The following is a 288,358-nucleotide window of genomic DNA, read 5'->3' as shown; positions in this document are numbered from 1 at the left end:
ATATTGTATAAAAGCAAAATTTAAATTAAAACAGCATCATCTATTATATCAATATTTCTAATGTCAAGATATTTAGCTATCACCGAGAGCTCAATTTCTCAAGCTGCTACCCATCAACCAGGGAAATCACTCACTGGTTAAGGTACCTTCTAGCAAGGCTGATGACTTGAGTTCAAGCCTCTGACCCCCACTTGAGTGCTGTCTTAGGGGTTCTTGCTATAAAGAGACATCGTGACCATGACAACTTGTTATGAAAAGCTTTCCCGTCAGCTTTGTCCCAGAGCCCCAATATAACACACAGAGATGCTGTATTTGATATAAAACTGTTGGCCTGTTACTAGCATTTCTTATTGGCTAGCTCTGTCTTAAATATTAACCCACCCATTTCTATCCATTTAAGTGTTTCCATGTGGCCTCATCTTACCGGAGAGAGGGTCCGGACCTCTTCTCTCAAGTCTCCTCCTACATCTCCCAGAATCCTCCTTGTCTTCTAGTCCTGCCTATCTTGCCTTCCTATTTGCCAGCAGTGCTTTATTCATTAACCAATAAGAGAAACACATTTGCAGAATGACATCTGCCACCAACAACTCTTATAAAGAAAAACATTTAATTGGGGCTGTCTCACAGTTTTAGGGGTTTAGTTCTTTATTGTCCTGGTGGGAAGCACAGCAGCAGGCAGGCAGACATGGTGCTGGTGAAGTCGCTGAGTCCTGATTTGAAGGCAGCTGAAGGAAGCCGTGTACCACACTGGGCCTGGCCTGAGCATATGAGATCTCAAAGCCCACCCCCACAGTGACACACTTCCTCCCATAAGATCACACCCCCTACACACACACCACATATGCATGGGCACACACCAAATATACAAAAATAAAAAAATGTTTTTTAATTGCTACCCATCCATGTGTTAAAAAGTACATTTTGAAAATTCTGGCGGTGGGGGGGGGCAGTGACAATACAAATTATTATTTTTTTTAATGTGTAAGATGTGGAAATTAACATTAAAACGTACATGCCTGCATAAATACGAAAAATGCTATATTTTCTCTTTAAGTTTAAATGCATATTTATGTCAGTCTTAGATTTGATGAAAACTCTCAGCAGAACATCTGTATAATTAGAACATAAAGTCTCTGCAAACAGATGTGTTGGCATGAGGGCTTACTACAGTCCCTGGTGACTGCAAATAATTGATGGAAAACATCACTCACTAGAAATGAGGTGGTCACAAGCTAGACGATGCTTTTTTTCCCTTTGGACCATGCATGTTATAATGTTTCACTCATACATTCCAGTACATACAAAGAGCAAAGCATTAGCATGTCACTTAAGACCGTGTGGGGTCTTCAAAGAATACAATAAATACCTTTTGAACGAAGATAAACCTATCTGCTTCGAGGAGCTGTAGCCATGCTAAATGGTGTTTTATTTTTGACAGTTAACTGTAAGACAATCCTTGGGAAACTCAGATTACAACACACCCAGTTCAGCTGAGTTATCGCCAGTGTCTTCATCGTGGTCTCCAGTAATTTCACACTGGATTTCTTCGTTTTTTTTTTCTTTTTTGCCACCCCCCCCACCTTCCATGCTCCCAGTTTACTCAGTATATGTTGTCTTTTTTCCCCTTCAGATCCATGTACGGATTTCTCCATTTTCTAAGGAACCAGGTGTTTCTGTTTCGTTGCTTTTAGGATTTCAGCAGGGTCTGGACGTTTTTTCATTTGACTTCCGACTTCTGGATTCACCTTTTTTTTATAGCATAAAATAACATCAGCGTTGTTATCCTGATAGCCTTGTATCCTGATAGATTCATCAGTGTAGCACCTGAGGCATGGATCCCAGTCTTCTAGTTTTCCCTGAATATGGCACATGCCTGCTTGCACCGAGATTGCTGTTGCATAGCTCTTCCCAACAGTCTGAATGAAGCCTTTCTTTGTGGAGGAATGGGAAGAAATCCCGCAGGGCGAAGGAAACACAATAAACTCTCCAGACTCCAGAGCCCCTCCCTGAGCTTATGTAAACCGCTGTTGTGGGGGTTGGGAAGAGAATTTTAGTGGTGTGGCTATCTGTCCTTTTTTGCAGCGGACTCCATCAATGTGGATTTTTGTAATTATTTGACCATACTATACTGGGCTTTTCAATGAAGGGGGTACCCTAGTCACCCATGTTCAGGAAAAAACCCCTCACCCCTCCAGTAAACGTATTGATTCCCAAAGGTGGACTTTGATGGGAGTTTTCTTTGGTCTGTTTTGCCCTCTCTAACTGAGGTGAACAAAAACAGTCTCCGAGGAAAAGTAACATAGCACCCACCAAGACACGGCTGCTAAGCACCCACTTCCTGGCATTTAGATGGCTGGAATACGCTCTTAGCCTTCCTCTCTTAACACCAACTCTCTTTATTGGGATTCTTTTTTCTTTATACCTCCTCACCTGCTTTCATTTACTTTCCATTCCTTCATGGTTGTAATGGCGACCATGAATTGGGGGAAGGCGGTCCCTTCCTGCAGATACTACTGGATGGATGCATCTAAATGGTCAGTGACAAGCTCAGAACATAATGTCTAATTGACTATTGGGGCTTTCTCATAAACCTCAAGTGGGCCAGATCTGGAGGCTGCAAATAATAGAATATTTTAAACAAAATATTGCTTCAAGTTGATGCAGGGAAATAAAGCAAATGTTTTTGTTTAATTTAAAGCTACAATAATTATCCTAAGCAGGTAAACAACAACAACAAAAAGCAAATGCTGTTTAACAAATTATGATGGTGGGCAAAGAAAAAAATACATCTATTGATTTTTTTTTAAACTAAAGTTGCTATGACATCAATTAACTGCAATTTGTTGCAGTTCTTGACTAGCCAGCAATGTCTGCTTAAATCGTTTCTATATACCACACTTAGACATTTACATGAAGGTGTGTGCTAAATATTCAGGCTAACCAGAGTCAGGCTGGGTAAGATCTTAGAGCTGAGCAGATGTTTCCTCTCTGAATGGAAACAGAATTCTGAGACTCCTGTAAGATTATACAAGCTGTTGCCAGTGTAGAAGAGATTCAGCATCTCTCTCCACTGTTGTCATGGTGGGCCAAAGAGTGTCCCACGTTAGCTGTTCTGAGGCTGTAGTTTTTACCTTCCAGGGGAAATGCCTGTGGGGTTTCACGTATCTAGATAAATAGAAATGGAAATGACTAAGTTAGTGTATATAGTATTTTGCCTGAGTGCATGTCTGTCTGCCATGTGCATATCTGGTGCTTGAAGAGGCCAGGAGAGAGTACAGGATCATCTGCAACCGGACAAGCTTACCCTGTGGGCGCTGGGAATCGAACCCAGGTCCTCTGGAAGAGTAGTCGGTGCCCATAGCTACTGAACCATCTCTCCAGCATCTACTTTATTATTTTTAACTGTGTATATGGGGGACCATGTGCATGTAGGCGCAGGTGCCCAAGGAACCAGTGTTGGGTCATCCAAAGCTGGAGTTACAGGCAGTGACATTGGTTCTGGGAACCAAACTCAGGTCCTCTGGAAGAGCAGTCTGTTCTCTGAGCCACAGAGACCCCCCCCCCCCATGGGGAATTAAGTAATATTGTTAAATAGAAATAGAAAAATGTCTATTCCTCAAATTTTCTAAAATACTTTGAACAGGCTAAGACACAGAGCGCCCCACAATACTTCTAAGACATCCCACAGTTTCTGGAATGTTAAGTTTATACTTTCTGTTGAAATTTTTTTTTAAACCAACATTAAACATGCTACCTGAAGAGGGCACTCTTTCCTGTAAAACCAAAACCCATCCACTGAGCCCTTAAACCTAAACTAATTTGAGAGGGGCAGTACATCAACTTTAAATTTTTAATAGCAATTCTTTTTTTAAATAAAACTCACATTAATTAGTATATTGTTTCTGTTAAGTTATGCAGTTTGAAACAAGGAAAGTCACTTCCAACACATCAAGAATTAAATTTAGGAAGCACATGAATGGTGATGTAGCCCAAAGATAGTCTAGCATGTACAAGAACTGGGATTTGGTCACTCACACAAAACAGGATATGTTAAAATATGAAGTAAATCCCAGTATCACAGAAACCCTTATGGGCTTCTCTCAAAGTATCACATTCACTCCTATTTCTTAAGTAAAACACTTCCTTGAGTTTTACAATTTTCTTTCTTTCTACTAGTTTTAATGTCCTTTACATTGCTTAGTTTCATCTCCGTCAAGCCTAAACACAGCTGTATTGTGCTGTAAGATTTCTTCTTTGGTTGGCTTTTGGATCACTATAAAAAGCTCGAGGTCCAACCATACTGATGCATGGAGCTGTCTGAAGTTCGTGCATTTTGAGTGGCATATGGCATTCCGTGATATAGATACATCATACATTACCATTTATTCCCTGTGCTTATGGTAAACTTTCTGTGCTGTTATTGTTACAAGTAACAGCAACCTTCCTTCAGGACCCTCTCAGTGCTTGCTACAGTCAGTAGGCTAAGACATCTCCCTGATTGCTTCTATCTAGCCACAGCCGAGAGTGACTTTTATACTTCTCAGGTCATCAGGTTTGGGCAACAAGCATGTATAGCCACAGAGCCATCTTGCCAGCCCAATGTTTACATTTTAAATGTTGGAAAAGAGAAAGAGAAAATGCTTTTTTTTCTCGTGCCAAAAATTGCACGAAATGCAGATTTAAGTAAAGAAAAACTTTCATTGGACCACAAACACTCGTTCACATGAATGTTGTCTACTCAGCAACCACAGCTGTAGTCACAATCTCCCAGATGGTGCAACCCAAGACACTGATCGGCTTTCTGACAGGAAGCCTTGCTGATCCCTGTCTTAAGTGAAACACTCCCACCAGAACCACTGCAGCAGGAAACACACTGTTAATTTCGTTGTTTTGCATTCCCATCTGGGAAATACAACGCTCCATGTTCTCTCATGGTGGAGACAAGAGAAATAAGTCATCCATAGAAACAACCATGTTATTTTCTGTGCCTCTGTGACTGGGTAGCAATTTGCAAAGCTTGTGCCCCAGTTTCAACTATTTGTACCAATGATGGCCCTTAGTTTGACTGACTTTGACTAGCCTTTAGCTTCTCAGACAGTAGGAGGCCCTTGAATGTTGACGTAGTCCACACCTCATCCTCCCTGGGATCTTGACCAAGCCCACACCTGGGCAGAAAAGAGACTTCATCTGGCTGAGACCGTTCATGGGTCTTAGAAAACCAGGAGAACTGAATGTCATTGGTGTAACTGTCATGTGTGTGATTGTGAACTGGTTCTGATATCCTCTGAGTCGAGCTCTAACATGCCCAGGCCTGGCAACAATGCTCTACGTGTCCTCATACACCAAGACACCTGTAGACAGTTTAAGATCTCGGTTTCTAGCCTCTAAAAAGAGGAACCTCTAAGGGAAAACGTTCAAAGTCAGACAGTGGTGGCACACAGCTATAATCCCAGGACTTAGGAGACAGAGGCAGGAGGGTCTCTGTGAGTTTGAGGCCAGGCTGGTTTACACAGCAAGTTCCAGAACAGACAAGGCTACACAGAGAAACCCTATCTCAAAAAATAAAATAAAAAGAAGAAGAAGAAAAAAAGAAAAAGAAAAATGCTGAAAGTCTCAAACACTACCAAAAGAAACCAGTGTTTCATTGAAGACAAAATAATCATTGTTATAGTGTGGCTATAAAAATGTTCCTATGGGTTCTGCTCGTACTGGCAGTATAGCCTGAACAACCTCTGCTTCCTGATGCGAGGGCATCTGAGGAAGCAGCCTCACACTCTGGTCTACACAGACAAGACCAGGTCCTGCCAGCATACCTTCCCTGAACCGAGAACCAACAGAAACCCTCCTCTCTTAAGTTGCTTCTATCAGATCCTTGATCACAGAGGCCAGAGAAGTAACTAAGGCAACTATATGGCATGAAGAAAGAAATTGCTAGGGCTGTGGATATACCTCAGCTGGTTGTGAAAGACCCCCACCATGCACATTGCCTGTTTTAAAAGTTTGAGCTGCTCTTGCCAACTTGACAAGGTCAAGTTAAGGGAAAGTACAAGAGGGAACCAGATGTTCCTCTCATCTGACGCCAACCAGATATCTATGGTCTGCAGCTTGGACCAAAGCAAGATCAGCAGGACTATATCCAGGAACAGAAAGTCCTGGGAACATTTTATCGAGACCACCAGAGTGCTGAGATAGGCATAACTGAATTCTTTGTGCCCAACCCGAATAAACAACTCTGTCCTTGGTTGACCCCAATTGCCTTCATTGAATGGACCAATGAAATCCCTGTAACCATGCTTCTGCTTCTGTAAGCCTGCTTCTTGCCACCCTAACCCTATATAAACTGCACATGTTTTAACCACAGCATGCTCAGTCCCCCAAAAGACTGAAGTGTCCACAGGTACCTGTGTGAGCAATAAACAGCCTCTTGCACTTGCATCCAGTGGTCTGGTCTGGTCTTGTCTCTTGGGGTAAGGGCCTCTCCCTGACAGACTCTGAACTCTTGGGGTCTTTCAGTTGCTGTGAGATAAGCCTTTTGTATGATGTAAAGATTTGTCACTTGAATTGGTTTAATAGAAAGTTGACTGGCCAGTAGCCAGGCAGGAAATATAGACAAGACCACCAAATTAAGGATTCTAGGATGGAGAAAGGTAGAGTCAGAGGAGATACCAGCAGATCCAGAGGAAGCAGGACATACAGAAAATGAGGTAACAAGCCATGAGCCACATGGCAGAGAGTAGACAAAAAGTATGTGCCAATTTAACTATAACAGTTAGCTAGTAACAAGCCTGAGCTATTGGCCGACATTTACAGTTAATATTAAGTCTCTGTGTCAGTTATTGGGGAACTGGCAAGCTGGAAAGAAAAGTCCGCTTACACCTGGTAGATGCCTGACTAGTAAGCACAAAGCCCTGGATTCAGGGTTAGGTAATGGTGGTGCATTCCTGTAATCCCAGCATAAGGGAGGCAGAGGCAGGAGGATCAGGAACTCAAGGTCAACCTCAGTCACCTAGTGAGTTTGAGGCCAGCCTGAGCTATATGAGAGCTTGTCAAAAGAGGAAGGAAGGGAGGCAGGGAGGAAGGGAGGAAGGAAGAAAGGAAAGGAGGAAGGAAAGAGAAGAGTGAACGAGGGAAAAAGAAATGCATTTAATTGTGTCAGGGCTTTAACCTGCTCCAACTCTACTTTCTCGTGTGAACAGAGCCCGCTATTTGAAAGAGGTTGAACATACAGTGATGGGAAACGCGGTGGATCTCAGCCTTCGAAGGGATTATTTTACAGCTGTTCCACATGATGTCTTCACTGGAGTCACTAGGCTTACCTTGTCTTCAGCCTCTGGGATTTTGTGCTATGACCCAGCTCTCCCCGTTTTCTTTGTTCTCTTAGCATGGTTTTAGAAGTAGAAGCCAATGTACAGAGCTTCTTTTTGAAACAGGGCCTCCCTATGCATCCTAAGGCTTGGAACATGCTAAGCAGCCCAAGTTTCTATCCTTCTGTGTGGAAAAACCAGAGAAATGCTTGGCTCCTTCTGCTCTTTGAGGACACGGTAACAATGTACCATCTATTAGAACTGGGCCCTCAGCAGACACAGAGTCAGCTGCCACCTTGATCTTGGGTTTCTAACTCTCAAGGACCATGAGACATCCATCTCTGTGGTCGAGGACCTTGAGGACTATGAGACATCCATCTCTGTGGTTGAAAACTTTAAGGACTGTGTGTAGTGGGAATTCATTTCTGCCAAGCTTTAGAGTTTTAGGGTGTGGCTTCAGTGTGCAGATGTGATCCCTTATAAGGAAGAGGAAGGGTTGCTTGAGAGTGCTCTCTCTCTCTCTCTCTCTCTCTCTCTCTCTCTCTCTCTCTCTCTCTCTGTGACAGGCTGAAATCTGACCATCATCCTGCATCACAACATTCTGTGCCTCCATTGGCCGGTTGTGGTAACATGTACCAGTAGAATTTACCGAAGGTAGGCAGAGGCAGAAATTCTGGCAGCTCAAGAGGGGCTTGTTTCTCATGATCCCTGGGAACAGGAAGGCTCAGGCATGCTTTCAGGACAAGGCACTGTCACAAGAATATCTCAGGATTCTGTGTACTTGCTGGTTTGGGCAGTAAAGATGACATGCAATATTCTGAGTGACTACCTCCATCAGAAATGGTGACTTATAGCAAAGCCCACATTAAAGAGAGAAACTGTGAAGTCCATGTGAACTTGAGCCTTAATGTTGTTTTCATTCAAACACTAATGAAAAGAGATGATGTCATCTTCCAAGAGACTGCTGAGTCCTCTTCCATTACCATGTAATGGTAAACCCAATATAGCTTCCTCTCTCCTTGGTTTCACTTCCTGGTTACTGACCCAGTACCTGTGATGACAGTTCTGTCTCAAGTGCTACCAGAGACCAGCCACCAAAGTGAGCTGGCAAGCTATGTTAATTATCTCAGTGCTTTGCTCCCACATTCCTCCAGAAGAATCCAAAAGGCAGTTCTTAATGGGCTGTGTAAGTTGGAGGTCAGTGGTCAGACCCAGGCATCTTTCAGTGCAAACAACAAGCTCAGATAAGAACATCGGTAGTCTTCAAGCCATCCACATACCTGGACAACTGTGAGAAATCCATCTCTGTGGTTATAAACTAGCCATTAGAGATATCTGACTGGACTAAAGCATATACTTCTATCCAAACATAAGTGAACATTGAGATGTAATGGTGTCTCTGTCATGCAGAGATAAGACTAACTTCACCGAAAACCTTTAACTATTTAGGTATCCAACCATAAAGTTACCTAAGCCTTTAATTTGAAAAAGAGCCTGTGTCAGAGAGATTATATTCATCAAATTATGTTTTGATAAGATTCCATCAAGTAAAACTACAATGTAGCATTTTTCAGACCTGATAATTACCAGGAGCTGATGATAATCAGAGGCATTTCCCATGGGTGCTTTTTTGCAGAAATCTTTATCTCTGTCCAAAGGTATTTCGCAACGGCGACCATTACCATTCTGCCAGTAACAACTTTTACCATGTGTGGAGAAACAACATGACTTCTTGTGGACAAGGAGGATCTAAGGACTGTTGCTCATAGAGGCTGGAGGGCAGCTTCATGAATCTTTAAGGAAAGGAATGTTGCTGCTCTCTAAGGGGCTCTAACAGGTAGAAATGGCAGAGGGTTTAAAAACTTAAACCATTGGAGAAAACTGGGATTAGAACAAAATGGACAGCAGCTGGAATGGGAAAGATAGCAGGTTTTAAATTTTTCTTTGGTGAACAATAATCCCAGGAAAGAAGCTGCGCCTGCAGAGGAAGATGAGAATTTCAGTGCTGTGCAGAGACCAGAATACCGCAGTGTAGCACCCATGCTACAATCTGTTCCATGAATCGGGTGAAGGCCTAGAGATTGAAATAAATACAAGACAGCAGGTCATTCGTTCAATGGCAATGTCGGAACGCCAAATGCCGAATGCCCTTTATTGAGGGGAAAGAATGGGCTTAAATACAGACTCACAGCACAGTGGAAAAATTACAGGAATTTTAGGCTTAGCTCCTCCCTACGAGGTGTGTGTTATCAAAATGGGAAGAGTACCAACAACAGCCTTGTGGCAAGGAGTTCCATCCAACAGCTTCACGCTTGCTCAAGGCACCTCAGGGGTCCATGCAGGAGTCTACATTGCAACTCCAGAGGCTAGTTATCTTATCTAGGGCTAATCCTAGTCCCCCTGAACATCCAGCCCTTCCTTGCGACTCTATTAGATGTCTTACGACTAATAGATAAAAACCTTTGGGACTCTATTAACTTGGCTGACCACTAGCTTCCACCAACCCAAAAGCCAAGGATTCCATCAGAGAGGCTCTCAGCCCAATAGACAAACTTCTCCATCTTGCTGTAACTGCCTCTCTGATGGACCTGCCAGTATATTTGAACCTTTCCTTAATCTATAAATTTCTTGGTTCATAGAATTTGGGGTCACCTAAATCTGTGTTCCTGGACCAGGGTCACTCAATGGAGCTCCAGAGTAAACTCTCTCTTGTTTCCTTCAAGGCAACAGCTATGAATTTACTTTTATACTTTACTAAGTTGAACACAAATCATCTCAAAGGCTGTTAGGCATGCCTTTGATCTTAGCACTTAGGAGAAGCAAGTGGCTCTCATGAATTCAAGGTAAGTCTGGATGGCATAATGAATCAGCTGGGGCTACAATGTGCTCCTGTCCCCCCCCCCCAAAAAAAAACCTTAAGGCTAAAACTGGATATCATTTATCTTGCAACCCCAGCATTTGGGAAGTAGAGGTAGGAGGATCAGGAGTTCAAGGTCATCCTCTGCTGCAAAGTAAGTTTAGCAAATTTGAGATCAGCCTGGCACATGTCACATGAGGAGGATGTCAGAACTGGAGTTACAGGTGGGTGTGAGCTGCTTGACCTGCGTGCTGGGAAAAAGAAGCTTGAGTATTCTGGAAGGAATACTTCCTTAACCACTAAGCCATTTCTCCAGCCTTGGCACATAACTGTACTGGAGGCCAGAGTTTCTTTTAATAGTCCAGCCATGTCCCCATTTTAACAATGTTGGTTAAATTCTACATGAACACAGATAGACCTAGATAGAAATAACAGTGAGAAAGATCAAAGTCATTTTGGTGGTGGACAGAAGGCACACTGGACCAGGCTGCACCATTTGGAGCAGTACGTCTTATTTCAGTGCCTACTATCCTGCTAAGATTCTACAGCATTTGTAGGGGTGCATTTATAATAATAATAATAATAATAATAATAATAAAGCATGTTGGAGCAGCCGTGTCCAATCTTTTGACTTTGCAGTGTGACAGCAGTGAGTTCAAACAAATATGTTGAGCTTCATTCATTACCATTGATATGTTCAGCCTGTGGGCTGCGGGCCAGATCGCTTGCTTTAGAGAGCCTTCCAGCATCCACACAGAGCTGGGGTACCAGTCTGACTGACCAAGCAGACACACCTCTTTTCAGTTTCACAGCAGTGCCTTTCCAAATCACACATCCTTAGTGCTCATCGAGTATCCAGGTCCCTCAGGCAAAGGGACCCAGGGATGCTGACCCAGGCACTGCTCTCGGGCTGAGAGAGTAGTTCCTGTCTTGTGATGGTTGTGACAGGCTGGCACCAATGGGGAAGGGGTTGCTGTCATTCGGGATCCTTAGTAGGAAAAAGACGAAAGAGGAAAGACCTATGTAGCCAGCGACATGAAACAGACAAGGGGTTATGTTTCCTTTTTCTTTTAAGCTCTGGCGATCAAACACAGTAGCCCTACCACTGAGCTACATCCGCGGTCCTCCTCAAGTCATTACATTTTAATAACCGGGAAGTCTAGAAGGAGTCAAAAAGCAAATTGTTGGCATGAGCAACGAGAGAAATTAGTCAATTTTAAGAATGTCATGAAAATAGATATAGATAATAGTTGTAATTCGCACTGGCAAGGCCAGTTCATATGAAAAGCCGCAGAAGGCCCCACTATTGCTAGAGATGGGGTCTACGGCTAGTGATGAGTACTGACAAGGATCTGTCATCGAATTATTTACTCCCATCAGCCTTGGAATCATGCCGTGAGACCATGATGACAGCAGTTTCACTCCCTTTGTTAAGTTCAGAGTTTTACTTACCAGTTTGTGTGGGAAAAATAATGTAAGGTTTAAATTTTAATATTTAAATATTAAATCTATTTTAATATCTTCTTCATAAACACTTATAATGAACTATAATATAATAACGAACTCAGTGTATTCTATATACTTGAGACACAAAAGGGGAGGAAGGATATTTTTATTTTGTTTATTAAATGTGTTAAGGTTTTTTTTTTAAAAAAAAAAAAACATTTCATTATGTGTATGTGCGTGTCAAGTATGTACCCATGAGTGTATGAGCCACAGAGGTCAAGAGAGGGGTCAGATCTTCTCAAGATGGACTTGCAGGTAGTTATGGGCTCCCCAGGGTACATGCTGGAGAACAGCACCGGATCATATTTATAACCCAGCAGATATAATTCGACTGATGAAAGCATTAACACCGTGGCACCCAATGATAGGTGCTTTGACAAAATGAAATAAAATAGAAAAGAATTTGGTGAGGGCCTCTTTTGGATTAAGTGACCAGGAGGGCCAGGGCTACACTACTGGTGGCTCCTCTCTGCTCCCAAGCACACACTAGCACAAATTTGGCATTTTGCAAGCCAGGCATTACAAAACAGCAAATGAAGCCAGGTGTGGCTGCTTGCGACAGTAATCACAGCACTCAGCAGGTGGGGGTGAGGTAATTGCAGTGAGTTCAAGGCCATCCTGAGCTACACAGTGAGCTACTACCTCCAAAACAGTGATGGGTGATAGAACTCATTTGGTAGAAGTGCTACCTAGCATGCAAGAGGGCTTGTGTTTGAACCTCAGAACTCAATACACTGAGCATTTAGGAGGTAGCGGCAGGAGGATCCATTGCTCAAGGCGGTAGGTGCTCAGTCTATAAGTGAATTTGAAATCGGTCTGGGCTATGTGAGACTTTATCTCAACAAAAACAAATCAACAAAAAACTAAAAGCAGTTTTCATTGCTTTTAAAAGTTAAATTATGTTAACCTACAAGCAAGTGGATTCTATTTAAGACATATCAAAATTTAAGACACCAGGTCATGAGTTCCCACCTGTCAAGATTTCATTATACTCTCTAAGCAATGTCACCTCATTTAATGATGGGCTGTGTGCTGAATATGCGTTCTGCAGCAATTTCATCACTGGGTAAACATTTTTCTTTCGTAACCTGCATAGTATAGCTCACTACACACCTCAGCTGTATGACCACGTGAATGTGTCTCTCAAGGGTAAGTGTGCACAAACGTGCTTTGCGTGCATAGGTCTTTTGCCCTTAGGCTATGAAGAGTAAAGCCATAGGAGGGGAGTGGGGAAGGCCAGCTCTACACATCTGTAACCTCAAAATGGTGGAGTTTGGAGTGTTTTCTACTTCACATAGGAAATGGGTGGGCATGGCGAACCCTGTTTATTCTGTGTTGACTTTTTAGCACAGTTCTTAAAAACTCTTCTCAGCAAGGGAGAATTGGGTATGATTTGGTGATACCATTATTCATAGTTCCTCTCTATTCATCGTTCCTCTCTCTGCCTGCATACACTATGCAATTTCTTTTCTTGGTTCTATGGAGGAATATGGAGAATCGTGATGTAGGTGATGAAGTTAAAACAGTTCTTATTAATGTCATCCTGGGCCCCATGATTCCTGATACACCAAAAGGTACGAAATCATTTTGCCACCCATCTCCCCACTTTGCCACCCCCCCCACTTTGTTTGCTTTCGACTCAGCATGGATTTAGCTGTAGTAAGTCATCTGCCATCTGTTTTAACCAGGGTCACTGTTGCTGTGATGAAACACCATAACCAAAAGCAAGTTGTGGGGGGAAGGGCTTATTTGGCTTATACCTCTGTGTCCATAATCCATCACTGAAGGAAGTCAACACTGGAACTCAAAACAGGGCAAGAACCTGGAGGCAGGAGCTGATGCAGAGGCCATGGAGGGGTGCTGCTTACTGGTGTGCTCATTCTGCTTTCTAAGAGAACCCAGGACTATCAGAGCAGGCGTGGTCCTATCCACAATGGACTGAGCCCTTCCCCGTTAATCACTAATTAAGAAAGTGCTCTACAAGCAGGCTTGCCTATAGTCCAATCTTAGAGATGCTTCTCAGTTGGGGTTCCCTCCCCTCACATGACTCTAACCTGTGTCTAGATGACATCTGATCAGCCAGCACACTGTCCATCATGGAGGGACCAATACGAGCTCTGATGCACCGAACTTTCATGGACGAGAAACAGCCCACCTCCACCCTGACAGAAGGCAGCAAAGAGCACAAACACAGAGTGAACCACGCCTTCGAATTTGAGCGGTGTCAAGATGGTGCCTAGAAAAGAGATGGCTGGGAAAGCAAGGCTGACTTCTTGCTATGGTTTCAACATGTGTCCCAAAAGTTCATAACAGACTTCCTGGCTTCCTGATCCATGAGCAAAGGACAACCCCGTTACTTATAAAAGATCCAGTTTGTGGTACTCAGCTATCACCGCAGAAACCTGGCTGTAACAGCGTCCTCTCTTCCACTCTTCTCCCTGCTTCTATTTCCAAGCCTTTTGGCTCAGACATAGGATCACATTCTGTCTAAAAAGCATTTGCCAGGCTGCCATCCCTGTGGCCGGCCATCTCTGTGGCGTGCCTGTCTCTACTAAGCTCTGAGAAGCTTCCTCAAGCCAGCAACATTTTAATCTACCCTCAGGACTTCCTTACTTCCCTGCCAGCTTGGTTACCAGATAGTAACTGTGTGTTAGTTCCTTTGTACAGACAGCATACATCCTAATGTGGGTGCTTTTATCTAGCGCTTGCAGAAGAACACAAAGAAAACGCACAACTCTTTAAAAAACTGTAGTTGGGTGTGGTGATGTGTTTGCCTACAATGCCAGCACTTGGGAGTTAGAGATAGGGGTAGCAGGTGTTCAAGGCCATACTTGGCTACATATTCAGTTGAATACTATTCTGGGTTGCAAGAAACCCAAAATCAAACCAAACAACCAACAGAAACACTGTAGCTATATGAATTATTAATAACATGTGGATGCAGGTGATGGCAAATACCTATAATTGCAGCTGCCTGGGAGGCTGAGGCAGGAGACTCACAAGTTCCAAGCCAGGCTTAGCTACAACTAGAGCCAGTTTAAGACCAACTTAGACAACTGTACCAGGCTTTCTTCTTTCGGACCACTAACCGGCTCCCAAATCATAAATGGAGACTTACTAGTTTTGAACACTCAGCCTAACTTAGGCACCTTTCTGGCTAGCTCATTTAACTTAAATTAACCTGTTTCCATTTATCTACCTTTTGCCTCAGGGCCTTTTACATATTTTTTTTCCTCTTCTGTATATCTAACTTCCACTGCTTCTTGTGTCTGTCTGTCTGTCTCCGTGTCTAGCAGCTGTCTGGCTTCTTGCCCTGGGTGTGTCTTTTGCTCCTAGCCTAAATTTCTTCTTCTATTTATTCTCTCTGCCGGTCTCCACCTATCCCTCTCCTGCCTAGCGATTGGCCATTCCACTTTTTATTAGACCAATCAGGTGCCTTAAGCAGGCACATCTTTACATAATTAAACAAAGGTAGCATAAACAAATGTAACACATCTTTACATTGTTAACAAAGGCAGCAGAAACAAATGTAACACATCTTTGCCTAGTGAAAATAATATTCCATATCAGACAACCTTTGGCAATCCTGTCTCAAAAGAAAACAAAACAAACAAAACAAACAAACAAAGTGGGGATTAAGGAGATAGGATTGGGGATTGGCTCATGACACAAGCAAGGCCCTGCTCAATGTTTAGTAGTTGAGGTGGGGGTGTGGTGGGGAAGCAGGCATAGAATTCCTCCTTTCCAAACATAACGTCCTAATGCCCATGGATTGAACTCCTTGGTAGTTTTTATGTTAATAATTTTAAAAAATTATTTACAAATTATTATATGAGCCAGTGAGATAGCTCAGCAAGTAAAGGCACTGCCTCCAAGCCTGACAACCTTAACCCAGTCCCTAGGACTCATACAGTGGAAGGGGAGAGCTAACTCTCCAAAGTTACCCTTGCACACCCATATGTAAGCACACTCCACAGATAAACGCTGTTTTAGGGAACTTTAAAATTAGAAATAACTTACAGTGAGTGACACAGTTTTGAATTCTGATGAATACCTGCATTCAGGCAGCCACAAACTCAGTGAATAAACAAAATTGTCCCTTACCCATAAACCCCAGTGACCTTTGTAGTGAACCCCCATTTTCAGTTCTGGAAACCACCGGTGTGTTGGTTTGTTGTCTTTCGTAATACTCTTCTTACTCAGTGTGTATCAGAACTGGTCAGTCTGAATTCTTTCACTCTATGTGATGTTTATGAGCAACATCCAATTGTCCATTCTCACTGGCGTGTGTAACTCACAGCTGAGTTGCCATAATCTATTTATATGATTTGGTGTGAGTATACCACTATGTAATTATCTGTTCTATTATTACCATCCCTGTGTGTCTGGTTGGAGCTTTTTGTGCCTAGAAACTTTTAAAAAATTAAAGATTTGTTTATTTCTATGTTATGTTTGGGTATTTTTTTCCTGTATATATGTCTCTGTACCACAGGTATGTGTGCCCATGGAGGTCTGAAGAGGACTCCGGATATCCTGGCACTGGAGTTTCAGTTGGTTGTAAGCAGCGGTGTTAGTGCTGAAAATCAAACCCGGGTCCTCTGGTAGAGAAGTCCATGTTCTTAACTGCTTCTCTCTCTCTCTCTCCTCTCTTTCTCTCTCTCTCGCCTCTCTCTCTCTCTCTCTCTCTCTCTCTCTCTCTCTCTCTCTCTCTCTCTCTCTCTCTCTCTCTCTCTCTCTCTCTCTCTGTGTGTGTGTGTGTCTGTCTGTCTCGCTCTATCTTTCTCTTCTAACCTGCAGTGACCTGGAACTCACTGCCTAGGTCAGGCTTTGACCTCACAGCAATCCTGCAGCAGCCTCCCACTGGTCAAGATTGCAGGAGTGAGTCGTCACATGCAGCTCAGAAACATTCTTGCTTGTGCGCGCATCACCCAGCTGACCCTGGATTCACATTTAGGCAGGCGAGTCGACTGTCTTCTTACAGTTGACCCAGCACCCTGAAATTACCGCTAGTCCTTCCGGGTATTCTTCAGCAAGTGTGAGCTCATTTCTGAATTCCCTTTTTGGTTCGCTGGCCTATTTGATTTACTCCCCATTTGGCTCTTCTTTTTCAAGATTTCCCCCTCCTCCCTCTGCTATATTCTTTTTAAATTTAATTAAAATTTTGAGACAGTGTTTCACTATGTACCATGAGCTGGTCTGGTATTCGCCATGTTGACCAGATTGGCCTCAAAGTCACGGAGATCTGGCTTGCTTCTGCAGTACCGCTCCTGGCTTGCACCGAGGAGCTCCGCTTCCGCATGCAATCAACCCAGCATCCCAGACACTATGGGCACCGATGCACACGTGATGCTTGCTGGAGGAACTCTCGGTACGCCTAGGAGACGAGGGTAAAGCAGCCTCTTGCTCTGCTTGCCACGAGACATGCCCCGCAGCCTAGCCTTCCCGGAGGCGCACCCTTAAGGACAGGCCGGGCGGAGCTGCACGTCCTCTTCCAGCAGGCCGCTGTCCCCGCCCTCTCCCCGCCCTGCCGGAAGGGTGACCCGGCCTCCTTCACCCGGTTGTGGCTGCGGCGGGATGGCGGCTGTGGCGGCGACACCTTCACCAGCTCCCGGAGTCGGTGGCTCCGGCATGGACGAGCGACTGGAGCAGGAGACCACCCAGTGGCTGCGCTGGGACAGGGTGAGGGCCGATCGCGGACTCCTGGGTACCCGGGCACGGTGGCTTGTCCCGCGGGTAGCCGGGCCCAGCTTTCTTCCTCCCTTGCCCCGCGGCACCGAGTCTGTTCGGGAAAAGGCTGTTGCGGGACGGAGACAGCTGTGTAGCCGGCGGGGCTGGACCACAGGGTGGAGGAGCGAGCCCGAGCGCGGTGAAAATAGCCGGACGGGGTTGCGGGGTAGTCCCGGCATGAAAGGGCTTCTGAGGTTCTGTGATGGGCTGAGTGAGCATCCTCATTCATGCAGAATCCTCTCTGTCCCGCCTTTCTCGGACCCGGGAGCCTCCACAGTCTGGAGCACCCTTCCTGATCGCATGCTTCCTAACGGGTCCCTGCTGGGCCAGGCAGACCAGGAGGTTCCCAGTGGACATTCGCTTAGCTGGGAAGGTGACACGGTACTTTTTGGTCCCGTATAGACTGTCTTATGGCTGAAACAGTCAGGTGGCCAGCTCCGGACACTTCCTCTGCCCTCTACAAATTCTTTCCGACTTCTGCATTCGCGTTTCCCCATATTATTCCTCTTGCCTGTGTGTCAGTCGACCTTGTTTCTCCTGTCCTTAACCCTGTGTGAACTTAATGAGGTCTTACCCGTCTCCAAAGTGCAACTTACTTCTCTCTAACACTTTCTCTAAACAGCCCAGTCTTTTCCTTCCTGGCTCTTACTGGGACTGGAAGAAACAAAACCAGCAACCCCCTTACAGGTTTGTTTGTGTAATGTCTGTCGGTGTCCTGGACTGACTTCAGGAGGTGAGATCTGTGCAGAAAAACTAACCAGTCCCAGGGGAAGGGCCTAAACCGCAGTTTAAAACTCTGCCTTCAGATTCTCTATTGTTAAACATGGAGCCCTTCGTTTTAATTTTTCATTGGACCCTGAAAATTAGGTAGCTGGTGCTATGTGTTCCAGCTGCCTCCTGTGTTGACAGTGCCCTGTATATAGAAGGTTCCTGAAGCGTTTGTTGAATGGACAGAGGTTGCAAGGCTCAGAGAGGCCGTTCTCCACTCATACCTAAGCCAGCCCATCCTGTTTCTAGGATGCCAGTGCCAACTCCTTGAGGCAGTTGTTTTTTTTTTTTTTTTTTTTTTTTTTTTTTTTTTTTCCTGGAAAGTTACCCTCAGGATGCTTAAGGGAAGGAAACTGTTTCCATTTCTGATAACTTAGTAGCTTACATTGTTAGCGAAGTATTGTCCTGTGTACTGGGTTATTGTAGCACTTGGCTAAGTAGGAAGTAGACAGAAGCAGAGCAAAGGACTGCTTTGCTCAGACTTTGAGATGGTTTAATCCTGTGTGGTGGAGAGGTGTGACAGAGCTGCTCATGTTATGGTGCCTGGGAAATAGAATACCAGAAGAGCTCACTGTGAAATATTGCCTAGTGACAAGTCTCAGTAACCTCTATCCTCCAACTAGCTCCCAGGTACTACCTTTTGTCACCTTCCCATAATGCCACTGTATTATGAATCCATCAAAGGAATGGTCCTTTGATTCTGTCAGAGCCCATGTCTAATTATCTTCGGAAGCTACTTCACAATACCCTAGAAGTGAGCAATATTGCCCTCCTGGGCACCTCTTGATCTCATGAAGTTGGGACTCGGGCATAGTCATCACCTTCCATAAGAGAAAATCAGAAAATATAATTACTACAGAATATGGAATCTGTCTAGAAATGGTACCTCTGTGGGTAGAGGTGGAGGGAGGGAGATTGTCCTTTGCTCCTTTGGAGATATTTCAGTGTTCTTTTCCCAGCCAGAGGTAGGGGTGTGTGTGTGTGTGTGTGTGTGTGTGTGTGTGTGTGTGTGTGTGCTTGCTATATGAATGTGTCTGTGTCGTTATAAGCAGGTATACGTGTGCACATCCCTGCAAAGGCCAGAGGTTGGCATCAAGTATCTTCCTCAGTCACTCTCCACTTTGGCTTAACTGACAGAACAGCCCACTCTGTTTCCATTGTCTATGTACCTCCAGCATGACTCTCACAGGTAAACTCTGCTTGGCTAGGCTTGTCGGTGCATGCCGGGGATATAAGCTTGGGTCTGAAAGCTTGCTGGCAAGCTTTACTGCCAGAGCTGACTTCAGTCCCTCTCTGTTTAGCTGAGATAGGTGCCTCTCTGGGAACAACCACACATTTTCACTGAAACTCCCAGCTGAAAGCGCCAAAGCTGTTAGTCCACCCATGATGGATGGCAAGGCACCTGCCTTATGCTTCCCTCTCTCAGTTCCCATCACTCCCAGGTCTGACCTCATCTCTGCTGCTCTCTTGACTTTTCATTATCTCTCTGCTTTGTTCTCTCAGGCTGCTGAGTCTTCTCTAGATATCCAAGGTCAATTAGGACTTTCAAAATCTACAGTAGCGCTCAGAGGAGCCCTGGATATTGGGTGTGGCCAGGAAATCTGTGTTTTCTCATCCACCCAGCAGGTGTTTGTTGAGCTCCTTTTGTATACCAGCTCTGTGCCTTTCCTTGGGGGCACCTGACAGTTTAATGGGTGAGATTGTTCTCTGCAATTGGGACCTATTGTTTTTAATCAGAAGGTTGGTCCAGCTTCCTCTTGAATATGGAACAATCTGGAATCACAGTCTTGATTCCAGGAAGCCAGAGTTTTACGGCAATCACACTTCAAAGTGTAATTATGGGGCCTTATCTTGCCCAGTGTTCGCTTTAGTAAGTGAGGCACAGGAATAAAGTGCTTACTCTACAGTATTCCTTCAGCTCTTATTGCAGAAGTCCACGTGGAGTTAGGAAATCAGTCCATTTCTCTAATCTTAACATCTGGAACTGTTGCGCAAAGAAAGCAAGACTATGTATGGTGAACTTAAATTATTCATGCTTGTGCCTATTTGCACTAATGCAGTAGAAAAGACACTAGGCTAATAATGTTCATCGTGCAGTTTAAGCAAACCACTCAGTTTTTCTCTTTCTCTGTCTCTCTCTTTTTTCTTTTCTTTCTTTCTTTTTCTTTTTCTTTTTTCTTTTTTTTTTTTTTTTTTTTTTTTTGTTTTTCTTTTCTTTTCTTTTTTTTTTTTTTTTTTTTTTTTTTTTTTTTTTTTTTTTTTTGAGGCAAGGTTTCTCTGTGTAGCCCTGGCAGTCCTGGAACTCACTCTGTAGACCAGGCTGGCCTCAAACTCACAGAGATTCACCTACCTCTCCATCCCAAGTCCCTGGGATTATTTTGTAGTATAAAATGCTACTAAAGCTATCAGCTATTATTGGCTTGACCTAGAGTCATTGAAACTTGACCAGATACAAAGAAACACTTTCTAAGAACTATAAATCACCACAAAGGTAAGGTTTAGTTTAGTTAAATTGACTGACCTGACACCCTGGGAAGAATTTGAGGACATTAAGGAAGGAGATGAACCTCACAACTCAGTATCAGGCAGAGAAAAACAAACTACTTTAAAATGTTGAAAACTGTGCAAAAGAGAGGTTCTAGCTTTTATACATGGGGAAACTAAGGACTCAGGAAACTCTATAGCTTTCTCAAGCGTGGGTTTGTAAGTGATGGATCTGGAATCTCCCTGCACATGATGTCTATTCCTAAACAGCACCTTGTTTGTTTCCTCTAAAACTGCTTACCTCAGTTGGAAAGAAAGTAATGCATCATACTCTCAAAATCATCAGAAAATGCAAAAGCCTGAAGATATAAAGGTTTTGCCTAGAGATTAGAAGTGTGTGTGTGTGTGTGTGTGTGTGTGTGTGTGTGTGTGTGTGTGTTAAGGAGGTGGCCTTCACTGCAGATTTTCCATCCTTCTCTTAACCAAGCTGTGCCTTGAACATACATGTCTGTCTTTCAGAATCCCTTAACTTCGGAGTCAGTGAAACAGCTCATTGCTGAGGGTAATAAGGAAGAGCTACAGAAATGCTTCGGGGCCCGGATGGAGTTTGGGACAGCTGGCCTTCGAGCTCCTATGGGAGCAGGGATTTCTAGAATGAATGACTTGACCATCATCCAAACCACACAGGTACCATGCTTTGGTCATTGCTGATTACTTCTGATGCAGCTGATGGGTTTAATTTGTTTTAATTGTGGATGTATTTTTGGATCTGAGGAAGCAGAGAAAGGTCCCACTGCTTAATCTGTAAAACGAGGCTTGTGTGGTCCTTATTTTAAAATGCATTAGCTTTCTATCCACCCAGTCAACGATGCAACAAATTTATTGAATGCCTACTGATTGTCAGGCATGGTGAACTGATATGAATAAGACAGATTCCCTTGTGGAGATTTTGTTCATCTACAGACCTGTTGGGTAAAGTGATGGCAGGGAATATGAACGTATGAATGTGCCAGCAGGAAGCTGTGTTGGATTGTATGAAGGACTCAAACAGCAAAACTTATTCCTGCCATGTTCTGCCTGTTCAGAGAAGGTCAGCGACACCTGGTGGGGTATATATTACCATAGCCATCTTTGGATAATCTAATTTGTCACACTGGCTGTGAGACCTGATTGTCAGGGCTTCTCTAGATTGCAAATTAATCTGGAGCCCTTTCTCTGATATTCAACTCTGATTTCCAGAAGTGAGAAAATGTGGCTCAGGGCAGTTCTTAGATGCCTTAGGACCACTTTTCCTCTAGAATAATGGATCTCTTCTGAAGTGGGCCTCAGGAGTGTGTATAGTTCAGGGTCCTTTGAAAACACGGTGGATAGACATTTTATATGTGATCTAGTTTCTCCAGCCATCAATTGGAGTGGTCCTTAGATACTCTCTACTCTGCAGTGATGCTGGAATCGTTTCCTTGAGACACAAGGATGCTCAGGGCTGCACATTTTTCAGAAAAGCAGCAGGTTTGTTATCTTAGGAGTTACCTTGGCACTGAAGGAGAGAGGACTCCCAGAATGGCCCACTCTGGCTGTTAGCCCAGCTGTGGGTGGCAGTCCCTGACAGAATTCTGGCACACAGTGTGATTGATTGATTACATTCTCACCTTCACTGTGGCATAGACTCTCCTCCTGCTGCTCCTTTGGGTATGAGGCCAAGCCCAGTGGTACCTTAAAATTGCCCTGGTTTGGCTAAGGAGCACATGCATGTGAGCAAAGAACATCCCAAAGAAATAGGGCAGAGACTGGAGGCAACCGCCCCTGCTGTTTGCCTCACTGGCAAAGGTCATGAGTTCCTTATGAAGATTAATTTGTGTGATTTTTGATGCTCTCTTTGTGATGAGTTGAGAATAAATACTCAGTTTAACCTGGACGCATCAGTGACTAAGAACTCACTGCCCTCTGAAATAGCCCATTCTAACTCAGGGCTAATCTCATTAAAAGATGGTTTCAGGGGGGCTGGAGAGATGGCTCAGCGGTTAAGAGTGCGTACTGTTCTTGTAGAGGACCTGAGTTTGGTTCCCAGCACGCATATCCGGCGACTCACAACTGCTTGTAACTCGAGCTGGCACCCTCTTCCAGCCCCCAAGAGCACCTATACTCATGTGCACAAACCCGTACACAGACACCACACATATACATAATTTAAAATAAATAGATAAAGGGCTGTAGAGATGGCTCAGTGGTTAAGAGTGCTTGTTGCTCTTGTAGAAGATTCAGGTTTAGGTCTCAGCAACCACTAGTGGCTCACAACCACCTGTAACTCCAGCTCTGGGGGATCCAGCACACTCTTCTGACCCCCAGGGGCAGCTCCACTTACATGGCATACGGTGGAAATTCTGAGTAAGTTGGTCTGAACCTGGAGATATTCGATTCTAGCTGTGCCGCACAGCATCTGACTTAGACAGGAAAGAAAAAACAAAAACACCAAAAGCTGTTTTCATCTCACTGTTCACACTCTGCATACCCCTCCCCACGTGAGTGACAAGGTCCTGAGAAAGTGGGGGAAATATAGTTTGGGGCTGATTTTATATCATGTGTATGATAAATAACCAAGCGCTGGGCTGTTTTCAGGGATTTTGCAGGTACCTGGAAAAGCAGTTCAGCGACCTGAAGCAGAGGGGCGTGGTGATCAGCTTCGATGCCAGAGCTCACCCTGCCAGTGGAGGCAGCAGCAAGAGGTACTTGGGTGTTTTAGGGGCTTTGCGGATGGAACCCAGAGACGTTTCTTTCATAAAAGGGTTTTTCTCATAGTTTCTTTTATACTTTCATCTTTAATCACCATTTCGGTAATTTGACTTTCAAAAAACACTTTCAAATTGCATGTGTATGGATAATGGGCACGTGGGTGCACGTGCTCACAGACGCCAGAGGCATTAGATCCCCTGGAGCTGGAGTTTTGGGCCACTTACAAGCCTCTGCAGGGACAGAAGGGAGAGCAGGGCATGGTGGCACATGCTTTTAATCCCAGCACTGGGGAGGCAGATGGAGGATCTCTGGGTTCAAGGCTTCCCTGGTCTACAGTGACAGTTCAAGGACAGCTAGGGCTGTATAGAGAAACTCTGTCTCTGAAACAACAACAAAAAGTATGGATTCTTAACCACTGAAAACCATCTCTCCAGCCCTTTGATCTTGTTTTGTTTTGTTTTAATAACTTGACTTTAAACCCATAATTGATGGTTTAGGCTGGGCTTTTAATCCCAGCACTCAGAAGGCAGAGGCAGGGGGATTTCTGTGAAGTCAAGGCGAGCCTGGTCTACATAGCAAGTTCTAAGACAGCCAGGGATACATAGAGAGACCCTGTCTCAAAAAACAAATAAAAATGACCCGGGTGGTGATGGTGCATGCCTTTAGTCCCAGTACAGGGGAGGCAGAATCTGCAGGCAGATCTCAGAGTTCAAGGCCAGCCTGGCCTACAGAGAGAAACCCTGTCTGGGGGTTGGGGATGGGAGATAAGGGGTGAAGGGTAGAGGGGTAGAGGGGTTGGGTCTGCGTGTGCACAAATCACCTTTAGAACAAGGCATGTGGGTAAAACCTGTGTACAATTTCTCATGCACTTTTTCATCTTTTCAATCTGGAGATTAAACCTCACTACAAAGCTCATACTGATACTGAATTTCGTGGTTATCTTGTCTCAGTCTGCTACAGTGCCAGGATTATAGGCACACACCACCATGCCTGGTTCTCGTATCCTGTAAACCACCTCCGCGTAGTAGTGATGTACGATCTCACAGTGGCTGGACCATTCTTTGCTGTGGGGCCTTCCCTATGCATTGTAAGGTGTTTGGGAGCACCTCTGGCCTCTAATTGCCATTAACACATCCCCTCTCCCAAGCATGACAACTGACCTCACCTCCGCATCAGACACCTTGTGAGGGACAGATGACCCCATGCAAGAGCCACTGAACTGTGTTGAGATAGTGTTGAAAGACTTTAACGCAGGCCTGGCTTACATGCTCAGTGGCCTTGGACATGTGGCAAGGTGCCCCGTGAGGCCTTTATCCAGCTGTCCTCAGCTTTGGTGTTCTTTTTGTGCCAGTGTAAACATTAGGGGGGAAAAATCCTTCCTCTGTCACCACCGTGTGCAATCTTAAGGCATGGTGGAAGGGGACTGGGCCTTGGGCGCCGCTCTGTTAGGAAAGTGCTTGCCTAGCACGCATGCGCACTGCTCTGTTAGGCGAGCACGTACACATGAAGCCCCTGAGCATGCTTGTTCATTGTTTCTCAACGCTGCCTGCATCCCTGACCACGCCTCTATCCCGGTTTCTTCACTTCTAGGTTTGCCCGGCTGGCTGCGACTGCCTTTATCAGCCAGGGGGTTCCTGTGCATCTCTTCTCGGATATAACCCCCACCCCATTTGTGGTAAGTAACCATTTCCCTTCCAACCTCTTGTCACAAGTCCTGGGGTGGGACTCTGCTGAGTTTTAGGGGGCCGTGGTGCTGCTGGGCTCCGGCTGTTTTGGTAACAGACGATCCCTTGATATATACTGGGCCAACTCCTCTCTCTGTAAGTCAGTTTCACCGACATGCTAGTAATGTGCTTCTGATGGTGCAGCTCTCCATTACAGATAGGTTTTCTGTAAGTCAAATAAGCGTTGGGGCTACACCTCAGTGGTAGCACAGGCGGGGGCAGCGGCTCGAGCTCCAGCGCCAAAGGAAAGACAAGATATCATTTTATTTTGTTTGACCTCTGCCTTAGTTTAGGGTTTCCATTGCTGTGAAGAGACACTGCGACCATGGCAACCCTTATAAAGGAAAACATTTAACTGTGGTGGTTCGCTTATAGTCCAGGGGTTTAGTTTATTATCATCCTGGCAGGAAGCAAGGCAACATTCAGGCATACGTGGTACTGGAAAAAGAGCCGAGAGTTCTTGCATCTTGACTCACAGGCAACAGGAAGTGAACTGAGACACTGGGCGTGACTTGAGCATATGAGACCTCAAAGCCAGTCTCCACACTTCCTCCAATAAGATCATACCTACTTCAACAAGACCGTATCTCATAATTGTGCCACCCATTTTGAGGGCCGTTTTCTTTCAAACCACCACAAATTCTATGGGTCATTTGGAAAATTAGCAAAATGCTCATATCTTGTTTAATTGGTAGGTAGTTCTTCACTGCAGTTATCACAATTAGGAAATCTCTTGAGTCTACATCTCTCAAACATTATATTACTGTACCGGTACGAGTGTACCAGCTCCAAATATGAATGGTCCATTCCAAATGTTATTCCTGGCTAGAGTGTTTCTGAGTCCTTCATGAACAGAAGCCACTAGGGGCTGTAACAGATGTTGCTTTTCAGCTGTTAAGATCTGGGCCTGATGTGCAACTCTGTTTTTGTAACATTTGAACTTATGGTGATCCTCCTGCCTCTGCCTTCTAGGTACTAGAATTTCAGACATAAGCCACCACACCTGCCTAGTTCTGCCCATTTCTCTGTACCAGGACACAACCCCAAAGAATGTTACATAACTTCCAAGGAGAAAATTACAGTAGGGTAGAGAGAATCAGATGGTTCAAATCTCAGATTGCCTATGTAGAAATCTCATATGACTCAGTATGAGTCTAGTCTCTTCCTCTATTTTGGCACGACATCTTGTAAGGGTGGGAACTGATCTAAAATGTCAACCCTGGAGTGAGAGATGAAGAATCTGTCTGAGTGCATACTCCATTGTCTCAACTTTTTCCTTGGTGAGTAAGAAAAAGGCAGGAAAGGGAATGAGTGCAGAGAGTAGACAATGCTCCTTCTTGAGCAAAAAGCATTGAATAAATGCAGGATGGAGGCTTGGCCCATCTCTGTCTTCAGAGAGTTTCCTGGCTCTGTAAAGGAGAAAGCAGAAGGAGGGAACACTTAGGAAATATTTCACCTGTGTTCTTAGGATTAACATTCTGGAACTTTGGGCAGCTAGTGTTTTTTAGAATGATAAGACTATAATAGTCTCCTCTTAGCCACAAGCAAACTATTCCATGATAGAGGAAGCCACAGACAATATAAATGTTTATGCAGCTTGTAGCCCACAGTTCATGCCAATGAATGTTCTGTTTATGGGTTAAGGATATAAAGGACCATAGGCATTAATAATTGTGAAATAGAACAGTTGTAGCTGTATCCTGGCATGAAGTTATGTGCGTGTGAGCCCTGCTTGAAAGAGTTAAGACAGATACTCATCTTCCTGGGCCACGAGAAACAGAGCAGAGCAAAACCCCAGATGAGGGGGTGCTGGATGCTGCTTGAACGGGACACAGGATGCTGAATGTATGTTATGTGTGATATTAGGGTAATAAATAGGAATGAGGGGGTCCATGCCATGTACACTAGGTATTTCCACTCAGTCTTATCTTTGTTAAGAATTGTCTCCTGTCCTGTCCAGCCCTATACAGTGTCACATCTGAAACTCTGCGCCGGCATCATGATCACTGCCTCTCACAATCCGAAGCAGGACAATGGCTATAAGGTACATTCTCCCCTCACACAGTGTTCTTACAAGGAACCAGGCTCCTGTGCTGTTTGGGAGCGGATGCTCTGCACCCTGAACCTGCTAAATGTATTCCTGGCTCTTCTAGGTCTACTGGGACAATGGAGCGCAGATCATCTCTCCACACGATCAAGGCATTTCTCAAGCTATTGAAGAAAATCTAGAGCCCTGGCCGCAGGCTTGGGATGAGTCTTTGATTGACAGCAGTCCCCTTCTTCACAACCCCAGCACTTCCATCAGCCATGACTACTTTGAAGACCTGAAAAAACACTGTTTTCACAGGTAACTGGATTGTGGCTTCACTTCAGCTAATGTGATTCATCCAGACTCTGTTTGGCCTTTGGTTCTTTTTGTCCCTTTTACTTGGTGCATACACGGTAGCTACATGTGTAAGGGTCAACAGCAGAGCTGCCCACTTTTTCTTAAAGGAATTAATAACAGATCTTAAGGACTTTGCCAGCTATATGGAGCCCATCCTCACCCCTCAAAATTGCTATTCTAGTATGCAAATAGCACAGGAGGCTTTATTGACAAATACAGGTGGCCAGCCCATGGGCCACAGTTTGAAGTGGTGTGTGTGTGTGTGTAGCTGTGTCTATATATACCTGTATGGATACACACGAGGGTCTAGGTTCCACTACTCCTCATTGTCCCTTGGCAAGAAGCTGAGTGCCTAAGTTGTCTGATGTTGTATTTGTCAGACAGTCTGGGCCTGGCATTCCCCATCTGAAGGGGATCCCAATCCCATCTGAAGGGAGAGACCACTGATGATGGAGGTTTCTGTCTTACCAGCTCCCGCCACCCTTTGGCCCCAAATAAACACACAAGTGCTATATTAATTATAAAGATATTGGCTAATGGGCTTCTTCCTGACTAGCTCCCTCTTAATTATTAACCCATAACTACTAATCTATGTATTTCTACATGGCTTTATTTAACCAGAGAATGCCTGGTGTGTCCTATCTTCCTGGTCTCTACATGGTGTCTCTTCCAGGCATCTCTCTCCTCTCTCCCGAGCATTCTCCTCATCTCCCAGCCCTGCCTACCTTCCTGCCTCTACTGGCCAATCAGTATTTTATTCATCAACCAATAAGAGAAACATATATGCAGAAGAACCCATCAGAACACACTGGCTAACAGATCTCCCTGGACCATGGGATAGAGATCTGAGCGCCAGCTCACTGAATTTTATTTTTCTCTAAAAAAGGAATATCTAAAAATGTGGATATCCCTGGGTGGTAGTGGTGCACGCCTTTAATCCAGCACTTGGGAGGCAGAGGCAGGCAGATCTCTGTGAGTTTGAGGCCAGCCTGGTCTACAAAGCTACACAGAGAAACCCTGACTCAGAAAAAAAAAAAAAATGTGGCTATTATTTTCCTCTCATTGGTAGGCGATGCAAACAAGATACATCTGAGAGCTTTCCCTCTGCCCCTTCTTTAAAGAGTTGACAGACTTGTTTTTTAAATCATGTAAAATAGCATGAGAACCAACAATTGTGCGTGCATGCTCACATGTGTGTGTGTGTGCGAAAAATTCTTGCATGATATATAATACATATAATGTATATCCATTTACAAGGTTGAAGGTGATCAGCAAACTGCCGTCCAAGAATATCAGGGTAGTTGGCACCCACACCTGCAGCCTGTGGTAGTAACCCAGGACCCATGTCTGACCCTGTGCTTAGCATTATCAAATTTATCATCCCCCCCCCTTTTGTTAGATGAGAGTAATATCTCACTTTCACTTACATCCTTTAATTATGAAAACTTTTTTCAAGTTTATTTGATATACATTTGTCTTTTCTGCCAATTTTCTCAGTCCGTTGGCTTTAGAAAACAGTCTTGTTTATTTCGGGTATCTACTTTCCTATTGTTGCTTTTGAAAGTTTTTATTGGAACTTTTAACAATTGTGTTACTATTTGGTTGTCTTCTAATTTTTGGTTTCTGGGTTTTATTCATTCTTGAAAACACTCCATACCAAGAGTGTTAAGGGGAAACGTCTACTTTTGTGTTGGCATTTTGTGGTGTTGACTCTGACGTCATCGTCGTTTTTGGTTCTATGTGGAGGACGTAGCTTAGTTCTCTCTGAGAGGCCCATAGCTACCCTGTCAGCATACATCAGGGATGTTGTCTTACAATCTGAAGTGCCCAGCCCTCGGTATTTTCTGAACCCTCCCGCCTAGAGAGCCTTGTTCACATCCGTGTGTTTCCCATTTTGTGCCACTCCAGGAGTGTGAACAGGGAGAGCGATGTGAAGTTTGTGCACACCTCTGTCCATGGCGTGGGCCATGAGTTTGTACAGCTGGCCTTCAAGGCCTTTGACCTTGCTCCTCCTGAGGCTGTTCCCGAACAGAAAGATCCGGATCCTGAGTTTCCAACTGTCAAATACCCGAATCCTGAGGAGGGTAAAGGTGTCTTGGTAACCTACTTTTATTAAATAATAAACTCTACCTTTCATACCCTGAGCCAGCGGTTCTCAACCTTTGGGGTCAAACGACCCTTTCAGAAGGGTCACCTAAGCCCATTGGAACACAGATATTTACATTATGATTCATAACAGTAACAAAACCACAGTTATGAAGTAGCAATGAAAATAATTTTATAGCTGGGGGTCACCACAACACAAGGTGCTGTATTCAAGGATCACAGCATTAGGAAGGTTGAGAACCACTGTCCTAAACCATTGTTATCAAGTACATGATGTTTTTGTTGTGCTTAAAAAAAAAAAAATGAGTTCTATCTCTGGAAATATGTATGTTGAGTGGTTATTAATTTCTTAAAGGAACTTTCAAATGAGATCTTACAAGAGGATATAAGAGCTAAAATATAAAATATTCTTTAAATTTAAAAAATATTTATTTACTTTTATTTTATGTGAATTGGTGTTTTTCCTGCACGTATGTTTGTGTTAGGACTTTGGATGCCCCTGGGATTGGAGTTACAGACAGTTGTGAGCTGTCATGTGGGTGCTAGGAATTGAACCTGGGTCCTCTGGAAGAGCGGCCAGTGCTCTTAACCACAGCACCATCTCTCTTGCCAAAATTAAATTAAATTTTAATTGACAGTTCCTATGTTGCCAAGAAGTAATGATGATAGAATGGAGGGTTTTTTTTTTTAAATTCCATTACTTATTGTTAAGGGATATAATTGGCAGTATGGCTCACATATACATATCATTCTGAAAGGTTAGATAATAGTGACATTGAGAGAGTTGCCTTGGTCAGGTTTGTGTGGCCAGACACACAGTGCCTAGAAATACCAGTTCAGCCACAGGCTGCCACAGTTCTGTGCGGTCACAGGGTAGGGATGGGATATATATTAGAACTCTGGTCATCTGACCTCCAACTTAAGATAAAATAAAATCTGACTAAGCAAAACCAGCTTTAGGGGGGAAAAAAAAAGAAAGAAAAGAAAAAAGCAGAAAACAAAGTAACAACAATAACAAAAACCCTGCAGCCCCAATTTTGGGGAAAGCCTTAACAACTCATGAGACCACACACGTTCTAAAGATATGTGTGTGCTCCGTGTTTTCCTTAAGTAATCTTTGCTTTTCTGCACTTGCTTTCAGACTTTATCCTTCGCCTTGGCTGACAAAATCAAGGCCAAGGTTATCTTAGCCAACGACCCAGATGCGGACAGACTTGCTGTGGCAGAAAAGCAAGACAGGTAAAATTAACTTTGTTTGCGTGTGTCGTGAAAAATACACAGAAAGCCATCTTTAGCAATGATGTGCTTCCGGGAAGGTTGGGTCCACATGGGATGTTTTCCAAGTCTTTCTATTTGTTTTTACAACCTCTGGGGGATTCCTTTAACAGGACAGTGGTGTAGCACAGAGCAAAGCAATCCAGTGCATGCTGGCAACTGATGGGACTCTTTGTGACCCCTCATGTTATAATTGAATTTAATATGTGAAGGTCTCCATGCCTGACAAGGCAAGGTCTTTTTCATGATGCTAGCTCTACAGTTTCATTTTCTGCCAGTGGATTTGATAAAGCACTGGACCTTCAAGACAGTGTTGGTTTCAGGGAGACAGACAGGTGTTGACATGTTTAAGACTGGTATGACCATATGGTCTTTGCAAAGGATAATATGAGCTTGTCTGGTACATTTTCACACTATATATAGCCTTTGTCAAAGATGGAAGTGCTTGTGTCCTCTTTAGCATGCTAGCTGTAGACCATCTTCAAAGACATTAATGCTTGTCTGGAAGAATTGGGAAGCTGCTCAGACATTTGTGATGTGGCAGATCCATTTTAGCCCAGTTATTTAAAGGCCGGAAACAGGTTTACAGAAAGTATGCTGGGATTTGAAGCATGTATCTATTTATTCTTTATCAATAAAAAAGTCGGGAGTCAGATATCGGGGTGAAAACCTGAATGATCAGAGAATACATCAGTGACCTCATCTCTCTTCTGGTCTTCCATCCCAAAGGGCTGACAGCCTCTCTCAGCCCTGCCTTACTACTTCCTGTCTCCTATCTGTCCTCAGTCCTCCAAAACCTCTATGGTTAATTTTGGTGAGCTAGTGGCTAGCTCCACCCTCTGACTTAAAGCAAACTTTATTATCAGAGTGGGATCAAACTATCACAGGACAGAGCTTCATCTGCCCAGCTCCAGGGACTTCTGTGCCTTCCTGAAGGCTGCTAAAACAAAAGGCTGTTTCCTTGTAGTGGTGAGTGGAGAGTGTTCTCAGGCAACGAGCTGGGGGCCCTGCTGGGATGGTGGCTCTTCACGTCCTGGAAAGAAAAGAGCCATGATCGAAGCACCCTCAAAGACACATACATGTTGTCCAGCACCGTCTCCTCTAAGATCTTGCGGGCCATTGCCTTGAAGGAGGGCTTTCATTTCGAGGTAAGATGTTCATGTTTCCTGAGACATTTTTTCCCCCTTTCATTTTTTCTTTTATATTTTGAGACAGGGCTTCATACAGCCCAGGCTGGCTTTGAACTTCACACATAGCCAAGAATCACCTTGCCTCCCCTTCCCTTTGCTAAGATTCAGGCATGGACCACCACACCCCATGTATGTGGTGCTGGGGATTGAACTCAGGGCTAGATAAGCACTCTACCCACTGAAATTATCCCCAGCACCAAGGCATTTTTTTTTCTTTTGGGTTGTCCCTTTAGGAAACATTAACAGGCTTCAAATGGATGGGAAACAGAGCCAAACAGCTAGCAGACCAGGGGAAGACAGTCCTGTTTGCATTTGAAGAAGCTATTGGTAAGAAGAAATAATGACGTTCACACATGTTCACACACTCACACAATACAGAAATGAGAGAAGGATTTGAGTTTGAGCTCAGGTGATACCAATGAAATGAAAGCACAAAGTTTACCTCGATTCTCTTATTTGGATCAAGTGTTGAACTACTCCAAAATTGGAATCTCATACCTTTTTAACAAAAAAAAAAAAGCATAGCATGCAAATAATTGGGCCATCCACACATAAATGACAGCGGTGACATTCTGTACAAGGTTGTGGAGCTGATTGTTAGGATCTGAAACCTGGGACAAATGCCTAACTGGGGTGCCTATTCAATACATCAAAGCAGACCTGGCCACTGGATTCTCCCAGCATCCCTCAGTCCCTACCTGTTATAGGGTACATACCCAGTTCCCTACCCTACAACTATGCAGTCCAGGGGCTGGGCTACCCTTCTCCAAGTACCCTTCCCTATACAATCCAGCCATGTTGGTTGCCCACCTCATTTTATCTACCCTTTACTCTCCGGGTTCCGCCCTTCACCCCAGCCCCATCTTTTTACATGCCCTGGCTCAGTGCTATGTTCTCTGTCTCTGGCTATGTTCTCCCTCATGTCTAAATAAACCTTCACCTCCACCATACCTAAGAGCAGTCATGTCTTTTCTTTCCCTGTTTCTTTCTTTCATTCACTGGTAAAGTCCACCCTCTTCCAGAAGTCTAATGGGGAATGTATGCTGAGTCTGCCCAGGGAGAAGAAGGCAGCTGTATGTATGGTCTCCTGTCCTCACAGTCATTGTCATAGGAAAGGACATGAAAAGTTCAGCCAGAATTACTGAAAAGCCTTTATCCTCAACTAGGCGAGCTGGGGATGGACGTAGACCATTCTGTCGTTTGTGCACACATGAGCTGAGCTGTTAACTTAGCAAACTCAGACTCTGTGTTCTGTATGTGTGTTAAAGCAGAGGGACACTTGCTTAACCAGCTCATGGCAGAGGGCTAGCACAGCTGCTGCCTTTTGGAAGTCACATTTTCATGGTTGTCTTTCTATGACTTTCGTTGAGGAGATAGTGTTCGCCCAAGTACTGATTGTAGATGTTACTCAGGGACTCCGAAATATACGATATTGACCTCAGCCTCCAGCAGCTCCAATTAGTAACCACACCTAAGCGTGTCAGGGCCAGCTGTCAAGATGAATAGTGCAATTACTGAGAACCACCAGGTTTCCAAGAAAAAGCGGAGGTTGATAGTGACTGAAACAGGTAGAACTAACTTCATCTGATCTAGAGCTATGGTGCTGAGTCTAGTCAGTGAACACCCTTGCCAGCAGGGCAAATCTCCACACAGGCCATCAACACAGATTGCTCAAGGCTTCTGTGTTCAAGACACTGGGTTAAATTGTTTTGTTTTTGAGACAGGATCTTGTGTAACCCAAACTGGCCTCAAACTCTATAGCCAAAGATAACATGGTCTGATTTCCTGCCTCCATCTCCCAAGTGCTAGCGAGCATTTCCACGCCCAGCTCAGTGTAAGCTGATCACACTCTGGCCTACTGGGGACCCACATCCAGGACTTTATGATAAGCACCCTGGTGTGGAACCGCATTCATACCTAAATTCTCAAACATGACATAAATGAAAAACACGTGTGTCTGTTCCAGACCAGACTCTTCACATGTCATAGCCAGCAGGCCCACACTCATGTAACCTGTTCTAGTGGGGGGGGGGTCACAGAATTCACTCCTAAGGCTATGTATGCAACTACGGCTTCATCTGCAGGATATATGTGCTGTCCCTTTGTGTTGGACAAGGATGGAGTTAGTGCAGCTGTCATAACTGCAGAACTGGCGAGCTTTCTAGCAACCAAGAATCTGTCTTTGTCTCAGCAGCTGAAGGCCATCTATGTGGAGTAAGTATCTATGACTGTGTTCTCAATCTTCCTTGAATACACCTCCACATGTTGTGGTGACCCCCCCAACATAAAATTATGTCATTGCTACTTCGTAACTCATTTCAATAGTGTTATGAATCATGCATGATGTAAATATCTGGTATACAGGATATCTGATAGGTGACCACCAAAGGAGTCGTGACCCACAGCAGCAAACCACTGGCCTATGGACTATTGAAGGTTTGATGGTCATACTTGAAGTGTTCTTGTGACTTTGGTGACGTGTCCTGTTTCTGATAGAAACCTGGATCGCCTTTTCCTTTTGATGTGTCACCACTAATTAGCAACGGCCATTTGCAGTTGGCCTGGATTCTAACTCATGAGAGCGTTGCACAAATGACTTGATTGAGGGGTGTGACTTCAAGTCTTCAATGTCATAAAAAGATTAAAGGAATTGATACTGGGATCAGTTTTTTTACCAAGTACTGCACTGTGCCTGTGCAGTGCAGAAGCTATAACCTGTGTAGCATGGCTGTGTTCCTGGAAGCCGTAACTTAGCTCCACCGCCAACCTAGAGTAGATCCCTGATTCATGTTCTCCCTCTGTATGCATGTGGTTAAGGGAACAACCTCGGCTTTCCTTCCTTCAGGAGGTGACCATCTTATTGATACTGTCCTGCCTTAGCCTGGAGTTTGACAGGCAGGCATGGTTGGTGGCCATCAATCCCCAGGGGTCTGCCTCTCTCTTTCTCCCAAGGGCCCCGACCAAAGCATACACCTCCGTGCCCATCTTTTTTGTATTTGAGTTCTGGGGATTAATCAGGTCCTCTTGTTTGGAAGGCATGACTGTGCTATCTCTTCTACCCCGGACCTGCTTTTCATTTTCTTTTTAAGCGTATTCACTTTGATTTTATGTGTCTGGGTGTTTTGACGGCATGTGTCTGTGCACCATGTGTGTGCCTGGTGCCCAGAGAGGCCGGAAGAGGTCATTGGGTCCCTTGAAATTGGTGTTGCAGATGGGTGTGAACCACGGATGAGGATGCTGGAAGAAATCACTGAGCCCATCTCTACAGCCCCTTTTCTTTTTCTTTCTTTGCTATATTTATTTATTATGTACGTATGTGTGTGAGTGGGTACACGCATGCTACCATCTTATTGGTACTGTTCTGCCTCATGTGTTCTTTGACAAATGGAGATGGGAGGACAACTGAGAGGAATTGTTTCCCTCCTTCTACCGTGTGTGTTCTGGGGATCTACTCAGGTCATCAGGCTTGGCAGCAAGTGCCTTAACCCACTGAACCATCTTGCCAGACCCAACTTCTTCTTTAATGTTAGAATATTCTTCTGAAGTTGGTAAGGGCTACCTGTTTCACTTATTTTAGAATGTGCTAGCTGGTACATATCTTGCATACAGTGTACAGAATTTTTGTGGCCCGTTTTGCTTAAATTTGTGGGATTTCCTTTTTCCATTATAGGTATGGCTATCATATTACCAAAGCTTCCTACTTTATCTGCCATGATCAAGGCACCATTAAAAAATTATTCGGGAACCTGAGAAACTATGATGGGAAGAATAACTATCCCAAAACGTGCGGCAAGTTTGAAATCTCTGCTATCAGGGACCTCACAACCGGCTATGATGACAGTCAGCCTGACAAAAAAGCTGTAAGTGATATTCACTTTGATCAACTAATTGATTTTGTGTTTGCCATTTCTGCAATTTGAACAGATCCATTTACTCACACGGTTGGTTGAAGCTGACTTGGGGCAACCTAAGTGTTAGTGTAATAAAAATACCAGGGAAATAAGGGCTAGCGGTATGTAGCTTGGGAATAGGCTCCTTGCCTGGCATGTACAAGGTCCCAGGTTAGACCCCTAGCATTGAAAAAAGAATAAAAAACTAAGATAAGCTGTGTGGGAAAACTAGGAATCATGGGTTAGAAATTCAAGTGACCTCACAAGTCACTTGCTGATAACTGTCATCCAAAGGCATCTTTTCACATGCAAGGACACCATGACTCAGAAGGGCAGTGACGGGCGAGGGTCCAGGTGGAGCTGGACTCTGCTTTTGACTCTGGACTCTGCTTTTCCTCTTCATGAACACGTGTCACTCCACAGAGGGTGTGTGATTAGCTTGGGGATCAAGACAGGGACACCAGAAGTCTGAGTCTTAGGTCAGCCTGGACTATATCATGACATCCAGTCACAAGCAAGCAAACGGTGCCGAAGGTCACCCTGGGGATTTTCGTTGAGTAGGCCAGGGATTGGGACAAGGAATTGGCACATCTAGTAAGGTTCAAGGGGACTAGATGCTGGTCCACTCTGGGAGGGCCACTTGTTCTCTGACTGCGTGTGGCCTGCTCACTGTAAGGGCTGTGTTTGCAGTAGGATCTCCTGCAGCCAGAGGTTTAGGAGGTGGGCAGGAATAACCTGATGAGCTACTAGATGTCTTCCTTGACACTTTCCTTTGTGTTCTGTCTTAAAATTTTTCATATGAACACATACTTACAGGAGATAAATTTCATTAAAAGGATTATGATGAAGTATGGCATCTTAATTGCCATACTGAAACAACCAGCTTCCCTCACGATTGTTTCTCCTGGTGTTTGCCACGGAACTTTTTCCTCTGCATGGAAACCAAGAATCCAGGCATACACTTCCTACATTTAGTAGCCCCCTGCCGGTTCTCGTGAAGCATATCTGAGCCTTAAGTATGATGGCTAGTTAATACTATGACCTCCGCAGACATGCCAGCGTGTGCTGTGTAGCTTTCCTCGTCACGTCTCAATCCGATCAAGTCAGCCATCACAGTGTCTTCCGGTCTGTGGCATCGTTGCCTGTAGGTCTCAGTGTCCTTGGTGATACGTCAAGGAAGGGTCGTGGTTGAATGTTTTCTTGAAGAGCTCTGAGGTTGATGCTGGGTCTCCAGGACTGATACCCTTCCTCCCGTCTGTTTTCTCCTTTTTGAGAGATTTTCTCAACTTTTAACTTTTAGTGTTCCTGTTGACTGTTAATTTCAATTCTCATTCTAATTTTTTTTTTCAGAATGACATCCTATTGCTGTTTTTGCATACTGTAGCTCTCTAAAGATTCTTTTTAAAAACTATGACTATTTTTCATCCATATAGCTTTTATGCCCCCCCTCCATTTTTTTTTCCTGTTAATTTTGGACTTATTTACCCACTGTTATTCCTAGGGGTCCCTTGGTATCCTTTGCATGCCTACCTGGTTGTAAGGTCTGTATGTACATGACAAATGACCTAGTGTGCTTTGAGGGTCTTAAGTAGCAAGACAACTATTCTGAGATTGACCTTCATTTTGGAGCTCCTGGGCTGGTCCAGAGCCTAATTCCTAACTGGTTTCCTGAGGGATGTAAATTGGCTTGTCAGGGCCCTAGAGTGTGGCTAGGGGATGTCTCACTGTGTCCATCATACCCTACACGCCATGCATGGTGCCTGCTGATGCTGGTTCCTGAGCCTTTTTGATTCAGATGTCAGAGACTATAAGCATTCTTTGAAGGCGGACAAGAGCTGGAGCGCCTGACTCCAGAGGCTAGGAGGGAATGTCTTGGCGCATCTGGTGGCTTCTTTTTAATCCCATTTGTGTGCTTCACACCACCTCACACAGACCTTTGGCATACCTGGTACCTCCAATTCTTGAGTCCAGCCGGACTTCTGCAAACTAGTGTCTCTGTTTCCTGTTTCTGTCTCCCCCTGGGGTACTGGGACCCCACAGTCACATGTTTCATCATACTATTTCTAAATCTTTATCTGTTTCCTGTCTTTCATGATTGAGTGACCTCCTCGTCAAGTTTTACCCTCTCTTTTCCTCTACTGTTAACGTTAGTGCTGTTCTGAAGTTAACAACTATAAGTAATACATATGTCAATTTGTGCCAGAAACACATACACAAAAACCTTTTTTTTTTTTTTGGTCAAAGTTTCAGTTTGCAACATTGAGGTATGATCGAATTTTCTGTAGTACGTTATTAAGCTGAAACAATGTGTTTTTCTTTGAGCAAAACCTTGATAACTTGCAATAAATTTATAGAAGTAGAAAGCTGTTCACTCATTGCTAGGATTGCATTCTCTGACTCTTTCTGAGGGATGTCCTTGTAGCATATTTGCTCGTATGGTATGAACTTTCTTGCTTTTTTAAGACGGTACTCAGTGGGTCAGAATAAGTTGTTACTGTCTAAGTGTGTAACATGTACCAATTACTCTCTAGGTTCTTCCTACCAGCAAGAGCAGCCAAATGATCACCTTCACCTTTGCTAATGGAGGCGTGGCCACCATGCGGACCAGCGGGACAGAGCCCAAAATCAAGTACTATGCAGAGCTGTGCGCTCCCCCTGGTAACAGGTATGGCCCGGTGGTAGCTGCGGTGACTCATTCCTGAGATGTCCTGGTTCTGTTCAAGCGTTAAGTAAAAAATTCTCATGTGTAGCTTAGTTAGAAACTGTGCTGATACCATATTATTAAAGACTACTTAAAATTTTTTAAATTAGCTGGCATGGTGGCTCATACCTTTAATCCCAGCACTCAGGAGGTAGAGGGACACAGATCTTTGAGTTTGAGGCCAGCCTGGTCCACAGAGTGAGTGCCAGGACAGTTAGGGCTACACAGAGAAATTCTATCTAGAAAAGCCAAATTTTAAAAACAATAAAATAAATTTTAAAAAAATTTAAAAGAGGAGAGGCTGAACAGTGACTCTTAGACTTGGCTGTACACCACATGAGGAATTTTCCAGACCTGATGCCTGGGTCTCACCAGGAAGTGCTGATTTTTAATTATGATGGAATAACGACCTAGGCATCAAGGGGCCTTTGTTTGTTTGTTTGCTTGCTTTTATCGTTTTGTTTTGTTTCTTTGTAAGAGTTTCTTTTCCTTTTTAAATTATGTGTATGGAGGAAGGAGCAGGCTGTGCCTTTGAGTTCAGGTGCCCTGGAGGCCAGAGGCATGGAATCCCGGAGCTGGAGTTACAGACAGTTGTGAGCTGCCCTGTGTGGGTACTGGAAACTAAATTCTGACCCTCTGCTTGAGTCAAACACACTTAATTTTTTTTTTTTAAATTAAAACACATACACCAAGCAAATAAACAACCTCTTGAGAGGCTGAAGAGCTGGCTCAGTGGTTAAGAGCACTTGCGGTTCTTCCAGAAATCTGAGTTTGGATTCCCAACACCCATGTCTGTATCATGCTTGCGCACCTGATGGTGGTGGGAGGGATACTCCAGGGTCATATTCCTCTGACCTCAGCACACAGCTTGAGTTGGGGACCATTGTGTTGCTTTGAACTTGAACACCCTTGGTGAATGGTAAATGCCATAAGCCATAGCTAGTTAGTGGCTGGCATCTGTTTGACCAGGAAAGACATGGCAGAGGATCAGGATAGAGCCTTTAAAGGTGACATATGGTGGAAACCATACATAAAACCGTGTATGCAGTTTTAAATGTCACCAGCCACATTTCGAAAGCTTAAAAGAGAGACAGATGAGATGAATTATTCTTCTGAACCACTTTAAAACAAGTTATAGACCTACTGATGCTTCCCTCCTAAATACTTAATTGTACACTGTTACGAGCGCTTTTCCCACCAACCTGGGCCCACTGCCTCGTCAGCCCCAAATAACACACAGAGACGCTGTGTAGATGTAAAAGCTGTTGGCCAGTTACTAGTGTTTCTTATTGGCTAGCTCTGTCTTAAATATTAACCCATTTCTATTAATCTAAGTGTTCCCATGTGGTCTTTCCTTACCGGAGAGAGAGAATCCAGACCTCTTCTCTCAAGTCCCTACATCTTGACTCTCCTCTACTACATCTCCCAGAATCCTCCTTGTCTCCTTGTCCTGCCTATCTTGCTTTCCCATTGGCCAACAGTGCTTTGTTCATTAACCAATAAGAGAAACATATTTACAGAATGACATCTCCCATCAGTACACCACCTAAGAACAAGAGAACCCAGTGTTATTAGTTCTTGGTGTTTTCCAACAGTTACATCAGAGAAGCAGAGTCCGTGGATTGTGTATAAGGGAAATTTCTTGGCAGGAGTGAGCTCACAAGACAGAGAGTAGGCAGGCTGGAGTTCTTGGGCATGGGGTGTAGATTAAATTTTTAATCTTATCCATTGAGGTCACCAAGGGTAATTGCCTCCATTTAAAGCAAACCATTTGTAAGTGGCTATCACATGTTCAAATCCTTTTACAGCAATGCCAAATTAGTATTTGAATAGCCAGGGATGATTTGTAAGCCTAGTCTGGTCAATGTGAATTCAGACTTGCCCTGAAGTCCTCAAAATAGCTGCTTTTGTCCCCAACTCAGAATTGCATTGAGAAATTGGGTAACTTTCGTTGTCATTTCTTTTACATCAATTTCTGGCATGGTTAGAAACCTGATTATGAGAGACACTTCAATATCCATTTCCATAAAGTGATCCACTGAGTTAGGAACCAAGGGTTCCTAACCCAAGTTTACATAGCCAGGAGGTGTGTCCTTGTTTTTAAAATAGTATTCAACAATGTCACACTTTAAGTGTCAAATGGGCCATTTAGGATTGAGATGGGGAATAGCGAGATCAGACTTTTATTTTTGGTAATTATTACATCACTAAATCCTGTAGAGTGGTAGGACTGTCCCACATACACATTAAACATGCACCTTAGGAACATTAACTCAAAGAACAAAGGAATCGACACATAGATGTGTCATGTTTAGGACTAAAAGATTTATAAGGAAGTTAGTAATTGGCAAATTCATGGAGCTTGAGTTTTATGTTTCAATTTTAGCCAATTCTGACCATATTTGCCTTCCTGGGAGTTATTTTCTTCAAACTACATTTGTGGAGGACAAAGAGACCAGTGTAATTCTCATGCATGTATGAGTCATAATTACTGTATATGTTGTTAATAGGAATTATAATGATAGTACTTTTTGTTGAGGCCTTTATACAGTATATTTCACTATGTACAATAACTCTCTCGAAAAGGTAAAGTCTATACTAGTTTTATAGAAGAAGCATATGTATCTTAGAGAGACCAAGCCACCTGTCCAAGGAGACATAGCTAATAGAGCCAAAATTAACGTCTGCAATGAAATCAGTTGCCTTTATTATATATATTATTGCTGGTGGCAATAACAAAATAATCTTAACTGATTGCAGGGATTTTGGATAAACTGCATGTAAGTGTTGCAGGTGGTCAAGAAGTAATAGAAAGTGTGCAAAGGGTTAATTTCCAAACTCAGCTGTATACTAACTCACCTTAGACTCTATAAACTGCTACAAATACATTTCACTGGGAGCTAGGCTTAGGTATTGTTTACATTCATGGACCTGGTGTATGCAAATAAATGCTTCCTACAGGCTTGAAAACTTGGCTTTCTTAAAGGGATCAGTTTCCCTAGACTTTTGTTTATCCTTTAGTTGTGTTTTTTGGGTTGTTTTGCTTTGTTTCATTTTGGTGGTAGCGGTAGATCAATAAAGATTCAACATTATGGCTCTCATTTCATACGTATTAGAAATAAGTTTGGGCAAAGACAAAGACCCCCTCCCCAATTGAAGCGATTGCCAGGGCAAATCTGACCCTTGGTTTGGAGGGTGCTTTCAGAAGAGCAAGCACAGGGGCCTGGAAGTGTGACTGTCTTCTCCCCATTGGCTGGAGTCCCCTAGTTTTAAAAGAATGGGCATAAGGAAAGAAAGGGGAAAGCTTCTCTCTGCTTCATTTGCTTCAGCAGAGAATGCAGTTGGCCTTTGTGTAAACAAGGGTTTTACTGCATGACGTGGGGCATTAAAATATTTGCAGAAAGGTCTTACAAGGTGAATGGGGGAATGAGAAGATTTGAATTCCTTGTTAAACATATGTTTTATAGTACTTGATAGACTTGTTAATGTTCCTTGTACCTTGAAGAGACTTCTGCCTGGGCCCTTCCTGAGAGGGCAACTTGGCTTCTGTGACCTGAGGACAAACAGTATCAGGGCCAGCCTGCCTGGGAGATTGAGGGCTTCACAGAGGTGTGGTCCAAGTTGAGCAGGATTGAAGCAGGAGAGAAACAGGAACCCTTGCTCTGTCATATTAGATGCAGACAGTGTAGATCCCTCGGGATGCTAGTAGCAAAACTGTGGTTCTTTAAAATTCTTAGAAGAGCAAAGAAGAATTTTGTTTATTGTAAAGACCTTGGATTGGAAAACTTTTAGGGAAAATGATGCATATTGTCTCCTGGGATTTTTCCCCCCACTAAGTCAACAAATGTGTTCCCACGCAGAAGTTCATGGAGCTCTGTGCTTTTCTGAATTCCACCCCTTTGAAGTTTAGTTTCAGTCTCATAGGCCCATGAAAGGAACATTTTAAAATACAGTGTGAAGGGCATAGAGAGATGGTCTAGTTATTAAAAGTTTGAACTGTTCTTGTGGAAGACCCTGGTTCTTTTCCTAACACCAGTGTCGGACGAATCACAACCACCTGTAACTCCAGCTGCACAGGCACATAATTAATAATTAAATCTTTAACGTGTTTTAATTTTGCTCTGAAGCTGGGAGTAGTGGCTCAGATTTGCAATCCCTAATCCCAAGCACTCAGGAGGCTGAGGTAGGAGGACTGTTGGGATTGCTAAAACAGCCTGGAATACATGAGATCCAGTTTCAAAATCAAATCAAGGTAGGCCATGCTGAGCTAATATGTGCCTCTGGGAGGCAGAAGCAGATAGGACTCTGTGAGTTTGAGGCCAGCCTGGTATGTATAGTTACATAGTGAGACTGTCTCAAAAAAAAAAAAAAAAAAAAGTCAAATACATGTGCTTGCATTGGAATAACCCATTAATCTGAGTTTCCTCTCCCCCTCTTATATTTTTCCAGTGATCTGGAGCAGCTGAAAAAGGAACTAGATGACCTGGTCAGTGCCATTGAAGAAAACTTTTTCCAACCACAGAAGTATAACTTGCAGCCAAAATCAGAATAAAATATTGAAGCACTGGACATGATTACATTAACATCCAATTAAGCAACTTTTTTTTCCGTTTGGTTTGGTTTTGGGTTTGGTTTCTTGAGACAAGGTTTCTCTGTGTAACAACTCTGGCTGTCCTGGAACTCACTTTATAGTGATTCATGCTGGCCTCAAATGTGCAGAAATCTCCCTGCCTCTGCCTCCAGAGTTCTGGGTTTAAAGGTGTGCACCACCACACCAAGCAATATTGTTGAAGGCCAAGTGATTTGGATAATCACCACAAGTGTTTACAGATTTTTAACAACTCTACCTTCCTTGGGGTTTTATATTTTTTGGCCCAAAAAGTGAGTGAAGAAAAAAATATGATTAAACCTAACAAACTAACATCTCTGTGAAAATATTAAATCTGGGCATTATTTGAATTTTTTAAATAAGACTTTTTTTTAATTCAAAAAACAGATTGTAGGTAATATGCCTTAATTTTCAAGCATATATGTCTTCTGTGTAAATTTTTGTATGTGTAGTTGAAATAGACTGAAAAACCAATATAGTTCCTAAATTCCAGGCGTTTATGTCTATCTAGGACAGCTACTTTATAAAAATATTTATACCTATGTTTCTGTTGGTTACTTATAAAAGTAAAATAAACAAACCAAATGAGCTAATAAGGCCTTTTTTTTTTAAAAACCTAGGACTTTTAAGTTTTAATAATATTGTACATGTGCTAAAAAGAAAAAGAAAATCAGCTTAACTACTGTAAATTTAAATTCCCTTAAGGAAAAAAATGAACCCACTCATGTTGAAAATTCTACTAGACTGAATAACTAATTCGATTCCTTCCTTCCTTCCTTCCTTCCTTCCTTCCTTCCTTCCTTCCTTCCTTCCTTCCTTCCTTCGAGACAGGGTTTCTCTAGCTTTGGAGCCTATCCTGTACTCTGTAGACCAGGCTGGCCTTGAACTCACAGCGATCTTTCTGCCTCTGCCTCTCCAGTGCTGGGATTAAAGATGTGCACCACCACCTCCTGGCCAGCTTTAGTCCTCTCAGTAGTCCTTCACATCCTTTGGTCTTGTTTGGAGTGATGGAGTTCTCATTTCATAGCCCTGGCTATTCTGGAACTATCTATGTAAATGAAGCTGTCCTCAAATTCTCAAATAGAGCCACCTGTGTCTGCCTCTCAAGCCATGTCCAGCTCTAACATCCTTTGACGGTCAGGGTAAACATCCAAAGGTCTTCTTAGCTGGTACTCAGCTTCTACTAATCCAAAAGTAGTGAATCATCAGCTAGGACCCAGACCTACGTCAAAGAATGTCCTGTGGCCCCCACTAAGGCATTCGATGAATGCCTCGACTCACAACTTTCATCTGTCTATGTAACCAACCCCATGTTGGTACATGGTATTGGTGTAACATGAACCCGTGTTCCTGGACCATGGTCCCTCATCGGATCCTGAGTTAACGCCCTCACTCCTCTTGAGGTGCAAGCTATTTTTCATTGTCACTAAAGGAGGTGTGGCTTTGTTGGAGTAGGTGTGGCTTTGTTGGAGGAAGTGTGTCACTGTGGGGGTGGGCTTTGAGATGTCTTGCTCAAGATTCGGACCATTTCCTGTTGCCTGCAAGATGTAGGACTCTGTGATCCTTTTCCAGCACCGTGTCTGCCTGCTTACAGTGATTAGCACCCAAACTATAGGAACAGTAAAATGATCGGTGGTTGCTAGGCTCTGGCATGGAGGGAGGGAGGCATGAATAGGCAGAGGTCAGGGGGCTTTAGGACAGTGAAAGTCCTTTGATGGATTCTATTATGATGGACACATGTCACATATTTGTTCAAACCAGACTGTACCATACCAAGAGTGAGCCTAATGGTCTAATGAATCCAGGAGCTAAGGTTGTTTTTAAAAATTTTTACACTGATTGTGTATGTGTGCAAGAGAGAGAGGGGGAGACAGATAGACAGATAAGAAGAATTTTCACTATATGATCTCAGAGGTCATTGTAGGCGAGACATTTTGAACACAGCTGTCAAGTTCGAATACCTAACATTTATGCTTAAAACAAAGAGACTTTTTATGTGTGAATGCTTGCCTGCATGTATGTATGTGCATCATGTGCGCACCGTGCACAGGGTGTCCTGTCCTCTGAAAATGGAGTTTCAGATGGTTATGAGCCATGATGCAGATGCTGGCAACCAAACCTGGATCCTTTGCAGAAGCATCAAGCAAGTGTCCATAGCTGGTGAGCCATCTCTACACCTCTCTGTTCTCATCTTATTACCAGAATAGGCAGCAATTCAACCACTGAAGGGAAGGCATTGGGTCTAGGGATGTAGCTCTGTGTGTGGAGTGCTTAGCTAACATGCACAAAGCCCGAGGTTCAATCCCAACACCAAACACTCCATGACCTGTGAATTAGTCTCCCAATAGAAAGTCCAAGAGTCCAGTCGCTGTTCAGCTCACAAGGCTGGATGTCTCAGGTGGTAATTAGTATATTTTGGGATCCCAAGGAAACGGGTTCTTATTCCAGTGGAAGAATGCCTCAGCAGCGGGATACGCGAATTTGCCAGTGAGAGTGAAGGCAAGCAGGCAACGGGCAAGCGCTTCGATCTTCCTCATCCGTTGTACAGGCTGCCAGCAGAAGGTGTGGCCCAGACTTAGGATGGGCCTTCCCATGTCAGATGATCCAGTCCCTCACGAGTGTGCCCAGATGCTTGGGTTTTAGTTAATTCCCAGATGTCGTCAAGTTGACAACATATCCACCACAGCAGGTGAGAATCAAAATTGGCAATGGTGTCATGTCTACAGACCTCTCCATGGAAGCAATGCATGCTGACTGCCCACATCTATCCGTAGATGAAAGCAATCCAGTTACCACAGGCATAAGAAACCCCAATGTGACCCAGGCATGGTCAAGAGGGTGCAGCATAGAATCAGGGGACGTGGGCTTTTCCACCTGCTCCCTTCCTTGTCCCTTGGTAAAATTTGAGGAGACAATTTTGAGGGGCTGGTGAAGTTTCTTTAGCATCTGGCCAAGTCAGCTGCAGAATGGGGTTGAGCACCCAAGCCAAGAGCCAGCTGAGTAGGTCTTAACTGGCTGTCGAAACCATTTCAACACAGGATTGTGCAATTTCCAAAGGGAAGTTATGGTTGAAAGTTACAGAGATGGACAAGCCTGATTGTCCTTTAAATCGCTGTCCTGTACACTGTTCACCTTCATGGGAAAAAGAACAGTTAAAAAACAAAACAAAACACCTAGTTGGTATGAAGAAACCATAGAGCCGTTTCTGATAGGAATCCCTTTCCCTTTCTGACCCTTCTGTCCCCTGGAGGCCCCTGGATGCTCCTGGCTATCGTTGCTCTAAGGTTTCAAGCCCTTACCAAGTCCTGATATTGGTGCCAGCACTTTCTTATTTGCACTTTCCTCTAGGTGTCGAGCTGAAACAAGCAGACCCTGGCCACAGATTGGTGTCATTCTGCTGTCCCTACTGCTTCCTCGCCAACTTATTCTATGCACAGACCCCTGGCCAGAACCACAAGCATCTCGGCCCCATCTGTCTTGTCTTTCTGTAAAAACTATTTATACCGTGGAGAATTTAAAACCAAAATAATAGCACCTGTCCCCTGACAATAGGCATACTCCAGTTCATGGCCAGCCTTGTGACCTCGGTTGTTTCCCATTTTACCACAGGCCTGTCATCATAACTCTAAATGCTTTAATGTGGGTCTGTAAGAGGCAAGGAATTGTGTGTGTGTGTGTGTGTGTGTGTGTGTGTGTGTGTGTGTGTGTGCCATCTCTCCTGGCAAGAAAATAATGGAATAAACCTCTGAAGTATAAGTCAGACCCAATTAAATGTTTTTGTTAATAAGAGATGCCAGGGTCATTCTGTGTCTTCACAGAAACAGAAACGCAGTCTAAGACACTTCTTAATTATGACCCAGTCAGTGTTTGTCTTATTGCTGAATCAGGGCTCAAGGGCTTTGCGCTCATCGCATTTGATTGATCAGCCTCCTAAAGTTCATTCAGTATGGAAACTCTTCATCCTTTTTACAATTTTCCTTGTACTTTGTTGTTTCAAACCCACTGTTTGGATTCCGTTTGCTGCTTGCTTATGGCATGTTTAGCTCATTCCTCTGTGCGCTATATTTCCTTGTTGACCGGCACTGTGAGATTAAGAAGCACGAGGATCCAGATTGGATGTTATGGCAAGAATGCTTACAAATGGATGTTTCCTGTCCCGAGCACCCAGTCCCAAATAACCAACTCAGGGGATGAATATGAGCTACAAATGCTTGGCCAATATCTCAGGCTTGTTACTAGCTAACTCTTACATTTAAATTAACACGTATTTTTATATATTCTTTGCCTCGTGTCTTGTTACCTCATTTTCTACACGTCCTGTTTGCTCGGTAGCTGGCTGGCGTCTCTCACTCTGCCTTCTTCTTCCCAGAGTCCTCTGTTTCTGGCTGTCTCGCCTATACTTCCTGTCTGCCTACAGGCCTGTCAGCTTCTTTATTATCAATGACAGTAATTCATATTCACAGAGTATAGAGGACTACAGTAATGCTCCACAGCAAACGCTCAATAGGGATGAGGGGCTAGACGGTAAAAGTGGCTCATACCATTTCTAGTTGTCTTTATAGTTACAAAGCTTGGGCCAGTGTGATAAACTAGTCTGGAAAAGCACTTGCCACACAAGCCTGGTACCCTGAATTTGATCTCCCAAACACATATAAATGTAGAAGGAGAGAACTGACTGTACAAAGTTGTCCTCTGACCTCTTACATGCATGCCATGGCTCATGTATCCATATATCTCATGCAAACACACAACACTAATGATAAATAAACTGTTTAAAAGGTGACTAGGTAAATGGCAATGGAACTCAGTTAAAGAAAGGGTGATGGGCAGGGAAGATAACTCAATGGCAGATAGTTCAGGTCCCCAGCACCCACATAAAAGTCAGGCATGGTCCTGTTTGTATGTAATCCCAGTGTTGCTGGGTAGAAACAGGAGGATCTGGGAGCTCAGTGGCCAGCCTGGCCATCCAACCTGGTGAGCTCTGGGTCCAGTAAGATACATTATCCCCCCATAAAAGGTAGAGAGTGATTGAAGAAAACTGATATCAACCTCTAATGTCTATGGGCACATATATACACATGTACCTACACACACATACATGCATACAAGTACCACACACACACACACACACACACACACACACACACACACACACACGAATTAACATGTCCAGTCCCATATGCCACACAATGCAAATAACTAGACATCTGTTGCATGTAAATTCATGGAGAGAAGCTTCCTATAGAAGGAACAGAAAGATCCAATGGGCTATCTCATTCAAGCTTAGTAATTAAGCATCTACCATGATGAAGTTCATTTAAAAATCTTTGCTGGGTTTTATGTCTTCAAAGAAGATGATGTGCTGTTCCCTTATAGCTTTTTCTTTCTTCCTTCCTTCCTTTCTTTCTTCTTCCTTCCTTCCTTTCATTTTTTGTTTTTATTATTTAACCACTTTTATGTGTTTGGGTGTTTTTACCTGTGAACCACATGTGTTCATTGCCTGTGGAGGCCAGAAGGGGGCACTGGGTTCTCCCTGAAATTGGAGATACAGTGGTTGTCAGCGGGAAATCCAACCCAGTTGCTCAAAGCTGCCTCTCCAGCCCCCACACTCTCCTAGGTTCTCAGGGGTTCCTTTTAACTGGTTGATTACATAAGCGTCCTAGTGTGAGGGTCAGCAAAAGAAACAATAAGAATGAGATATGAGAACCCAACAGAAAGCTTTGGCAAAGGCACCAAGAGATTCAAGTAAAGATGGGTTTGTCTCACTTTTGTACATAAGTGTGTGCACGCGTGCGTGCGTGTGGTATAGGCATGCTTGGGCACACATGTGTCAAGTGTCCTTGTAGATGAAGCTGACTCACTGAACTCATGGACAATGTTTACATTTTATTTGGGAAAAATCTTGGTTGTCCAAAACTGTAATGGAATATGACACCAAGGATGAGGGCATTGAAATGTTATGCTTTTGCTCACAACGACCGTACACTGTGCAACCTGTTTTGTAGCAGCTTTCACCTGAAGTGGAGACCCACTCCAATTGCTTTCCATCTTTTACTAATACAATACCACAATGAATAATGTATGTAAGCCAACTTTTCCTTTTTATTTTTATTTATCTATAACATCTCATGGGTAAGAGGATAACATGATGATTAATCTCAGTTGTTAACTTGATGAGCTCTAGAATCATCTGGAAAGGCTGGAACTTGGACGAAGCCATGAAGACCACTGGCTGCTCTTTCCAGAGGACCTGAGTTTGAATCCCAGTATCCACACAGCATCTCTTGGTTGTCTGTAACTCCAGTCCAGAGATCTTATGCTCTCTACTGGCCTCTTCGGACACTGCAGGCACATGGTGCACAGACATATGAGCTGGCAAAACACACATACATGTAAAAGTAATAAATAAATGCTTGGTGACAGGAACCTGTGGTTGTAGCCTTTTCACACACTGTCAGATCAGCAGAGAAAGCTGGGCCAGATTCAGAGCTGGGCTGTCACCTTCAAGGCCAGCTTCTAGCAAAGCCCCTCAGGCCATATGTCCCAAAGGCTCCACAGACTCCCAAAACAGTGCCACCAGCTTGGAACCAGGCATTCAGACACGTGCACCTGCAGGGGACGTACAACATCCAAAGAGTGATCATCTATGTACATGCACATACATACACAGACGGACAGACATGATGCTCAAGGGGACTTTTGTACCCACATTAGTTTTCTGCACCATTTTATTTGCACATGGAAATTCAATTCTTTTAGTGGTTACTTGTTAAGTCTTTTGTCTCTCTGAGTGTCTGTGAGGGGTGATGTGTGTGCATGCCCACTCAAGTGAAAACAAACAATGCCTGCTCACCTATGGAAACACTAATATAGGAAAATCAGAAAAGAATTGATTTAAAAAATAGTAGTACACATGGTTTTTCATTTTAGGTTCTTTAATTTTTTTCTGTGTTTTAGTTTTCATCGTGTGAGCATGTGTGTAGAGGACCATCCCAGCTGTCAATCTTCAGGCATCATCCACTTTGTTTTTTGAGACAAGAGTTTATAATTGACCTGGAGCTTGTCTGGTAGGTTAGGCTGACGACCAGTCATTGACACTCAGGGATCTACCTGGTTCTGCCTACACATCCTCTGCTGGGGTTGCAAACATTGGTCATTTTTTACACAGGTTTTGGAGACTTAAACTCAGGTCTTTGTGTTTGAAAGGCAAACACCCTACTAATTGGATCATCAGCCCAAAACCTCTCTAAATGTTAACATCTATTCTTGCATAATCACTGAGAAGTTAGGAGTATCTCCAGCCTCCTGCTATATAACACTTGTCTTGTTTTAATGTTTATCTTATACAATATATTCAAATGGCATACAACTCAAAGGATATGGGAGGCATACAGCAAAATATCTTTACCCTTATCCACAGACCATGCATTAATGGAGCCATCTTCATCAGCTCCAAGGATATACAGCAGCAGTTAGGTAATGAATTCTTTTCTCTTGATTTGTTTTTGTACAAATGGTAGAAGTCATTCTACCCTTACATGTTATCATCTTTGGTTCAGGAAGTTACTCTGCCTGCTACAAAAAGAGAAACATAAACATCAACCTAATCATAAGCCCTAATCACAAATGGTGAACTCTTTTGCAATATATACTAGTGCAATGGTGGCACAAAGCTTTTGGGCGTAACCAACAGATACCTGATTTGACTTGAGGCAAACTCTACAATGTAGAAACCATGCCCAGTACTTCTTGGCTGACCAAGAACCTGAGACTTCATAGTTCAGAAACCTAACATAGAACCAAGTATTTATTGTTTTAAAACACAAATTAACAAACAACAAATACATTGCAATAAAGTGACAATTAATGGCATTCTGCCCATAGATCAGTGCTTTGCTCAGTCTTCCTCAGAATTGTTTCCTCCTGCAGCAGATGGGAACAAATACAGAGACTCACAGTCAGATATTGTGCAAAGAGTGAGTCTTTGGAACACACAACTCTAAATGGGATGTCTCCATTGTCCACCCTTCCCTCAGAGCTCAGGGAACCCAGAAGAAGAGGAGACAGAAAAGGTGTAAGATCCAGAGGGGATGGAGGTCACCACGGGCCTTGCAAATCAAGAGGATCATCTGAACTCATGGAAACCGAGGGAGCATGTACAGGACCTGCACAGGTCTATACCAGATAAGGCCTTAGAGCTAAACGGTGAAGTTGGATACTTCCCTCCATCCCTAACCCAGACACTATATCCAATTGATAACCACTCAAATAAAAATTTAGTTTTCTCCAAGAGAGTCTTGCTGGGGAAACAAACTACTGTTGAAGGTAGTCTGCATGCCCAGTAGTAGATGAACAACAGAAAACAAACTCAAGGGCATCATTGGAGATTCTTTGTCATTCCTGTCAGGGATTTTCTTTTACTCTTATTTTTTTTTCTTATATGTTTTTCTCTCCTTTTATCTACAGGTCCTTTATGTATATATATATATATATATGTATATATGTATGTATATATTATTATGGATCCTAGTCTGATGTTTTTAAAGGGATTCCTGAGTGTGGGAATAAGTGGATCTCTGCACCTGTATCTGTTTCATGCACCTTTTCTTGGACTTTTTTCCTTCTCTTTGTTCTGCCCTGTCTCTGAGTGCAGGAAATGGCATTTTTAATGGCCACAGGGGCCTCTGACAACTTGAGATAGTCTTTGTTACAGTTAAAGCTGGATTCTCGGTTTTGCTGCAGAAAGTAACCTGGCACAGCCCAGTATGACACAGTATTATAGTTTAGTAAAGGGCATTTTAAAGGTGGATCTTAAGCACAAAGATTAATTAAAACAAGAGGGGCTGAGGAAAGACTAGGATGTACCCAAGTGTGACGTCAGATTCCCAAGGGCACTCGGGCTTCATTGTCTTTTCAACAGCCACACATGGGATTTTGGGTGAAAGCTTCGGATCCCAGTGGTGGTACTCTTCAAGCTTCATGCTCCTGCAATCTCCTCCCCTCTCCCCCATAGCCCTGGTTTCCTACACTTCCACCTCCCGCCCAGAGTCTCAGGAGACCTTTGATCCCCAATAGGGAGGGGAGGGACCGGATGTGGCTTTGCATTTTGTCTGTGTTTTTTTTTTTTTTTTTTTTCCTTCTATCTTTTTCAGAGAGTGGGCAGTGCTCTGGGTTTCTGCTCAGTAAGGGGTAAAAGACAGCACAGATAAGGGCTGGGAGGGAATGCTGGGAGGCTTTCGATAGAACCTTAGGAGACTGTGACAAAGCAACGGTCCCCTCAACATCCTATGTCTGCAGCCCAGGATTGATGTTGACTTGTTCCTTAGTCCGCTATCCGCAGACATCCATACATCCCCTTGTGCCCCTGCCTCTAGGGAACCTCACATCTCTGTCCCCTAGACTCCCACAGGCCGTGAGGCTTCGGCTGCCCCATTTGAAGCAGCCAGAGTCCTTTTCCTTTCTTCCTGTGGGGTTCAGGTGATATGGGTTGGAAATGTTCTGTTCTGCCCTGCGCTGATCTTTAGCTTAAAGCCTGAACCCCAATATCTGCCTCTAGGTCTTTTATTTATCACATTACAGATGTGGAAATTAGATTGTTCATGGCTGAGATCTTGGCAGAACCAGTCTGTGACTTTGGGGATCTCAGTGAGTGCTAGCTCCTTCTTCACTTTTTCTCAAAGCTGACCCACATTCCCTCAACACAGAACTTCATCCCACAGGCATATTCAGTAACAGACAAATGAGAAGAGGGCTGAGCATCTCTAGCTCAGCTTAAAGCTGGAGGAAATTACTGAGTCATGAAACAAGCTCCCACCATAAGGCTGTTGCACAATAAGAATTATTATGCAATAGAAAAAGTAATCAAAAGGAAGCTATCTGTGATGCATCTCTTCACCATGTGCTGGTCAAGGAAACCCTGTTTCTATGGATGCTAACAGCAAGGGCCAGCCAGAGCCCAATGGTACCAGGACTATTGCTAACATGGAAGACTTATGAAAGTCAATGCAATAACTAGATCCTCTGTATTTCTAATTAGCAAAACAGACAAAGCAACTCTGTGAAATAGAGTGCTCAAAACCCCATGATTTACAAGTCAGTGGTGTGGCTAGAGGAAAAGAATCAGGCTCAAAGGCAAAATTAGTCTTGTAGCTATGCTAAAATTGCAATACCTCTCCTGGAAGTTTTCTGCCTTGGACAACTCGCTTAAATTATCTAAGCTTGGAACAAGGGTGAGGGGCGCCTTATGCAGACCTCTGAAGTCTACTGAAGGGATTAATGAAGATGAGAGGGATGTACTACAAACTGTTCGCAGAGCAGACAGCATGCAGGGGACCCGGTGGGGAGCAAGAGGTCACATGATACGGGAGATGGCCTATGTCTTCTGTCCGTGTGTCTGGTTATTCACTCATTCAGCCACCTCTCAAAAATGACCAAGGATGTGCATTTAATGCATTCAAGGTAACAACAGAAACATATGTGTACACATGTGAGTGCACACGTGCGCACTTGCGCGCGCGTGCGCACACACACACACACACACACACACACACACACACACACACACACCAGACTGAAGAGAAACCTGTTAGTTGATGTAGAATCAGATTTCTTTGGATTTCTGAGCCAATAAAATTTTTTTACAACAGCTAGGATTAACAAAATTATCAAGTTGCTTTTCTTTTTTTAAGCCAAGTCAAGACAATGAAAAAAATAAAATAGAAGAAAACCGAAGGAGGCACTATTGACCACCACCACAACTTTATAAAATAAACTAGGAAGTCCATCAGTTCAGAATACAGGGCAGTCTAGTACTGCCTTGTGAAACCCATTGTTGATGTGATTTGTCTTGAATGGGTGGAAAACACGAGCTGGCAATAGCTTGTTTGGAAAGAGCCACTTTGAATCACAACCTCAGTTCACAAAATAACCCATGTCCTGGCTAGGTTAATGTCAGTTTGACACAGGCTAGAGTCATCTGAAAGGAGGAACCTCAATTGAGAAAAAAATGCCTCCATAAGAGCAGGCTGTAGGCAAGCCTGTAGAGTGTTTTCTTAATCAGTGATCGATGGGCAAGCCTGTAGAGATTAATCAATGATCGATGGGTGACTGATTGAGGGCCCAGCCTGTTGTGGGTGGTGCTGGCCCTGGGCAGGTGGTTCTGGGTTCTATGAGAAAGCAGGCTGAGCAAGCCATGGGAAGCAAGTCAGTAAGCAGCACTGGCCTCCCCCGCCCCCATGGGCTGCGCATCAGCTCCTGTCTCCAGGTTCCTTCCCTGCTCGAGTTCCTGACCTGACTTCTTTTGATGATGAATAAAGTGATGTGGATGTCTAAGCTGAATAAATTCTTTCCTCCCTGATATGCTTTTTTGGCCATGATGTATAGAAACCCTGACTAAGACAACCTGGATTCATACCAAACAATGAGCCCCAAATCTGCCTTGTGTTCACCTGGCAGTGTGAATCTGCCTTGAGTTCACCTGGCAGTGTGAGCATGGAGATGCTCCAGCAGTTGCTCAAACAGTCTTCCTGGAAGGATGCTAAGAGACACTTTCTTTTCTCACAGGACATTGTGCAAAGTGTTAAACGACAACAATAGTATCCCAAGATGAACTGGGGAGTTTGTACAAACCCTAATCTCCCGACAGAACAGTTTTTGACAAAAGAAAACTAGATAGAGTTGGGGTAAGCCCTCTTCACTTGAACTAATGCAATAAGGAACTATGGGATACATGTTCTTGGTATGAGGATTTCCACCCCCACCCCCAATCAAAGGTAGGTAGTCCTGCAAGGAATCACATTTCCTGAGCTTTCCCCTCCCTCTGCACTGATTGGCCCATTGTGTCAGATTGTGAAATCCACCTCCCACCAATGAGATGAGACACAGACACCACCTAAGTCAGGGGTAAAAGATGGGGAGTCATCTTGGCCCCTGAGCGCTCACAGGCCCTGTTTGTATCTCATTTTCTTTTTACAAAAGAGTTGCTGAGCAACTTTTGTTTGGATCTTCCTTTGTGCGATACTAAGATTATTTATTGCTCGTTTCTAACATAGGGAGCCAGGCTGTGTGGGTCTGTGAGAGCATATTTTTGTCAAACAAACCTTTGGCAAAGCTTGCTTCCAGGAGAGGGCTCAGTGACTATTCCGTATATCTGGAAAGCAGGTTCTGTGTTAATAGTTAAACGTTCAGCTCGCCTGGGGCAGAGAAACCTCTCAGCACAGCTGGGAATCCAGCTGACTCTAGGAAGCCTCAGCAAACTCTCTAAAACTATCTATCATAGTTTTCCAATGATTACCTTTCCATTGCTTTAAATGATGTGTATTTGTGGGTATCTCCGAGTGTGTACAGGTGCCTGGGTCCGCTGGAGTTGGAGTTACAGGAGGTTGTGAATCAGACTCCCCCAGCAGAGCACAGTGTGTTTTTAACTGCCTTGCTATCGCTCAGGACCCGTCATAAATTACTTTTATTCATTCTCTCTTTCAGCACAGAGCTACTGAATGTCCACTACTTACTGACATCTAGTCTATGCATCGAAAACGGCAGTAACGGAACCAAACTCCTCTGCTTCCGGGGAAAGAGAGATGATGGATGAGGTATACACTTCACCAACACAACACAGAAGTGCATAGAAACAGGAGCTATGGGGAAATGAAGAGCAATAAAGAAGTTGTACATGTATGTGTGTGTGCAACAACAACTCTATTTTCAAAACATTGATCCCAAAGGTTTCCCTCTGAAACCCTGAAGAAATGCAGTAAGTAAAGGGCAATCGATATCTGAGGGCAGGGCACCCTAGGCAGACGGAAAAGGCCCTGGTTGGTGCAGGAGCATGACTGTATCTTCAAGTAACAAGGCCAGGGTTGCAGGAGCAGAGTCAGGAAGGCCTGGGAGCAGGTGATGAAATACTGGAGAGGTAGTTGGACATGGAAGGGGAAAATCACTGTAATAATTATAACATTATCACGTCTATAATTATCTTAGTAGCTATTAATTGTTAATAATTATAATGGCATTATTAAATTATTATTTGACTCCTACTCAGTCTGGGGAGCCATTGGGCAGGTTCAAGAGACCCAACTGGTACTTTAGCAGACACTTTAGCACCTATGTTGAAAATAGACTACGATAGTGAGGGCAACTGCACTCCAGCTGAGATTTCCGAGCATCGTGCAGGCTAACAGGGTAGGACAGGCCCTGCAGGGTGGGACGCTTACTCGGTACTCAGCTCACTCACTTTGGGTGAAGTCACTTGATCAGCTCTGAGAACATAGGAAGAGATCCCTGTTGAGCTTAGCTGAGTTCAGAATTCATGGTGAAGGGTTGCGCGCCCTGCTCCGATGGGAACGTACACGCAGGGTGGGTCTCAGCAGAGAGCCGGGATGGGATGAGAGTCTGAGGGGAGCCATGACAGACAGGAGAATCTGCCAGAAAGGGGAATGCAGCCAGCACTCAGAGTTTTATCTGCTTCATCCATAAAAGGAGACAAGCACTTCACAGAAGCCTGCACCGGGGCTGGAGCATACATCCTGTCTGTTTTCACTCCGCATAGATTTATGTCGTCACATATCAACGGCAAACACGAGTTCTCCGTGCAGTCAGACTTCTGTGTCCTCGAGCTGCTGAAACTCAAAATCCGCCTTGGTTGGACGCTCACTTTAACTTTTCACAGCATTACATTTTGCCATTGCCGGGGCCTCTCAGAAAGCAAATTCAAGGACCTGTCGTGGAGGAGACAAGTCAGTGTGTGTAGCTCACTTGACGTGAAGAGTCCCTCTTGTCCATGACTGATGCTTTGGTGTGACCCGGTTTCCTCTTCAGAAGTGATACTTTAAGCTAGGATTGACAGGGTGGCAATTCAGGTGGCATGGTGTTGGAAGGACACCTCCTTCCGGTCATGGATGCTTTCCCACTGACGGTGGACTTGCTCAGGAGCCCGTTCTCCACCACCGTAAGACCTGGTGAACCACTTTGTCGTCCTAGGATTCCATCCATTGTCATCTTAACATCCGCCTTTGTTGGTACCAGTTTTCGAAAGGGACCACGGATTGAGAACCCTGCCCTCAATGTATATATTTTGAAATTATGTAAAAGTGTGGCAGCAGTTAGAGTTTGGTTTCCTTGGGGGAAATGATCATTCAAATACCTAGATAATAGATCTAGTAACAGCCAGGTATAGTGTACGCCTGCCACCCCAGCAAATAAAAATCTTCTAGTTATGCTTCATTGTAATTATTACCATTTTGGGGACAGAGTCTCACATAGGCCAGGCTTCCCTCAAACTCACAGTCTTCCTGCCTCTGCCATTGAAATGCTAGGTAACAGTCATGCCCAGCCATGCTCGGTGTGCGTGGGTGCCAAACCCAGACTGTTGTGCGGCCTAGGCAAGCTCTCTTCCAAATGAGCCACATCCCTAGGTCCCTGGCCACTTAAAAGGTCTCTTTTCTACATTAATCAAAGACTTTTAGTACTGGATTCACACGCGGCTTCTTTAACATTTTAAAAGCAAAGCGGTTTCTGTTTCCTTTGTCTCTGGGCTTCCCACTGGAATGACTGCCCCCCCCCCCCGAGCTTGCAGCTATCTTGGAACTGGTATTAATACTGCTAGTATTTGGCAATAAATAATTAATTATACTGGGAATGACTAAATTTGGAGCATAGAAGGACTCTCTAGAGGGAGCCCTAAAAGAATGCTGTATTGGAGGACTGTAGGAGGCTTATGGGGCAGGGAGGCGAGTGCATAGATGTCCAAAAACAACCAAGAGCGTGGCACGCATGGCTGATTTCTTCTAGGTGGAAGTTTTATCCTCCAAGCCACCAAACAGTCACTTACACCATCCAGGAGCCCCCTGTAGGCATCTGCACACTCCTGCAAGCCCCACATGTCCACATTGCTCTAGAGTTTTCACTCTGTTTGTAATGAAAGGACTAAGTATGCAAGCTGACTCCTGATGTCTAGAATAAGTCAGTTAAGGGTTTAAAAAGACAAAACGACCAGAACTCTTTATTGTGTGTTGTGCTATGAATGGATTGTGCTTTATAGAGGCCTATACGATTTCTCACTATCATTTCGGGACGCGAAATATCCCTGGCAACTAGAAAGGTAATGCAGAAATAAGTGCTTGTCACAAGGCCACCACCCCTTCCCTAACCCAGATCAGGGTTATCGAGGAGGCTTGCTTCTGCATTCTACATCTCTGAGCAGGAATTCATGGAGGTAAATTTCTAGCACTTATGGGGGATGAATGGTTCTTCCACCTCCCAATGTCAAGATTAGGGCCTTGGCCCCTCCACTACCCCACTCCTCTACCCAACTACTGCCTGCCTTTACCACCTGGTCTCTACCTGGCTGCTACAAGCCTGCTACACTGTAGGACCAGAATTTTTGGAGGGAGGGGGTGGAGGAGTGAAGACAAGAAAAGGGAAGGGGGTGGAGGCCCTGTAAGTATGGTCCAGCAAATCCTCTCTCCCTTCTCCCATGGTGGGGATCGGCAGGCAATGTAGCCCCGAGATGGCCTTGAAATGGCTGACCAGTCACCTGTCTTGACCTAGTGACCATTTGGAGATAGCTGTGATCTGTAGGCCACAGAGAGGGAAGGACAACTTAGCAATGTGATTCCATTCTGCAGAACAATTTCCACAAACCCATCAGCATTCTACTCTTTAGACTGTTCGTGGCTGTATCTATTCCTGAACTCTGTGTTTTTTAAAATCTGAAACTATGGAGGCCAACTATGCTGTAATAAGGAATAAGCTACCCCCACAAGACAGCTATGGAGTATTCTAGATAGAACCCAAGCTCGCAGGGATCACTTTTCCATCTAAGTCAAACTGCCTCTTTAACCTGCTTTGGGGGCTTTTGGTGGCTCTCTGGCGTGTACACACAAGCACGCGTGTGTGTGTGCTCGGCGCGCAGGGAATGAAAAAAAGCGCGCAGTCTGGGCTCTGCGTCACTCCCGCACCTGGTCAAAGATGGGTTTAGTGGTGTTTAATCCGCGGAGGGCACTTCAGCTCCGGTGTTTTCCTGAGTCCCCGATTTTCCTGCTTGGAGTGCCAGCGTCCCATCCTGCTTTGGTGCCCGGTTTCCTCCCTCCTGCCACTCGACCCCAGTGCAGGAAGAAGGCTGATGCGGAGGGCTGGTGGTTGGGTGGCCTGCGGGTGTGCTGCGCAGTGGTTCGTTTTGGAGGAGTGCGTGAAGAGGACCTGGGTTCTTGCCGGAGAGCAAGCTCCAGTACCACCTGCTGAGAGCCTCTCTGGCCAAATCAGCCAAGGGCAGAGCCACCTGCTATAAATAGGCCACCAAGAACACGGTGTGCGACCGCACATCCTGCCGCGAGGGCCACAGTCACGCGTGGGCCCGCGTCTCCAGCACAAGGGAAATAACCCCCGGCCAGGACTTCGCGTTGAGGCTGGATGGGGCGGCAATCCATGCACCTTCCCGGAGGTCTCGTGGGGTGGCGCCTAGTTGCCCCTGGGCGGGCTGAGGATGGACCGCTGGAGAGCGACGGGAGGGAGGCCGCGGAGGACCCGCACTGCAGCAGCTGTTGCTCGCCTGTGACTCGCCAGTCTGGGCCGAGCCGCCGGGCCAGAGTTGCACGGCGCGGAGGAGAAGGGAGGGCACTGCGTCCTGTTCTTGGCTCGCGGGGAGCCCACTGAGGAGATCCCGGCTGCTGCCCCCCGCCTCCGCCTCCCCCGCGCTCGCCCAGCGGGAGAGGAGGAAACGCGAGCAGCGCGCAGACACCTCCTTCTCGGCTGTTGTCGCCGCCGCCGCCGGCCACACCGCGGTGCCTGTTGCTGCAAGCCGCCGCGGGACCCGCCGTATCTTCAGCCCGCAGGAGAAGCAGGGCTAGATTGTGGAGCGGTCCCCACGCCAGTGAAGACTATGGACGCCCGGGCCGCCCAGGCCATCTTCAGGGTGCCCGGGAGCACCTGTGCGCCCCAGCCCAGCCCCGAGCTCTGAGCGCGCCACCTCCCTGGTAGGTTCCACCTTGGGTCCCTAGGGTTTCGCGTAGCCCTCCACCTCCAGCAAGCCCCTGCGGTCCCTTGCTGAGGAAAAGGCGCGTCCTGGCACCCAAGGGCGTTGCTGCCGGGTCTCTAGAGGTGCGCCGCTGGGGGAAGGGAGAAGAGAAAGGATGTTAGTGCCACCTTTTTTGTCCCCTGCATGGAGGGAACCGAAACCTTGATGCTGTCTGTGACCAAGTGCTCAGGCAGGCTCCTCCCCTGCTCCTCTTCCTCGCATCTCCCGACTCCCCCCTCCCGCCAAATATCACCAGTGCTTGTAAGGCTACCAGCTGGGAGGAGGGGGTCAGAGTGACCCTAGGGCACCTTTTGAAAGTTCAGAGTACTTTGTAGCGTTAACTTTGGCAGCTTCTCAGTGCAGGCAACATTTCTTTCTATGGGCACATCCTGTCCTGGTCATTTTGAAACCCGGCTTAATTGTTTTCTAGCGGCTTCCGGATTGGTACGTGAGTAAGGCCCTTTCAAGTTTCACTGGTTCTTTTCTGAAAGATGTGTCGTTTTGTTTGAAATCCACCTAGGTTGTGATTTTTATTTTAAATGGCTTGTTCTCCGGAAGTTGCTTAAAAAGGAAAAGAAATTGAAAGTGACGGTTGTTCCTCTCAGCAAACAGTTCAGTCTTCGGCGCCCTGGTATTGATGGGCAGGCGTTCACCTCACACACCTCTCATTCCTCCTCTTGGGTGACTGGGGGAGTTCTTTTATTAGTAGAATCGGGCGTTGAAAGGGAGGTTTTGAATGACCCGATTAAAGTGGGTCACGCCCAAGAAACTCAGCTATGTCTACAAGCCTAAACTTCTAAAACGTTTTGCATTGCGCCAACACTGATTAAAAAAAAAAAAAAAAAGTCCCCTTTGCGTCCCCTGGGGACTCACGGGGAGTGGGATTGCTGTGAGTTGGAGAGTGGCCACCTTAGGCTTTGTTGTTTGTGGGGCTTGCTCGGAGTGGGAGGTATCGCTGGGGAGGAGGAAGGCAGCTGTACCAAGAGGTAGGAATGCACCTTGTAGCCATATTTCAGTCTCACTACCGGGTGTTCAGCCCTACTCTTCTTGGCTTAGAGCGCTCTGAAACAGGCGAGTTCTTTTATCTTTCCTTAGCATCCATTCAGAGGGTTCCTCTTGTGCAGCATCCGTTTCTTCCCGAGGACTCTCTTAAGGAAGAGGCGTGAAAAAGTGTGTAAGCTGTTGCTTTATGGCTGTTAGAAATGGGGCCTCCCATAGGTCTGTTTTTATGTATTTATCCCTACCAGGTTATAGGGGCCAACTCTCTAAGTTTTCTGTAAGTGACCATTGATGTACTATGGGCTACTGAATGGTAGCTGCGCCAGTGAGTTAGAGGGTACTCCATAACATGCTGAGTGTATTAACTGATGGCCCAGAGACAATAAAGATTGTGGCTTGTGGGTAGCTTAAAATCAGCAGGGAATCATTACACAGGATGCATTTTTTGTGGATTTCTTCAGTCATTTACAAACTAGCAAAAAAGGCGGGAGCAATAATGTAGTTATGACTTATTAATATGAAAGGAGAGCTTTGCCTTGGGCCCTCTGCCACAGTCTACCCATGTCTGTCCCATGGAGAGCTCAAGGGCTCCCTGTTCACCTGGGGACATTTCTGGTTGGGTGGCATCATGTCAATGTCTATCTTCTAGGACCTTCTTTGTCACAGTCATCTGAGGAAATCTGGAGGAGTTGGGTGGCTGGAAGAACAGTGATGGTCCCCTTTCCCTTCACTATCTAGCCTTTGTTAATACCCGACCCTACTTCCCCAGAAGACAGCCAGAACCAAGAAGGCTGTGGCCATTAGTGCAGAGCCAGGTGTTGGTAGGAGCTATTGTTTTCTGGGATGTGCATGCCCGCTAGAGGAAGGCTACCTGCTCTCCCCTCCCCCAACAGATACTGGATAGAATAAGGGGCAAACAAGGACCACAAGCTGCTTGAGAGGCCACTTTTTTATTTATTTATTTATTATTATTATTTTTATTATTATTTTTAACTATCCCACATGTTGTAAAAGTTACCCTTTTCGATCATCTTTAAGTGTCTGGTTCAGTAGTAGCCACATTATTGTGTAAATGTTTTTACTCTATAGTAAGAAACAAAAATAACTGCCCCTCCCTAAAATGTCACACACAGAAATTCAAAACATCACTCACTCCATACCTGTTGCTTAAAAAGGTAAGGTGGCACACACAGATGTTTGCAGGTGGAGAGGACACTGTTTTAAACCTGCTTTTCTTTTATCTCACCAAATGCTAGCTCCCAAAGCACCCCCAACCCAGCCTTTCTCTGTAGGTCCCAGGCTCCAAAGTTTCTCCAGTCACAAGAAAACGTAAAGCACATGGATGTTCCTGTGAGGACTGGGGTGTGTGTGGCTGGCACAGTTACTCTGCCTTGCCCTTCCTGCGTCTGCTTTACTGCCCTTCTCAAGTTTAACGACCCGGGGAGTGATCCCAGGGCTTGATTTGCCTCACAATCCTGCTCTGTTCTTGGACATTAAACCTGGAGAAGCAGCATCTATTTGTTAAAAAGACTGAACGGCCCAGCAACCAGGGTGTTCAGAATTCACATCCCAGGGGCGAGGAAGTGGACTCTGTTTTCAATCAGAGTCCACTGGCTGCTTTGCTGTCTCTGCCCACCCCCTCCCCCACCCTTGCTTCCTTTTCAACCCTATTGAAATATTTTAATGGAAACACTTTAAAAGAAGATTCCTCACAAAAGACATGATGTTTCCCATGGTCAAGAGTTTTGACATTTTTAAGTCAAAAATTCAATTTGATTGGTTCATAGATATAAGAGCAATGGTTCTCTTCCCGGACTGCAAATATTTAGGAAAGCTTTGGATTGCATGAAATAATCTTGACACTTAGGCTTTAATGAGACCAAGAAGGGTGTAGGAGATATGTCTTAGCACTAACAAATATATTTAATTCTGCATTTGAGTTGCCATCAAGATCAGTTCTCTCTTACAGGATAATACCCACTGGGTGTGATGGTGTACACTTGGAATCCCTAGCACTTTGGGAGGAGGAGGCAAGAGGATCAACTGGTCCGGGTCAACTTTGGCTACATAATCAGTCTGTGGACTTCCTGTGTTACAGGCTACTCTGCCTCCAAACCCCAAACCAAACAAACAACACCCACCAAAAGATAAGAAACTCATTTAGCTGTAGCAAATCATTATCCCTTAGCTTTAGCAAATCATTATCAGTCGCTTAACAGGGTCACCTAAGACTCCCATCCTCCAGCCTTTTATCCCTTGTAACAAAATACAAGAGTACAAGAAATGGCCGTGACAAGCTACAGGACTGGCTTGAATGAGCCTTCCAAAGTGTCATCACTTGACATGTCAGATTAGAAAGGCACACCCCAGCATCCAAGAGGATGTAAAAGTTGCGACCACTGGCTTCCTGAACTCCATGTCTACTCCTGCAAAAGAGGCCTTTACCTGATCACCGCCCTGGCTGGAGTAGAAAGAAGTGGCAAGCCATGTTTTTAAGCATGATAACAACACGGAGGATAGCGTCAGGAGGCAGAGGTTTGTGTGAGAGTTAGAGGTCATAGGTGAAGAGGGGAAATGGGAAAGAAGGAAGGGACCAGCTCCTTTGTAATAACCCTCTTTTGTGAGAATGAATGAATGTATTCTTGCAGAAATAACCCACCACAGCAGAGGAGTATTGTTCTCTTCTCGAGGGCAGCCCTGATTCAGTCACCTGCTACTAGGCCCTACCTCTTAAAGGCCCATCACCTTTTAATACTGTCACATTGGGTGCCAGGCTTCTAGAGCATGACCCTAGGGCACCCAACCATATCGAGCATTACTGCCCTTCTGCCAGCATTTCAGCAGGTGAGAGTTGAAACCTAAGAGAGCTAGCTAGCTATGGGAAATTTATATTCCACCCTCTGTGGTTTCCTGGGATGGGGCGATACGAAGCTGGGAAGGGAGAGGGTTCCCCCTACACAGCTTATGAACCTCTACCCTGGCTTCTCTTGTTCTTAGCCTTCATGCTCACACTCCCCCACCCCCACAATTTTGTTCTTAAATCGAAGACGGAAGCAGCTTTGCATCCTCATACAATGTGGGGGGACATTTGGTATTCTGCATTATGGAAATTGCATTCACCAGATTTTAGAAACAGAAGAAACTTAGGAGGTGATCTTATTTTATTCTCCTAGGAGAATAAACCAGATTTGCAGAGGTTAAGTCACTTACTTTTTCAGTCTCACACTTTGAAAGTATCCTCATGGGGAAATTAAGGATGGGAGTCAGGGACTTGGACTGTCCCAAATCTGTCAATAAATTAAGACAAGCCACTTCTCAGAATCTGATCACTTCATTTCATATATAAGGGACATTCCTAAGTGGCTTAAAAGGACCTGGCTCCCTTTAAAGTTTTATGATCCTAAGTGCATACTTCAGGGTTAGTAGCTCCCATTTGAGATTTTTGAGAGGGTTCTTGTGTTTGGGTAGCTTGCTATGTTTAAAGGTCATTCTAGATGGTCAGGCTTGTAAATATGTGACTTTACTAACAAGAGCCTAAGCAGAACCCCACTGGGATAACAGGACATGATTTTTACTGCTTGGGTGCAAGATAGAAGAGACCTCAAAGTAGGTGGCTCTTATTGGAGTTTAAAATGCGAAAGGGTTCTCTCCTGAAAATGATGTGACTTGGGATAGATACCTCTGAAAGAATGCGATGATTTGCTAATGGTATGGGATATTTTGTTTATTTCATGACACTTTCGATCGAGAAGTAATGTGATTACTTACCTAGTCTAAATTACCCTGAATCTCATTGCGTTAGTTACTTTTCTTGTTGCTTTGACAAAATACCAAGCAGAAAACAAGTGAAGGGGCCAGCCTGTGCTGCTGGGATTGAGGGGAGGGGAGGGGCCTAGCCTGCTGCTGGGATTGAGGGGAGGGGAGGGGCCTAGCCTGCTGCTGGGATTGAGGGGAGGGGAGGGGGCCTAGCCTGTGCTGCTGGGATTGAGGGAGGGGAGGAGCCCAGCCTGTGCTGCTGGAAGTGTGGTGAGGCTGCTGACATTTTGGCAGATCAGGAAGGAGAGAACATGGGCTGAAACCACAGTTGGATCTAGCCTTAGTGCCCTGTCCACAGCAGCCAGCTCACTTCCGCTAGCTAGGCCACACGTCCCAAAGGTCACACAACCTCTACAAACAACAGCAGCTGCAGGGGACCACGTAATCAGAACAGGAGACTGGGGGCCAATTCAGATCTAAACCCTAACAGTCATATTAGAACAATCTGAATTACTCAGAAATAATTATGTCTAATGTCGAGCTTCAGTTCGGTTTTTTTCTTTTTCCTCTAATCAGTATAAGGTCTAACTGCTTTTACAGATACTCTACAATGTCCCACAGCTGCTTGAAACATTCGAACACTTTCGCCAGTAAAATAGCAGAACTAATTATTAGGTGACTGATTGCTCCCCAAGTGATTGGAATGGCAAGAAAGCAGAGAGACGTTTTGTGACACTTGTTGCCACCTGATTTATAAGTGTGCTACCTAAAATAATTGATAGATCTCAGGTCTGTCCTTTGTGCTATTCTAGAGTTTCGTTAAACTTGTCTTGGGATTAGCAGCTGTCAACAGCTAGAATTTAAGGCAGGTTCAGTTATGGGACTGGACGTCAAGCCAGGCTTTTAATGCCACCTTCACCTATAAAGGGGTGGGAATATTGTTTATTGGATTACATGAACTTTAAGGCTTCATGTTACCATGAATGGCTGTGTACTAGAGGATGTGGCTGTTCAGTAGAGGAAGACGAAGACTCCTACTTTCATAAAATATATTCAGGAACCAAATGATGTATTGCTTGGGGGTCTAGAGAGATGGCTCAGAGGTTAAGAGCACTTTCTGCTTTTCTAGAGGTCCTGAGTTCGAATCCCAGCAACCACATGGTGGCTCACAACCATCTATAATGAGATCTGGTTCCTTCTTCTGGAGCACAGGCACACATGCAGGTAGAACACTGTATACATAATAAATACATCTTAAAAGGTAATAACGTATTGCTTTATTGTTGAATGTTTCAATATTTAAAATGTAAAGAAAGGCCAGGCAAGGTGGTGCATCCTAGTGGATCTCTGTGAGTTCAAGGCCTGTGTGGCCACACAGAGAAACCTTGTCTCAAAAACAAACAAACAAACAAACAAAACAATCAATACTATAGTGGACAGATACCCTGAACTGATCATCTCTTGTAATCAGAATGGTAACTACCCCAGTAAGCATCAGAGGACCTTCATCCAGTAACTGATATAAACAGATGCAGAGACCCAAAGCCAAGCACTGAGCTGAGCTTGGGGATCCCTGTTGAAGAGAGGGAGGAAGGATTACATGAGCCAGACAGTCAAGGTCATTACAAGGGAACCCACAGAGACAACTGACCTGGGTTCATAGGACTCTGGAGCTCCACGGGAGCTAGGGAGCCTGCACGGGACAGACCTAGGCCCTCTATATCAGTGTGAAAGTTGTGTGGCTTGACCTGCTTGTGGGATTCCTGGTGGTGGGAGTAGGGCTTGCCCCTAACACTTTGGCTGGATTCCTCATGGGGTTACCTTGCCCAGCCTTAATATAAGGGGAGGAGCTTAGCCCTACCTCAACTTGATATGCCATGCTTTGATGACACCCAAGAGAGTTCTGCCCCTTTCTGAACAAAAACATAGGAGGAGTGGATTGGGGGTGGGGATGAGGGGATAGGGGAGGAGGGAAAGAGAGGAGAGGAGGGAGGGTAAACTGTTGTCAGTATGTAAAACAAATTAATAAATTTAATTAATAAGAAACAATAAACAGATGAACAAAAGAAAAAGAAAAATTAACATAAAACATAGCCCTAGGGCTGAGAGGTATCCCAGTTAAGAGGGCTTACGATTCTTTAAAGAATACTAGAGTTCAGTTCCCAGCATCCACATTGAGTGACTCACAACAGCCTGTAACTCCAGCTCTAGAGAGATCTGATGCCTCTGGCCTCCTAGGGTCTGTGCATTCATGTGCACATACCCACACAATGCACATAGTTAAAAATAATAAAAAAAGAAGTTCTTAAAAATAGCTCCAAACTATGTTCAAATTATAAAAGTATACTTTTAGAATATATATATATATATGTGTGTGTGTGTGTGTGTGTGTGTGTGTGTGTGTGTATACATTTCCAAATATGTACATATACATTTATGGAAAACAGAATAAAGGACAGACTTCATTTCTGTCTTAAAAAGGTTTAAGATTCAAATAGTGATTTTTCTAACCCCAAACCTTAATAGTTTATAAAGCTTGCAATCTGTTGAAGGATGCCTATTGAGACTCTTAAAATAAATGTGACCATGGAGCTCACTGCAGTAATGGAAAAGGCATGCCACTGATGGCTCTGACTTCCCTAGGAAGGGGCCATGTCAATATTTAGGCTAGCCTGGAGGGATGAGCATGGGGCTGGTTGAGAGATGATTCTTCTCTTTGGGTCTCTAGTGTTTCTACACATCTCACGAGCAGGGTTACCAGATGCCTTTGTTCTGAGCTACACTTTCCATCATGTTTCTGCTGTAAACATCCATGGCAGATTGAAATAGTGACATCCTCTGGTGCCAGGTGGATGTATTCCTCCCCACAATGCTGTCAGCTTCCCTAAGCCTTGTTTCTTCTACTATAATGCATCATGACAGGTCTCATCTTGTCCTTGAAAGGAGGGAAATTGGCACCAACGCTAACTCTGGTCACTGCTGTTGGTCCTTTACCTTCTTCTGTGCAGGAATCTGGTTTCGTCTCTCAGCATGTCAGCTTCAAGTAAGGAAAACCGTCTGGTCCCTTTACAGCCAGTGATCAGTCTGATGTTCCAAAGAGGGGAGTGGGATTGCATGCGCTGTGGTACCAGGACAGCAGAAACCACATCTGGTATGGGGACTGTGACTGGTTCTCTATCTTAAAAGCCACAGAGCGTTGTGGAAGAGGATGTTGGGGGGCGATGTAGGGCTGAGGATTCCAAGAGAATGTTCAGTGTAGAGTTCGTGGCCTGTGATGACTGATAGATAGCAGAAGAGGTCTCTAAGGGATGGAAAGGTCAGGTATATTTATATGGTAGAGTCAGAGCTGATGAGATGAGGGAGGAATCCCAGCAATTTGGCCAGTGCTGTCATGTGCATCCAGGAGGCTTCCAGAAGGTCCACGAGGTAAAAGTGTGGTCTTCGGGAAGTCACTACGGAGAACATGGAACCGTTAAGAGTTAGGTCTTGTGGGAAGTCTCCAAGTTGCTTAAGACTGTGCCCTTGAAGGAGATGGTGGGACCCCAGGCCCTTCCTCCTCCTCTCTTTTGTTTGTGTGAATTAAGTGTGCCACACCTTCCTGTCACAGTGTCCTTTCTCACCTAAAAGCGACAACACAACCCATCACAGTCCGAAGGAGTGCAGTAAGAAGCCCAATCAAAGAGTTCCTCTTTCTAAGTCGATTGTCTCGGGTATCTGCTGTAGGAGTGGAAAGCATTGAATGACATAACATGGTGCTGCTTCCTGGGATGCAGGAGGAGAAGGTTCTGGGGGAGGAGGGAGATGGGACTGAATTAGTTATAAGACAACTAAGTGCAGGCTGAGGAGCTTTGTCAGCTGAGACAATATAGACAGTATGAATGGCTTGTCTGGGACTCAGAGAGGAGATTGTCTGGGAGAAAAATACTTGGGAATTAATATAGTGTATGCGATCAGCTCATTTTGGGAGGTACCAGTCAAGAGCATGGGGCTTCAGGGCCAGATGCAAACTCTTCCATGTCACCTGGTTCATAAGAGTCACCTCTAGACAATGCATGTAGAGTGTGTCACGTTCACAGTAATATGGGTATTTGACTGTGTTTGTTGGCCCCAAAAGATACTGGTGTGTGTGGGGGGGTGGTGGCTTCAAATAACCTGAAAACAAGCACCAAGCAGGTAAGACAGGAGCCAGAAGAGTCTCAAGAAGGGATGTGAACAAAGTCTAGGGAGATAGGTCAGGGAAGCCATGATAGTGTGAGCACAAGAATTACGGTCACCAGAGCCCTCAGACATGCCAGCTGGGCATGGCAGTCTGCCTGTAACTACAGCCTGGGAAGGTAGAGACAGGAGATCCTCAGAGCAAGCTGGCTATGGAAACTATACCAGGAAGCTCTGGGCTTGATTGAGAGACTCTGCCTAAATGGATGTGTAGCACAAGTTCTAATAGGTCTTAATAATAAAAACCCAGAGTCAGATATTAGGGGGTGAAAGCTGAAAGGCCAGAGAAGCAGAGCAGCCAGACACTAGAGTTCTTACCTCTATGAAATTCTCAGACTGTAAAGACACCGAGCTCCTGTTTCCACCCGCCTTATATTCCTCTCTCCACCCAGCCTACCACTTCCTGTCTGTCTGTATAGACCTCCAAACCTCTATGGTTAACTAGCAGCTAGCTAGCTGGCATCTGTTGGTAGAGTGTCACAAGGTTAGAGCTAGGGCTTACAGTTTGTGAATTAAACTAATCTTTACGATAGTGTTTTGAACATGATAAGCAGCAATATATGTTAACAGAGTGAGAAACTGTGAGTCTGCATCCCTAGACAGACTCAGGGAGGCCCCTTTGAATTTTAAGCAGGGGAAACTATTCTCTGCAAAGCCCATGTCCATATCCTGAGGAATGTCTTCATTTTTCCCACCTTTTTTTTTCCTCCTAGTGCCAGTGCTTAAATTTATATTAAAATGTCTTAATGAACTCTAACTCTTGGGGCTGGAGAGATGGCTCAGCAGTTAATAGCACTGACTGTCTTACAGAGGATCTGTTTGGTTGCACAAGCACCCACATGGAGGCTTACACTCACCTGTACCTCCAGTTTCAGAGGATCCAGAGCTCTCTTCTGGCCTCCATGGGCACCAGGCATTCAACATGCTACACATACATACATGCAGATAAAACATTGATGCCAAACACAAAAGAACAAATAAAAACAAAACAAAAACCTATAGCTCTTCTTCAAAAAGTTAAATTAAGTTAAATAATACTTGACTATTCCCTGGGGGCTATAGCCTAGAATGAGTGAGAGCCTAGGTTTTTGTTTAAAAAGTAAATTTGATGGTATCATATGTGACCAGGTCAACTGTTTAAAGTCTGCTGGGTTCAGTAAACTGTGAAGAGGAATGGGTTGATTTTTTTTCCCTCACAATATTGTGTGTGTGTGTGTGTGTGTGTGTGTGTACATTCACCCACATGAGCACTTGTGTGCATGCATTCACACTTTTATGTGTGAGTGTTTTGCTTGCATGTATGTTTGTGCACCAACTGTGTGCTTAGTGCCCACCAAAGTACAAAAAGGTATCAGCTTCCCTGGAGCTGGAGTTACAGGTGGCTGTGAACCAACATGTGGGTGCTGGGAACTGAGCTCAGGTTCCCTGCAAGAATAACAAATATTCTTAACCTCAGCCATCTCTCTCCAGCCCCTCCCCCGCGCTCCTGCTCTGGTTTTTTCTTACACTGTGAGACTCATTCTCCAACAGATTCCCAGTAGGGTCTTTGTGTCCCATAATGAATGTGACAGTTACACCATTTCTAGGCTTTATGTGTAATAAAATTTCAGGAAATCTCTTTCTAGATAGAGTTTATTTGAACAACTATCCATTTACATTTAAGTATCAGACTGTTAAAAAATTCTGGGGTAATAACTCTGCAAGTAGCTATTGCTGTGACTTGATTAAATCCTGTTTTTCTCCCCCAGGATTCTGCCTTCAAAAGCATGTGAAATAGACTATTCCATCTAAACTAGGAAAATAGTAGCACCGTTTCCTGGCTCTCCAGAATTTTCCCAGGATGGACGCAATCACATTCACAGCGAGGAAGCATCCACTCCCTCATGAGCTCTCGGTGGACTTCGGCTTGCAGCTGGTGGGCGCCTTACCTGTGCATTCTCTCACCACTCTGCCCATGCTGCCGTGGGTGGTGGCTGAGGTACTAAGACTCAGTGGCCAGGGCTCCAAAAAGGAGCCTGGAATCAAGCAAGTCCGGCTTTGGGTTTCGCCCTCAGGACTGAGATGTGAACCTGACCTGAGGAAAAGTCAACAATGGGACCCGCTGATCTGTTCCAGCATCTTCGAGTGCAAGCCTCAGCGTGTTCACAAACTGATTCACAACAGCCACGACCCGAGTTACTTTGCTTGTCTCGTTAAGGAGGATGCTGCCAACAGGCAGAGCCTCTGCTACGTGTTTAAAGCAGACGATCAAACTAAAGTAAGTTGAGGTGGGGAAATCAAAAGATAAAGGCACGGTGGCTGCAGAGTTTGTAGGATGCCAGGGTCGGCATGCTTACTTTGAGTATGCTGGGAGTAACAAGAAAACACTGCTGTTATACATAGTTTAACAGGATTTGGGATTCACAGGGAGTTTATAGTGTTTGTTGAATGATGTTTATAATATGTATTCAAAATGTAAGCTTCGGGGTTCAAAACATTCAACAGAAAAGCCTGCCTAGAATTATAAACAAGAGCTAAATTGTCAGGACTCATGTGTTATGGCCTTGGTTTTGAAGCTCCAGTGTGTCTTGAGTCACATGAGCCATGGGTGATGGATGGGTTAAAGTAGAAACCGTGGCTCAGTGCTTGGTGGCTCCCAAGACTACATTCCCCCGTAAGTGACTAGTGAAGGCCAGGCTATTCCATTGCAAACTGCGTTTTTGAGTAGCAACGTTCTAGGTCACGTTCTTTAATCCCTTTAAGAAAAACATATTTATCAACCGCATGAAATACTTTGTAGCCAGTTTCCCAAGGCAGAGATCAATCACATTTACTCATGCAAATGTCACTGGTTCATGAGAACAGAGTTATGAGTCTTAAGTTTTGATGCTATCAGGGTTCGTTTGTGTCTTTTTCCTTTTGCCAACTTCTGCTCATGTCTGATCACCCTGGTATTATGATGTGTCTGAGAGGAATGTATGAGGCGCAGCCAAAGCTCTGCCATTTCCCAGCCTAGTTCTGCCTCATTGCTGCCAGCATTCTTCGTAGTTCTTTTCGGGACTTACTTCAAGGCGCCTTTCCATTTCATGAATATCAGAGCCATAAAATGAAAATATAATCCATGTAGTCACCTTCTCAGTTGGACCCATGGGAGGAAATGTAGTTTAGTACAATACACAGGAAGCAGTCATGGCCCCCACAGCTAACCCCACCAGTGACCTAATGGTCTGCTGGCTTGGTTGTTAGGTACAAGAGGAGAGGGTTAAGCAGCTATCTTTCGTGAAGGATTTTGCACAGAACATTGTGCAGTGCCTCATAGTTTTGACTCTTCCCCCAGGGTCTTCCCCAGACATCTGTGAACAAGCTCAAGCTCTGGCCAGTCATGTGGACACCTGACAGGAGCAAGAGATTTACAGAAAAATTCTGTGTCTTGCTCTGAGTGGAGAATTAGTCTTCTCTATATTCTAAAACTAGCCATCTTTGAAATATAATTCTTAAGATCTTCTTGGCTTGTGCACAGTTTTTACGCACATGAATTATCATTAGAGTACAAATTGCTGCCATCCTGTTCATTTCATGTGAGAGGGTTTTTTGCAACATAGCCACTGAAGTCAGGCATTTGGTTCTCCTCAGAAATAGAATAGTAAATGACAGTGGCCCTTGATTTTAACTGACATATCTATTAAGCTTCTGAGACACCTTGGCAAGCAAGATGTCTCCTAACAGGATTCTCTGTTGTAGGAGTGTGCAAACGTGCATCCACATTTCTCTCGTCTGTCTGTAATGTTTGCTCGGTGGAAGAAATCTCCAGTTAAGGCTTCTTTTGAGCCGATGAGGTCAGCCCTGGTTGTGCTTGCCAAAGCAAACATGTCTTCACTGCCATGGGCGTAGAGATAGGGCTCCTGTTTGGGAGGAGGCCCTTTCATCAGTATCTAAGTTAATTTGCTGCAGAATATCTAAGGAGACAGGGAGGGATAATTTCCCAGGTCCACTGTGATATGGCCCTTCCCCTGGGTGCTCCACAGAACATTCTGGAGTCACTTCACATGACTTCCATGACCAAATGCATTAGGATAGCATCTGAAATGTTTTTGCCTGATGGGTCAATATTGTCTTTTTAAAAGTTATCAAGTGTGTCAGGTGTGTTGGTGCTCACCTTAAATCCAGCACCGGGGAGGCAGAAGCAGGTGGATCTCTGTGAGTTGGAGGTGGATCTCTGTGAGTTGGAGGCCACCTGGTCTACAGAGCCCAACCAGGGCTATCTAGAGAGATCCTGTCTCAACAAAACAAAATGAAAGTGATCAAGTATCCTAAAGAGTATTAGTTTATATGGTACATGCTACCAGCATACACTCTATTAGAAATTAAAACTGAGATATTGTAAAGATACCAACTTTAAATTTTATTTAAGTATAAAAGCAATATACTCCATACATGATAATATAAGGAACATTTTCATGGGTTGTAACTATATTTTCCAAAAAATGGTTTAGCAGTAATAGTGGCCTAGTTTGATTTTTTTTTTCAGATTGCTGTAATAACTGATTCAGTAGAAGGAGGTAGATCCCCACTGGCTACCTCTCCATTCCTTCTTTTGTAGTATATCATTTTCACTGAGTATCTGAAGAAAGCTTGGCTCCAGACAGATAGGGAATAAAAAGATAGAGAAGCAGTGATGCCTTTTTTCCTTTTTCATACTGCTATAATTCAGCAAATGCTGCATTCTTAAGGTTTGGCTGCCGCAAACATCTGAGTCCGCATGAGGCACTCCGTGCAGTTTTTTGTATTAAAACGCAGGGTTTTTTTTTTCCCCCTGTGCTTTAATGAATATTTCAAACATGATTCTGCACCACCGTGCACTGATTACTTAGAAACTATTGTCCCTTTGAGTAGCATAGTGTACACATGTATGTCTCTGTGTGAATATATGCAGGTGTCCATGGAGGGCAGAAGAGTATACTGGATCCCCTGGAGCTGGAGTTACAGACAGGTGTGGGCCACCAGATGTGAGGGTCTGGAAACCAAATTCAGGTCCTCTTCATCTCTGAGCATCTCTCCAGCCTCTAGATATATTTTTGTTATCTATATCCAAATGTATCTGTGTGCCTACATGAGTAAACGCCACACGTATGTGGATGCCACAGAAGCCAGGAGAGGGCATCGGCTCCCTCAGAGCTGGGGCAACAGGTGGTTGTGAGCGTCCGTCATGGGTACAGGGAACTGAACTCAGGTCCTGAGCAAGGGTAGCAAGTGCTCTTAACCATGGAGTGGTCTCTCCAGCACCACAATGGGTGTTTTGTTTGTTTGTTGTTTTTTTTTTTTAATAAGTGCCAATATTTTTACTTGTCCTTTACCACACCTGAACACGGTTCTTCAAATACCATTTCTGGCCCTGTTTCTGGTCTTCTGGCTTTGCTGTCCAGTCTGCACACAGCATGAGTGTTTAATAACTGAGATGGATAGGAGTCACTGGCGTGGGGGATATTTCTAGGCTGCCCCTTTCCATCCTTGCCAGGAAATTCTTGTAGTTGCAGACTCGTACTGCCTTTTCCCCAAAGAGGATGTATCCCTTTTCTGCTGTTAAAAGATATGCTAAATTTCTTTGGAGGGGAGCAAGGGTTGGGGTGGGGAGAGGGTCAGTAGAGTGAATCTGGGGTATCTGTGGGGGAGATGCATGTCCAAAAGTTTGCTTGGAGAAGATAACCCGATTAAATGATGCAGTTCTTTTAACATTTCTTACTTATCGCTTCCTGTAATTATAATTGCTGTAAATGTGTTGTTTTCTCTGTACATGCTATAGTGTGAGGCAACTTATGGGGTTGGTTCTCTCCACCTTTTTGTGGGCTCCAGGGATTGAACTTGGGTTGTCAGGCTTGCTCTGCCAGCATCTTTACCCACTGGACCATCTTTCTGGGCCATAAACTACACTGCTTAGAGGTGACACAAATCTCAAAGTAAACTGTGTAGGCTCCCTTACATTCTTGTTAAGTTTCTATAATCACTCATAGACTTAAAAGCAGGAGGCGTCCTTTTTGAAATTTCCAGCAAAGACAGAAACAAAAGACTCAGAGTATCCTGGCTTGAGACTCCACAAGCCTCACCATCTTTTTCAGGAGCCCTGTGGGACTGAGAGCATCCACCCACTCCCCCAAAACACACCCCAACTGGGTTACCTCGCATTACATGAGAGGATGGTCTGAAGCTGGTTTTGGCAAGTAGCCTGACTGATACTTTAGTCTCCCCGTACCGCCACTGTTCCCGTTGTCGTTACTTTGGTTCATGGTTTAAGCAAGGGTAGGGAAGGCATGTCCTCGGGAGTGTGTGGCAGCTGATCTTATTGGGTCCACAGCCAGAAAGCAGAGAGTGGAATGTTAGTGTCCTCCAGCTAAGTCCTGTATATTCAGTCTGGGATCCCAGCCCCATGGGTCGATACTGCCCACAAACAGGGAGGGGCCTTCTTCCTCACTTAAACTGGGAAGTCCGTGGATATTTTCATAGATAACCAGTGACGTGTTTCTTTGGAGGCTTTAAATGCAGATAAGCCAACAATGGAGCTTAACCATCACCGCCCCACCCCCCATATTAAAGCCAGGGTTGTTTTGGCTGCTACACAACTGACTTCATTAAAAACATTTAAAGTTGTTTTGTTTACCTTTTTACTGAGGGTCAGCTTGTGCTCGGATCTCACCATCTGGGCCCGGTGTGGTGGTGCACACCTTTGCCAGGTCTCCGTGAGTTGGAGGCCAGCCTGGCCTACATAGGCAGTTCTGTGTCAGTTATGTATACATGGTGAGACCCTGTCTCAAAACCAATAGTCATATTCTCCATCTGCTTGATGTCTTAAGGTGGCAACGTATTATCGACATCTTGATCTTCAGGACTTTCAATAGAGCCTGGCCGCCAGTGGGCCTCTTGCGTGGATGTTCTGTTAGTCACTCAGTCTTTGCCTGAGTGATGATGGGGAATGGCCACAGGGGGCATCGTGCCCCCAAGTCCGATGACTCTGAAGAACATGGTACAGGATTTCAGATATTCGTAGCCATCTGTAGTGGTTGTAACCGTGCCGGAATTTCATCTGTTTGTCTGGTTTTATGCTGTTCAGGAAAGCGTTCTGAGAAGGTTTGCATAGGTGTTCTGAAGACTTTTCTCTATCCACATGAACGCATTCTCTGAAATGTCCTTTGGGGTAGCTTGGCAGCTACGGCTTACTGTGTAATTGCAGGGGACAGCATAGTGTCCACGTCAGCTGAAAATTAGTTGACTGACTGTCAGACAGATAGAAGTTGGCTGCCAGGTGCAAGGGTTGGCAAGGATCCTTCTCATCTATAAAAAGAATGTCCCAGACTTGATGAACTCTGAAGTATTTGTTGGAAAGTTTCTGTTCACCACACTGGATTGATTACATAATTTATTTTTAACTTTGAAAAATGAGTCTGAGGGCTTCAGAAGCAGTTGCTTTGGGAGACATGCTTGAACATTTTTTTTTTCAAATTTTTTTTTCTCTCTTTCAACACGTGCCACTTGCCATTGCCTTGCATTTTTAGCAAAAGGCTTTGAGTTTGATAAATGTTTATGAAAATAAATCTATCCCTAAGATTAGATTTTACCAGGATGTTGAACCTAAAGTTAACTTGTATCGTAGAAGGCTTTATTTATAGTTTAGATCGTTCCCCTCCAGTATAGCAGCCGTGAGGCTACCGAGCCATGTGACTGTTCCGGAACGAGATGCCAGTCGGAGGAAGCGCCGTGGTTACTGAGGTTTGAGAAACAGAATGCATGATATCTCAGTAGGATTCTGTGTTGGTTATGTGCTGAAAATATGTTTTGCATATACAGAGTTAGAGATTACACGGGCCAAAAGTAAGCGTCCTTGGTTTGTTTTAGCATTTTCGAATCTGTTTACCAGATAACTTAAAAATGCATGTATAGCTTACATTCTCAGTATTGAACTGACTGGTGACCTAACAAGTACTTCTGGAACTAACCTCTCCATTCATCACAGGAGACCACAGTTCCCTTCTTTACTGCTTTGATTTGCTAATGATAGGGTAGGGAGCTCCGTGACCTCTATAACAATCACATATCAAAGCTATGACCTATTCTTAAGTCTAGAAGTGTGTTGGACTTTTATTTTAGGAAATACATGACCTGGAATTACTAGGAACACACTCCAGGTATTTCCCATTACTTGGAATCATCTTATTTTACTCATGTCTCCTTGTTTTTCTGTCTACTCACCTGCCTAAACTCCAAAAAGAGGAAAGTTCTTGCTTGTTTAGCTCACTGCTAGACTTTGGTACGCAGAGCAGGGTCTGATGCAAAGGAGGGTTTCTGTGGATGAATAGGAGACAGCTAAGAACTGAGTGTAGCAGGAGAAAATCAGTGACCTAGCTCAACACAGTCTGGCAGAGAGGGAATTCAGTCTGGGTTGTCTTTCCTTTCTCAGCCTCTCAAGGTTTTGAATGGATTCCGCAACACACACACACACACACACACACACACACACACACACACACAGAGAGAGAGAGAGAGAGAGAGAGAGAGAGAGGGAATGTGTGTGAGTGTCTGCTGTAGTTAGTACATCCATTTAAATGTTTCAGACACACCCAGAATCAGTGTTTAACCTGATACCTAGGTGTCCCATGACTCAGGGACGTTTACACAGGACATGAGCTGTCACACCCCCTGAGCAGCTGAGCAAGTTCCCTGCCTCTGTCATTACACACATTCTTCTGTGACCAGAATTGTGTTCTGAGATGGTCCCCTTTCTGGCCACCTTGCCTGAGCTTCTTTTCCCATAGAGCAGTAGTTCCCAACCTGTGGGTCATGACCCCAAAAAGACCACCAGAAAACACAGATATTTTGCATTAAGAGTCATAACAGTAGCAAAATTATATTTATGAAGTAGCAACAAAAATAAATGCATAGTTGGGAGGGGCAACTGTCACAACATAAGAAACAGCATTAAAGGGTCACAGCATTGGGAAGGTTGAGAACCACTGCCTTAGAGTCTACTTGGAGTAATACTGTCTTAGTCCCCTGGATTCTGCACGGTTCTCTTCAGTTTTCTATATACACAGACTTGTCCCTTTTTTTTTTTTTTTTTTTTTTTTTTGGTGATGGTTGAGAAAGGGACTTCATGAATGTAGATTAGTCTCTGGAAAGGAACTTATGAGCTTAGTCCTTTCAGATGCAGCAAGGGCCTCGTTCCTTACTTGTTCTATGACCAAAATTTTGTTGTGTGTGTGTGTGTGTGTGTGTGTGTGTGTCTGTGTGTGTGTTTATAGAAGTATTTATCTTCAGTGTCAAAAAATAAAAAAGCACAAAAAGTTAGACATGTGAGTGGGGGAGGCCCAGAACATTTGCTGTTCTTTATGAGGACCTGGCTTTGATGTCCGGCGCCCACATAGCAGCTCACAAACCACCTGTAACTAGTTTCAGGGGCTCTAACACCCTCCCTGGCCTCATTGGGTACCAGGCATGCAAAATGGTGCAGGACATACGTGTAGGCAAAACACTAATATATATAAACCTTTCTTCTTAAAAATTAGTTAAAAATAAGTTAAAAGTAAAAATGTATCTGTTACCCAGATATGGTGGCACACAGCCTGTAATCCCAGGACTGGAGAGGCAGAGGCAGGCAAGTTTTCAATTTGAGGTCAGTGTGATCTATATAGTGCGATCCAGGCAGGCCAGGGCAAAGACAAAGCAAAACAAAAACAATCTTCCCCTTATTCTCATCTCCTAGAGAAACCAACGCCAAAACATTGGTGCATATTTTTATAGGTAAATGCTCTTACTTATAAAATCTTTCTATAGGAAACAATTTTGTGTATTTCATTCTCTGTCTTTCTTATGCACATATTTGTGAACACACACACACACTTATACACACATGCACATACATCTCTTTATGGCTATAGAGGTACATTTAAAATGTTTTCAATATGAAAGTTTTATTTTATGTGTATGGGTATTTGCCTATATGTATATCTGAATACCACTTGGTTGTCTGGTGACAAGGGAGGCCAGAAGAGGGCATTAGATCCCCCAGAATTGGAGTTACAGATGGTTGTGAGCAGTCATGTGGGCACTGGGAATTGAACCTGGGTCTGGAAGAGCAGCCAGTGCTCTTAACCACTAAGCCAACTCTCCAGCCTCTCCATCTTTTTATTGTGTCTCATTGCCTTCCCCTCACAATTGCACAAGAGCCCCTTGTATGCAATAGGAGAAGAATCTGCAGCAGAATACTGCTAAGATGGTGGGACATCACTTTTGGTTTAGCTCTGGTCGGCCACTTTGATTGTGAAAAGGTTGGATAATGGGGGGGTGACCAGCATGAGCTGAAGAATACTCTTAATTTTCTTTCTTTCTTTTTTTTTTTTTAAATTATTTTTATTTTAAGTGAATTGGTATTTTGCCTGTGTGTATGTCTGTGCAAGGGTGTCAGATCTTGGAGTTACAGACGGTTGTGAGTGAGCTGCGGTGTGGGGGGCTGCAAATTGAACCCTGATCCTTTGGAAGTGAAGCTAGTGCTCTTAACCACTAAGCAAGCTCCTAATTTTCTTAGCCAAAGAAAGGAACACAATTTTGGAGAAAGCCAGGCTTCATCAGTAGGAAAGCTGAGGCAGGAATGAGGCCTGTCTTGGCTGGCCATGCAGTAGAGATGACCCAGGCCTTCTAACTAGAGATTTTGCTCTCTGGGCATTAGTTGCTGCCCTGATGTATATGCCCAGTGGACTATCTAGTTTCTCTCAAAGGCTTCCCCATGTGTTTCCCAAAACATTTCCTACAGTTGGCTACAGTGAGAAGTTGTCTAAGCACTAGTTGTGGAAGGGCAGAGAATTAAGAGGCCACAGACAAGGAGCAGGGAGAGGCAACCTGGGCTGGGGCAGGGAACCGGACTTCCAGGAAGCCTTGGAGAATTTTCATTGCTACTGGACCTCTCTGGCCTCAAAAACAGGGATTCTGATCCAACATTCAAACTCTCTCAAGTGAGAAGATAACTTGTACTGCGATCTGAGCTTTACAGTAATGTAACCAGTCCTCACTAAACAATCATCTATGCTTCGCCCATTTCTCCATCTTTGTTATCATTTCTTTTGCGTGGAATTGACAGCTGTCTCAAAGCAGATGTAACAGACTAACACAGATTCATGGAAACACGCTCCCCATAACAGCCAACATGGCTCAGAGCCACGCTGCCCTGTGCCGCCTCCCCGAGGTTAACTTTCAAACCAGAGATTACGTTTTAATTAAGGTGGCATGCCTTGATGGGATTCAGAACCTTAAAAGAAGCAACAGCTGGAGACAAACTGTACGTGGAAAAGAATAAATGTCACATCCAGGTGATTTTTATTCCACAAGCATCATTTATACCAGTTGGTTGACTTTGTCCTTCCTCCAAGTTGTAGATTGCCTCAACCCATCCATGGCAAATGAGGTGTCACTCCCTGACTTTTACAGTGAACGAAAGAAAAAAGCAAGCGTTGCTTTATGTCAGAAAGCTGCATCTGGCACTTGTGCTTTATAAGGAAGATAAAATTTGGTCAAATAAGATTTCAGAGTTTTCGATGGGCATTGGTGGCTGGCGCATGCCTTTAATTCCAGCACTTGGGAGGCAGAGGCAGAAGGATCCCTGTGAGTTCTAGGCCAGCCTGGTCTGCCATGCCTGAGCTGTTACTCAGAAAAACCCTGTCTTGAAAAAAGAAAAGGACAAAGAAAAGCAAAGATTTCAGGGGTTTCTTTGGCTTTATGTTGTAAGTAGTGAAGAAACCAGTACCATCATGGTGTGTTTGGCATTTACTTTACAAGTCTCACCTTACCCCTTCTGATCACTCTCTAAACGGGATGTATAAATGTACACTTCACCTATCAGTCATCAGTGATGCTGTTCTTCTTGTTATAGACAAACATACAATATATTTTAATTGACACAATGTTTCTGGCAGGTTAGACATTTTATAAAGTGGTAGCATAATTTAATGTAAATTGCCAAGAACTGTTAGATAGCCTTTATATGATTATGTGCCTAATATTCCTGCCTTCTGAAACTAGAAACACGGGAGTGGAAAAAGTTCAAAACAAAAAGGAAATAGTTCAAAGAACTTTAAAGTTTTAACTTTTTAATTCAATTGAGAGTTTCCATGCCCTCATTACTGGGGAGGGAACAAGTACTTGAATTTGAGATTCCTAAGTCTGAGTTTTTTAGAACAACTAAGGTAAATCAGAATCCTCAGTGTCATTTGTTGAAATACATGTTTAGATACATGGATCAAGCGGTTTAACACTGCAAGCCTCCCCTCTTCTGTCAGTGATTAGTACAAGTCACTTTTTAACCACAGGCAACAATGTTTTTCCTTGGCTCCTCTACTGCTTGTGGGGATTGGTTGTTTACTAAATCATGCACTGGGTGAACTCTGGATGCCAGGCAGAGTTTGCTGAGCCCATCAAAGAGCCTTGTCCTTAAAGAACTTTTATCCTGCCAGGAGGAGGTTGTGCACGCCTTTGATGCCAGCACTGCGGAGGCAGAGGCAGGTGGATCTCTGTGAGTTCAAGGCCCAGACTGGTCTACACAGCAAGTGCCAGGACAGCCAAGGCTGCACAGGGGAACCCTGTCTGGGGGAGGGGGTTTATTCTGGGGCCCCAAGACTGAGGTTTGAGTTGGAGGCTAGTCACAGGCAGTTCTGCTTAGCAGGTGAGGGGTAACGGCAGAGCTGTGTGCAGGACCCTGGGTGAGCTACCTTTTAGATGGAGGGTCTCAGAAGCTATCTTGTAGCTCTCAGGCTTGAGATGAGTCTTTTAAGAGGTGTATATACTGTACTGGAAGTGGTTAATATTGTCCCAGGACAAAGGAAAACTGGCATCCCGAGTATTGTAGGAGCTAGATGGGAAAGGGGAGTCCAAAACGGAGAACCACAGCAGGAGGAAACAGCCTTGTTTCTCTGTTTAAGAATAGGGAAAAGATGGTGTTAAGAACAAATGATGAGTCAGTGAGATGGATGAAAAGGGAAGCCGGAGTTTGATCCCAGAGAACTGATTCCCTTAAGTTGTCCTCTGATCTCTGTCCATGCACTGTGTGTGGTATGTGCTCTCTACCCTCCAAATAAATGTAATAATAATTTCTAAGAGATCACAAACAATAGCTGCTGACAAGTGTCTCGAGTAATGGTGTAATTTCAGGACTCAGGGGGCTGAGACAGAAGGATTTCAGAAATACATAGCAAGACCTTGGGATGAGGGATGGAGGAAAGAAGGGATGGAGAGATGGATGTGATATAACCACAAAGGTCACCTGACTGTGGTGGTGTAGTTGTCACTGATGATCTTTGATAGTAAAACAAAAGAGACATTGACCGTAAAAGTACCCCACCCACCTCTGAAGTGTTTACATGATTCAGCTCAGTTACTGTTGGTTTATGTCTTTCTGTCTGGAGGGTGTTCATCCTGGAGAAGGAGCCAGATGGTACCCGGGGATGGTGCTTCTCATTATTCATCATTGTTAGAAGAAGATGCTCCATAATCTGTCTGCATTAGCTGTAACTATGTAGAAAGAATATGTGTGCTTTGGAAAAAAGGTACCATGTGAGGAGACATGCAGGAAGACCTCCCTGGAGAAAACCAACAGTAAACATTTAAAAGCTAGCACAGGAGGCAAAGGAGACTCAAATGACACTGGGCAAGTGCCAGGACAACAGTCCCTCCCTTCACACTTCCTTGGGTATTCTTCTTTGGTTTGTTCTAGTCTGGTTGCTGGGGTTTATGGTGATATCTTGCTTGTACAAATAAAGCCTGTCTGAAGGTCAGGGAATAGAGCTTGCCACTAGCTAACCATAGAGGTCTGGAGGTCTGTACAGACAGACAGGAAGCGACATGGCTGGGTAGAAACAGGAAGTGAGATGGCTGGGCAGAGAGGATATAAGCAGGGAGAAATAGGAACTCTCTTGTCTGCTGAGACACTAAGGAGGTAAGGTGTGGCTTTCTTCTTCTCTCTGACCTCTCAGCATTTTTCTCTATATCCGACTCTGAGTTTAATTATTTAGACCAATACAACTCCAGTTTACAGTGACTATTCCTTGACATTCAGAACCTTGTGTGAATGAGATAGGCACTTTCTTCTAGGTAGAGCTTGGCAGGCGGAGTCTCTTTGTCATTTGCCTCCTTGGCTAGACCCCTTTGTTCATTGAACAACACATAATATAATACTCTATTTCTTTTTGAGACTTGGTCTCCATTGGGCATGTGGGTGCTATAGATATTCTAGACATATGGTGATACATCTCTACTTCTAAGTGAGTCTTGATAATGTGGACCTTAGTGTAATACAGATCTGCTGAGTTCTTACCATGAAAGCCTAGTCTTGCTACAGCAAATTGCCTTTAAATACCCTCAACACACCACTCTGTAATAGAAATAAGGACCTTAAACCATCCTCTAATCCTCTGCAATCGCTATTGTAAATATATATATATATATGTATATATATATATGTATGTGTGTATATTTGATAATACTATTAGCTATTTAATATAAGATGTTAATAAGGGCAAGAAAAAAAACAGCTAAGCTAGTTTTTTTCAGAGCTGTGAGCCTATTTAAAGGTATTTTGGTTCTTGATTTTATTTCATTTTTTTTTCACTTGAAGGTGAAGCTTTCTCTTTTATCAGTAGTCAAAAATCAGTCACTCAGTCTGTCATCTATCTATCTGTCTATCTACCTATCTGTCTGTCTACCCCTCTTCATCTATCTATCTGTCTATCTACCTATCTGTCTGTCTACCCCTCTTCATCTATCTATCTATCTATCTATCTATCTATCTATCTATCTATCCATCCATCCACCTACCTACCTACCTATCTATCTGTTTATCTATCTACCCACCTACCCATCCACCCATCCACCCATCCATCCATCCATCCATCCATCCATCCACCCACCCACCCATCCATCCACTAATCTCACACTATTTGTTCTTGAACTTATAAGGACTGTATGTCCCTCCCCTTTAAGCTGTTTTTAAACAGTCTTTTCTATCTATTGCTTTTGTGTTTTAGGATAAAGTCTCACTGCCCAGGCTGGCCCTAAATTTGGTATGCAGCCGCGATGACCTCACACTTTGATTTGCCTGCTTCCACCCCCCCCCAAGTGCTAGGGTTATGGATGTGCGTTGCCCATTCTGGTTTATGCACATACTCTACCAGGGAACCCAGCCTTGTTTATTGCTTTTCAGCTCCTGCTTTCTTTGGTGCCCAGATCCACAGTTCCTGCAGGAGGCATCCCAGACTTTTGTTTAACTGCAGTGTTTTTGTAAGAGCAAAAATAGCCCATTCCTTTGTTTTAGACACAGTAAATGAGTTTTTCATGTTAAAAGCAAATCATTATGCCATTACGCAAATTAAATATAATTTTGTGGAAATGTGTGGTGCAGAGTGAAGCTGAGCTGCTTAATACAAACCTTTACGATTTCATCTGGCAAGACGTACTTTCACAGTATCCTTAGGTCAAAAATCCAGATCATCATTTCCTCTCACTATCAACACACGTGCAGTCACATACTAGCTGAGTGACCTAAGGGAAGGTACAAGCCTCTCTATGACTCAGTTTCCCCAATTGTAAAATGGGAATAAAACCAGTTCTAGTATCTTTGATTGCAATAGTAATAATAATAATAATAATAATAATGAGTTAGTATGTATACAGTACTTAAATTGGGCTTGTGCTAGTAAGACATGACATTTAATATCATTATCTGTGCCAGCTTCTTTGGGTGGGTGCTGGGGATTCTAACTCAGACCCTCATGTTTGCAGAGCTAGTGTTCTTCCTGCTGGCTGGGCCACCTCCCCAGCCCCCTGTTTCATGTTGTGTATCAGATTGGCACCTGCAATGCCCCTGCCTCAGCCCACTTAGAGATGGGGTTGGATGTGTGCACCACACCATGCCCAAATCTCTTTGGTTGGTTTTGAGACAGGGTTTCGCTGTGTAGCCCTTCATGGCCTGAACTTGCTCTGTAGCCTGGGCTGGACTGGAACTCAGGCATCCACCTGCCTCTGCCTCCCAGATGGCTGGGATTAAAGGTGTGCCACACCATGCCTGGAGCCATGCCTGGCACCATGACCAACTCTTAGTATTGGTTTTTAAATGTTTCCAGCAAGGCAGTTGTGATGCCATTCAACAGTATTTTGTTTTACAAACTTTTGATAAATGAGTTACCTAGCTTCTTTGCCTCTTGGCCTGGCGAGGTTTGATATCAAAGTTCATGCATCGAGCAGAATGGGCTGTCTTCCCTTCCTTTGTGATTCTCGAATCTCTTTCTGTTGGTTTCCTGGTCCCCATGGCAAGGTCCTGGCTCTGTTTTGAATCTTGGGCAGCTTGTCTGGATCTCAGTTTGTCTTGTTCACTGAAGTGAGACTACCAGACCTTGAAGTGTGTATACTTCTGAAAACTTGGATCATGACTCTGTAGCACACAATAAACAGGCTCCCTGTTCCAGTTTTCTTCAGGGCTCTTTTCTGTGACAGGAATTGATGCCTGGCTACTCTAGTCGGGATACTGTGTGCATCTCAGTCAGAAGCCAAAATGTCACCAAAGTGTAGGCAATCCAACTCTGAGGGGTTCCAGTGTTTCCTCTTGTGGAAACAGATGCTGTTTTGCTTTTGGTGGTCACTGCCTTCACGCCACTCCTTACAGTACTGTAGCTACTGCAGATGAGCTACTTCTTTTTCTTTGGGTTTTTAAAAATTGATTTGGTGTTATGTTTTTTTGAGTGTTTTACCTCCATGTATGTCTGTCTGGGCTCATCATGCTTGCAGTACCTGCAAGAGCTTGAAGAGGGCATTGAGCCCCCTGGAACGGGAGTCACTGATGGTGAGTTACCATGTGGGTGCTGGGAAGCAAAGCTGGACCCTAAGGAAGAGCTAGCAGCAAATGTTCTTAAGCTATCTCTCCAGCCCCCGCCCCCAGGCAACTGCTCGCAATCCAGGCTCATACAAAGCACAGGTAGAATTCTTTGAAGTGGTTAAGTCCTATATGAAAGGACTCCAGGCTTGACTTCAGAAATGAGGCTGAAGAAACGGCCTCCTTGATTGGCACGCAATAATAAGTCATGATGAAACTGTAAGAAGGTTCAGTGGAAAACCACATTCAGTCTTGTGTCTCTTTAGACTTTTTGATCATTTTGTTTTTGCAATGTGGGCAATCAAACCCAGGGCTCTGAGCCTGTAGGTCTGAGTATTCTAGTAGTGAGCCCAATCCCAGCCCCTGAGGCTTTTATATTGGTTAGTGGCAGCTGCTACTAAAGCAGAAAAAGCAGCTTTTCTTCCTCTTATGTGGACTCTAACGTTTTTCGTCTGTGTGCAGTTCAGCTTTGGGAGCAGAAGTAGTTGCAGGCGACTAGGAAGTATATGTAAAACACAGTGTTCCGAGGACTCAGTATTGGGAAAGGAAGGGGAGATTTGCACAGTTCTGAGTTGCAAAGGAAAGTGAAAGTGTGGAAAACCATAGTTCTCATTGCTGACATTGACGGGAATCCCTGGGGGGTGAGTGTTACCAAAGGAGGTTCCCCAGCCTCAACCCAGGGAATCCACATGTACCCTCAATGGTGGCACCTGGTCAGGTGACTGTGGGGCACTCTTGAGGCGCAGACTTACTGCAGTACTTACTGCAGATGAGTGACATTGGATCCAATTTGTCTGGTGGTCCATGTGAAAAAGGAAGACGGCCCTTTCATATGTGCAAACGATAATATTATTCAGTATGGTGCGAGTTGATACTACGCTTATATCAACTTTAATAGCCGAATGGATGTAGGCTTGTGAACGTAAGAATCCGGGAAGGGAAGGGCTGTCCTCCTCTCTAAAGTGACTGTCGTTGAGGCCGATGTGGCATTTACTGACCTTCTGGGAGGGGTTCTGCAGCCGGTTTGGGATAAAGCAACGGAGAGAAATGGGGGAAAGGCAGGACAATGGAAAACAGGCCCACACTGTTTGTACATGCTTAATTATTTACCTCAGAGACCCATTATTATGGGAGGCTTGACCTCCAAAGTGGTAGAATATGACATGGCTGACATGGCACTGACATGGCATCTTAAGAGGCGGGGCCTACAGGCAAGTCCTTCGGTCACAAAGGGAGGAGCACACCCTTGGAAGTGATTGTAGGACTTCAGCCCCCCTCTCCTCCTCTTACACACACACACACACACACACTTTCATGATGTGTTGTCAGCTGAGAGAGGACCTCACCAGAACTGAGAAGGTACAGGACCCATCCCTCGAACACTCGGAACCACAAGCTAAATAAACTTCTTTCTCTCTGTAAAGAAGCTTGTCTCGGGTATCTTAACAGCGACAGAAAGCTGGCTGGTGTACCCTGTGATCCAGAATTGCCATTTCTAAGTCTGTATCCTATAGTTTTTATGCAGACTGATGTCAGAAGACATTAATGTAAAGTTTGTAAAAGCATGGGCTGTAACAGCAGAAAGTGTGAACAACAGAAGTGTCCAGCGGTAGAGCGGATTGCTCGTGGAGTAGAGGGAATACAAAACGCCAGCTACAATGCATAAACCACAGTTAAACAGCAACTTGGGTAAATTTTAAGAAATGTAATGCTGGTGAAAGTTAGTGGGATGGGATTAAAAGTACCCGCTGTACAACCCTATGTACCTACATCCCCACGTGAGCAGAGGGAGAACTAACATTATTTAGGAAGTTGCTTCCCCAGGAAAGGAAGGTCTGTGGCTTGAATGGGATATTTCCTCACCATCTCTGGCATTTGCATCTACGTTATCTTCACTGTTTGGAGAGGTTTAGGAGGTGTGGCCTTGTTGGAGAAGGTGTGTCACTGGAAATGGCTTTGAGGTTTCAAAACCTGTGCTAGTCCAAATTTGCTCTTTGCTTCATGCTTGCAGTTCAAGGTGTGAACCCTCTGCTACCTGCTCCAGCTTGCACGCTTTCATTCCGCCATCATGGACTCTAACCCTCTTGTCTTAGTTGTTATGGTTACTATTGCTGAGATGAAACACCATAGGGAGAAAATCATCTATTTGGCTTATATTTCCGCATCACTGTTCATCACTGAAGGAAGTCAGGACAGGAATTCAAACAGGGCAGGATCCTGGAGCCAAGGGATGATGCAGAGGCCATGGAGGGGTGCTGTTCACTGGCTTGCTTCCTCTGGGCTGCTCAGCCTGCTTTTTTATAGAACCCAGGACCACTGCCCAGGGATGGTACCACCCACAATGGGCAACTAATACAGAAGGAACATGGGACCAGGAAGTTCCAGAAGAGTCTTTGAGAAAAAAGTGGTCACCTATGTTCTTACTTGTGAAAGTTTGCTTGTATCTGTTTTAATATAATTTATTAAGTGGCTTTATATGCTTTTCTGCATATGTGTCGTTTTTCATGATAAAAAGTTTCTAAAATATTGACTTTTCTCATCAGCAAGGTCATGATTCATGGATAAATAATGGTATATGCAAGTGGAATATTCCTTAATACTAAAAAGAAATGAACTGTTGATGCATACATAAAATAGTTATCTTAACGCCACTGTGCTGAGTAGGCCACTTGGCTTGAGTGTATACTGCCTGGTTTTACCTATATAAAACCCTAGGGATTAAAAATTATTCTGCAGTGGTAGAATTTGTTTGTTTCATTGAGCCTTTGCTGGCTTGGTTTTAAAGTTGGCATAAATGCTGTTCCTCGTAACCTTTTATTAAGGAAATTTAAAATTGGCCCATTTAGTTGCACACTCACAACAGTTTGGAAAGAGTTCACACACGAAGGTTTTGGAAGAAAAAGGAGTGACGTCTCTGCCTCTATCCATCTTTCATGTTTATCTCTCATGAGTGAATGTCTGCTGTTTGGAGATGGTTAGTTGTATTTGGTTAAGTTCTCCTCCCCAGCTATTTGTTGAACAAAAGGCTGAAGTTCACACTCTTCAGTGCAAGGTATTAAAATTTCAGAAACCCACTAAATCCGGTTGGAAGGCAAATTTATGTATGATGTAGTAGGGATAGCACCAACCCAGCCTGGGGTTAAGGTGGTTACAATTGTGCGTGATCAGCTCTACAGTGGTGTGAAAGTGAACGTATTTGGGCAGGAGACAGGTTTTGGAATTTGGTCTTTATCCAGTCAGTGACATGGCATAGGATATTCTACCCAAGCCATAGGTCAGTTTGCAATAGGATCATGAGGCTGTGTAGGATGCTATTCATTAAGTATTTCCAGTTAATCTGTTTCCCATGCTTTCAATTAATTATGGGTTTGTAGGGTCATGACCCCATTGTAAGACAAGGAACATCTGTGTTTGGCCCTAATAGAATGAACATGAGCTTAATAGACTCAGCTGCATCGTGTGTTGGTTCTATGTGCTTAGCTCTGTTCCTCAGGAAAGATCACGTATTAGACTTCCATCTAACTTGAAATAAAATACTAAATGTCAAGGGTTTTGATGAACTAGGTAAGACATGGGAAAATACTGAACTTCAGTGTTTTGTCAGGTTTGGAATTGAGCACTTGATAGTTAATATTCACAGCATCGGTCAGTTACATCTCCATTCCCTTAAACTTAAAAAGTATTATTTGATCATCATCATCGTTGTGCGTGTGGGTGTGTGTGCACGTGCACATTCGGTGCTATGCTGGAAATCAAACTTGGATCCCTGAACATGCCAGACCTACACCTCGCAGGCTGAGATTTTTCTGAGATTGGGTTTGTTTATATACTGATAATAATGATGACGCTGTCCTGTTGATGCAGGCCTGTAACCCTAGCGATGGGAGGATAAGTTAAGAGGAAGGTGACATCCAAGGCAAGCGTAAGCTACAGAGTGAGTTCAAAGGCAGCCTGCATAACTCAGCGAGACTCTTGTTTAAACTAAAAAGTGAAGGCAGGGCTGAGGCCGTAGCTCAGTGGCACAGGGTTGGCCTCATATGCACCGGGCACTGGGCCCTCCATCCATTCCCAATGCCGAAAAGAAGTAAACAGGTGTCATGGTCATCATTATTTTTTGTCAGGTGTATGCCCTCCACCTGATAGTTACTCATGTATTTTATTCCCGGTTTCTTTAAAAATCTCTAACCATGAGAAACTGTCAAACGTAACCCTGACCTTTTTTTTTTTTAACCTCCTTCCTTCCTTTAACTTCAAATTCATCCACACGTTTTTACAAACCTATTCTTTCATCAAAAAGTGAAGCAGTCTTCCCCCTTGTTCTTTTTGATTAACTTTACCTTGTGATCGTCACCAAGCAGGGTCAAGAGAGAGAGAGAGCCTCCGATATTGAAGTGCATTTAAAGCCTTCTATTTTGAGTCGCTGCTGTAATTTTTCCCCCCATGAACTTTGCTGGGTGGAACTGGAGTCATCTGGGAAAATCTTGATCTCATCCGTCATTGTTTTTCCCCAGTGGCAGCTAAAAATTGCATTCATGAGCGGCTGCCAGAGTAAACAACCCAAGTGGTTAGCGAAGTCCCTGAAACTCAACTCGCAGGCACCACTGAAGAGGCTGGGTTCTGTGTGAGCCCCTTCGGTTTGCCCTTTACAAAAATAGCCTCTGTTCTCGCCTGCGGCTCATCTCATGGCGCATTCTGTGCCCCCACTAAACCCCAAGAACATGTACAACGCCTTTCACTTCTAATTTATGTGGATAGGAAACTAAGAAGCATCACCAACAAAGTGGAATTATTTTTGCTTTACTATACCAGTTGGGAGCTCATGATGAATTAAACTTTTTTTTTTCTCTCGGCACTTAGAAAATTATGATACTGTAAGAATTTCAGGTGGAAGAAGAAAGCATTTAAATTCAGAGGCACAGATTCCAATGCCACCTAGAACCCAGTATTCTCCCTCTTTAGACACAGATATTACTTTAAGAGGGATTCAGTGTGACATTCAGTTTTCCTGAGTTGTGGGATTTGGGAGTAAGACTGGCCTCAAGTCCAGATACTTCAGTTTACACATAAAAACAAAGAAGCAAACTTACTCTCAGAGAAGTGAGGAGCTGGGGCTTTTATAATCCAGGGTACCGATTCTCCCTCACAAGCCGTTTCCTTCCAGTGTCCTCTTCCCCTCCCCCATCTCCATAGTCAAGGTCCTTGTCCTCTTTCTCCTCTTCCTCCCCAGGCTCTGTGTAGCCCTGGTTGACTTGGAATTTGCTAGGTAGCCAAGTCCAGCTTCAAGTTTATAGAGATCCACCCTCCTCTGCCTCCCAAGGGCTATAGATAAAGGCTTGTGCCACCATACCTGAGCAATTTCTTTTTTGTTGTTTTAATTTATTTTTTATTTTATGTATACTGGTGTTTTGCCTGCAATTTCTTTTTTGTTGTCTTAATTTATTTTTTTTATTTTATGTATACCTGTGTTTTGTCTGCATGTATGTCTGTGTACCACATATGTGCAGTGCCCTCTGAGTCCAGAAGCGGGCCATCATGTGAGTCTTGGGAGTCAAACCCAGGTCCTCTGTAAGAGCAACAAGTGGTTTTAACTACCAAGCTATCTTCTCCGCCCCACAGAGAAATATTTTAAATGATTTCTATCCTACAGCCATATCACCCTGAATGTGCCTATTTCATCTTAAATGGTTTTCACATACAATGTAATTTTAAAAGCATTTGAGAGCTTCTCTTAGATTGTCATATCTTAGATGTCACACACACACACACACACACACACACACACACACACACACACGTTTACTTACTTATTTCTGACAAGGTCTCTTGTAATTGAGGCTACATAACTTTTTATGTAGCAAGGGTGACCTTGAACTCCTGATCTTCCTGCTTCTACCGTCCAAATTCTGGGATTACACAGGCCTTGTCACAATGCCCGATAAAACCCAGAACTTTCTTGGTATGGACTGTTTTCCTTGGCAATTATAAAGATATTTTTTAAAAGAATACATGTTCCATCATTAGTAAACCAGGGAAATACTTCTTCCTATAGATTGAGTGTAACAGACAGAATAGAGGATCTGCTTTGGGCACCTGCCCTACCATCCCGCAAGCTGCAGACATGTGAGGCATGTTCAGTGATGAGTACACTGAAGACAACATAGGCCTCCATATGGATCACACCACCTTGGGAGACTGGCTTATACCAGGCCTCCCTGAGGAGACTTGCCTGTGAGGCCTGGCAGTCCTCAAGGGATGTGTTATCTTTTAAGAACTTTTATTTTTATTTATATGTGTGTATGTATCTGAAGAGGCCAGAAGAGAGCATCAGACAGGCAGACAGACAGACAGACAGACAGACAGACACACACACACACACACACACACACACACACACACATATTCAAGTTGGGAAAAGCATGGGTGCTTGGTACTATATTCAGGCTCTCTGCAAGAGCACTATGCACTCTTAACTGCTGAGAGCCATCCCGCCAGCTCTTTAAAAAAAAAAAAAAGATTATTTTAGTTTCTGCATAGGCTTGTTAATTTTTGGAGGGGAAAAAAAAAGGATGCATTTAAACTGAACACACATGACCAGCCTTGATCTGTGCTGGAGGACCAAGAGTATCTCGGGAGCCCTGTAGGCAGGCCACCCAGAGAGCCTACTGAAGGCTGGCGAGGCCCTCTGCACTGCACGGGTTAGGCATAAATGAAGACAGTCATGTCTCCCAGATGATTTTGGTGAGTGGATCCAATTGGAGGAACCACTAGGCAGCAGTAGGCATGCCATGTATTTATGGCTCCGAGTCCTGGGGCTGAAAGGCTGGCCTGTGGTCAGAGGAGGATCCAGACTGCTGGAATCTAGACACATCAGCTGGCTAGGCAGCTGTCTGTCCAGGAGCAAGGCCAGACACACAGGCTGAGTCAGAGTGGATCTGGGCAACACTGGTGCAGGATGTTCAGAGGCTAGGCCAGGCTGAGTGGAGTCCCAGCTGCTGGTACAGCCGGTCACAGCATAGGGTCAGGACTGAGAACGAGGTTGGCCAGAACTGTGTCCAAGAACCAGACTTAAAAACTGAGAGGTGCAGTCAAAGGCCACAGGAGGGCAGGGACTGAGTACGTTGGGGGGAGGAGTATGTTTCTTTGCCTGTTAACTGATGTGTGTCAAGAAAAGTGGGATGGAACCTGAACTGGCCAGCAGAGGGGAGTCTGACCCAAGCTAATTTGCAGACGTTTCATTTCTGTGGGGCTCTGTCTCCTTCCAGGCTCCACCCATCCCCATCTCACAGTAGACTCAACTGTGCTTCAGTAACAAATACACCCCCACACCCCAGTGGTTTGCACGCTGAGTTGACTGTAGCCTGCAGTCTTTGTCCTGAGGCCTGGCTCCCCACGCTGCCTGTCTCTTGTACTCTGCTGTGATCTCTGCTATGGTGCAGAGGGAAAAGCTTGAGTTTCCCTGGAGGCTCTGCACAGCAGGGAAGGGAAATATCATTTCTACTCATGTTTCGTTGTCTAAAACAAGTCCAGGGGCTAAACTGGCATCCATAGGGTGTTAAGTTCTAACCTTTCCCGGGAGAGGGACAATGAATATCTGTGACAATGGCACAGCCCTCCGCACAAGTGTTCTTACCCCAGCATACCACCCCCCCCTGACTTTACTAACTGCCCCCATGCCCTTACATCCCTTCTGCTAGCTCAGGTCTGTGCTGAGAGCCAGTTTGATACTCAGCTCACAATCGCGCTCCCCAGTGCTCACTTGAAGTGAAACATGATCAACCTAAAGACTTTCTTCCTGTGTATCTCAGTCCTTTCTGCTAATGGCCCATGGCCCACAGGATAACTTCATGCTTTCCTTGATCACATCAGCCATCCATCACAAAGCCCCTTGATCGTATCTCACATTTGTCCTTTGAACACTTAGGTGTCCTGTCCGTTTTCCTACTCTACTTTAATCCCTCACGCTGTGTCTCTCGTGTGAACAATTTTGGCAAGTTCCTACACAGTCTTGCATTTTCACCCTTTACTCCCCTAGTTCCACCGAGCCATCTCCGGGCATGACCATCATCACCACTGCACACCTGGCAACGTGTCCTTCAGAGAAGCAAGCAATGGAGGATTAGTAAGATTTCCTCTGCCTTCCCAGGTTCGTCTTGACCATCGTCATACCTCTCCCAGTTGCTTACATCTTTCATCCCATGTCCTAGACCCATGCCATCATCTCTCTGTAAGATTCCATATTCTCCCTGAGTTCTAGAGCATTCTGTTTCTTTGGCCCCGAAGGCTCTGTATCCTCCTCAGCTGGTTACCTTTATCTTACTTGTCATGTCTAAGCTTAATGTCACTTCCCCTGGGAGCCTCCCTCATATAAATTTACAGGGAAACTCACAGACTTCGGTAGAATATAACCTTCAGTGGGGAGGATTTCCATCATGTTCCCTGAGTGGTCTCCATTCTTAGAACAGTCCTTAATACACAACAGCCATGCTCACATGACAGGAATACCCTGGCAGGGGCACTGCCCTGGCTCTCCTGCCAGACGCTGCTAACCCTGGCATGGCCACTGAGGGCCATTAGCCATGGTGCTGCTGCCCTTCTCGTGAGTCAGCTCTCATTTGCCCTGCGACTTGACATTACCATGTGGAGAGTCACAGACTCAGACAGGAATATCTGATTGGGTGAGCTGAGGTCAAGTGTCTGTCAGAGCTGAAGAAAGGGAGTCCTTGTTCTCATCCCTGGAGGGGGTCATGATTCTACCTGTTTGAGGGCTTTTCCTTTCCAAGTCAGCCGTTCAATGCTGAATGACCTCAGTATAAAGAAATCCATTAGCTCAGAAGGTCGTAAAATAGGAAATGTAAATCCATAATTCCCTACGTCCTAATCTTATTCCTCCCTAAAAAGAACTATTATGCTAAATTGTGAACAGTTTGTCTGCATGTCTTCAAGATATTATCCTAGCTGTTATGGAATGCTAGTTCTTCAGATAGAAGCTTGTGCTCTGGTGTTTTTACTTGGGGGATAGAATGGCTATTTAGAGTCTGGAGACTTGTTCATTTGTGGTGGTGGTGATTGGTAACTCACAGGAAGTGACAGCCTGCTCCATAAACAGGGAGGACACTGGCTTTCAATGCTGGTGTGCTGTGTGTGTTAGGTTAAGTAGCCCTGAGTATTGCCTGCCTGAGATTGATCAAGGATATGATGGTGTCTATCAGTTTATGTGTAAGCATTGCAGCTGGAATGAAAAGGTATCCTGGCAGTCAGGAGCTTACAGCCCTGCTCCAGGGAAAGGTTTCCCCAGTGCAAGTGTAACAACTCTGCTCCAGCAGGGCAAGGATTCCCCCAGCAAAGTTAATAAATGTAACAGTTCTGCTTAGGGGGCTCAGGTCCATAGTGTAACAAGTCTGCTCAACTAGGGGGAAAGTTTTCCCAGGGAAAGTGTTACAGTTTTGCTCTACTCTGGTTCAGGTGAAAATTGTTACAGCTAGGTCACACCTGCACAACAAACCTCACTCAGGAGATTTATTGGGAAGGAAGGATCCAGGAGGGTGAGTGGCTGCTTCTAGGGTGAGCAGCAGCAGATGGAACAGGGTACAGAACTTACAGAGGGTTTCTTTGGAGTGTGTGTGTGTGTGTGGGGGGGAGTTGGAGCTCTGCAGGGTGGCTTGAGATTGGTGGAATTTTGTAAATTCTGGGGCAAACACAGGGATTGGTGGAATTCTGGAGCCTGACTCTGGGGCAAGCTCAGGGCTTGGTGAGATTTCAAGCCCTGGTAGATGAGTTCTGTTGGAAGGAAGGTTATTCACTCTCTGCCTTATCCTTATGAAATTTTAGTGATCAAGAGAACAGCATTCCATACAAATACATAAATCATGTGGACAGTTCTGCTCTTAAATTATCCAAAAGTAATTTTCCAAGTATCTTTTTCTTAAGTAAAGTTCTAGAACTAACCCACCACCAACTGACTCCCTGGAGAGTTAGTTTCCAGTGTCCATCTGCTCTTTTTCTTTTGTGGATGACCCATATCAGTAGGACCTCAGATCTGTCTGTCCTCAGTGTGACCTCCCAAAAGCCCAAGGACATCCATCTATCTCCCTTTGCTTGGGTTTCTGCCTGTGGAAAGTGCTATACATGAGTTTTTGAATGGCAGGTCCCATGTGATTTTCTTTACTAAACAACCCATCCGTAGAATTTCTACACTAATGTAAGCAGGTTATGTAGAATATGCAGGAGTTCTGTATGAAGCCACTGTGGCTGAAATCAATGTTCTCTGCATATCTAAAATGGCAGCGTTTCCATTTTATTTACATGTTAAATGAGAGGTGGTTTTGGTTGTTGTTGTTTGTTTGTTTTTGTTTTTTAAGACTTGGTTTTACCATGAATCCCTGGCTGGCCTGGAACTCTTTGTGTAGATCAAACTGGCCACGAACTCAGAGAGATCCAAGGGCTGCAATTAAAGGCACGAACCACCACACCTGGATCATAAAAACCATTTTGCTATAATTTCATGAACAGATATAACTGGATTTTTTTTTCTCTTTATGGGTTTTGGTTTCGATGAATTTGGGGCTTGAACCTAGGGCTTTGCACACGCTACTGCTGAGCCGCATCCTCAGCGGTCTCTCTCTTTTATTTTGAAACAAGGCTTCACTGCATTGCTCAGGCTGGGATCCTACTGCTCTGGAGTAGCTTGGCTTACACCACTAGGACCCATGCTGGATTAGTAATTTTAAAATAAATCAATTGAGAGAATTTTAGTTTGGAGTCACAGTCAAAATAAAGGTCAACTATGATTCATTTGAACACACAGATGTTTTGAGTGTTGATAACATAAAAAAGGAGTGTTTTGTACTTTTTAAAAAACATTCTTAGATGTTTTACATTTACATGGATAATTGAAATGACAGCCATAATATGTGGCTTATACTCTAGCCATTTCAAAGAAGATACTAGTTTTAGTGGAAAAAAATGTAAAAATAGATGAAAGCAATGATTTTTGGTGTTTTAACTGAAATTATGTTGTTTTTCTTGCCTTGGTGTCTTCATGGTTATACCAACAATCATTGGAGATAAGAAGCTTATAGCATGCGACACTGGGAAGCCTGTAGCATGTGACTAATGAAATAATGCCCTTAACTTATCTACAGAGGAAATAATTTTATCCTGTGTCAGAGAAAAGCTATACCATGTCCAGAGTGTTGAAGAGTCAGTAGGAGTCTAAGGAAGAGAACTAGAGATGTGTGCTTCAGGATGAGGAAGCTGGATGCAACTGGGGTAACTAATGGTGGTGTGGGTGTGTGTGTGTGAGGGTGTGTGTGGTAGGATGGAGTCTAAGCAGAGCTGATGCCAGTTCACTCTACTGGTAGACCAGAAGCCGTGCCCTTAACTGGGCTTTGCAAAATTTCCAAAGAGCTACACAATTCAGCCCTTTGCTATTTACTCATGAGAAATGAAAATTACATGTTCATACAAGGTTTTAGGTAAACTGGAAAACAACTCAGATGCTTGTGAAGAAATGGTAAAAGGGATACTGTATGACAGGTAAAATAGACATACTGTCGATGCACACACACGCGCGCGCGTCTTGGGAGCTATCTCAGAATCATTCCACAGAGTGAGCTAGGGAAGACCTCCCTCCAAGGTCCACGAAAGGAGTATACAGTACATAATCCCACTTATATAAAGCTCTAGAAAATGCCAAGTCCCTTCAGTGACAAGAACAGAGCAGTGTTTGCCTGGAGAGAGTCAGAGATAGGGATGGACAAGAATTTTAAGGGGGTAATGGAAGTTCATTGGTGTCACAGGTACTTTCATATATCAAAACACACAAAGATTACATGTTAGGTAGGTTGATAAGAAGACATACTACATGTTCAATAAATGTCAGATCATATGCTCACTAATAACTAGACACTGGTTGTTACTATCTCTGTTTTATGGATGAAGCTAGAAAAGATAAAAAAAAAAAAAAAAAAAAAAAAAAGCATGCCTGATAGCACACATTAAGCCAGATTGGACCAGTGATGGAAACAGGCCACAAGACTGTGAAGCTGCATCAGAGCTGTATCAGAACAACCTCCAGGGGGCGATGGCATCAGGTGCCCAAAAATTCCATGAAGCTTTATGAGAATTATTAAATACAAGAATTTGAGCTGGGCAGTGGTGGCGCAGGTAGATCTCAGTGAGTCTGAGGCCATCCTGGTCCACAGAGTGAGTTCCAGGACTACAGAGTGAGTTTCATAGAGAAGCCCTGTCTCAACAACAACAACAACAAAAGGTTTTCCAGCCAGGCATGGTAGCACAACGCTTTAATACTAGCACTTGGGAGACAGAGGCAGGCAAATCTCTGTGAGTTTGAGGCCAGCCTGGTCTACAAAGTGAGTTCTAGGACAGCCAAGGCCACACAGAGAAACCCTGTCTCAAATAACAAAGAATTTAGCATCCCTTATTTAGTTAATTCCCAGGTAATAGAACTCACTCGGCTGAGAGTACATTCAGTAGTTTTTGGTTATTTATCCCCTGGGTTGTGCAGCCATGGACAATGTATAACATTTTGGCTTCCCCAAATGAAACACCGACATTCTGACACTCCCTTCTTTCCCTTACTCTAGCTAGCCACTCATCTTCTTCCTGCAAGTGTATACTTGCCTCTTGTGGACATTTCGTACCAAGGGAGTCATCTCTATATGGCCTTATGTGCCTAGTGTTCTCTCAGTATGTTTTCAAGATTTTTCAGTGTAATGGCATGTAATGCTAATTTTGTGTGTGTGTCACTGAATGACATTACATTATATGGAATTTGATTCATTTGACCATCAGTTGATGGTCTCTTAAGTTGTTTCTGTTTTTCCACTGTTACAAATAATGCCGTCATTCTCAGCTTTTGTGGGGTTTTAATTTTGGCTTTGTTTTTTCAGTGCTGGGATGGAACCCAGGACCTTATACATCCTAGGCAAACATTCTACCAGCTGTAGCCCAACCTCACCACCCCCATTTTAAAAGCTGGATATCTTGCACAGCTCAGGCTGGCCTTGAACTTTACATGTAGCCCAGCCTGTCCTAGAACCTAGTTTTTCTGATACCACCTCTGGAGGGCTGAGATTATAGATATGTGCTACCAAATTCAAGTCGTGATCAGTTTTGCTTAAACAAATGATGGGTATTTGTTAGAGGGGCAGCTATAGCAGACATAAAATGCCGTGCAAGCAGAAGGCTATTTGCAGGCCATCTGGTTTACTCTGTAATTAAGAAAATGCGTGAGGACTCTTTGGCAATCTTGTATAGAGAATTTAGACTGAGACCATAGGCCTCCATGATAGTAGTTCCTAATTACTAGTGTTTAGGAAGACTGTTAGCAAAATAGTAGGTAATATTTATTCTTATGTGCTAGGTAATTGCTATAAAGCCAGCACGTATAATTCCTACCCTAGTGTCTGGGTGAGGTGTTATTACCTTTGTTACAGGTGAGGCTTCAGAGGCCCACAGACATAGCAGCCCTCACAGTCTGAATGTTGCTTTTGGGGGTAGGGTACAAGGACTGCCTTTTATCTTCACAGAGCTCTCTGCTCAGCCTGGGCTTTCTGGGAGCCACTGGCTCACATTGCCTGCTGGATAGTTCAACAGTATACTGGGCATCTGGCAGCTTCTGAGCAACCCTTCACAAGTGTAGGGAGTAAATTCCCAGCTTTCTTCTCCCCGATGGTTGGCAAACCCTTGCTCTTAAGAGTAAATCTCTTTAAGCTAGCTAACTTCACAGTCTCTGTCCCAGCCCTTCAGCTCTGCTGTTGGGCATGAGAACAGCCATGCTCTGTATGTAAAGCCTGGGATTGGCTATACCCCAATAAAACTTTATTTATAAGAGAGCATGTAAGTGGCCATTGTTTGCCGACCTCTGTTCTCCATGGTTTCTCAGGAGAAATCCAGCCGCTCCCAGAGTTAACAGGCTCACCACCACATCACACTTTGTCTTTCTTCCCGGAGGGGCTGTTCACAACCCCCAGCTCCTGCCTCCTGACACCTCCATGGTGTTTGTAGGGGTCCTCGCCACCCAGTCCAGGATGTCACCAGGCTGGGGAGGTGACATTGAAGTAACGCTATGCACCTGAACAACCCTGGCCAGGTGGCCTTTATCCCAGAACCTGCACAGTCTTCCTGCTAGGAGGCCTGTTCGTCCCAGGCCTAAGAGCAGGGCACGGAGCTGTTGTCAAAATGAAGAAGGGTTTATCGTGCCTTTCATTTATGCCCCACCGCCCCACCAACCCCTAGTTTTTAATGGGGTGGTTTTAGGTTCTTAGAGAAACTGGGAGGCTAGAAGGATGTGGAGATTTTCCATGGTCCCTTGTCCACACTGGCAAAGCTCACAGCAGAGGTATACAATTGCTACGATTCAAAAATAGATTTTTAACACATCAAGATGAGCTGAATCTATGTGTTTTAACTTAGGCTTTACCCTGAGGGTGTTCTGTGAATTTTGTAGTTGAATAATAACATGCATCCGTTATTATTTACGATTTATTGTTCAAAACACGAAGGCTAGCCAATACTGTACTTAGTATCTTTATTGAAAATCTCTTATATTTTGTGTTTAAGTGGCACAAAAGAAGACTTATCTTCTAGGAATATATGCCAAACTATTCATATATGAAACAATGTGTCGAGGATTATCTTCAAACTGATTTCTGGAGAGAGAACTGTGTGTGGATATGGATAAAACAAGATTGGTCCTGAGACCACATATGTTGAAGTTTAGTGATGAAACCTCATTATAATACTCCCCTGTTTCTTTGAAAAATTCCTTAATCAAAAGTGTTTTGGTTAAGACCCCACATCTTCAGAATTCATAAATGAAACTTTGCTGGGGTAAGAACACCGCTGTAGATGGGATAAGGGAACTGTCCTTACGGGAACCAGTATATCCCAGTTCTTTAACGTATTAGGAGTACAGGCTCCTTCATTCCTGAGTATACCCAAGACTCCCTGCAAGGCCTACGCCATGTGATCAGAGGCAGGAGCATGAACCTTGCAACCCTGGGCAGAAAAGGGAAGGTGTTGTGACACTCAGCAAAGATGGGGAAGTGAACTTGGTGTTCACGTGTTAGCAAGCCTCAGAAAAGACACTGGAAAGGAGGATTTTTCAAAACAAGGTTTTGAGAGAGAAGAGGGCACTGGCTCTCAAAGGCTCTCAGGGTCTGTCAAATGATTGTCATGTTTATGTAGGAGAGTGAAAAACTGGGATCTGTGAAGAGGTCAATGTGTCTGCCCAGAGGAATAAATCATCATGCCGTTTAATGTTTAGGACACTGGCACACGAGTCAGTTGATCATGCACATGCACTTCTTACCCCCCAAGCTCTCTGAGGGCACAAATCTACACCCAAATCCCCGAGAGACCTCAGGCTGTAATAAGCCTTTCCCCATATCACAGTCTACTCCCATCAGGGCAGGGGACTTTTGGAGGAGAAACTGAGGAAGAAGGGTCTACCCAGAGAGCGATGCTGAGTGAGCACCACCCATGGCAAGGTCAAGATTGTCACAAAACTCTAGGTTCGGATTTATAGCCCTGAGGCTGGTTTGTTCATTCTTTCCAGAGCCATTCTTTGAAATGATCTTAATAGGGTTGGGAGTTTAAAAAAATTAAATTAAATTAAAATCTCAGTATGCGACTGTGACTGTTAGTTTTAAGTGTCAGCTGGACACATTCCAGAATCACCTGGAAGAGATGGCAGTGTGTGCATTAGGTTAGCCTGTGGGCATGCCCAGGAGGGAGTCTCCTACATCCTGAATATGGGTGGCATAGTTTCCAAGGCTGGGCCCTGGACTGAAGGAAAAGGAAGGAGCCGGCTGAGCTCCGGCATGCATGCATTCATTGCTCTGTTCTCTTGGGGGGACAGTGAGACCAGCCCCCAGCGTCTGCTGCCATGATCCCCCTGAGATGGTGGCCTGTAACTCAGGACTGTGAGCTGAAATAAACCCATCGGGAAAGTTGTTTTTCGTCAGGGTGTTTTGTCCCAGCAACAGGGCAGGAAACTAAGACAGTGTCTTAAAGTTCTTCTAACTTGAGGGGCCTTCAGTTCTTGTTCAAAGTCAGGACAATTTGACTGAAAAACCCTGAGTCCTGTGTTTTTCAGTTATCCCATGTGGCCTTTTCCTTTGAATGGATCCTGGGAGAGTTATTTGCAGTGGTGATCGATTGATCGATCTATCGGAGCAGCTCACCGAACAGTGTGCGCTCATCACATGCCCACGGATGAGCTGATTGGCCAAGCTGTAACGGATGTGCAGAGTCCTGTGGCAGCTGCAGGTGACATCTGTCCACACGTATACATACTTCTCCTTCACGTCTCTTCCCACTCTGGATGTGGACGGGCTTTGCATCCAGCTATAGTCACTTGATGCCTTCTCTGAGAAGATGCTCAGTTCTGGAATGTCTGTGATAATTAGTGAACTAGAACCACGTAGGGATGCCATACCAAAGAGGAAGGTGTTGTGTGTTGTTTTCCCCTGGCTGGTCTGGTTCCACCACCTGACACAAATAACACACAGGCTAGCTCTGTCTTAAATATTAACTCGTTTCTTTTAATCTAAGTATTTCCATGTGGTCTTTTCTTACCGGAGAGAGAGAGAGACTGGCGTTCTACCCTGTAGACCCTTCATCTTGAATCTCCTGCCTACCACTTAGAGAATCCTCCTTGTCTTCTAGTCCTGCCTATCTTGCTTTCCTATTGGCCAACAGTGCTTTACTCATTAACCAATACAAGAAACATATTTACAGAATGACATCTCCCATCAGGAAGGTGGTGTTGAGACTGATCATGAATTACTCTGTTGAGCCTCCTTTTATGCTGCTACATTTTAATTCCAGGCATTAATTTAAAAAAAAATAATAAAAAGCTTTTAGAGCACCACATGCAATAAGGCTTCCCCCCCCCCAAGGAGAGGCACCTGTATGTCATTACTCGTAATAGAATGTTGCTCCTGGGGTTTTTAATTTCTGCCTTACCAAAATGGAATACAAACACTTATGTGGTATAATATAGAACATTGCCTGGGGAATTCAATAATTTTGCAATTAAGTTTGAAGTCTTTCAGCAACATTTTGCCCATTAAGCATGCCACGGTAATCACTTAGCAATAACATGGAGAAGACTATAGAGAACACGTCTGAGGGAGTTGGGATTCAGGTGGATAGATCGGAAAAGTGATCAAGGCCAATGTGTAGAATGGTGATGACACCTACAGAAGCTTATGGCTCTTTCCAGGGAGCATGGGGCTCAGGCCAAGCCTGGCAGGATATTTGTTTGGAGTGAGAAGTTCGTGGGGGTTAGTGTGGTTAGCTTGGTATGTGGGATATAGACAGTGATAAGTATGAGTTCCGTTCGAAGTAATAAAATGCCAATTTATCGTGGCTCATCTCATCATCCCTCAGAAGGTGGTACTTGGCAGTGTCACGCACGGGAGAGCCTGTAATTAATGTCAGTGCTTAGTTCTCCTCAGATCTATTGAATCAGAATTTTCATCTTAATGAGATTTGCAAGTGATTCATAGGCATATTAAAATGTGGTTTAGGCAATAAAGATGTGTAGATATCTCACTTACAAGGGTCTGGAGGTAGACTGGTCTGGTGTGGTGGCAGCTACATCCTCAGTAATCCAGGCGTTCATCTCGATCTCTTCCGTTGATCTTTTGGCCCTTAGGTTTGTAGCCTCAGAGTTCTAAGATAAACGCTGTAGCTCCTCCAGCAATCGAGTTCCAAGCAGGAAGAGTGGCAGAGATACCTTTTTATTAGCCAGACTTGGATCATAGGTTAACTTTTAAACTATTCTTTGGGAAGCAGCACCGTATGACTATTGCATAGTATTTACTCATTTGTAACTCGAGAAGCAAGCACAGCTATGTGGAGGACAGTGCAGAGGTCTTTGGAGTGATCCAAGGATTCAGAGAAAGACATCGTGATGTGACCTAGGACGCTGGCAGGTGGAATGGAGGCAGGCCTCTGCTTGGAAATCCTTAGTTAATTGTTACAGTGTGTGGATGAGAGATTCACTAAGTCTCTGATGGGATGACACTCCTTTCCAGTCAGTCATGTGGCAGATGCTGCTAACTTTAGTCTTCCACTTACTATGCTGTGAGTTGATTTCTGGGACTACCTCTCTCTGCTGTAATTCGTTTATTTTTGTTTATTTAGAAACACTATAAAGTAAAGTAAGTTAGAAATCTGCTTAGTAAGTAGATACATTTAAGGGAAGAAATCATGCCAGCTGTCTGGCTTCTGGAGCACGTGGCTTTCCCCAATTTTGTCTGCCTCCTCCTCAAAGGCGATAGAGACCTATGGAGAGATTCCCATATACAAACATATGAGTACCTCTTACATGTAATTTCATTTAAAGTTGTATGTGCTTATGCATATTGTGATGAGATCTCATCACATCCTGGAAGGTGATTTCTTTGTCCAGTATATCTACGTTATTATATGTGCTGGAGAGCATATATACTCAATGGTTCTTAACCTTTCTAATGCTGTGACCCTCTAATACAGGTCCTCATGTCATGATGACCCCCACCACCACAAAAGTTATTGACTTTCTACTTCATAACTGTAATTTTTCGACTATTACGAATCATAATGTAAATATGTGATATACAGTCCTAAGGGGAGTTATGACCTACAGGTTGAGAACCAGTGCTATAGACCCATTTTTCCTTTAGTTGCTGCCTCAGTTTCCTATAAATTGTCACAAAATCGCAGCGCTTGTGTCCTGATGACCCTTATTTCACTTAGTATTAGCCCCAGTGATTCATTGTCAATCTGGCCGAATTCAGAATCACCTGAGAGCTGCCTCTGGGTGTATCCCAGGGAGGTCTAAGCCAGGAGGACTGTGTCTTCCTCCGCTTGTATGAAAGTCACGCTGATTGTGTAGACACTAACAACCTGTCATTGGTTGGCAGTGAGTCTGTAGGCTTCCGCCCACAGTAGTACGGTGTGCAGGGATAGAAGCGGGTGAATATGCGTGTGTCACGTTATTACGTAATGCTTTACCCTTCAGGGTCACTAAGGTAATAAATAATGCCTGTAGCCTGCTAACGATGACTAATGCCACTGCAATGGTGGAATGTATAGTAAGAGGAGGCAACTGAGATTCCAGCAGTCTTTTTTGTCTCTAGCCTCACAAAAATAAGAACAGGCTGTTTGATGGTTTTCTTTCTACGTCATTATGGCCCTTTTCAAGTCGATTCTTATATATCTGATTTACATATCATGACAAGCTGCATGCAGGTCCCTTCCCTCTCCCCCTTTCTTCCATCCCTGATGGTTAATTGTGTGACAGATGGTGGCTGTTCATGATGCCCTGTAGATGGCATATTTATTTTTAAGTGACAGATAAAAGGGTCATTAGTCCCTCGCGGAAACGTCCCCTGGAAATGGCACTTCATCACAGTTGTGTTTTGTTTTAAAGGCTACATTTGCTGATCTCTGTTCTGAGCAGTATGAACACAGATGGGCAGAGTGGTCGGACTGTAACCAGCTTTAATATCTCCCTTCCCCATAAATAACTCTGTGTGTGCGTGCGTGCGTGCGTGTGTGTGTGTGTGTGTGTGTGTGTGTGTGTGTGTGTGTGTATTCATGCGCAAATGCGAGTTTGCATGCTGAATAGTGGTAAGTCAAAGTTTCTACATTTGAAGTTTCTTCTAGACAGCCCATTCTCTGACCGGGCCACTTTCATCTTGGCCCAATACCTTAGCTTGACAGAAACTTCGATAACCCGTGGCTGTAGACGGTTTTTCTTACCTTTCCTTCTGGTTCAAGATTCTGAACTCTATTCTCCAGCAAGACTGAGTTGTACTTCCCCCAATGCCAAGTTGTTTGTGCACTGTTACTTCTTCTGCCAAATGGGGTTTGCTCTGCAGAGAAACAGCCCATTTTTGCCCCCCAAATGCTTCCTTCTTTGTAACACTTCAGGAACTGGATTTGCTTCCACACCTCTACACACCAGCAGTATTCTTAGTCTCCTCTGTAGGACTCCTATATTATGTCTTTTCATTTCTGAAACACACACACACACACACACACACACACACACACAGAGTGAATTTCAATGCTGCTTATAAAATAGAATGTCCAAACACTTTGAGGGCTGGGAGTATAGCTCGGGGGTAGAGCATTTACCATAGACAAAAAACAGATGTACTTTCAAAGGGACCAATTAGCAATCATTTTTGCTTATAGTATAAGGGATGCACAGGTGGCCTACAAACGTATTTTTTTGAGGGGGGGTCTAACATAGTGCTTGAAGGGAAAGTTTATTTTGAATACCTGTAAACCAGCATGCACACTCTACCCCACCAGTCTCTCAAACACACATATCCCTGTTCCTGGATTAAAGAGTCTAGGAAGGGAGGGCTGGCTCAGTGGTTAACATCCCTTACTGTTCTTACTGAATTTGGTTCCTACTAACCGTGTCAGACAGCTCACAACTGCCTGTAGCTCCAGCTCCAGGGAGATCTGATGTCTCTGGCCTCTGAAGGAAGACACATGTACACATGTGCACACACCCCGTTCCACATACACATAATTTAAAAAAATAAACACGGGCTGAGTGTGGTGGTGTACATCTTTAATCTTAGCACTTGGGAGGCAGAGGTAGGCAGACTTCTATTTTTCAAGACCAGCCTTGTCCACATACTAAGATCTATATGATGAGACCCTGTCTCAAGTAACAGAACAACAACAAAAAATTCCTAGGAATGTATTGGAGAGAACATATTTATCACTCACTTGGAAGGTTCTCAGCACGACTGCTTTCTAATGAGCTTCAATTATCCTGTGTTTTCTTGCCGCCTTGAGTCAAGAGGCCAAGGAGGTTGGCGTGGTTAGTGAATTCCATGGACATTCCCACACTCCAGTATCCTGTGCTCAAAGCAGATGTCCTCGATAGTCAGGCCAGGCCCTTGACTCCTCTTTCTAGGGTTTTGTGGGACTTTGTCGCCAACAAAGCACCCAGACAGCAGTGGCAGGAGCTGAGGCCCAGTGTGAGTGTTTGGGTTCAAACCTCATAGATGGGTTGGTGTCTTTCTCTGGTGAGTGAGTTCTCACCCAAGTGATCCTTTTTCGTTCTTAACGCTTTATGAGGCTACAGGCGTATATGCATGTAAGGTAGGTCCACAAATCACTGATAGTAAATCATAATTGTATTTTAAGATGCCTCTTTTTAAAATATATATTTATAAGTATGCGTATTTTGTCTACATGTGTGTCTATGTACCACGTGCATGCCTGGTGCCCTTGGTGGCTGGAAGATGTCATTGACTCCCTCGATACTGGAGTTACAGCCTGCTTTGAACCACCATAGGCATGCTGGAAATCAAACCCACCCAGGTCCTTTGGAAGAGTAGCCAATGTGTGTCACCACTGGGTCATTTCTCCAGTCCTAAAACAATTTTTTGATATATAATTTTACTATTTACTAGTGACAAAGGCAGACTTGCATACTGATCAGATGGATGCAGGTATTTATTTTTACATAAATAATTAAATTGCAGCCAATTATTCGATACTACAGGGCAGAGGCCATTTTCAATGTTTCCCAGAGGTGATTGATATTTTGGTTTTGTAATCATTGATGCTCAGAGCACTGCTCTACATAAGTACATAGTACAAAAATGGCAGAAGTATGCCTAGGGCCATTTTAGAAGTTGCTGGACATTCTGTCCTAATCCAAAGTCAAAATTACTTTAACATTATTTTATGAACTCACATTAGCAACTCAAATGTCAGCTTTCAAATTTTTCTATTACAATTATTCATTTATTTTGTATGAGAGTGATGTGTGTGTGTGTGTGTGTGTTGTGTACATGCCCCAACATGCATATTGAGGTCAGAGGACACTTGTGGACGTCAGTTTGCTCCTTCTGTTACTGGGTCCCAGGGATCAAACTTAGGTCATCAGACTTGGCAACAAGTGCCTTTACCCTGAGCCATCTTGGTATCCCACACATCAGTTTTAAAAGCAAATAGTCTAACACAATAGAGTCCAAAAATACTGCATGCTGAAAAATGACAGTAAGAAAATATTAAAAGTCTTTGATTTCTGTAAGTAAACCATATGATTCTATAAGGGCATACATTTTTCATATACAATAAAAATACTGCAATTGATTGCAGATAGTCTCAAATCCAAACAAAGGTGTGTCAAGCAGTGTTCCTTGTGTAGTGGACTGCCAGTACTAAGTGTGCATGTAGTATGTTCTGACCAAATCCACAGTAATGTCACATGATGCAATACAGAAACACCTTGGATTATGTGTTTGATTTTTAATTATTTTTTGGTCATTGTACGTTCAGAAACCTCCTGTTGCTACCAAATTGATTGTGATCCCTATATTCAGTATGCAACTCTAGATGATGTTACAACCCCCAGCTTAGGCTGGGCTCAGGAACAGAGCTGGAAGCATTATTGTATGAGTGGGTAGTTACACGGTGAGGCTGTCTCTTGCGTCTTGTCTTCAGTGCCTGCTTCCCCTTCCGTTTTCCCATGAGTTGAAGCAGCATGAATCCCTCAGTGAATGTACCTCATCTAGTCTTGAACTTCCAAGCCTTTGGAACTAAGTGTGGGCTAAAATACTAATTCTTTTAAGGTACCCAACTCAGGTACTATGGTATGGCAACAGAGTGGGCTGAGACGTGTTCCACTTCCAACAGATCAGAGCTGAATAGACAGGAAGTCAGGGTGGATCATGTTTTATTGAAAACAAACAAACTTGACTTTGTTAAGTATCAGTACGGAGTGAAACTAAAAGGCAATTAGAAATTAGGAAATGCTTCAGTGGTAGAGCGCTTGAAGGTCCTGGGTTCTGTCCTAGCTCTGAAAAAAAAAAAAAATAGAAAATGCTATTCTTATTCCTCAGATGTTAATAGCACTCTGCCAGTCTGCTGGCTGGATGTTACTTGTGTTTTATGGATGTGGGAAAGGGGCTTGGATGTCAGGTGACTTGCTCAAATCTCACAGTAAGAGAGAGTGATGCCACTGAAATTTCCGGACAGGTCTGTCTGACTTCAGGCCGGGGTTCCTTGCAAGAGGTCATCCTGGTTCTGAGATCCTGTGCTGAGTGTGTAACAAGAGGTCATCCTGGCTCTGAGATCCTGTGCTGAGTGTGTAACAAGAGGTCATCCTGGCTCTGAGATCCTGTGCTGAGTGTGTAACAAGAGGTCATCCTGGCTCTGAGATCCTGTGCTGAGTGTGTAAGTTTGTTATTGCCATGGTGGTTTGTTCCCTCGCTGACGTTTTGTGTAAATGTAAAGCGGTCATGTTGTTCCCTTTTCCATCAGCTTTCCCGTGCTTGCTCAGTCCTTTCAAGAACATGATTTACTTCGGTAGACAAAACAGGAGACAGGAAATAGCAAAAGAGAAAGGGGAAAGGCCAGGGCTGGGGCAGGATCTTCCCACGTCTTCTATTCCCAGCCCATCATGTGACAAACGAAAGCTTTAAGGAGGTCCTAGAAGCTAGGGACAGGGTTAAAAGTAGATTGAAGATCAGCCAGAATAAAAAGGGACATAGCAGCTAGTTAACTTCTAGTTAGCGTCAGTTATTAAAATGACTGCTTGGTTAAACAATGTATTTTCCTTTTCCTTCTCCCGCTATCCCTTTAAGTACTCTCATGCTGGAGCCTTGAATTCTGGGTGTTGATGGAGACTCAGGTGGTATCTGGTGTCATTCTGGATCATGCAGGAGACTCTTGGGGATCCTCTATAGTTGCTGAGTTCTGAGATGTAGTGGGTTTTCTAAATTACAAGCTGGTTAGCGTCATGTGTTTATGGGTTTGCTGATACTAGTCAAAGAGGGTGGTGGTTACGGATCCGAATGTGCTGTTTCACAAGAAGCCAAGTAGATGTAGCAGAGGCAACATAGGTTACATGTTCTAGATTCCTTCTTTTCCATGAGACTGCACATCTCATTGCTAGGTCCCTCTGGTAGCTCAGAGAGAAGATCTTGTCACTTTCTGTCCCCTGAAGACAAATCCTAAAATGTTTGAGAACTTACGTGCCTTTGTTCCCTCTGCGCTGAGAGCCCACAAGGACAGAGCTAGTATCTGTTTTATCCACCATCAGATGTAAGCATTCACCCTTATCCTGGAGCTGAGTCTATGGTGGAATTTCCTATACAAGTAACCTTTGCCTTGGGCCAGCTGGTCAAAGGTGACAATGTCTGCTGGGTGTGGGCATCTTCTCTCCCCCATCCATGGTGCTCTTTACCAGGTGAACTGAATTCCTTCTACTCATGAAGACATCATATTTAATAAATGCTAGGGTCCCCCTTCTAGAAGATTCATTATCTCTGAACTTGGGTCAGATGCCATAGCCATAGCTTATGACAAGTCAGGAACTATTTCTGGAATAAGACTCCCTGGTCTTAAGTACCTTTTCTCATTTAATAGTTATGTAATCTTGAACAGACTGTTTAACTGCTTATTTCTAGTCTTTTGAGGCTATTGTTAGATGCTCAAATATGTGTGTTTGCATTTTTAGTGCTTAAAAGTATAGTTTGTAACTTTATGTCTAGTACCTAGTAAATACATATGTGTTATCTTCTAGAGGAGAAACTCAGTAAATATTTTTTAGATAAATGGATTAATCAATGAATGCCTCAGCTTTCAGCTCTACCACCTGTCAATAAAGAGGTCTAATTGTCTGATAGCTCTCCATTCATCTCTAATACCCTTGATTGCTTGGTTGTGATCAGATTAGTAATAATGATGTTCTTCAGTGACATTATTACTATTATGAGGATGCTAAAAATTGGATCAACAAAGGGAATGTTTTGGGAATGAGTGAAGTCCGCAGATGAGATGTACATGTGGTCAGCACAGTGTCAATAGTTTGTGTTCCTCTGAGGATCATTCACATGACAGTCTCTAATCATAATCATCTAACTTTGTTTTTGGAATGGACATGAACTCTTCCAAAACATTTTTGCATAAGAAGCTCCAAAACCGGGGACACGAAACCCCTGAGCGAATGCAAGCCAGGTCCAGCGCTGAGGTCAGTGAAAATCACTCAGCTGAAAATCTGCATATTTATTAAATGGCCCCGACTTTTAGACCCATTCCCTTAACAGAATTGTTACTGAACAATTATGTCAAAGAACAATTGATGAATATTAATCTGTAATAGCCGAGCATGGTGATGTGCCTCTCCCAGGCAAAAATAAAGAAGAGAGCAGAGAGAGAGAGAGAGAGAGAGAGAGAGAGAGAGAGAGAGAGAGAGCTCTGCCAAAGCTCAGAGCTGTATGACATCCAGATTCATGGTGTTAAGCTGATTTGTGGATGCCCCTTTGCTCAGTGATGGGGATTGTTTCATGTTGAAGCCATAGCCCTCAGTGGGTTTGGATCAGGGACTTTTGAAAGGTAACTGGGACCTGGGAACTGGGCCTTCATGTGATTTGTGTCCTTACAGGAACAAGCATCTGAAAACTTACTCTCTCCCCTCTGCCACACGGAGCAAGGGTGCAGGAAGGCCATTGTGCAAAGCAGGCCGTTGGGGCAGCATGCTCAGTCAAGCTCTAGAACCGTGAGCAACGTTTGCTGTTGAAGCCACCCAGGCTGCTGTGGTAATAATAGAGATAAGAGCCTTCACTGTGACACTCATAAGGAGATGGCTGCAAGGATGTTGTTACAGCAAACGAACATACAAAGTAGGGATGGGGAGATTTCCAAGTTCCATTTTTAAAAAAAATGAATAGATAATTAAGCTATGAAGTAGTCACACACTGGAGCATAGTTCAGCAGGTAAAAATAATGCAATGTTGACTATAAACTGTTTCTAATGGACACACACACACAGTAATACTATGTGGGGGAAATTGTACAAGCAAGAAATACTATTTTTTTATTATTGTTGTGGATTGGTATCTGTGGGGTTAATATCTAAAAATGGAAAGAAAGAGATGATCCACTCAGTGCATGATGGTGTTAACTTTTAGAGTAGAAGGAAAATCAAGAATAGCCTGGAGTCTGGGGGAGATGGCTCAGTGGGTGAAGCATGCCACGTAAGCATAAGAACTGGATCTTGCCTAGAACCCAAGGGAAAAGCCAGTTGGGCTGCCTGTAGTGCTAGCACTTGGGAATTAAAGACAGGGGACTGAATTCCTGGGGCAGGCTGGCTTGCTGGACTACCTGAATCATTGGGCTTTGGGCTCAGTCGGAAACCCTGTCACGGTAAACAAAGTGGAGAGAAGTTGAAGAAGATAACTGACACCAATCCCCGGCCTCTACATGCATCCATGTGCACCCACATATGTGTAAACGTGTACACACATACCACATACATGGTACATTTTTGTCTGCTGTGACAGAATACTTGTGGCTGGCTAATTCCTGAAGAAATGGAAATTTATTTAGATCATGTCTAGGTAACAGGGAGTCCAAGGTGAGATAGTTAGTTTTGGTGAGAGCCTGATGTGTTCAGTTCCTGGTGGAGAAGCAAAGGATTGCACATGCAGAGGAGAGTAAGTGGAGCCGAACTCCGTTTGTGAGGTGTCGTGGAACAATAAGGGGGGGGAACAGATGGCCTGAATAGATCTTTATCCAGGGAGAAATAACTTACAACAGAGACAGATGAACGCCAGCACCTTCCCGTCCCAAGGATGCCTCAGGATGCTCTCTGTCTCTGTCTAGTCCAGCAAGCTGGAGAGCACTGGGGTCCCTACCCCAGACCTAGTTCCCACAGGTCATGTCTGCACCTGTCCCCACCCCCAATGGGCGTGGTCGGTGCAAAAGGTGCGGACAGAATGAATATCTCACCTACAATTCCCCTTTTAGTCTAAAGAAAAGATTTAGGTTCGATACAAAACTATATACAGAAACAGTGAATAACAAGTATGCTCTAAGAAAAGGAAGATCAAGAACATACAAACTTAAGACCCACATAGATGCACTGACCACGCCCACTGGAGGGGGTGGGGACAAATGCAGACAGAGTAAATATCTCACTACAGTGAGGATCACTCCATGCTTTCCAGAAGGCCATTAATTTGTCCATGCACCAGAGTGGTGTCCCTGTCACCCAAATGCCTCCCAATGCACCTCCCAACATGGAAGCAATGGCAAGTGAATTTCAGCATATGTTTTGGCGGGGACAAGCCGTATTTGAGCCATAAGAATGTGCATCTGTCATTGGCTATTTAATGCGGGGTGGTGGTTTATGAATTAAACTGTACGAAGCAAGAGTAATGGTGATAAAAATTCAGGGGCTGCAGAGATGGCTCAGTGGTTAAGAGCACTTGTTCTTCCAGACATATGGGGTTTGATTCGCAAAAACTACATGGTGGCTCACAACTGACTGGAGTTTTACTCCAGTCCCAAGGGATCCAATGCACCCTTGGTTCTGTGCGGACCTGGCATACACATTGTATGGTGCACATATATGCAGGCGAAACATTCATAAAACAATAAATCTTTTTAAAAAATGTAAAATCCTGTCAGTACTTAATTCTAATCCATTACAGATTAGGGAAAGTTTCTGTCTTATCTATAGGGAGATAATTTCTACTTAACGTTTGGATGCTGGGTGAAGACTCCAGGCTGCCTATGGGGCCTGCCTTTGCCTTAGGAGTCCTTCCCATCCCCCACCCACCACAAACCCCCACCCCACCCTCCACCCCCTAAAACCCCACCCCCCAAGTTGTGTTGTTTCCTGTTTGCTTGCAGTGTGGGCTCTCTAGACTGTAACGTATTCCTTCAAGGGCAGGTGGTGCCCTTGTACCCCAGGGACTGAGGTGTGGCCATAGACGTTTAATAGATGACTAATGGAGAGTTGAAGTCTATCCATCCCTCAGTGGGTGAGCTCATCGATGTGAGCAGACTGGGCTGGGTTGTGTATGTGAAATCACCACTGCATAGATAGGGTGGGCTGCATTCATAAAGCACCATTGTTGGCTCAGAGGGGCTGGGGATACCTTTCTTGGGCTCTGCTAGCATGCTGTGTGTGAGCCTGACTCACAGCTGGAGATGAGGAGCAGGAGGGCGTTATGTTCCATGGGACGTGATTCAAAACCTTGTCCTAGAGTCACTGATGCCTCAGTTAATGAATCCAGTTCCCCTTAGGCTTTGGCAGGGGCCAGACCACGTGCAACTGAACTTCCTGGGCACTGGGAGGTCAGTGTCCTCCAGCTGCACCCAGGCCAGCTTTTGCAGAAGTATTGCTCCTGCCTTCCCCATAGCCAGTAGTCCAGCCTTGGCCTTGTCCTGACTGTAGGTCTGTCTGACTTTCACTCCAGGCTTAGCTTCAGTGGGTAACTTGTGGCAGGCTTTTGTTCTTTCTTAGCCCCTGACTGGGCTGTCCACTGAGAAGGGGCCTGCTGCCTCGGACCCAGGGAAACTTCCTTCCCTTCATCTCATTCATTCATTCATCCATTCATTTGCTCATTCAAATATGCTGTCATTTCTATCTATCTAGGCTAGCAGGTTAGCATCAGCCCAATGCCTCAAGCCCCATGAAGAGGCAAACTCCTTCTCTAACTAAGCCTGCATTAGCTGGAAGCTGCCGGAGCCTGGTGGTTCTCTGGAGAGCCCTTCTTGAGTATAACAACTCATGAAATCTTAGTGCCTAAAGCCCCCTGTTGATAGTTTTGGGGATCAGCTTGGAGGGCTTCTGAGAGGTGGCACTGCCCTAGGCCAGACATGTCTCTCAAGTTTCCAAACTCCAATTCCCCATCTGCAAAACAGAATAAATAACACTGCTGAGATAATAGACAGTAAACTAAAGTAAGCAGGGGCCTTGTCTTACTTAGGGCTCCTATCGCTGTAAGATAACACCACCACCAAAAGCAAGCTGGGGAAGAAAGGCCTTACTTGGCTTTCACTTCCATATCACTGGTCATCATTGGAGGAAGTCAGGGCAGGAACTCAAGAGGCAGGGACATGGAGGCAGGAGCTGAATCCCTCATCCTTCTGCCTCGGTGTCCGTGTGCTGGGGTTTCAGCAGTCACCATGGGATTCACCTCAGCAGAAATGCCAGAGTGTTCCTGAAGGAAGCTTGGAAGGAACGTTGGGGATCTCAGGTTCATAATAACTCCCAGGGTAGAAATGGATCCAGATGTGATCTGCCTGTGCAAGGAGCAGGCAGAAAGAAGCTAGGGGTGTGTATCTGTCCACCTGGCCCCATGGCATTCCTGTTCCGCCTCCTAGAGAGCGGAGTTCAAAAGTTCATGTGAAAGTTAATCCAGTCACTGCAGAAGCTGCCCGACCCTCATGTGAAAAATTTATTTTCACATTGCCCATATTTTGTCACTGTTACACTTTCAAAATTCCAGGTAGACCCCCTCTGCACAAAAGCTCTTGAGAAACTGGATGAGATTCTAACACAAATGGGAAAGAGAAGCCATCCTCTCTTCAGGGCCTCTCAGCCCTGACATCATCTGTGGGGGCCAGTTGGAGCGGGTTTTTAGCTCAGTTCCTTCTCCAGCTGTGCCTGGGAGGCCAGAATGCACGTAAGTTTTTAATACACACAGGCAGGTGTTCTTTGCTAAGCACTAAATCCCCAGAGACTTTACTGGAAGTTGTTTTTCCCCCTTTCTCCCCTTCTTCCTCCCTCCCTTCCCCCTCCCTCTGCCTTCTCTCTGTCTCTCTGTCTCTCTCTCTCTCTCTCTGAGGAACTGACACTTGGGTCATAATTTCTGGAAAGTGCTCTTGCTTGGTGCAATTGAAAAAAATAAGTATGAGTAAATGCTTGGTGAGATGCATAGTCTGTGTGTGGCTCAGTGGGTTTTTACCTTGAAATCTCAGTTCACAACAACAAAGCACAAATACAACTTTAGGGCTGATAAGATAGCTTAGTGGGTCAAGGCACCACACCAAGCCTGATAACCCCAGTGCAACCCCTCAGGGGCATGTGGTAGGAAGAACCAACTCCATCAAGCTGACCGCTGACCTCCCCTCATCATGCCCACATACAGACAATAATAATGTTAATTAAAAAAAAAAGAGTCATACTTTTGCGTATCTGTGCAGAGGACCATGATTCTGTCTCAGGCACAAGTGACGGTCCTGGCAAGGCCACCGTCTTTGGTAGGTGTTCACCGTGTAGTTCCGACCTAACGTTAGGAAGCGTATTCATTTCAGACTTGAGAAGAGTGAACACTGACAGGAAGGGCCCGGCTGTGTGCATAACCTGGGTATTTAAAGGAATCCAGTTTAGTTAGGAAGTTTTAGAAATGGAAACAACAACAAAACAAAAAAACAAAATAAAAGTCCTAATCAGAGGTAAACTCGACCACCTAAGACAGGGAACTATGATCTACTATGGAGGTAAGGTAAGAGTTTTGATCAAATTCTTACATGCTAATACATTAGTCAGGACATACTTTTCTGCCTTTACATTTATTTATTTATTTTGGCTTTTCGAGACAGGGTTTCTTTGTATTGTTTTGGGGTCTACCCTGGAACTAGCTTTGTAGACCAGGCCTGCCTCGAACTCACAGAGATAAGATACACCTGCGTCTGAGTGTTGGGATTAAAGGCGTGAGCCACCAATGCCTGGCCTGCCTTTAAATTTTTAATATGTGTATGTGGTGTATATGTTCATGGTGTGTAAGTGCACTTTTATGCTCGTATGTGTGGAAGGGATGCGTGTCAGCCTTGGTTGACATTCCCTGAATTGGCGTTCTTCAGGAACACTGTCCACCTTGTTTATTCAGATGTATGTCGCTGGCCTGGAACTTATCTACTAGGTTATCTTACCTGGCACTAAGATTACAAACCATTGCAGGGGCTGGGTTGGGATGGTTTTTCTACTGTTTTTCCCCCCCATGGGTTGTGGGGATTGAACTCAGATCCTTGTATTTGCAAGGGAAGCAATTCACCTACCAACTGAGCCATTTCTTCAACCCCCTTCTCAGTCTTATTTTTAAACAAGGAACATATTTTTCCCCATTTAGAAGTCATTATTTTTTGGTGAAATTAGTGCACCCAGAAATTTTGTGAAACACAAGTGGATCCTTTGAATGTTTCCATTATAGATTTTAACAGGATGTCTGAGATAAAAGCTAAGCAGATTCTCTGTTTTGTTACAGCACAAGGTGTGGATGTAAAAAATCTTTTGACTCTGTGTTTTTACCATTTCCGTTCATGAGCTCATGACTGCTGGCTTTTCCCCATGAATCTGAAACATGTACAGCGCTTTGGAAAGAGGATTGTTTGCTTCACTTCATAGGCAGAGCTAAAAACAGATGAATACTGTTTCTATTTTTGGAATGCCATATAAGCTAAAAAGTGTACACAGGAAGTTCAGTATGGACACAGGAAGTCCAGTATGTCTTTCAGGCAGCTTGGCTGGTCTCTGAGTCTTCTCTGACAGCGACACTCATCAAACTTGATGGTTTACTCTTCAGAGAGAGGTGTCTAGTGGATCTCGTCAGTTTCAAGGATTTCCTGAAACTGCTTTGAGTTGTTTACCTTATGGTTTAAGAAACTTAACCTACAGGATACAAAGTTTCAATCTGGGAGGAAACTGCTAGAGATCTGGGTAATTACTGTCTACTTTCTCCCCATACCCACCTGTTCTGGACATTTCTTACAAATGTAATCACCTATTATATAGTCTTTTTTTTTTGACTAGTTAATGTCAGTATTGCCTAGGTCTACCCATGTTGTGAATAACATTCCACTGAATGCATCTTGTTTAGAGTCATATGCAAACATTAAATTGATAGTACTACAATAAGTGATATTCATGATTCAGGGACAGGTTTTTTTGCATGAGCATCTGGTTTCAATTTATTCACGGGCATTTTCAGTTTGGGGTTTTGTCTTAGTCAGTGTTCTATTGGTATGAAGAGAACCATGACTGTGGCAACTCTTTGTTTTTTAATTAAAAAATGTATCTTTTCATTTTACATACCAACCCTAGTCCCCCTTGCCCAGCTTTTCCCCCTTGCCACCCCTTTTCCACTCCTCAGAGTGGGTAATGCCTTCCTTGGGGAGTCAACAAAGTCTGGCATACCAAGTTCAGAGGCAGGACCAAGCCCCTTAGCTCCTCCCCTGTATCAAAGCTGCGCAAGGTATCCCACCATAGAGAATGGGCTCCAGAAAGCCAGTTAATGTCCCGGGGATAGATCCTGATGCCACTGCCAGCACCCTACCTCAACATCCCCCCCCCAACAGGCCAAGTCATGAGGGTCTAGTTCAGTTCCATGCAGGTTCCTTCTCCAGCTGTCAGCCCCACTATCTTCATCTGAACTCCAGGAGCTCAGCCCAGTGCTTGGCTATGGGTCACTGCGTCTGCTTCCATCAGTTACTGGATCTAGGTTCTCTTCCTCCAGTGTAGGTGGGGGTGTGTGGTCCATGGCAACTCTTATAAAGGAAAGCATTTAATTGGGGTTTGCTTACAGTTTCAGAGGTGTAGTCGTTATCACGGTGGGAAGCATGGCAGACAGGGTTCTGGAGAAGTAGCTGAGAGTTCCACATCTGGATCCTCAGAGAGCAGGAAGAGGAAATTAGACCCTGACCTGGCTTCAGCATTTGAACTTTCAAAGCCCACTCCTAGTGACACACTTCCTCCAACAAGGCCACACCTCCTAATCCTTCTCAAGTAGTAGAACTCCCTGATAACTAAGTATTCAAAGATATGAGTCTATGGGAGCTGTTATTATTCAAGCTACCACAGTGTTTGTTTTTCTGGACTTGATATTATTCTTAGCAAATCTTTCTTTTAAAAAAATGTTTTAAAGATATATTTTATGTCTGTGTTCCTGCTGGTCTGTATGTTCACCACATGTGTTGCAGGTACCCAAGGAGTTCAGAAGAGCGTGTCACAGATCCCCTGGAACTGGAGTTATAAGCAGTTGTAAGCCACTCATTGTGGGTGCAGTCAGTGCTCTTAACCACAAAGCCGCCATCATTCCAGTCCCAAATATATATATATATATATATATATATATATATATATTCTCCTAGAAACAAACTTTTACGACTAGAAGAGATAAAACTCGAGCTGCCATTTTACTAAATCAGTGTCTCAGCTTGCCTTGCCTCTTCATTGTCCTGCTGCTCTCCTCTTCTCCCCCATCTTCCCGCCTGGTATGAGCTTGTTTTTGGCCTGTCTCCTTCAAGCCTGGCCTGTCTGTTTCTGGAAAAGCCTACTCCCTCACTTTCCTTCCTGTCTTCTGAGCAAGGCCATCCCCGAAGGCCGTTCTGTCTCTGCAGCCTGTAGTTATTTTCCTCGTGTGAGAATGCCTGCAAGTTTTACTGTTTTCTTGGCATCTTTTCCCATCTTGTCCCGGGTTGCGCTTCCTGGCTTTTATGCCCCTTGAGGGCAGGATTGAGATCTGACTCACCTTCCCTGCAATGATTCCCTTGCCTTTCACTATAGGCACTAGTGCATATTCATACTTATGAACTGAATACATCCCTGGCTAGTTGCCAAGTGGTTCTGATTCACTTGAAACCCCGTTGAGTTTCCTTGTACAATTAGTATTACAATGGCCCTATTTTTAACCAGGTCTTGTGGTGGTGAAGGAGCTGGTGAGTGAGGTCATGCTTTCTTATGCTCTCTAGTCTCCCTGGCTTCCTCCTTCTCCTGTGGGTTAGGTGTCTGTAGCCTGTCTGCCATCTTTCCCTGAATACTCAGAACATTCCAGTCCTTGCTTCTTGATCTCTTGAATTAACAAACTGGACTACATGAAGTAAAAGCAACCATATGCATAGCAAAGACAGCCTACAGAATGGGAGAGAAGTAGGAGGCCAAAGGTCCTGTCCCATCAGCAGCTCCCAAATAAACACACGGAGGCTTACATTAATTATAAACGCTTGGCCAATAGCTCAGGGTTGCTGCTAGCTAACTCTTACATTTAAGTTAACCCATATTTCTTATCTATGGTTTGCTCATGGATTGTTACCCCATGTTCTACATGCCCTTCTTCCTCTCTGACTAGCTGGCTACTCGTCTGACTTCCCCCTTCTTCCTCCCACCATTCTCTTAGTCTGGCTCTCCTGTCTAACCTTATTCTGTTCAGCTTTTGGCCAGTCAGCTTCTTTATTAGACCAGTCACAGTGACAAATCTTCGCAGTGTACAAAGAGATTATCCCACAGTAAGAAAGCACTGCCATGCATATGCTCCAGACAGGGGGAGCTTGTAAAGAACCACACAAATCAAACACCAAGGGTAGAACTTGGTGGGAATGCTGAGCAGGAGTGTCTAGACTTGTCGGGTGTGGTCAGGCTTGGTTGACGCCCTTCTTCCATTCTGCAGTCTGACCCCTTGTCATGTCTCAGGAAGACGGATGAAGTGGTCCATCTGTGCGTCTTTTGGAAGTCCCATAGAGAGGAAGCCATCTTTGGTTTTTCTGTAGGGACGCTGTCAGCCAGAGCCATTTGATTAGCCTGTTGCTCACAGCCCAGACTTCCTGTATCTGCTGTTTTCCTTTCTTGCTGAGACAGAACACCCGACAGAAGGAAGGGTTTATTCGGGCCAGCTGGGAAGAGGATGGCCGCAGAAGTGTGGGACAGCAGGTCACATTGCAGGTGCAACCAGGAAGCGGAGGTAAAGGCTGGTTTCCTCTAGTTCTTTTTAGTGTGGGACTGCAGCTCCTGGGATGGTGCAAACCTACATTTAAATCAGGTCCTCCCTGCTCAGTTAATCGAATGTAGAAGCTTCCTTGCTGTCATGCCCGGAGGTTGGTCCCTTAGGTGACTGTAGATCCTATCGAGTTGATAATGATAATGACCTGTCCACTTCCTCTCCCTCTTATAGAGCTGTGCAAATGGCTCTCGATCCTGGCAGATCACTTACTAGAATATGCATATGGTGCATCTCATAAATCATACCTAAGCCTTAAGTAAACCCCAGTAGTCAACATCAATAACAATCCCTCTTCTCCAGCCAAATTCTGTTGCCTGGAAACTGATTGGGTGGAGTGTTCTGATGTTAGAACACACATTCTCTAAGATGCACTTCCCATTCATTCATTCATTCATTCATTCATTCATTCACTTTCATTCTTGCCTCGACTTTTGTATAGCTTGCCTTCCCTCTGAGGTTTCTGAGAATTTCATCTGGTTTCAGAGCAACTAAGTTATCTGCCCCCACCCCCCTCACCCCATGACAAGTGACTGACTGCTAGACAGCTAGGACTGGGGACCAACAGTCCCCTTGAGCATTGAGTTCTAGCTGCATTTAGATTGCTTGGGGGCTGTTGCCTGGGATGGATGCAGACTTCTACAAGGGTGTGGAACACATTCTCCAGGAGGCATTTTGCCCCCCCCCCGGGGGGGGGGAAAGCTATGTTTTTCAGGTGGGAGTGAAGGGGTTATTTTTAAGGGACATTGTTGCATTTAAGCATAGGATCAGTTAGATTGTGGCAGAGTATGTGATGTTAATACTCTACTTCTAGTGAAATTCCAGACTGTAACAGAGGATTTCTTTGTACAGTGTGGTTGGTAAGTTGCATGCTGCCAGTAAACGTAAAAAAAAAAAAGAGAAAAGGACTTTCACGTGTATTTCTCAAAATATACTTGGTGTTAATGTTCCACAAGTCCTAACCTATCAAATGCACTCGATGGAAAAGGCCCTGCTTTTTCATGAAAGAAGTATTCTATCCACTCTTGGCTCAGGCCAGAGGGAGACTTCTGAGGGTCTCTGTTGGTACCTTGGAGTATATGAACTGGAGGCAAATTCAGGCGAGTGTGTCTGAGCCTATACCCTGGGTGCACATATATAAATGGTAAATGGAGGACCGAGTCCGGGTTTAAATCATGAAGCTTTCATGTTGGTTACTTCATATGTTTGCATGCTTTCTCCTTATAACCCTTACAAGTCAGCATTTGGTTATATTTTACTAACCCCCCCCCATTTTTTCCCAAGAAATGCTAGGGTCTTATTTTAATTACAAAGCTTTGCTACATGGCCTAGGCTAGCCTCAAACTCAGGGTCCTCCAGCTTCAGCCTTCCAAAAAGCTGGGAATGCAGGCATGTGCCACCACACCTGGTTTAATATTTAGCTCCTTATCCTCTTGAATGTTCTGTAAACCCTCTTTAGTAGACTCATCTTCTTTGGCAGAAAACGTTGTTCCAGGTGCTTCCAGTTTCTTTAGACAGTTCTAGGCTCTCCTCTTCCACTCTCCAGAGTGGTTGAGGGATGCTGGGAGTCTCTGCAGTGCTGAGTTTGGGGGCTGGTGTGATGGCATGAGAACATCTATCATTGTCCAGCTTTTCCACTATGGTCATTGTTTATCCTGCACTCACATCTAAATTCCCCTGTGTGTTCTCACCCACCCCCCAGTAGTTCCCACCATCCCAAGCTCATTTGGAAGCTGTTTTCTTCAGGGTCCGTTGATCCATAATTCACGTACAATATATCTGAAAGACCAACGTTAATGAATCTCATCTATTAACGTGTAAACTAGTCACCGGATATGTCTAAGAAAAAAAAAAAAAAAAAAAAACAAGCTGCCTACTCCCTCTGCCCTCATACCAGAAGCCACACGCACTTCTGTGACCTCAAAGGTGAGGGGGTTTCCTCCTCTAGCAGACAAGCAATTGGTCCTGCTGCAGTGGATACCAGCTCGGTGTTCTCTAATGCAATTTGGCTCTGAGGTTGTGTGCCTGCCCACAGTGTCAGATACAATAGATTAGGATGGGAAGTCCTTAAGATACTTGGTTTCCAATCAGATGCCAGCTTGCATCCCCAGGTTGGTTGTCTGTGTGGTTTTGTTTCGGACATGGGGTCTTTATATAGCCTAGGTTAGCCTAGAATTGGCGAGCCTGCCTTTGACTCCAGATTGGTGGGATGACACATGTGCACCCCTATCCTGGATTTGTTTTCCCTGAGCTTCTGACCCACCTTCTGTAAACTAAGGTTCCCATACTTGCCTCCCCAGGTTCAGTTAATTAGTACAACCCAGGGAAACACCAGGCTATTCAAGGATATTCTAGAGCAGGGTGGTTCTCAACCCTCCTAATGCTGTGACCCGTTAATACAGTGCCTCATGTTGTGGTGACCCCAAACCATAACATTATTTTGTTGCTACTTCATGACTGTCAATTTGTTACTGTTACGAATTATATTGTTAATAATTGGCAGAGTAGCTGATACTGGAGTTGCAACCCACAGGTTGAGAACTACTGCTCTATAGGCTACAGACTGGAGTGAATTCTGGGGGAGATGTGAGGAGCCCCTTGACTGTTCTAGGCATACTGTGCTCCAGGAACCTCCGTATGTTCAGCCATGCAAAAGCTATGCCCTATCCTTTGGGTTTTTATGAAGCCCTCTTTATATAGTCACGATCACTAATAGACTGGCTGGGGAATCCAACAAACAAGGCTTGTGTATGTCACCATTCTTTCTGGCCTCTCTGTGCAGCATTCCTTCCTCCAGAGATAGGACAGGCCCTGTCTGGAATGAGGGAGGGGTTTTTTGTTTGTTTGTTTTAACCTGCTATTGGACAAGAATAGACAGGCCAGAGCTCTTTTAGGCCAGATGCAAGAATGAATGTGAGGGAAGAAGAAGAGTTTCTGAGAGCTTCCTTGAAGAAGAGGAATTCATTTTCACGGCTGCCCTTTGGAAAAGGCTCACAAAGTAAACTGTGGACAAAGGCCAGAACATACGCATGGTAAGGGAAGTCCTGAGAGAAAGTGGTGGCACACAACTTTAGTCCCAGCACTTGGGAGGTAGAGGCAGGTGGAGCTCTATGATTTCAAGGCCAGCCTGGTCTATAGAGTGAGTTCCAGGACAGCCAGGACTGTTACACACAGAAAACCTGTCTTGAAAAATTTAAAAATTAATAAATAAAAGAAAGGAAACGCAGACGGTCACTTCTGAGATTACTTTGACAAAAGGACGGCCTCCCCTTGGGACATGGCACTCTAGCGGGAACACATGCTGGGGTGCAGAGTGACCAGCTCTGCAAGGTTCAATTCTCCCAAGGTGTCCTGAATCCTAGGCACAAATCTGTGTTTGGCTGGTTGTGGACTCTTCTTAACCATCCAGGCCGGGGATACTTGCAGCCCGACCTTACTGCCTGCCTTAAACTCAAGGAAGACCTTGAGCCACAGTTTGGGCCGCACAGGATTTGTTCCCACAGCAGCTCAATATGGGGACAACTTGTTAACAGTAGATAACTAACAACTGCCAAGATAACAGGTATTTGGAGACTATTAAAATTCTGTTGAAGGTAATGCACAATCAGTATTACGATGTGGAAAGAATAGGACTCACGGGTTGGGTTTACCTGCGAGTGGAGAAACCGTGAGCGCTCCTCCGATACCTGTGCGCATCACACACCAGCCACTACAGACCTTTGGACTTGTATTTCCTCAATGTGGAAGTTGGGAGCGTCTGGATAGGGAACTCAGTTTAACCTTTGTAGCAGCCGTAATCTGATAACCCTGCCTTTCCACCTGTCCTGGAAAAGGACCCTTAGGTGCAGCTCTGAGACGTCTTTTGCTTGTGCTCCATTTCTGTCTCCTTAGCTGGGTTTTAAGAAACCAAGAAAAGCACCTCTGGTTATGTAAAAGCATCAGGGACGTGGTAACACTGTCCCCTTTGTCACCAGCCACCCTGAGAGGTTAGGGAGAAACGCCATGGGTGGTGGGAGCAACCCGGAAAGTTGTTCCAATTCTGTAGTTTTAACATGCGCAAAGAGGGAGAGGCCTTGAAGAGAGAAGTCCAGCGTCTGGAAAGCGGGGCAGTCTTGTGTTCTCTCCAACTCTGCGGTTTTAAAACCAAATCAGAGGAGGAAGGCGAGAGACCCGGAGACCCGTAGAGTCCTCTCTCCCTCCTCAGTCACCAGGGATCGAGCACCAGGGACGCTTACTGGGGTCGACCCTTGCACATCCCAACTTCCCGCGTGAGCAGGTCGGGATGGGCGGGGCGAGAGGCGTGTCCTGCGGGGGCGTGGCCGGCGGAAAGCCCCTGCGTCTCCGCCCACTTCCCTTTCTCGCAGCGCTGCCCGGCGGGCTCGGCCTCTAGGGCTGTGACGCTCGGGGAGGGGTGGAGCCCGAAGCCCGGCCGCTGTCTCGGGACGATGCCCGCACCCCGCCGCGCCCCGAGCCCGCCCCCGGCCATCCGCAGGCCCACGGGCAGGCGCGTGTGAGCGGCTAGCGGCGGGCGAGGAGCCGCAGCCCGGCCCGCGATGTCACCATTGTTCAGCTGGGTGGCCAAGGTAGGCGGCGGCGGGCCGGAGCTATCGGGGGCCGGGGGCCTCCAACCGCCGGGCCGCGGCGCGGGGGCGCGAGGGCGCGGGGGCGCGGGGTGGGGGTGGCGGACGCCAGCCGGTTCCAGCGAGCTCGGAAAAGTACTTTTCATTCATTGCTCCTCGCACCCCGCGGGCCAGCCTCCCCCAAGGCGTCGCGCCCGTTTCCCGGCCGGGGAGACTGAGGCACAGCCAGAGTCCCCGGTTGTGGCCCCCAGATCGTGGGACCGCTCCTCCCCATCCTGGATCCTCTGCGCCCCGGGCTGGCTGGGGCAGGTCGCTGAGGAGGATATTGCCTGGCTTTAGCTCTTGTAACCGGCAGTTTTCAAGAGACAAGCTGCCGGGTGTTAAGTGTGTGAAATGTAACTTTGTCTGCACAAAGTTTTATGACTGCGGCTCTCCGGCTTTCAGGGCTGAGCGTTGGAAATCCAGGCCGGCGGCGCACGGCTGCTTAACTTAAAAAAAAAAAAAAACTTTGCGGAATTACCAGGATTGCCTCCAGCTTTGCTTGGGTTGTGTGTGTGTTTGGAATAATGCATTGCTCCCAGCCATGAAAGAGGCCCAGCTCCTCTTATGAATATGAGATTGTGTGTGTGCGCGTGTGTGTAATAACTTCACCTCGAGAGAACCCGTTAGCTCCTTTCTGACCCTTTATAAATAGTAGTTAGGTGGGGGTTATAGTTCCAGTTACGATGTGAGGCGTTCAGAGTGGGGTTTTTAACCCCCCCAATTAAATTTTTCTGAATACCTGTCTGGGAGTAGACATGGCTTCGCCTGTAATATAAGTAATAAAGTGGAGACAGAAACTGGGTAGTAAGGTTAGTTATGAGGTGACATCAAGGAACAACATTCCAACTCAAAAGAGACCTTACCAGGAAGGAAGCAGCAGGTGCTACGCTGACAGGGTTTGTAGAAAACGTTTATTTAATTTCGTTTTACATTCCAGCCCAAATTCTCCCACCCCCTCCTCCCGACACCCTTGGCCCCCTCCCCCCCCCACACCTACCCACTGTCCATACCTCCCAGCAGGTAAAGGTTCCTATGGGGAGTCAGCAAAGTTGGGACAGGACCCAAGCTTAATGTGCCAGACTTTAAGCTCTGTGTTAAGGCTGAGCTTGACATCCCCTCATAGGGCTCATTTCAGGGATAGGTCCTGGTCCTACTGCCAGGGGCCCCTCAAATAACTCAAGGTTCACAACTGTGTCCCACATATGGGAGAGTCTAGTTTGGTCCCATGGAGGCTCTACAGCTGTTGGTCCAGGGATCATTAGTTCCCAAGAGCTTGGTTCAGCTGTCTGTGTAGATTTCTCCATCATGATCTTGACCTCCTTTGCTCATAATTCCCTCCTCCCTCTCTCTTCGACTGGATTCCGGGAGTTTGGCCTGGTGCTTGGTTGTGGATGTCTGCATCTGATCCCATCAGGTACTGGATGAAGGCTCTGTGATGATAGTTGGGGTATTCACCAATCTGATTACATGCACCCTCTCCACTAGTGCTAGGAGTTAACTGGGGTCATCCTTGTGGAGTTTCTCTCTGACCCCGTCATGGCTCTTTCTATCAAGGTATTTCTTTCCTTGCTCTTCTCCCCATTGACCATCCCATTCCCTCATGTTCTCATCCCCCGTGTCCTCCACTTTACCCATCCCCTCCCTCCCAGTTTACCTGGGAGAGCTCATGTAATTCTCCCTCCCAGGGAAATCCATGTGTTCCCTCTTAGGGTTCTCCTTGTTACCTCGCTTCTCTGGAGCTGTGGATTGTTGGCTGGTTATCCTTTGCTTTACATCTAATGTCCACTTATGAGTGAGTACATACCGTGTTTGTCTTTCTGAGTCTGGGTTACCTCACTCAAGATGATTTATTTCTAGTTCATCCGTTTGCCTGCAAATTTCACGATGTCGGTGGTTTTTACAGCTGAGTAATATTCCGTTGTGTAAATGTATTACATTTTCTTTATCCATTCTTTGTAGAAAACTTTTGAGCCTGTACATAAAGTATAATTTTTCTCCTGAAAAAAGTTCACAATTTTGCTTTTAAAGAATCTTTTAACTTTTCCTGTTAACGATAAACTTAAAAATAGTATTAATGTTTACAAAGCGATTCAGAATATGTATACTCTGTAGGTTGTAGATCTTACCATTATTGTTGGTATTTGTTTATTTTGGTTATTGTTTGTTTTTAATATTGTACTCTAAGGGGGGAAATGAGTTTCACAGAGGTTCATTCCAACACCAGCAAGGAGTAGATCTGTAAAGATTCTTACAGCAGCAGCAGTAGCAGAACAACTGAACCTACTACTGCTTCTCTATTTCTCAGTTGTATTTACTTCTTTGGAGCATGTGTAACAAGTTGCTTTTCACTGTAGGACATGGGCCTCTGTTGACTTTGTTGCAGACTGAAGCCTTATTTCAAATAGCTTGGAGGGGCTCTGGGAAGTCCCAGCCTCCTTCAGGGGGTGGGTACTTCTCAGACATCCACACCGTGGGCTCATAGCTTGATTTTGATTTTGTTATCCCTGAACTGGTGTTAACACCTTAGGCCACCAGTAGCACAAAACAAAAAACCACTCAATGGTTTTTAGAGCAAATTTCTCTTTAGTTGTCACTATTTTTTTAATTTTAATTTTTTTGAGAAAGGGTCTCACTATATACGCTTTGCTGGTCTGGAACTGGTTAGACCATGTTGGTCTCAATCTGACAGACATCCTAAAGTTGTATGTCTCTATGCCCATTTGTTACGTGTTTATATTCATATTCTTGTAGCACGTACAATTATAGATTACATCTTGAATTAATTTTTTCACCCAGTGTTATTTTGTGAATGAAAAAAATCTGACCTTTTTGGAGAGTGTTCCGTAAAATGGGGTATGATAGTGTGTACCTGTAACCCCAGCATTGAGATGAACGGAAAAAGATCAGGAGTTCAGGGTCATCATCCTCAGCCACATAGTGAGGTAAGGTCACTCTAGGCTTCAAGAAACTCAGTCTTTAGGAAAAAATACCAAACTGAAACACACACAAAAAGAAAGAAAAGCTACTTGGTCTGGTTCATTTTCTGGGGACCTGTTCAGACCATGATGAAGACTTACTGTTTTAAAAATAAGGAATGGTCTAAAGGCAGAAACAGAGGTGTAGCTAACACGAAAAATGGGCATAATACTAACGGGCATTTATATTGGAATTAAAAATGCATGAGATCACTCTGAGCGCAGGTCTCACACCACACCTGCCTATCATTCAGCTGATTTATTTTCCATCTTGACCTTGGCAGCCAAAGCTCTGCACCTGGCAGGGGAGGGAAAGGGGAGTGGGTGTTGATGCAGACTGATGATACCTGAGTTGGCAATCTCCCTTGTGTGAACGGTGACTCGGTAACTGTAGAGAGCAATTTAATAACGGAAGAATAAGACCTAGGTGGGAAACAGTTCAAGAGGTTCTTTTGCTGTTGTTCTGCTTTTGAATGAGCATACACCCTTGTTCTGCTTTTAGTTGAGCATGGATTGGAGCCTGGTTGAAAGTGTGCACTGAACAAATGATAGCTCTGGGGTTTAAGCACAGTTTCTTCATAAATCTTCCTGGGGATACTTGTTCCCCTTCCGACATAATAAATAAAAAGGAAGTCCTCAAGCTTTATGGTTTCTAGATTATACTACACATGTTCCTCCAGCCCCACAGTCTTGACTCTTGGCTTCTGTTAGTGAAAACTGATCTCAGAAGACCTGCCAGCTAACCCTAGGAACCTACTTAGATTTGTACTTGTTTGTAAAGATTGTGACTAAGGTTGTTGGTAGTGTCACAGGATTTTGAGTATGTGTGTATATATTAGTTTACAGATTAAAAAACGACAAATGGCATATAAAAATGCTTGTCTGAAATTCAAGGTATTTTCATGTGGTTTGTGCCATGTATTATTTTACGGGGCTTATAGTTTTATTCAACAAGTGTATATTGGGTACTGTCAGTGTGCTGGGTAATTAATGCTCATGTTCCAGAGTAGTGGTTCTCAGCCTGTGAGTCTCAACCCCTTTGGGGGGCACATCAGCTAGTCTTCATATCAGATATTAAAGATTCATAACAATAGCAAAATTACAGTTATGAAGTAGCAATGAAATAATTGTATGGTTAGGAACCACTACAATACCAGGAACTGTATTAAAGGGTCACAGCATTAGGAAGGTTGAGAACCATTGCACTAGAGGTGTGTTTTACACAATAGGTTTGTTCTTTAAAAACTGCACATTGAAGATTTTCATTTTGTTGTTGTTGTTTTGTTTGTTTGAGACAAAAATCTTACTAACTAGTAGCCCTGACTGGCATCAAACATTTTGTCTGTCTAAAACATACATACATAAATACATATATATCCATCTTCATTTGTTAGGTCACTTAATACATACATACATGCATGCATGCATACATACACACACCCAGCAGTGTACCTGCTGTACGTGAGGCTGTTGTGAGGAACTGTAGAGAGGTAGACCAGTTCTCTATTTCTGTGGTCTTTACATTCCAATCAGGAGAGCCAGAGAAGTCAATAGATAAGCAAGGTAATTCCAGCTGCTGTTCAGTGCTAGGAAGAGAAGTAAACTGAGAGGGTTGGGGACTGGGTGGGGTGGTGTAGGGTACAGTGGGGTGGGGAGTGCTCTTAAGCTTGCTCTGGGGCTCAGCAGCATCAGGAAAGCCCTGTGAGCTAGTCCTGAGAGGCAAACTCCACCCATGGAGTGCATTCTAGGCCGAGTAGATGAGAGCTCTGAGTACAGGGCTGGGTTTGGAATTGTGTTTAAACACAGTAGGAGGACAGTAGATGGGTGGAAAGGAGGTGGTGGTGTCCATTGATGTGTGTTGTGGATGGAAGGAGGCAGACTTCTTGGGCTGTACTTGGGCTATTGCATCTCTGTTAGGAGGTGTTGGTGGTAAAAAGGCAGGCTGGGTGCATCATTTTTCTTCAGCTTTTGAAATGATCTGGCCTGCTGGCTCTGCTCCATCTACTTTCCTGAAGCAATTTTTACTTCATCTTTGTTGAGTATGAGTGCATCTTGTTCTTTGATTAGCTGCTTCTAACCACAGTATTCAACCAAGTCCCTTCCTGGCTCCCAGCTTATTTATTCACCTTTGAGTAGGCCCCCTTCCGTGCCAGCGGTCAGCTGGACTTGCTCTTCAGTTTACCAGAGCACAGCGTAGCCACCTTCACAGCCCTTCTTCTGGGAGGTGTCCACCTGGCTATTGCAAGTGTTTATTTAGGCAACACTGCAGTCTTGCTTGAAGTCATCCTATGTTGGTTTGTCCTTGAGATGTCCTTAAAGCACAGGCATTTTCTCCTTTATATTAATTCTACATTTAATTAGTGATTGCTTAAGTTTAATAAAGAGCAAAGAACTCCTTAATAGTAGTCTAGCCATCCCTTGTACTTGGAAAATGTGCTGCCTCTGCTAAGTGCAGCTGGAGTAAGCCACACATCAGTACAGCTTCAGTGGAGCCTTATCTCTGTCTGTAGAGGTTTGATTCTTTTGGGCTAGTAACTCTAGGATTGGTTGTTCTAATGAAGAGAGGATGGAGGAATGCTGGAGTGGAGGATGGTCTCCTGCAGAACACAACCAGAGCAGGTCTCATAATAAGAAACAAGGGTCATCTTAGTTTGTTCCTTGATTCATCTTAGTCTGTATGTGTCTGTGTCCTAATGGTCCATTTCTGTCAAAACGCCTCCACCCTCTGCCCTTTTCCCAAGGCATCTCTGATTAATCATTCATCTGTTGGATGAGTGGAGAATAATGAGAAGGGCAGGGCAGGGCAGGGCAGGGCAGGGCAGGACTGATTTTTGTCGGGCTGCTAGACTGCTCTGTGCATCAGTGCAATGAGGCTGGACAAGTGAGTGGTCACCTGAACACCCACGGAATCAGGTCTCCTTCAGAAAAGCTATCATTTGATCCCAGTCGGGATCCTCTGGAGACCATAACCGACCTCCCTCAGACTTGAAGCTGTTGGTCCACTCTGTGAGGTGCCTTATGTTGTGGTTATTTAAGTAGCATAGCCCTTCTGCTAGTCTGATAACACTGTGAAAATCAACATGGGGTACCATAGCGTGTGCAGTCACCTGGGTGCCCCAGGTAATGTGGCTGTGGTCGGGATGGAACCCTTCCTTGCTGCATTTCTACCGAGCTCCTGGGTCATGTGGCTGTTTCCAGGCCGGGGACCACACCACAAGTAAGAAGGTCCTCTTTTTTTTTTTTTTTTCTGAGAACATATGCCATGATTCTACTTGGGCTTCTTGTTTTTATCTTTTCTACAAGAGAAACCTAAAAGAGAAGATCAGTGATCTTGAAATTGGATGTCTAGGGGATAAAAGTGAAAGAAGACCTCTGTCCCTCACACCCTGACACCTTAAAAAAAAAAAAAAAATTGAACTTTTTTTTTAATGTGGTTACTATTCATTTTATCAAATTCAGAGTTTTTGGTCTTTGCTCTTCATATATAACTCTGCCCTACGAAGCATGGGTGTTACCTCCGTCTAGGAATTGGAATGGTATTTGTTTAAGATGGTACATTGCATCCTCTCCTCTCTTACAGAAACGCTATGTTTAAAATGGTACTAGAGCCAGACATTGCACTGCAGCCTGGAAGATCTTTAGGAGGTTGAGGCCAGCGCACTTTGCACAGACCTTGAAGGTGGTCAGTGCGATATAAAAGAGCAAGAAGGAAGTGGTGTTTGTGTCATAAAAAAAAAAAAAAAATTGAGTGGGAGATGCAGAGGCTTCCTACCTAGCCTGCCTGCACCTTCCTCATGGTCCATCCTGTTACTGGCACCTCGCACTGGGGAGATCCTCTGGTGGGCATGGCCAGAATGAACAGTGAGCTGTGCCAGCTCCCAGTGTCCTACAGAACACTCTGCCTTCTCAACCCTCCGTGCTGTGTCCATTCCGAACCCGTGACAACCACGAGTCTTTTTCTTCTCTGTATTTTTGCCTATGGAAATCATACCATATACACCTTCTTCAGATTGGCTCCCTTTATTTATAAATAGTCCCTTCTACTTCTTGTTTTTTATTTTATGAGATGCATATTTTGTCTGCATGAATGTGTACCAGGTGAGTGCCTGCAGATGTCAGGTGAGGGCATCAGATCCACTGGAACTGTAGTCATGGACAGTTGTGAGCCATCTTTTAGGTGCTGGGAATTGAACTCCTGTTCTGTGCAAGAGCAGTTAGAGCTGTTAATCACTGAGTTGTGTCTTCAGCTCCTTACCCCAGGCATACTACCTCGTTTCTTTTTATTGCTGAATAATATTCCATTATTCAAATGTTTTGTAACTGACCCATTTACCCCTAGAAGAGGGCCTTAATTGTGTTAAAGTTTTGGCAATTATAAATGAAGCTGCTGCTATCATGTTTATAGGATTTCCTGTGGGCATATGTTTTTGGGGTGGAGACCATGGGACATTTCTGGGTCATATGGGAAGCCTCCATTTATTTTTGTGAGGAATGTCCAGTCTTCCATTTTGTATCCCTACCAGCAGTAAGGAAAGTTGCTGTTGCTGTTGCTGGCCTGGGTTTGGTGGTTTAATGTTTATAATGAGTTTTTCTTTTGAGACAGTAGAAGAGACGATTTGTGGCACATGCGTTACGTTGGCCACAGTTGACAGCAGGACAGTTGTGGAGTGCTAGGGGCAAGGGGCCAGCAGGGACCCTCAGGGTCGTTCCCCGTGGTGAGGTGGTAACAGGAGCTCTAGACCCTTTGAGACAAATTGGCTGTCAGTGTGCTGTCCCGCAGTTAGGACCAGCCTCCCTGGTCTCCACCCTTGTTCCCAGCATCTCCTGGCTCTGTTCTCAACAGTGTACAGACCAGGTCATTTGGACCCTGCCTCTCCTTTTGTGCTTAGCGGTACATTTTATGCAGCGTCTACTTCGACCTCGTGGTGCACATGTTTCTCCAAGGAAGATAACGATAATTAACGCTGAAAGCTGTATTTTGTTAATCGAATAGGAATGTAGTGATATCTCCTGGTTGTGTTTTTCTGGTGATGTGATATGAAGTGTCTCCCCCCCCCCCCCGTTCATTTCATGGGCAAAAATAATATTTTCTTTTGAGTTTTTTTTTTTTTTAAAGATTTATTTTACTGCTTTAGATGTATACAATGGTGTCTCTGTGTGCATGTGTGCATATGCATGTTGGTGCCCCTAGAGGCCAGAAGAGGGCGCTGTATCCCTTGGAGCTAGAGTTATGCATCGGTTTGTTAGCCACTCAAGTGGATCCTGTGAACTGTACTCCAGTGTACTTTTATTTATTTATTTATTTATTTATTTATTTATTTATTTTCTTCTTCTTTTTACCCTTTGGGGGCTTGACACCCAGCTCCCAAAGAAATACACAGAGACTTATAAATGCCCAGCCTTCACTTGGCTTGTTTGTAGCCAGCTTTTCTTATCCTTGTCTGTGCTTTGCCTTTCTTTTTTTCCTACATATCTGCCTCCTTCTTACCCCGTGGCTGGATGGCCCCTGGGTCCTCTTTTCCTTTTCCCCTCCTTGCTCTTTTCCCTAGATGTCTCCTTATGTTTATTCTCTCTGCATGCCAGCCCTGCCTATCAGCTCTTCATTAGACCATCAGGTGCTATAGGCAGACAAAGTAACACAGCTTCACAGAGTTAAACAGATGCAATACAGAGGGATGCAACACACCTTTGCATCATTAAGCAGATATTCTGTAGCGTAAGCAAATGTAACACATCTTAAACTAATATTGCACAACACTCCAGTCTCCTGCAAGAACAGCAGATGCTACTGCCTGCCCACCTCTTCAGCCCCTTTGAAGTCTCATAGAGCGCTGTGTAGGCACACCTGTGAGACCTATGGGAAAACAAATCTTTAGTTAGATTTGTGAGAGTATAAATGTAAATACCTCAACTGACTGCATTTAAAAATTCCTGTTAATCTCTGATTTTGTCATAAACAGAGTGATGAATCAGTATTCTATGTCATTTTGCTAGATTTACCTGAAAAAAAAATATGTGACGGGAAGATTACTACGTAGTGTCTCACACTTTGATTCTTTCCTCCAGGTTATTTCATATCTGTCATGTTTTACGACAGAAGAGATGCATGAATTCTATTTACTTACTTTGAGAAAAATTGTCCAAGTTAATTTTGCTAAGCCTGTTTTCTCATCCCAAAAAGATTCCCATCTGTTTATTCTTTATTTCATTTTGTTTGTACAATCTATTTGTGACTTAACATAAAAATACGCTTAGGAAACTGGAAAGACCATTTGTAAGCATAGACTGTTCAGAACCTGGCTGTATGGGTAGGTGAAGTGAGTAGATGTTGCGCACGTGCAGTATCAGGTGCTGTGGGTACAGAAATGAGCCAGTGTTCCCATCCTTTTGAGCATCTTGCAGTTTGGTGGGGAGAGGAGAACTGTGAAGGTTAATTGTAGTGGGAACATGACTGTTTAGGACAGTTATGAGGATACAAGAACGTGAGGTCGGGGTGAACCCTTCAGGAAAGGGTAAATGGGGTTATAGTGTGGTAGGTTGTGCAAAAGGGTGGCTGGAGGAAACTAGAGGGGGTCTCCTCACATGCCTGACATACCTGAGTTATTCAGGGTTGTTGTCTAACTCTGCTGTGGTTTTAAGTTTTAAAAAAAATGATTTGTTATTTTTAATTATGTGTATGTGTGTGTCGTTGTGAGGGTGTGTGCTCATGAGTGCAGGTACCTGAGGAAGCCAGAGGTGTCACGTCCGGTGGATCTGGAGTAACAGGTGGTGAGCCACCTGACATGGGTGCTGCAAGAGTTTCAAGTTCTCTTAACTGCCGAGCCATCTCTCCAGTCCTGTGCTTCTCAGTCTTCCTAATGCTGCGACCCTTTAATACAATTCTTCATGTGGTGATACTCAACCATAAAATTGTTTTGTTGCTACTTTGTAACTAATTTTGCATTGTTATGAATTGTAATGTAAATATCTGTGCTTTCTGGCACTTTTAGGTGACCTATAAGGGGTCAACCCATAGGTTGAGAACCTCTGCAAGTATGACCCTCCCCCCCCAACACTTTTTGACAACAGTATTTTGTTTTGTTTTGTTTTGTTTTTGGAGACAGGGTTTCTCTGTATTGCTTTGGAACCTGTCCTGGAAATAGCTCTGTAGACCACACTGGCCTTGAACTCACAGAGGCCTGCCTCTGCCTCCCGAGCACTGGAACAGTATTTTTTCCCCTTTATCTCCCCCGCTGTAATTTTTATTAGTATTTTTGAAAATTCTATACAGTGTACTATGATCTTAGGCAGCCCTCCTCCCCAAACTCCTTCCAGATATTCCTCTCTTTCCTACCTGCCCAAATTTGTGTTGTCTTTTCTTTTTAAATCAGGTCTAGTTTGTGTTGCCTGTATGTTCTTTCCTTCTTTCCTTTGTGTTTACCTTCTTCTACCCATTTCCTCTCTAATCCCTGTCCTCCTCTTTTTAGATTGTTTTATATGTGTGTGTGTGTGTGTGTGTGTGTGTGTACATATGTACCTGTGTGTATACATACATACGTAAATACATAGACACTGCTGAGTCCATTCAGTATTACATGTGTGTGGCTTCGGGACTTGGTGCTGGATAATCAGTTAGGTGGCTCCTCCATGGTGGAAGACCATTTTTCCCACCCTCAGCATCCCTTAGCTACCTGTAGTTATTTGTGCAGGGGCAGGACCCCATGAGACTTCTGCTCTAGCATGCCTGCTGGTGTCCTTGTTCAGGTCTTGTTTAGGTTAACCATATTGTAGAGGTATCCTGAGTGAAGCTTCACTCGCTCTCATTTCTAGGAGACAGAATCCTACAGCAGCTTTCCCGGCCTTACAGGCTTTGGCTCTCAGCCTTTGTCCCCCCTCCCGTGTTCTGTGGTTCATAGGTGGCACACCTGGGTAAGACTGTTGGTCGCTCCCCTCCCTTGGCAGTATGCACAGCACCTTCTGTCACCAGTCTTTTTAATCTTGGGGAAAGCCTGTTATTTTAGCCAAACTCTTGGGACTTGTGTGGATTGAGTACTGAGGGAGCCTTCTCTTTCGTCCCAGCACAGGCCGTTAGTGATTGTGGCCAGAGTAAGTGGAAAGGAGATTTGAGTGTGATTCTGTTTGTTTATCCATACGAGGAAACTGGTACCCAGGCAGTCAATTTTGGTCACCAAGTTCACGTAAACCCAAATTTCTTTCTCTTGGTTTTGTGCACATTAATGCTGCCTTGCTGATTTGTTCGCAGTGTTTTCTAACCTTTCTAATGAGTCAAAGCTATGTGTGTCTTTTCAATAGTGTATTTTATTCCACCATATTTTATTTAGTCACATAAGGGCATACTTGTGAATTTCAGATCAAGATGGCCATGGGAAGTGTGAGCGGTGGTTGGGGCCAGCGGTCATTTGAACTAGGAAAAGTGCAGTAATCACGAGGCTGCAGAGGCCTGGAAGGACCAGCCGTAGGACTGTGTGCAGGGAAGAGAGTATGGCCCAGCCTTTGCACAGTGAGAGGTGCTGGAGTTCAGTGTGACAGAGCAATTTTCTGGCACTAAACTGTGGTGACACACTGATCCATTTAGTGCTCTTGTTTCTAGAAGACTCACAGGAATGAGCTACATGTATAATGTATTTCCTTTCCTCCACTTGGGGAAATTGATTTTGTTTGGAAAGCCATTACCTGTGTTGGGCATTTAAGAGAAGGGCAAGTTGGGCTAGCATTGAAATGCCATGGGGAGAAGAGATGATCACATTTCTGAACACTTTACACATGTCAGCCATTGTGTCGGGAGTAGTCAAGTTCAATCACTTTGTTGATACTTGGAATAATTGTAATACTAGTGTGATTATTCTCTCTCTCTCTCTCGTGTGTGTGTGTGTGTGTGTGTGTGTGTGTGTGTGTGTGTGTGCGCGCGCGCGCACACGCGCACATGCCTATGTGTAAACTAAAGTATAGAAAAATCTAGGTAACTTACCAGGGCCATTTTAATGTTTAAAACATTATTCTATTTTATGTGATGTTTTGCCTGTATGCATATCTGTGCATCGCATGAATGCATGTGAGGCCAGAGAGGGACTTGTATATCCTGGAACTAGAGTTGAGAGCTGCCATTTCGGTGTTGGGATTGAACCCAGGCCCTCTAGAAGAGCAGCCAGTGCTTTTAAAGTGCTGGGCCAATTCCTCTGGTCCTATCATAACTATGTTTTCTTCTTATTTATTTTTTTGGAGGGCAGAGGTTTGAGACCGGGCATCTCTGTGTAGTTCTGGCTGTTCTGGAGTTCGCTGGTTTCTCTCTCCAGTTTTCTTCTCTCTGGCCCAGAAATGTAAGGACACTGAAAGCATTTGTTATGGGCAGCTGGTTCCACCCTTGTGTGCCTACTTCCCAAAGCTGGCTAGTTGGTCATTTTATGCCTTTTCTCTTAAGGAAAGGAGCTCCATTCTCAGAGGACAAGATCCTTGTCCAAGTGGAAAATTAAAGATCAGTCAGAGTTGAAAGAATGTTAAGGGCAGTGAGGGAGTCCCAAGAGGTCAGTTTTGAAGTGATGCCCTCCCCTCCCTCAAGCTCACACTTCAGTGGTTACTGGGTTTGTCTTCTCTTTCCCCCTTCCCTCTCCTCTTTCCTTCCCCCCTTTCCTTCCTTGTCCCAGTGTAACCCAGGCTGTGCTGGAACTCATGGTCTCCCACCTAGGCTTTCAAGGGCTGGGACTGCAGGTTTGCCCTACCGCACGTGGCTTGCCAAGCTTGCTTTAGCTTGAATTTATTTATAGGATAAGTCATGGTGATCACATCTTCTCAGTCAGTCTCTTGAGCTTGGGAATGTTAGACTTCCCTCGGCCCCAGGTCCTGTTCTGCGAGCATGCAGTGTTGAATGTCCACTGTGTTCTTGTTCCATTTGGAATTTGTTTTTTGTGATTGCAACCCTGGCCGGAATCATAAATCTTCATCCATCTCCAGTAAGAAGGAACAAGTCCTTAGAGTGGGCTCTGTCACAGTTTTCTAACTGTCAGTGCATGGGGATAAGTAAATGGCTTCCTTCGGGCCGCTTAGCATTCGGCTGCTCAGTATGGAACAATTCAGAGTGCGCACTTAGGTGTGTTTCATCAACACTGCCTCGTTGCATTTGCGGGTAGAGAGGCTCCACAGCCGGCTAGCTCTGTTCCTCCTTTTTATTTACTGTTATTACATCATTATTCTTTTTTGGAGGTAGAGCTGGAACCTAGGCTAGGGCCTCGTGGATTTCAGTTAAGCACTCTACCTACCACTGAGCTACAGTCTCAGCTCTTCCTGTTCTTAAACGTGAGAAAAAGAAGACCTCCATGGGTGAGGTGAGTACAGCCAGGATGTTCAGGGGCTGGGAGGTGGCTTAGTGGCTAGGAACACTTGCTGCTTGAATGTGAAGACATGAGTTCAAATCCCCAACATCCATGTCAGAATCCTGGTATATCATGTGCATCCCTGAACCCCAGCATGGTATGGGGTGGGGATAGAAGGATTCTTGAGGGTGTAGCTCAGAGTTCAGTGAGAGACCTTGTGTCAAAAGTGTAAGATGGAGAATGATGGAACAGAACTCGGCACCTGATATCCTCTACCACCCTCCACCCTCCTCTGACTTCTGCATACATGTGCAGGTGTGCTCCTACATGCACACTTGCACACAACCATTCACTCATAGACACACACCCACCCCCGCATACCAAGAAGGAGTCCCGACTGGTGCTCTCTTTATCGATTTGTTGGTGCTGTCATGCTTGGGCTCTGACTTGTTTTGTCACGTGGTGTGGGAGTTAAACATAAGCTCTTGCTCAGTAGAACAGAACAAGAACATGGTCTTCCGTCAAGCATCAAGTCATTTAGATCAGATAAGAGGAAAATGGGGTAGAGAAACTATATTGGTCTCTGCTGCGCACAGCCTGGATGTCTTTGCCCAAGGCCACAGCTCTGGCCTTTCCCTGAAGTGGGCAGGGCAGGACTACTCTGCTGCCTCTCCTCTCTCTCCTCTCTCAGGGTACTGTGAGGATTTTCTTACTGCCAAGATTTTAAACAAGGAAAAGCTGGCCAACCAGAGATACAGGCTCTCCACTTTTGGAAAACTTTAAAAATAGGAAGGAAGCCTATTTGTTCAGTGAAGTTTACAATTGTAGACCTGTTAAAGGCAGAGAATTAGCCAAGAATGGTATTTTGTAGAAGTTCTTTTTACTGGGTGGACCCAAAGGAAACCAGTCATTAGATGAAAATAACCTAAGATTTTTGAGACGATATTTACTCACAGGCATTTGTGACTATTTCTATTGTCCGTGTGTCTGTTTTTTTTTTTTTATGTAAACACAATGTAAGTTTCCAAATATAAAATACTAGAGCTTATTAAGTTTGGCTTCAGAAACAAACAAAAACCCGCTTATGAGTAATAAGTTAATGTCTCCTTTATTTTGATCGTTAACAGGTTATATGGTGATCGTGAAATGCTAATAGAGGTGCTATGGTCAAAGCCTTCTTATTGTTCCAGAAATACCCATGTTCCCAAGTTTCTAAGTGAGTGGAAAGATTTCTAAAATATTTTCATTTCTCGAAATCCATGACTAATGTCTAGGAATTTACATCACCGCGGCGTTTCGGTCCGTTCCACTTGGTTTTGGTGTAAGCGAGAGAACATAACATTCAGGCAGTTCTCTAGTGTTAATGGGCGGAGGCTGTTTCCCTCCCCGGAAAAGCTCTGTGTGCTAGACCAGGAGAGCACACAGCTCCACACGGATGTTCTGCAGCCACCCGCTGTTGACTGGAGCAGTGTGGCCATTCTAGACATCTGCTGAGAGCCCCTTCTGCTCCTAGTTCATTGTGCGTTTGGATACATTATTGCAAATCCTCCACAGCACACACAGAATGAGACATGACCTCTTGGACAAAAAGGCAGGTGTGTGCAGAGGAATAATTGGAGTCAGAATTGCTTGTAGATGACTGTCTTGAATAATGTTGTCTGTAAAAGACAGTGTGGGTTTCAGGGAGCTGGGAGATGGTTTAGTCAGTAAAGAGGGCTAGCTGAGTTAAGTATGAGGACCCAGTTTTGAGTCCATGGCACCCATGCAGATGGCGTTTCATTGTGAGTAAATTAGAGACTGTGGTCCCAGCCCTGGGCTGGGGTCCCTGAGGCTCACTGGCTAGCCTGTCTAGACAACTCAGGTTATTGAGCTCTGGATTCAGTTGGAGACTCTGTGTCAAAAGTACAGTGGAGGGCTGGAGTGATGGCTCAGCAGTTAAGAGCACTCTGAGGTCTTCCAGACAACCAGGGTTTATTCCCACACGATGTCTAACAAATGAGTGTAACGCCAGATCCAGGGTGCTGAAGTTATCTTCTGACCTCTGAGGTCACTGCACTCTTGTGATACACTGACATACATGCGGCAAAACACCCATCACATAAAACAACAACACATAATTCTTTTTTAGAAAGTGGAGAGCAGTAGAGGAAAATACCTAGCATTAACCTCTGGTTTCTTCATGCCTGAGCACATACATGTATGCACACTTCCACAGATACAGTGTAGTAAGCACACATGTGCAACACACACACACACACACACACACACACACACACACACACACAGTGTTCTTTCTTTCCAGGAGCCACAGATCTACTTTGGCTGTGAGTATTCAGCCAGGCGCACCTGCCTGCCGAGGTAGGTGTGTGTTTTTACCGTGTTCCACCTGGATTGGACAGACAGGCAGCAGAGTGAAAGAAAGTGTGAGTGCCCCCAGCCTTTCATGCAGATCCATGGCGAGTGGCAAAGGAAGTTCTTCACCATCATGAGTCACTGCTGCTAAGCACGTAGAGGGTCTCAAGAGATGCCCACAGTGTGCATGTTTCCAGACATGTGGACGTGTGCTGCTGTTCATCATCATCATCATCATTATTGTTAATTTGGAAGGCTAGAGGTCTTAGCCGAATAAGGAATTTGACACCAACGATTATTTCATCCCAATGCAAACCAGATCCCGTGGCCTGGGAAAGCAGCTTTGACTGGGAAGGCCCAGTTCTGTCCACCTGAGCTCTGTGATTTGATGCCAGTCATGCTAGCCTTTTGCAGCTTTTTTCCCCAAGCTCTGAAATGAGCAGGTTGAATGAGTGATTGGAGGGCCCCATCCTGGAGTTAGGGCAGAGTTGGCACTAGTGAAGGTGTGGAGGTGGAAATGTGATGGGCAGAGGGAGACTCAGGATGCCTGTGATTGATAAAAAGCCTGGTTTTGGGGAAGCTGAGTGAGATAGGGACTGAGTGGATTCAGGCATAGGCCAGAGGCAGAGCCCTGGGTGGAGTAGAGGCCTGAATGTGATAGGGGGACAAAGTGCAGGCTTGACTCACAGTTGAGATTGGGCTCATGCTGAGGAATAAATAATGTGCACCTCTGTGGTTGAAAGCAGAGGGAAGGAGAAATGAGTAGAAGCCCCTTGCCATTCTGCGATTGGTCGCCTGGGAAGCACTTGGGCACCAGGGACTAAGGAGGGAGACCCACTTCCCGGTGAAGAGAATGAGGTTGATGGGGATGTCGGGTGGTCAAGGTGCCTGACGTTCAGGTGATTCTTTTTAAAGAGGTGATTGGGTGTTCGAGTCAAGTTAGGAAACCATTCAGAGGTAGAGACGCAGTAGATTCAGCCATTCTCTGCTGAAAGCTGGGAAGATGGGGAGCAGGAGAGGAGGACACCCGCTCCCCAACCTCTGGCACAGCTGAAGGACCCAGGAATCCTCTGCTGAGTCGGGGAGAGCAGATGCTAAGGCAGTAGTTGAGGCTGGCTGTGCAGGAGACATGGACACTAACCACGTCTAAAAGGGGCAGTTAGGTCCCACTCTGCGCATGCCCCTCCCCCATAGGGCTGGTCCTAGTGTATCTTCTTCCTCTCGTCCTTCTAAATCAAGATGGAGCGTCACTTTTGAAGATGTCCTTAGGACTCAGAGACTTTTGGTTCCCTCTTGGTGGGTGGAATTCAATCTTGGTGGGTGGGTCAGAATTCAGCCTAGTAAGTCTTGAGGTGTCTGGCCACCACGCCCTGGTGCTCTCTGGCATGAGTGGGCCAGCCAGCTGTGGGCTGGTTCCCAGCAGCAGCTCTTGGCCACTGCAGCCCTCTTACCTCTTGCTGGTGTCTGTGTTGGCTGTCTAGGAATGCTCCTGATAGTGAGTGTCTCATCCTGTGACATGAAGACAGCCTCCCTGCAGTTAGGGGACCAGCTGGGAGAGAACTGAGCCCCTCATGCATGCCTTGTGCTCTGCAACCCTTGAAGGTGGCGGCTGGAGGCAGGTTCCCAGTGTCCACCAAACCCACACCATTCCTTAAATTAAAAAAAAAAAAAAAAAAAAAAAAAAAAAAAAAGATACAGGGAAACTACATATATTGTGTACTTGGTGATACTCAAATCACAAATCTGTATGTAACTCACTCACCTTTGTTCCTTATTTGCTGGTGTGTAATGCTGAAGCCTTTTCTGGGGGCAGATTTGCTCCCTGGCAGTTGGAGGCCACCTTAGACCCCTCCCTGGGCCCCTTCCGCCTTCTTGGCTCAGAGCACTGCTGACATTACATCACCCTGTTGCGGCTTTTGAAGTCTTCTGAAATCAGAACTGATGCAGTCTGATCAGCAAGAAGCACTGTGGGGTCATGACCTCTCCCTTGATGTGAGGTTGACATTTCTCCTAATGCCCTAGGGTTTTGTTCCTTCCATTCTGTGGGCTTATCCCAGGCTTACAGGCAACTCAGGTCCTTAAATCTCGTTCACATGAACCGGTTGGCAAGCTGAAGCTGCCATGGGTACTTACCAACTGCAAGGGGTTTTTGTCTTGCAACTTATAATAATTTACATATATATCACTCTGCTCCTGATGAAGAAGGATTTTCTATTTGTTAGCTTGTTTGCCACTAGAAGGCCTTCCTTGACTATAGTAGAAGGTAAATTTGAAAGTACTGGTTTAAGAAAGATTATCCTTTCCTTTCCTTTCCTTTTTGGTGACAGTGCTCCAAAATGGCCTTGTTTCAAACTCATAGAGATTCACCTGCATCTGCCTCCCAAGGACTGGAATTCAAGAAGGGTATATGCCACCACAGAGACCCCAAAGTGTGCTTTAAACTTGTTAAACCCTTTAAAGATTACAATACTAATGAGTATAAAGTATAGGGAAAGCACCGTACGAGTATGAAAATAAACTATTAACTATGACTGCTGCCTGGAACCTGCTGCGCATAGCCTACTGAGAGCTGTTCTTTAGTGCCCTCTTTTTAACGTTATGTCTGATTTTGGCTGGGGTGGTGGCTGGGCAGGTAAAGGTGCTTGCTGCACAAGCCCAAAGATAAAATTTTATCCCTAGAACCCACATAAAGGTGGGAGGGAAATGTCCATTGCATGGAGCCGTCTGACCTGTACTTGCACACTGCTAGGCAAGGCGTCTTTAGCTATAACGTATGTGCTTGATGCCCTCTCCTTAGGGTTTAGTGTAAAACCTAGGGATTTGATACTGGGTTATGGATATTTGCATGTGTAATTTTACCTCTAATTAACTATAAGGCCAGGACCAAACCTTTTTGTTTATGGGATCAGAAATCCATCTAAGCATTTTCAGTGCTTTGCTTTAGTTTATTAAGCTACATGAACATATATTATGTTGTCGTAACACTTGTTAAATTAGGCTTGAATAGGTGGTTTGGAGTCGTGTTGGCACCCCAGACATCCTGTATACACAGTAACAATAAAATAGTAGTTTTAAAGTGAATCTCTATGAGTGAAAATATGTGGAAGAAATAATACACAGTTGTATTGCTAGATCTTTTGAAAATATAAGTCAGACCATGCCAGAGAGTTGACTTTTCTCTAAGAGGGTGTGTACAGGGCGGCTGTGTGAAGAATTGTTGGGCAGTGTTCCCCAACACTGTAAGGGAAATTAGAAGTCGAATTGCAGGATCGGAAGGCTCTTTTGTCTCTCAGTACAGTTTTCCATGTCTTAAGTCAGATGCATGATGGGAGCAGGCAGCTTTGTAAAGCTAAGTACATGGAGATGCCATTACAATAAAACAGAGGACCCTGGTGATTTCAGTCAGTCAAGCTGGTCCCAGCCAGTTTTGAGTCCTCTTGCTGTGAGGCCAGTCTGGTTGTATCAGCCTCTAGCCACCTTGCCCCTTCCCCCCAGCCCTCATGTCTATCCAGCCTCCTCCAGGTCTCTTATCTTAAGAGTCCTTGCTAGAGTAGACCTCTCGGGACTGCTTCAGTCCAGTGTCTTTAACCTGGGCTGAGGATAAGAAGTTGGGTAAACGCACTTGGATAGGGGAAAATGTAATACTACTACATCTCTATCTTCATCAGCGTCCAACTAAAATCTGACTTAACCCTCTGATTGTTAATGAATTCAGCAAAACCGGCATCATTAGCAGTCCCTGTCATGTTCATGTCAATAAAATCACAGTGCTGTGATCTGCTCCCAACATTGTATGGATTTCTTTCCACTTTGTGTCTTTGAGAGTCTTCTCTGAACCTGGGACTCATCAGTTGGCTAGACTAGCTCTCCAGGAAATTACAGGATTATTCCTGTCTACATATGTACTCCTACCTCCTTGAGCACTGAGGTGTAGGAGTTCGCTGCCATGCCCTCACGCTTGAGCTGCAAGCGCATTACCACTGACCCACCCCCCTGCCCTTACTGTTGGTACCCTCTGATGTGAAGTGTTTGGGGGAGTTTCTCCCACATTTAACATCCAGTTCTGCAACTTGCCAGGCACCAGCTGACTGAGCAGAGCTTCAGTTCAGTTTTGGCACTAATCGACCCATAGTCAGAGTAGACCACACAGGCGAGGGCTTAGTCCCACAGCACTGCACCCATGCACAGCCACTTGCAAGGCCCAGGGTTCACTTGTAAACAACAGTCAGGCTCACACTGCTCATTCTTGACTCAGTGGCTTGCTAGGTGGTACACAAAGCTCAGAACGTCCTCTTCTTATAGTTCCAGATCTACCAAAGATGCCAAGTGGAAGAAATGAATAGAGCAGGTGGACATTGGGGTAGAGACCATCCTGTCCCATCTGTCTGTGCTCCCATGCCCCCTGGATAGGACATCTCCAAGTGTTCACCAAGTGGGGAGCTCTGGAATCGATCTTCCAAATTCCACATCACATGATTGGCTCCTGAGCTCTGTGGAGACCTGCCCTGAGCCACTCATTAGCATACATTTAGGTATGATGGAAAGTGTCATATTATGAATAACAAAAGATGTATCACTTTCACCTCAGCAAATTCCAAGAATTCTGTATTTTGAGATATTGTTGCCTGGAGCCAAAACCATTCCTCATTACCATTTTCACACTGCATATATTTTCCAAAATGCTTTGGTGTCATTATTTTGAATGATATTAATTACAGTAGAATGTGACTCACTACTAATCTTGTTAAATATGGCAATAAGATGTATTATCAAAATTATTTGGATAATTTCTTTTCATTACAATCAAATTCTTTCCTATTCCCTAGTGTACCGTTTTATATGCTGTAAAACTTAATTTTGAGAAGGGATAGGCTTCACTGGGCTATCAGAGTCTCAGCCCCTAGGGTGCATTTGAGAGAAACATTGCTTAGAGGAAAGATCGGTAGTCGTGTGGGCAGACCACTATCCCTTCAGGAGGCAGCTCGCTGAGCCCAGCAGGGCTGTCTGTCTCCAGTTCACAGCCTTCCATAGCCTGTGGCCATTGTAATATGCACTCACCCCCAAACAGAGAGGAGCCAACTGTGCCTTTCCCGAACAGTACACTAAAACATTTCCTACCCCAAAATGTTGGATACAAAAATGGCTTTGGTGCTTACTACAGGTGCTTAGCCCTGTTGCTTCATACCTGAGGCAGAAGGACGTGGCACAGGAAAGCTGCTCCCTCCTGACGGTGCGGAAGTAAAGATGGAGACTGGGATGGCAGGAGCCCTGCATCCCTTTCAAGGCCATACCCTATTATGGCCTGCTTCTGCCTCTCAGGCCCTCCCCCTCCCACCAAATGATGCTGTCAGTTGGGGACCAAGCTTTTAATAATGTGTTAGTGTTGGGGGGGGGGACACTTAAGATCCAAACTATAATATCATACAGTAACTAAGAGTAATGTCATAGTTTTCTAAAGGAACGAGAGGAGTGATAATAGTTGCAGAACATTGTGTGTGTGTGTGAGAGAAAGAGAGAGAGAGAGAGAGAGAGAGAGAGAAATGAGATATACACAATCAGTCACATGGAGGGAAAAACCCCTGTAGCTGTATATGTTTCTGGGCTGAGTTTGTGGGTGATGTAATGTTTCTGGACTTGTCTTTTATATGAATATGTATTAAATATGTGTCTGTGAATATATTCAATATGTATCAAAGTGACTGAAGAATGGTTCTGCTCCTGTGTTTAAAGAGGAGGATGGATTGCCGGGTGGTGGACCCACGCCTTTAATCCCAGCACTTGGGAGGCCGAGGCAGCCTGGTGGTCTACAAAGCAGCCACAGATACACAAAGAAATCCTGTCTTGAAAAAGAAAAAATCCTGTCTCAGAACAACCTTATTTAAAATAAAAAAATAATTAAAAAAAAGGAAGATAGATTACTGAAGAAATGACAATAGCTGTGTTTGTTTCTTCCTTGGTTCTTGAGATTGGCCCTTTTAGGCCAAGCAAGCCATCCAGGTAAGGCCTTAACCCTTGCCTCTTGGGAAGGGCGTGTTCTACAGGCACTAACATGCTTTTGGAATTATACTCCGTAAATGTGATAGCAAAGGAAGAAATGAAGATGAAAGCCTCCAGTCCCTAGTGGATGCCTTGGTCTGATGAGCTCTTTGCCTCTGTGTGGTGGCTGCTGAGATCAGAGGCTCTGGCCCTGACTCTCTGTAGTTATTTATGAAGGTGGGCACTGCAGTTCTGCTCAGAATGAAAGTTACATTTGATTCAGTGTCTGAGGCTCAGCAGTGTTTGATGCCCATTCCCAGCCTGTGTTGAGTTGTTGAGATTTTGAGAGAGAAGCATGGCCTTCATGAGGTTACCCATGTTTCTTGTTGTCTGTCACATGGGTCCTGTGCGTGCTTGCAGAACTTTCCTCTTTTCTTCAGGTCCCCTTTGGCAGGAAGGCCTTATCTTTTATGGAGATCTGGCCAAAAACTCAGAAAAATCCTTCTGCTGTGTTTTTGGCTGGGTGAATTCTGCTTATAGGTAAGGAAAAGGTGTATTTGACATCCCAGAATGAGAGCACATGTGGCCTCATGATGTCAGCCCTTGCCCTGCCACTGTCGTCAGGACAGACACCCCTGAACTCAGACATGAACAAACCCATTCAAGGAAAGGGATCAGATGTTTCCGAGGGGCATTTTGGTCCAGGTGTGAGGCAGTGTTAGATGCTTTGCAAAGGACCTGTGTTCCCCGTCCAGTTTTGTCCACTGGTACTGTGTGGTCATTTTCTCCCTTGCTTTACATGGCAGCTAGGTGGGTATGGGGAGAATGGGCAAACAATTCAAACAGGAATTCTCTCAGGCTCTGTTTTTGAATATTGCATTTTAAATATGACCTACAATTTTATCCTTTCTTGCACAGTAAGAATTAAGTTGAATTTGACTCGGGCACGTTGGTGGCTGATTTTATTTTAAGATGGGCCAAGTGTGGGAAACACAGAAGTTGTCCAGTCTCTACTTCAGTTTCTTTTTAAATGGCTAGACTGCTTTCTCTGTCCTCCTGTGTTCCTGTGTGCCCACCTTGCCCAGTCACTGTCCTGTGCTCGTTCTGTCTGTGCAGTTGCTGACAGTTGGCTCATCTTCGTGGAGAGCGGTTGGAGTCCACCATGTAGTGTGGCTGCTTTTGTCCCTTTGCTCAAGTCTCATTTCATCCTGGCCAAACATGAATGGCCGTGTATGCTATGTAGAAAGTGACCGTTGTGTTTTCTCTCTAAATACTGTGGGAAAACTAACAAGGCACCAACAAGAGTTTTGTGTGAAATCAAAGGCAGAGAAGGGATGATGAAGAAAAGCTTGATTTTAAAGTAGTTCCTTCCTCATGATCAACAAGCAAGTATTAGTTCTCATTATCTACAACAAGCGCATCTGGTCCTCCTGGAAAACAGTCAATATGAAATTGGCTGTGTTTCTATTTAACTCCTTACAATACGAAAGCATCCCCTCTGAGGGACATAGCAATGAGTATTCCTGCCATCTTTTTGCAGCTTCAAAATAGTTTCTGTTATATAATAGGGAAAGTTGTTATAGTTTTAAATAGAGATGCTAGACTGGTTTTTTTTTTTTTTTTTTTTTTTTTTTTTGACGTTTATTTGCATCTATTTAATGCTGAATTTATTCCTGTGCTATAAGTTTTTGTTTCTTCAGTTTTTTTTTCTGGGATCTTTTTCTTGTGTGCACCCTCTTCTTCTGGCTTTGGAACAGTTTGGAGTATCTTCTCGATGTGGCAGGGGGAGCTCATGTGGGGGTTAATCCAGTCGTGAGCTCTGTAAATTTATGGACACATCTTAGGGGCTTTTGTTCACCTGGATGTGTTCAATGACCTGACAACCCACACCTAAATCTTAAGTTCATCATACTCTCTGCATTGTTAAGCATGTGCAGCAAGAATTCTGCACTCCTTTTTGGTTACCTACCATGCATCCAGCTCCACTGTTTGGCCTGACCACACCTGCCAGCTCCAACATGATACCATTGGAAGGTATACATCGCTTCTTTAAAGTGATATCTTTCAGATATTTGGTGGCATTTAGGCTATGCACACCCCTGATGGCCCGGGCTGTTTCACAGGTGTTCCTAAAGTGCACAAAAAGATTTGAACCTTTTGATTGCATGGCTTTGTAGGGTTTGGGGTCAAGAGAGTAAAGAACCATTGTCACAGGTCACCCTAGGCTCACAGGAGGAGGAGGCCAAGACTCTAAAAGAGTAATTTAATATTTGTATGTTAATAATTGTCAGACAAACCTGTAAATGCAAAATAAAAGTGACATTTTTTTCCCCTAAAGGTTATTTCTCAAATGCCCTCCTAAATCCTTGTGAATAAAATTACAGTTACAAGTGTGTTTATAATCCACTAAAATCCCTAAATCCTTAAAAAGCTGACCCATGCGCTTGAATAAGGACTTGATTTGCAGAGGTATCTCCGATTCTTAGAGAATCATTTCCCTGTCTCTATGAAACAGTACTGACTTGAACCTGCACCAGAAACTGCCCTTTACCATGCCTTTGTTAGTGTGTGAGTTCTGTGTACCTAAACAGGCCCGCTTCATTAACTTTGGGTAATTCATCTTAATTATCTAACATTTTTTTGTTGTGGTTCCCATAGTATCAGACACTCCAGCCAAACCCATACCCTCATTAAATTTATTTCAGTGAAGCAGGTTTCACATCCCCCCCCCCCTCTGGTTTGGTTAGTTTGGATTTGCTTTATCGGCTTATCTGCAAACAGGAATGACGCAGTTCTTAGTGCTAGGACTGAATTCAGCAAGATTTTCAGTAAAAGGACCAGATCGTATCAGAGGGAGTAAGTCTCCAGTGACCCCAGTGTATTTGCCCCAAGAAGGTCATGGTTGGTTGGTTTATTTTGTTGTGGGGGGGGGGAGGCAGGAATCATTGGAACCTGATATATATATTCCTATAGACCATATAGGCTGTTTTTCAGTTGTGTTTATTGTGGGGGTTAATACTGACATCTTCCTTCTTTTTTGTGTCTCTGGGCTTCAAGCTCCTGTCCACCAACTCTCCTGTGCCCGCTTTCCCTGTCTTTAGGACATCTTTGCCTCGCCCTTCACGGCCTCTGACCGGCCTCTCTGTGGTTGGTCCTTCTCTAGTCTCTTCAGTCCTGAGTCAATGCCCTTCCAGGGCCCCTGTGTTCCCTCCCATTATCTTTCCCCCAGAGCTTCACCTCACCCCTTGTCATGCAGGAGCTGCTGTCTTATCTCCCAGAATCTGCCTTGCACTATTTTGTATGTGTCTTCATGGTGCAGGGGGCCAGGAGCCCATCAGAGCAAGCAGAGATAGGACTTGGTCTTTGAATGAACTCTGACCAGGGTGAGATGTGTTCTTCAGCTGCTTCTGACTCCAGGAGTCAAGGGACACTTGAGACCTTGGGTCTGTAGCTGTTGTGTTACAGCGGAAGTGCTTTAAGTTCAAATGGCTTCATACATTTTCCCCCTCTTTGAAATGTGATGGAAGACATGATGGCTCACTTGTGGGATTAGAGATGGAGCATGTAGAAACAGTGGATCTTTTAGCAGACCTCGAAGGATGGAAGAAACTACACTCTCTGTTTGGAAGTACAGTTAATAAATAATTGGGACAATTCAGATTCATGTGACTCCTGTGAAAATAGTCTCAGTGCATTAGGAAATGCAGCATCACATCGTTACTTGTTAGTTGCCATTTGAAGAATACAATGATGCCACCATTTTGATAAATGTGAGATGATTTTAGAGCCCTTTGTTCCGAGGAAAGCTTTTCAAAGGGCACTGCCCTGAGCTCTTCTGAAAGAGCTGTGTTTAGGTGAGTCACATCTGAGGGAAAGCTCAGTGGAGATGACCTGGAACCTTAGGGATAAGAGTGCAAAGCCTGCCCGGAGGCTCGCCACTTAACACTGGAGGGTGCTGTGGCCTGTGAGCCACGTATAGCCCAGCCCCTGTGGCAGCCAGGGTGCTCTGGAAGCTGCCATTTATGTCATTGTGACCTTGGTATCGGTCTAGCGTGCCCCACAGGACAACCCACTGCCGCAGGGGTCACTAACCCTGCTCCCTTTCGCACAGGTGCCTGAGATCATCAGTTCCATCCGGCAGGCCGGGAAGATCGCCCGCCAGGAAGAGCTGCGCTGCCCCTCAGAGTTCGACGACACCTTCGCCAAAAAGTTCGAGGTGCTCTTCTGTGGCCGGGTCACTGTCGCCCACAAGAAGGCGCCACCGGCGCTGATCGATGAGTGCATTGAGAAGTTCAACCACGTGAGCTGCAGCCACAGGGACCAGGACGTACCCACGGGGCAGCCGAAGCCCTCAGTGCCGGGTGCGCGGCCTATGCGCAAATCCTTCTCGCAGCCCGGGCTGCGCTCACTGGCCTTCAGGAAGGAGTTCCAGGATGCCAGCCTCCGCAGCAGCACCTTCAGCTCCTTTGACAGTGACATCGAGAACCACCTCATTGGAGGACACAATGTGGTTCAACCCACAGACATGGAGGAGAACCGAACTATGCTCTTTACGGTAAAATCTTGGGCAGTTTTCTGCATTCTTAAGGTCTGAGAAAAATCGTCTTATGCATCAGTGGTTGTAAACACCCTTTCATTGAAGAAAGAATAGTTATATAAAAGAGGTTCAAAAGATATTTTAAACAATGTATGTAAGTTTCAACACAATTTCACGTGGAAAATACTCTTAATTTTTAAACTTATCAGGGTAATACAATTTTTAAATAACCTTATATTTAAAACTTATGCCCCCAACTAAAATACTAGTTTAGTTTGCTTGGTTTTTCTTTTTCTTTTTCTTTTCTTTTTTTGGTGTGTGTGTGTGTGTGTGTTTTAACAGAAAATTGTTAAACTGATAGCCATGTGGACAAAAAGGAATAGTTAAGTGAGCCAGCCATTAGAGTTTCATGATGGCTTGGATTTTTCCGAATGGATGATTTTCCTGGGAAAAAACATGGAAAGTACTGTGCCCTCTTCCTGAAGTTAGCTGGTCTGTGGCTTTTTCCATGGTGTATTTCTGCCTTTCCATCTTTGGTTTAACAATGGTAGTGGACAAAATTGATTTAGATGTAGTGTAGCCTTTTTGTGCTTAACCCAAGGCAATGTAATGGCCAGGAAGTAAGGAAACTGACCGCATAGGTTAGTGTGGTGTGGCTGTAGATAGTGGATCTGGAGAGGTGGCTTAGCCTGTAAGGGCACACACTGCTCTTACAGAGGAACCAAGTTAGGGTCGTAGCACCCACAGTAGGTGGCTTGCACCCTCCCGTAACTTCAGTTCCAGGGGTTCTCTTCTGGACTCTGTGGTCCCCTGTACTCACATGTGCACACGTGCGTGCCCGCGCACGCACGCGTGCACACACACAGGCACACACACACACAGACACACACAGACACGCATAAAGCATAATAAATCCTAAGAATCCAGATGGTGTGTCAGGGTAATAGGCTGACTTCCTGCCTTCGTAGTTGACCTAGTGCACTGCAGAGTGCCGGCTTGGCATGGCAGTAAGATGCGTGCTTTAATCTGTGGTCTGTACGCTTTCCCCCAAACACTGCAGTGTTGTCGAGGAAGTTGCTCAGTGCGTTTGTGTGTAAGTGACTGGCCCACACAGAATTTAGATCCCAGCAGTGCACACAGGCCTCCGACACACCATTATTATGTCAGTACGATTGCGGTGAGCACTGTGGAGAGGTAGTGGGTGCTGTGGGAGTGAGCGCTCGGGGAATCAGGAGAGGCATCTTTGAGGAAGTGATTGTCACCAGTGGTTTCCATGCGGCCAGAGAGCTCGAGGGGAGAAAGCTGGGAAGGAGCTAGCTGTTCTAGAGTCCTGAAGATACTGTCCCACTGCCTTCCTCCTCCTGACAGGCCCCTCAGTTGTCCTGGCTCTGCTTCCTTGCTTCAGGGCTCTGCTGATGTGACGTAATAGTGATGTGACGTGTGAAATCAGTCGTGTCAGAGAGGCCAATAGCAACCTCACATTCCCGGACCTCTGCTTACAAGTTACAAGTGAACAAATAAAGACCTTTGTGGCCCATGCGGCCCTTGGCATTGCAGCCTGCACAAAGCTGTACATCCACATCTTGTTCTCTGATTCATACTTCATGTCAAAGAGTAAAGAGCTTGGGAGTTAGAGAGATAAGAAGATGTGATCAATACCTTGTTGATCCTGAGGAGGGATTAAATCTGTAGAAACCAACACCCAGGAACAGAGAAACGTCAGCATTCAGAGGTAACTACGTTCAGGGAGGCAGACTAGCCCGACACTGTGACAGTCTGCTGCCATAGGTGTTTTGGAAATTTTAAATAGAAACTATTGTTTTCTGGGATATTGACTTATATAGAAACTAATTTCCTGTTGAAGGGGATGTGGACTTTGAGGGTTGTTACCATTGTTTAGCTGTGTGGTCCTTCCCTCTCAGAATAAATACCACTGTACCAATCACATAGGGGTTTGTCCCTGTCATTTGAAATCCATGCTATAAACTGCGAACGTGGAAAGTCTTTTGCAGCGATACACTTAGAGTTTTGTAAGAGCTTGCCACTTTCCTCTTTATCCTCATAGGTCATGACACATATACTGAATCAGTTTTCAGGAGAACCACATTTCTTTCTTTCTTTTTTTGTTTGTTTGTTTTTTAAGATTGGCCAATCTGAAGTTTACCTCATCAGTCCTGACACCAAAAAGATTGCACTGGAGAAAAATTTTAAGGAGATATCCTTTTGCTCTCAGGTAAATATAGACAGACGGTTGATTGAATTTCAGTTCTTGTAATGCATGCCAATTGTATGAGAAAGCAGGTTTTAAATCTTAATTGGTAGTCTCTTTACCTCATAGCTTACTAAGGCAGATTATAATCATGAAATTAACAGTTTTGTTGTTGGAACAGTGTTCTAGAGAAGACTGGCTACCTTACTTTCTTTTCTCTGTTACTGGTATCAATGCTTATATGTGTGTTCATGTCTTATGTATAATTGATGTACAAGCATGCTTTACACATAATTGAGGTATATATGTATGTATACATGATTCATACATAATTGATGTGTTTTTATATATAATTCATACGTGTGTTGTATAGAAACATTTCTACTTTCTTAAATTCTTAATTTTTTAAAAATGTCTCACGATTTCTTCTGTAAATATGATGAATGGTACTTACTTTGAGGGAGTTTAATCCGGAACGCAGTGTCTACTTGAAACTTTCTGTGTTTGTTAGTCTTCCAGCTGTGTTTCATAGAGAGATCTGGGAGGAATCTGTCAATTGTGATGGGCCAGTTTTCTCTGGATTGTCCTGGCAAATAAGAGATCATTTATGTTTCTGTTTGGTGATTTATTTTTTCTTATATTCCACCTTTTCATTTCTGTAATAAGATGTAAAAATCTTAGTTGTTTGTTACTGTAAAATGTAAGCTAATTAAGTAGCCAAAAAGATGTTGTTCCTAAATATGGTAACAAGTTAATGTTCGTAACAAGTTGAGTAGGGAAACCTTTTTTTCTTTCTTTTAAAAAAATGTATTTATTTATTTATTATGTATATAGTGTTCTGCCTGCATACCAGAAGAGGGCACTAGATCTCATTATAGATGGTTGTGAGTCACCATTGCTGGGAATTGAATTCAGTACCATATTCAGTGCGGATCTACTCAGCACGATTAATGTAGTGAAAATAATCCCCACAGGCATCCCCAGAGGCCCTTCCCCCAGGTGATTCTAGGTCTTGTCAAGGTGACGCTGAAAACTAGCCGTTGTTGCTGGAGAGATGGCTCACTGTGTAAGAGAACGCTTCTTCTGGCTGAGGACCCAGGGTCTGTCCCCACTGCTCACATGGTGGCTCGTGACCATTCTAACCCCATTCCAGGGAATTGGAATGCATATCTGACATCCAGTGACACCAGGCATGTGCACAGTACACATACATACATCAAGGCAAAACACTCATGCCCATTAAATAAGCATAAGATTAAAGAGACATTGCAGTTGCTTCTGACGGACTTGGGAGGCAGCAGCGACAAGCACTCTGTCCGCTTGAGTTTATGCAGAGCAAGCGTGTGTGACAACTGGCGGAGCCCTGGCCTTGTCTCAGAGACATCAAAGCTGCTGGCTTGCCTCAGCATAGAAGTGATTTTTTTGCTCATCCTTCATGCCAGCTCAGTTCAGTATCTGCTTGTGAATTTAGTACCAACACAGTTTGGATCTCTTCTTAACCGTTACCTCTGTGAGTTGGGTGTACATGTTTGTTCCTGTGTGTTGGTGTGAGAGCTGTTTCTTAGTCTCTAATGTGCTGTTGGTTTCTGAAGTAGTTTTCATTCCGTGTGCTCCTCCCCACGCTACAAAGATGTAGGTTTTCTGTCAGCTTCCTGTCTGCTCCTTTTTTAAATATTGAAGCGAGCATTGGGATGTGAGCTTCCAAACCTTGACTCTCATTCTGAGGTAATAAGTAACGTTTGACTGGGATGCTGACTTGTACTTAAAAGCATGTGAGCAGTGATCTCGTAGTGCTCTGTAAAGGGGGCAGTGTCACCATAGAGCATCCCTGTCTCTCCATACCACTCAAGCCTCCTCGTTCCTCCTTGCTCAGGGCATCAGGCATGTGGACCACTTTGGGTTTATCTGCCGGGAGTGCTCGGGCGGCGGCGGCGGCTTTCATTTCGTCTGTTACGTGTTCCAGTGCACAAACGAAGCCCTGGTAAGAGGACCATGCCACCCATTGCAAGCCCCACGAGGAATTTCAAGCCTGCAGAGTTTTCTGTAGAACTGCAGAGCTTTGCTGACATGGTGATACTTGGCTTCGTTATTCACCTGTGACTAGTACCTCTCAGCTATGCATCTGACACTCATTTGAATTTTCACTTTAAATTTCAATAGTTTTGAAAGACATGCTTGCTTTTACTGTCACGCAGCATTTAGAAACTTCATTTTCCCCGAGTGTGGTGGCCCTGTTTTGTAAATCCCAGCGCTTAGGCCTGAGATGAGAAGACTGGAAGCGAGAGAGCTGTAGGGCAAGTTTGTAACCCACTTGAGCCATATTGTGGGGCCCAGTACTAAAAAGAAATGTGGAAGAAAAAAAGTTTAAAAAAATAATATCCCTGTGAACTTTGGACCAAAGGGCACTTGCTTTTACCCTGTGCCTCACCTGTGTTAAGAGCGCTGAATCTGTAAGCGGTCATCCACAGACCACAATCCTAGCAATTATTTCCACCGTGTTCCATCAGTCCGTGAAAAATAGCTGGGAAAAAAGTTTGCAGGACAAAGACTTTTCTGTAAACTTCTGATGACATGTTGTTCTCTGCCCAGGTTGACGAGATCATGATGACTCTGAAGCAGGCTTTCACCGTGGCCGCGGTACAGCAGACTGCTCAGGCACCAGCCCAGCTGTGCGAGGGCTGCCCCCTGCAGGGCCTGCACAGACTCTGCGAGAGGATAGAGGGTAAGCAGGAGGCACCGTTAGCTGTAGCACATGTGCCTTGGGTGGGAGTATTTGTGGCCCTGTTGTGCTTGAGCTGCACCAGGGGGATTGTGTCGGAGGGCTGCATCGTAGGTGGACTTCCATAGTGCAGTGGATGTCTGCTGTGTGGCAAGTTTTCCTGGCATGATGGACACAAAGCTAAGAGCCGCTGTCTCCCCTTGTCATCTCGCCTCCAAGGCTCCGAGAGTAGTGGGGAAGTTAGGAGGAAAAGCGTCACCAGACACTTACTGAGCTGTGGGAGAATGCTGGGCCACTCGAATTGGTCACCACAGAGAGATCGGAAAATGAGACCTAAAGGCTTGAGGGTCACCTGTAATCTCTGCCAGCGCAGTTTGGATGGAGGGGAACGGAGAGCAGGCTGTACTATAGTTTACAGTGGAATGAATGGTATCATTTGTGGGTATTTGATATTAAGAGGAGTCAGTTACTGTGCTGAGTTATCAGTTATCAATTTTGTCTTCACCACGTTTGTGAGAAAAAAAGTGAATTGTTGTATGATTTTACAAATAAATTATTGGGAGATTAAAGCCATCTAGGGATAAGCTAGCATATATGCAATCCCAGGATGCACCACCCTCACTGTTACTGGAGCCAACTATCTCTCAGGACTGGAAAGACCCTCTTGAGCAGGGAATGTTCTGCTGCCGTGGGTCAGCAGGGAGGGCTGGTAGAGGGTGGTCAGTGCTCTTTTGAAAGATCTGAAAAGGGAGGTGTTTTGTGTTTCTCTTTCCTTCATTTTGTATCTTGTCCTATCTGTAGGAAGATTTCTAAATATTTTTTTTTGTGGTTTTTGAGACCGTTATATCATTTAAATTACCCAATTGTAAAAACAAGATGTGATTATTGTGTATCTAGAATACTTGTCACAAACTATAATTCTGTAAAGAAAGACTATATTGACATTTTGACTTCAAAACAAAACAAAACAAAAACACACTTTTTTTCCAAATAATCGTGAGAAAAAATATACCCAAACATAAAATTTATAGTTTTCATTTAAAAACAAAACATACAGTTCAGTGGTCTTAAGTCCATTTAGTGTGGAGTAACGCCTGACTACTGTCCATCTCCAGAACCTCCTCATCTAACTGAATCATATTCATTGAGCAGTCTTGCCTCTTTGTAAGGTTCCCATAGCCCGAAGCAACTACCATTCTGCTTTGTTTTCCCACGTGTGTGTGTGGGGGGGGTGTAATTGTGGTGCCCACACATGCAGTAGCCAGAGCAGGGAGACAGTGCTTTCCTCTGTGACTCTCTGCCTTGTCCTGAGCCAGGGTTTCTCACTGAACCAGAAGCTATTTTCAGCTGGGCTAGTCTGGCTGGGAGTGCTGAGTCCATTGTCTCTGTCCCCCAGTGCAGGAGTTACCGGCAGGCACAGGGGGGATGCCCTGCTTTGACTCAGGTCTGCTTGCTTGCAGAGCAAGCACTCTTACTACGGAGCCACCCCCTCTCCCCACCACACCCTTCCTTTCTGATTCTACAAAGCGAATTAATCTAGCTACCTATAGTGGAATCAGTGGGATTTGTCTTCCTTCCTTCCTTCCTTCCTTCCTTTCTTCCTTCCTTCCTTCCTTTCATTTAGCATTATGTCTTCGGGGTTTGCTCATTTTGTATGTATCAGAATCGTATTTCTTTGTATAGCTGAATAATGTTGCCATCTGTTTATTCACCATTGAACATTTGGGTTCTTTTTTTCCCCTTTGACTGTGTGAGCAGCAATGCTAAGAATATTGGTATAAACATCTGCTCAGGTTTCTGCTTCCAATTCTTCTGGTGGGGGGTGACATTGCTGATTTTTATGGTGAGTGTCCTACTTAGAGTTTCTGTTGCTGTGATAAAACACCATGAGCAAAGCAACTTGGAAAGCAAACAGTTTATTTGGCTCACACTTCTACATCATTGTCCATCACTGAAGGAAGTCAGGACAGGAGCTCACACAGGGCAGGGACCTGGAGGCAGGAGCTGATGCAGAGGCCGTGGAGGGGTGCTGCTTACTGGCTTGCTCCTCATGGCTTGCTCAGCCTGCTTTCTCATAGCACCCAGGATCCCCAGCCCAGGGATGGCACCACCCACAATGGGTGGGCTCTCCCCCATTGATCATTAATTAAGAAAATGCCTTACAGGCTGCATTCAGCTTGATCTTATGGGGGGCATTTTCTCAATTGAGGTTCCCTCCTATCAGATGACTCTAGCCTGTGTCAAGTTGACATAAAACTAGTCAGCACAGTAAGTCTTATCTTTCAGTCCCTCCGTACTGTTCTGTAACGATTATATTTGCAACCTACGCAGATTCTAACTTCTCTGCGTCCTTACAAAAACAAATTTTATGACGGTAGCTGTCTTAATAGGAATGAAATGTTATCTGGTTTATTTATATTTTTTAGTAAGATGACTTAGTAGTTGACATCATAAATTCTGAAAGGGTTCACTTTGGGCATTACAGAGCCCTTGAAATGAGCATGATTGATGTATTTTTAAAACTAGTTCCCAAGTTTCCATGTGGTTACTATTTGCTGACAGTATATAAACTGTATCTGGGAATGAGATGTTGCTTTAACATGAGAGCCCGACTGAGAGGCTCACTAGTTCTTTCGTGATGGCTGTCACAGATAAGGTAAATGATGATGGAGATGCCCCTCGGGGTGTATTAAGAAGTCAGCAGTGACTTCACAGATAGAGGAGATCATGATCTACAGAGTTCACTACTGCCGAGTTCCATTTGGGAAATCTGTATTGGGCCTGAGTATTCAAAAAGTTGTAGCCGGAATTTTTAATCAGGATCAAGATTTCGCTCTTGTAGTTTGGAGAATAGTCATTTGATAAATTCCAGCTAAGGCAGAAAATTGTACAAAGCATCCATTACACATTCCACAGAGCCATGAGGAGTCTGGAGAGTGTGTGTTTTACCCACTGTGTGGGAAACGTTTTTTAAAGGGATAGATGGGGAATTATGAAAGGCCACCTTGGTTAGAAGTACTGATGACTTAATGGACAGATTTTTGGGTCCATTGGTTTTTGTAGTCCCAGTCCCAGTAAGTGGAATGGAATGATTTACTGAAAGCCATTGTATATTACTGTGAGGGTAGTCTTGGGTGGGGACATAGTTCAGTCTGACCTAGCACTGACCTAGCATGTTTGAGGTTCCAGGTTCCATCACTAAGAACCAAGCATCTTGTCATTACCAATTGAGCATCCCTAATCCTAACATCTAAAAGGCTCCAAAATCCAAGGCTGTGGTTCATTGATAGAGTGCTTGGCTTGCTTTCATAACACCCTGGGTTCAATCCCCTGTACTGCCAAAAAGTCCTATCAGGAAGTTATGATTTGACCAAGCACTTCACAAACTATAGAAAGGACTGGTAACACAACCACGGAAACAAGAAGAAAGACTTGTAGAGTGTTTCCTTAAGCAGTTGTTGTAGTCAAGCTGTACGTATAAGACAGAGTAACTACATTGTATGTGTGGTTTCACTAGCCACTCAATGCTGATACCCTTGCACAGCCTCTAAGAAGCGAAGCTACTCTGAATTACTTATGTGAACTATATAACTACCCAAATGCTGTGGTATTGAATAGTATTTTGTTTATTTCAGAGTTTAGAGGGACATTTTGGAGATTATAACATTAATCATGCTCTCTCTGAAAAACAAAATACTAAGTTGAGGTAGAAGGACCTGCCATATTGAAGCATCCAAAGTCTGCCTGGGGCCAGTCAGGAAACCTGTCCATCCATCCAGTGGAGAAAAGGATGAGGCTTCGGATTGCATCTGATGTTTTTAGTAGACCAACTACTCTAACTTCCTGGAGAGTTATAGTTTCCCCCACTTGCTAACAGTAGTACAGTAGCTCCAGAGTTTGATGTTTAGACTACATTAGAGACATCTTTTCATATTTGGGAGGATTTTTAGTTGTGATTACTGAGTATTTTATTAATAAATTCAAGCATGATTGTGATTCAGTATTAAAGAATTTCTATAGAAAGCCATGAGCCTACTCCCCTAGCTCCGTGTAACCCTGCAGGTAGCAGGGATAGTTGATAATCACCCCATCACAGCCTTTTCTCTACTTCAACCCACCTCTGAAGTCACCTCTGCACCGGAGCCACCTGTGTGTTGGCGTCATTTGGCTCTGCCAGTCAAGACTCAGTAAGGACCACAGGAATCTGGTTTCTGGAGGCAGACAGTTTGCCTCCTTATTTGTGGATGACTTTGGACTAAATACGTGATTTCAGAGTCTCAGTTTCTTATCTATGTCAGGGTTACTGAAAACTAAGTTCCTACCTCAGTGATTTATTTTGAGGCTTCAACATTTGAAGTATTGAATGAAATGGCATTAGTTTTATGGTTGCCTTTTAGAGTTCATCTTGGTTGAAGACCAAGTAATGAAGAATAACATTCTAGAAGCTGAGGTGCCTGCCCTATTTTGCATAGAGTCAGCACCCTGTGCCAGTTAGGGAGGACTTTGACGTTGGACAGCCTGGCCACTGACGGGCCTTCTGACCTCCCCCGAGTTCCCAGGCTCCTGTGCACTGCACCAAACTCAACCATAAAGTGAGTTTCTTGAGTCCCCATGGATTCCCTGCTCTGGCGGGCTTTTCTCCAGCCCTCAGCATGGGGAAATGTGGCCTAGTAGAAGAAGCCAGCAACAGGCCTTTATCCCAGGATGGTTGGGTTAGCACACACTTTTGTTCTCAAAGTCGCCGTGACGTTTTTTACCTGAAAACTCAGAAACTGGGTCCTGAATTGTATTCACGCAGGAATGGAATGTCTTAATGATAGATTCTAATGGTTTCTGAGCTTTTATGTATTCATTTTGGTGAGTGTTCCTCAGAATCCTTCGTAATCTTGACTGAACCGGTCTTAAGACTTAAGCTATGGTAGGAGGGGCACCGTCCGTCACTGGAGGGGACGTGAATAGAGTCGAAGGAAGAAATGTGGATCAGTTTTCAACTCAGTACCACTTGATTTTCATTAAGAAAGTGTTTTCATGTTCTCGTGGTTGGAAGAGTTCGTCATTTTTAAAGAAAATGTTTGGATTGTCAACAGTAATTTAACACCGAGAAAGTAATTTGGAGCTAAAAATGGGTGGCATTAGAAGGCGTTTTATAAGTCTTGTGTCCTTGGCTTTCCTGAATACTCCCAGTGAAGGATGCAGGCTGGATGCCTGGTGCACAGCACTTGACAGCGTGCCGTTCAAAGCCGGCATTGTTGTCAAACACAAGTGTCCTGAAGTGGGTGGATGATTCTGGAAGGTGGTAACTGCAGCTCTGAATGCTGTCTTCTCTCTTCCCAACAGGAATGAATTCATCTAAAACCAAACTAGAACTCCAGAAGCACCTGACCACGCTGACCAATCAGGAGCAGGCAGCCATTTTCGAGGAAGTTCAGGTACAGTGCCCTGTAGTGTCTGGTGGGACGGTACCAGGCAGTCTGCTTGTGCAGTGCCCTGTGTAGGAAGACCCTCAGACCAGGGGACAGAAGGCCTGGGTGTGGGTCCACGTGCTCGCCTCTGTTCCCTGGGAACTTCTGTCAGCCTCTTGCCACTCGGGATTCCATCTCTCACTGTGGGAGTCACAAGATATTTGCGTATATGGCTTTAAGCATAATTGTTCTCAACACTTGTCTTTCCATTTTTGAAGATATGTGTCTAGAGCCATGTAATAATAGGAACCCAAAAATGAGAGCAGAACAAAACCACCACATAGAGAAGCACCCTCACAAGCTGCATGCATTAAACCTGGAAGGCCCCTCTCATCCTGCTTGCAGCTGCTGCATCTGGGCAAACCAGGCCCAGTGTGTCAGCCAGCGATGGCCTGGTGCTGAGCATCTCTGATGAGCTCACTCGACAGTTTTCATGTCTGCGGAGCAGGGAGCCATCTTGGTAGTTTCCTGGTACTTTTCAAAGGCAGCAAGTGTCTCCACTAGTGACTTGGCAGGGTCTACAGTTAGAGGGTGATTACACCACACAAGCAGGGAACTGAGTGTGTTCTCACCCCTCGTGGGGGAGGCCATGAAACGGTATGCTTTTCTTTCTGGTCTTTCAGTAAAGTTCTCTAATTCCCTTGTTCTTCTGTAGGATTGGCATGCATTTTAGAAAGAAAGAATAAGAAAGGTTGTTTGTTGTTGTTTTAATTTCACAAATGGCCTTGAGGGTTGTTTTCATAATTTTTATTTGCCTTTGTGTTTTGTTGAGACTCACAACTTTGCTTCTCATTCTTAATGCATTGCAACTAAAGCCAAGGCCTTCAGTACCAACCCGCTAAGGGCGTGGTACTACCAAGTCACTCTGGGAGCATCATCCTGGCAAGCACAGAAGACTGACTCCCTTCCCTAATGCAGGTTTCCACTTTGATACAGACAACACCATGGTGTTTTCCCTAGACAGTGTGATGATGCTCACTCAGTATGTGCAATTCCCAGAACCCTGTCCTGCGGTAGTGATAAGTCTAATGGGTATGATCTCGCTCCTCCACAAACAAGGAGACGCTTGAAAAAAGCAGATGGTAAAAGTTCACTGAAAAAGCAGAAGCGTCCGGCTGGTATTGCAGAGTGCAATTTAGTATTCTCACAGCTCTGGAGTTTGCTCTCTCTGAAGAACAGAAGTAGCCATGCTGTTCACTGTCCTGGAAAAGCCAGCTCATCCATTACCCTCCACCAGTGCAAACACTGGCTTCTTTTGAGAGATACAGTCTGATCTTTTCTGGTGATGTATTGATGGCCTTCCTGCATGGCCCATGGTTTTTTCTAAAACATTTTATAGGCTCAGTCACTAATCAGTGGTGGGTGGTAGTTACCCTACTAATGTATTTGAAGATTCACAGTTCAAAAAGGTCATATAAAAATGGGATGTAGTCTTTCCTGGGGGGGGGTAATTAATTTCTGAAAAACCCTCCCAAAGGTCAATTATATAAGGCCAGTGTAATTACCTTTAAAATTCATACTTATTATTTTTTCATTAAAAAATGTATATTATACTTTGCTTCTTTTAGGAGAAAGCTTAAATAATAACTAAACAAATGGAAATAGAGATGATGGCCACAGATCTTGAGCCCTCAGAGTAAATGATGGCAGATGGGCACTGGGATATTAGCCTTTCATCTCCTAAAAGAACCAACAACACCACAGAACTACCTTTCATTTACAAGCTTGAAGTGTGTGATTTTCAGACATACCTAGGGGATCGTCTGTGCCAACGACAACACAGATTCCCTTCTCTTCTCATGTGCCTCACTCTTCGAGCACCCCAAATGCATTGGCCATCTTCAGCAGAAGTAACTTCCTTAAAGCTGACACTGCAGTGATAATAACAGAAATAAGGGTTCAAAGTCTTTAATTAAATATCAAGTGTGAAATCCAAGTAAAGCATGTCTTAAGTGACTTCCTTGGAGCACCTTAGACTTTTTCAGTATTCTGACACTTAACTGTCAGTATCAGGATTTTTTTATGTTGCTTTTATGATACTGTAGAAGACACTTGGAGAAACAAGGTTAAGAAATAAATTAACCTTTAGCAAGAAGTTGGCTGTTTTGGGTTGTTTAAATTGATGGAAACACTTATAGAAAAGCAAGCAAATGTATGGTCTTTGTACTTGTGGAGTCAGCACCAAGGTTGAGCATAGAACCTTTTCTTTCCTGATAAACAAACCTCATTTTTACAACCTCCTCCCCCACCCCCGTAACCGCCATCCCAGCTCCTCACACCTCTGATTGTGAACAAGCAAGTTAATTATTGACCGCAAAGTGATGCTACTCAACTTGATTCATAATCATTTTCATGATTGTCACTCTGATTAATGAATGTGTATAAAACTTGAAAGAAGTTTAGCCACTGTAGAGAATGCTGAAACCACAAGAGAGATTTTAGGGTGATGACACATCCCTCATCTTTTTGAATGCAGTAGGAGGGTAGCCTCTCCATATTTCACAGTTGTTTTGAGGAAGTATTTATTTCTTGACTTTGTGTGGCACTAGATCATACATTCTGCTGCACTGCAGGGATTGCCTTGGGATGCTTAATGAGTTCCAGTGAGGTCTCATGGCTCCTGTTGTCAGTGGGCAGCAACTGCAGTACTCTATCATGCCTGCTTGCGATTTCATTGTCTGCCCATGTGAATTGTTTGTCCCGCTCTCTCTTTATCTGTCTGTCACCTGTGTAATTGATCAACTTGGGTCAGCTAGTTGGCAGTAAGTGCCTCTGCTGAGCCATCTTGTCAACCTTTAAAACTTGCCATTTAAAATGACCTTTTTCTAAGGAAGAGCATGTCGGAAGTCTGGATTAAGGCTTCCTTTGTCTTTAATGCTCGTGACTCTAAGGATAATACCACTACTGATCCTTAGTTAGCTGGGGAGAAATTTGCCAATAATGGCATTGACCCAGACTCTACTGCTTGTATAGCTGATCTGTTTGTCACTCTCTTGACTTGTTAAGGGGCAGGCTAGCAGTGTGGAGATAAGTAGGAGGGCTGGGCAGTGGAGCTGACAGTCTTAGCAAAGCTCATGGATCAGATACTGTGTTTCTCTGAGGTAATTTGGGTAATTGGTTTTGTTTATGTTTATAATGCAAAGATTTGGGAGCTAGAGGAGGCCATAGTCTGTTAGGGGAAGCTAGACAGAATAAATTGGTTTCTGCAAGTAAATAAAATGTACATGTGCTAATTTGTAGAAGGGTTTACCATCCCTGCTAACAAATTAAAAGCCCTGGAGAGGATGTTAAAAGAAAAAAGGCTAAAGTGGGGAAGGGGAGGGAAAGGGGAGGGAGGGGAAGGGGGGAGAGAAGGGGAAGGGAGGGGAGGGGAGGGGAGGGAGGGGAGGGGAAGGGGAAAGGGAGGGAGGGGGGCCAGCATGAGAATCTGACATGCAGTTTCTCATACCTGTTTCACGGGGATGCCACCCGGCTGTTGATCTCGATCCAATTGCTGTGTTCCTTGTAGGTCCTTAACCTTAAGAGCCTATAAATGTGTAATCATTATGACTTCGGGTGTTTACAGAGATTTTGAAAGCTGTTTATTAACTATTTTGACCGCCACTATCTGATGCTAAAAAATTTGTCTTGTAAAAGAGCATTAAAGATCATCTCGTAAATCTGGCTCAGGGTCTGTTCTTTTAAATAATTGCCTCCACTCTGAGGGTCACTGGTGCCCCCTAGTGAGAGCATTGAGGAAAAGCACCAGTTACTAGGGGATGTGTTAGCAGCTTTGTTGACAATTAAAGATAAATATGTTTATGCTTCTGTTTTTCTTTTTCTCCAAAAGAAATTGAGGCCAAGAAACGAGCAGCGAGAGAATGAATTAATTATTTCTTTTCTGAGATGTTTATACGAAGAGAAGCAAAAAGAGCACAGCCACATTGGGGAGCCAAAGCAGGTACGCAGCTCATGACCCCTCGCACTTGTGTGGGGCCACTCTACACGAAGCCTCTTTTCCTCCGTCAGCTTTGTTTTCATTATTGCACACAAAGAGAAATGAGGGAGAGTTAGTTGTGTTAAAGATGGCGAGCCGTTTCAGTCTGCACTATAGTGGCTTGTAGCCACGGCTTGGATCTAAAGAGTTGTATGACGTGGGAAGCTGGTCTTCATTGCCTTTGTCCAGCTGCCCCTGGGAGTACATTCAGGGCCTTTAAGTTTCTTGTTGTATAAATGCTATGTAAACGTGTGACAGTGTCCTTGGCCTCCCGGATGCGGCGTGGGGAAGCCTGGCTCCGTGTCATTCAGTCAGGACTTCCGTTATTCCATTTGGATGACGGGGTGCTATCTCCCCCCATGCCTGTTCCTGCCAGAAACTGGGACTTCCCATCTCTGCAGACTCTGCCTTCAGGACCTTCGAGTATGGGGTCCAGCATACATGTGTCATGGACCAAGTCCCCTGTTTCTCTTACTAATTCATTATTAATAGCTTCAACCCCTGAGCATTTTATATTTGCTGAAGTTACTGATATGGAAAATCTAGAAGGGAAAAAAATCAGTGAACGGCCATCAGGTTCCTCAGCTTTGTAAAAGTGTACTTTGTTATATTTTAAACCTGTTCCAGACACACATTCCCACGGCAGAGAGCTGTGCCCTGTGCTCCGCTCCGCACAGGCTCCTTTGCCGTCTGGTAACTAACCCGGTGCTGTTTCACTTGGGCGCAGGCTTAGCAGCTCCCTCCGGTTGGTGTCTGCTTGCCAGTTGGCTTTGGCAGTCAAGTTCTTCTCCGGAACTGTTAGAGCTCTTGTGGTCCCAGAAACTGCTATCTCATTGGAGTGGTGGCCTGACCCCTTGGATATCAACTGTGCCCTGAGCTCTTGGCCTCAGTCTGCAGCCAGCCCTCCCGCCCTAGCCTTTCGGGGTCCTGAGCCCACCTCTTTCCTAGTGGTATGGCCCCACCCAGTCAAGCTTTCCAGTGACTTACTTCTCTTTTTCACTTCAGCTGATTTATTTTACACAGACACTCTCACGTGCACACGGTCGCATGTGCACGCAGTGCGAACACACACACACACACACACACACACACACACACACACACACACACACACACCCCACACAGCCTTTTAACACTTTGTGCCACAATAATATGACTATTTTTTCTTTGAGTCAGTCTGACAGGAAAGTGATAATTTTAAAATCATATAACTGTTAGAAAAAACAGAATGAAGCACTTATTTATAGTAGTAGATGGAAGTTTTGACCTAAGTACAAATTAATTTTTATGAACTCAAGGTAATACCTTTATGATTTGGGCATAGTTCAGCCCCTTGGAGAAATTTTTTTAATCCTTGTTTCTATTTTCCAAACGCGAGAGACTGATATGAAAGAGACGGAGCTTCACAGTCAGGACTGGCATTTGTAGTATATCATGCTTATGAGCTATCCCATTCAGTTTACAGACACTTTTTTTTTTTTTCTTTGCTATGTAGAACAGATTGGTCTTGAACTCACAGCTATCCGTTGGCTTCTGCCCCTGCGTTCTGGGTGCTAGAGTACAGGCATGTGCCAATATACCTGGCTACCACATCATTTTTAATTGGGTAGTAAAATACACATTTTAGAGTTGAAGTATGAACAGACATGAAGAAACTTGCTAGTGAAGGCTAAGTATATTATTTTAGTCATAATTTTAATCAGGCACATGTTCTCTACAGGGCTGTCTGACAAACATGTCTCTTCCATCATCTCTTAAGCTGAGAATTCATATTTCCTACTCAGTGCTGCTTGCTGTCCACTAGGAGAACACAGGGATAAAAATGTTAGTGTTCCTTGAAGAAATATTAAGCTAGTAGCTATTCTTCTCACAGATGTCCTAATTATGAATAATATGTGGAATTTATAAAAGTGAACAATTAATGTAGCTCTTATCAGACTGTCGCTCTTATCTAAACCCCTACTTTCTCGCCTAAACACTGGAGGGGTAGAACATTCATCAGTGAATTGGGATTTCATTATTCCAGAGAAGGCAAAGAGTCTTTGAATGTTTGAAAAAAAATATAAAAAAGTTTTTGCTTACTAGTAGTAGGAATTAGGCCATATCCACAGAGCATTGTGTATCCATCAGTTTGGCAGAACTATAAGGATGCTGACAGTGCCCTAGCAGGTTGGTCCTCACGTGCTGATGCTGAGGCTATGAATTGGGATCATTTCTGGGAGATACCTGCTGTTGGTGATAACCTGGCATTGCTGCAGATGCTTGGTGCCTGTGACCAGCAAGGGTATCCCCAATATTTCCCTTGTAGAACCTTCTGTGTGCATGCTTAAGGAGCTGTGCATGAGAGTTCACCGTGTCCTCATTCACAACAGCAAAAAATAAATAATAAAAATAAAAAAAAATTGAAAAAGGGGATAAATATTTAATAGTAGGGACAGGAATAGATTGGTTGTACAATTCAATAAAACTGTCTTTGGGCTGAAGTGAATGAACCAAAAAACATTGTTAGCATGGATAAATCTCAAAAACAATATTGGGAGAAGAGAGATAATTGCATAGAAATTTGTGCAGTATGGTACTTTTTTATTTTGCATGTCTAGTGTGTGTGTGTGTGTGTTGTGTGATTTAAATCTAGATTCTACATAGAGAAAAAGTGGCATTTGTCTTTCTGAATCTGGCTTATTTCACTTAACATGGTTATCTCCAGTTCCATCCACTCCCCTCAGGTGATGTAATTTTGTTCTTTTATATGTCTGTAGTGTGTGTGCATCACATTATCTCTTATCTATCTGTTAATGGGCACCTACCCTGATTCTGTCCCTTGCTCTTGTGAGCAGTACTGCAGTAAATATGGATGTCACGGTGTCTCTGTGTATGATGGTTTAGTGCATGCCCAAGAATGGCCCAGCTGGGTCACATGGTAGTTCTCCTTTTAGAGTTCTGAAAAAACTCCATGCTAACTTCCATAGCAGCCACACAAATTCACATTCCCACGACCAGTGACACCTTTTACCTAGGTGTTTATTTGCATGCTAGGCAGCATATATTTGATGGATACATGTATGAATTAATATAATAAACACCAAATTCAGGGTACTGGCTGACATGGTGGGGGATACTAGTGGTCGGGAGGTTTCAGTGACGTGTAATGATTCCTGAGAGCAGTCGCCGGAACATAGGGTCTCGTCATACGTGATAGTCATGGAGTAGGGACAGAATGTGTTGGTATTTTGAGTGGTTGAGGGCTTGCTTGCTTGTCTTTTTCTGAACGAATTGTCATCCATCAGGAAGCAGTCAGGTAAGAGTCCATGTACAGCTGAAGGTGCGGATTGTGGGAGGTAATTTTTTGGCAACATCTACTTGTTAACAAGTAACATTACATATTTAGCGGCTGTCATACTCCACCGTGCTTTTGGTTTAATGTCGTGTGTAGCTGAGAGAGGGAAGCCAGGTTTCAGAGGAGAAAAGGGATCATGAAATCACAGGGGTAAGAGAGGAAAGGGGGGAGACAGATGCTAAAAAGGGACAAAGTGTGTGACAGGAGGGTGGATTCAGTGGATAAACTTAATTTTTAACTTCCCTGAAATGCCCCACAGGTTAAGTTATTGCTTTATTTTTAAAAGGTTGGCAAAGTAGTTTCTGTCTCAGGTCCTACGCTCAGTGCTTGCCTCTCTCCCTCCCGCTGTAGTCTCATAACACAGAGATGTGATTGGATGATTACTGCTCCCAATTTACCAGGCTCTGAGAAAATGGGGATTGTGCACAAGGCCACAGTTAGGAAACAGCAAGGTTCTGATTCAGTCGCGTAGCCTAAAAGGTAGCTAATTAGACTGGGTGGGAGCACATCTTCTCAGTTTATTTCAGACGGCGAAGTGTGCACAGGCCTTGCAGGCATGTCACTAAGGAGCACAGGGGACCCCAGGCCCCCAAAGCGATGGGTCCCACAGGGTTCGTGTACTCAGAAGGGTGGGAGTCAACTTTTGTTTCTCTTTCTAGACAGCACAGGTGGCAGCAGAGAATATTGGGAGTGAACTGCCCCCCAGCGCTACCCGGTTCAGGCTAGATATGCTGAAGAACAGAGCAAAGAGGTCCTTAACAGAATCCTTGGAGAGCATCCTGTCCCGGGTAGGTGGCATCCTTCCCTCTCACTTCAACTGAGCAGTTCTTAAACAGAGCCCAGGATTCAGCTCGGTTTTATGTCTTATCAGACTTAGAGCAATAATTATCTACGTTTTATTTGTTTTTTTTTTTTCATTGATTTATTGAGATGGTATCACACTGTGTAGCATAGCCTGTCTTCACACTCCCAAACCCTACTGCCTCAAGGTCCCAAGTGCTGAGAAATTTACACTCCTTTGTAGTCTACCCAGTGGGATTCTCTGCTCCCAAGAGTGATGCATTTGTATAGTCCCTATAAAGAACAGAGATTATGTATGCCAAGAGGTAGCCCCATCTTTCCTGGTGTCCCTGGGGACAGTTTTGTAAACTGTCCTATCAGCTCCTTTTGGTAAGTGTTTGGAACTCCCTATAAGCACATTCATGAAATATTTGACCCATGGGCCAAGTCTTACCAGCCTTGTGTTTGTGTAAATAAAGCTAGCTTTATTTCGTTCATTTGCCTATTATCTAAGGTTACATTTGTAGAGAACTAAGTACCTTGTAGAGAAAGTTGCCCACAAGGGCTCTCTAGGGAGGGCCAAGTACACTGAGCATCACCTGGGAGTTAGTTCCTGAGGAAAGCATTCTCCTGTTTCCTGTGTGTGAATAGTCTTATGTCACTTCTAACTAATCAAAACCTGGCACCTTTAGGGCTTGCACTATTTCATTGTAATTCTTAGTGTTAATTCATTGTAATTCTTAAGTGTTAGGGCATATTCCCTCTGAAGCGTGAGTCACTTAAACATGACTTTGTCCAGTGGTATTACTGAGAACTTCACAACAACCCTTAAGAGAATTCAGAGCAGTCCAGTTATAAAACCACGGCTGGAAAGGTCTGGCTTGCCTTTGAGAGTTCCCAGAGGGATGCAGCGTGATTGTGTGACATGCCGGTGGTGGTTATGGCCACCTGTGACTCAGGAAAGAGCTATTTATTGAGTGTGCTTTTGGGACCATCGTAGAAGAATTGCCCCTTCTTCCTGTCTGTGATCCCCAGCAAATGACGGATCCACAGGGCTTTGGGGATCATCTAAGTGGGTATATCCTTAAAGTGATGACAGACATGACGGTTGTGATGCGTGGGGATGCTCGGCAGTGATTGTCAGGGACTTTGTTTTTCTGAGCTTTCTTAAGGAGGGAGGTTAGGCTGCCTGCAGCTGATGGTGCTTGGGGGATGTATCTCAACTGCCTTTTCTTTATGTAGGGTAGTAAAGCCAGAGGCCTGCAGGAAAATTCCGCCAGCGTGGATCTGGACAGCTCCACTTCCAGTACTCTGAGTAACACCAGCAAAGTAAGCACATTCTTTGTGAGTGGTAGGCCTGCCTGTCCCCTCTCCACCCAGCTCTATCGGAAGGACAAAACCCCCACATCCCTCTAGTCACAAAACGTTAGTGTTTCCAGGCATCTGCACAGGTGGAGGGCTACTCATGGGATTTTTTTTTTAAATCATAACATAAAAGTTTTAAATAAATAGACAGCTGTTCCTATACACAAAGAATCAAGACCATAATTTTAGACACATGAGATCTAATTTGTAACAACCAATGAGTTTCTTATCCAAAGTAGATTTTTGCAACACTAAAAATAAATAAATAAATGAGAGAGAGCTTCAGAGGTGGGAGGCTGGGCTGTGAAGTCAGGGAATTATATGTCATAAATCCCAGCCGCTGTCCTGCAGCTAACCCCATGACTGACCCACGATTGTTTTGTCTAAGTAAGCAGCCGGGCCTTGGCTATGGTCTGCCACCGAGCACAGGTACAATGAGTTGGCTAACAGTCGTCTGTGGTGACACATCTCTTGTGTCCCCTTGCTTTCCTGTCTTGCTCTGGAAGCTTTTGCCCATGTCTGAACCTGGTTGTTTAACCGTATGACTGCCAAGAGGTAAATTGGAGGTTTGGTGTTGAGGAGACAGCCCTCCACCTCCACCCTCCCTGCTGTTGCCAATGCAGGCACGAGGGAGTCTGAATTCCAGCAATCTGTCTTTTCAGAGCTCTGTCCTAGACTTGCAGTTTTCAAAGGTCTCAAATCCTAAGCAACAATAAGGAAGACATTTAACACTGTGACATAGTTTACAAACTACACCCCCCCCCTCCCGCACAGGATGAAAATGGAGTTAAAATGAAATTATTCTCCGAATAACAGGCTACATACACTGTTATTGTCAACTCTCTTATTTTTAAAATGCTCCTGGCAAGACACCGAATTGCTGTCACCACCTACTAGTGTGTGTAGCCTGTGGTCTGCGGCACCTTTCCTTAGATTCTAAGGTGTGTGTGTGGTTCACTTGTCCCGGGTGGGGTCTCAGTGCCAACAGCAAGGTAGTGTCACTGCTCCTGCTGGGAGACCCACTTCCCGTTCACTGAGGCCCTGGAAGCCGATTGTCTGTCTCCGTGTAGCTTTCTACGTTAAGACCCAGTGGGCTGTATCTCCATCCATTCCCTCATGACACACACTGGTCCTACTTCACAATAATTCCCTTCAAGTGTGCAAATGTTGTGTTGCTAGTTTACCTGCTGTAAAAGGTGAGTAGGCCCATGGAAGAGGAAGGACATGAATAGACCTGACATCGGGGACTGTGGCAGGAGCAGACAATAGATGTTGGTGGCTTGGATGTCGGGAGGGAGGGGAAGAGGAGTGTGGTAGTGGGAAGCTTGGGGAAGGGAAGGACACTGATGCTGTGAATTAAATCTTGAGGAAAGCTTAGAGGGAGGATGTGCTGAGGAAATAAGCCAGGGAGTAGGATCCCTGACACTCCAGCCTTTGTTCTTATGTCCCCCCTCCACACCTGCCGTGATGTGTATCTTACGCTGGCATAGAACTCCTGATTCTCTGGCCTCTACAGGAGCAGGAATTACGGTCATGCTCACCAAGGTCAGCTTGTTAGAACTCTTGATGAGTGTTTGAGCGCTCAGTAGAGGGAGTGCCTAACGAAATTTTAGATCATCTCTGTCTCATTAGACACAGTACAGCCCACTTTAAAGTTGCCTCATCTTGCTTCAGGAAATAGTACAATGGATTTTCACTGTAATCTTAAAACAACGAGAAGCAGCAAGAAGTTGAGGGAATTCTCCTGAATTGTGACAGGTCTCAGTGTGATTGATACACGTTTCCACTTCAGGAAGAACATAGGGTATAATTTTTAGCATTGAGGTTACTGAGTTAAATCTCAACATTAGACCAGGGTCAGAAAGAACCTTCAAGTGTGGGTAAACATTCATGAACACGCTTGGCAAAGATAAAGAAGTTGGTTCAGTGGTGGAAACTATCCCTACAGCTCTATATTTACAGGCCTGTGAAAAGCCTGTTCTCTGGGGTGTGCAGTCTGATTGTGCTATGACTTAGAGCAGTGCTATGACTTAGTTGCAGCTTGTGAACTTGAGATAGCGCTCGGGACAAGCAATCGAGCAAACATCTGTCCCTGAGAAGCAGGTGTCAGTCAATGCCCTTAGCAGCCTTGTATTTCTGGTAGCCTCTAGGTGACGTCCTGGTCAGACAGGCCTACACATTAAATGCTTCCCTGTGCTCAGAAAGATTTACCAGTCCCTCCAGTTTCCCTGTGGTCTGTCTAATCTGTTGTCTGTCTGTTGTCAGGAGCTGTCCATGGGTGACAAGGAGGCCATGCCAGTCTCTGAGAGCTCCTTCAAGCTCCTTGGCTCCTCAGATGACCTGTGCAGTGACTCAGAGAGCCACACTGCAGAAGAGTTGGCTCTCCTATCACCCCAGCAGGCATTCAGAAGGAGAGCCAACACCCTGAGTCACTTCCCTGTGGAGAGCACGGCGCCCCCGGAGCCTGCTCAGAGCTCTCCAGCGGCCTCTCAGAGAAAACTCATGAGGTATCACTCCGTGAGCACAGAGACACCTCATGAACGCAAGTAAGACTTCCTTAAAGCATCACGTTCATCGTGTACACTGAGTGTGCTTGAGGGCCGAAGAATGCCCGCCCAAGTCTGGTTTATCTCTTGACATCCAAACGTAAAATGTGAAGTAGGGTTGCCAGGTGGTGGTGGGCACACCTTTAATCCCAGCGCTCAGGAGGCAGAGGCAGGTGGATCTCTGTGAGTTTGAGGCCAGCATGGTCTACTGAGCTAGTGCCAGGACAGCCGAGGCTACACAGAGAAACCCTGTCTCGAAAAACAAAACAAAACCTTGAAGTAGTGTCATGTTCTTCCCAGCCCCTTAGGAAATGTGTAGGGGTAGGGTTAGTAAACAGATAAACATGAAAAAATGTGGTCCTTACATGTATCATTAGTCCTTAAAGCATGAGAGGTTGACTTTGGAACGTGTCCGCTGGTCTTGGGAAAGGTGGCATGTGGGTATGATTCCTCCCTTGGATAATAGGTCTGGGCTGTGGTGGGATGGGGACACAGTGTCCACTCAGGCAGAGTGGGAGAGATGTGTTATGGATGGCTGTGTCGACACCCAGGAGCCTGGATGCTGGTCCTGGCCATCTTGATCTAGGTGTCATCCGTTGAGTGACAGACTCCAAGTTGCTGCTTTCTGAAGTCTGTCACTGTGGGAATTCTGGATTCAGGATTCACTCCTTGTTTTAGGATTGCTATTGCTGTGATGAAACCATGACCAAAGGCAAGTTGGGATGGAAAGGGCTTATGTGACTTATACTTTCACATCATAGTCCATCATTGAAGGAAAATTGGAGGCAGGAACTCACACAGTAGGAGCCTGGAGGCAGGAGCTGATGCAGAGGCCATGGAGGGGTGCTGCCTACTGGCTTGCTCATCATAACTTCCTCAGCCTACTTTCTTTTTTGTCTGTTTTTGTTTTTCAAGACAAGGCTTCTGTGCGTAACTTTCCTAGCTGTCCTGGAACTCACTCTGTAGACTAAGCTGGTCTTAAACTCACAGAGATCCATGTGCCTCTGCCTTCTAAGTGCTGGGATTGAAGGCTGCCCAGCTCAGCCTTTTTCTTATAAAACCCAGAACCCCAGCCCAGGGTTGGCACCACCGACAGTGGTCTGGGCCCTCCTCCATCAGCCACTAAGAAAACGTCCTCCAGGTTTGCCTACAGCCCAGTCTTACAGAGGCGTTTTCTCAATTTAGGCCCCCTGCTCTCCGATGACCCTAGTGTATGTCAAGTTGACATAAAACTAGCCAGCACACTCCTTTTAAGAATTGGGCTCAAATAAACAGTTAAGCTCTTCTGGCCACAGAGAAACACAATCAGTGTGGTAGCAGAAGCTGTCCCTGTGTGTTTCTGGGTCTATTATTAGTGACTAAGCCCAAGTACCAGAGACTGTAGCGGGACCCCAAATGATACTTTAAGATACGTTTTAAAATGGGGACATTCCTGTGTATGGTGGCTGCCTCTCCCTAGCTGCTGACAGCAGAAGTTGGGGACATGTGTGCCCGTGTGGCTTATACCAGGTACAGCTGTTTGGGCCAGCGCAGTGGTTGGGGTCTGTTCTGTGCAGAGGGAAGACAGGTGACACCTGCCACGTACAGAGCTGTCAGCTTGGCTCCCTAATCCACTGGCTGGGACTCATCATTGGTTCTTTGGAATTGAGCTGGGTGACTGATGGATGGCAGGAGAAGACCCTGCAGGAGATGTTTAGCAAGTGTGAGGGTTCCAACACAAGTGTGGCTTAGCTGTGGCCTGACATGCTCCCTGCTTTCCAGTATACTGTGATCACACTGCTGTGTGTCATGGCTGTGTGGCCTCTTAAGCCACCACCCCACCCCTCCACATGTTTGGCGGAGGAAACAGTCCTCCCTGAAAAGCCCAAGCTCTATGCCAGTTTCTGGGTGGAAGATCTAAGTGCCACCACTTTCTCTCTCCCCAGGAGCTGTATCATGGGCTGTGATGGACCTGCCGTGGGAGGGATGGGGAGATGGCCACCTTGTCCGTATTGATTTTGCTCTCTCTTTTCTTGTGACTTTCCTCCTCAGTCTATAGGAAACAGGATTTTGAAATCCAGGGCAAGATGTCCTAAAGGGGAAAAGTGGCTTCTAAATTTTGGGTTATTTTCTTTTGCTTTACTTCTGAAATTTGTCAGTTCCCAGCAGGGAAACGGAGCGGAAAGTATTACTGGAAGTGTAGAAGTAATCAAGGGCCTGGCGGTGTTTGCCTGTGAGAGCAGCGAGCTGGTCCCATAGATACTCGGCCAGTCCCATAGATACTCGGCCAGGCCGTGCTTCCTCCCCATTTCTGTCCTCCTCCTCTTGCAGTCTGTCCCCTCTAACCCCACTTTCTGTGATTGCTGTTTAGTGTGGACCGTCTTCCTGGGGGTGAGTCTAAGAGCTGCTCAGGGCAGCCTTCCGCTCCTCCTCCGCCTCGTCTTAACCCCTCCGCCTCCTCACCCAACTTTTTTAAGTACCTAAAACACAGTTCCAGTGGAGAACAAAGTGGGAATGCGGTGCCAAAAAGGTGAGCACACTCGCATGGCCAGTGTTGTCTGTCTGCCGGGCAGTTCACAGTCAGCCCGCCGCGTGGGGGCTGTCCTTGTGCGGAGCCCCAGTCACTGCTTGTATGGAGGGCGGGGGTGCTTTTTGGTTTTATTGGGCTTTACCGTGTCATTTGAATACTTTTTTTTTATTTTTTCCTCTACTTGGAAAAGTCTCAGTGGTGAACTGTTTTTCTGTTTTTACACTTCACTGTCACGTCATTCCACCTTTATGGGAGCACACACATGCATGTGCACAGGCTAACAGCTGTGTTTGTAGACACTGTACTTTGCACCATGTCAGAAACTCTGATTGATTTAGATACGTTCTTGTCATTGGGGGATAGGCTGATTGTTTTGTTTTGTTTTGTTTCTAATGTAATGCATGGACTGAAAATGCAAGTTTCACTCACAAAGGATTTTGATGTCTAGCATTGCAGTTAAAAGGGTTCCTTTTTAAGATTAGAATTTTTTCTTTGTGTATTTGTATTTCTTCATCCTAAACTCTTTTTTTAACGAAACTCTTAGTGTTTCCTACCGTAATGCCCTGCGGAAAAAACTCCATTCTTCCTCCTCTGTGCCAAATTTCCTAAAATTTCTGGCTCCTGTAGATGAAAATCACACCTGTGACTTTATGAACAGCAGCAACAGGTAGGGCTTGATTTAAACCCATGCAATCTGGCTGAGTGCTGAGTTACTACTGTGTGATAACGGGGCATTTGCACTGTCTTTCGCCTTTTGGGACGCGGTAGCTAAGTCTGCTGGGTCACTTCTCTTCTGCTGTTTGCCCACACGTGCGGTTTTTAAAGCGCGAGTCAGCTTACTCTCCGGTTTTGCATGGCATTGGTGCCTTCAGAAGAACAAAGGGCCTTTCCTGGTTCCGCAGGGCTGTTGAAGGACAGTAGCTGTGCCTGCCCTCCAGAAGCCAGCGAACCGTCTGCAGGCGTGCTAAGTACCTCACGGTGCTGTAAAGGCCTGCCCAAACTGTGAATGGAAAGAAAACTAATAAGATGATGTTTATATACCAGCAATTATACTTCGTTTCGTAGTTGTAAAGCTGCAGGTTTTAGAGCGGACAGTATCATCAGGGATAGTATCATTAATTCCTTGGTGGTTCTCTCTAATTAGACTACAGCTGATATTCCGTTTTGGTGTGTGTGTGTGTGTGTGTGTGTGTGTGTGTGTGTGTGTGTGTGTGTGTGTGTGTGTGTACACGCGCATGTGTATAGAGGGTGTGATTTGTGGCAATCGTGGAGATTTAGTCTGGTTCTGAGAGAAGTAAACTCACATGTTAACTAGGGTGGGCTGGGGCTCTGGTGATGGCGCTCCAGCTGGCATGTTTTTCTCATTTGAAGAAGAACCCAGAAAGGCACAATTGGGAGCTACAATTCTTGGAGAATAGTCCTTAGACTAGCTTTTATGAGTGCCGGTTCAGGGCATGTCATGTCGTTCTTTTTGCACAGTGTCCTTTAAAAATACCGACCACTGGGACTTTGATTCATCTTCTGTGGTTCTCAAGTTACCTGTTTATGGAAAGAGGTAAAGTTAGCTGATGCCTCCCGGCCACTCATGAATAGGTCATCTTGCCATTTTAGGGACTTTGAATCCAAAACAAACCACCTGGGTGACACAGACGGGACCCCTGTGAAGACCCGGCGGCATTCCTGGAGACAGCAGATATTTCTTCGAGTGGCCACTCCACAGAAGGCATGTGACTCCCCAAGCAGATATGAAGGTAAGGCCATCATCTCTGAGGAATCAGCGAGCATCACAGAGGCCCCAGATGCCCTGGTAATGGGAGGAACGTAGAGAGTGGCTCACTTGGCTAGTGTCTCTGAGATGAAGTTAGGGAAGGACATAGGGGTCCTGTAGGAGCAGTTGCACAACCGTGTGGGGATGAAGCAGGTGCTGGAGTCCTTATTCAGACTCCAGACCTCCCCGCAGAGGACCTCAGGCTGGACAAGCTGTCTGACGTTCTCACCAGGAACCTAGGATCATGACTCTGCCACACCTAGACAGGGAGCATAATGCCAGTTAGATGCATGTTGTTGTGGTTGGGGAGACGTCAAGACAGGGTTTCACTCTGTGGCCCTGGCTGGCCTGACTCTGTGTAGACCAGGCTGGCCTTGAACTCTGAGATCCACCTGTTTCTGCTCCCCAAGAGCTGGGATTAAAGGTGTGCCCCATCACTCCTGGCAGCTATTTAAAATTCATGATATTCGAAAGAAAATCATTGAATTGCTGGTAGGAGACAACCCTGGTGGCCCCTTGTAGAAACTCAGTGCTCAGGTGACTGCCCATTCTGCTTTTAGACTCCAGCAGTCTAGTCCTGAGCTCATCAGAGAGCCCTTACCGTTTCCTTAGGTTAAAGAGGAAGGTAGGGGCAGGGATACTGGCACTCAACGCCTTTCATTGGAAGAACATTTAAAATGACGAGCCAGTGGTCATTTTAAAGGTGTGGTGATTGCTGCTCAATAATGGCACTACTTGCAAGAGCAGGGGTGTGGCCTGTAAATTAGGGGTTCTGATTCTCATGTCTGAGCCAAACCTGAAGAAAAGGCTGTCAGTGACGAAGGACAACATACAGAAGAAGAAGGGGAATGCAAAGTGAACAGTGAGGCAGTGGTGAAGGAGTTAGGCTGGACAGACAGACACCATCTAGCCCAGCACGTCAGCTTCAGTGTCTAAGCCCCGTGAACTAAGTCTCACGAGTCTATCTGAAAAAAGGCAGTTAAACTGTACTTACAATCTCACTGTCTAATAAAACTCGGGAAACATACTCAAATATGTCTCTCCCCACCTCACACACACACCCAATGCTACGGATAGAACCCAGGCTCTTGTACATCAGGGCAGGTACTGTACCACTGAGCTATACCCTAGCATGCCCACCTCCCTCCCTAGTTCAGCAGTGAGTACTTGGAGTTTTATGAGACTGACAGGTTTAAGTTAGCAGAGTCTGAGAGGGCTAGCTCTACTTCTGAGCCTATAGAGCATTGATCCCTGCATCTCGGATGGTAGGTCAGATGTGCATCACTTGCCTCATGCAAGCAAACCATCACGATTTACCCAGCTGGCCAGTCAGGTGTGTCCACAATGAAACTACCATAGATAGGGAAATGAGATGCTAAAAGCTGCTTGGTGGCTTAAATAGAGAGGCCGTGCCTTCACGATTTCCCATATGGTGGTACCACTTACTATTGTTGCCTCTGAAACCCAGGAGAACATGTTCGCTGTCCTTGTGTAGAGAGTTCTCTGGGTGGAGGATTTGCATCACTGAGTGTGTGAAAGGACCATACTTGGTAAAGTATTTTACTCCTTCCAGGATGGTATCACGAGAGTGCTAGTAAATCATGGCAAAGCTCTGGTAGGTTGGGTGTGTTCAGGAATGCGTCTGAAGGCATGGCTGAAGGCAGACACTGGCTCCTCTGAGTAGAGGAGAGAGATGCTCTCTACCTTCGAATTAGCCTCTCCTTTTCAGAGCCTCACTGTTGTCCCTATCATAGACAAAGGGACGACGGTGCTGTTGTCCCTGGGCAAAATTATGCACACACCTGTCAGTTAAGTGGCTTTGTCCAATCATGGATCAGAACAGTATTACACAGGCTTTAATGGGATCAGGGTCCTTTGGCAATCCTGTCAAAAGGTGGATTGTGATGTGTGGGTCCAGTTACATCCTGAGCACCTCTGCTCTGCACTGGTGTTGATGTGGACAGCCCATTTTGAGCAGTAAGGGCTTAGAGTAAGCAGCCACATGCATATGACTGGGTCTCCCATCTGTGAGGCTGCTCTGGGCTTCTACGGGTAGACTCGGGTCTCCTGGTTCCCAGAGCCTCCAGGAATCTCGGTTCTCTGTGTCTTTCTTGTTTTCTTTGTGGTGGCAGGAATTGGACACAGGGCCCTGTGCCTGCTGGACAAGTGGTCCACTACTCAGCCTTTTACGAGAAGAGTTGGTGCGTGGACAAGCGGGGCGTGGTGGGGAAGCACGGTGATAAGGGATGGGAGTAAATCCAGAGCACGCTGCTGTACCGGGGAGCAGCTGCCTGCCCTTGTCCTCTGCACAGGCAGCCTTGCTCCGTGGACGCTCGCGGACGCAGTGTCTACAGCCCAGCCAGTTGTTTGCTCTGCCAAAGGCTCTCACCTAATTGTGGAATCAGTGTTTAACTAGATACTCGCTGGCTCGTGCTCTCCAGTTTCTTTTCTCAGTATACAATACGAAAGAGAACTCTTTGTCATTATGGAACAATTTCTAGGCAGCTCTCCACTTGGAATGGGAGAGACTCCTTTTGTTCTGTCTGTGCCAGAGAACAGCTTTAGTCTTGGTCTAGTTCTTCTCATCTGAGCATTTCATATCACAGTGCGCATTTCACCAACAATAGATGCCTTCAGACTGTGACAAGTCTTGAAAAGAAGGAAACACATTCTGGCACAAATAAGAATGATTTATTGACATGAACCCATTGTGTGAGTATGAAGCCAATGTTGAAAGTTTTTTTTTTTTTTTGTCTTGTGAATACAGTTGGTCAGCCTGTCCCACTTACAGCATGAAGAACTCTAGATAACACGTGAACTGGGATGTAAACAGGGCCAACCTAAAGTACGCGGTTTTCAGTGTGACTTCTGTGTTACTGAGAAAAGGGTAGGAAGTGGGTTGTGACTGATTTGTCTTCAGGTGTGCGTGTACCTTGTGGAGATTTCAGTGGACGATGTAAGTGGAACAGCATGAACACCATACTCAGTCTATGCAGCCATTTCCTCTTGGTGAGGGGTCTTGGCTTTCATTGAACACCACTGCCATCTGGGGACTTGGTTGTTGAAACTGGATCCCCAGCATCCCAGGCTGATCTTAATACTCACTGTGTAGCTGATGCTGGCCTTGAACCCTGAGCGCTATGATTCCATGGGTGGGCCCCATGCCTGCTTTTGTTGGTGGCGGTAGTGGGTGGTATCTTGTCGTTTTTGGTTTTTGTTTTCTTTTGATGTAGTGCTGCGGACTGGACCAAGGGCTGCTGCATGCAAGGCAAGGACTCTACTACCTGAGCCATATCCCTAGTCTTCTGGAAAGATTTTAGGTACCCAAGCTAGACCTGTCCTCCAACATTGGGATTTGACGCGGGCTCTTTTTCCTCTGGAAGCTCCCGAGGATTCTGAGTGCTGCTGCTATTCAGACCAAGCAACCTCAGGGGCGTCTGAAGACGCTGCTGCCACTTGGTGGCAGTGTTTCTCCCCTGTCGTGATGGCTCTAGCACCCTTTCCCAAGAAGGAACTTGCTTCCTTCCCCAGGACTGTTTTGTCTGTGAGTTAAGATAGTTGTGTTTCCTGCTCTCTTGCAACTTACTTGAACAGGGAGTTGTGAAGTCAAGTCTCTCTCTTTCTAAAGGATTTCGTGGCGAGGGCAAAACAAGGAAGAAGCTGATTGTGTCCAGTGGACAGATGTGATGTTTTTCTTTTTAATTACTCTATTTTGAGATGGGTTTTGCTGTGTAGTCCTTAGCCTCCCAGATACTGGGGTTGCAAGCATGTGCCACCACCCTGGCAAGGTTGTTTTTGTTTGCTTTCATTGAACTTTGCTTTTCTTTGGTGAATAAAGACCAGTTTTTGAGATGAAGCCTTTCAGGCCAGGGATCCAAGTGTGTGTGTGTGTGTGTGTGTGTGGTGTTCTGTGCTTCTGGGCATGTCACTTCAGAAGTCAGGGAAGCCACAGTGACTAGCCTTGGCTGGCTGCTCATGTGTCTGTCACCACTGCTAAGCCTGCACTGATGGCTTTTCCTGGTGTGCCTCTAGAATTTAAACGGCTAGTCCTTCCCCTTTGTATGGGGTGATGTTAAAACATCGTCACCCTGACAACTTTTGCTTGGTAGCAAGACTCACAGAGTGGAGCTGAAGGTTGTATGCTGCAGGAACCGAGTGGCCTGGGTGTCTACCCAGCTGGCAGGGAGTTCCTCCATAGAGTCACATGGCTGCTCCGAGCATGCTGTGTGCCCCCAAAATATAAGGTTTTGGTCTGTCCTCATTTTTTTTGAGGGGAGGGGTCTCATAAAGGCCATACTGGCCTTGAACTCTGTGCAGCTAAGGCTGGCTTTGAACTCACAATCTTGTAAGGACTGAATTACAGATGTGTTTTTATATATCCAGCTTAATGTCTACCATTAAACTTTACTCTGTAGGTTCTAGTGGCGATGAAGTATTTAAAACAGTGGCAAGAAGTTTAAAATGTTTTCAGGGGGATAAAATTTGTGGACTTGTGCAAGAATGAAACAATCTGAAAAGGAAGGCTGGGTTGGGAGTGTGGCCAGCAGGGTGCAGGGAGGCTTCGGGCCCTGCAGGAGCTGGCCCTGTACGTACAGCTCCCCATAGCGAATGTCTCCAACATTCTGCACTGGCCGCCTGGTCCCTGCCTAAGCTGGCATCCTCTGCTGTATAACCTACAACCTCCTTAGGTCCTGGGATGGGCCTGCAGGGGAGGGGAGCTTGAGCTCTGGGAAGGGATTCTTTCTATGGAAGAAAAACAGCTTGCTTAATTTTACTTAAGAGGTAGCTTTTGGGGATACAGTTCATATACTGTATTCATTTGACCATTCATTTAAAGCTCACGGTTCGGTGTTGCTGTCTTCCAAGAGATCTATCTGCAGCATTGGGCAGCCATCACCACAATACAATTTTAAAATTCATAAGTCACTAGAAAAAAAAAATTCTAACCGTTGCTTCACATAGCATTGACCCCACCCCTCGGTGATAGGCAGCTGCTAATCCATCCTGTCCCTGTAGATTTGCTTATCTGAGACACTTCCTGTATATATATATCTACAGGATAGGAGGGAGGCCTCTGTGCTGACTCCTTTACTTCTCTTGATGTTCCCTAAGTTCCAGTGCCTCATCCTTTTTATGGAGGCTAATGCATGTTTCATTCTGCTAAAAAATTTTTCCAGTCGGTAGACAATGTGAGTTGTTTCCACTTCTTGGCTTTTTGGAACCAGACTGTTTTGAACATTGCTGGGAAAGGGGGTTTTGTGGATGGCTGTTAAGAAAGGGATTTAGGACTATGGATGTAATGCAGTTAGAGATTTTCCTAGAACACATGAGCCCTTGGATTTGGTGATCCCATCCCTGAAGCAAAAGAAAATAACGTGAGTTGTTGTAGAACCCCCTTCCCAGGGTTTGTGCCTTTACTTTTGACCCGCTGGGCTGGTTATGCCAAGTGAGAGCCAGAGAGAAGGGGTCTTGGCACTTGTCTTCCCTGCAGACTGGCCTTGCTTTTGCTTCAGTCTGATTCTCTTGGGTCCTGGTACTTCCCTCAGAAGCTCATGGGAAGCCCAGTATTGAAGGAGCCTCCCTCGGGACTCCCACAGTTTGCCTTTACCCCTGGGAGCCAGCCAGAGGGTTGTGGTTGGCAGCGTTTGCAGAGAGCCACCACTTTCTTTCAGCTGTCCTCAAGCTTAGCACAGAATAATTTGGGGACTTGTGAAAACATAGGCTATTGGGCATCACTCCAGAGTTTCTGGTTCTAGATGTTAAATTATTTGGTGAGGGACCGTTAATCCCCAGACACTCTTCAGATCTAAAGTTGGCACCCAAAAGTTCAGAGTGATCAGTAAGATAGACATCAGAGCGCAAAATAAAGATGCAGCATATAGCAGGTTGGGGTGCCACCACACACTCCCATTTTCTCTGTATGGAACTCGCTGAATAGTAGCATCAGCTGTAGTAATTATCCTCAGCGTGTCTTAAGCATTTTTAAAGGGATGGTGGACAGGTTGAATAATGGACCCATGGCTCCCTCTGCAGCTAAGTTCCAGTCAGCTCTAATTAACATTAAATGCAATCTCTAGTTACACAGTTTTAGGAAGAAATGACCAGGAGTTTTTGTTTGGTCTGCACACTTCGGCTAGATCTTGTGCAGAGAGAGGCTGTGCCATAGTAAAAGAGCAAACCTCCAGTTGGATGTTTCCAGCCTTACCTGATAGCGTGCTGATGAAGTACACATGTTAGGAATCATCAGGAACCCCCAAACTCTGTGGGGATAAAATCTGCCTAGTCTGGCAATTTCTGTCCTTTACATTTAAAGGAGAAAATTTTTTTCTCCTGGAGATGGTGATGCTATGTGTAGCCCTTGTGTGGGGGCTGACAGCTCCAGGGTTACAGCTCTTGGCACATTCAGCGAGCTCTTACTTTTGTAAAAATCCCAAGACAAAGCCAACAGATGCATTATGCTGTTGTCTAAACGGATTTTTCTAAGTAAATTTGCTTTAGTGCTTTCATACAAACGAAAATATTTTCAGCTTTAGTCCTAAAAGATTTTCAACATCATTTGCAAAAGCAGAAACATTATAGTTATAGTCTTGCATAATTCTGAATATGATTGGTAGTGGCAATTGACAAAGTTTCTAATTGAGAGAATACCGAGTTTTCCACAGAATGCTGAGAACCATGGTTCATTTCTTATCAGGGTGCTTTGCTGGAGGGCTTTGGATGAAGGACGTTCTGGTAGGTTCTGTTTTACTGGGATGAACAGCTAAGTCTAGTCTCAGCCAGTTTTACTGTTTTACCTCAGTCCCCATTCTGAGGTTGTATGTTGAATCTCCCCCGGTTACCAAGAGAAAGTTTTTCTTTTGCCTATTGGTGCCAGCATTTACTCTTTCAGTGCCTGAGTTTAGACATATGGGGAGGTATAATAAAAGCATTTGGCTTCCTTGGCCTTGTAAAGCTTCAATGGGGCCTTAGATTGGTGGAAGCCCCTCTGCCTTATGGTTTCTGTTGCTGTGAAGAGACACTGTGACCACAGCAACTCTTACTTTAAGAAACAAACAAACAAACAAACAAACAAAAAAAAGAACATTTAATTGCAATGGTGCCTTACAGTTTTGTAGGTTTAGTCCATTATCGCCATGGCTGGGAGCATGGTGGCATTCAGGCAGACATGGTGCTGGCTGTATCTTAATCAGAAGGCAACAGGAAGTGGATTGTGATACTGGGAAGTATTTTGAACATAGGAAACCTCAAAGCCCACCCCCACAGTGACACACTTCCTCCAACAAAGCTATACCTACTGCACCAAACCACACCTCCTAATAGTGACACTCCCATTTTCTTCCAAATCACCACACCCTCCTTGGGACTTAGATTAGAAGATGTAGGGGGGATTCCTCTCTTCACAAAGTCATGTTCATTCTTACCGATGCTTGCAAAGAAAGAACGTTGGAGCTCACTGTTGTTCAGGGAAGCAGGCATGCACCACACTGAGGAAATGTCTGCAGCTCTTCCTAACTCTGCAGTCTAGTCACACATACAGCTGTCCCCACATACAGCAGGTTACATACACTTAGCCCAGCACACAGCCAGGCCACTGGATTTCCTTACCCTGTAAGAGGTCTCTCCTCGCTTTGCTCCTCCTGCGCAGGCTTCTTTGTCCTTCCATTCTGTCATTTCTAGCCATCAAAATTGAGAATGTTTAGAGACTGTCCGAGCGAATGCACACTGATGTAACCACAGAGTAACAAGTACGGCCAGCAGGAGCATAGCTCCTTCTGCTGACCCTGTGATGTTACCAGTGCACTCTGACCTGGACTCTGTTTACCCTTCCCATGCCCCATGTGCCTCCTTCATCCATTTTTTCCCTCCATTTGCAAGCCTCATAAACAAAGAAGGAGGCTTCATATCCAGAGAGTAGAATTCTCCCACCAATGCCTAGTGGGCTTCCCATTGCATCTCACTGTTTGACACCTTGTGGTCAAGCTGCCTGTAGTGACCAGAGAAGCTGGAAGGCCATTCAAATGTAAGAGTAAACAAACCACACTTCAGAGCAACCAAACGTTAACTCCTCGTGCTGGTCTCATTTTAGGGGAGAAATAGCAGCCCTGCCTTGATGGGAGGGAGATGACCTTACTGCCAGCCTGGTCCCGCTACCTCATCCTCACTCCCCACATCCCACCCCCATCCCTCATTTAGATGCTGGGCCTCAAGTGAGTGGCACAGTATTCAAGAGCACATAGAACACACACACACACACACACACACACACGCACACGCACACGCACACTCACACACACTCTCTCACACACACACATACACTCACACACACACACTCACACACACACTCACCCTCACCCCAGAGCACAGCCGTTAGACAGCTTCTCAGCCTTCTCCTGTGCTCAATCGGGAGATGATGGATGGATGTAATCCCATCCTTTTCAGTAGTTATTGAATTGTAAGAATCAGCATGTGGCTCTACCTGGCTCACCCATGTGGGTCCTGGAAACCAAACCAGGGTATTCCGTAAGAGCAGCAAATGCTCTTAGCCACCTAGCCATTGCTCCAGCCCCGTGAGACCATATACATACATACATACATCAGTACATACACTGATGGCAAGAGGAAAAGATTCGTTTTGTACTTAAATGCTTGTCATCAATACCCCGAGGTAGTAGATTGTAATAAGTTCTTCTTGTTGATCTAGATTTCTTCTCGTTTAAACAAAACAAAATAATTCTTGGTGTCTCGCTTTATATGCAACAAGACCAAGGCCCACAGCACCAATGCCCACAGCAGCTTTAGTTTGCCCAATATTTAGGAAGAGTCCGAGGTCTGTATTCAGTGTTGACCGGTAGCCTGGTCAGAGGTGTGGGTGCGGGCAGCGTGGGTTTGAGGCACTGCAGTGTCTGCCCTGGTCTCAGCTGCTTGCTCAGGGAGATGTGTTAGCAGTTGCTGTCTGGAGCTGTGAGGGGCAGCATTGCACAGTGCATGAGAGCCCAGGTCTCCCACATCAGGCAGAAGTGTAGTTCTCCAAAAACAACAGAGAACTTGCGACATACCTCCACATGGAGAGCTTGAGCTCTGGAGTGTTGTGACTCTGAGAAGCTTTGGGAGGGCAGCCTGCTGCTGTAGGCCTTGGAGGCCTTCGTCACACCAGCCTCTTTCCTCCCACGCCCTGCTTTTTCCCTCTGTGGCCTTTCAGTGGGGACTCTGTAGCTCTTTTCCACTGCCTCATTCCAGCCTGCAGTCCTTTGGTAAAAACAAAACAAAGCTCAGAGCCAGGTGTAGGAAAGGCACTCCCATAATCTCAGCACTCAGGAGGCTGAGGAGGAGGATCAGCGGGTTCAAGGCCAGCCTGGACCATACTGCAAGACTTGTTTCAAAGGGAAGTAAACAAAAGTGAAGCTCCTTGCCAGTTAGTGACTCCCACTGTGATAAGTAATTCTGCTGTTGTTGTCAGATGGCAGAGTCAGGGTACTGACCGAAAATTTTTCCAAAACGATTTACTTACACCTCAAAGTGGTTCAGATGGTTATAGCTTTTGGTTACAGGTTTTCCTCTTTGTAAAACTGAACCCTTAAAGCCATTAATCCCCTTCGCTTGCCCCCAGCCTGCATTCGCCTTTGTTAACTCTGTGTTTCTGTGCATGCAGCTCCCTTAGACGATTCTGGTAAGTGAAACCGTGCAGCAGTTGTCCTCTTGCCCCAAGCGTATTTAACTTAATTCCCATCAGCTAGCTTGTGCGGGGTTTCACTTCTCAAGGCCAAATTGTGCTCTGTTGCATTTGTGTGCCCATGTGGCTTTGCTTCTGCGGACTGGACTGTTTTGGTTCCTCTCTACCTCTTAGCGGTTGTAGCTAACCCTGCTGGGACACTGGGTACAAACGCCTCAAGTGGGATGCCCTTGTGTTTGAGAAGCAGCTGCCTTCCCACTGGCGTCCCTGTGTCTTCTCATCCCCACCTACTTTCTGTTTTCCGTTGATTTGGCAGTAGGCATCCTCCTCTGTGACCTGTTTGTCTAACAGCGAATGTGGCCTTGTCCATACTGCATACAGGTATAGCACAGGATAGTGATAGTCTACCAGGTGCAGGTAGTAGGGTGCAGGGCCAGTTAGTGGAGGCTGTTATCACATACAGTACAGGCAGCCCCATCCTCTTAGGTGTCAATAAAACGAAAACGGGTACTTCCCCCCATGTGGCAGCAACATTGTTCTGTTTTGTTTCATGATGCAGACTCTTGCAGTGTAGCCCAGACCAGCATTGAACATGAAGTCCTCCTGAGTGCCTGGATTTATAGGCTTGTGTTACCATCACATCTCTGTTCAGGTCACTGTTAGCATCAGACTGTCATATTTGGCGAATAGTAATATTGTCAAAAAGAAGCCCCCTGCCCCCCACCCCCGGCCTGGGAGACATTTTGCCAGCTGCCTCAGGGTCATGGATACCTGAGGAGGAGGGAGTGGAGGAGGAGGGGGAGGGTGCCTCCCAAGCTGATAGATCCAGGATGGTTGCCCTGTTAGGAAGGCCTTAGTGCTGTTTTCTGGGGAGAAAGACCTCAGTCCCACATTTTACATGGAGGAGCCATGTGGAGAACTGGGACCACTATTTAAGCCTCTTGTTTGATTGTGTACATTTCCCCATCCTCTCTCCCCAGCAAAGCACAAACGTGTTTCCTGGCTCTCAGGCCATGTCTTCCTTTCACACTCAAGATAAGCATTGTGTAATAGGTGGGTGGGATTGGGGTTTCAGTGACAGACACTCACAAGCAGGGGTGGGCAGCAGAGGTTGGGGCTGGAGTTTGTGGCCACTCAAGCCTGGAGTCTAGCAAAGGCTGCAGTGAGATTCCGATTCTTCCCTAGGCCACACATTGCTTTCCTACACCCCTCATGCTACCCCTCCCTGAGACTCTTACAATGCCATTTGTTTCCCATCCAAGCTTTCTTCCCTTTCCACCCATCACAGCCTGTGATGTGACCCTAGTGTGCACCCCACTCTGTTCGTTGTGACCCAGGGGTCATGATCCCCCTGCTTCAGAGCCTTGGCCCAACATGCGTATGCTGGGTGTTTCAGCCCCTCCACCCCATTATGGCCCTTTAATGAAGCAGTTAGGGGCCAAGGAGCTACCCCAGTGCAGTGCTAGGAAAATGTAACCTGCAGAGAGAGTTGGATGAAGGGCAGGGAAGGGTATAAGGAACTAGTAGTAGGTGTGCTTATCTGGGGAAGTAGCACTGTGGGAAACTTGCCCTTTAAAAAATGTATGTCTTCATGAATATGTAAAAATATACAAATATGAAGATAAATATTTACACTTTCCCTGGGCCAAAAAGGGAAAAATTGGGCTTCTTTTGAAAGTTGCCATTTGTGCTGCTATGTTACAGTCTGTCTTTTCCACCCAGATTTCAGCTCCATCCTATACACCTCTGAGCCCACAGCAGTAGGTCTTCCTTCTGTCTTGTTTAGGGTGTGTGTGTGTGTGTGTGTGTGTGTGTGTGTGTGTGTGTGTGTAATAATGATGAGTGCTTCACCTTCACCATAGGGGTGCATCTCCAGCCCTTGTAATAATCTTTGTCATGTCCTTAATAAAAGCTTTATTGAATGTCTGAAATGTATAAGACGTAGTCCCTGTCCCTGGGATAATTCAGTGGATTTGTCATGTTTACAGAATTCCTATAGAGCATGGAGCATAATCTGTTTGTGGAAATAGATTGAAGGCGCAGTTTAGAATGGCACTTACCCCTGCTGTGGTTGAATATGTGACCCTCCCCAGATTCCTATGTTTAAGCCCTGGCCTTCAATATGATGGCATTGGGTAGGAGATTAGGTACAGCTGTAGAAGCCCAACCCCCAACCCAGGTGTGGGTTTGTTTGAAAGCATACACACACTCTCCCACTCTGCATAGTGTAATCTAATCACTTTCCAGCTCTTCTTTTAACCCCCATAACATCTGTGCCATGGTTACACCTGTGACTTAGCTGGGAGAAGCTTGAGGGTGGGTGAGGAAGTGGGTGTCTTCTGTGTGGTCCTCTTCACCATGCCTCAGTAGAAGCTGCAGCACAGGGACCCTGGGCTTCTGACCGCACCTTTCCTGGCAGAGTGGTCCAGGAGCATCCTTTCTTACAGAGACCAGGGCTGGGAAGAGGTGCACAGGGTTGGGGGAGGTGCGTGCTGGAAGCTGTGCTCCAAACAAGGTGCTTCACTGCAGTTGGCTAAACAGCATGGGCTGGGAAATCGCGCCCTTAGCTTTTTGTAGTATGTTTTTCTGTTGGGCTGAGTGACTCAGCCGTCTCTGTCCTTGACTATTTATATTCAGATCTGTGTTTTTTTGGAAGGAAATTTATTATTGCTCAGATTTGTGTGGGTGGTGGAGCAGGGTCAGCAGGGAGGGATCACCCCTTTCTGAATGTATTTCTTAAAATGTTACTAATTTTAGTTCAGACAATTTCCTTTGACTAAGATAATGCAATTTGGCCAGTGTTTGAAAAGACAGATTTTTTTTTGTACTTTATTTAGTGATCAGGGCGCACATGATGGCTAGAGTCATTGTTTAATTTGAAATTTATTTAAAGGTACCCCTGGGACTAAGGGGTTAGCTCGATGGTAGACTACTTACCAAGTGTTTATGGAGCCTTTGTTAAGATTCTCTAGCACTGGCCAGGCAGTGGTGGCACACACCTTTAAACCCAGCATTTGGGAGGCAGAGGCAGACAGATTTCTGTGAGTTCAAGCCAGCCTGGTCTACAAAGTGAGTTCTAGGTCATCCAGAGCTACACAGAGAAACCCTGTCTCAAAAACAAAACAAAACAAAAATCCACAGCACTGCAAAAAATAAAATAAATACAAGACATGCCTGTTGTCTCATGTTACATTGTCACACTAAGGCAAATGTATAAAAATTTAGTGGCAGTAAACATGCTGAGTGCCCAGATCCGGGGCTTTCAACCGTGTCTGTGAATAGAACTCCCAGTTGTGAAAGCCTAGTTGCCTGGGTCTGCCCTGTAGTTTATGGGTTATCAGGCCTGGATGGTTGGGGCCAAGACTCCACTTCTCACAGCTGTCAGGGTTGCCTCTTGTTGGGACATACTCTGAGAAGCAGTTCTGAGGACTGAACTTACTGCCTACAGTTTGTCCACTGGGAACTCTGATTGTAAGCTCCAGGGAAAGGAAGCTTGAGCAGCAGCTGTAGTCCCAGACACCAGCAGTGTAAATTAATGCTGAGTGGTCTGAAGTCTTTCTGCAACTGCTTGTGGATCAAGGGCCTAGTGTGGGTATCAGTCAGCGAACGCATTTGGTTCTCTGGTGCCTTCTGACTCTCTGGCACAGTTGTGGCACGCCATTGTTTCACTTCTTCTGTGCGTGGGTTTCAGGGTAGGGGTCTAGCTTAAGAGGAGGCCCTTCAGCTTACCACCTTGACCTAGTTCTTACAGTCTATGTGCACCCCCTTCTTCCTCCGGCCTTGTTGGAACTGTTTGTGGTCTCTGATTCCCTCTGCAGCTTTGCCCAGGCTGTACGTCTCCACGGTCCCCGCCCCACAGAAGGGCTCAGTTAGAGTTGGCTCTTTTATCGTTAATGGCCCTCTGAGCCCTTGTCACCCTGTTGACCTGTCTTCAGCCACTCCTGATGCTGTTTGGAATGGGGCCTGTTCAGCTATCACCTTGGGGACAGAACTTGGTTTTATTTAACCATTGTTCTGGGGTGAAGTGCATGGATGCTTGGTTGTAGGATGAAGTTTAATACTCAGTCTGTGATGTTTCTTACAAAGTTAATGTGTGTAAAAGTATGTGTGTGTTAAATACCCATTTATCTCTTTAGACATCATTGAGGTAGGTAGATGATAGATCAGTAGATACATAGATCAGTAGTTACATCAGTGGATAGATAGATGATGGACGGATGGGCGGATGGGTGATAGGTAGATAAATAGAGTTTATATAATTTAAGAATAAATGTGGTTTTAAAGAGCTGCTGCCCAGTCCCTTGTTACCGATGTCGCATGTTCTCCAAGGCCTTGCTATGTTCTCTCCCTCTGATTTCTGTCTTTTCTGCTCAATCTTCCCAAGATGTTCCAGGCTTCACTGGTTCCCTTTTCTGGGATCCTTTTATGTTTGTTGTTTGTGTTTGGGGTTCCATAGTGGTTGTACGAGTTTGTACTCCCACAGCAATGGGTGGGTGTTCCCCTTACTCCACAAGTAACCAGCATGAGCTGTCATTTTTGTAATGTTCTTAGCCATCCTGAGGAAGGCATTTTCCTGATGAATAAGGATGCTGAACATCTCTTCAAATGTTTCTTAGCCATTTGAGTTTCCTTCTGTGAGAATTCTCTTTTTAAATATATACCGTTTTTTAAATTGTGTTATTTACTTTCTTGGAATTTAGCTTCTAGAGTTCTTTGTGTCTTTTGTGCCCTCCACTGAACACATAGTTGGTAAAAACTCTTCTCCCATTCTGTAGGCTGCCATTTTGCCAAGATGATGACACCCTTTGTCATGCAGAAACTTTGCAGTTTCGTGAAATTCCACTTATATTAATTGTTGAAATTAGTGCCTGAGCTAACAGTGTTCTGTTTCTGAGTTTTTTCCTGTGCCAATGGATTTGAAGGCTATTCCTCACTTTCTCTTCTTTTTGTGTTGAAGTCTTTGATCTATTTTGAGTTGAGTTTTGTGCAGGGTGATAAGTATAGATCTATCTACATTCTTCTGCATCCTGACATCCAGTTAGACCAGCATGCACTTTTAGCTTCTTCTTAAAAATCAGATGTGGATAGGTGTGTGGATTTTGTTCTGGGTCGTCAGTTCTATGCCACTGTTCAGCATGTTTGTTTTTGTGCCAGTACCATGCTGTTTTATTACTATAGCTGTAATACAATTTGAGGTTAAGGATAGTGATACCTCCCACAGTTCTTTTATTACTCAGGATTATTTTAACTATCCTGGGATTTTTGTGTATGTTTCCATGAAAAATTATAAACTGTCCTTTAAAGATATGTGAAGAGTTGTGTTGGAATTCTGATGGGGATTACACTGAACCTGTAGATTGTGTTTGGTAGCATGGCCGTTTTCACTTCAGTAATCCTACTGATCCAAGAGCTCCTTCCATATTCTGATGTCTTCTTCAGTTTCTTTCTTCAGTGTCTCAAAGTTTTTAGCATATAAGTCTTTTACTTGTTTTCTTAGAGTTACCTCAAGATATTCTATATTATTTGAGGCTATTGTGAAAAGTGTTGTTTCCCTGATTTCTTTCTCAGTCTGTTTGTCTATTGTGTATATTTTAGTGAGTTCATTTTGTAGCCAGCCACTATGGTGAAAGTGTGGATCGGCTGTAGGAGTATCCTGGTGGAATTTTGGAAGTCGCTTATGTATAACTTCCTATTACCTGTATGTAAAAGTACTTTGACTTCTTCCTTTCCAATGTGTATCCCTTGGTCTCCTTCAGTTGCATTACTGCTCTAGCTAAGACTTCACAAATACTATATTGAATAGATATGGAGAGAGTGGACAACCTTATCTTGTTCCTGATTTTGGTGGCAGTGCCTTTGAGTTTCTCTCCATTTGGATTGTTGTTGGCTGTAGGCTTGCTGTACATTGTGTTTACTAGGTTGAGCTATATCCCTTGTATCCCTGATCTCTCCAGGACTTTTCCCATGAAAGGAGTGTTGGATTTTGTCAGTAGCTTTTTTTGCATCTAATGAGATGATCATACGGTTTTGTCTTTCTGTTTGTATGGAGGATTACATTTACCAATTTTATATTTGTTAAACTATCCCTGCATCTCGCAGGTGAAACCTACCTGGTCATGATGGATGACCTTTTTTATGTGTATTGGATTAGGTTTACAAATACTTTATTGAGAATATTTGCATCTACTTTCCTAAGGGAAATTGATCTGTAATTCTCCTTCTTTGTTGGGTCTTTATGTGGTTTGGGTATCAGGATAACTGTGGCCTCATAAAACAAATTGCACAGTGTTCCTTCTGTTTCCACTTTGTGGGATAATTTGAGAAGTATTGGCATTAACTCTTCTTTGAAAGTCTGTTAGAATCCTGTGTTAAAACCATCTGGTCCTAGACTGTTTTTGATTTGGAGACTTTTGATAACTACTTCCATTTCACTAGGGATTATAGCTCTGTTTTTTTATATTGGATTATTTGTTAAATTGATTATCTAATCTTGATCTAACTTTGGTAAGTGGTACCTATCAAGAGAACTACCCATTTCTTTTAGATTTTCCAATTTGGTAGAGTACAGCTTGTTTTTAAAAGTATGTTCTTATGATTCTCTGGATTTCTTTAGTGTCTGTTTTTATGCTCCCTTTCACCTCTAGTATTGCTAATTTGGATCTTCTCTCTGTGTCTTTCAGTTAATTTGGATAAAGGTTTCTCAGTATTACTGATTTTTTTCTCAAAGAACCAAATCTTTGTTTCATTGAATCTTTGTATTGTTTTGTTGTTACTGTTTCTATTTTATTGGTGTCAGCTCTGAGTGTGATTGCCTTGTCCCTTGCCATCTCCTCCTTTTGGGTTTGATTTCTTCTCTATTCTAGATCTTTCAGATGTGCTGTTGAGATCTCTCCAATTTGTTAACATAACAGTGCTATGAACTTGCCTCTTGGAACTGCCTTCATTGTATCTCATGAGTTTGGGTATGTTGTGTATTCATTTTCACTCAGTTCAAGAAAGTTTTTAATTTCTTCCTTAATTTCTGTCCTGGTCCACTTTTTATTCAGTAGAGAGTTGTTCAGTTTCTGTGCACTTGTGGGTTTTCTGTTGTTGATACCCAACTTTAATCCATGGTTGTCAGATAGGATGCAGGGTGTTATATCAGTTCTCTCGTATCTGTTGAGACTTTCTTTGTATCAGAGTATTTGTTCAGTTTTGGAGAAAGTTCCTTAAGGTATTGAGGAGAAGTTATATTCTTCTGTGTTTGGGCAAAATGTTCTGAAAATATCTTGGGTCCATTTGGTTTATAATGTCAGTTGGGTCCAGTATTTCTCTGTTTGACCTGTCTGTTGGAGAGAGTAGAGTACTAAAGGCTCCCACTATCAGTGGGTGTGACTTAATATCTGATTTAAGTATTTCTCTTATTGACTTGGGTGTCCTTGTTGTTTGGTGCATAGATGTTAGAATTACAGTGTCCTGTTGTTGGTAGATTTTCCCTTTGATGATGTCCTTCCCCATCTGTTCTGTCTGGTTACGGTTTGAAGTCTTTCATAAGGCTTCTATGAAAATCAGACAAGCTTATTTTTTTTTTTTTATCACCCAACAAACTGCACCAATGACTTGCAAGTAGGCAAAAGCAGAGGACATTAGGAAGAGATTTATGTCTTAAACCTGGCATCATCCTCACCATAAAACAATGCTCGCAGTCTTGCAGATCTAGTTTCACGAAAAACTGAAGTCCAGGCTGGTGCTTCACACCTCTGTAGACAGCTCTACTGAGAAGCTGAACTGGACTTGAGACCCAGCAGCCTAAACCACTAGCTGAGTTACAACCCAGTATTCTTAGTTCAGACAGGCAGGTTATTAGACGAAGTCGAGCATTTTGTGCGTCTGTGTGCGCTCAAGGATCTCAGCAGGAGATTCAAGATCAGGAAAGGCAGGGAACAGCTAGTGCCAGTGGCTGCTGGGGCAATGAGAACACAGGATTGTGTTGGAGCTGCCAGTCTGAACAGACTCTGTTGGGGTGGTCCTGAGACCTAAGCTGCCTGTGAAGGTTGTTCCAGTTGCAGATGCTAAGACCCGCGCTCCTTAAGTTCAGGGCGCACAGGCTCCTGGGAGTGCTGCTTGTCATGCGGACCCTGTTGTGCAAGGTCCTCAGCTGCCTTTTCGTGCTAAGGTTACAGGGAGCAGGGACATTGTCTGTTCATGTCTGTAAAGTATTTGAGAGTTACCATGTCATGTGTAACAGGAACATGGTTTCTGCAGAGAGGGATTGAGATTCATGAGATGTGAGGGGTCAAATAAAACATGGGAATTTAGAAACTGATGAGGGAGGGAACCTTGGAGTTGAAGTTGCTTCTGGTGGAAATCACCGACCTGAGCCAGGTAGATCTCAAGTCCCTGCTCAGCTGCTTACTCAGACAGTTGGTCTTTCTGGGCCTTAGTTTCCTTTTCAAGCCCCGTGTGTCTTCTAGAATTGTCCAGATAAGTGACTACTTGTACAACTGTCATGCACTTGACAGTGATCTGTTAACTGTCCTGGTTCGTATTGTCTCTTAAGGATATTTAACTCTCTCGAAACAACTAATGATGTGACAGAGTGCTTATGTAAGCCAAGCTACTGTGTCCCCATGCTGCCTGGCTGTACAACAACAAGCAAGTCTCTTAAACACCTATACCTTGTTGGTTTGTCATTATCGAGGCTTTTTAAAATATAAAACTAGATATTTTATAAAACTAAATACCAGTTTCTTAGGGCGGTTGTATTAAATTAAGTGATTGTAGAAACATAGTAACAACTAATGATTGTCATTAAAAGAGTATCTTTAGACATTTCGCAAACTACTCCAGCTTTTGCTTCCTATTTAATGTATCATTTATTTCATGTTTGTGATGCATATGTAACCTATTGTGATGAATATTAAGACATAACTTTTAAGTTGCATTTCTCTGTATGCATGCACCACAGCACTCACTTGAAGGTCACAGGACAACTTCTTTCCTTCCTCCATGTCTATGTCCGGGAGAGCAAACTCGGGTCTCCAACCTTAGTGACAAGCACCTTCACCTGCTGAGCCATCTTGCTGGCCCCAGAACATAAATGTTGTATCTTAAATAATGAGCAGAAACTTCTGAATTGGTAAAGCATTTGTATACATATTTTTGTTGTTGAAAAACAGACCATTCTGAGGCTGTTGAGTTGACGATGTGGGTAGAGGTGCTTACCGTGTGAGCCCATGCTCCAAGTTCAGTCTCTAGGACCTACTTATGGGTGGAAGGAGAGAGTGAATTCACAAAGTTGTGTTACATACACACACGGGGGTGGGGGGAGAGGGAGAAAGGGGGAAAGAGAATTTAAAAGAAAGAAATGCCGCCCTGCATTGTCCTTTTTCGATTTCCAGATTATTCAGAGCTTGGAGAGCTCCCACCACGATCCCCGTTAGAGCCAGTGTGTGAAGATGGACCATTTGGCCCTGTACCGGAAGAAAAGAAGAAGACATCGAGAGAGCTTCGAGAGCTGTGGAAAAAGGCTATTCTGCAGCAGATACTGCTGCTCAGGATGGAGAAGGAGAATCAGAAGTTGCAAGGTTGGTTTGGAGGTTGACGCTGATCAAAACTGATGCTCTTAGTTGACCTTGCACACAGGATACAGTCTTAACCATACATGTCTGTTTACTCTTTCAAAGTCATATTGACACCACTTACTTTCCAGACATTTAAAGGGAATCGTACTATGTTAGGTATTCCAGTGTTCCAGCATGGCATCATAAGCACCATGTCTATAACTTCTGAAATATAAGCACCGTTTAATCACTAACCCTCAGAAGTGGTTTGTATTGGTTGGTTGGTTGATTGGTTGGTTGGTTGGTTGGTCTGTGTTGTTGTGATAATAGATTTGTGGTGGGTTATGAGTTTTCTTTTTTCTTTTTTTAATCCTCAGCCATAATATTGAGAATAAATTGATCCTATATAAATCTTTAAGGTTATAACTTCATTTTATGTGGCTGTTTAATGAGTTCCTGAAGAAAAAAAAAAAAAAAAAAAGAAAAGAAAGAAACAGCTTTTCCTGTATGGATACACCAACTGTAGGTGGACTTTCTGTGGACCACCAGCTCCCAAATAATGACACAGAGACTTCTTACTATGTATGAAAGCTTGGACTTAGCTAGGCTTATTCCCAAGTAGCTGTTATAACTTTAACCGGTTTATATTAATCTACATTCTGCCACATGGTTTGTTATCTCTCCTCCATACTGTACACCCAACTCCCTTTCCATCTTGCTGGTGAATCCCACCTCTTTTCTCCCCAAAGTTCCTATCTCTTTCCAGAAATCCTTCCTATCCTCTCCTGCCTAGCTATTGGCCGTTTTTTGTTTTTTTTTGTTTTTTTTTTTTTTTTTTTGGCTCTTTATTTTACCAATCAGAATGTGCCTTGACAGAGACCACATCTTCACAGTGCACAAAAAGATTATCCCACTATAACCAACATTATCAAAATATGACAGGAACTTAGAAATTTAAGTTGTATTTGTTTCCTGTTTCATTTCAAGACTTGAATCAATAGATGCCATTTTCAGAGTAGCTTATGCATCCACATATGTGTCCCCTGTGGGAAGCAAGTGCCAACTGAATTTGAAACCCTAATGATTTTGCATGGGGGTTCTGAACACTCCTGTAGCATGAGGTTCACTCGTGGTGACATTGCTTAAGGCAGTTTCAAAGTTAGTGTGTTTCACTGAGTACCATCCTTGGTCATAGGCTTCTGGGCTAGGGATGGGGACTTTTGTCCACTTCTCTGAGCACTGGACCCACCTGGCAGTGGCCAGTGCAGGCCCTGTCTCTCTGTGAGTTCGTTTGTGCAGTCCTGATGTGTTTAGAAGCTTGGTTCCCCTTCCCATCTGACTTTTACAATCTTTCTGCCTCCTCTTAGTAAGGTTCACTGAGCCCTGAGGGGAAGGAATTGATGGAGACATCCTGTTTAGAAATGAGTGCCCCTCATCTACTGCAGAAGGAAGCTTCTCTGCTTAGTCATGGAATTTATTTTTAATGTTTTTTTTTTGTTGTTGTTGTTTTGTTTTACCTTATAGACCCTTTGTGTATATATTATAGCTTCTCTCTCTCTCTCTCTCTCTCTCTCTCTCTCTCTCTCACACACACACACACACACACAGCATACACACACGGCGGTGGGGGGGGGTGTCTGGGGCATCGGGTAACAGTTATGTATTTGGAGATCTCTATTGGAAACTGAAAAGGCAGTAAGACTCACTATGTGGGTCCTCATGCTTAGTGCTTTTCAGCCAGTCTTGCAGGTGACCAGGTAAATGAAAACCGAGGCATACCTACAGAAGGAGCATGAGACTGTCTGCCCTTGTCATGACTGTACCTGGTGAAGAAGAACCAGTATACACCAGAAGCCTGAGCATGAGCAGCTGAGTGGATGCGGGGTTGCCTTGGTCACCGGGCCAGGGGCTGTGTTGTGCCCACTGGCTGCTTTAGCAGGCTTGTCGGCAGTGTTTATTCTGGTGGTCTTAGCGCATTACTGCTTGAGTTCATTTATTTATCTTACCTCTGTACAGCCCAGGATATGTTCATCTTGTGGTCAGAGTGCAATCTACTTGCTAAATTTAACATAGGAAGCATTAATTCCTTAGTTTGTGCAAACCTGTATTACTGAGATGTAATCGACAGTACCAAGTTGATTACTTAAAAATATGTAGTAAGCTTGATAGGAGTGAGTTGGGTGGACAGAATTTTCTCTTTAAATACAGAAGCACAGAAGCTAGATCAGACAGGAACCAATCAGAGGGTGTACTGTGTACACAGAACCGTTATTCTTTAATTTGTCTTTTTTTTTTCCCATACACTTCTTAAAAGAAGTTGAAGTTGCAGGTGTGCATGGGTCCTGAAATTGATCAGAGTCCAAGCTTGCATGCCCTTTGGAAAAGAAAATAGAGGAGTGTGCATGACAAAGGCTTTCTCTGGATAACACAGCTTTCTGCTTTTTGAGTACATGATCCAGTGCTAATCACCACTCCAGAAACCTTGCATCCTGGAGAGACGCTAACCCCACCATCACATCTGCCTGTCTGTGTTGTTGACTCTTGGCAGCTGGCAGCTGGGATTGCGATTTTTCCAGGGACACGGATAACTTGTGCTGGTGTTAGGACTGTTACATTGTCCTAGTTGGCTTTCTGTTGCTGTGATAAAACACTAAAAAAAAAAAAAGTCAACTTGGAGAGAAAAAACAGGTTTATTTGACGAAAGTTACCGTCCATCACCAGGAAAAAAACAGGGCAGGGGCTCAAGGTAGGAACCAGGAGGCCGGGTCTGAAGCAGAAGCCATGAGGATGCTGCTCACTGACTGGGTTCCATCACCTGGCTTGCTCAGCGGCCTTTCTTACACAACCTTTGGTCTCTGATGGGGCACAGTTAGGGTGGTTTGGATGAAGATGCATGTTAGCATTAAGGGAGGAAGGCAGGTGGCCTCAGCTTGATCTGTGCTGTTGGCATCGCAGTGGTGGTAAGAGCAAGGGCTATGAGGAGTCATGACAGCTAGCATTCCTGGGGCTTCCGCTCACCCGCCCTCCCTCATCTCTTCCAGCCTCTGAGAACGATTTGTTTAACAAACGCCTGAAGCTCGATTATGAAGAAATCACTCCTTGTCTTAAAGAAGTAACTATGGTGTGGGAAAAGATGCTTAGTACTCCAGGAAGATCCAAAATTAAGTTTGACATGGAAAAAATGCACTCAGCTGTTGGGCAAGGTAAGTGTTTAAAGTCCTTGTCTAGCCAGCCACACCCACTGTGACGACTAATAGGGTGGAGTAAAGACATTTGCAAGTCTAATTTTGTGGCAGTCTTGCTTTTCATCTTGTTTCCAGATGTCAGTCTAATTGATTGATGTGGGTTCCCGGCACCTTTTGTGATGATCTCAGTTACATTAATGAAAATGCCCGGAAAACTAGGGACCAGTATGTCGATGGGAAAACCCAAGGCTTAGTTGCCTGTGAGTTGGATAAGTGATATGATAAATTAAATAGGAAACTAAAAAGAAACTGTGTGCGGTTTCTTGCTGGTTGGGTATCCTAGGGAAACAGCAGAGTGTTCAGCTCACCTTCTAGGCAGGGGATCTGTCTGGATTTTGGCCCCATCCAGATAAGCACTTTGTAATGTAATCTTAAGCAAAGACTTGGCCTCTCCGAGGAAGCCCCACTTGGTTTTAATTATGTGAGCCTGTGCATGTGAGCGCCCACAGACATCAGAGGCACAGTTATGAGTGGTTGTCACTTACCTGATAGGGACCTCAAACTCAGGGCCTCTGCGAGAGCAGTAAATGCTGCTAACTGCTGAGCCTTAGTTTGTACATATGTAGGATGTGGATGGCAATGGTGGTCATGAAGAATAAATAAATGAACTGAAACCCTAGAACATGGCACTTGAGTCTGCTGTCCTAGGTGGCTTGGGATGGGTACCTTTCGCTGCTGTCTGCCAGTCTGAATTTACTTTGTCCCTGAAGAGGAGAGACAGAACTTGAGATGACGTCTGGAAATGTTTCTAGCAATTTGTCACAGTAATTCTCAAAAAAAAAAAAAAAAAAAAAAAGTGAGCCTGTACTTTGTCATTCCATTTCTGTTGTTTGTTTGGTTTGTTTTTGTTGTTGTTTTGTTAACAATTTAACAACTTGGTTGACATACTAAGTACCAGGTTTTGCCTTTTTCATGAATTTGCATCATTTACCTTATTCTAAATTGTCCCCCCCCCCCCCCCCCCCCCCGCCAGTTTCCCTCCCTCGGCCCCCTGCTTCTCTCTGGTTTTGTTTTGCTCTGATTCATTCTCACTATATATTTTCAAGAAAACAATAATGATTTCTCTTGAAGTCTGTGTGAGTGGGCACCTTCTGAGAGTAATCTGCACTTAGTGCTACTGAGCTCTGCTCCACCTTGTTCTGAATATCCAGTATCTGAACGAAGGCTGCAAGCATGCATACATCTCAGGGTTTCTGGTGGCTGTAACCGCTGTAGGAAGCAGACCATCTGTGTTACTCATTGCTAAGAGGGCTAAGAACTAAGCAGCTTTTCTATCATGGTCTTTCTTTTAATAAAGGGGTTTTTAAAATTTTTTTTATGTATGTGGGTGTTTTGCCTACATGTATGTCTATATATCAAGTGCATGTTTGTTATCCAACAAGGTCAGCAAAGGGTGTCAGATCCTCTGGAACTGGAGTTATAGACACAGTTGTGAGGTACCATATCAGTACTGGGAATCAAACCAGGTCCTCTGAAAGAATAGCCAGTGTCTTCAGCCACTGACTGAGCTGTCACTCCATCCCTTTTAGACATTCTTAAAAATCTTTTACTGTACTGCAGAGATAACTCAGTGGATAAAACTCTTTGTGGACAAGTGTGAGGACTAGAGTTCACATCCCCAGAAACCATGTAAAACTTAGAAGTTCAGCACTCAAGGGACAGAGACAAGGAGAATTCGTTAGGCAGGCTGGCTAGCTAGACCAAGACCCCCAGGCTCAATGAGAGCCTCTGACTCCAAAAATAAAATGGAGAGCAACTGAGGAAGACACTTGGTGTCAACTTTTGCCATTAGGTGCACATTTGTGCACCACCCTCACCCCACCATTCCCACAACCCCACACATTGAACAAACTCATGCAAATAAATAAGTAAATAAGTAAATAAACAAATCCTTTTATTGAGCTTTGACAGCGTATGTCTTAGTACTCAGGTATAGTTATTGCTAGTTTTGACCTTCCTGCGGATACTTGAGTGACAGTGGCCTTGGCCCTCAGCTTGCAGGAGTCCCCATCACCATGCCAAGCTGCCTGTGGTTGAGCCATCCCCAGAGTGCTGCGCTCAGGCCCCAGGTATGTGGAGGACAGTGCTGGAGGCATGCCCTGCACCGCCTCCACTGTAACCCTGGGTAGATGTGTTCACCTTTCTGCTTTTCTGCCTCCTGGCTGGCAGCAGGGGAAGCCTGGCCCAAGCCTGGCTCTTACACTGTCCTGTAGGCTGATGGATTTTGTACCCATTGTGTCTGTCACAGTGTGACCTTCATGATGAGTGGTTGCCAGTCAGCTGCTTTGAAAAGTTAAAAAAGCAGAGATGCATGCATGCACCTGCCTCTCCCTCCTCACAGTTAGCTAGGCGATTCTCTGAAGTGGTACCTCAGAAGTAATTGCACACCCTCTGGTGGCTCCTCCAAATGTTTGAGCTTCTCAAAGGCCTGGCACCTGGGCGTTTATTTCCTATCCCATGTGGTGAGGGGATGAGCTGAAGGCATCTGGACCCAGTGGGGTGGAGTTGGGCAGGGCTGTGGGAAGACGTCATAGACTGCAGTAAGCCAGGGCTGATCTAGAATTCCCTTTGACTTCTCTGACTTGGTCATCCCTGAAGGAATGTAAACGAAGACTCCTCCATCATCCAGTTTCAACACTCTAAACTTAGCAATTTCAAACAAACGGCCACTGCTCACCCACACCTTAGACTTTTTAAATAATACTAAACCAAAAACCATGACTTTGACCTTACAAGCAGAGACTAAGTCACCTCTGAGACTGAAACAGAGGGCAGTCCTTGTGTAACTGAAGAGGCTTTTCCTCCCATTAGGGACTTGGAAGCTTTTCCAGCTTAACGTGAGATGGGAGTAGCAGGATTAAGGAGTCAACTTGGGAAAAGAAAGAATTCTGCAGAATATTACGTAACGCAAAGTTTGATGTGCATCAGATGATTTCTTGAAAGATAGAATCCTAGAAGCCAGTAGCTGTTTCTCTCGGGGTGTTATTATGGAGTGTCCACTAAGCAATCAGCAGAATGGTTCAAATACAAACTCCTCTTTCCTTCAACCCGGCAATGCTATTCCCAGAAGCTAGAAATTAATCAGCCACAGACCGCTGCAATAAGAATGCTTATTATGATATTTTTTTAGTAGCTGAAACCAAAACAAAGGGACCCAGCCATCCCGTGCACACTCCTGGAAAACAGCACAGTGGGTGTTTCCATGTGAGAGAAATGCGGTACCCATGGTACTCACAGTTGGTATCTCTACGTAGAGACACTCTCACAAATGCATTTCAGATGTCCAGGTTAGAGGTGGGTGGATGTGCCGGCTCCCTGGGCCACTTGGCACAGCCCCACTCTTGTCCTAATAAACCAGCGGCAGGGCTTCTCCTACACGCTTTCTGAAGCTTTCTCTTTTTGATAGCTGTAAGTGGATGTCCGCTCTGGTCATGGGTGGAGGCTTGCTTTTCGTCTTTACTCTCTTTGCATTGTCAGAGTTCTTCCCGTTACAGCGGTAAGCATATATTACTCTTCACACATGAGCTGGGTGAACGGTCTCTGCCTTAGCCAGTATTCCTCGCCTGCCTGCCTTCCATGACAAGGTTTCCTCTTGAGTTAGGAGTAAAGCAAAACCGAGCATGGGGGATGGTGTCTGGGACAGTCCGAGCAAAAAGCACTGGGTCTGACTGCATGAGTTCTTGCTTTCAGCCTCAGACTCCACTAACCCTGCAACATGAGAGTGTCTGGTACTCTCTGGTAACATGGCCAGATTTCTTTTCCTCCCCACAATCAATCCTGATAAGATAAGGGGAAAGACTTAGTAATAAGAGGAAACTGGACATCTCCTAACTTGGGAAGAATTTCCAGTCTGACAGAAAGTATTTGGTGAAAAAGCCCCTCTATAAATCACTCATCGTGCTGACCGTGATCTGGTTCAATGTTTGCTTTTAGTCAGAGTTTGAGGTATTACTGATTTGCTCTGTGTGTGTGCGCCCCAGTGTATGCCTGTGTGTGCATCTAAGATAGGTCTGAGGAATGGTAAGGAAGGAGAAAAGAAATAGATTGATGTAAGAAGGCAGCTGTTAGGATATGTTCGTTTCCTGTTGCTGGTGTAGCCATAATTACAGATTTGGTAACTAAAACAATACAAGTTAGTCAGTGAGAGTGTGCAGTGGGTACATATTTGTGTGCAGGCCTGATGAACTGAGTTCAGTCTCTGGATTCCTCAGAGTAGAAGCAGAGAACCAGCTCTTGAGAATTGTCTTCTGACTGCCACACAAGCATGGTGGCACACATGTGCCCCACCCACCCACACATACACAAAGGTTTTCTTTAAGATAAGTTTCAAGACCTACACAAGTTCAAGTTACACAAAATTCCAGTATTGAGAGGGGGAAGTGGACATGAAATCCCATGTACTGATAGCTACTGGCACACAGAAACTCTGTTTTCTTCAATGGTATGTCAATCAAATTCCAGGGCAAGGCTCCATGTTCCGAAGTAATTGACCAGCCAACACAGACTCCGTAGGTTCAGAGAGTTTTTTTGTGTGCTTTTTGTTTGATTGACCAGCCAACACAACATAGACTCTGTAGGTTCAGAGAGGGTTTTTTTTTTTTTTTTTTTTTTTTTGTGTGTGTGTGTGTGTGTGTGTTTGTGTTTTTGTTTGTTTTGGATTGGTATTTTTTAATCTTTTTTTTTTTTCTTGTTTTATTTCAGGGGAGTATTTTACTTTGAAAGACAAAGAACATTTAGGGAGGCAAGGAGGTTCTGAGACCAGTTGGAAGGGAAGAATATGGAAATACAGTGCATAAAACACACACACACACACACACACACACACACACACACACTTTTTTTCCTCTCATGGCTCTGAAGTCCCAAGTCCAAGTGTCAGCTCCACTGCACCTGGCTTTTCCAGCTTCTGCCGGCGGTATCATTTCTTGACACAGGCTTCCTCTTCTGCTTCCATGGGCACACTGCCTCCTCTTTTCAACTCCTTTTCTGGGTGCTGTTGTCAAGGATCCTTATCTCAAGATACAGACTTCAGGTTATAATCATGATGATGACATCTTAAGCCCTAGCTTTAGCTACATCTGCAGAAACAAGGCCAGTAGAGGATCCCGAGGTTGGGGAATGGGTGTATCCTTTCAGAAGCCCACACTGCTCACAGTCAGTCAAGTTAATGCTGAGGTAAACACAGAATGCATGGGGCGCAGTCACTTAGCTGGGCCTTCCTTACATGTCTCCCAGGTTGATACACTGGGAAACCAACAACTGTCCAGGGTACAGTTGACCCACTCAAGATAACTTCCTTGTGGTCGGTTCTCTTCCCTTTCCCTTCATCTTTAGGGTTCCGCTTACATGAAGGGGGCTGTGGGATCTTGGTTGCTGAGAGACAAAGAGCCAGCTCTCTGTCACCTGAGCTCTATCTTGCTTTGATTGTTTTCCTTTTCTGAGACATTTGTATCCTTCTTTCATTTCCTTAGAGCATTGCTAAGTTGGCTTTAGATTGGGTGGGGTCAGGATCCCTAACAATGTATCCACAGCTTTGCAGCATTTAACCTGCTTAGATTGTGATGCATCTTTAGAAAGGTGACCTAAGAGGGACTCAGCCAAGGGGAGGGAAGAGTGAGGTGTGGGAGGGATGGAGGAGGGAAATGGAACACGTTTTCTGTTCCTTCCTGTGCAGTTAATTCATTAGTGGAACAAGAACTTCATTAGGTGGAGACGAGGGGATGGCACAGTCAGTAAACTGTTGCCTCAAAAGCATGACGACCTCAGCTCATTTCCCAGAACCCATGTTTCAAAAGCTAGAAGTGACAAGGCATGCTTGTAATCCCATTGCTAGTAATCCCCATGCAAGAGAGGCAGAGGTAGGCAGATACCTGGAGCTCACTGGCCTGTCTAGCCCACTTGGGGAATGTGGCCCAGTGAGTGACCATGTCTCTAAGTGAAGGGGACGGTTACCTGAGGGACAGCACCCAAGGTTTTCTTCTGGCCTCCATGTGCATGTGCACCCATCTCACATGGCCCTGCACACATGTACACACACACATGGATAATCTGCAGCAATGGAAAAGGACACTATTCTGTGCATAAAGTCTGGTTTAACATTTTCTGCTCTGTTAAAGGTGTGCCACGTCATCACCGGGGTGAGATCTGGAAATTTCTAGCTGAGCAGTTCCTCCTTAAACATCCCTTTCCCAGTAAACAGCAACCAAAGGATGTCCCCTACAAAGAACTCTTGAAGAAACTGACCTCCCAGCAGCACGCCATCCTCATCGACCTTGGTGAGTCTGTGTATCCACACTTGAGAAATATGGTCATTCAGTGATCTGCCCTTGGGGTTAGCAGTCGCAAATGAGTGCCATGACTTTCCATTTCAAAGCCCTACAGCGGTCACAGATGCCCTCTGAGAGGGCATGAGCATCTCCCTCTCAGCATGGTGGCTGGCTTGTTCTGCTCGGCATGTTGTAGGGTGTGGGGAATTGTACATGGTCATGAAGGATGTTGAGACATAATGATGGTTTATTCAGTAATTCGTATTTCCAAGGGATGATTTACAGGCCACTGAAGGAGCATCCTGGGAAACACACTGGCTTGGTTTAATTTTAGAAGCATTCTCCGGACTGTGGTGTACAAACAGAACTTGTCAGAAAAGTTGTAGAAAGCTGTCTGTTCACAGTTTCATCTTGGAAAGTGAGCAATGCCCTATTTCTGGAATAGCTGTTAAAATGCAGAATGGCAGCAACAGAGTGTTGGATGTCTTTGCAGTTGCCATGGGGAAGACCTCGCTGACTTAGAATGGACTTACATTGCACAGGACACCCTCTGCCTGTTGGTGGCTGGGTGGGTGCAGTCTCCTCCCGCTCACTGGGCCTGCCTCTGTGGCAGGGAGCTGGCTCCATGGCTGCAGCTCATGTGCTGCTGGTGGAGCATGCGGTCCTGCTTTCAGAATGCAGTTCCGGATGCTGAGTCCGTCCCCCGGGTCTCCAGATGCTGAGTCCATCCCCCAGGTCTCCTGTCTGTGCTCAGGTCACTGCAGTGGCCCCGTTCCATAGCAGTTTTCAGGCTGCTCTGTAGACCTGGCTTTAAATGTCATCTTTCACAGCATTGCACATAGATGAGTGTACGGGGAGGCTGTACAACCTGTTCAAGATTTCATACATAACTTGCTGATAAGCAATATGAAATTAGAACTGTGTTTGTTTCTCTTATCCCCTAGTTCTCCTGGGCGGGATGCAGCCTCCATGGGCTGCATTATAGTATACTCTCAACTCCAAGGACAGTGCCGACACATAATAGGTACTTATTGTACCTTTCTGCCTGTCAGTTGTGAGGCACTCACACACACCTTCCACAGTCTCCCTGGGAAGCTGACCCTGTATCCTAAGACACGGGGAAGCTGTGACGCTGAGCAGTCATGTCACATGGTCATCAGAGCAGAGGTGCTGGATCTACCCACTGTCGTTCACCATCCCTAAGACTCCCAAGCCCAGCAGGCTCCATGTTATGACGGAGATGCTAAGCAGGTGAAGGGTGGTGCTGACGGGTATGGCAGGCCTCCACCCAAAGCCCATTTGGTCTGGTGACCCTGAGGATGGATGGCTGTTTGTACATTGGCAGCTAAGTAACAGAAACAGTGACATCATGTCCTGTCATGTGAAGTGACCTGAAAACCAAAGTCGGGGTAGAACTGTGGTGGGGGTGTGTGGCTGCCTCCTTCCTCCTCTCTCCCTCCCTCCCTCCCTCCCTCCCTCCCTCCCTCCCTCCCTCCCTCCCTCCCTCCCTCCTTCCCTCCCTCCCTTCCTTCCGCACTCCTCCATAGCTTGGGAGAGGGAGAGGAAATGGGGAGACATTTCCCTCCTGTTTTGCACTTTGTCCTGTTGAATTCCTGTCTGCATTGCCCTTACCCTTCCCAGGCACGGTCAGCCCTCTGCCTCAGACTGCTTGAGTGTCATCACTTTTCTGCAGAATGAGAGTGAAGCCCAGATTGGCCACACGCCCCACCCCCACCCCACCAGCCAGGCCTGTCCCTAGGAAGTGGTGTTTGTGTGAGCCCCAGCTCAGTGGCCTCTCCCCTAGAGAAGAAGGCCTGATTCACATCCTCCCGCCCCTGCTCAGCCCCACCCTCTGGCTTCTGCTCCCAGGGCCAGCTGCACCCAGCCCCCACTGCGTTGGCCCTTCCCTTTCCCCACCTCTGGGCTAGTGCTCCCTGGTCTCCACTCTGGATGACCTCCAGACATCCTCCCAAGAAGTCTATTTACAGTAATCCACGTCCCAAGTTACTTCCACCAGGCTTCTAGGACTTATCCAGGGACCCTGCCAGCATTAGCTCTGGTCCCTGTGTGATCCAGAAACCCTGGTTGCTGTCCCAGGCCCAGCAGTGGCATCTGGGTGCCCATCTGCAAGGGCCCAGCTCTGCTCTGACTTGACATAAAGGAGGCCTCCAGCTCTGGCCAGGCCTCACCCCACACCGCCAGCCTCTGTTTAGTCCACACTGTGTATTTTGTCTATTCTGTGTGTTTTGTATATACAGTGGCAGACTCTGGACCCAGTAAAGATGGGCGTTGTAGAGTGACATCACATTCCATTTCTTTCAAAGTGGCTTTCCTATAGTGGCTGGAAGAAAAAGCACCATTGAAGGGAAGAATTATGGCTTTTTGTGGGTTTGTTTTCCTGTCTCTTGCTTTATCTTATGAAACTGGCCTTTTGCTTAAGCAGCTTTTTTTTTTTTTTTTTTTTCAAGATTTGTTCCTTCAAAGAGTGAAAATAGTTGGTCGTGTTCTCTAGTTTATAAAATGTGATTTCAGGTGTGGTCTGACTTCATGGTTAGCCAGCCCTGTGTGGACAGTGCAGTTGCCTACTCTGGGAATGATACACGAAGCCCAAGAGCTGGAGGAAGTGCTTCGCCAGGCTCCATGTGGCGCCTTAGTCTTTGCACCTCATGGCCTGTCTTCCTGCCTCTGCTGACTGCATCCTCTCATGTTGCCCCTGCCTTTTCCTTCAGCACAGACCACAGCCAGCCGGGAGAAAGCTGCTGCCAGGGTTAGCAGGTGCCACGTGTCCTCACGCAGGCCTGACCCCCTGAAGACTGCAGCCTTTCTCCTCCTGGCTCTGTGGCTCTCCATCCTGGGTAGATGGCATGGAGTGCCAACGCCCTGCCTTCTGTCTCCAACTCCTGCACACTTCTGACTCTTGCTGCGGGTCCCGACATCCTCCTTGGCACCCATCCTAGCTTGCCAGCAGCTGTCAGTGTCTACTGGGTGACTCTGCAGCCGCTCCTGTGATGGGAAGGACTTGGTAGGAAGAACACAATCCACTCCAGAGACACAGAAAGACCATTGTGTCACAGCAGGAGTTGGACCTGCCTCTCCCCTCTCTATCAGCTCCTGGTAGCCTTGTTATTGTGGGTTGTTGCCATGTGGAGTCATGCACCGTGCAGACTCTGAGGGTCCCGTGAGTCTGTCAATGTGCTGCAATAACTTTGCTGTTCTCTTCCTGAGTCAGGATCTCACTATGTGGTCCAAGCCCAAAGTTCCCCTTCCCGCATCCCCATTGTGTCAATTACAGGTGTGCCACCGTTTCTGGTCTCAGAAATGTTGTTGACGGGTTTCTTAGGGATGCTTCCCCCGGGAACGTGAGGTGCGCCAGGGTGGCCTGAGCTGGCAGAGAGGCAGAACACATGCCCAGAAGAGTCACTCAGGCGCAGGGTTGGGCTAGGTACTGTCAAGGTTCTCTTTCCACTTAATGTGTTTTAACCAGAGGCTTCAAACCTGAGAAAGGATTTTCTTTGTTGTTGTTTTTTTTTTTTTTGTTTTGTTTTGTTTTTGTTGTTGTTGTTGTTGTTTTTAGAATTCATGAAAGATGAGTGGGCCTTCATTACTGAAGGTTATAGCAAAAACTTTGATGGCAAAAGACAAAGACATAGGTTTTGACATGTAGCCACACTAGCCTACCTGTCCAGTACGAGAAAGGCCTCTGTGGAAGTCGTTAAACATCACAGTTCCAGAGTCTAATAGATTCCTGCACCAACAGTGCCTTGAATTATTGGCAGATTGTGTGTGTGTGTGTGTGTGTGCTTCTGGTATTATCAAGGTTTCAGCATGAACTGACTTTGTTTGGTCATTCTAAACATGCCCTGTGTGACAGTGTCAGTTGTCACCTTGACAAGAATCTGCAATCACCTGGGAGACAGCCTTGGGGCATGCCTGGGGTGGGGGACTGTCTGTCTGTCTGTCTGTCTACATTGTGAGCGAGGACTCTCCCTGGGCAGGGGATCCCTGTGAAAAGCAGGAGACAGCTAAACGCCAGCACACATGCACTCACGCTTGTTTCTGACTCGTTTGGACATAATGTGACCAGCTCCTTCCAGCACCTGTTGCCTTGATTTCCCTCAAGTGTGAATCAAATCCTCTCTCTCAAGTAGCTTTTGTCAGGGTATTTTATCACAGCAACAGCAAAAGAAACGAAGACAGCCCGTGCCTTCACAGTGGTGAAGCGAAGTGTGAGCAACAGAGTGAGTAAAGTTGTAAGAGTATGGTCACCTTACTCATTACATAAAGTAGAGAGCCACTTCCTTCCTGCACGCTCCTCGTCAGTCAGTGCTCTGCCAGCACCCGCTCCCAACACCTCAGCAGACCTCTGCTGTTTAGTTCCCAGTGTCAAGACTGCCACCCTGAAGCCCTAGGTGCTCGTGTGCAGAGCCCCTCCCCCCCAGGAGCTAGCCCCAGCAGTTGTGCTCACTGGGATGCTTCTAGAAACGTAGGCACTGAGGATGGCCCCCTAGAAGTGCCACACCCTGTAGGGAGCACATTTGACTGGGGGAGGGACACACACATAGAGCCCAAATCTGGTGTCTTGCTCTGTCACTTTCTACCTTGTGCCTTTGACATGGGGGTCTCTCTCCGAACCTGGTGCTAAGCTGGTGGCCAGCAAGCCCAGCAACCCTCCGGTCTCACCCACCCACAGTGCTGGCATTAAAGACATGCTCCTGGCCACCTCCAGCTTCTTACGTGGATTCTGGGGGTTTGAGCTCTGTTTTCTGTGTTCGTGCAGCAAATGCTCTTACCCACTGAGCCATCTATCTCTCCACCCCACAGGAGTTCCTTTGTACCCATTTGACAGTTTACATTCAATAATCTCTTTGTCTGTGAAGGTAGCCTATGTCTCCTTTAGCAGAGATTGGAAGTCCATTCTCCTTGCAGTAGCCTGCCTTCCCCTCTTTTCTGGATTTGCATCCAAGAAGGTGGCTAAGCTGTGTTTGCCTGGAACAAGTGTTGCCTAACTTGGGAGGTCGGATCCCTTTCTCTTTTAAAATAGAGTAGTCCAAAGAACTTGGGCTTATATGGAAAATGTGGTGTTAGTATTTAGTACGTTGGAAATTAAAATTGACAAAGTTAAAAATACTTATTTTTATTTTAAAATAACTACAACAAACTCACCATATGAATATGCAATGAAAAAAAACTATTTTCTGAAAGAAAATCAGTGATATGACATTGTATTACAGTTTTTGAAATCTCTTTCGTAGCTTATTTAATAGAGTCTTGGTTTAGTCTATTACAGTTATATTCTTTTAAATAAACAGAGGGATCTTTAGTGGAAAAGAGGGAGGTGGACCTCACAAACAGGCTGTACCTGAGAAGCATGGGGCTACAAGAATGGCGCAGAGTGATGGTGAGATGGCTCAGCCCTGCCTCCACATCTCACAGCCCCAGTTTTGTGCCAGCACTACAAGGTTGGAATCCAGAACTGACTCCTCCAAGTTGTAAGATGTGCATACCTTTGGCTCGCCTAAAGAATAAGTAAATAAGTAATTTTTTCCTGTGCTGGGAGGGACTGTGGGGCAGGGTGTGCCCAGTCTGCCTGGGAAGCAGTGACGGGGATGCTACCTGCCTCTGATTATCCCAGGAGGCAGGCGACGCTCTTGAGCTATTCAGTACAGAAGCCGAAAGTGGCTGTTGAGTCCTTGAAATGTGATAAGCCCAAGTGGGGGTGTGCTGTCATCAAAAGAGCCCACTGGACTTCAGTGGCATGAACAGAGAAAGCAAAATGCCTTGGTGTCTTTGTATTGGTTACATATTGAGTTGAAAACATTGTATGTGGTAAACAAAAACATCTTACTGGAATTAATTTCACCTGTATATGCAGGTGTTTGGATGTGCGGCCAGGTGTACCGTGGTGCATGCGTGGAGATCTGAGGACAACTTTGTCAAGTCAGTTGTCTGTTTCCACCCGTGCATGGGAATCCAGGCTGGCGTATGCATTGAGCCATCCTGTAGGCCCCGCCCGCAACTTTTTAATATGGCAGCTAGACGGTGTTAATTTCTCTTTATATCCTGCATCATAGCTGGAAGCTCCCGTTACTCAGAGCTTAATGAAAGTGCCTTGCCTATTCTGCTCATGCCCACACATTCAGTGCTGTACATAGTGAAGCAAGGGCTCAGAGGTTCCTGGAATCCTCACTCTTGGGCCTCACCCAGCCTAGAGGACAAATCTGGGAGTGGGAAATGAGCGTGCATCTCTGGATTAATGGAGGGGGAGTTTAGTGCTGCTGCATGCTTCTCCTTAGCAGTAGGCTGCCTGTGCAGAGTATTTGGGGAATGTGTTGGAGGAGGCGACGACAAAGCAAGAGCCTGTGACTGCACACAGGGTTCATCAACGTGCGCTAGATGGTTTGCAGGGAAGCCGAGGATCGGTCTGTGGGTGTATCCTCCGCCCTGATGATGCTGTCTGGTAACCATGGCTACCGGTTGCCGTGGCCCAGATGTGCTTGTTGCCTGTGTCCATACTGATCCCATGTACCTCTGTAACTTTTTAATGTGACACCTTCTAGTCACTTTCCTGTTCCTTAGAAACTCTGCTCATCTATCACCAGGATGCCACAAGGGGATTTGGCAGGTATCGGCAATAAAAGCCTCCTGAATGAAAAAAAGGCAAACAAACAAACAAAAAACTCTGCCACCTTTTAAACTTTTGTTTACGGTAGTTGTATTGATTGTGTCTGTGCACACATTTGTGCTGTAGCACACATGTTGATTAGAGGACAGCTTGTAGAAGTTAGTTTTCTTCTTCTACCATGTGGGTCCTGGAGATCTCACTCAGACTGTCAGCACGACAACAAGAACCACTGGACCAACCGGTGTGGTGGCGCGCGCCTTTAATCCCGCGCTAGGGAGGCAGAGACAGGTGGATCTCTGTGAGTTTGACGTCAGCCTAGTCTACAGAGCAAGTTCCAGGACAGCCAGAGCTGTTACACAGAGAAACCCTGTCTCGAACCCCCCCCCCATTAAAAAAAAAAGAAGAAAAAGACCCAGTGAGCCCTCTCGCTGGCCCATCTTTTTTGTTTTTATATTATCTATGTGGAAATAATCATGATTTTTAAAACCCATTTTTATCCCCTTTCCGGAAGGTCACTGTTTTGTATAAAGGAAAACAACGGCTATCCCTTGGCCTGTCTCAGATTTCAGCCTGTGATTTAAAAGTGTGGAAGAGTCCTGCGGTGAGACCCACTTGTGGGCAGAACTCATGGTCTAGAACAGCTTGTGGGAAGGATCTGTCACATTTTTTGAATGACATGGGCTAGGGCCACTTTCTAGAAAAGAAGTGAGGCTCCATTGTCAGAACCAGCGGCTCTCTTGCTTTTGATGGAAACAGATATAAACTGTTAAGGCTAATTATAACTTATTTTACCCATCACCACACACTGGGCATGGTGGCGCACACCTTTTATTCCAGCCCCTGGGAGGGAGAGGCCGGGCTGCCCTCTGAGAGTTAAAGGTCAGGTTGGTCTACACAGCAAGTTCCAGGCCAGCCAAAGCTACAAACTGACACCCAGTCTCAAAAAACAAATATACTAAATACAACAAGAGAAGTTGGTAATTTGCTGGGGTTTTGTTGCTGACCCACCAGCTGACCACATTCAGAGCAGATACGGTTCTGAAGACACTGGTGTTGCGGCCTGAAGGTCTGGTTCACTCCACCTGCAGCATGCTGCCTCTGTGGTTCCGTGGGCCACTTGTATGCTCCACCTGACCTGTGTTCTTTCTCCAGGGCGCACCTTTCCAACGCATCCGTACTTCTCTGCCCAGCTCGGAGCAGGCCAGCTGTCACTTTACAACATCCTGAAGGCCTACTCGCTTCTGGACCAGGAAGTAGGATATTGCCAAGGTCTCAGCTTTGTGGCAGGCATTTTGCTTCTTCATATGAGTGAGGAAGAGGCATTCAAGATGCTCAAGTTCCTGATGTTTGACATGGGGCTGCGGAAACAGTATCGGCCAGACATGATTATTTTACAGGTACCCAGCATCCCCGTGATGCAAATGAAACGATGCCAAAGGTGTGCATCATTCCTCTTTGGGCAGATCTGGCTGGGTTCTTCTCCACTGATGCTGCTGATGCTAACTCTGTATTAGGCATCGGTTTGTGTGCTTCCCGGGATAGCTCTCAGGATGATGCTATTCATTGGCTCAGTTGTAGACAGGAATATGAAGGTGGTCCATGGCACACAGTTAGTCAGTGGCAGAGGTGGAGTATAAATCCAGGCTTGTCTGGCTCCAGGACCTCATCCCCTGTCCCTTCCCTTAGCTTCTTAGCAAAGAATGTTACCCGTGCCTCCAAAGCCCGTGATCTGCTGTCCTCTCTCCATCCCCACCCCTGTCATCCAGGGTTCAGCTTCACTGTCATGTAGATATGGAGTGGGAAATAAGATTCACTAGGATTTAGTATAAGTTCAATAGGGATTATTTGGGGAAATTCTCTTACACATGAAACAAATGACCGCCATGGGTTCCCGCTCCAAGAATGCCACCCAGATGCTCTCCACAACCCCACTAGGAAGTGACAGAGCGAGCTGTGGCCCGGGACCCCAGACCTAGCCTCTCCACAGGTCATGTCAACACCTATGCTCACTCCACAGTGGGCGTGGTCAGTACAACAGGTGTGGGTGGGGAAAATATTTCCCTACATGTGCTGTATCACAGCAGCTCTTCCTGCCTGTGCTGACTCGGGTCCTGTCACCCTAGACACACCATTTCATGCTACCTTGTCTCATATCATGCCTTCAGGACAACACATTTCCTGCCATAAATCGACCTAGTTATTTACTTCCTAGCATCTCATGTCCTGATTTCCTTAGTGAAAGGAGGAGATTGTGTTGAGTTGTGGCGTAGTTTCCAGCAGTGGCTGGAATGGAATGGAGTATCTGGTGATTGAACAAGTTTACCCAAGGAAAACCAAGCTGGGCTCGGTGATGGAAGCCCTACTTTTAGGAGGCCAAGGCAGGAGAATCCAAAGTTGTTGGCTGTCCTAGCTCATATAAATGAGTTTGGTCTGAGCTACACAGTGAGGCCCTGTCTCAAAAACAAACAGAGTCTGTGGATGTAGCTTGGTAGTTGAGTGTTTTCCTAACCTGTTGTAAAGTCCTGGGTTTTAGCCCCAGCTTCCAGGCAGGGAGGAGGAGAGGGAAGGAGAGAAACCAACACAGCAGTGTGTCTAGCTTGACAAGCACTATGCTTGCTGCTTTCCAGAGGTGAAGAATGCCCTGATCTGCGGGTGTCCCTAAGCATTGCTTCACTGTTGGGGACACGCTCACTCACTTGCGCATTCCCAGGAGGATTCCATAACTTAGGGGCTTCAGAATGTACCATTAGAGCTAAGGACTTGGCTTGAAAACACCATTGTGTGTTAATTGGGAGTCCATTTGGCTCTTGCTGTGAATGTGAGCCCTAGAGACATGAGCCTCACAAGGTGAGGCACCTGCTGTAAGAGCCTGTCCATGCCTCGGCAGGACTAGGCTTTTCTATTCAGAAGCCATGGTAGGTGCTGAAGAAAACTTATGGTCTAAGTTAGTTGTATTTCTGTCTTTCCACTTTCGGGTGTACAAATCCAACCCAGAGCATCGTATCAGATTCTGGCCTTCTCTGGGTTTTAGTCTTTATGCCCAGATGGGAGATAGATGCTCAAGGCTGCTTAAGGACCTGTGTGAACCACAGACTATGTGAAACCAGGGCAGCATTCTCTGAAGAAGTGACCTTTGATCCCAGAGTGGAAGGAACTTCAGCTGGAATTTTTTTTTTTTTTTAACCTCATCTTTAAGACAAACACTGCCTTAAGTTGCCCTGAATCTGTGTGGTTCTTTGTTATAAATGTGCAGAAATTGGTTTGATGGAGTAATTCTGGGAGTGCAGACCTTGGACTCACTCTCTGGAACCATGATGAAAGTGGATTTGGCTCACTGTTGTGTAGCAGGAGCTTTTTGATTCAAATTCCCCTTGGTTGGAGTTTTTCTGAGAATGTCTACCTGTAAGGGAGTTTTTGAGATGCTTTCATCGGCGGGCATTTAGGGTTTCCTAGCCAGGGGAGGCACAAGGGGACAATGAAGGGGGTAGAGGCGGACCCAGCAGCATCGCTCTGGCCTCTTCCCCTGACCTCATGTGAGCCTGTCCCTGGAAGCTCTGGTTGAACACATTAGTCAGTAAAGTCTGTGGATACCCTAAGCCAAGTAGAGCACAAACAGGGCTGAGTCCCCTCCCAGCCCGAGCTGAGTGAGTCCGTTTGTGTAGTATAGTTCCCAGCCCCTGTGGATGTGTGTTCCTGCAGATCCAGATGTACCAGCTGTCACGGCTCCTCCATGACTACCACAGAGACCTCTACAACCACCTGGAAGAGCACGAGATTGGCCCCAGCCTCTACGCAGCTCCCTGGTTTCTCACCGTGTTCGCCTCACAGTTCCCCCTCGGATTTGTAGCCAGGGTCTTTGGTGAGCTTCCTCCATGTGTCTGGCAACCGGCCTTCTCCTGCCAGCATTTATTGTCATCCTATGCTGGATTCCTTGGTTTTATAACTATCTAGTCAGGCTTGGTTGCCTAGGAGTCCTTACCGTGTGAGTGTAGGTCAGACCCTGCTCCCTCCTCACGGCCCCTCTATTAGTCACCTCTTCTATTTTTCAAGCTCATGTAATCTCATACGTTTAAAGATTTGGTTTTAGAACCAGAGAGTATATTTGTCCATGTGTCTTCCATTATCCCTCCTCACATTGTTTTGAGACAGTGCCCCTCATTGATTGGCCAGTAAGGCCCAGAGAATCTCCTGTCTCCCTCTCTCCAGAACTGGGACTATAGGCTTGTGCCATGGTAGCCTGTTTGTATGTGGGCACTAACTAGGATTCCACATGCTTTCATGGCAAGGGCCTGCCATCTCTTCAGCCCTTCAGGGAGCATCTTAAGGGACTGTCCAGAAGCACTGATTTGTACACTGGTTTACATAAACTTTGAATAGACATCTTGATTCTAAAAGTGCTAAAACTTGTTTTGTTTGTTTGTTTATTATGTATGTGTGTGTGTGTCTGTGTGCATATATATACCATGTGTGTGGGTGTCCAAGAGGCCAGAAGAGGGTTTCCTATCCTTTGGAACTGGAGTGACAGGTAGTATGAAGTGCCTAATGTGGGTGCTCAGAATTGAACTTGGGTCCTCTGGAAGAGCAATAAGCTCTCCCTACCACTGATCCATCTCCCCAGCCCTTAACCCTTGTCTTTGAGTCTGAGTGAGTGTTGGCTTCCTTTTCCCTCCACTCCCAGTAGGATGTTGGACTATTTATTACCTTTACTTCTTTCTGTCTGTCCACAAGAACATTTGAAGACTTTCCCTCTGTGACAGGAATATGTGTCCCTAAAATGCTCATTGTTCCTTTTTGCAAAACTCTCTCCCCAACCTGGTTTTTATTTTCTAGCTTTTGGGGGCAAAATAATCACTAAAGTAAGATTTCATGATATTTAGACTATGTGTAAAAGTAAAAGCCTCGAAACTGGGTGCTTGCTATACTGACAAGAGTTAGAGGATGTATTTGTAGCTGTGGGCTTCACTCTTTCTTGCCAGTAACTTCTGAGTTTTTGTTTCTTTTACCTTGGAAATAGGAGAAGAAGAAAATACCTCATCTTACTGACTTTCTCCCATAATTCTTTAGCTCTGTGGGTCATGTGAGGACTAGAACTGAGCAGGGGGCAGGGAGGTCTGGTTGTTGACAGTCTGGAAACAGCTGAGAAGTTGAATTCCAGGGTTTGTGAGGAAAAACTCTGCCAAGAGAGGCTAAACTGAGCACAGACTAGGCTACAGGGGATGGATGAGTGAGGCAACCTTGCCCAGGCCAAACTGGAGCCGCCACCTGCAGAGAGAGAGTTCCTGGCTCCAGGAGAGCAATCTCAGGCTGTGTAAGCTGGTGAAGGACAGGAAAAACAAGCAGCCTCCTCCTTGGAGGGCCTTTCTGCTGCAGAATAATTTGGAGCTCTGTGCAGCACATTCCCGTGACTTAAATGCTAATAATAAAAGCTGAAGCTGGTTCAGGCAGGATGTTTTTCTCTGAAGGAGTGATGAGTCTTGAGGTTTTATATACAGTGTGCCTAAAGATGCCAATGTTTGCAAGATCGCTGACTCCCACAGCTCCTGCTGTAGGGGTGGGTTCCTGTCTGAGTCACCAGCTCCATATCCATAGTCCATTGAAGCTGTCAGTCCTCTGGAAAGGTAGTTTTCAAAGCCATTTGTAGCAGTGGTTACCAAACCTGCTTGTCGAGCTCTGTGCTAGTCAGTCGTTACATTGAATAGTCCTGCCCTTTAGGCTCTTGGACCTTTCTGGCCTAGGACCTTTTCCATGATAAGTCTTTAATATGGATAAACCTTAAAGCACATGAACCTCTGCTGATAATCCTCTATTTTATACATGAGTAGAATGAGCAAATCTCCAATTTGCAAGATCATCAAGATGACTCAGTAGCTAAGGTTTTCTGCCACCCGACCTGATGGCAAGAGTTCATTCAGTCCCCAGAGCCCACATAGAGGAAGGAGGAAACTGGCCCCTGCGAGTTGTTGCTGGCCTTCCCATGAGTAGTAGTGTGGCACACATACAAATACATTAAATAAAGAAATAAACAAATGTAAAAATATTCCCAGCTTGCACCAGCGTAGCTCCCATATTAATTATTAGGTCACCTCCAAAGAAGGACAGCCGCTTGAGAGGGCAGCTGCCATCTGTGTGCTTCACCTCGTGGTGCTTGTACTGGGCTAGATGTCAGTCTTCTGTCCTGGACCACAGTCCGTATAGTTCTCGTCTGAGTGGAGCAGGGACCTGGGAAGGAAGTCGTGCTCTCCTGAAGTCTTGCCGCTCCTGCAGAGGACCCAAGTCCAGCTCACAGCCACCTATAACTCTGGTCCAGTAGATTTGACGCCATCTTCTGGCCTTCACAGGCCCCTGTGCACGCAGGCACATAAATGTAATGTAAAACAAATCTGTTGTTAAAAAAAGAAAGGGAAGAAATGTTCTCTCTCCTCGCCTTCTGACCACATCTACCTTTGGGGTAAATAGGAGCTGGGGTAAATTTGAGTGGCAGGAGGCAGCTGCAGGGTTGGGCTCCTGGTGTCCTACAGAATGCCCTGCTGAGGAGATAAAGTAGAGCATAAAACTGAGGGCCCCACAGTTGTCCTGGGAACCATAGACTCTGCGAGCATCATAACACAGTAGCAACAGTGTGTTTTTGCGAAATGTGCCTGAGCGGTGATTGTCAGCATTTGTGATAGGAAGGTAGAGGCTACATGACCACAGGATTGCAGGCTCCTAGGAGAAAGTCAAGCGGAGGGTGGGGTTGCCCTGGAGAGTCGCAGTCATGTGGCTGGGAAGAGAGATTCCCAGTGAGGTCACCAAGGGTTGCACTGGCATGTCAGCTACTCTTCGTTGGCTCGCCTTGTTCTCTGTGGTTGACACTCGTCATTTCTTCGCACTTTGCACTTCATTGCAGCCAAGATTTCAGAGAGGGAGAGAGATTTGATATTGGTTGGCCCTGGTTGTATTTATATTTTTGTTTTCACTTTTTCTTTTGTTTTCTTTTTTAACTTTATTCCAGTCACCAGGTCAAACTTGCCTGAGTGGAGTCACCCAATAACCAGTCTTCGCTGTGTTTTTTAGCCCCAGGGCACCAATGTTCATTCTGTACTGGCTCCAATTGCAGGAGAAAGGGGGGACCTGGGGGCGGCTGCTCAGCCTGTTGCCTTGTCCACTTGCCTGCCTCGCCCTGCTATACAAATCAGCGTAGGGATTGCTGTGGTTTGCCAACCATGTGAGAAAACGCAACAGCAAGAGCTGTAGAGTAGCCTGACTGAACTTGAAGCTCCTCAGACAAGAGAATGGTTCTTGGCTCCATTATTATGATTAAGTTCAATGTGCTTTTGAAATGTGTAGGCCTGTTAAAAGCTTTAAGCATCTTTTCATTCCATCTTTTTATTTTAAAATGTAATTTCCTGACTACAAGAGTCTTTTAACTGAAAACATGTTTTAGTGGTTGGAGAGATGGGTCAGTGGTTGAAAGTTCTTGTTACGCAGCCATGAGGCCCACAGAAACAAGCTAGGTGTCCTATACATGCTTGTAACCCCAGCCCTGAGTGCGACCGAGACAGGAGGACCTCTCATGCTGGCTGTCAGCCCAGATGGGAAAACATGAGCCTTGGGTTCAGGGAGAGACACCCTTCCTCAGAGGGAATATGTAGGGAGTAGAGGAGGGCACTTGATACCTTTACTGCCCTCTATGAGTGCACATGGGTGTATATATGTGCTCACACCATATGTGTGCACACACCCATGCACACACACAAAAGCAGTTTTTTTTTTTAAAAAAAATGCTTTAGTAACTCCCTTAAAATATAGAGCATCTATGAAAAAAAAAATATCATAAACTAGTAAAACTTTTCTCAACTTTTAAAGTTCTCCTGAATTTAGGTTTTTTTTTTTTCCAGAGTTGAAAATTTTTTATCTGAATCTGTGACAAAACCCAAGCCATATATCTATCTGTTGTTTTTAGTTTTTGTTTGCAGTATTGTCTTGACAACTCTGTCGAAGATAACAAGTTTCTTCAAAAGGAAACAAATTGTATAACTTGGCTTAAACTTCCCACTCTTCTACTCTGTTGTGAGGAAGATAAAAAAAAGTGGTGTTTTGTCAGGAACTGACAGGGCTTAACTGCATTTCTGTGTCTTCTTAGATATGATCTTCCTTCAAGGGTCAGAGGTCATATTTAAAGTGGCTTTAAGTCTTTTGGGAAGCCATAAGCCCTTGATTCTGCAACATGAGAACCTGGAAACCATAGTGGACTTCATAAAGAACACACTACCCAACCTGGGCTTGGTGCAGATGGAGAAGACCATCAACCAGGTAGGGACTGCCGGATCTTCAGAATGCCGCCAGGGCCGGGCCAGGCTGGGCTGGAGCCGCTCCCTGAGGAGCAGTGGCCTGTGGAAGGCACATCACAGATACAAGTCAAAAGATGAGGTGTATGACTGCGTGCGTGTGCCGTGTGTGTTAATGGCAAAAGGCACCAGGAAGCCAGGTGTGATAACAAGGACAAGTGGTCTGTAGTTCATTACATGTAGGAAGCTTCCCTTCTTGTCTTGTGTTCTTCTGAAATGCATGCCTCTGCAAGGTACCGGGTTGTGATTCTTCCTCTCAGTAGTACTGACTGAAATGTTCAGAAAATGACGTTTCTGTAAGCAGTAGGAGATTGATTTCATGAATCTGCTCTGTGTCTTTCTTTTGTTGAGGGTCACCACTAGAAGAGTCCAGAGGGAGGCTGTGTGATCAGACTTCCCAACAGGAACAGAACCAATAGACTATACCATAATTATGAGTGGGGCTATTAAATTGCCTTGCATTTGGAGCCTAGGTGTTTTAATTGCCATCTACATACCTGTTCAGTTCCCAAAGCCAGAAGTCTTGGGAAACCCATGATGCAATCGTAGTCCTAGTCCTAACAGAAGGTCTGAGTTCCTCCTGGAGAATTGTGGGATGAGGGCGGCAGAAGGAACAAGAATCTGGTGTTTGTAGTGGGTGGCAGCAGCAGTGGCTACACTTGTGCAGGAGCAATAGAACTTAGCTTGCTTGCAGGCTGCTTGCCACCCTCTCCTCCCCCTCTTTGATAGGGTCTCACTGTGTAGCCCAGGCTGGCATCACCACAGAGGGCCACTTGCCTCTGTCTCCCGTGGGCTAGGATTAAAGACTTCCTCGGTTTGCTTTTGTGTGACTGGACCCCCGTCCTCTTGGATGGTGCTGCTCACATTTAGGACAAGTCTTCCTCCCTGAGTTGTTGTGACACACACCGGTCATCTCCAGAAGTGCCTGCACAGACACACCCAGAGCCTTGCTCTGCTAATCACCTGGCATTTCTCAATCCAGGCACATTAACAAACAAAACAAACCATCACACAGAATGTTCTGGAAGGGGTTTCATCATTGGATCACACTGCAGAGTCAGCAGTCTGCTTGCCTAAGCTTAGAACATGTTCTGTAGATAAAAATCTAGATAAGTCATTTAAACACAGATGGTGAATAAAGCTGCTTTTTTTTTTTTTTTTAAGTAAATACTTATGTAAGAACTTCTGATCATTCACCAGATGATAGCTCAGGACACTCAAGTGAATTGCAGCCAGATGCAGCCAATTTGGTTCTCATCCTGAAAAAGGAGCAAATCTGACCAAGGGTGAAGGCTCCCTGTTGCTTGTGACCTTGCATCTCTGCACACTGCACGTGCCGATGAGAAGGAGTTCTTGTCCACTCTGCACTTATCTTTGGCTAACTGGTTGGCTCCGGATCTTTCCTGCCTGGCCCAGTTGTGCAGTGTAGATTGCTTTGGTTTGCTGAGTCCATCCTTTCTGCCAGGTCTCACTGTATGTGCACATGACCTCAGGCAGTCGTGACCACATTCCTGAGGACAGAGTGGCTAACTAGCCGGCCCACACTCTGCTGCTGAGGGGAGAGGGGAGGTTTCAGATGCATCTCACTCACCTCAGAGTGAGCGCTTCAGCAGCTGCCCACACCACATACCTCGAGACTGTATCTTAGTAGAGGATAAACTCTTGATTCTCTTCATTACTGACGTTTGCACTAATTTGCTCTCTTCTTACAGTTTTTGTTGAATATACTTTAATGTCTCATGGCCTCTGAGGTAAACGCAGAGCCTTGGCTACCTAGATTGAGTCTGTTTGTCATGAGTGCTGACTTCTAGCTTTGTCCCAGCTCCAAGGCGGGTCATTTAATACAGCCCCGCCCCGGTAGACAGCCTCAGAAGAGGGGTATGGGGAGTAAGGGTGTTTTTTGTTTGTTTGTTCCTCCCCTTTTCTGTGAAGAACTATACTTACTGGCAGCATCGGGCACTCAAGATGCATCAGGTACCCTTTCAGTGTCGGAAGCTTGGGGTGTCCCAGCACAGGATGGACGGCAACAGTCTGTGCCTGTGTAGCCGAGTTGGTCCAGGCACCTGCTCTGAACTCGGTGTGCAGTGCTCCCCAGACTCCATAGCAGGTCTAGGCCATGGCAATCCAGTTTCCATTTTCAGGGAGATTAGGCAGGCCCAGCACCCCATATGCAATGGCAGGGCCTAAGTGGGGGAGACCACCGGATGCCCGGAATTGAGTCGTTGGAGCTGATATATTTTTGTTCCTCTGGGCCTATAAGAATGAGATGATTCTGGAGGGCCAGCATTTTGTGTGGAGGCTGGATGAGAGTGTTTTAGATTTTCACCTTTGAAGAGGCTCAGAAGGCCTCTCTGCTGCAGTTCTCCAGCTCTGCCTTTGTAGCAGGTAAAGGGATGAAGTATAAAGGCAGGCTGTAGTTTGCTGAGCCACATGCCAGAGGCACAGAGAGAGAACAGAAAGTAGTTAGTTCAGTGTTGTGGTGAGGTAACGAGGGTGTGGACCCCAGGTTTTCGTCCCAGGAACAGTCTTGATAGAAAGCGGGTACAGGCGGCCCTCCGCCCTCCTCCTCACTCGTGTTTCAGTGTGACCTCTGAGAACTCAAGCTTGCTGCCCCATCCCCTCGAGACCAGAGAGCAGGTGTGAGGCATGCAGCGTGGTTGCTCAGTGGCCAGAGGACTCCTAGCTGCGATGGACGTGACAGCATATAACCCTGGGTGTGGACAGGCTGTGCTGAAAGGGCGGTCCTCTCTGGCGGTGTTAGATGCTCTGTGTAGACTACTTGAGCAGCTGGGACCCAGCCGGACTCCCAAATGAATGTTGGGTACAGGTTTTAGAGCCCTGGCTTAGTGGGGTCATGCTGGGAACAGCGTCAGAGGCATCTCCAAGGTTGACTGTCCAGGGCAGAAGAGCTAGGGTCTGTGGAGCCACTCACCTTCCTCAGTGTGGCCGTGTGCTCGCTCGCCACAGTCGTCAGCTGCAGAAGGCCATATGCACCTCCTGATCTAGAACGAGGGTCCTCTGGGAGTTATCAGTACTAAAGGGTGCTGCTGGTTGAGAGTGTGGGTCATGTGACTGTGAGTACCCTGTGACTCTGAAGCCTTGATTCATGTCACAGCAGGAAAAGCTAAAGGGCTGCTTTGAGAGGCAGGCTGCAACCTCTGGCAGCCTGGTTTAGTGTTTGGACTGCAATCCCGGGCCAGCACTGTGGTCCTAGAGCAGCACTGTCCAATCATGTAAGGACTTGTTAGAAAGGTGGAATCTGGGGCCTACCCCAGGCCTGCTGACTCAGGAATCTGCAGGGTCATGGGCTCCACAAGACCTTGTGGAAGCTGTGCCATGAGCATCGTTTATTAATAGACGTTCCCAGTTGTACCTGGACTTGTGGCACAGAAACTACTCCGGTGGGGGAGCCGCTGCACCGGTTGAAATGACTGGTTTGTAAAAGGACAGGGTGGAGTGCCCTGGGGACAAATGTTTTACCACTGCCATATGCCGTGATGATTAACATCAAATGGACAGCTTTAGTGTTGTTTTTAAATGTACTATAGACAGTGCGCCCCCTTGTTGCAGATACCCAGGCACACTGCTTCGCTGTCCTGCCCTAATAGCCACTGAGACCAGCAGACTGGGGGAAGGGTCTGGAAGTTTGGAAAATCGAAAATATGTGATTAGTTCTGCAAGCCACCAGTCAGTACCTTCTTTATACCATGTTCAGAGACTGCAAAGAGAAACATCCAGTCTTCAATAGCAAATGAACCAAGAACATAAACATACAAGGAGAGCCATCTAGCAGACGTGTTTCTGGGGAAATATTTAGCTTCGTGTGTAAGTTTCTGCATAGCATACAATGCCTTGCCTGCTAGATTAACAAACCGACTGTTTAATACCAGTATGCAGTGCCAGGGACATGCAGCATCTGGCACATCAGCACTTGCTGGTGGCACTCTGTCTTGATTGTTCCCATGTGGGAAGTGGTTTGGCAATAAGCATCCCATGCCAATAAAATGATCAGACCCCTCTGGTGCCAGAGTCCCAACTATGGGAGTGTATCCTAAGGAATTGACCCAAAACATTGGGAAAGCCCTATGTATAAGGAAATTTTCTTAGAATTGTCACTTGCAATAACAAAAAATTGGAGGTGTCAAGATGTCCAACATTTACTGAGTAGGCTGATATGTTTGTGGCATGCTGAGTTGGTAAAGAACCATGCAGCCATTTGTGTTGGTGGTTATGGGGAGAATGGCACCACATGAGAAAGCACTTAGAACATAAAAGTGAGTGGGATAGGACATTCTATGTTAGCTTTGTTTACGATAGAAAAAGATGTGGTTGTGATAGTAAAGATGAAAGAAAGTATAAAGATGGTGGAATCTGCATTGGTAATTATTTACTTTCCATGCCTCCTGCATTGTAGTTTTCTTGATTCAGTAACAAAATTGATGGTGTGTCTTTCTGACAAAACACTGAAGATAAGGAAATGAATAATCCCTGCTTTGACAAACAGAAGAAAACACTCCATTCAGCACTAAAGTTCTGGAACGTCCCTGAAATTCGTAGAGAAACTAAGGGGTAGGCAGGGTAGTGGAAGGTGTGAGGTCCCCAGTGTGTAAAGCTCAAGTGGAACCCAAGATGACCCAGAAGAAAGATGACTACGGTTGGTCCTTGAACTTCGTGGAGTGAGCGTGCTCAGGGAAGGGTTATAGGAGGCTCAGTGGGGGAGATCTGTTTGTCATTTGTCTAAGAAGTGAGAAGTGACTCCCTTCCCAGTGCATGTTGATTTTTCCAGTGACACAGTGCCCAATATTCCTCTTTTCAGTTCTCTCTCTCTCTCTCTCTCTCTCTCTCTCTCTCTCTCTCTGTTAAGAACTGGCACCATCCGTCAGCCACTTGTATCTTCCAAGTGTGTAAGAATAAAAGGCTCTTCCCAAGAGTTGTACATGCTACTCAGGGGGCAGGGCTCTTGCACCCTCAGACAGGCTGTTGTGATTTGGACCATTCCTGGGACACAGTGGGTACAGCTGCAGTCACGGACTGTGTTCTGACCAGCCAGATGCTGCTGTAGTGCAACCGAGACCCTGGGGACCCAGGATAGTTTTCAGGGATTCATAGAGGCCCAGAAGGGGGTGTAGCCTGTGGTCAGTCCAGGTTCCCAGGATAGGAAATGACCTCTAAAAGTGATGTGTATGCTCTCCACACCACGTTAATGACTACACAGAGTGCCATAGCAGTCGCTGGGTTCACGGCCGTGGTTCTTGCCCTGCTCAGACTGCTCTAAAGCCCCACAGTGCGCATCCATGGTAGTTCTGCCCAGTATGAGAGGCTAAATCCAAAGGTTTCTAACAAGTGTGAAAGACAGACTCCAGTTAAGATGGGAGCTTTGCAGGCATGTGCTGGGAACTTTAGTGTTCAGTCTCTTCATTCCGAGTTCAGCGCAGGGAGGTATGTGTTACTGCCCCACATCGGAACTGAGGCCAGGAGACGTTGGATGAGTTGTTTAAAGTCATTCAGAGATTGCCAGTGGATTCCCAGTGTCAACGCTGACTCACAGCCTGGGCCAGTCACCAGGGATATGAGCTGGGATGGTGGTGGCCCCCACTGAACTTGCAGTCACTCTTGGGAACAAAAGGAAAAGCAGGTAGATGCAGATAGCACGGGGACGTGGTAGTTACAGAATGACTCGATTCTATTTAGCATTAACCCCGAGTTCACCTGAAAACTAGGAAGCTGAAATTTTCGTCTCATAGAGAAAATTAAGATGATTGAGAATGAGGAGAAAATGGAAGACAGCTCAGTGCTTATAAGGAACCCTCGGGGGAAACTGGCTTCCCAAGGCTTTGAGGGTGTTGTTTCACTAATTAGGAACTGTGGTAGAGTTGCTCCAACCCTTCCGACCCTTCAGAACCAAAAGTCTTGTTTGAGAAGGTTATCACTGCCAGATCCACTATGAGGGCTGTGATGCTTACTACTGACCATCAGCTTGACAAGATAGAATTTCCTAGGGGACAAACCTCAGGACTTGCCTGACTGAGTACGCAGACTAGTTAAACAAGGTGAGAGATTTACCCTAAATGTGGGCAGCGCCCTCCCAGGACCTGGGGTTCAGACTGAAAAGGAAGAAGGTAACTAGCTGTGACCAGCCACCCCGCCCATGATCCAGCCACCACGATGGACTCAGCACTCTTGAACTGAGCCAAAATAAACCTTTAGTTCTTTGTCGCTTTTGTTGAGCATTTTGTCACAGCGACAAGGAAAGTAACTGATACATACGGTCCTGTGCCGAGTGGCTTCACACGAAGGGGTGGCGCTGGGCAGCTCCACGTCTGCCTTCTGACGTCACTACAGCCCTGTCACCTCCCCATCTGGACAGAGTACAGGCACTGCCATTGAGCCACTCCTGCATTCGGGCTGTTTGTCACACGTGGCTCTGTCACCACTATTGCTGTTGTTGGACAGACGGCTCAGGCATTGTTCTGTGTTTGCTTACCCGTGGGGGTGACGATTGCGGTTGGCTCCTTTCTGCATATCTGTGTTAAAAGGACTTTCTCACAGTTCTGTTTGCCATTCTTGCAACTCTGAAAACCCAGCCAGATTGTAACTAAGCTTGAACTTGGTGACTGTGCAAACAGGACATGATTGTTTTATGTGTTTACTCATATATAAGGGTGGTGTGTGTGTGTGTGTGCGCGCGCGCGCGTGTGTGTGAGTGTATCTGTGAGTGTGTGTGTGTGAAAGTGTGAGTGTGTGGTCTGTGTGTGTGTCTGTGTGTGTGTGTGTGTGTGTGTGTGTGTGTGTGCGCGCGCGCGCGCACGCGCTACCTCAATGCCTGATACCTATGGAGTCCTGAAGAAGCTAAAGAAGGCATCAGATCCTGAGCTACCTAGTGGGTGCTAAAAATCAGACTGGAATCCTCTAGAAGAGCCGTCAATGCCTTAGCTGCTGAGCCTCCCTCTAGCCCCTTGAAAGTCTTTTAAAACCTTGGGGGGGGGCTTTTAGAATATAGTACCAGAATGTACACCAATTTTATCCTTTGGAATTGTTTCTAGACATTTGTTATTATCCTCCCTATGTAAAATGACCTTCTTGAAGCTAAATTTCCTTATCTGTTTGGGTTTTTTTTTTTTTTTTTTTTTTTGGTGGTGGTCATGGGGTTTTTGTTTGTTTCTTTCTTTTCTTTTCTTTTTCCTGAGATAGGGTTTCTGTGTGTAGCTTTGGAGACTGTCCTGGTACTAACTTTGTAGACCAGGCTGGCCTTGAACTCACAGAGATCCGCCTGCCTCTGCCTCCCAAGTGCTTGGATTAAAGGTGTTCGCCACCAACACCCAGCCCTAGATTTCCTTATCTTTCATGTGTATTACAATCATGCTGCTAAGCATGGAGGGATGATAGGTGCACATTGGCACAAGTGTATACAGGTACCTATGCATGTGGGAGCTTGTCTTAGTTTCGGAGCCTGGCGACTCTATTCTGTTATCTAACAGGTGTTTGAGATGGACATCGCCAAACAGCTGCAAGCCTATGAGGTTGAGTACCATGTGCTCCAAGAAGAACTTATCGATTCCTCTCCTCTCAGTGACAACCAAAGAATGGATAAATTGGAGAAAACCAACAGCAGCTTACGCAAACAGAACCTTGACCTCCTGGAACAATTGCAGGTAGAACATATTTGCAAATCAGCTTCCTGAGCCTCCGTGTCTGGTAGCTCATTAACTCACCAAAGCAGTAGCCGCCTGGACTTCCCCATGACCGTAGGACCTTTCCCACCCTGCGCTGTTTGTAGATGTGATCAGAGGTGTCCCAGGAGAATCAATCGGCCCTTTCACTGTGGAGCAGACAGACTGTCCTTGCTGAGGTCAGATAGTCCTGGAGCTTCTGGAGAGGCTTTTCTGCACTTAGCTTTGTAGGAGACCAGCGCAGAGACCATCTTGGTCCCGAATGCTGAATGCTGGCAATTGTGCTTTGAATAATGATGAGGCAGTCTTGAGCTTTCATCACCTAAGGGGGAGGAATAAGCTAGGTCCTTGGAGAGATATTAAAGGAGGGAAGTGACCAAAAATCTACCTAAAAGAATAAACCAGAACATATAAGTTATTTATAAGTCTGGTACAAATGCAAAGATTTGTTTACTGAGGGACACAGCTCTCCTCTCTAGAACCTTCTGTCTTAAGTGGGTAAATTCAAGTGAGAACTGCAGTATAAATAGTACACAAGGGCACACTGTGCACGTGCACATTTCCAGTGGCTTCAGCCAGCAGTGGATCCCTGGCATGGGCCTTGGAAGGCACATCTCCGCTGAGCTCACCTATGCATGTCGAAGCATTCCGCGTACAGCTAGTACACACTAAGTTCATTTCTTAGGCCATTGCCTATGTCCGTCTTTGGAGTTCTGGAAGCAGTTATACACTGCCCCTGTCTAAGGAGAGGGAACTGTGAAACACTGCTGAGAAACCCACATGCTGAAGAAAAGGTATCCATGGTAACTCGTGGGTGCTCACAGGTGTCTCCAGCATCCCCCTTCTCTGGACCAAGTGGTTCTAGAAGAGTCTTATCCAAGGTTGCAGGTTTTACTAGCCCACTGTAGTTACTGAGCCTATGCTGGGCTGGGCTGGGCTGGGTTTGCGGTGTTGTATAGTCAGGGCCCTGTGCTGGTTTAGTAGAGGTAGTTTCCCATGATCCTCTCTGGAAGTTTCCATATGCATCTCATGCTTTTTGTATAAGGAGATTTCAGTATGATCTTAAAGTAGATACTTTTTTTCCTTGAGTATCAAAATTTACCTGGTTTGTAGCTTGGTTTTGTTCATATAACTGATGGACAGACCAAAGTTCCGTTTATCTATTTTTTAAACATTTAAGAAAATGTGATCTGGCACTCTGGCACAGAAAGACAGTATACAGTGTTGCCTGCCCGTCCTCGTGCAGAGAAAGACCCCTGGAGTGAAAACCTGAAACAGATGACCTAAGGGTGCAGGGGGTGGAGGCGGGGGCGGCATGAAAGGGGAGGATGGGAGTAGTGAGGAGGGGGAAGATTGGGATGTGGGCATGACCGATAATAAAGCACAACATACGCTTGTATGCAATGTCACAGTGAAGCCCGTCAACACAGACACTTACTATGCATTGACAAGTATGGCTCTTAAAGTTTAGGTCACGAAGGCTACAGTGGATGTGGCTGCATAGGAAAATTGGACTGCCCTCCCTTGCTGTGAGCAAGTACTGCCCTTTCTGCAGCCTTAAGCAGAAAATCTCAAATGAATGGCATTGGCCTGCATGCCTGAAGGATGTATACAAGCTTGCAGGGGTCTGTACAGGAGGGGATGGCAGAGAGAATAAAGCAGTAACAGCACAGTGTGCACACTTGTGTTGGATTGTGCAGTAATTCAAAATACAGAACATTCACCTGCTGTTTTTGAGTGCGTTGAGCTATATGTTCATGATGTATTAAACTAGAAAAAGAAATTACTAAATAAATAGGAGGAGAAATCTAGAGAAGAGAAAAGGAGGAAAGAGGGATGTCAGGGGACAGACATACAGCCAGCCATGCAGTAACATGGAAAGAAGAAATAATCTTTCTACATGTAATTAAAGAGAAATGAGATCATTTGCGTTAGAAAAGTTGGATAGAAACAAGCCAAGCTAAGGCCAGGCAATCATAATTTGATACGGGGAGGAAAGAGAGAGAGAGAGAGAGAGAGAGAGATTAGTAAGCAGACTATGTGGTGTGCTTTTCTTTAAAAGTATGATGTCTGTGCGTTCTGTGAAAAAAAGAACATGAAAGCCTGCACACTAAAATATCAGTAGTAACTGTTGCTGTGAGGTAAATATCAAACAACTTGGGCTAGCTTTTCAGTGTTCAGCTGTCCCTTCATCAAGTGCCTTGGGTAAATAAACATTTAAAGGTTGAGTGTTCTGTTAATTACATGTGTTCATAGGTATTTTTAACTGTTGTAAGTAGCACAAGCTATTCAAGTATGTATAAATATATGTAAAGGAATAGTGATCATAGATTTTTGCCAGAAATTATTTCTGACATTTAATAGATTCTCAAACTGTAAATGCCAAATTTAGGTTAATGTATGTATATCATCTAAATTAGCAAACTAGAAATAGTATTTTTTTTTCAAAATGTGAAATGCTATTGCAGGTTTATTTGTAAAGTACTTGAGCTTATTCTAGAGTTTGCTCTGCCTACTAAACTTTAACGTTCACAGGTTAGCACACAGCTTGTGCATTTAAAGTAAACACACAGAGTAAAAATAGGTTGGCTCAAAAAACAAAAGAGCTGTCAGAAACAGGAGCTGGAACTCTTGAGCCTGCCATTCACTAGATGATTTTGTGTGCTGGGTCGGGGGCAAGTAGAAAGCCACAAAACCATTTCCTAATGATCAGCTGGCTACAAATAGTCCCCAGCTGAAGGGCCTGTGGGGACCAGACCTTGAGGGAGATCAGTCAGGCTTTCTTTAGGAGAGCCGCCATCCTTGCCATTGGCAAACCATTGTGAAAACTGTTCACTACTAAGCCGCACTGGAAGTGACTGCAAACTCAGTAGTACTGCCTGAACTACGTGGCCCTCAACAGAGCTGGGCCAGGCCCAGGTGTGGACAGTGGGTAGGATTTTAGGAACGTACCATCTAAGGCATTCCCATCCCCTCCCTGAACCTGATGAGTTGCACCTCCGAGCCTTTTTCTTGTTTGGTTTTCAGGATTTTAGTGATACAGCAGGAGCTAGACTTGGAATCACAAGTTTTCTGTCTAGCACAAGGGTTGTCTTGTTGAAAAAAAACCATTTCCCCAGATTTGCAAATGAAGTAGGGAAAGAGATGTGCTATTTCTCCCCCCCCCCAGGGGGCTGGACTGGACTGGTAAGGTAGGCCACCCCTAAGTGTCCAGAGCGAGTGCTGTAAATGCAGCTGGGCACTGAGGAGCAGGCTGAAAAGACCTGGAGTTGGTACTGTCAGGTGGCTGGCGCCTGCCTCCCCCAGGATGTCTGCCCTGGTGGACAGGAGATGGGAACTAGGGATGACAACGCATTCCCTGGCCTGGCACACGCTAAGGATGTGACCTAAGAAAATGCTCTGTCCCCAAGAGAGACCGGACTAGGGCTTATTTCTTAACAAGGTTGGTGGTGGCCAGTAGACAACATCTTCTCAGTTGAATGCTGCTGTTTCCGGCATTCTCTGTCTCAAGGACAATGCCTAATTTCCTATAGTGAGATCTCATTACTTCACAAAAAAAAAAAAAAGAAAGAAAGAAAAGAAAAAAGATGTGAGGTTAGAGAGTTGTCGCTAATGCAAGTGAACCATCATGTAGAAGCCACCGTCTGTGAATTTGAAATCAGTTTGTGCATGCAGACGCGTGGTTAGCTGGAATAGGCCATGCCGTGTACTTCCAGCTGGCCTATCACAGCCTCCCGTGTGTATTTGAGCCCTGCCCTTCTCCCGGGATAGAGATTGGGGGTCCAGTTCCCTCTCTCCTCTATGCTGCTTCCTCAATCCCTGGTCCCCAGCAGGGCTGCACCAGGGAAGGGGAAGCAGCAGAATGTGACAGTGTTTGGAAGGGCCGAGGCTGACTGCAGCGGAAGCTGGGGCAGTTATGCTGTGCCCCAAAGCCCCCGAGGCTGAGTGGTGGTGTTGGCTGGTGCCCCCTCTTGTGCAACCACAGGCAGGTATGTTCTCATTTCTCCGTCCACTCTCCAGGTGGCAAATGCCAGGATCCAAAGCCTTGAAGCCACAGTGGAGAAGCTTCTAACCAGCGAGAGCAAGCTGAAGCAGGCTGCGCTGACCCTGGAACTGGAGCGCTCCGCCCTGCTGCAGATGGTGGAGGACCTCCGAAGGCAGAGCGCCCAGCCCAGCACTCAGGAGCCAGACTGTGCCCTGCCCGAACCTACCGGTGACTGACAGCTTCCAGGAGAGGAGAGGCCTTAATCGGGAAAGATGGGAGCTGGAGGCAGAGAAGAGAGGACTCCTCAGGGAGGAGACTGGCCTGCCAGCCCACAGATACTTTTCGAGCTTAGGACTTGAAGTTGGAAGGGCAAAAGTCCCAGAGTTTTTGTTGTTTTCAGTTCAAATCCATCCCCTCTCCAGTCCTGGCTGTGGTAGCTTTAGCCAGCATGGATGTGAATAAATGTAGCTTTCTGTTTCCTCCTCCCTCGGAGGCACATTGTTTGAAAAGAGCATTCGTGACACCAGTGTTTCAGAATCACGAAGGGCTTGAAATAATTCCTCAGGCAAAAGCGTGACCCTTGTCCGTCCGTAGGGAAGGTTGCTGTGACTGTGCCCTTGATGTCACCATGAGTGGGGAACCTGCGGTGGCCATGGGGAAGGGCTGAGGGGGTTTATTTAAATTGGACTCTGATCGTTACTGACTCCACAGTCACTCCCACTGGTACTGAAGAAGCTTGTCTTTTCCACAGTGCTTTAATGTTGTCGGTTTTGTTTTGTTTTTTTCTTTTTCCTCATCCTTTCTAGTCATGGTAGATAAATGTTTCATAAGGAAATCACAGTTTTTAGACTCCGTGTTCTGGCTAGTGTGTGACTGCGGCTATGGGGCCTGAGATATTTATTTGCGACGGTTTCATATCCACACTCTAGGGTCACTTATTTATTTTTGTCTGTTGAATGATGTACTACAGCCATGTCTTCTTCTGAGTCTTGACCTCTTGGGAATCTGATTCCTCGTAGAAGGAACGGAGCACATCGAGATTTCAAGGGGCTCCCAAGATGCTGAAACATGCAAAAGAAATTGCACTCAGATGTGTGGCAGCTGACAGTTGTTCAGAGGTAGCATGTGTTTTGAAAAGCACTCAAAACACAGTGACTCCTCCCTTGGGATGGCGAGGACCCTGTGCCTTCAGGCAGAGTGCCGCTCACAGCCACCCTGCTTCTAGCTGGTCCCATGTAGAGCATCACCCGTGTGTGCAACAAGCTTTTATTTTTTTGAACATAATAACAAACAAAAGGCTTGGAGAAGAACCACGGGCGCAGGAGGCCTCCTAACCCTGAGGATTGGAATTGTGCTCCACCGCACGGCCCTCCTCCTGTTCCAGGGAAGCCTTTTGCAGCTCTCTTATAGGAAAAGAGCCTTTTAAGTCTTTGGAGAAAGGAGGTACCACCATCCTTGGGGTCACTTGGGATCTCCTGGCTATTTCAAAGGGACACCAAAACAGCAGGGTGGTTCTTACGACTGCCTCCTGCTCTTGGGTCAGAGGAGAGCTGTTGTCTCCACAAAGCATCATGCACAATCCCATTGCCTCTCTCCCATGTGGATCCACCAGGGGTAGTTAGGGGAGGTAACCCGTAGGGGGCTTCTTTCCATGTTGTATTTTATTATTTGAATGTTTAAAATGTTGAATTTTGGACATATTACTACTGTTCAAAAACATTGAATCTACAGTAAGAAGCAATAAACCTGATAATTCACACCTGCGTCTTCCATGGTGTCTGCTTTCAAACTCTGAACGTGGCTTTGCAGCTAGGAGTGAAGGTGGCTTCGGCATGCATGTCACCTCACCATTAGCAAAGTCGTTTTTGAGAAGTTAGCTCTGTAGGGCTGGAGCGATGGCTCAGCTGTTAAAGGCTAGACTCATAACCAAAAATTGCTCAAGTGTTTATGATGTTGGGTCACCTTTCCACAGAACTATGAATGCTAACATAATGAAACTGGCTTCTCCCATTGTGGGTACACCATCTGTCATTACAAGATTGTACTGGGCCAGAGTACCATTCTTTAAATACTTCCTAAGTAAACCTTGGACGTAGTCACAGATAGTGACCTAGCAAGGAAAGAAATACACAGAGACAACTCATATCACTGTGAGCAATCTCAGGGAAATTATTAAATCAAGGTCCATGTTAAATTTTTCTCCCACTGTACAATTCTGCACCTGCCATATACACTTAGAAGTTGTCCTTCTTTGATACCATCAATGTCTTGTACACTTAGTCAAGACCTCAAGCACTGCTATGTAGAACCTCCACGGCTCCTCTGATGGCTCCCCCTTCTGTAGGTAGGTAGAAAAGCAGTATTCATTTGGGATTTTGTGTGTCTGGTTTGGTTGAATTGGAAGAAGAGCTGCTATTGTACTTGAGGATGAATTTCTTTCTCGGCTGTGTAGGGCTGGAAAAATAGCAGGCTAGAAGGAGGTTTGTGACCCAAGAGAAGACACCAGTTGTCCGAGATCACAAATCACAGGGCCTGCAAGAGCAGTGTGAAGCCATTTGAAAAGCTGCCATTGCCATAGCAGATAGGAGACAGGGGTGAAGCCAGCAGAAAGGACCCTGAATTACCAGGCGTCTCCATTACCGTGCTGGACAAGATAACCTTCGGGGAAAACAGACCTTTGCTTTGATCTTCCATGTCTCATAGCAACGGGGCCTACAGCCCATCTTGGTCCAGAACCCTCAGGGTAGACGACTGTGACAAATGTAATTTTGGGATTCACCAAGTTGACAGTTCAACACAGATAATTTTGAAACCTGCATAATGTGTGTGTGATGGCACGTGTGAATCCTTTTACATAGTCACTTGGTCTAAGTCTGAAGTCTGATGCTCAGACTTCAGATTCGTAGATTGATGTTTTTTTGCAAATAAAAAACTGGAAGACTCCTGTTGGCACCTGAACTTCTTCCTACTCTTCCCTTCAGTGTGCTTGTACAGGCTGTGTGCTCTTAAGTCTGAACGCTGCTTGTAGGGGTTTGGCATAGCCCAAAACATTTTTGGACTAGGAACAGTTGGAGGGAGTCTACTACCCCTACCTCACTTTGTAAAGAAAAAAAATAATAATAAATAAACAGATGAAGAAAGGGTCAGACGGTTGGCTAGAGAGTCAGGATATATCCCCAGTCTCCTGTCCTCTTTACAGGGACCACTTCCCAGCTTTAAATGTAAATTACAGTGGCTTTTTGTGGTTTCTGAGACAGCATCGCAGCCAAAGCTGGCATTTGAAGTAGCCATATAGCCTAAGTATGACCTTGGACTTGCCCCTACTCCTCAGTGTTGAGAGCATTGGCATGTGCCACCATACCGGGTTTAGGCAGCAGTGAGCTCCAGGAATCATTTCTAACTGCGTCAGTCTACCACCAGGGGAAGTTCTGTTCCCTGTAAACAAGGGAGCTTGTCCTAAGGAATCCAGATGAATCTCACTGCTGAACTGCCTCCTACAGCTTCAGTGTACCCCGAGCGAGGACAGGGAGAAGAGGCAGTCAGCGTCCCCTCCGTGTGGTGTCCAAGGGAGGAGAGTTCTCCTGCAGGGTCCAACCTGATGAGATGGCCCCTCAAGTGGTGTGTTTTATCCAAGTTCCAATTCACTGTTGCTGCTTTTGTAATAATCTTTACAACTGAATGTTTTCAGAAGAAAAACTTAACACAAGACTTGGCTTTGATTTCATGGAAAGGAAGCCTTCCACTGTCTGAAATGTTTTCTGTTGTCCTGCCTGAAGCTATTAGTGTGGTTGAGGACATACAAGCAGGCGTTCCCTCATGCAGACAGTCACATGCCAGTATTTAAATAATTTAAAGCTGATAACAACAACTAAAAGTTATGTTTGTTGTTGTTCGATTTTTTTTTTTTAACTCTTTGGGGAGGGAGGAGTGGTCTGCCACCCAGCTCCGAAATAAATCACACACGGGGGTTTATTCTTACTTAAGAATGCCCGGCCTTATTTCTTGCCAGCTTTTCTTTAAATTTTGCCACCTGCCTTTTCCCCCAGGGCCTTTGTATTTCTCTATTCTTTTTTTTTTTTTTTTTTTTTTTTTTTTCTCTGTATACTTTTCTTTAGTTCTTACTCCGTGGCTTGCTGTGTAGCTGGATGGCTGCCCCTGGAGTCCTCCTCCTCCTCATTCCTTCTCCTCCCAGATTTCTCCTTCCAGTTATGCTCTCTGCCTGCCAGCCCCGCCTATCCTTCCTCCTGCCTTGTTACTGGCTGTTTCACTCTTTATTGGAGTATCAGGTGTTTTAGACAGGCACAGCTTCACAGAGTTAACAAATGCAACATAAACAAAAGAAACACCTCGAAATAATATTCTATAACATATGTTCAAAGCTAGGAGATATACATACATACATACATATCTTCAAAAAATCAGCTGGTTGTTTCTGCTATAAATCCCTATGTGTATATTTATGAATAAATTGTGTGACTAAACAAATTAGAAAATAAGAGTCATTAATGAAGTAAACTCAAATTGTCTAAAAGCTAAGGATGAAGTGTGGTTTTGGTTTGCAGTACTGGGGTTTGAACCCGAGGCTTTGTGTATGCTAGGTGCCTCCTTTTTCACTGAGCTATACTCCCAGCCCTACCCAGTGTTCTCAAGGAGAAAAAACCAGCACGTCATTATTTTACTCAGATGTCACTTCTGAAATTCTGCCAAATTTGCCTCCCTTCAGTGCAAGGAAAGGTTTCTCTGTCTAAGGCTGAGTAGCCTCTATATGTGGGTATAAACATAAAGGTACTTGGGAGGTGGTTTGACAGTATGTAAATTCTGCTAAGCAGCAGTCTTAGGTTGCACTCTGGGGCCTAAACCCTCTTTGGTAGTAGATTTTAGACAGGGTTTACAGTTAGTAGCTAAGGGTTTCCTCTTGTACAGTGAGCCTCAAATACAAACAGGGAGTGGTTGGTTATCCCCGTAACAGGCATGCCACTATTGCTCTCATAAGCACATCTTGCCAGGTTGGTATAGTTCATTCACAGCTGGGTAAGACCATTGGTGCCGTCACCCTCCTCTCCCTGCAGCCACCTTCACAGCACCTCCTTGCAATGGGAGCCAGCCAGGAGGAAGGATGTTTCCAGTTCAATTCCAGTTTGATTTCTCTGTTTTGCATCTAAGGTATATAGAGTCTTCAGCAACAAGACCCTAGCTAGTTCTGTTGGGTAATGGCAAGAGCCTCAATCAGAAACGTTTAAAAATAAATAAATAAATAAATAAAAAAGATAGGAGCCAGGTTTGTGAACTGTCATCTTCTGAGCATACCAAGGCCATGGCAACAACAGCTGCACCTACTGGGTTGGAGACACAAGTTGGGTCTTCCTAATAGTTACAGAGAAGGAAGAAGCTCAGTTATTGCTGCCCCATTATCAACCAACAGACTCTGGGATGGGGAAGGGCATAAAATCCAGCTTTATCCCTACAGTTGAGCCCACAAGGCTCTGATGGTTAGCTCCAAATTCAGCCACACAAACAGATCAAGTTGAACTCTGAGACATTAAATAAAATTAAAAAAAAAAAAAAACTAGTAAATGTGATAAAGAGATTCCTAAGGAAGGGGATGGGAGGGAAATAAGAGGTTGGTGGAAAGCAACCAGAACATATTATACAAATACACAAAATGGTGAAAGTACAAAACAAAAGGGACATGAAGTTGGAGGGGCCAGGAAGGAATAGAACAGACTATTTGGGATGGATAGGTATAAGATGCTTTGTATACACATAAGAAAATGTTAAAGAATGAAATATAAGTATTTTCTTTAAATTAAAAAAAGCCCTAACCAATTATAAAAATTTCCCAAGTTTATCTGAGATTAACTCCCATGATTTTTGCCAAAATATGACTTAAACAATGGAGCCACCCCCAAACCATCTTTTTATACAAAGTCCTCCCATGGTACTTTCTCAGTAATTTTTTTGTTTGTTTTTCTGAGACAGTGTTTCTCTGTATTGTTTTTGAAACTTGTCTTTGAACTAGCTCTGTAGACCAGCCTGGCCTGGAACTCACAGAGATCCGCCTGCCTCTGCCTCCGATTGCTGGGATTAAATGCGTGCAACACCAACGCCCGGCTTCTCAGTAAATTTTTCTTGGGTTTAGCCCACTCAGAGACACCTGCTTTGAACAGTCAAGATGGGGGTGTTGGGTAGAAGGTGCTAGGCTTTGGGTTTTGTTTGTTTTTTGTTTGTACCACCTAGACTCATGTTCACCTATGTAACATATCTGGATTGCATCTCTTTCTTACAGGCTACAAGAAATTTATGGCTCTTGACCCAAAGTGTGCTTTGCTATGCAGAGCAGTGTGTGTATGGGGGGGAGGGGGAGATAAAGCATTATGAGTACGCTGTGCCCCACCCATCTCATCCACCCCTAGGCTCAGCCCTTGACTACTACAATGCTACAGTTCCCTTTCTCTGATTCTGGACAACCAGACATGGCCATGGATAATCAACCTCATTACATTGATTTTAATAGTCTTGCTATATTACCTATGCTAGCCTCAAACTCATGATCCTCCAGCCTCATCCTCATGAGATGACAGCCTTGTGTAGCCATAACCAGCTCGTTTTCCTCACTCTTCTGACAGTTACTTCTTGCCTTTATTTTTCTTTTATTCCAAGTTTGAATCTGTGTTGATCGATTTTGAGTGTTTCCTTCCTGTTCTAGAAACTTTTTTTCCTAAGTCCTGCAATCCTAAATAATATGTCTAATTTCTTTAGACTGTAGTTAGAAAATCTGGCTCTGGTTTACTGTTACATTGAGCCGGTGGTTCTCAGCACCCTTGAAGTGACGACACCCTGATGGACCATTCTGGGACGCCTGAGTACTAGGGAAGTAGAGGCAAGTTTGTTTGGTGGCTGAGTAGTTGTTGTCAATGTTCTACCCATCTCAGTTCTTTGTTCTTTCTGCCAAGGAGATTATGATCTGTGTTCCTTCCTAGGAAACACACAACTGTTGAGTCCTACATTACATACTCAGATCATCTCAGTGGCTTGGTTCTTGGGTGGGGCAAAATATATTTTTTTCACCCAGGATCTTTTTTCTACAATAAACTCTCTCTCTGTCTCTGTCTCTCTCTCTCTCTCTCTCACACACACACACACACACACACACACACCTTCAAAGAATAGATTTGGACTACTCTACAACACCCAGATATGACTACAGACACAAAGTCCCACTGCTTGCCTGCCTACTCACCCCAACAATGGTTAGGGTGCCCCTACCATGTACCAAGCCTAGGCTTGACACAACAAGGTGTCAGCCACCGTTCAGATTTTTATCTAGTGTTGGAGGTAATTAGCACCCATCACCCATGGGGTGGTGGCTGCCTACACAGAATGATCGCAGAAGGCTCAGCTGAACTGGTGTTCAGGTGACTTTGGAAGGAGAAAAGGAACCAGCTAACACACACAGTATGGGTGTGTCCTGTACAGCTGATTATTATGGGTGGAACCCAAGTGATGCATGATTCTATCATAGCTTGAGTCACACGAACCAAGTCCTTTCAAAACTCTAGATCTAATACTCTATGAAACTTGGTACCTCCTCCATACAGTTCATGTGTTCAATTGTAGTATCCAGTGTGACTGTGTGTTAAGAGATGGCAGAGCCTTTGGGAAGTGGTTTAGTCCTGAGTGATCTCATGACATCAGTGTCTGTCCCAGTTCCTGTTACTGTGATAAAACATTAACCAAAAGCAACCAGGAGATGAAAAGGGACTTATTTCAGCTTACACTAAGACATCACAGCCCATTGTGAAGAGAAGTCAGCTCTGAAGCTTGAGGCAGAATCTGAAGCAGAGGCCATAGAGGAATGCTGATAACTGGCTTAATCCCCATGACTTGCTTACTTTGTTACCTTGAGTGGCCCGGGACTTCCAGTCCAGGAATGGCACCTCCCACAGTGGGCCGAGCCTTCCCACTTCAATCATTAATCAAGAAAACTTGACAGGCTTGCCCACAATCCAGCATTTTCTTAGCTGAGGCTCCCTCTTCTCAGAAGACCCTAGCTTGTGTACAGTGCCCTTACAAAAGGTTCTAGAGAGCCACCTTGCCACATGAAGATATGCCAGAAGGGGCCATGTGTCCTCACAGCTAGAGGACCAACTTACAGAACTGTGAGCAATAAATCCCAACTGTTTAATTAATTGTCCAGTCTAAGCCTTCAACAGGTGTAGAAGCCCCCATAACATGCCAAGAGAATACCAGTATTTTCAAGATGAAGATACACATGTATACACACACACACACAGACACACACACACACACACACACACACACACACACACAGTTACTATTCTTTTGCTATGACAAGATAGCATAACCAAGGAGACTGATAGAAGAGTTTATTTAATATTTGCAGTGGTTCCTTCAGAGAGTTAGAGCCCATGACCATCATGGCAGAGAGAGAGCAGCAAGCATGTAGGCGTGGTGCTTGAGCAGTAGCTGAGAGCTCTTATCTTTAGACAATCACAAAGCAAGGCACAAAGAGACATCATGCCATCGTGGCAGGCAGTGGTGGCGCACACCTTTAGTCCCAGCACTCAGGAGGCAGAGACAGGTGGATCTCTGTAAGTTCAAGGCCAGCCTGGTCTACAGAGTGAGTTCCAGGACAGGCTCCAAAGCTACACATACCTCCAACAATGCCAAACCTCCTAATCCTTCCCAAACAGTTCTACCAATTAGGGACCAGGTATTCAAACATATGAGCCTATGGGGGCCATTCTCATTCCAAACACAACAATATTGGCCCATAAATAGAATCCGTAAATATTTTTCTTGTTCCATTGACTATTTCAATGGACATAGGAAATATTCTATTCTCAACTTAGCATTAGGCTAAATGGAAAAATGAGTCAGTGAAACAGATATTGTTGATAGTACATGGTGGCAGGTGACACTATTACTTGTATTACAATGGCCTGGCCTTCAAGTCTCACATATAAGCTGTTGACATAGCCCGGAACACTTCATGTTATCACTAAGAAAGCTAGGGGAAATATAAGCATTGAGAAGACACACCTTATAGAATAGGAAAGCTCAGGCATGAGGGGACAGGACTATACAAGTTTTATTACAGAGCACTAAGAAGATATGAGCAAAAATTCCTCAGTTACTTTTCAAATTACTTCAAAATGAGTTGACAGTGGTGGAAAGTATTATTGGAAATAAGAACACAGAAGGTTTTGGAGATCACAGAACTATCTAAAATTCCCAGTTTGTTCAGTTAAGTAGGAAGTATGTGATGGCTAACTTTAATCGTCAACTTGACATGACCTGGGATCACCTGGGAAGGGAATTTCAAATGCGGTATTTGGTTGGCTCATGGGCTGAGTGTGGGACTGCTTAATTAGGTCAATTGATATGAAAAAAAACCCTGCCCAGTGGGTTTTTTTCTTAGGCAGGGATCCTGAACTATATAAGGATGTTGACATTGAACCTAGCACAAGTAATCGTGCACACTTCACTCTCTTTCCTGTCTGTAGATGTGTGTGACCAGCTGTCCCGAGCTCCTACCTCTGTGACTTTCTTGAAGCGATGAATTTTTAATGAAAATAAATGCCTTGTTCCCTAAAGTATTGCTTTTTTTGTCGGGATATTTCTCATAGCAACAGAAATAAAACTAGAATGGCGTAATCGTGGCTAATTGGCCTTGGGGGCACTGTTGTTGTGTGGATCATGGCGTCCCTAGCAGATGTTCCTCTAACCCTTGGCACCCTCTAAAGGAGCCCCTGCAACTTCTCAGGTACTTACTTCTCCTGAACTGTTTGTGTTTAATCCAATGCCAACTGTACAGCTAAGCATATGATCCTGTTGTGACTTGACATGAATATTCAAAGGTAAACTGGCAGCCTTCCCATCAGTCAGTATACGAACATTTGGTTCTAACCCATGACTCAGTCTGACTCTATCCACTTTTTACTTTAATCCATTTAATTTGTGATTTTATTTTATTTATTTTTCAGGGACAAAGTCTCATATAGCCTGGGCTGGCCTGGTACTCCCTATGTAGCTCAGGCTGGCCTTGATTAGTTTGAGCGTTCCCAGTATATACATCCTCAAGGTATAAGGAGCAAACTGGAACCCGGTATGAGTAAGAGAAGGAACATGCATAGTTATAGCAGAGAAGCAGGAGTTGGCTGGAATCAATCTGAGTCTATAAAATGGAAATAAGTATTTTGCATGTTTATTGTGTAAGCATTTGTGGAAAGCACAAAGTTCTAAGGCTGATGGCACATTAGCAAGCAGTAAATGTTGATTATCATTGTGTCCCGATACCATAAGCCAATTGCATGTAGTGTGTGAGCTTGGAATTCCCCCATAGGGTATAAACATTTGAAGTAGGGATCTGCAGGAATTACTGTTACAAGCGAGTCCCTAAGATCAGTTTATTCTCGGCCAATGTAACTTTATGTCTTTGAGAGTGCTTAGGCCAAACATGCAACCGGCTGGAGGAAACTGCTCTTTGATGTCAGCAACGCTTTTGATGACAGCTCTTACAATAGTAAAAGTTTATTAAAACCTCACGCTCCGGGGCAGACAGTGGCCTGTGGGTGTATAACCCAGTAGAATCATCCTGTGACCTTTTTTTTTTTTTTTTTTTTTTTCTTTTTTAACAAGGTCTCATGTAGTCTTTCCTGGACTGGAACTCAGTATGTAGCCAAGGTCATGGCAATTGCTCATCTCCTCCAGCATATACTCAAACCTCTGCTCCTTCTGCCTTCAACTTCTCAGCACTAGGGTAACATGTATGCATCTATGCCTAGTTTACTTGGTATTGGGGATGGCACCTAGGGCTTTGTGCATGCTAAGCAAGTACTGTAAACTGAGTTACGTGCCCCAGCCCCAGCCCAGACTAAACCCGCAGTGCTAAATGGAGCTCTTGCTGATGTGCTCCATGATTTTAAAGTTTAGCTAAAATTGGCAACAAGTGCCTTAGTTGATGATTAGATGAGTGAGTGTTAGAGCTCAGGGTGGAATCTCATGAGCTGGGATTTAAGTTATCTAAGGAACATTTTATAGGTCCTTAACCAGCTGGGTGCACATCTATGTCAGTGACCTGGATGCAGGACTCAGGACTATGCCTTTCTGATGCCTCAGGCCAAATGTGGTGGATGACAGGACATGGAAACTAGTGATCGGTTTTGACAGTAGGCAGTGTTGCTAAGGGTTAGACTCAGAGCAAAGCTACTGTTGTCTGCTTGAAAGTAGCTAGAAATGCATCCACTGGCTCTACTCCAGCTATTGACTCAGGACTCTGGAGGGCGAGGTTGGATCTTAACAAATCCTCCAGACAATCCTAAAGATTTAAAAACCAATGTGTGGCAGGGAGAAGGACCCTGGATAACAACAGAATGGAAGTCTGGCTGTGGTAGCATGGGCCTTTAATCCCAGCATTAAGGAGGCAGAGGCAGGAGGATCTCTGTGAGTTCAAGGCCAGCCTGGCCTACAGAGTGAATTCCAGGACAGCCAGAGTTGCTACACAGAGAAACCCTGTCTCGAAAAACAAAACAAGACATTGGGGTTAGCAATGACAATGAATAAGAGTTGCTATTCTTAGGCTGGGGAGATGGTTCAATGGGTAAAAGTAGCATGTAAGCTGAAGGACCCAAGTTCAAATCCACAGAACCCATGCAACGTTGAATGCATAGTGCCTCCTTGTTTATGTGTGCACTACATGCGGGCAGGTACCTAAGGAGGACAGAAGAGAGTGTCAGAGCCCATGGAACTGGAGTTACAGACAGTTGTGGGCCTCCTGATGTAGGCACTCAGTGAGAACTGAGCCCAGGTCCTCTGCAAAAACAAGTGCTTTAGTCATTGGGAAACTCCTGTTTGTCAGTCAGTGCCATTTGCTCATCTCTGCGTCCCACGGTCATGTTGCAGATCTACTTATTGTAAGTCTGAGCAATTCCAGAAGCAAGTGTAGATAGAGTGTCAAGATGCAGTTGCCATGGGTTCTGAGCAGGGGGAGAATCACGCGGGAAGATGTGAGCACAGTTACTAGGGCAGTAGGGCCATTGCACTTTCTTATCTGTCACAGATTAGTGGCGCTCCTGCCCAAGAACTGTGTCTGAGAAACTGTGGGATAAATGGCGAAATCCTTAAAAATGAATGATTCCCAGGAATTAAATGTTAATCTATCCCATACCCATTTCTCCCCTCATCCCCCCAAAAGGGCATGTGAGAGAGATGCCTCAGTGTGTGTGGGGGGGGGGGACAGGAAGAGGCAAGGAAGCTGGAAGAGACATGTCTTAGAGTTTTCATCGCTGTGAGGAGACACCATGACCACAGCGACTCTTAAAAAGAAAACATTTAATTAAGGGGGCTTGCTTACAGTTTCAGAGGTTCAGTCCGTTATCATCATGACCGGGAACATGGCAGCATGCAGGCAGATGTGGTGCTGGAGCTACATCTTAATTCAGAGGCAACAGGAAGTTGTCTCATAGCCACACTGAGGGAAGCTTGAGCAAAAGAGACCTCAAAGCCCAACCCCATGGTGACATCTTTCTCCAACAAAGCCACACCTCCTAGAAGTACCACTCCCTTTGGAGGCCACTTTCTTTCAAACCTCCACAAGACACAAGGGAGTTAGGAGAGATGCTGCAGGTAACACAAGTCTCCGTGGTCCACAACACTCATGACATACGTGCACCTTGAGATACTGGTGTGAAATAGGATGCTGTGGTGTAGAGCACAGATACTTCCCCATAGTCTAGTGACTGGGTGATGTTCGCACACAGGCAAGGGCAGCTTAAACAGAGATACAAAGACAGGGTATGGGGCTTTGACTAAGAGTGAATTTCTTTGTCTGAAAGAGCTATCATATCAGAGGACAGATTGCACGGCTAAGTGCTGAAAGCCAGTTGGAACCCTGAGAAGACCTTGGGACAGGCTTTGCTCTAGTCACAGCCAGCCAGAACTTCCCCTGACCACTCTCTGCCCAGGAAGACTCTGTAAGGCACCACTGACTACATCAGGGTTGCCCAGGAAAGTGATAGCCCGTCATTTAACAACAGGCTTGGCTCCTCTGGAGTTAGGATGTTGTGGGTGTGAGTTGTGTGTGCTTGAGAAGGTCTCCAGTAGGGAAGGAAGGAAAAGTCTGCCTTTACAGGGTATGGTGTTTCTGGGACAAGTCTTCACGGCAGGTGTGTCACATGCGTGAACAGAAATGTAGAAGGAGAAAGGAAAGGCCACTCCAGCTCCCTTCACCCTCATCCTGTCACCCAAGATAATCCCTGCGGTCTAACCTCTGGCCAATATCAGCTCCTGATCACACTGCCGGGGAGTCCTGTCCTCCATCTGCCCTCCTACCCCTGTCCCCCACTGCTCTCTAGCAGCAGGGCCCGTGCTTACTTCTCTACTTGCCTCTGCCAGAAGAAAGTAAGATTAGTGAGATTCAGGTCTGTCCTCCTGGGGCACCCAGGCAGAAGAGCACTCAGACTCATACCACCACTCAGCGGGTGAGCGCCACCATATTGCCTTTCAAGTGGATTTGCTCTTAAAAACTTTAAATCCTAATCGTGGAAACAAAACACCCTCTGCATCCCCGAATATTCTTTCCAGGCTTGTGCCCAGGGTGTCTGTAAGTAGGCTCTGTATGTCTGCCTCTGAGGTGACCTCATCTCTGGTTCCTCAGGCTGTGTTTCCCAGGCCCCGGCTGGGAGCTAGAGGGGACAGAGGGTGTTGGCAGCAATCTTCCTCACCAGGGGACTCCGGGTCTCAAAGGGTCTGTGTGACAGTTACCCTCTCTTAATGTTATAACCTCCACCATGAAAGTCAAGTTCTTATCTAAACTATCTTGAGTTAGAAGAACTTTAATGGCTCCAGAGTGCCTTGTCAGCTGTACCTGATCTAAGAAAATAAACATTTTATAACTATGATAGCGAAAGTGGCTCCAAACACAAGAGAAACTCGGTCCCGATGGATGGTTCTTATAAATAACCAGGCAACCACACACTGCAGAAATAGCTACAATTTCTGTGACTTCATAGGGAGCCAAATGGAAACGCCCTTGCCAAGTGAATGCTAAAGTCATTCTACAGTCAAAATGGGGTCAAGCACAACGCGGGAGCCAAAGGCAGTTTGCTTCAACCTTAGCCTGGCCTCCGGCAGAACCCAATTAATTCGAGCCCTTGCATTGAATACTTAAGCTTAGGGCCACACCATTGCCAAATGAACTTAAAGGGGCTGGCAGAAAGCACATACAGAAACAAGGCACCATGGTGCATGGCAGGCTTTGACTTGGTGGCTGTGTACTACCTGTCTACAGCCTCTGCCATCTGGAGTATCAGCGCCCTGCAGCCCAGTGGGTCCTGAATGATTAAAGACAGGCCAAGGCACTGCTCCACGAGACAAACATTTCCAGCATCACTGGTTAAAATAAAAGGATTTGGACCAAGTGGGGGTATCAGAAGAACCCTATTGCATCAGATATTATAGTGGCATAAGGGAGAAGCAAATTATGTTTTCAAGGGAGAGAGATGTATCAATCTCCCTGGGAAATTGTGTCTTCAGGTTCAAGGTATCCATTGGCCACCCCGCCTCTCAAAACGGAGACAAGGGAAATCTAGTTGTGCTCACTGGCTCTGTGCTCAGTACCAGCAGCTTCCTGAGGGCAGGGATGCACTTAGGCCAGGTCAGCAGAGGCCAGGTTAGCCAAGAGAGGTAATTTCAGTTCAGACTGTCCTAAGTTAAATCCCCTCGCTGATTAGATCTGGCAATCCCTCCGTGTATTTGGCCTTACTATGTAGTTCTGATTGGTGTGACACTTGTCATGCAGCTCAGACTTGCTAGTCCTCTGGCCTCGGCCTCTAGAAGGCCATGATTACAGTCCTGTGGGAGCATATCCATCCAGGGATGGCAATTTCTCTCACTCCCTGTATTACTTGAGTTAGGGTCAGAGCCAGGGCCTTGGCGGCCCTAACTGGCTAGGCTCAGGTACCATCGTCAACAGATCAATTAAAGAGACAAGCCACAAGATGGCGGGAAGGGCTAATTCAATGTGACTGCCCCTAGAAAGAGGAAGGCTGGAAACATCCAGTGACCTTCTCCCCAAGCCCGTCTTTAAGGTCACTTCATGAGGTTTAGGTTTAAACGGAGGGTATGTAAGTTAGTCTGATGCGTTAGAACTGTGTGACATGTCTTCCTGGGAGACAAGTGTGTTACTGTCCTCCCCCACTACCTCCCCTCCCCCTCACCCCCCCCATCCCTCCCTGCCCCCCCTCACTCCTGCAGCTAACATTCTGCACAGCCTTTCCTTCTCACAGCATGAGAATCAGGGAAATTCCATTTCCTTGGGGACTATTGTTTCAATAATCTGATAGTCAAAGGGAGGGGCACAAATATCCCTCTTTAGAATATGTTCCCTCCTGCCAGGATGGTTACACCCAGATTCCAGATCTTCTCTGGTGACTGTGCTCTGTGGGCCATTGTGAGAGCAGTGAATGCCTGGGAAACACAGGTCAACTCTAGGCCACCCTGGCAAGGTGGGGGGGGGGGGGAACAAGTATGAAACCGTGGCTCCCCTCTCTGGCTTCGAGATAGGTAGGCACCCACAAAATTACCTCTCAGCCCTTCCCAGGCTTTGCTAGACGGTCCCGGTCCCAGCCCCAGCGTCGCCCGCCTAGGCACGGTGGGTTGTGAGCGGCTGTCACCACAGACACCTCCTGGTCAGGAAGTGCTGCATGGCTGGCTGAGAGGACCGGATCAAAAGGGGCTCAGCTCACTAAAAGAAACTACTGTCACGTGACAGGTTCAGGAACTATCAACTGCAAAGGTCTACTGAGTCCCCACATGCTACAGACACTCCAGAATCCCAAGAAGCCTCGCTAGTGATCTGAAGCTGCCTGACAGGGCTGCCCATGTTCCATCAGATGGTGGCTCCAGCATCTCCCCTTCCATCCTTCATGTTTCCAGCTACACCTCATCCTTTCTTTGGGAGAAACACCCTTGAAAAACTTCACTGTAGCTATGAGAGATAGAGGGGAGGTTAAAAAAAAATACAAAAAACAAAACAAAACAAAAAAAAAAAAACACAAGCAACCTACTCTCTCGTAGATGGGGCTCCCAGCAGAGCAGCCATCATCCCCTTGACCTGCAACTGTGTGGAGAGAGGATGCTTCCGTTGTATTATTCACAGTTCCCATCATGCATCCCCACCCCAGACCGGGGGAGCAACCAGAAGCCCCCCTAAGATCGGCAGGTGTGCAGGGTTACATCTAACTTATCAGCTCCCCCCTGCTGGTGATACCCTGGGTGACAGCCCTCCATCCAGGCTCTCGAGACAGGCCTGTGGCTTGTAGAATACTGCTCCTGAGACTCCCACACAAGACAAAGCAAGTCATGCATTTGCTGTAGAATGAAGGGATAGACGTGTATGTAACTAGAGCAGACAGACACACTTCTATACAAAGTGTTCATTAGAGCTTGCATGCCTCGGATTAAAAAAAAAGAGTGTACAATGTCCCATTGGTAGTGCTTATATCAGTTACATTCTGTCGTTGATAACACAGAATTAAATAGAGCATCACTCTTAATTTCACCTTCAAATGTTTGACTTTTATGTATGTGGCTACTAAAAGAAAACTTAAAGGAACATCTGTGTGTCACAGAGGGGCCTTGCTCTAGGAGTACCAAAAACAAAAACCCTCCAATGTGGTCTGAGGGTGTATTCACATTCCATCACTGTGGCAAACTACCTGAAACTATGTGAAAAGCAGAAAGATTTATCTGGGTTCAGGGTTTCCTGGCCACTTGCAGGTGTGCTTGCTTTCAAGTCCTGGTGGTGGAGGAAATATGTGCACTTCCCAACATGCAGGAAGCAGAGGACAACCTCACATTTTGTTGTATAAACCCCTCCTCCAAAACTCACTCTGCCCCTAGTCCATAGATAGATGAATCCGGCCATGAGGCGTGAACCATTGGTCTACGATCCAGTCAGTTCCTAAAGGCCTCTTCCATTGGGACCAAAGACACGAGGCTTTCAGTCAACACATGAGCCCTTGAGAGACATCGAAGATGCACCTCAACAGGAAAACAGAACAGTTCAGGTCAGAGCTGAGCTAGGAATGCATTGCCTCATGATGGGGCTGCAGTTTGGGGGAGCAGCCAGGGAAGCCAGACCTGAATGGGATTTTATCAGGTGCCTATTTTGGTCAGCTTGTTAACTCAAATCAGCCTTTGTTCATTGGCAGGAAGTAGGAGGTCAAGATGCAATCTGTCTCCAAGACACATCAGCCCGGAAGGGGTATGGGGACTTGCACCATCAGAGACCAGCACTCAGTGGCCAACACATAGGCATTTTGGAGTTCAGACACCATAGTAACAGCTGCGGTCTCTATGCCGCAAAACTATCCTGAGCACTTAGCGATTGTTTAATGTTCTCAAAACACCCCATCTGGCTGGTTTGGTTGTGGCCAGTCTTTCACGAATAAAGACACCGACTCCAAGGTTCTACTGAAAAGCACATCTCACAGACAAGAAGTCGGGATTTGTTCCCACCTCCCTGGAAGCCACCATACCCTCACTACCTAGCTCCAAGTCTGTCTGGCTGAGGGGCACCTGGCAAATCCACATCTGGCTGCTGTTCCTTCTAATTGGGTTCTGGCTGCCAGGGTGTAAGCACTGCTGGAATGAGCTAGCTCCTGTGGGTCCAGCAGGTAGAGCTGCTGTTGCCAGCCTGTGCTGTGCCCCCGAGAAACCTGACTTTGCTAGAGACGCAGCAGAAGGGTAGGTCCCTCTACAGTTCCCTGCCTTAACCCTACAGTAAGCCCCAAGGGGCCCCTTGGGATCTGTGTCTGCTGGGGGGGGGGGGAGCTGGCCTTGGGTCTTATGCTTTTTTGTCACGATCTCTGTACCCCTTGGCAGGCTCCATCTGGCTTTTCGATATTATAAATAGCCGCAGCTAGGGTGTGACTTGGGTGGGGACCTGGAGCCCGCTGCTCCACCCCGAAGGGGGGAAAGGACTTGTTTAATTCGTTTCTGCACTTGGCAGCCCGCTAGCTATTCAGAATGCCAATTAGGCAGCAGCTGTCGGTTGGGATTTTCCTCCCCCTAGCCTAAGATGGCCTGTCTGATTTTTTTTCTTCCCCCACACATGTTGATTTAAGCTTTTACAGGAGGTTGGGTGGGGTGGGTGGAGTGGATGGGGTGGGCCCGGCCCACAGCAACTCTGAACACAAGCTGTCTATGCTTGGCTGACTCTTGGCAAGCTCCTGAACTGGTGGTGGTAGCTGTGGTGGCGTGGCAACTTAGAACCAGCCCTTCCGTGATGCTTCCTGGATGCAGGAGTTTGGGATTTAAAAAAAAAAAAAAAAGAAGAAGGAAGTGGGGGGGGGGAGAAAATGGAAAGAACGACGCTTCTCTGAGAGGGGAGCTCAGTTGCTGGTGACTGGGGAAGTCTCAAACTGAAGCCCCCACCAGTGTACTGGAAAGTTCTGGAATGCTTGGCTACTGCAGACTTTGGGTCACTGATGACTCATGTGACACCACTCTTGTGTGTGCTGTGTTGGTATCTTGTGGAACTCCCTGTTATGTCATAACCCTGGTGGGGACGAGGGAGTTCTGGGGAGGGTGGCCTGGCCGGGCACACCATGGGACTCACTGAGGATCGCTCTTACTGGCTTCCTATTAGGGCAAGACCCAAAGCCAGAGAGCAGGCAAGCGTTGGTGACTTACAGGAAGAGCAGAATAGATTGCAGGCCTTCCGGTTACCAGTTCTTGTTGATACTGAAAGTGATTTTTTTTTTTTTTTAATGAAAGCAGTACATGACACAATTATATAACCGTCAAATAATTTTAAAAGCTTTGCAAGGTAAGTGACTGCAGCAATAGAAAGTCCATGGTGTAGATCTCTCAGCAGACAAACGAAGGAAGGCTCCTTGTACTGCAGAAGCCACAGCCATCATTAAAGTTTTGCAGTGAGATCATTGGCCCTTTATCTGGTCATACAGTACTATGTGTTTGCACACACCGTGAATCTGGAGGTTCTAGGGCACGCCCCGATGAGGCTGTGATGCTAAAGTAGCAAAGGGATGGTCTGTAATCTCCACCCTTGGAGCTTCTGTGACAAGTGAGAGTTGGAACTAGGAGTGGGAGGGCACAGAGTGTCCCACAGACAGTGGTGCTGGCATCCGCTTGGCACCCGGTCAGAGTCTTTGTGCTGAGTCAGGACATGGGGTAGGCCATCACAGTGGCAGGGACAGGAAGTGAATGTGTGTGCGCTCAGGTCTATCCATCCTGTGCTGTAAAGCCACAGTCCTGGTGGATAAGGGCCCCATCACTTGAGTCACTTAACCTAAACTTCCAAATGTGCTGCCTCCAAAGACTGCCTGATTAGGTTTCTGCTCTCTTAATATCACACAACGGGATTGAGTTTCGGCAGGAAGTTTAGGGAGAACACTCAAACCTTAGCACTCCTGTTCTTTCACTGCTTTGTGAATACAATGCCAGAGCTATCCTACTCATAATCAGTCCTGGTACATGTGAGAGCAAGGGCTGTCATTCATCCCCTCCGGAGAGTGATTGCACACGAAGGGCGCCAATCCAAGGAAGACTGGATGGATGGATGGGCGGATGAGGTGTGGTCTGTGCAGGCTTTCTACAAAGGGCTGAAGAAAGTCCACAGGGAGCTTGGAATCACATGGGTTTTCAGACACAAGGAGTCAGTGTTTGCAATTGTGAGCAAAGTTTTCAGTCACAGTGACATTGATCTTGATCATGCATGTTGCTGGGGCTTTAGAGGGTGGAAAGATTTCAGAAAGTAAAATTTCTTTAAAATGCAGTCATGTAGCTGAAACTTAAAAGAGGAGTCTAAAATTACTTTGACTCATGAGCTAGTGCATGAGATTACAATTGAGTCCAGTTGGCAAAAAAGTCTATTTAGGAAACTGTTGTGTGTGAGACAGCCAGAGTGCAGGTCAAGTCAACCTTACATGTAACCAGAGTATCAGAAAAGCAAATGCAAGCCAGGCGGTGGTGACCCGTGCCTTTAATCCCAGCACCCGGGAGGCAGAGGCAGGTGGATCTCTGTGAGTTTGAGGCCAGCGTGGTCTATGGAGCAAGTTTCAGGACAGGCACCAAAGATACAGAGAAACCCTGTCTTGGAAAAACAAACAAACAAACAAACAAGAAGGAGGAGGAGAAGAAGAAAGAAAAGTAAAGTAAATACCATGAATGCATTTTCTATCTATCCATCCATCCATCTACCTACCTATCTACCTATCTGTTTGTTATCTATTGCCTATTTGCCCCGTGAAAGCCATAGGGGCAGATCCAGATTCTGTACAGTTGGTAATTTTCACTCTCAACTTGTCTGGATGCAGAATCACGTAGAAGACACATGCCAGCCACTCCACGACCGTGTTTCCAGAAAGATTTAACTACGGAGAGAAACGCCCTGAATGTGGACGCACCAGCTTCCATCTCTCTGACCACGGACACCAGCTGAGCCACCAACCCTGTCATGTAGACTGCGTCCCTCCTTACCAATGAGTTAAAACAAGTCCTTTCCCTTTCTCGTTTCTTTTGTTAGGTATTTTATCACACCAGTGATAACAGCCTTCCACCATCACATTAAGAGTTATCTATTACAGGTAGAACTCTGCTGTACCCCCTCGATGACTGGACAAGCCTATAACTTCTGCGTTGGGTTGAGGAAATTAAAAAATAAATCCTTTGAATTGAAAAAAAAAGCAGCCTCCATTCAGATCTTGGCTTTTCAAGTCCACAATAATAGTTAAACCACTGGAACTGATTTAACCTTAAATCCTCCTTCTGGAAGCCTGCCCTGGGAAGGGGGCACGCTCCTGCTCCTCCTCCTCGACTCTCTGCTCTCCTCCTCCCCTTGGAGGCGCCATTGCCCTGCATGCCTGGAATGGAGCCCAGAAAGGGGAGAGGTGAGGGAACAAGAGTCTTCTCACGTGGCAGGGTGGCCCAAGCCATTTGGGCTGGGCAGCTGGCCTCCCTGGAGAGACCTGGCAGCCCATGAAAGCTGATCCTGTCAGAGGCCTCCAGCTGGGCGGCTTTCTCTTGCTGTCCCCTGACTTGGGCCAAAGAGTCTCTGTGCCTCAGTGTGGCCTTGTGTGACTCATTCCCCCACTGAAGGGATTCTGATGGTGGAAGAACCAGCCCCTTTCTACTGAGCTCTTCTGTTTAGGCCCATAGACCCTAAGGCCGGGGTACCCTCACCCGTGCCCCATAACTAGTGTGAGGATATACATGTCTTTTGTCACCAAAGAAGTGGGCCATCGCCAGCATTGAAATGTCACAGGGCCCTTCACTGTCCTATGTCCTTCACATCTCCTATCTAGTAACATTAATGCTTACCACCAACTGCGCCACAGTTGAAGCTGGCAATCCATACCCACGGCATCGAGTCTCAACCTCTGTCTTCAGTGTGTCCATCAGGAAACACCACACCAACATTTCACTCACCCCAAGAGTGAGGCTTTATTGACCATGAGCTTACCATGATACTTTGAGCAACTGAGCGGTTTCCACAACTATAAAATGGGGTGGACTTCTTATCACTGAGGTCCTTTACTACACTAAAATCCCAACACAGCGTTAGCATAGAGAATGGCTAAGAAGGATGTGGAGATAGGAGATTAAAAGGACTAGATAGGATCTTGGGCACAGCCAGACTCAGACAGACTGGTATAAATACCCCTGAAATCTTTAGCATCTTCAGACACTGCAAACAAGAGGTTAAGTATACACTTAAATGGCCTTGAAATCTGGGTCTCTGTTAATTGCTTCTTTCTCAGCTCTAACAAGAAGAAGGCTGAATAAAATGAGAGGCTTCAGCACATTGTCTCAAGACCCTTAAAACATTTGTTCTTGTGACTCATTAACTCCATGCCAGAAATAGATTCAAAGAACTAATCAGAAGTATACACGAAGATTTATGCACAGGAGTGTGAATCATAGGCATCTTCATGGTAGTATAAACTAGAAACTACTCCCTTCATTCCAGTTCTGCTCACGTGTTACTTCCCTTAGAAAAGGTTTGCAACTGCACAAATGAAAAAGGGCCAGTGTCAGGGCTAGGGAGATGGCTTTGTCAGCAAAGTGCTTGTTGCAAAAGCACTGAGTTTGATCCCCTAGATCCCACGTTACAAAACAAAATGAGCCAGGCACAGTGGTGCTCACCTACACTACCAGCACTTGGGAGGCAGAGGCACACAGATCTCTGTGAGTTTGAGGCCAAATTAGTCTACATAGAGGATAGCTAGGACTGTTCAAAAGGGGAAAAAAAGATAAACAAAAACAAACAAAACAGGGGCTTGAGAGATGGCTCAGCAATTGAGAGCATTGGTTATTCTTCCAGAAGACCTAGGTTCCATCCCCACACAATGCCAGGATCCGGTGTCCTTTTCTGGCCTCCACAGGCACACATGTGGTGAACAGACAGACATGCAGGCAAAATGTTCATGCACATAAACATTTTAATTTTTTTTTTAAGGCATGGTAGGTGCCTGCAATTCAAATGTTGGAGAGGCAGAGACAGGAAGATCTCTGGAGTTTATTAGCCAGCCATTCTATCCAAATTGGTGAGCTCCAGATTCGGTGGGAAATCCTGTCTCTGAAATAAATAAAGCAAGCAAGTGAGCAAGAGTGATTGAGGCAGACAGCTGGCATTAACTTCTCACCTCTGCCTGCAGGTACATACATCACACGCAGGCACACACGCACATGCGCACGTGAACGCACATGCACACACACGCACACGCACACACACACACACACACACACACACACACACACACACACAAGCGCATGAATACATGCCCTGTCTCTTGACCTTGTCTGTATTTTATATCAATACTCTCACTATTTGATATACGTGTATATTTTTTTGTTTCCTAACCTGAGATGTGTCCTTTATGAAAACTGGTTTTCTGTGCTCCAAGGATGTTTTTAGAGAAAAACAGTTTGCTAGGTGTTGGTGGCACAGGCTTTTATCCCAGCACTTGGGAGGCAGAGACAGACAGATCTCTGAGTCCAGGGCCAGGCTGATCTACAGAGCCAGTTCCAGGACAGCTAACACTACACAGAGAAATTCTTTAAAAACAAACAAAACAAAAATTGAAAAGACAATTAGACATTAAAATGGATATTAGTTGAGAATAGAAAGAAAAGTCCTTGCAGAGTTTCTCAGCAGCATTGCAGGGCGTCTGATTATAGAGTTAACAGCGTGGTCTGTTTTGTTCACAGCTAGATCACCAGGTGAGATAACAGCCCCTGGAACATAGAAGTTACCCAGGACATAGTCCCAGAATGGAAGTGTCCAACAGGAGAAAAACAATACTAACTGAACAAAGTGAAGCACAAAGAGACTTTGTCGTATTCAACATTGTGACCACTGGGGACAGGTCTCTTCTCCCTTTCTTTCTGGGTGGACAGCTTCCCACAAAGACTCCATTGCCAGCCTGCTTCTCAGATAGGTATGAGTATGTAATGGTGCTCTTGTAAGTTGATTGAGTAGAAATGATGGTATCACTCCTTTTGGCCCAAGACTTAAGACCAGGGTTATGCTACCTTTGTGTTGGCCAACATCTGGATGTGGTGGTGACTTATTATGACTAAGTCCTGATGAGATTGCACAATGATAACATGGGAAGAATCAGTGTTCCTTCCTCGTGACTGAATGAGGACCTTCCTCACTAAAGCATATGGTTCACATCAGGATTATTATGTGACAAAGATACAACCTTTCTTGTTCTTTAGACCATGGTATCTTGTTACATCTTAGAGTGCTCCGGGCTTCCCACCTCCTCTCCTCACTTCTTTCTCCCTTCCCTTCCTTCAGATCCATTCCACCGTGGTATGAACACCTAGGCAACTTCTAGGCTTAAGAGGATGCTGGCTCCAAATGTAAAGTAAGAGAGCAACCCCCAGTCTAGAACCCATGTTACCTGGAATTTCCTATCATGCTCTCCTAGAGACTAAGTAAGCTCTGGGGTCCATGACGTATGCCAACCATAGCAAAAGGCTTTTCTTCTGGAGAAGAGGATTGGACAGAAGACTTTGGAGGGGCATAAGGAAGAAATGAGGATCATGGCAGTTCACATCCCAAGGGTGTCATCATATAGGAAAGGTGGTTGAAATGGGTGCCCACCTCCCTCTTTAGAGAATTGGTCATGGCTGAGGCATGCAGGGTAAAGAAGATTCTGCAGCCCTTGATTTGTGCAGTCTGCTAAAACTAAACTCCCCCTCCTTCCTCATTTTACCCTGACTTTTCACCCACATTCTCGAGACTGCTTGCAAATGGTTGTTTTAGAGTTTCTGTTGCTGTGATGAAACACCATGACCAAAAGCAGATTGGGGAGGAAAGGGTTTATTTGGCTTTCATATCCACTGAGGTAAGCCATACCAGGAACTCAAATGCGGCAGGAACCTGGACTGGAGGCCATGGAGGGGTGCTGCTTACTGGCCTGCTCCTCATGACTTACTCAGCCTGCTTTCTTGTAGACCCCAGAACCACCAGCCCAGGGATTGTAGCGCCTGTGCTACCATCTGTTCCATGAATCGGGTGAAGGCCTAGAGGTAGAAATAAGAGACAAGACAGCGGGTCATTCGTTCAATGGCTATGCTGTTTATTGAGGGGATGGGGTGGGCTTATATACTGACTCACAGCACAGTGGAAAACAACAGGCTTATCAGGCTTAGCTCCTCCCCACCAGGTGTGTGTTAGCAAAACAGGAGTACCAATGACAACTCCCGGGGGGGGGGGCAGGAAGAGCATCAATAAGCAGCTGTGGGGCACGAAGTTCCTGCCAACAGCTTCAGGCTTGCTCAAGGTACCTTGGGGGTCCATGCAGGGCCCTACAGGGATGGCACCACACAAAATGGGCTGGGACCTCTACACTGATCAATAATTAAGTAAACGCTCTACAGGTTTACTAACAGCCTGATCCCTTTGTTTGTTTGGTTTGGTTTTTCAAGACAGGGTTTCTCTGTGTAGCCCAGGCTGCCCTGAAACTCTCTTGTAAACCAGACTGATCTTGAACTCACAGCAATCCACTTGCCTCTGGCTCCAGAGTCCTGGGATTAAAAGTATGCACTACCACCACCTAGCTGCAGCCTGATTTTATGGCGGTATTTTCTCAGTTGAAATTCTCTCCTCTCAGATAACTATAGCTCATGTCAAGTTGACATAAAACTAGCCAGCACAAGGGTTGACACAATATGAGCTCTGGTTGGGGAGGGGATGGTCATCAGCAGAAACTGTTCCGTTATAACACGGAGATTGATTGAAACCATAGAGAACTAGAGCCCTAAGACAGGTCTCTGCCAACAGAGGGTGCCTTTTCTCTCTTTGTGTGCTCGACAAAGCGATGAGATTCAGCACTTTGACTGCTGTGTCTGAGCAGATGTTCTTTCCGTCACAGACCTACTAGCTCTGTGCCTCCTCTGCCGAGTGGGTGGTACAAAAATAAAGCCTGCCAGCAGCGAGGGTCATCTGAGTGATGAGGAGCTGGGTCGTGACCCAGAATTCAGAGGAAAGGACATCAGGGGAAGTGAGTCCGTGCCATCCTTGTTCAGCTCATTTGTCTCTAATGAGGGAGAAAATGTGTACAGCCACAAATTATTGCAATATAGAGAGCCAAACTGAGTTGAAAACATATTTTGCATTAGGTTATTTTTTAGTCCGTTTGGACTGCTATAACAAAATGTCTTAGGCTGGGTAGCTTATAAACAACAGAAACATATGGATTTGATGCCTGCTGAGGGCTCCTTCCTAGTTCATAGCCGGCCTCTTATTGTGCCTTTACGTGTCAGAAGAGACAAGCATCTCCTTGCGGTCCCTGAGGGCACTTCTCCTGAACGTGGAGCTCTGTCCATGACCCAGTGTCCTTACAAAGATTCTACATGCTAAGATCACCACTTGGATGGGTAGGGATATTCACGTATGCATTTGGGCATGATGGGTGTAAACCTTCACACCACAGCAGGGGCTCCGGGTATTCCCCATCCAGGGGAGGCTGTCCAGCACATTCGGGAAAATTTTAGTGCCATGAGAAACGCTGCTGTCACTTTACCTTCCCTTCATGTCTCCTCTTGCTGTATGCCTGTAAGTTCTTCAACTCAGGAAGGCCACATGGAACCTTCTCTCAAAACACAAAACAAAGCAAAGCCCCAAAACAGACAGTCCCTTCCCACCTCCTTGTCAAGATGGCAGGTCAATGTGAACAGTTCTTCAGGATTCCAATCACCGGCTTCCTACCCTTCACAGTAAAGGTTAATCGAGAGAGGAATGGAAAGAACACATCGCCTACGAAAATGAAAGATGGCCAGATGGAACCCACAGAGGGCAGCTGAGATTTCAATTTCCTTACTGTAATGAAAACTGCATTTCCATTAACTGCTGCAGTAGAAATTATTTACCGACGGAGTCACCTGAGCCGCTCCGCGCTCTGCCCCGGCTCTGCAGAGCTGGCCGCTGAAGCATCTCTTCATTACCACCCTCCATGTGGACCCGGGCTGTTGCAGAGGGCAAAGGATGTGAAGGGGGGTGGGGTGGGGAGGGACTCTGAAATAGAACCCAGGGTAGGCTTTAAAGCTCCTTCTTCTTCTCCCCCCCCCCCCGGGCTGTTACCTCTCTTTGCCACTTAGAATAGCTTTATTTTTCTGTGTGTGTTTCACAGGCCAGCCGTAGGTAATGAAGTAGCCACTAGGAAAGCTTAGTGTCTTGTGTCATCATTAGACTCCACACTCAATGTTTGAGACGTCCTATGGGATCATCCTTCCCTCTTCCCTAACAATAAGATCCCATCATTGCGGCTTGGCAGATGAATTCTTGCAACAAGACCATCTTCCCAGCATCCTTTATGGCGCTGGGCAGCCGTGTGACCACTGGGATTCTTCATCCAGATTTCAGGCGGTGTCTATTTTGTCAGCTGGAATGTGAACGTGACAGCTGGATGCGAGCAACCTTCGTATACCCCGAGTGGAAACCACTTGTTGGTTAAGTATTAAGGAGGAACTTCAGTGTGTGATGGTTGGGAGGAGAATTTTAAGACCTTAATCTATGGCTGAACCTTCCTACCAGATAGTGAAATACGGTGGAATGAGTTATCGCAGAGCACGGGCTATGGAACCATAAATCTGGGCTAAAAATTTTGCCTTCCCTAGGTTTATCAACTTTGGGGCCTTGTGCAAATTGTATCGGTGCTTTGTGTGATTAGTAGAAATAAAACCTTAATAGATTTGTGACAACTTAAATTATATAATGGGTGTGTGTGTTTTCAACAAGGCATGAGTGGCCACTCATGGCTGTCATTACACTGGGGAAGTTGACCCAGGAGGAGCATGAGGTTCAGTCTAACCTGTGCTACATAGTAAGAGCCTGCCAAAACCAAACCAAACCAAATAATGAAACTTTCCAGCGTTGAGCCTGGCACATGGTCAGGGTCTGACAAGTGTCCGGCCGCCCTCTGCTAGCGTCACAGAGGGAAGGCAAGCTGCAGAGAAGTTATGATGGCTCATTAAGGCCACAGAGGGACACACCTGGAAGTCATCAAGATTTGTGATTTTCCATGGCAATGACCACTGTGAGCACCCAGATGTCACTATGAAAAACAAGGAAAAGCTAGCTTAGCCTTTGGCTGATACACAACCCCTACACAAACCTACTTCTTAGGTAGCTCAGTTCATTCTTCACATTTATGTGTGTGTGTGTGTGTGTGTGTGTGTGTGTGTGTGATGTCATAGTGCTTGTGTGGAGGTCAAATGACAGTTTACAGGATTGGTTTTCTCCTTCCACCATGGGGGGGGTCCTGGGGATGGCACTCGGGTAATCAAGTTTGTCAGCAAGCTCCCTTGCCGTCCGCCATCTCACTGGCCCCCACGCCATTCTCTGAGGTCAAAGTTAGCATCTCTTACATCAGATCTATGTAGTGGGAGTGTTTATTTATTTGAACCACCGTGCTCCAGAACTGCATGTGGCAATGTTTCCAGTAAGCCGTGTTTACTGACCATGATCTGTGACATAGTGACACTCCCTTCTTCTTCACTCTGTTGTGGTTAGCCTTTTCATTTTCAGATGACGAATCTGAAGCTCACTCCTTCTTTAGCATTCCAAGTCTATGTCAATGGAATCTGAACTTCTCAAAGATCAAGCCTAGGTTTTGGATGTAATTCTTTTACATCCCCTGTGGGCTTGGAGCAACTGGGGTGAGCCTGGTGGTCATTTTCAAGCCACATGCATTGACATGGCCGTGCACTCCATGAAGGTCCAGGGTGAGTTTAGTTTCCAGCATGTCCCTACTTCAACATTAGGAGCAGAATGACGGTGGAGGGGATGAGGGCAGCCAGGCTGCCAGGCTCACTGCAGTAAGCTGCTCTGGGTGAATCAAGACACTGACTTGATGTCTGCACAACCCAGTGCCCTCACAGAGCCCAACGTGGTGGCGTTGTCAGGCTTTAACCCTTCACCCCAACACCACTGTTATTTGTCAGCAAACCCATCTTCCTTTTAGGGGATCTGCTCCTGTAGACCGTGTTAGGATTGGGGGGGTGGGGTGGGAATGTTTGCTTCTTGGAAAGAACACGAGGAGGTGGGGGCTAGAGTCTCCCTCTGGGCACTTCAAACAGCTGCCAGGATAATCTGAGATGGCAGGAGGTCATTTGCCATAGGCAGGGCAGTGTGAGGACCACACACAAGCTCCAGGCTTGGCAGCCTCACCCCCACACCCCCACCAATGGTGGCCCCACCCACTTTCCAGCCCTAGTTTTTTTTTTTTAAGCTTCCCACAGACTCCAATGCCCCCTACACACTTTGAAAAACCCCCATCCCTCTGATTCTTGGTAGAGCATGCTAGTTGAATTGTAGAAGCGATTTCACGGATATTCTTTGTGTTCAGCCACAGGCCTGATGATGGCTTGGTAAACTTACAGATAGCAGACATTGCCGAGAAGGTATACAGTTGCGCTCAATATTTTTCAGTTTGAAAAACCGAAATAACTTGGGGAAGGTAATAGTGACCCTTTCTAAAATGATCATGGGAGCTACAGAAATAGCTCATTGTTAAGAGTACTGGCTGCTCTTCCAGAAGACCTGAGTTCAAGTCCCAGAAGCTATATGGTGGCTCACAACCATATGTTTCCTTAAAGGGAAAGCGACTGGAAAGAGACAAGGCCGTGCATGTTCATTTCTCCCCACTAATTTACCTGTGGGGTAATTCTCCTCATACTATTATTGTAATGGGGACCACACCAGAGGGACATCTCCGTGTCTTACTTTCCTGCCTGCAGCCTGAGGTGAAGGCAAGATATCTCCTCTTGCAGACACCAGTTGCGTGGTTTGCGATCCAGCCCCTCTGCTCGTGCTCCGCCTCTCTCTCAGACAGGCCACCGCACCCCTCAGGCTCTCAGACTCACAGATGTCTTTACCACATGGAAACAATATCCTCACTTGTCCCTCACTCAGCTTTTCTAGCAAGTTTCCTATCTCTGTACTTCCTTTTCTATAGGAGAAAAATTACTTCAAAAACTCACTTGGACATATGAAACTGGAGTCCCATCTCTCTGGAGCAGTGAGGTGAATCAGCACGGGACATTGTACTCAGTGAAGCGCTAGACACAGAGGAGAATGCCACTTATTTGTGGCAGCTACACAAGTTGATTTCTCAGGAGAAGTAGAAATGGGGGCTGGGAAAGGCAACAGGGAGGAGAGATGAAGGGGAAGCCAGAACACAGATGGGAATACGCTGTTAAGTTGGGGGATACAGCAAAAGGTCCTGTAAGCGGGAACCGAAACCATTTTAGAAAAACAAAACTCAAGAAGAGAGGATCTAAAAGGTTTCCAGCACAAAGAAGTTCTGTTTAAGGAGAACGGAGCACTCACCACCCCAACTGGAACATCACACATCACGTGCCTATATACATGTACCAAATTGTCACTCCTTAACCAGCAAAAAAAAAAAAAAAAAAAATTAACCTATTGTCTGAGGACCTGGCTGTCCCCTATCACTCCCCAAACCTGTCCCGTCCACTCAGGCCACCGATGTCCCCATGTGGTTCCTCCGATGTGTCCAGTAATCTTCATTCACAGGAAGTTCCAATGGACATTTGTGTTCTTGACTTTCCGGCACTGATTGACACAATGAGTGTGCTTGCTTTTAAGAAACTCATTTCCTTTATTCTCCTGACATGGCACTTTGTTGCTTACCTATCTGCCTTTGGAAGCTCATTTTCTTCTGGCAGCCATTTCCGTCCCTTCTTGTTTGTGCAGTAGTCTCCCGACAATGAATGATTAGACAGCATGTCCACTTACTCAATAAACTTTTACTGAGAGTCTTATTATGTGGTAGGTAACATCCCAGAGAATTTACCAAGAAGCGCTCAGACCGACAATAAATGCCCTGCTGTGATGGAGCTGGAAAGCTAAGGGGGAAGGCAGAGTGGATAGGGAACCTGTGTGGTGGGGGTAAAAGCTAAGAAGGAAACAATTGGATTGAGGGAGTCAGGGCAGGGAGGGCAGAGTTTAGGCTTCTGGGTAAGGCTGACCTCACAAAATAAACTTGGAAGTGTTCATCTTGTTGCATTGTTGGACAAGAGTGGATGATAACTCTTTAAAAATCTGGAGAATTTACAAATGAGGCCACCTGGTACTGAGATTTCTTCACAGAGAGGTTTCTCTGTTGGCTCAGGTTCTTTATATATATATATATATGTATGTATGTATGTATATATATATATGTGTGTATATATATATATACATATATGTGTATGTATATATATATATCCATCCATCCTGTGGCTTTCCAGCTCGCTGGTGGTAGTCCGGTGATTTACATGTCTAGAAATTGCCACTCTATCCAAGGTGACTGAGCATGCAACTGTCCTTATCTGTCTCCTGTGCATCTGTTTGTTTCTCTTTGTTCTTTTTCTTTATCAGGCTCCCTTTAGGGGTTGTTAGTTTTTAAAGATGGCCTGGTGGCAGTCCCCACTGTAAGGACATCACCTAACAGCAGCTGGCATGGCTAAGAGCGCTCTGGGCTCCACCTGGGTGTTAAGTGGACCTTCTGTCTTTACCATTGCTATGCTGGGTGTCAGGTAGACCAGTTGTCTTTACCATCACTGGGAACAGAGCCAGGAGCCTGACTCCAAAACCCTGCCTTCACCTCTGCACTTTGACCCTTCAATCTGTGAGCTCCGTGAAAGGAATTATGAACCCAACAAATGAGAAGACAAAGACACAAAATCAGTCCTGTGCCCCAGTGCGGTACTTTTCTCCTGGAGAAGTATGTGGGAAACGTGTTACTTCCAGCTTGGCATAGCAAATGGCGCAATGATTTTACAGCCTAATTTTACTCCCCAGCTGGTTCCAAGATATTAATAACTAAGTCTGGGCTAACCCCCTTTACATTTCAGGTTTCTTAAAAATCTCCAGCTAGCTTCCAATATAATGCCACTTTGTAAAATGCATTTTCCCCTGGGATTTTTGTTTGTTTGTTTGTTTGTTTTTCTTTGTGAAGAAACAAAGTGTGTCTAGACAGCATGCCATCCATTGCTTTTGATTTCCTTGTTTGGGGATGGCCAATGTGCTGCTTAGGAAGAGCAATTCGATTCCTCCTCGAGCTCTCCTCAATAGCTCACTTCCTTTCCTTAAACACCGAGTTGTCTTTTGCCCAGAAAAGATATCCAGATGCACCATAGCCAAGCTGACTTAGAAGCAAAACCCAGTCCTTCTGGAGAGGCCTGGGAAAATGTTTCCCCACCCAGAGCTATAGCCTGGGCTGATGCAGAAATGTGTGGCACAAGGTAAGGACAGTGATGGCTCCCAGGCCTCCACAGCGTGTGTAATCACTCCGCAGAAGGTCACTGCAGTTACTTTATACTGGGGGGTGGGGTGGGGTGTGGGGAAGGGGGAGTGGGACGAGAAACTTCTCTTGTCAGCTAGAGCTTTAAAAAGAAGCCGGAAGTATGAGGTGAAAGAATAGCTTCAAGCTGAGATTGCGTGAGGCTCAGGAGCCGCCAGGGCTTCGGGATGGCCCCCAGATCCCACCAGTCCCTGCAACAGGTACACGAAGATCGAGTCTTGTACAGTAATATCGGAACTGAATGAAGTCAGCAGAATAAAGTGTGGTCCCAACTAAGGCTCCTCCGCAGGGTGGAAATTAGTTCCCTCCTCCCTCCCTCCCTCTCCCCCTTCCCTCCCTCCCTCCTTTCCTTCCTTCCTTCCCATCCTAGAAACCCCAGGTGATCCAGGCAGGAAGGTTAGAAGCAGTCAGGGATGAAATTCCATGGGTCACTTACTGGGCTAATGATGCAAATAGGCTGCAGGTAAAAATGCAGTTGATTGATTGGCAGTGGCTGACTGGAAGGCTGTGCTGAAAAGGATAACGGGGTCCAGGGTATCTTTTACAGTAGTGTGTAGGCTTAGCCAGCTGTGGACACAATTGTGATGAGTTTACCAGCGGCACATAACCTCAGACACCAAGCTATGCCGTGCTTCTGTCCTAGGAAAATGGAGAACACAAAGGAATGTACAGTGCATAGGGCTAGAGAAGCATGGGGCACAGTTAGGAGGCAGTAGGAGGGCCTTAGGAAGGGTGGCCTGGCTCAGGCAGTATTTGAAGCTCTACCAGGAATAGTACAGACAACCCTGGTGTACTGGTGTGACTCCCCCCAAGGCTGGCTTTGGCCTTGTTTATAGCTGTCCTCATTAATGAGCTCAGGCACTGAAAGCTCCCCTAGGTGATTTTCTGAAACACCAAGGGGCCCGGAGTGATCAGGAGAACAGATTTATAAGTCAGGACCCCCCACCCCACCCCTGATGTTCAGTCTTCAGCACCAAGATGCTCAGCCAGCCGAGAAGCCCGTAGACTCCCAATGACATTGCGTTATCGTAGCATTGACTATAACATAAAGGGGCCTGCTAGAAAACGTCTGGAAGTGGTTGACGCTCTTGACTTTAGATGTTGAGTCTATCATCAATCCATACAAAACCAGCACAGGACAGAAAGCCATTGGTCAGGGCTGGGTGGCCCCTTTGTAACTGGAGTTCCTAGAAGTACCTGAGTGGCAATGTTCCCGTTGCCTAGCCCTGAATTCAGGCTGCTCTCCTCGTTTCCTTCTCTCTGGGATTTCGTGTTCTTTGGAGGAGAGACCTATAATTCAGAGGAGGGGTCAGGAGACAGTCAGATTGCACCTCATGGAACTGCAGATAGACACTGAGTCTCCTGCAGGCTCCCTATGCACGCTAGATCTGCATGTCAAATCTGCAGCCTCCTCACATTCCCTGCAGAGGTTTCTGCCTGGAGTCCCAGCTCCAGGAAGACAGAGGCGGGAGCATCTCTTGAGCCCAGGAGTCATAAGACCAGCTTGGACAACATTGTGTGACCGCCCCCCCCATCCCAGAGAAGTAGATGAATAAACAACAACAACAAAAAAACAAACATACAAATGAAATAAAGTATATTTTTAAATAACGTGCATATTTTCCTGCATGTTTTAAAACACCTGTAACATTGAATGCGTATTATGTTATATAACACTCAATATAATGTAAATGCTGTGTAAGTGGGTGTTATTTTGTATATTTTAGAGAAAACAGACAAGAAGTCTGTGGCTATTCAGTGTAGATGTGATCATGATGGGTTTATTTCTTCTGCCCACAGCTGTTTGAGCCCTTGGGTTTCATATACGCAAGCTGACCCCCGTCTTTGAGAAGTGGTGTGAGGTTGGGGGTGGCTCGGTGGCTTTGGGACAAGAGCATTCAGTGTGGGGAAACTTTCCAGGCCCAGCCACACCACCTAGAGGACCCAAAACAGAGTGAGAATGTCTTCTGTTGTTTGGGACAAATGTGATGCTTCGGTGATAACCACAGCCTGGTGGGACCACAGTCATTTATTTCCCCAGTAGCTTCATCTCCACGGTGGGCATAAACCTGGTGGGTACTTTCCTCCGAAGTGTGTTTGGGACAAGCAGACGTTGGATAAGGACACCTGAGATCTTATCAGATTTCTTATGAATTTTGTTCCGGCAGAAAGAAGCAAAATAAAGCTGCCTGTTGAACTCTGCGGAGGACGCCTTTCTGGTCATGAAATCCAGCTCTCTTGATCCTGAGGTGGAACTAAGTTAAGTCAACTATTTCCCTGTGTGGGTCTTTAATAACAAAGCTATGGGGTTCCCAGGCCACAGGGGGAGGGAGGACAGCTGGCTCTGGCCAATGACCACTTTCCCCTGTGAATGCCCCTAGTCAGTGGTCTCTCTCCTGCATGCTCTAAGTATGGGTAGAGAGAGGCACAGGGAGTTACAAAAAGAAGCAGAAGCAAGGCCCATGGCATCCTGTAGCCATTAACAGCAAAGTGGGCATTGTGTGTTCTCCAAACCTAATGATAGAGCAGCCTGGGTGTTACCCCCGCCCCCAGGAGCCCAGCTGGCCTATGCCCCACCCACATGCTGTGACTATCAGAGACTCACTTCCCATCTGGAAAACGTTGAGCATGCTGGTGGGCAAGGCTCATCCTTGCCCAGGCTCTCATATATATATATATATATATAGGCTGATATATATACCAAGGCTAAAAGAGCCAGGGAATGTCTTTAGGAAAAGAATATCACAAATGTTTGTCCCCTCAGTCATGATTAAATTATTCATTCATCGAAACATTTTAACATTTGTGCTAAGTGCTAAGGATTTCAAAATGAATAAAAGTTGGGAACCTGCCCTCCCAGCCTACCATACTGTGGGGAAGGAAGATAGATACATATGAATATAATTTGAAAAATAAAAATGTTTGCTGACAGGAGTGTTTGTGAAGTGCTCAGGGCTGCCTGGAAACATAGTGAGGGCTGGCCCAAAAACCATCTTGCAGAAGGCTGGGCGCTCTGGGGTGGATGGGTGCTCCCCATGAGGGCCTACAGCTTTCTAAGAACTCTGCCCATGACCATGGTGGAGAGGACTGGAGGAAGCAAGCGAGGAGTGTGGATCGTGATGCTCAGTCTAAGGTCCCTTTTACCCAGGAGAATGCCCCTCTTCTCCCCAACTCTGCACACTGGGAAATGCCTAGGTCTCTGTGCCAGAGTGGCCCAAGCTGGCCACTGGTAGCTTTTCATTTTATAAAGACTATGCCTTACAAAGTCAAAGCTTTCCTGGACAGTAGGCGGGACACAATCAACCATCTCCCCGGAAAATACAAATACTTGTTAAATAAAGTCTCAACTTTTCCTGGACTCCCGACCCCCTCCCCCACCGCTAGCCATTCATACATTGTAGGTTGGTAGCTCCCTAATTGGCCTGATGGAGAACAGGGAGGATCCAGTCCAGCAGGCACAGGGCTGCGTGGGGACATTAGAACTGTGACTTTTGGAGAAATCCCAGGACAGACTCCAGTTTGCTGTGGCTAATGTTAGGTCAGAGGGTAGTGTGAACAGGAGTCTTTGCCTGGGCTTTTGGCCTGGTGGTCCTGAACATGCCAAAACAAAAGTATCTTGTATCTGGACAAGGCCACTGGCAGCCAGAGGAACAGTGATCTGCCACAGTGATCTGCCGAAAGGCCATGGCTGTTTTTACCAGACCAGTCCCGAGTGACCTCCTAGCATGAATGCTGGCTTGTGTACTCGCTGGCGACTTGAGCTGGTTCATCAAGCAGATAGGAGGTGTGTGTTGATGAGAAGGGTAAATCCAGGCCAATGTCAGACAGGAGGACTGAAGATGGGCATGTAGACATACAATCTGTGCATTGCTGGTTTGTAACAGGGGCTTGCTTTACAAAGAGGCAGAATCCTTTTCCAGAGGGCTTTGGTGGGGTTGTTACTAGAAAAAGGTGATGGAGGCGTTTCATTTGGGCACACACACACACACACACACACACACACACACACACACACACACAATGAAAGGGGTACCTCCCCAAAGTCTGCAAACAAGATAAGTCATATTTTTAAAATATTAAAATGAATACCAAAAGGTTATGATGAATGACATTTTAAAATGTTGCAGAAAGATAGAATACAGTCCTGTACTGGCATGGTTCTGGGTTCTGTCGCCTCTGTCCCAGCCCTGGACTTTGAACCTGAGGAAGGTACACTCTCAAAGTCTCAGACCTGCAACATTTGTCAGTTTCAGTGAAATCAGGACCTGGATGGTGCTGAATGAGTTCTCAGAGCTGTCCAGGAACATGTCCAGGAAGCATGAGCCAGCGCTACTCAACCTTCATGAAACTATTCAGCCTTCAGAAACTGCCACTGCCGCCTGGAGGAACTGGTGTTGGCAGTGACCCAGATATTCCACCAGGTGGCACTCTTGCTCCAACCAGGTGTTTCAGAAAGGAGACACTTGGCCAAACCAGAGGAATCAAACCTGGATAGTATGTTGTGCCTTGAACAGACTTTGGGGTGGGTGAATGCTAATCTGATAGGAGGAAGGCTGGGAGGATACTTTGGCTAGCACGGAGGTAGGAGGTATCCATCCGGTGGGGCCTGATTTGTAACCACAGGCTGTGTTGCTTCCTTAGCAGGTGAGACCCACAGATGAAATTCTTAAACCGCTTTGGTTCTCCGATGCAGTGTAAACACATGTAACAGGGGAGACATAATATGGTCCTAATGGGCTTCTGTGAAGTCTATGATGGTAACAGGTACCAGAATCAGAAAGACGCAGAATATTGTTTCTTCCACCCGTTGGCTGTGATCTTGGATGAGTGACTGAGCTTTGAGTGACTGAATTTCTGGTCTTCTGCTGGATTTTTGTAGCTGGACCCTGGAGAGTAGCTAGAGGGTCTTAAGCAAATGAAGGCACATAGGGCTGTATTAGTGATACCTGGTGCATAGTGAATGTCAACAAAAAGACCATTTACTATGTTATCGTGGGTTTTTAGGCAAAGCCTGGGCAGCCGACCTGGGTGGCTATCCTCCCAGGATAATGACTGTGGCATTAATTAAGGAGGTGACCTCGGCATGACCTGGAAAAATAACTTGATAATGAACCAAGGCCTCAGGAGGCTCAAGCAGAAGAATTTCCCACCTGGATAGAATTTCACAGGTGTGATTTTTGAACCAGGAAGTCGGGCTGCATTCCTGGGCTCCCCAGCAGAACTGTCTAACCCCCAGGAACCTGGAAACATCTGACCACCAGGTGACTGATCCCACTTAAGCTGTGCATTGCCATGGAGAGTATCAGTTTACAGCGATGCGAAGAAGGACTTCCAGATTAACCCACTTTGGTCCTCTTTTCTGAAACCCACCTAAGGGCGCCCATGTGAACAACTCTTCAACAACAGCAGCATAAATGGCAGCTCCTGTTTATAAACCTTGCTTTTTGTCCATCATTGGGTTTTGTCATTGTTAGGTTATGAGACATGGTTTCACACTCTGCATAGTTCACCTTGCCCGAAATTCACTGTGTGGACAGGCTGGCTTTGGGGATGCTGGAATTACAGGCACGAGCCACTAGGCCTGGCTCTGTCAATTACTTTAATTATCTTATCTACACCGCCCACATTTACCTTTGGAAATCATCTGGAGAGAGAAAGGAACCCATTTTACAGATTAGTAAACTTATATGTAAGGAAACATTACCAGGGCTCCTTCAGCCAAGAATCAGTATAAACTTAATTTTGACTTCCCAGTCAATCAGTTAATCATCTGCTGATATGAGGTGCCACTGGAAAACAACTCCAGACAATTAACGGCAGTTTCGCAGAGACCCCCGGGGTCTGGGAAATCTCAGTCGATGCTCTTATCTCGAAAATACAGGGAGACATTTGTAGAGATAGACACACATAACACACACATGTGACTGAGGGCTCAGCCCTGAGAGCCCTGACAGAGATTGGGATCCTCTCTTGCACCCCTGGAGAGGAGGTCTCTGTTAGGCTCTGCACCCCCTTTGCTGGGGGTGGGGTGGGGGTAGGGCTGGGAACAGCTGGTTGACTCCAGTGTGTTTCCCTTTCCTACAGGAGACTGCGCAACAAAGAGGTCAGTTTGATCTCGGCCTCAAGAAAGAAGAGCAAATGCTGTCCTCTCAAATCAGGGCGGGACACACACACACACACACACACACACACACACACACACCAAAAACAAACAACCACAAGGACATGTGACCTTCCAGTTTCCAACTGGGGACACGCAAAGTCTGAAAGCACTGAGTGAGGCCAGCAGGAGAGTCTGACGATGAGTGAGTCCTCCTGCATAGCATGTTGGGTTCCCTCCCAAAGGCTGGCCATTACCTCTCAGTTCCAACTGAAGCTCAGTTCAGACTAATGGCACTTTCCCCATTCCCAGAGGGTCTTCTAATGGGGTCTAATTAATCAATTAAGGAACAAGCCCTTCTCTTGGACTAAAGCTATTTTGTCAAGTTAGCTCAATGAAAATAAGTTTTGAAAGTTATTTAGTAACTAAAAGAAAAAAATTGCTGCTTCTGTTACAAAGCAGTTTCAACACACGCACCAAGACTCACATGTGGTTATTTCTACCATGTGGGTTTAGAGAACCTAGCCTGTTAGCCTTGGTGACAAGTATATTCATCTGCTGAGCCATCTTGTCAAGTCTATCTAACCTAAAATGCTACTGAGGTGTATGGATTCTTTTATGGAAGTAAAGAGTTCATTTTGTACAGTTATATTCTTATTAAAATGGAAATAAACCAAAGTAAAATAATAATAATAATAATAACAACAACAACAATAATAATAATAGAAACCCACTATAATTTCTCAGGGACATGGATACATTGAAAGATGATTTCTAGTTTTAAATGGCCTATTAGTTACTTGTGACAACAAATCGTCAGCTTAAGGAAGAGAGGGTTTACTTTGGCTCCCAGTTTCAGGGTTCACGGTGGGGAGGCGTAGTGGAAGAAAAGTTAGGTAGCTAACTGGGTACTGTGTGTGCACATCAGGAACCAGGGAGGAGCTAACGCTAATGCTCAACTGACTTCCTCCTCTGTAGTCAGAGTAGAACCCCAGCCCTTGGGTCTTCCTACCTCATTAACCTAAAGTATATAGTCCCTCACAGATACACGCACCCAGAGATCTGCCTTCAAGAAGCTTCTACTTCCTGTCAAGTTGACAAGCAGTATAAACATCGTAAATGACCTCACAACCACTTGTCGCGGTGGAAGGACACACCTAAGGTCTTCTTCCTTGGTCTATAGCATGACATGAACATGCTGTCTTTGGCCAATGAATATACACTGATTGGAATAAAATCCTGGACGTGGCTTTACCGTTAGTCTCATTTCCTCTCTCTGTCAGCTACGTTCATATCACTGTGGCCACAAGATTTGACAGAAACAGCTTAGGGAGAAAAGTGTATTGGGACCTGTTTTCAGAAGAGCCCAGGCAGACACGGCAGAGCTCATGACAGCAGGGATGTGTGAAGGAGGAGACTCAGGTCACAGTGGGCCAGGGCTAGAGGCTGGGCTACCTTCTGAGGCCTGACTTAAGTGGCCTTCTTCCCCTAGCCAGGCTCTATTTTCCATTCCACAGCCTCCCAAGATAGTACCACCAGATGGGGAATAAACAACCAAAGCCGGAGCCTGTGGAACACTTCAAATTCAAACCATTACATTCTACCCCTGGACCCAAAGGTTCATGGCATCTCATGACACAAGCTGAAACTTATTTTTAATCTGTCTCTCTGTCTGTCTATCTATCTATCTATCTATCTATCTATCTATCTATCTATCTATCTATCTATCTATCTTTTTTGGTTTTTCAAGACTGGGTTTCTCTGTGTAGCTGACTGTCCTGGAACTCACTCTGTAGACTAGGCTGGCCTCGAACTCACAGAGATTCGCCTGCCTCTGCTTCCCGAGTGCTGGGATCAAAGGTGTGCGCCACCACTACCTGACTGCACCTTGTTGATTTCTAAGAATTCCTGTAGCTCCAACACTAATAGGTCTAAAATAGTTCCAGAGTTCAGTGTCTCTTCTGAGGCACAAAAGGAACTCTCTGCTGTGAGCCATTCAATAAAAACCAAAAGGTTCTACTCCTAGTATAAGATGGCATAGGGTAACTATTGCCATTCTAAAATGGGAGGAACAGAAGGACGGCAAAAAAGATTGAACCAAAGGAAAACCAGACCCAGAATGACAACTGTTACATAGCTTCCTGTGCAGTACTGGGCACATACAGCCCCCAAGTGCCCAATTGTGCAGTATCAGACACACGCAGCCCCTGAGTGCCTACTTGGCTAAACCAAAGAAAATGCTTCTAGGTAGTGCATTTTTAAGAGGGTCTTAATTTTTTACCCCATCCATATATTTTGATCATATTACTTCTTCTCCCCCAACTCCACCCAGATCTTCCCCATCTCCTTACACACACAACTTTATATTATTTCTCTGTAAAAAAAAAAAAAATAGCAAAAGCAAAAATCAAAACAAACAAAAAAGAAATTCAATGAGACAAAAAAAAGAAAGAAAAAGAAAAAAGGAAATAAATAAACAAACAAACAAACCAAAAAACAAAACAGAAAACCCAAACGAAACAGCGAAACACACACAGACACAAGCATGGCGTCTATTTTGTGCTGGCCAACTACTTCTGGGCACGCAGTGTGGTTGATATATCGGTGTGTGACTCCATTGAAGAAAAAGGATCTTCTTCCCCCCCCCCCCCCATCTATATATCTATATGTTTTACATCCAGGCTGTAACCTCTCCCCATCCTCCCCTCCCAGTCCCTTTCCCTCACCCCACCCCCAATCCCCTCATCTTCCTTCACCATCCAGGAAAGGGCATGGCATGTCAAGTTACAGTGAGACTAAGCATCTCCTCATGCGTTAAGGCTGGGCAAGGCGACCCAGTATGAGTAGTAAGGTCCAGTCAACGAGTTGGAGACAGTGCCTGTTCCCACTGTTAGGAGTCGCGTGAGAGAGCCAAGCTACACAACTGTAACACATTTGCAGAGTGCCTAGGTCAGTCTCATGCGTGTTTTGTGAGAGGACTGAGGGCAGCTGGGGAAGGGTTGGGGGAGTGCTGAAGGGTTTGATTCTCTCTTTCAAAGGAAATTCCTTCAAGTGAGTTTGTACTTTACACGGTGGGGCCTTCAGTTACTCCGCTCTATTTCCTAGTTCAGGGTGCAGTTTCTTTAATGATGCCAATCTCCTCAACAGATTAGCTGTTTTGTCTATACTTGCTTTATCTCCAGCTTTAAACAAGCCTGTGTTCCTTTCCTTGTCAAAGTCCTCATACCTTTCTGTTCGGAGTTTTGTTCCCGGTCCCCACTATAAACCTGACTAAAAGCAGAAAATGGTAGCCCTGTGTCAGCCTGAATGCTGTGAAGTTTTGAAATTTTCTCAACTTTTAAAAACCAGTTTTCCAAGCAGGGCAGTAGTGGCGAATGCCTTTAATCCCAGCCCTCGGGAGGCAGAGGCAGGCGGATCCCTGAGTTCAAAGACAGCCTGAGCTACAAAGTGAGTCCCAGGACAGCCGGGGCTACAGAAAGAAACCCTGTGTCAGGAAAAAACAACAACAAAAAAAAAAAAAAAAAAAAAAAAAAACAAAAAAAACAAAAACAAAAAACAAATCTAATAAACAAAAACCCAGCTTCACTCCAAATTTTTTTTTAAAGACATCGGAATACAGACACATTCCTTGCCAAGATATAACATGAATGGCTTGAGATCTGATTTCCAATAGAGTCCCTGTTCTTGCCTGCAGCCTGCCAGCCTGCCCTTTGCCATCGGTGCCTCTGTCCGCTCTCACCAGAATCATCCATTCAGCTAGGCTCTTAGCATGTTAGGGCTTCTCTATCCCAAGGCTCCAAACTTCCAAATCCTTTCCCAAACCAGTTCCCAAAGCCTAAGCGGCATGTCTCCGGGGTGACCACGGAAATCACCCCCACTCTGTTTTCTGCATTAGTTACTTGCACATCACCAAACAGAGGCAGTGGAGGAAAGTTTCCTTCAGCTTGTGGTTTCAGAGTTCATCACAGCAGGGAGGGCGTGGCAGAGCCCATGGCTGCAGGAGCAAGGACCCGAGTAAGCGGGAGGTTCCATCACAGAGCAGGAAGCCGAGAGTGGCCCCTGGAGGCTCTTTATTGAGCACCCACTACCATCTGTGACGACAAGTTTTATATTCTCTGCCCAGGTCTGACACCAGAGCAGATCTCAGCCAAGAGTTTGTTGATTACAGTTTGCGTTTGGGGCTGAACTCAGCACACAAGAGCGTTGGGCACTAAGACCTGAACTTGGATCTCAGCATCCACATAAAAGGCCAGGCTAGCCCCGGCACTGTTGGGAGCAGAGACAGTATCACCGGGGCTTGTTAGCCACTGGTCCAGACACAGGTACAGAGAGAGAGAGACCCTGTCTAGAAGGGTGTAACAGAGCAAGAGGTCTTCCTCTGACCTCTGCCTGCCTGCACGCGTAGGCACGCGCACCTGAACACACATGTACGCGTACACACAAAAGCCATGTTTCTCTTTGGTCTGAAACAACAAACAGCACGAAAACCCAAAATGCTGCTTCTGCTTGAACTCCACAGAGATCGCTAGCGCCTTTCTGAGTCAGCTGGGATGCTAAACAGGCTCAGAAAGCCAGGAGCTAACTGGAGGGGTTGCCACCAGATTCTGCAGGAGGCGGGTGGAGGGGGGTAGGGGGTGGGGGGGTGGGGGGTGGGGGGGTGGGGGGGTGAGGGAGTGGGGGGGTGGGAGGGGAGGGGGGAGGGAGGAATGGAAGGAGGGACCATCCAGCAGCTGGTCCAGCTGTGTGGCCTGTGCTGTCCTCCCTTTCTGGCCCTCGGTTGCTCTTTGAACAGCTCTGCATTTATGGCCGCTTGGACAAGCCCTGGCATTGTTTGCCTCTAGTATTGGGTCAGAGGCCTTATAGGAATGGCACGGTTCTACTTCCTTAAATAGTGACTTGGGAATGAAATGAGTAACCATGTCTTTAATTAGCCATACCCCAGAGGCCTGCAGGGGGCTGGTAGATGGTGGGCTCCCTGCCAAGATCAGCATTGTGAGGCTGGTATTTGGTCCAGGGAGGCTCAGTGGGATGCATTATTTGCCTCCCCCGCCTCACCCTTCATTGTCCTCTGCTCCATTCTGCCACCATGTCAAACGTGAAGGGTGCCCTGGGGCTGGAGAGAGGAAAGAAGGGAGCCCTTTCTGAGCATCTACCAGGGCCTAGGCACTGTGCCAGACACTGGGAAGGACAAGGTCAACTAACAGTGGAAGGGACACAAGGATGTGAGCCAATGAAGGCTGAGCCCAGGCCGTGTAGTCCCAGAGTGGCAATGTAGTCAAACCTCAAGGGTCCCAGGGACCCAGAGAGGATTCGTAATACCCACTGGCTCTTCCCTGCATTCCTCACACTCCGTGAACACTCCACAGAACTGCCCCTGCCTCAGCCTCCACCCTGTTTCCTTAGCTTGCTCACCCTGAACCTGCCTGGGTACTCTTTCCTCAAAACCTCCAGGGACCTGCCAGGCCTCTACAATCTCCACCTCCCCCCTCCAGCCCCCTCTCTCTGAGAGAAAACATCTTTGCCGTCACTCTGCACAGAGTCACATTTCCTTCTGCCTCCTCAGTCCCCTCTCTATGTTCTTGTTGCTGTCATAGGAGAGAAAAGAATAACTCCGAAAGGAAACCCTCTCTCCCCAGAAAGGATGAAGGGAGGAGATACACAAGCAGGCAAAGGAGCCGCTGGCTGCTGGCCGGCTGGGAATGCTTGTGGGCTTAAGGGTGCTGGAAGAGAGTGAGCAGATGTCTGCCCCCACCCCCCAACCAGACAGGAGCCATAACCGACTGTTGAGGGAAGACTAGGAGTGGCCCCAAGAAAGAAATTTCCACTCAGAAGGAACAGAATGGGCAAAGGAATTTGGAAAGAAGTCGTTAGCCTTTTCATGTTTTGACTTCTGTTATCTACGTTTCTGGACATGCGATTGGACAGAAGGCCATCAGGACTCTGTCTTCTCAGCTAATCATATTGGAATGCCAGAGTCCAATCAGGCTGGCAGGCTGACACAGACAGATGCTATCCCCAGCCATCCACCCCCTGTACCACCACCACCTCCAAGGAATGAGAGAGTACTTGGGCAGGTCTGGGCAGGACAGGTCCGTCTTACCCAGATGCACTGTGGTTGAGTTAGGAATGAGGTGGAAAGCCCAGCTATAAACGAGGCTTTCTCCACAGTCCCTTGCAGCGTGCTGCATGCCAGGGGCACAGGTCTTCAAGAGTTTTCTTCTTAAATGTTTGGCGGGGGCTTCTCTGTCTGTCTTCATTTCTTCACTCTCCTCTACCTCTGGACCTTGTACTCTGACTTGTGCTTCTGAGATCTTACATAATATGTTACCCTAAAATCATGTTTTAAACTGTGCTTTGTGGAAATGGTGTGGCTGGGACTAACACAGCACCACAAATTCCACAAAGTAATCTCTGGAGGCACAGAGTGTGGTCCAGGACCAGCAGCATCAGCATCTCCCAAGAACTTGTTAGAGACGCAAGCTCTGGAGTTTCACTAGCACGTGGGGTCCCACCACCTGAATTTTATCAAACTTTACGGTGGGGCTGACTTTTGAGCATGCTCCAATAGGTAAGAAGGTTACTTAGTGCCATTAGACAGAACCCCAGGTTTGCAGAAGCTCCAAGGCACACAAAGCACCAGTTACCCTAAGGCCCATTGCAATAGATGGTGCTGGTTGACAAGACCCCAGACATGCATCAGAGACAGAGATGTGTTTTCTTAGCAAGCTGATGAACCTTTGCTCTCCAGGGTGGAGAGGGCAGGAGTATGGGGGGGTAGCTTTGACAAGGATACAGTGGGGTGGGAGACTTCCGAAGGGAGCAGGTGACCCTCACAGGAAGAGTTTCGGTTCCAGTATGATGACTGTGAAGGAATGCTCACACACAGAGTGGTAGGATGTCCTGCGGGCCGCCCCCCTCCTGCTTCTCGGAAGTTGCCACGCCTAATTCTCTAGCACAGAGGCCAGGAAGAGGAAATGGACTGTGACAGAAGTGGGAAAACTTCAAATGCTTGGTGAGGGACTTTCTAAGGTCAGTGCCTGGAACCAGTTTTTAGGGTGGGTTACACAGTCACCTTTGGACACTTCTCCTGGAGTTTGGGAGGGTTGGCTTTTGGTAACACATCCCTGGTAAGTACTGTTGGGAACAATCTGCTGACCCCGCCCCCTGATGATGGGCGGGATGCCCAAGGGCTGTGCCTATAACAGTTCACCAAGTTGTTATCAATGCCTCCAGTGGTGCAGACACTGCACTCCACACATGCTCACCGAGGAGTGAATAATTCACAGCCTCCAGCTGAAGTAGCTGGAAGACCGCTAACAATATACTCTGCAGCTATTTATGATCCCTTTACGGTCAGCACAGTTCCCAGGGCTTAGTGAGACTCTGCACAGGTGTCCTTCACGGTGCTTCCCGTTACTGCTATATCTTCTGTTCTGGTCAGTTGTCTCCCAGTAGGATGGTTGTGGGGAAGCAGTGGGATCAAATCTCTCCCCGAGATTGAGGGAGTAAACAGGTAAAAAAAAAAAAAAAAAAAGAACAGAAAGTAGTGTCTTGGGTAGAACAAGGTGTATATAGGAGGTGGCATTTCCTAGAAGGACTCGATTGAGATTGGCTGGAAGGCGCACTGTGGCTCCTTCCACGCATGTACAGCAGTGAGCTTGTTGAGGTGATGGTCTCAGTTCACTATTGGGTCTATCTTTCTCAGTGCATTTGCTGGGATGCAGTTTCCAGGCAGAGCTGCTCACAGGGAGGCTGCATACTTGGGAAAGGCAACTTTGACACCATCATAACAGCGTAGGGATTGGTACATTTCATAGACCTTGACCATGCACACGGCTTAGGTTCTCCTGCCCCAGGGCTGACCCTAGACATTTTATAGTACCCCAGAGCAGGTGCAGGTCATGCATAGCAAGACGGTTGGAGGGTTGGAAGAGTCCTTGGAGGTCCCCTTTCTACAGAGTCCTCTACTAGCCTGTCAGAGAACAGAAGCCCAAAGCAATAAAATCTGGAACTTACGGTTCAGGATTTTTTCCTAAGTGGCCTGATTTTTCCTGTGAGTGAGCTACAAAGTTCCTGCAATGGCCCATCCCTCACCTCCTGAAACCTTGAAGGAACTTAAAGGTCACCTCCATGATGGCTGCATAGTCCCTCTGTGGCCATCATTAAAACTTCAGCCTGAGTGAGGGGTGAACTTTTAAGAAAAACTGGTATTTAAAAACAGGAACTTGCAAAATACATTACCTGGGGAAGTGGGTGATTATTTGTCTTTACTATATATAGGATAGAGTCAGTTTATTACAGAATTATTTTTATATGCTGTTTTTTGCCAGAGCAGCCAGCCTGTTTCCTGATGCCTGTGTGCAACTGATCTTTTATATCATCACCTCCCTTCCATAGGGTCAGTCATGAACTGTTTCAGACCCTTCTAGCTCTTTCGTGGCTGTTTCTGGTGCCTGGCAAGGGGGCTCAATACCCAACATGGTTTAGCAAGCTCTACTGAGGCTAGCTGCCTGCAGCCTGAAGCTGAGGGACCTTAAGAAGGGTTTTCTAGCTGCACCCCATACCTAGTCTTTCCAGGAACATTCGGCTTAAGTGGGCAAGTCTTCCTCCCTTGGGAGGTGACTAGTAATCTCAGAGCCACAAGGGTGTTTCCTCCCCAGCTAGCCTTCGGCTCCTTTGGCTGGAGTGATGTGTGTACAGTTGGCAGCAGCCTGAGTATGTTCTTAATGTACCCGTGAATAGGAGCCCATTCCTGCCTGATTAGAACGTGAAGTTTGACCAACATCTGTGACATGAGGAAAAGAGTGTTAGTGGTATTCCTACCATCTGGCTTTCTGCCTCTCAACTGGCTGATTTATTTGGCTCTCATAGAGTCCTAAGTCTGTATCTAAAGAGAGTTATTTTAGGATGAAGCTTATGTCTCTGAGTATTGTAAAGGCTCAGCTGCTCAGTCAGGGGACTAGCTTTCTAGACTTGGCGCCCACAGTGTCTGGCCAGCCTCATTCCCAGCAAGTCACCACCACACCCAGGGTCGGGCGTGCTTGGGAATGTGGCCTGTGCATTTGTCTCTGCAGCCTTGGCTCACACTATGACACCAGTCGGGATATCTTTGTCTTCTCTACAGGTCACCAAACTCTAAAGAAGATCAAACATGTCTTTTCTTTACCTAGAGAACAGATACTTACTCAGTGGATGGATGGATGAATGGATGGACAGATGGATAGATGGATGGATGGATGGATGGATGGACAGATGGACAGACAGATGGATGGCTGTCTCTTACCCTACCTGATCAGTTGTGTTTGGGGAACTTTAGTGGATGCCTTCTCCATGCCAAACTTTATTCTAGATACATGGGATGTATCAAAACTGATTAAAAAACAAAAGCAAAAAAAAAATCTCTTTCCTTGCACACAGAGAGATTACAGTGTAAAATAGATAAAAATAAATAAATTATATATGCACATATAAAATATAATATGCATACACAATATATACAAATATGCATGGTGCTTTGGGAAAAATGTCAAGAAGAGGAGGGACTGAGTGTGTGGAGATTGGGGCAGGTTGAGCTATGAAACAGTGGTTACAACTGGCCTCAGGGCCCCCTGATTGACCCACAGCTTTACCAGATAATTTCTTCATGGTTTTACCCTTTATGCTTATATGTATAAATAGACACATACAAGTCATATATATGCCATAGCAGCATCCATAAGTGGCTTTAGTGCCTGCTCAGCATCTAACACATAATAAATATTCAATAAAAAGAGGCCAGTTGGGGCCAGAGGGATGGCTCATCAGTTAAGAACACTTGCTGTTTTTGAAGAGGTCTCAATTCCAGGTCCCAGCACTCATGTAGGGTGGCTTACCCCTATCTGTAACATCAGCTTCATTGGATCTCAGGCCTTCTTCTAGCCTCCAGGAGCACTCTCTCTCTCTCTCTCTCTCTCTCTCTCTCTCTCTCTCTCTCTCTCTCTCTCTCACACACACACACACACACACACACACACACAGATCTTTTTTAAAAAGTAGCGAGATGGGTGGATTTTAATAATTGATTTACTGATTCACACTATAGAAACAATTACTGTCCCATTGACCTGTTTTACAGGCACATTATCTTAGTTCGGATTTATATTACTGTGATAAACATCATGAACAAAAGCAACTTGGGGAGGAAAGGGTTGATTGTATCTTACACTTCCAGAATAACAGTCCATCACTGAGGGAAGTCAGGGCAAGAACTCAAGCAGGGTAGGAACTTGGAGGAGGAACTGAAGTAGAGGCCATGGAGGAGTGCTGCTTGCTCAGCCTGCCTTCCCATACTATGCACGACTACCTGCCTATTGAGAGATGGCCCAGCTCCCTGTAGATGCTTATCCATATCAGTGCCCCCTAGGCTTGCCCGAAGGCTAATCCTGTAGGGGGCATTTTGAAGGTTTCCTCTTCCCAGATGACTGTAGCTTACGTCAAGCTGGCATAACACTAGTCAGCACTCATGTACAACTTGCCTTTTGTACTTCAGGGAGCAAATACCTTTGAGTACTTAATGAAGAGCATTCACTCTTGCCTTTGGCTTCAGAGCTTAGCTGGCCCAGCAGTCTCTATGAATAGCACATTGTTAAGTGTGGGGCTTGTGTCCCTAAAGGAGCAGCTTTTACTAAGCAACACAGATTCTCCCAGCCTGGTTGGACGTGCCTTGGTCAATGTTTCTGCCTCACAGGTCTGTTTAACACTTTGTTTCCCTAAAGTGCTATTGTACTCCTGCCAAAAGTGATGCTATACTGACCTACAGGCTCACAGCAGGGCTTAGGCAGGTAAACCCCTATCCAGGAAGGAGAGCAGGTGTGATGCGTGAGGTCTAAGAATCTGGATATTGCCTTGCTCTGTTTGGAGGGGAGAGCGTATGGCCCCTCTACACTCTTTTAGCTCTTTTTTTATGGCATGGGACACAGTCAGTCTTGTCTGTTGAGAAATGTAGAGGAACCCCTCTCTATATTATGCATCAAACAGCCTGTTTCCAAACCCTTCCCATAGGCCAGTCAACATACATATTCTATTTTCCAATATCTCAACTGAACTCTCGTAGCATTTCTGGGAAGTAGTGGTCACTGTCCCCTTATTAGAGGTGAGGGCACAAACACTCTGAGGGATCAAGCCTACCACAGTTGCTAGGATGGCAAATAGCAAAAATCAGAGCTTGGATTCAGGTTATTTTGGTTCCAAAAGTTGGGCATTTAACCCCAAGAGGGAGAGATAATCCCCCAACCCAAAAAATGGTACGCTGTTCAAAAGAGTAATTACGAAGATTGCAGGAATGTAGTGATGCAGAAAGAGATAGATTCTTTTATAATTCAAGGGGCTAAGACAACAAAGAGAAGACAAAGGCACTCACATGTGCTGGCTACAGTGGGTAAAGCCATGCATAGGCGTACATAGCAGAAGATGGGACAAACATGATAAAGGTTGTGTATCAAGATTAGAACAGGGCTTCCTTTCTCTTTCCATTTCCCCCTTCCCTTTCTATTTCCCTTATTTTCTCCTCCTCTACCCCTTCCTTTTTGCTTCCTTTATCTTTATTTTTAATTGTGTGTATTTATGTGTGTCTGTGTGGGAGTATGCACTTGTGAGGACAGTTGCCGATGAAGGCTAGAAGAGGGTGTTGGAGTCCTGTAGACTGGGAGCTGAATTTGGGTCCTCCGCAAGAGCAGTATGTACTCTTAAATGTTTCTTCTCCCTCTCCTCCCCCATTCAACTGTGGGGCAGGCTACCCTCGAATTCTTCATCTTTCTGCCTCTGCCTCATGAGTGCTGGGATTACAAGGGTCCGACACCATGGTTGGCTTTACCGTTTGTGCCTGTTAGTCTTATGTCATCTTGACACACAGACTAGAGTTATCTGAGAGGAGGGAACCTCAATTGAGAAAATGCCTCCAGAAGATCTTGCTGTAGGGCATTTTCTTAATTAGTGATTGATGGGGGAGGGCCCAGCCCATTGTGGGCGGTGCTATCTCTGGGCTGGTAGAGCTGGGTTCTACAAGAAAATGGGCTGAGCAAGTCATGGGAAGCAAGCTAGTAGGCAGCACCCATCCATGTCCTCTGCATCAGTTGCTGCCTCCAGGATCCTGCCCTGTTTGAGTTGCTGTCCTGACTCCCTTCAGTGATCACCAGGGGTGTGTGAGTGTAAGCCAAATAAATTCTTTCCTCCCCAACTTGCTTTTTGATCTTGTTGTTCTGTTGCAGCAATAGAAACCTTAAGACACTGTTGTTGATGCGTATTTGTGATTTCAGACTTGCCAGATGAGACTGTTTCCAAAGGGCAGAAAGAATATCTAACCTAGTCTTAAAGTGTGTCAGATTAAATCAAGAATGAGTAAGTAGCACTCTGGAGGCAGAGGCAGATGGATCTCTGTGAGTTTGAGGCCAGCCTGGTCTACAGAGTGAGTTCCAGGACAGGCTCCAAAGCAATACAGAGAAACCCTGTCTCGGGGTGGGGGGTTGGGGGGGTGGCGGGATGGAAGAAATAATCCAATGTACTCCATGCTGAGGCAGAGAACTCAAATGCAGAAGTTTAGTCCTTTGTGACCAAAACCTGGTCCTTGCAACTTCTGCAAGGATGTACAAGAGGCCCTATAGAAGGAAGATAAATGTGCCTCATCTCCACCCAGCCCAGGGAAAACAGCGTTAGATCCAGAGTGACATTCTAGGAGCCACAGTAGCATTGCAGGCTCCTCGTTTTATGATTTTGGACTTTAAAAAGTCTTAAAATGGAGCATCATGTCAAGATAATTTTGGGCTAATCATTTTTCCATTGGACTAGTGTTATTTTATCATACTGTGTTTCTCTGGTACATGTGGTCTTAAGACCAATTTTAACACTTACTTGCTCTTAGTTTTCATTTAGAAAATAACTTTCAATAATGTAAAGTGTGAAGCTTGATGTAAATAGTTTTCAGGAATTATCAGGTGGGATAGGGTGTTATGAGCAGTTTTCCTGCCAGCCTGGTCCCAGAGCCACGTCAGCCCCAAATAACACACAGAGAGGCTGTATCATATATAATGCTGTTGGCCTGTTATTAGCATTTCTTACTGGCTAGCTCTTTCTTAAATACTAACCCATTTCTATCAAAGTGTTTCCACTGGTCTTATCTTACCGAAGAGAGGATCTGGACCTCTGCTCTCTCAAGTCTCTACATCTTGAATCCCCTACTACTACATCTCCCAGAATCCTCATTGTCTCCTAGTCCCACCTATCTTGCCTTCCTATTGGCCAACAGGGCTTTATTCATTAACCAATAAGAGAAACATATTTGCAGAATGACATCTCCTATCAATTAGGGTTATAAACAAATTCCTTCATTCTATACTGTGTGCTTTTGTGAATGTAGACAAGGCTCTTGCTTTTCTTTCTACACAAGCACCTGCTGTGTTTGCCATCCCCATCGTTTATCTCTCTCGAAGACAGACTTTCATCCTGTTAACCTCAAAAACCTTAGTCTAGTCATTTCAGGGTTTGTATGTGACACCTGGCACGTTTTCTGTCAACCACTGTTACCTGAAAAGTCATCTTCCAAGATATTGACAAGTATTTTGTATAATCTATAGCAAGGACGGAGAAATCCTTCTTATGATACTATATCTGTTGCTGACTATCACTCAGGTCTGGATTTATATTTAGGAATCATAATTCTCCCTCTAAAGTTTCCTTGTTTACAATTCAAAGCTTCCAATCTTTTGTGACTGATTGCAATAAAACTCACCAAAAAAAAAAAAAAAAAAAAAAAAAAAAAAAAAAAAAAGTAACACTTTGACCTTGGATTTAGCATTCTCAAGCCTGGTGAACCGGACGGCAGTTGTGTTGGCTGTGTGGGTTCCCTGTGTGCCTCTGCCCAGGAGGTGCACAAATCCCCTGCAGTGACCTCCTGTGCTGTCTTATGGCAGCTTGTCCCTGCACCTGCTCTCATTTCCCGGTGCTGCTGGGAATCATGGGCATGTCTGTGGAGTGTGAGCCTTCGATTTTTCCTTTCCACCTGCCCTTTCTTTGGGGGTGTTTGTTTTCTTTGGCCCTGTCCTTATTCACCCCAAGGCCCAGACTACACCCACTAATGCAAACATGTCATCATGTTTAACTCCCTCCTGTTTCCATGCCCCAAGGTCAGCTCATAGCAAGGACTATAGTGATGCCTTCAACAGCTCCAATACTCTCTACCAAATTCGTTTCTAGAGTTCATAATTGTTCAAGCAAACAACTGGCTGAGCTTTGATGGGTCTTCTCTGTTCTAAACTAGATTCTTTGTTTTTCTGAAACATAGCTTCTATTTCTATCAGTACTGCAATTCATGGGCATTCTGGAAATAAATCCCAATGCCCTCATATTATAGATTTACCTCCTAACTTTATAATTTCAATCTCCCCACACCCAGAGAGACAACAGCTGCTATTTCACACTCATATGTGGCTCTTAGCACTGAATCCTTAGATTTATACGATTAATTCAGGGTTCCTTAGAACCCAGGAAATCAGAAAAGGACCATTCATGGGCAGGGGAAAGAAAGACTGTAAGGGAGTGAGGACAAGAGGACAGAGATGACATGAAGTGGACAGGGACTGGCAGGATAGGGTAGAAGAGATGGTAGCCTTCTAATGGAAGCCTATTACTTTATAAGACACACACACACACACACACACACACACACACACATATATATATATATATATATATATATATATATATATATTGTAGTGTGGGATATTGTCTTAGAGTGTGGTGAAGTGACACACTATGGCCATGACAACTCTTATAAAGGAAAACGTTTAATTGGGGCTGGCTTACAGTTTCAAAGGTTTAGTCCATTATCATCATGGCAGGAAGTATGGTGGTATGCAGGAAGGCATGGTGATGGAGAAGGAGCTGAGGGCGCTACATCTAGATCCATAGGCAACAACGAGAGACTGTCACACTGGGTGTAGGATGCTTGGGCATCTAACACATCAAAGCCTACCCCCAGTGACACACTTCCTCCAACATGGCCTCATTCCTAATAGTGCTACTATCTATGGGCCTATGGGGGCCATTTTTATTCAAACCACCCCAGATACCTTCTCAAATAGTTGGTCGGAGGCCCCCTGGAGACCCTCTGACAACACAGATTAACATCATTGCTCTTGGTCGATCACCAGGATTGTATATCAAGACCCTGTCACTGAAGATGCCACATACTTCAGTTTCTGCCTCCAGGTTCCTACTTGAGCTCCTGCCCTGCCCTGATGGAGTGTGACCTACAAATGTAACCCAGAAAAACCCTTCCTCCTCAAGTTGCTTTTGGTCATACTGTTTATCGTCACAATGCCTGCTCTCTTGTGTCCCCCAAAGGTTCATGTATTTGAACTCTTGATGCCTCATTGGTGGTACTGTTTAGGGAATGTATGAATGTGGAACCTTTCTGGAAGTAGTAGTCTCTGGGGAAAAAGCTTTGAAGTTTAGAGTATGGCCTTACTTCCTGTTCTCTCTCTCTCTCTCTTTCTTTCTCTCTCTGCTTCCCATGTGCAGATGGAAATAATCTGTCTACTTACCCTCTGGCAGGCTGGCCTCCAGCGCCTGCTGCCATTCTATTCCCCACCATTATGGCCTCTATCCCCCTGGAACTGTAAACCAAAGTAGACTCCCTCTTCTCTACATTGCTATGGTCACAGTATTTGTCACAGCAGCAGAGAAGTAAGCAGGACATCTCCTGTAACTGTTCACTACTTAACTGATACTAATCCACTCATGGGTGCTCTCCTCTTATGACTTCATTTTGAGCCCAGGATGGCTTGGGAATCACTGCACAGCCCAGGATGGCTTCAGACTCATAGAAATCCTCCTACCTCAGCCTCCTGAGAATAGGATTAACAGACACGAGCCATCACAGCCAGCTAATCATCTCTTGAAATCCCTTCATCTCAACAGTAGTACACTGGCATTAATTTTCAACATGTGTTTTGGAGGGGCCATTAAACAATTGCAGAGGCTCAGGCTCACAGCATAAACTTCCCCCAAGCTACTCCACTAGTTAGATGCAGAAGTCACATGTGAATTACATCTTTCTGATTCTCAAAGCCATACTTCTTTTCATTGCATAGAGGGTTGATGTGAACTGAACCCATTTAAGGGCTTTCAACAAGCTTCAGTCATAGGTCTCGTTTGGAAGGAAACTAGAAATGATCACAATAACACAACTTAAAAACACCCTAAATGTATAACAGTATGTTCTTGTTTCTTGTTCACATGTTCATGGGCTGACAAGGGTTTGGCCGATCCAGGCTAAGTTCTTCTTGGCATAGCTCTATATTGTGGATTTAATCCAGTCAACTACAGGAGTCTTCTATTATCACAGATCCACGGTCCCTCCAGGGCATGCCCTTCTCTTGGCAATGTAGGAAATATAAATAGGATGAGTGGAAGCACAGAACACTCAAGGCCTCTCTTTGGAAGGTGTTCATTGTTCCAGCTGCCCACATTCTACTGGCTGGGACAAGCCCCATCAGGACCACTGGGGTACCAAGTACACTCCATCTCCATCTCCATAGGGAGGACTGCAAGGTCACATGACAATAGATGCTGATTATGGGAAGCATGAGCAATTGGTGCATGCTTAGAACGCAGGCACTGTGTCATGTGCTTTACATCCATTTCCATGACCCCTAAGCCACTGCCATTCTGTGAAGCTTGACTGTTGTTATCCCTATTTTTCAATGAAATGATCTACATTCAACATTAACTCCCAAGGGAGTCAATGAACTATTAAGTGCATACAGCCAGTTCTGTGTAGCACCAAGGCCCACGTTCTCAACCTTGACTCAACTCTACTGAATGAACTGGAAAACGGGATGCAAGAAGAGTGCTAGTCATGCTTTTCAGGCACCAGAGTTGACAGGATAAGCACCAGGAGGGGACACAACTTGATGCATT

The 288,358-nt window shown here is 45.3% G+C and overlaps 2 protein-coding genes across 3 annotated transcripts; both read left to right on the top strand.

The window, feature by feature from the left end:
- The first annotated feature begins 17,215 nt into the window (after positions 1–17,215).
- Pgm2 (phosphoglucomutase 2) lies at positions 17,216–43,212 on the top strand. Its single transcript, XM_051174013.1, has 14 exons — positions 17,216–17,346; positions 21,166–21,333; positions 23,263–23,369; positions 24,967–25,051; positions 27,061–27,144; positions 27,254–27,447; positions 29,395–29,584; positions 30,734–30,831; positions 31,835–32,015; positions 32,291–32,384; positions 34,142–34,271; positions 35,728–35,917; positions 38,479–38,612; positions 43,098–43,212. The coding sequence occupies exons 1-14, from the start codon at positions 17,242–17,244 to the stop codon at positions 43,198–43,200; spliced, it is 1,863 nt and encodes a 620-aa protein (XP_051029970.1). The 5' UTR covers positions 17,216–17,241; the 3' UTR covers positions 43,201–43,212.
- Positions 43,213–59,429: 16,217 nt separating this feature from the next.
- On the top strand, positions 59,430–235,196 carry Tbc1d1 (TBC1 domain family member 1). Of its 2 annotated transcripts, XM_051174030.1 has the most exons (20): positions 59,430–60,227; positions 70,987–71,495; positions 151,014–151,457; positions 153,583–153,672; positions 155,522–155,629; positions 156,238–156,370; positions 161,705–161,796; positions 165,659–165,769; positions 169,802–169,930; positions 171,165–171,251; positions 173,553–173,833; positions 177,954–178,093; positions 197,161–197,346; positions 200,364–200,525; positions 206,684–206,842; positions 214,608–214,852; positions 217,155–217,314; positions 221,578–221,747; positions 229,261–229,434; positions 233,473–235,196. In XM_051174030.1, exons 2-20 carry the CDS (start codon positions 71,079–71,081, stop codon positions 233,671–233,673), a joined length of 3,489 nt encoding a protein of 1,162 aa, XP_051029987.1. In that variant the 5' UTR covers positions 59,430–60,227; positions 70,987–71,078; the 3' UTR covers positions 233,674–235,196. The 2 variants fall into 2 exon arrangements, with proteins under 2 accessions (XP_051029987.1, XP_051029988.1); XM_051174031.1 differs by lacking the exons at positions 59,430–60,227; positions 70,987–71,495 and adding an exon at positions 125,022–125,253.
- Positions 235,197–288,358: the final 53,162 nt, after the last annotated feature.

This window comes from Phodopus roborovskii, unplaced genomic scaffold (assembly GCF_943737965.1).
Source record: "Phodopus roborovskii unplaced genomic scaffold, PHOROB, whole genome shotgun sequence".
Taxonomy (NCBI): domain Eukaryota; kingdom Metazoa; phylum Chordata; class Mammalia; order Rodentia; family Cricetidae; genus Phodopus; species Phodopus roborovskii.
This window is presented reverse-complemented; position numbering and strand designations above follow the sequence as displayed.

Excerpts from the sequence above, each read along its gene's own strand:
- Pgm2 (XM_051174013.1), top strand. The coding sequence starts at position 17,242 with ATGGCGGCTGTGGCGGCGACACCTTCACCAGCTCCCGGAGTCGGTGGC. Across the intron at positions 34,272-35,727 it reads CTGAAGGCCATCTATGTGGA|GTATGGCTATCATATTACCA; the intron begins GTAAGTATCTAT and ends TTTCCATTATAG. Across the intron at positions 35,918-38,478 it reads GTCAGCCTGACAAAAAAGCT|GTTCTTCCTACCAGCAAGAG; the intron begins GTAAGTGATATT and ends ATTACTCTCTAG.
- Tbc1d1 (XM_051174030.1), top strand. The coding sequence starts at position 71,079 with ATGGACGCAATCACATTCACAGCGAGGAAGCATCCACTCCCTCATGAG. Across the intron at positions 151,458-153,582 it reads ACCGAACTATGCTCTTTACG|ATTGGCCAATCTGAAGTTTA; the intron begins GTAAAATCTTGG and ends TTGTTTTTTAAG. Across the intron at positions 155,630-156,237 it reads AGTGCACAAACGAAGCCCTG|GTTGACGAGATCATGATGAC; the intron begins GTAAGAGGACCA and ends TTCTCTGCCCAG.